This window comes from Xenopus laevis, chromosome 3L (genome assembly GCF_017654675.1).
Source record: "Xenopus laevis strain J_2021 chromosome 3L, Xenopus_laevis_v10.1, whole genome shotgun sequence".
NCBI classification, from domain to species: domain Eukaryota; kingdom Metazoa; phylum Chordata; class Amphibia; order Anura; family Pipidae; genus Xenopus; species Xenopus laevis.
Window position 1 is genome coordinate 45087896 of NC_054375.1, and position 256788 is coordinate 45344683.

Consider the following 256788-nt stretch of genomic DNA (forward strand, 5'->3'; position numbering starts at 1 on the left):
TACATCTGGTTAGTATTTTAGACCTCTTTATTTCACAGATAACATTCATAGCGGAAATAAAAGCCATTTTTTGGGAACATCAGGACAACATTTTGATTTGAAAAACATTACTAAAAATCAGAAAAATGCATCCACTGAAATGCATTATAAATTGGTGGGAGCACAAATAAAAACATGTAAATGCAGGAAAACTTAAAATCAGTGCACTTACAATTGAGGTTATACTGTATTAGCATAAAAAATCTACTACATAACTGAAAGTTACAGTATAAGCCCCTTTTTTTTTAGCAAAGAATACATGATTACGCAAATCAAGTCAAAAGCAACCCCATGTGAGCAATGACATGCAGATAGAATATGGAGTAGCTTCACTTTCCCATTTACTTCAAGCAATAAAAGAAAAATAGATTATAATTTTATGATTAAAGCAATATCATATAAATATCACTGAACTCATGATGGACAAGGGGGTATACCAACCTTTTAAAAGATGTTTTTCAACTAAATGAGACAATGCAACTTTTCAAACCCATTTATATTTGTCTGTTGTCAACATTCTACACTGTCTAAATCTGGCCATACATATGGAGATCCCCGGGCAGATCCAATCTTGGGCCCCAGAGCCCAACGATCGGATCATAATGGGTGGTCGGATTAAGGACTGCATCAACGAACCGAATCGGTCCTCGATCCGACCGGATTTTTAAGCCTGTCCATCAACATCTGGCCGACTTTCAGACAAATATTGATCAGGGAAGCCCGTCGGAGGGCCCCATAAACTGGGCAAAAGCTGCCGACTTAATCTGTTGAGCTTATTTAAAAAAAAAAAAAAAAAAAGTCTCCTTTCTCGTTCACTTGCCAAAAATATCTGGTGCTAGTATGTTCAACATGTTGCTGTCATGGGATGAAGGACTTATAGTTGAACAAGATCTGGAGGCATTGACGTATGCCATATCTAATACATTTGATAACTCGTAGTAAATATTGGAATGTAATGGTGGATTTTACAGTGAACGTTCATAAACAAGAAAAACTTCCTGTGTCTCAGACATGAATTGCCACCTGTTTTGCTACAGTGCTATTTGTAAACCTCACCCAAAGCTTAAAATAGCACAAATGTATCTGACCAGACACAGGGTAACAAACATAAATATCATTACATTGATCAAAAATATAATAAATTACTTGGTTAAGAACTGATAATTAGATTTTTGCAATAGAACATTAAAGACTACATTACATTAAAGACAAAATGCCATTAGGCCTCATTCAAACAACAAACTTTGACCCAAAGTGGTGGAACAAATTCGAGCATTTGAAGCAACTGCTTTATTGCAACTATTATGCATCACAATAAAAAGAACAAATCAAACCTCATAAAAACTGCATGTTGTCACATGAGTCAAAGGTTCAGTTTGTGTAACAAATTGACTACAAAGCAGCACAGTTGGGTCTGAACTGTTGTAATATTACTGTGTTAATAATTAAAATACCATGATGTATGTTGGATTACATATGCATTTCAATATAAAAATCAGTTTTACTATATGTGTGTCAGATATATAAATATATATATATATATATATATATGAAAAATATTTGAGACCTGGGACTTTTTCATAATGCTTACACACAAAGCATGATTGCTGATTTTTTTTTTTGGCTGGATATGCCCCATGTGCCAAAAGCCTTAAACTGGCCATAGATGTTGAGATTTTTAAAAGATCAGATCCTGATCGTGAGACCACGATCGTACAAATTTACCATCAACTAAAAAGACCAATTTGCCAGGAAAACAAAGGGGAGCTGCCTGCTTGGCCCTGCAAACATAGATGGATTGCACTGGGCCCGACAAAGATTTTTTGACCTGGCCGATTAATTTCCTGACAGATGTCAGCCGAAAAATCGTAAGATGTATGATCGTTCGAATCCCACTAACCGCACGATAATTTCGAAGTATTGGTCGGACTTCCCTAAAATCGGTCGTTCGGCAAGAAGAATCGTCGCGTCTACGGGGAGCTTAAAGGCTACTAAAACATTTATTCATCAAAAACTGAAAAGCATTGTAAAGCCATCAACTTGGTTAATGCTTACTAAGTTTACAAAGCTGCTATACTATGACAAAAAGTAAACTAGTGAAGAATTAACTGCATGCTGAAATGTGACAGATAGAGAAATAGCCTTGCCCGTTTCAGATTAGAATATTTATTTCCAAATAAAGTACCCAGTGCCATGTAGGAAACATCATTGCTAAAGTATGTTCTGCAATTAAAGCAAACACAAATATATATAAGCAAACACAGTTTCCGGTTAGGATCTATGAACCGGAAACCTGTTTATACAGAAGTCCCCAAAGCACAGAAACCCCATAACAAAGAAATTTCCACATAAAGTACCCAGTGCCATGTAGGAAATGTCATTACTATAGTATGTTCTGCAATTAAAACAAATGCAAATATATATAAGCAAACACAGCTATGGATCTATGATCCGGAAACCTGTTTATCCAGAAGCCCCCAAAGTAGAGAAACCCCATTCCCAAGAGGTTTCCAAATAAAGTACCCAGTACCATGTAGGAAGTGTCATTACTATAGTATGTTCTGCAATAAAGGCAAATGCAAATATATATATATATAAGCAAACACAGTTATGGATCTATGAACCAGAAACCTGTTTATCCAGAAGCCCTAAAAGCACTGAAACCCCATTCTCAACCAGTCCTATTAACTCAACTTGACTGTCAATAAGCTGCATAGCTCTATCTAGAAGGCGAAACATGCGTTTGAATGTTTTTAGTACAAAAATGGGGATCCGTTATCCAGAAGGTGCCAAATTACAGGAAGGCCATCACCCATGGACTACATTACAATCAAATAAATAATTATTTTTTTTTAAATGATTACCCTTTTCTCTGTAATAATAAAACAGTACCTTGTACTTGATCAAAACTAAGATATAATTAATCCTTATTGGAGGCAAAACCAGCCTATTGGGTTTATTTAATGTTTACATGATTTTCTAGTAGACTTAAGGTATGAAGATCCAAATTATGGAAAGATCGGAAAGAATCCCATGTCCTGAGCATTCTGGATAACAGGTCCCATACCTATATAAGCAAACACTGTTATGGATCTATGATCCAGAAATCTGTTATCCAAAAGCAACCCCTAAAGCACCGAAATGCCATTCCCAAGCAGACCTTTTTGGTAAATAAGATACAGCTTACTGAAGGTAAAACACCCTTTTTTCCAGAAAACCCCAGGTTCTAACCTTTCCACACAACTGATCCCGTTCTAGTCCTGGATGTTTATAACTTGTCAGACTAAAATCTACAGGAAGAAGCAGCTATTCATTCTAGATCGCTAATTCTAGATCACACACAGAATATATCCAGCTAGTATATCATTTGTATTTCACGTTAAAAAGGTGGTAAGCGTTATGTTTAGCCTCCAACATTCACAGCCCTGTTTCTAGTGACGAGTTGCAGGTAGGGTTTCCACCTGGCCGGTATTTTACTGACCTGGCCGGTAAAAATGATGGCTGATTCCAATGTTATTAATAGGGAAAAAAATACATAGGAAGGCCGGTATTTTTTTCCAGAAAAGGTGGCAACCCTAGTTGCAGGCAGGTTTAAATGGCCCGAGCAGATGGATAATAATACTGCGGCCTAGTCTGTTCAGCCTCACCCGCGGCTCTCGCATAAAAGCGTTGGTGGTGGGACACAGCTCTTACCTGTTGGTACCTGCTGCTGCTGCTCTGCTCGGACATCTCTGCTGAGGTGACCCGATGGGGAAAACTGTTTGTGGGCTCCGGCTAAGCTGCTACCAAGGTGGCGGCTGCTGCTGGAAGCAGAACGTGTGAATGATGGCCAATACTGCCCTATGGAGGGAGGAGGGAGCAATGCAAGGAGGAGACTGACACTAGGCACAGCAAGGCATGCCAGACTGACGGACACAGAGCAAGACGATCAGGGCCACCATCAGGGGGGCACAGGGGGTACAGCTGTACTGGGCTGTGTTGCACTTTTCAAATTAGCCGGGCCCCCTTAACAGTGCCGAAGTTTATGTGCAGCCGAAGACACGTAGCTACACCAAAGACTGAAGCAAAGCCAAAGACCCACTGCTGCTGTTCACTTCTCGCTCCCTAAGCTCTGTAAGGGCAGTACATTCTCTTCAGTTCTTCCGTTCCCTTCTGGTGCTGCTGATACTGCTGATAAGGCTGAAGCTAATGTGGGAGTGGAGGAGGGAGGGAGTAGTGGAGGTGGTGGTGGAGGTGGTGGAGGAGGAGGAGGAGGAGGGGGGGGGAGGGTGAACAAACAACATTTTTTAACCCTGCAACTCCAGACTGAGCTGTGGTATAGGGTTGCCACCTTTTCTGGGAAAAAATGCCGGCCTTCCTACATGAAGTCTAATTATCTTAGCACCAGCCTAGTGAGACGTTATTATTTGGCAAAGGCAAATCTTTCTACTGGTCATGTTGCTTGTTTATTCTATAAGTTAAAAAAGTTTACAATAAAAATGTTGTACCAGAACCATAAGCAACATTACGAAAGAAATAAAAAACCTATCTTAAAGGTCAGTTAAGGACCTAGATATTAAGCATGACAAAATCACTGGCACTCTGATTTAATGCTTTAGCTATACTCATTTTATGAGCTATGGGGGTTGTGACTAAAGGTTGGACCTTCCAGGGGGGGCCTGTCTAAAAGATGGACCTTAAAGACATACTGACACCGGAAATTAAACCTTTTTTTACATCAATCATAATATTGTCTTTGCCGAAGATCTGAAGCCCGAAAGACCCAAAGTTGATGACCTGGAGCCATGAAAAGACCTGAAGGAAACCGAAGAAGCTGAAGAAGAACCTAAGGTAAGTTCCACTGAACACCAATGTTTTTTTTATTTTATTGAACCCCTGGCCACCAATGTTTTTTTTAATTATTCTAAGTGTTCCTTGACCACCAATGTTTTTGTAGAAACTTTTATGGGGACTTTTACGTATATGGGACTCTGGCCGCCAATTTTTTTTTTTTTAAATTATAAGGGGACCCTGACCAGCAATGGCTTTTTATAACTTGCGAGTGAGGGGGTTTACTGTTTTTAGCACTGGTGTCTGTGTGGACTTTTTACTGTGGTGTGGGGTGGACGTGATCTGGCCAGGGGGCCCAGAAAATTTTGCTGTACGCGGGACCTGTGATTTCTGATGGCGGGCCTGAAGACAATTGACAGGCTAAATAGCTCTTGACATTTCAAGAGAGACTGTCGCGCAGACACTGTAGGAAGGAGAATTCTAAGCAGCGATATGGAGTCAGACACACACTGTGTTGTAACTAGATGGTATTGGGCCCCACAGCAAATTAATTTTAGGTCCCCATATCCAGAGGTTTTCAGTTTGACCAATATTTATTAGGGCCTCATGGGGCCCCTATACCTTTTGGGCCCCCCCTGCAGCTGCAGGGTCTGCTCAAGACTGTATTTAGGCCAAATGCTGCCCTAGGCATCGGACCTAAATACGGCCCCTACATCGTGCGTGTGACGTGAGTGAATTGTGCACGTGATGTCATACGCACGGATGTCGCGAAAGTGACGCGTGTGACGTCACTTCCACAAATCAGCCTGGCCCCCTAATTCTCACCTCCCAGCTCTTTCACTGAATTTCCAATAGAAGTTCTTGGAATGGGCTAGGAGATTTTTTTTTTTAATTTAAAAAAAATAATTTATAGGCACCTGAGGGCTTCCCACCAAAACCTGCTGCCCTAGGCACAGTCCCACAGGTGCCTTAATATTAATACGGCCCTGGGTCTGCTTCCTCTGTAGTTACACCCCTGCAGTGTCGGACTGGCCCACAGGGATACCAGTAAAACTCCCGGTGGGCCCAGGTGTCAGTGGGCCCTCCTGCTTCTAAACATTTGGACAATTTCATGGCCATTCCCTATTGGTATGAGAACAAAGAGGCTAAATAGATGGAATAATACATTATAGTGTGCAAAGAAAAGAGACTAGGAGAGGTTGAGTGAGGAGAGAAAGAATAATAGTATTGAGAGTGGGCCCCTGGTCTAAGATTTTTGGGTGGGCCCCTGATGTCCCAGTCCGACCCTGCACCCCTGCACACACAAGTGCCTCTGCGCTACTAGTGTTCAAGCTTCCTCAATCTATTTTTCAGAAAGTCACCATGACTCCAATCCAAGGTGCAACACCGTAATTCCAGCATGGTTTGCGGCCAGGAGGTGCCAATTCCCCTGGCAATTCAACTGGAAACCTTTGGTTTGCTGACGTCGATATTTCCCACATCAAAATGACATCTTGCACTGCACTCATTCTTCAGGCTCAGGTTTTCTGCGTCAATCCTGAAGATTCCACCACCTTGTTACAAAAGTATCCAAGTGCACCTGGTGGCTGTTCTGGGTAAAAAGCCAATTAAGTTAGAAAATTTTTATCTTTTTCTGGCTGTTCAGTGCAGGAGATCAAAGAGAAAGTTGGGACATTTCAGTATAAGCAGAAACACTTACCCTACTTCCCCCAGTAACAGTCGCTCCAAATACTGAAGATCTACTGAATATAGGCCTGACAGGGCTGCCATCAGGGGGGCACAGGGGGTACTCCTGTCCTAAAGGGGGGCCCAGCTGTGCTGTACTTTTCGAAAATAGCCGAGCCCCCCTTGGCACCGCCGAACCATACCACCTCTTCGGAAGTCCTGAACTGCCGAAAAGCCGAAGTCCCGAACTGCCAAAGTCACGAAAAGAGCCGAACTGCCGAAAAAAGACGCAAAAAGACCCGAAGTCACAAAAAGAGTCTAACTTGAAGTCCTGAAGCCGTGAAAAGACCCGAAGTCACGAATAGAGCTCCACTGAACACCAATGTGTGTGTTTTTTAAGCCTTAGCCACCAATGTATTTTAATATGCTATAGGCCCCTGCCCCCTATAGGCCCCTATTCTCTAGGGCCCCAATGTGTTTTTTTAACTTGTAAGGGTGGCCCTGGCGCCAATGATTTTAAAAAAAAACTTTTATGGGGTCCCTGGCGCCAATGTTTTGTTTTGTTTTTTTAAAAACTTTTTTTAACTTATAGGGGGGCCTTGATCATCAATTACTTTTTAGAACTTGTGTGTGTGGGGGATTGCCGTTTTTAGCACTGATATTGGTGTGGGCGGGATCTGGGATGAGGCTTGGGGGCTGGGACCTCGTATAACAAAACAACAATTTTGTTGTACGGGGCTCAGTGATTTCAAATGGCTGCCCTGAGGCCTGACAGTGGAATGAGGAACAGATGAAAGAAGCAGTCATATAGGAAAACATTACCAAATCAGAGCCTGGTATTTTTGAAGAGCTACAAGAAAAACCAGACAAAGCAGGTATGTTCTCAGATGCTTACTAAAGGTATAGAACCTCCAGAATGCTTGGGACATGGAGTTTTCTGATAAGCAGTCCTTCTGAAATTGCATTTTTTGCATTACTTTAAGTCTCATAAAAAATTATTTAAACACAGTAGGATTATTTTGTCCCAATTAAGATAAATTGTATTTCTGTTGGGATCAAGTACAAAGAACTATTTTATTATTACAGAAAAAAAAGAAATTTTAATGACAGACAGCGTCGGACTAGGCCGGTGGGAAGCTGGGAAAAAACCCAGCCCCCCTCCCCCGATGTCATCGTTGCGCCAGTATCGCATGCGCGTCGACGTTCGCGCATGCACGGGGGGGGCCCAGAGTATAGTTACCCAGTGGGCCCCCCCCATGTCCAGGCCGACCCTGATGACACATAATTATTGTCTTAAAGGAGAAGAAAAGTGATTTTATGCTTAGAAGTGCCAAAAGTTAGGCATCCCCAAGTGATTGTATTTACTTACCTGACACACCGGCTCGGGGTTCTTCCAGCGAGCACCACAAAGAGATCCTCTTCCTGCTTCTTCCTTCAGCTCGCGGGTGCGCATGCACAGTAAAGCTAAGAGCCGAACCTTAACAAAAAAGCCGGCTATTTCATTCTACTGCGTATGCGTATGCGTCTGCCCTAGGAAATTTTAATACCAAAGATGACTATTGCTCCATGGTGCTTGTTGGCAATCGTTAGTGCAGTTTTCTGCTGATAGGAGCCCCGGGCCGAAGTGTCAGCTACAGAGCCGGGCCAACCCGGCCAGGCACCCTAGGCAGGCTGGCCGAGCATATCGTCCACAGGCGAGCACACGCAAAAAAATCAAATGTGCGCATGCGCGAAAAGCTAAATGTGCACATGCACGGAAAAACCAAGTAAAAGACTAAAGTGTGCATGAGCGGAAATAAGATGCAAAGGAACAGCGCGCACACACACCAGTACATCTGCGAGCAGGGACCGGACTAGGGGGTAAAGAAGCAGAGAAGATGGTGCCTGGCGACCCACCCAGCGTTGCGCCCTAGGCACGTGCCTACTCTGCCTACCCCTAGTTCTGGCCCTGGTCAGGTAAGTAAATACAACCACTTGGGGGTGCCTAACTTTTGGCACCCCAAGTATAAATTACTTTCCTTCTCCTATGGGAGATGGCAATTCTGAGCTCTACATGCATTTCTGCAAGAGTGCCAAGGTTCCTAAGGGTGCAGTCTTTTAAAAATGCCGAAAGACTATACCCAAAGTGGCTGCAAAATTGCTACAATATTATTGCGAAAGTCATTATTATTATTATTATGCCAACATATGCTATAGCACTGTACAATGTTTGCACTGAACATACAATACAAGATGTAAAGAGGGCTCTGCACAAAAGACCTTACATTTCCCTTTCTGTCGCTAATAAAGTAATACAGTGTTGTTAGTTTTCACATTTCTTTAATCATTTCAACATACAAAAAAAAATTTGAAAATGTGCTTATTCTGCAACTCCATTGTTTGACAACAGAGAATTCTGGGATAACATCTGCAAAAAAATCTGTACAGAACAGTTTCATAGTCACATTTTAGCCATAGGAAGTATACTCAGTCTTACTTGGCAGAAAACAAGCTGTGCTAGCAGAATACTTCAGAATTTAGACGTGTAGCTCTAAAGCTATTATTGCAAAATCATGTGATAGCTGCATAGAATTTCTCCAACTAGTGTAAGCAAGAATGTATCTCTTTTAACTAGTGACTTGCACGTACTTTTGCAACTACTAATAATGTACAAACTTGAAAATGGACTTGATCAAACACAAGCACAAAGTCAGTACAGGTATGGGGGTCTGTTATTCAGAATGCTTGTGACCTGGGGATTTCCGGATATCGAATCGTATTCAGGATCTCTATACTTAAGACTACTAGAAAATAATTTAAATATTATATAAACCCAATAGGCTGGTTTTGCCTCCAATAAAGATTGATTATATCTTAGTTTGGATCATGTACAAGGCACTTTTTTATTATTACAGAAAAAAAATATTTATAATAAATATTTGGATAAAATGAAGTCTATGGGAGATTGCCTTCCCATAATTAGGAACTTTCTGTATAATGGGTTTCTGCATAACAGATCTTACAGAACAGAATAGCCATCAATGCTTTTTTATACCTTGTGAGGGGGTGACCCTGTCCACCAATTGTTTTTTTCAACTTGCAGGGGAAGGCTGGTCACCAGTGAAGTTTTTTCTTCTTTTTTTTTTTACTGACCTTAGCTTCAGCTCCACTGTGTGTGAACACACACAGGCTGACTGGATTCAAATCAATGGAACAGGGTCACTGAGCAGATATGCTTTTCTCAGCCCGCTAACAGCAGCCTCTGTGCCCATAGCCTTAAGCTGCACAGTCAGTTTCCCCAAGAGACCTGCTTATCTTTAATAGTTACAATTGTCTCTTTGCTTATTTTAAGTATTTACTAATGTATCTAAGTGCAGCTGCTGAGTATTCTGGGCTATCTGCCAAAAACCTCTTATTTAAATACATTACAGAAATCTTTTTCTAGCTGTTCAGTGCAGTAGATTAAAGAAAGTTGGGATATTTCAGTAACAATCTGGGACTGTGGGCTAAGCTGTCAAACTCTTGATGTGGCAACGCCGGGGCCCCAGACACCCCAGTCTAACACTGACCATTCCTGCCACGCACTGCCAGCTGGTTAGTGATGTTGGTTTGAGTCCAGAAACTGGAAGTGACATCATCTGAAGTAGGCGTGATCAGAAAAAAAGGAGTGAAACCAGAAGTGTTGTCATTGTAAACCGCAAGTGACATCATGGGAATTAGGCGTGATCAGAAAAAAGGAGTAAAAAACGATATTGAGAAGACCCACTGCCTGACCCGCAAACCCGCAGAATCGCCGACCTGCGTCTATACCCACACCCGGAACTTCTACCCACAACCCGCAGGGTACCGCAGGTTTTTGCGGGTAACCCGTGGGTACCCGACCCGCTGCAGGACTGTAATGTTGGGATGGATACCACCTGCAGTCATTATACAGAGGCCCCACCAGGGTCCAACTGGGCCGGCAGGTAGGGTTGCCACCTTTTTTAAAAACTTTTACCGGCTGCTGGGGGGCGGGGACACAAAGGGGCGGTCCATAAAAATAGCAGCACACTGTTAAGTTGCAAAAGTGCTCAAGTGCATAATTTATTTAGCCCATAGCATACAAAGGCAACGTTTCGAGCCAACCAGGCCCTTTATCAAGCCCCGTGTTACACCATTAACAATCCTTTTATAGTGAGGGTTTGGGGCGTGTACAAAGGGGGTGGGCCGTGATGTCAAAGGGGGTGGGCCGTGATGTCAAAAGGGGCGGGGCCACACCACGGACACCACGGACGATAGAAGAGGCAAAAGAAAAGGTAAGTTCCAGGGGATTGGGGGCGATTGGGGGCAGGCCGAGGGCTCCTTTTAATCGTATTACACATTTACCGGCAGCTACATTGCCGGTAAATTTGTAATACCGGCGCCGGCCTTGGCAGGTATTTTACCGGCTAGGCCGGTAAAATACCGGCCGGGTGGCAACCCTACCGGGAGGACACTGAGTAAAAAACGGCCCAGACCCACTCCCTGCCTGAGTCCATTGTTTCTGCCCCAACCTCCCTCTCCTGCCCAGTTGTGACAAAAAAAAAACAGGTGCCTGGAGGAGGGCTCTGAGACAGCAGCCCCAGTGGGCTCCAAACGGATCCTGGGCCCTGCTAGGAGGGTGTGAGTGAGAAATGCATCACATACCAGCAGGATGTGTGGGGGAGAGGCTCTCTCTTGAAACTGAACCCTTAAATGAGAACTAAACCCCTGCAATAAAAAAAGCCCCATCTACTACCAAACTGTATATATGCAGTGTCAGACTGGCCCACCAGGATACCAGGAAAACTCCCGATGGGCCCAGGCTTCAGTGGGCCCTCTTGCTTCTAAACATTTGGCCTATTTCATGGTCATTCCCTTTTTCTTTATGGGAAAAAATGCTTAATAACAGAAGAATAGAGTAAGTAGATATAAAAGACTAGGAGAATAAAGAGGTTGAGTGAGGAGAGAAAAATAAATATTTTGGAAAGTGGGCCCATGGTCTAAGGTTTTCTGGTGGGCCCCTGGTATCCCAGTCCGACACTGTATATATGACCCCCTCCCTGCCTTCTACCGGGATAGTTCACTATTCCAGAAAGTGCCCCTGGGGTGATGACGCGGTGACGTGATGCGCTGGGGCAGAGGACGTGCTTAGCAGTGAGGCAGAAAGATTGTGGCCAGGCCCAGAGCAGGACCCCCTACTCTCCCCCTACTTTGCCACCCACATGCACAGTGCTCTGTAATAAAAAAATAAAATAATTTCATCGCAAATTGTTATAGAATGAACAGTTTAATAAGGAACCTCAAAAAGTATAGCTTGTCTATTATATAAGTGCCATCACAAATCAAAGATGACCTAAACAATTCATAACTAAAGTGATTGCTTTTATTAATTCTGTTAAGCTATATGGCTTTTTTAGACTGCAGCTTAATGCCTTGCTCCAAGGGGAAAAATAAATATATAGTGTTCATTTTGTGAAAAATACTGTTGTTGCTCAAGGATTTTAACAGACACTGGTAAGGTTATTCTGTAGTTATATTATTCAATTGTATGCTTTTCCCACAGTTAGGGTTGCCACCTTTTCTTGAAAAAAATACTGGCCTTCCAATATTTTTATGCATTTCCCCCTATTAATAATATTGGGATCAAGCTTCATTTTTACCGGCCAGGTGGCGACCCTACCCACAGTCTGACCCCCCAATAGCCCCCTGTTTAAAAAGTTTGAGGACCCCTGGTCTACACCTTCTAATAAAATTAAATTACTGAATCGGCCTGCAAGTGGCAGCTTTTCTATGGTTCATGCTTTGGCCACTTTAGCCCAGTCACAGTCTGCAGCCTGATTAATGAACAGAGGTGATGTTTTGTTGGGAAGCACCTCCAGCCCTTACAAAGATGAGTGAATGGGCACTACATGTAAAATAAATAAAAACATATATCTTTATTTATATCAGGTGTTTTGTGCTAGGGTTTGTGAAAGGATAGGCATTTTCTCAACAGGATGATGCAAACTTCTGTAACTTATGAAAGAACATGCCCCGCCTAATTAAAACGAAAATCTATGAGTTATCCAGTAGGTGACAGTATAGTTCCTGCAGTGTTGCCATTGGGAATCTCTTAGCCTTTACCTGTCGATACAGTTTATTTACCTGGAAGACTGGCTGAAACACGAACGATTGCACAGGTTGGTGGAACCCTGACAGAGTTGTCCATACACAGTGCAGCCCCAGGTAATTGTTTTATTTATTATTTAAATTTTATTTTAATTATTTTAAAGTACAATAAGTATTTACTTTCTACAGTAAATTCCTTTTATCCAAGGGGAGCGGTAATGTGAGTGAGTGTATTTAACTTTGGGAAGTGCGGCTGCCCTGATTCCTATTGATTTTGTGCTGATATTGAACCCCAGGCATTCATTACCCCCATGCAAGTGGCATTTCCAAGAGAAGCCATTCCTAGAGACACAGAATAGAAACACATGACATAAATGCAGCTTGCTGTCTCCTGTGTATTTTGTACAGGCTTTTGGGAAATAAACCCAAGTCCAAGTCACAGAAAACACTGGGGTGTAAGTGTCCCATATTGGCTTCCTTTTCTTTTCTGCTTATTTAACTTCCAAGCTAATATGGATCAGAACGTGAAGTAGAAATAGCTCTGTGCTTACTGGAATGGCACCCCAAGTTTAGTTCACCCACTTGTTTTCACTTCACTCTATACACTGACAGGGGAGCAGTGGGTGCGACTGTTTATTTATTTTAAGCAATCGTGTACCTCTCTAAAAAACCTGTCTAAATAGAAGCAGCCGCTCGAAAATGCTGCTGTAAAATATCCGCGTCCCTAACTGTCCATGCATTTTATATATAATTCTTGTTTTTAGTTAACCCTCGGGTTTCTGACTCTGTTAGTCGAAAAGTCTAGAACGAGGAGTTTAAAACTGCAAATATCTCAGAACCACTTAAAACAGAAAATGAATGTAAATTGTAAATGAGCTCAGAGTGGCACCATGAGTAATGAATTCATTATTTTGGGTTTAGATCCCCTTAAATAAGAGACATCCACTGTATAAATCCTTGTGAATTCCTTTTTGACCCAGCATAATGGCAGGAGAGATAGTTGCTCTTTAGGCTATTTATGATGGCAGCAATATTGTGCTTAATTTATCAACACAGACAACCAATGTCAAGAGAAGACAAGGAAGAGCAGGAGGATGAACTGCTAGCACTCACTAGTATATACTCAGAAGATGAATTCAAGAGATCGGAGACTGCGCCAGGAGGGGAAATTTGTGTTTGTCTGGATCTTCCTCCAAACTTTAACGTGGCTATAAAAAGTGAGTCAGATATTCAGATAAGCACTTCAGTGTTCTTCTAACATGCTGAAGGTTTCTCTTGTTCATATGTGCTTGTCATATACTTCTTCGACCAAAGTATAACCAAAGAGGCGTTTTCTTTTGTGACCTGTCACAGAGGTGAGGATTCCTATGTAATCATTTGTGGGCACAAGGATTAATACTTTGTAACTGTAGTAGCTTGAGTTATGATTCATGGGTGAATTCATCCAGTTTCACTTCGCCACAAAATTCTCAAATTTCCTGCGAAGTTCGCAAAACGGGCGAAAAATTCGCGAAAAGCAAATTTTTACGCCGGGAGCAAATCTGACACCGGCGACATTTGACGCGCATTAAAGTCAATGGGTGTCGGTTTACTTGTCACCGATGTTGAAATTGTCACCGGCGTTGGAATTGTAATTGAAATTCGTGTTTCGCTAATTTTTCACGGGCAGCGAAACACGGAAATTTGCAGCGAATTCGAACCTGGCAAATAAATTCACCCATCACTAGTTATGAAATGTGGAGATAGATTGAATTTTGATCCAATTGTAATTTTGCTTACCCAAGGTGACTGTGCATCTAATGAATACACGGAAAGCTTTGAGGGTATTGTTTCTTTCCTACCTCCTATCATACTGAACTTTGAGCTGCCTCCAGGATACCCATCCACTAAACCTCCAGCCTTCAAGCTTAGCTGCAAGTGGCTTTCTCCAAGTCAGGTATAACAAAAATAGAACCGTACATTAAGGGTAAGGCCACACTAGGCGATAGCGCAGCGATTTGACTCGCGGCGACTTTTCGCCGCGACTTTTAATCCGCAATCGCTGGGGAAACTTTTGCGCTGGCGTCTATGGGGAATCGCGAGCGTAAAAACACACGCGGCGATCTTTTTTCTATTGTCGCTCGAAATCGCCTCGCGAGCGTAAAAACACACGCGGCGATCTTTTTTCTATTGTCGCTCGAAATCGCCTCGCGATTTCGAGCGACAATAGAAAAAAGATCGCCGCGTGTGTTTTTACGCTCGCGATTCCCCATAGACGCCAGCGCAAAAGTTTCCCCAGCGATTGCGGATTAAAAGTCGCGGCGAAAAGTCGCCGCGAGTCAAATCGCTGCGCTATCGCCTAGTGTGGCCTTACCCTTAGGATAAGGCAATTTTGGAAAAAAGTACACGCCTTGCATTTTATAGATCTTTGTTAAAGCATTATAGATGCTTATTATTAAAGGTATAGTTAAATTTTTAGTATTATACAGACAGTATTATTCATAGACAATTTGTAATTGAACTTCATTTTATTTTTATTTTTTTTGTGAAGTTTCAATTTTTCATCTTTTTGTTCAACGTCAATTAAGCTTTGATTTTAATGGGATGGAAGTTCCTGATCGGTCTCTAAGGTTACCTGTGTCTAGGAGTTGCTCCAGGCTGCAAGTTGTGAACTGTATTACTTCCTAAGCTAACATTAAAGCTAATAGCACATAGATAAGATCCCCTGTTTCTGTTCCCTGTATTTGTGTATTTACTGACAGGCAGGGGATCACTATCAGTGCACACACAGAGACTGCTTTCAAAGTCCATATTGCATATATTGTCATTCATTGTATCGAGTAAAGGTACTGGTTATTTACTTTCTGTCTTAACTAGACTAATAAGGCTTAATTGCCTATTGAAATTGCCTGTTGTTAGTAGAACAGGATAAAATATTGTGCTTATGTTTAGCAGCATCTCATTTATCAACAGATACATTCAAATGGCAAGTAAAGGCCCAGGCTTCAGTGAGACAATTTCCACCATCTTCTTTCAGGCTTTAGCTGTATTTTTTTGCAATTGCAATTTGATAAATATTGATGAAGCCATGGAAAAAAACTTGATCACATGCCTTTTCGAGAAAAGCCATTTTATATTTACGGAAGATTTTTTTTTAGTTGAAGGTGCATGCAGATGATTAGTAGGATACAACAAGCCATGAATGTTTGTGTTTCTGTTTATCTCAGCTTGCCCAGCTGTGTCAGCGATTGGATGACCTATGGGAGGAATATGCAGGAGGTGTTGTTTTATTTGCTTGGATGCAGTTTCTCAAAGAGGAGACTCTGGAGTACTTGAAGATCAACTCACCATATGAAATACAAGTTTGTGGGTTTGGATCTCAGAGTATAAAGAATAACCTGGGGGAATGTGATACCTGTAGTGCCACAGGCCCAGCACAAGCAGAGATTTGGGACAATCGGGCTATCCAGGACATGGAATCTGTCTCTGCAATTATCAAGTGCATCTTGGACTTTAATGAGACTCAGCAGAAGAAGTGCTTTGATAGCAAACCATATATGTGCAACATTTGCTTCTCAGAAAAGCTGGGCAGCGAGTGCACTCACTTTAAGGATTGTCAGCATGTCTACTGCAACGAATGCCTTAAGGATTATTATACAGTTCAGATACAGGATGGGCAGGTCCAGGCACTTAACTGTCCTGAACAAAAGTGTCCTTCTGTTGCTACACCTGCACAGGTAACACATTAACAATGCTTTTTTTTTTCTTGTGTGTATGTGTACATTTATTAACCCTTTTAACCCTTTGCTTACTGGCCAATTTACCACTCTAAAAAAACAGAAAGCCAGAAATGTAGAATGTACTGAGAACAGGGATGGACAAATTATTGGGTAAAGGCAGAGGAAACAAGTTTAAGAATGGGGGATAGAGCAGTGAAGTATATAAGAGGATATTACATTGAAAATTATCAATCTTAACCTGCTGCGTATTAGACTGACCTTAATCTGTGAACCTGACATCCAGGGTTAACTCTCACAAGAATGAAATGGCGATAATGCTAAATGATTTGGGGGAAAATGAGAAAGGGGATGATGGCTATTCTCTCACTAGGGACTGGGCACACCAGGAAATCTTTTGGTCAATACTATCCTGTATATGTCCCAATAAAAACATGGATATTCAAATGGCCCTATCCTGTTCATATTCCGATCTCCTCTGGTTCAAATCCATGCATGGTTGCTAGGGTAATTTGGAGCCTAGCAACCAGATGGCTGAAACTGCAAAGTGTAGAGCTGCTGAATAAAAACCTAAATAACCAAAAAAACACAAATAATAAAAAATGAAAACCAATCGCAAATTGTCTCTGAATAGCACTCTCTACCTGATACTAACAGTATACACCACCCCTTTAAAGTTGATAATATCAGACCAGAAAAGTGAATGACAAGGCACTCATAAGTGATAATTAGAAACCTGCCTTCACATTTTGGCATGAAAGGTCTCCATTTAGTAAACTCTTTGAGGTAAAATAGCATCTGTACAAAAACTGGAACTATAAATTTGCCTGTTGCCAAAGTATCAGAATAAAATAGTCTGGACATCTCTGAATTAAACATAAAAGTACACCTTCGTTTCCCTGGCATTTATTTTTATTATAGTGAAGTATAGTCTACAGATCTGCCATATACCCCGCTAGAAGTTTTCGAGCCCAGCCTGTGCCCTAACAGCATGGCAAACCTGAAAGTAACTGAAAGTAAACTTGTCTGGGAAGATTCAGTTGGTTGAAGGAAAGGCTAAAACTAAGTAAGCTTTATAAGAAAGGTCTATATAAATACACCAGTAACCCCTCAAAGTAATGCTGCTTTGAGTTCTCTGTCAAAAGAAACACAGCATTTCTTTCCTTCTATTGTGTACATATGGGCTTCTGTATCAGACTTCCTGCCTTCAGCTTAAACCTCCAGGGGTAGAGCATGAGCATGCTCAGTTTGCTCCTCTTTCCCTGCTGTAATCTGAGCCCAGAGCTATGAGTGAGCAGGGAGAGACTCAAGCAGGAAGTGATGTCACACCAAGCTAATATGGCAGCTGCTATCCTAAACAAACAGAGAGCTTCTAGAGTTGTTTACTCAGGTATGGTAAAACATTTTACAGAATAATAGTCTTATAATTTGCACTATTGTGGCTAATCTATTAGCGGTAGCTTTCTTTCTCCTATACAGCCCAACACCAAATAGCCTATTCAAGTATTTCAGCCACAAAGATGTGGCCCCTGGGATTTCTGTGAAATATTTTGCCAGGCATGTTAAAAGAGATACAGTCTCTGACAGTTGGGTCTGGGTTGAAGACATACATTTCCTGCTTAATCCGATGATATCAGATGTTTAATCAGAATCCCATGATACCCAAAGGACAGAGGAGGCTACAGAAACCAATGACTATGCTTTAGCGAATTATCACTTTCTTTGCAGGTGAAGGTGCTTGTTGGGGAGGAATTGTTCAGCCGCTATGACCGTCTTCTATTGCAGTCCAGTCTGGATCTGATGGCAGATGTGGTGTACTGTCCACGTCAAGGCTGTGAAACTCCAGTCATGCTGGAGCCTGGGGGCACAATGGGAATTTGTTCCAACTGCAGTTACGCTTTTTGTACCCTTTGCAAAATGGCCTACCATGGAGTTGCAAATTGTTATATAAAAGGTTAGTGGAAGTAAATGAGGGAGGGCTGGGTGTTTATTTAGTACACTGGTTCAAATTTGACAATGGGGGCACAATAAATTAAAAAACAATGTATAGCATCTATACTGTAAATAATTGTTTTACATTCTCTTTACTGCCTGATTAAAGCACAGGCTGTAAAATCTGGATATAGAATAGTGACTCTATATAGAGGGACTTGTGTATATGCTAGCTTTGTGTGAGGTAGAAACAAGCCATCCAAAAAATTAAAAGTCACAATTTACAGTATAAACTTAAAGGCTAAAAATTTAATAAATCACCTTAGGCTTCTAAAGTTCCAACATTTAGAATTACAATTTTTTTTTTTTTTAAATCATAGCTGTGCTGTATATGTACTATGTGGGCATTCACTCAGGAAAGGCTTGGTGCACTTGGGGTGCCAAATGTTAGCCCCCCCAACTGATTGTATTGACTTACCTGAAACCCCAGGCCGGTGCTCCTATCAGCAGAAAACTGCACCGGCCCGGGGTTATACCAGTGAGCACAGCGGATCGATCTACTTCAGCGAAAAGCCGAACTTTAACTATTTCGTTCTACTGCGCATGCATCTGCCCCGGGAAATTTGAAGAAAGAAGAAGACGGAAGAGGATCGCTCCTTGGTGCTCACTGGTATAACCCCGGGCCGGTGAAGTTTTCTGCCGATAGGAGCACCGGCCTGGGGTTTCAGGTAAGTCAATACATTCACTTGGGGGTGCCTAAGGCCGAAACGTTGCCTAAGGCACTTTAAGAAAAGTTCTTCACTTTTCCAATAATGCCGGAGTGCTGCTGTCTTCATTGATCTGTGTAATTTTACAGTGTGTGTAGTTACTGGAACTTTATGATGAAGAGAAGCCATCATTTTCACTTGGCTTTCATTTGATATTGTCCCCAGAAAAGATTATCTCAGCGTCTGATGAAGACCAGGAGGCAGGTGAAGCTGGTAAGAAGAAGAAATCTTCATTCATGAGTACCAAAATGTTTGTCACATGCAAAATGTGATGTACTGTATATCAGTATTTTGCAAAACAATGTAGCCCATTTTAATGTATTCAGGATGTGGCAAACTTGCAGCAGGATCTTGACAAACTGGCAGTCTGGGCGGTTAAGTGGCATATGAGAATCATGTAATGTGTAATGTCATGCACCTGAGATGTAAAAATATGCAAGCCAATTATATGCTTAATGGGACTGCGTTAGGCAAATCCATAATGGAGAAGGAATCCTTGTAGATAATAACTTGGATGTAGCAAGCAATGTCAGTCAGCAGCTGCAAGGGCAAATAAGGTTTTGAGCTATATTAAAGGGGACATAGAATCGTGGGAGGAGAGGCTGACTTTTCACTTTACAAAGCACTGGCATGGGCCCATCTGGAATATACAGTGCAGTGATTAATCTCCAGTGCTCAAATGGGATATTATAGAATTAGACATAGTCCAAAGAAGGGCAACTAAATGGAAAAGACTATATAAATTCTCAATTATAAAGAAAGACTGGTCAAGATGGGGTTGTTTATGTTTTAAAAGGGACAATTAAAGGAAAACTATACCCCCAAACAATGTTGGTCTCTATAAAAAATATATTGCATAAAACAGCTTATATGTAAAACTCTGCTTCATGTAAATAAACCATAACAATATACTTTTTAGTATGTGCTATTGGGTAATCCTTAATAGAAAATTGCCGTTAAAGAAAAAAGGGTTGTCCCCTACAATTCACGGTGCACACAAACCATACATGTTAGGTCACGTGAGCAAATTAATGGAGAAAATTCTGTCTTTTGCTCCCACACATCTTCCTGTTACAGTTAGAGCTGCAGTATTTCTGGTCAGGTGATCTCTGAGGCAGCACAAAGAATATCATAAAATGGGGGCTAAAGGGAAAAGAGGTAATATGTCAATATTTACTTAAATAAATATTCCAGTTTGGTAAGATTCTTTAATATGCCACTCAATGTGATGTAAACTATCTTTTAGTTAAGTATTAATTTTGGGGGTATATATTTCCTTTAAGGAAGTCCAGATTGGAGTGCAGCTGCTTATCATTGACTATATATATATATATATATATATATATATATATATATATATATATATATATATATATATATATATATAATGTCAATGATATGCAGCTGCACTCCAATCTGCAAACATGAGGGCACCCATTCTGAAGAAAGGAGGTTCAGTCTTATTATTCGTAAAAGGTTAACAGCGAGAGCTGTGAAGTTGTGGAATTCTCTTCCTGAATCAGTTGGACAGACAGATACATTAGATCACTTCAAAAAACAGGTTGAATGGATTTTTAGCAAGTCAAGAATTACAGGGCTACTGAAAATAGCTTTGTTGATGCAGTGACTGGTTAAATAGCTAGTCAAAAGGCTTGGAGTCAAATTGCTTATAGTCAAATGGGAATTTTTCTCCCACTGAAGTAAATTCGAGAGGCTTTTTGCCTTTCTCTGGATCAACTAGCAGTTAGGCAGGTTGCACATAGATATAAAAGGCTGAACTCCTTCACCTGTGTAAAAGCAGTTCATTTCATTTGGCTTTTTTCAGAGTGGACCCCAGAAGATTTTAGCTACGTGCGTGATGAATTCCTGGCAGCAGATAAGGCTGGAAAGAAGTTACTGGTGGAGGAATATGGCATGGAATTCATAAAAAAAGCAGTGGACAAGGAATCTACTGAATGGCTGAAGATGAATTGCAAGAGTTGTCCATACTGCAGTGCCAAAGTCCAGGCAAGTCCAGGAACAAACTGTAATCCTTAGCATTAAAGGAGAACTAAAACTTAACTAAAGAAGTGGGCTAGAACTGTTGTACATTATGTTTTGGGCTTCTGTACCAGCCCAAGGCAACCACAGCCCTTTAGCAGTAAAGATCTGTGTCTCCAAAGATGCCCCAATAGCTCCCCATCTTCTTTTCTGCTGATTCACTGCACATGCTCTGTGCTGCTGTCACTTACTGAGCTTAGGGACCCACTCACAGTATACAGTACATATAGAATAGAAATGTCACAATATAAGGCTGATCAGTAATTAATACAGATAATTACTACATGGCAGCACAAAAACCAGCACAATTAGCATCAGAATTTAATAATCAGACCTGTAGCATCAGCTTATATTACTGGCCAACCTCATTTTCTGCTTGATAATTTGCAAGAACCCCTAAGCTTAGCTTCTCAACAGCTGCTCAGAGCCCACTGATAAACCATTAATTTATTAACTATACCCACTGCATGCTTTTTTTCTACAGAAAAATGGAGGCTGCAACATGATGTTATGTATAAAATGTCGCACAAGTTTCTGTTGGCTGTGCTTGACTGTACTGACCAAGACAAACTGCTACAGTCATTTCAATGAATCTTTGTCTTGCGACCAGTAAGTGCACAACATTTTCTTTTGGCTATTTGCTATAATATATATATATATATATATATATATATATATATATATATATATATATATATATATATATATATATATATATATATACACACACATACACACACATATATATATATATATATATATATATATATATATATATATACATACACACACACATATATATATATATATATATATATATATATATATATATATATATATATATATATATATATGTATGTGAAGTCCATTTGGAGCCGGCACTTCTTGTTTGGAAAGTGTACGGTGCCTGGGTGCTATCAGCAAAAGAGTAAGATATCAACAGGAAGGCGAGCACTCAAAGGTCTTAGGATGAAGAAAAAGTGAAATTTATTGCAATGAAAAAAATGGCTATTATCAGCTATTATTTTCATTTCAATAAATTTCACTTTTTCTTCATCCTAAGACCCGTGAGTGCTCGCCTTCTTCTGGATAGATATATATATATATATATATATATATATATATATATATATATATATATAATACACAAAAGCCATGAATATCCTGTAAATTATATTCTTATAAACGGTGAGTTCTGATGTCATCAGTTATAAACGGTGAGTTCTGATGTCATTTCTGTCACATGACTCATTGAAATTTGTGTATTATAATAAATAAAGTACCCCCGGTTGTAAAATATGTGGATATTAGAAGTTATCTCGGAGTTCCATGACCTGTATAAAAACACTCGGCCTTCAGCCTCGTGTTTTTATATGGTCATGAAACTCCTCGGTAACTTATAATATCCCTATATTTTACAAAAGGGGGTACTTTATTCACTATATATATAATATATTGTAAAAAATGTTGTTGCACTCTAGGGGCTTTTGCAGTAAAAAACTTTATTAGAATCAACGTTTCAACCCTCATTGGATATCAAGATCTTGATAAAGACCCCATTGAGGGTCAAAACGTCGATTCTAATAAAGTTTTTTACTGCAAAAGCCCCTAGAGTGCAACAGCATTTTTTACAATTTCTATACAATACTACTGTTAGCAACAGGGCCGCCATCAGTGGGGTACTAGGGGGACAGTTGTCCCGGGCCCTGTGATTCTTGGGTCTTAGGGGGGCCCAGCTGCTGTACTCATGCTGTAGCCGGGCCCCCACTGCTGTCAAGAAGCTGCAGAATCGTGTGGGGAGGGCGGAGCTTCTTCTACACGTCTTTCCCCTCCCCAGCTTCTAAACTATTGGTAGTTTCCCTAGAGCTGCATGGTGATTGGATAACCCTATCCAATCCCTGTGTAGCTCTACCAGGACTAAAAAGTGTGGAAGGAAAAGTCTTGCAGGCCCTAGATGGCCCCTCGCATTCCTAAGCCCCCCTCCAAGGTAGACTGAGCAGTTTCAAAGTGCCCATGGGGCCCTTCTATGAACTGTTTCAAGACTACCCAGGAGACAGTGTGCCATCTGAGAAGGTCCTTATCAGTAGTATGTTATGTTATGCTTTTGCTTCTAGCAGGTGCCCTGGCCTTGAAGCTCTCCCACTATGTTACTCCCTTCTCGTTCACATAGCTAGCTAACACTAGATAATTGTACACTGAGACACTATGATAGATACTTGGCAATACTCCCTTTTCTCCCTAGAGAGGCCTTTTCCCATTGAAGTTCCTCTCCTGAAGGGTATATAATGTGTGGTCAATCTTTTGTTTCTCAGTTCTGACCTACTTGTGTATCAGAACCCACGGAGCTCGTGTATGTTTATTATATAAATAATAAACTTGGATTATTCCTTTTACCTCGGTGATCTCCGGTTTTTGGATTATTCCCTATCAAAAGCATTATAGCTCCACCCACCCTACCCGATGCAGCTCACTGAGAGCAGGGGGGACTTTGATTTTTTTTTTTATTATATTCTATGGGGTCCCTGACCACCAATTTTTTAGTAAAACTTTTATGGAGGCTCTCTGTCATCACTGTTTTTAATTTATTGGGGGCCCTGACCACTAATGAATTTTTTTAACTTATAGGGGGTCCTTGACCACCAATGATTTTTTTTAACTTATAAAGGGGCCCTGACCACCAATTAATTTTTTTTAACTAATAGGGGGGGCCTTACCACCAATTATTTTTTTTAACTTATAGGGGGTCCCTGACCACTAATGATTTTTTTTTAACTTGTAGGGGGGCCCTGACCACAAATGTTTTTTTGGGGGGTGGGGCTTGGGGGAAGGATCTGGGGTGTTAAAAGTTAATATTTTCGGATGAAAAACAACTTTTATAAACTAGTTTTTGGGGAGAACAGTAGTACCTGCTTCATATTAGTCCTGTGTAGCTTGCATAAAACTGTTTTGTTTATCCAGATATGAATAGGAAACAGCAGCAACTACTAAAATGTTTCATTTTTTTTATTATTTTGCAGGTATGCTTTGTGAAGATAGGCAGTAACCCAAAACATGAACACTAACCATCAGCACAGTAATGCCGCTGTTATTACATTCACTAAAAATAGTTCAGCAGATGTTAATGTAATTGACATCTGAAAAATTGTAATAATGTATATTGGAAAGTTGCTTTCATTCTTTAGACAAATTTTTGTTTTGGGGTTGACTTGCCCTTTAAATGTGGTAAAAAAATTTGAGGTGACCTCGGAAAACCTTATTTTTTGGGGAAATACATATGTAGAACAATCTGAAATTGGTAAATATGTCTTTCTACACCAAACTACAAAACTGCAAAGCTTTCCTAAATGTAACGGTTTTTATAAAGTTTCTGGAATTTGCCACAAAGCTTGCACTCTACAGCATATTATCTCCTGCATGTCATTAAGTACCAAGATAAAAGGCTCAGCAACTTTACGTAATATAAAACCAGATACATCAATTTTTGTATACCCAACCCACATCAACCTCTTTGGTATTCATCCATGTATTTTATATGTAAATATGGATTAGACTCATTTAGCAATAGTCATTTATTATGGAGAGGAAATTCCAAAGTAGACGCAAAAAGTTTTACATTTTCTGCTAACCTTGTCAGCTAACATAGGCAACTGCATAATAGCACTCTTTCCTTATATTGTACCGTACAGAGTTAATCAGCAGCCACAATCTTGTAAGGTAAATAATTTATTATTATTTTCAAGAATTATCCAAAAATAGTAATTTTACTTAACATTAAAGTGGAAAAATATATTTAAAAGCCAAGTTTCACTGTTTAACTTTCTTTACAATTTTTCAAAACACTTTCAAATTAACTATCCAATTTGTAAAAAACAGAGTAAACAGAATGGCAATCCTTGTAAACTGCTAGAATATGGAAACAATCCGTATACATGTGGGAATAGCAGCACCCTTGGGTCTACCTGTTACTGTGGAGATCTTCTGGCCGGGGGCTGCAGGGAAGTGAACTTTCGAAGTAACAAAGCTTCAAATTTCGACCAAAATTCGATTTGAAAAAACTTTGAAAATTCGACCACTGAAAAATGGAAAATCGAAGTACTGTCTCTTTAAAAAACTTTGACTTCGACATTTCGCCACCTTAAACCTGTCGAATTGCTGTTTAGCTTATGGGGGACCTCCTAGAATCCATCTGAGGCTTTTGGGCAAGTTTTGAGAAGTCAAAGGTTTTTTTAAAATCCTTCAAACCGTTCGATTCGAAGGATTAAATAGTTCGATCGCACGATTTTACTTCGATCGAATACGCCCGTTTTCGCTGGAAAAAATACTTAGACTATCGAAGTACTCAAATTCGATGGTCGAATTTCGAAGTTTTTTAACTTCAAAATGCGATCCTTGATAAATATGCCCCTTAATGTAACTGAATCAGTCTCAGTGGGACTTGGCTTTTACTATTGAGTGTTGATTTAGATCTATCAGGGAGCTGTTATCTTGTGTTAGGGAGCTGCTATCTCGTTACCTTCCCATTATTCTGTTGTTAGGCTGCTTGGGAGGGGTAAGGGAGGGGGTGATATCACTCCAACTTACAGTACAGCATAAAAGAGTGATTGAAGTTTATCAGAGCACAAGTCACATGACTGGGGGCAGCTGGGAAATTGACAATATTACTAGCCCCATGTCAGATTTCAAAATTGAATATAAAAAAAATCTGTTTGCTCTTTTGAAAAATGGATTTCAGTGCAGAATTCTGCTGGAGCAGCACTATTAACTGAAGCGTTTTGAAAATGACAGTATCCCTCTAAGTTAACTATTAGTATGTTATAGAATGGCCAATTCTTAACAATTTTTAATTGGCCTTCACTTTTTATAGTTTTGTAATTATTCGCCTTCTTCTTCTGACTCTTTCTAGCTTTCAAATGGGGGTCACAGACCCCATCTAAAAGACAAATGATTTGTAAGGCTACAAATGCTACTTTTTATTACTCAACTTTCTATTCAGGCCCTCTCCTATTTATATTCCAGTCTTTTATTTAAATCAGTGCATGGTTGCTAGGATTATTTGGATTATAGCAACCAGAATGCTGAAATTGCAAACTGGAGAGCTACTAAATAAAAAGACAAATAATTCAAAAAGCACAAATAATAAAAATGAAAACCAGTTGCATGTTGTCTCAGAATATCATTCTCTACGTCATACTAAAAGTTCATTTACCTTGCCTCTTAGCCAAAATGTTCCTGCTATGGACACCCACCTAAATAACACTTAGGGGCCGATTCACTAACTTCGAGTGAAGGATTTGAAGTAAAAAAACTTTGAATTTCGAAGGTTTTTTTGGGCTACTTTGACCATCGAATGGGCTACTTCGACCTACGACTTCGAATCGAAGGATTCGTAGTAAAAATCGTTCGACTATTCGACCATTCGATAGTCGAAGTACTGTCTCTTTAAAAAAAAACTTCGACCCCCTAGTTCGGCATCTAAAAGCTACCGAAGTCAATGTTAGCCTATGGGGAAGGTCCCCATAGGCTTGGCTAACTTTTTTTGATCAAAGGATATTCCTTCGATCGATGGATTTAAATCCTTCGAATCGTTCGATTCGAAGGATTTAATAGTTCGATCGAAGGAATAATCCTTCGATCATTCGATCTAACTATCTGCGCTAAATCCTTCAACTTCAATATTCGAAGTCCAAGGATTTCAATTCCTAATCGAATATCGAGGGTTAATTAACTTGCATCTGCTTTCCATAAAAGTACAAAAAGTACTTTGAAATTAGCTATATTGTATCTGACTTTCAGGAAAAGAAGTGCTAATAAATAATACAAAGTGTGGAATGTTACAGATATTCTTCTCCACAGCTGTCCCACACTCCCTGTCAATGTCCAATGACACAAAAGTGAAATGTTTTGCAGAACTATTGATGCAATATGGTCTAAGGCCAAACTAGGCAGATCTCGGCTTGCAGAGAAATGCAGACCAGCTGCTGCTGTCCTGATCGATGCACCTGCACCCGGAAGCATTGTCTCAAGATTTAGCATTTCAAGCCAAAATCCACCACGTCTGCCTGCAACCGAGCGGAGGCAATGTTTCCAGGGGTAGGCAAAGCAGAAGCAAAGGAAGAGTGGAGAAGCAGATTCTTGGCCTACGTTTCTCCGCAGGCTGAGCTCCGCTTGGTCTGGCACTAGCCTAATGCTTTCAGGCACGTTATCGGTGAAGGTCAAACATGTTTTGGGATATCCCCCTTTATCAAGTTCACTTGTGATCTTCATAATTAAGGTGTTTCCAGGCATTACACTGCGTTGCATCAACAATACATTTCATTTTGTAGAAGGACCGTCATTTACGTTCTGAGATAACAGGAACATGGTTTATCTGCCATGTATTTTCTACCAAGCTGACACTGAGGAATGAGGCAGAGTATTCTATAAATCAGAAGAAAATCTTACCAATCATATACAATTAACTAACACTTAAGTCTACTGGAAAATACATACAATATAGACCCTCTTTAAGGAAAGGTGCCAATAACAGTGCCATTTCTGGATATTTATTCCAAGACTTCCTACTGCTCGCCAGTCTTCATGCAATGGCCACATCAGCACCATATTACAATCTGCAAGAAAAAAACAGATATAAAATATTCAAGCAGCTGTTAAAGTGCTTTATGAATAAGTGGCCTCCTAACAGCCTGACAGATATCCCTTCAGACTGACACAACTGTAGGTGTTTATCTGGCAAATAATATGCCCCGTTTTAGATAAGCACCAGTCAATGCACAGATCCGTTCCACACGATATATATTTAACAGAAGTATGCACAGAACTGAGAAGAAACTAGTGAGACTGCTTGAGTACTTACCGATTGAATTAGCTGGAGGAAGGGTCACAATAATGATTGTATAGAACTTTACTGGACAGGACAGCCAAGCAACCCCAACAAAAGTATCGACGACATTTTGTACAAAGCATCATGAAGCAGCCACTAGATTTCTGTAGATGTTAAAGTGCAGAGGTTACTATTTATAAATGTAGGGTTTTCTTTAATAAAATAATCAGTCTCAGGCAGGCAGGAACAAGACACTTCCAGATAACTGAAATCCTGGCCTGCAGAGGTTATTTATAAATGTAGGGTTTTTTTTTTTTAAATAAAATAAACAGTTTCAGTCAGGCAGGAACAAGACAGATAACTGAAGTCCTGGCCTGAACGGTTCACTGCAATTGATATAAACAAACAACCTGGGTACAAGTACCAGATGGGCAAGCACCACGGCTACTGCTTAGTGCTGAGGGCTTCTCAGTATGTACCCGGACTTGCCTCAATGTTGACTCCACAGCTTGGGCAACGCTTGGTATTCGTCTCCACCCATTCAGTAGATTTCAGCTCCACTGCTTGTATTATCAAATTCTTGCCATAGCGTCTCTCCAGCAACCTCTTGCCAGCCTCATCTGCCTCCACGTATTCTTCACGCACTAAGAGAAGCTTTTCTGGGGACAACATAAAAAAAAGCCAAGTGAAATATAATGCTTTTATTACACACACAAATGCCTGGGTGGATATGTGGAAGGCCACATTATGTATGTTTGAGCACTAAATAAACCACTTTTTCCTGCACAATATGCATAGGTTTGTCGAAACATGTGGCACAAGCAAATTTTCATGGCTGTCATCTCAGCTACTGCACTTTGGCTAATGCAAATTGAATTTTAAGCATCAGAAGAGACAGCCGGACACTATAAGGGGCCCATTCACTAAATTCGAGTGAAGGAATAGAGGAAAAATAGTTCGAATTTCGAATGTTTTTTTTGGCTACTTCGACCATCGAATTGGCTACTTCAACCTTCAACTACGACCTTCGAATCGAACGTTTCGAACTAAAAATCATTCGAATATTCGACCATTCAATAATCGAAGTACTGTCTCTTTAAACATTTCTTCAAACCCCTAATTCGAAGTCGAAGGATTTTAATTCGGCAGTCGAATATTGAGGGCTAATTAACCCTCGATATTCGACCCTTGATACAGCTACCCCTAAGTGTTATTTACCACACATATGGTGTGATGCCCTTACCATGGTCTCTGTGCTCCTTTTTGAAGACCTGCAACATGCCCCTTGGATCCAAAAGAAACGACCTGGACAGGCATGTAGGAGCCCCCTATCCACATCAGGAGGCACAGCTATGCTCCACTTCTTGCACCAGAGTGCAGAGTACAGCTTACCCCTGGGGAACAAGAGCTACTTTCCATGTTTTTTTGGAAAGGACACCTTTCAATGAATTCAAAATGGGCATACACATGTTTCCATGACATACTACCCAACTGCAAAAGTTAGAGGTTTTTATAAAAAAATTGAAAATCCACAAGGTTAAACTTGCATCATTATTCATACCCAGTACAGAAAACTAGGTACATCCAGTGAGATAATGGTATAGGAGAGGCCCCTCTCTATCCCACCCCCACCCCCCACGAACTTGGCCCAAATCATCATCATTATGATCACTATAATTTGATGGAAAAAAAGACCCCATAATGCTCAGTTGTTATCGTTATGTTACTGTTAAGTTGAACTGAAGAAGCTGCTCGGATGAGTAGTGAAACATCTTAAATGATTACACAGCAAGTCTAGTTGTTTTAGAACTACTTTTACTAGATATACCATGACCTGAATGAATGAAAAATCTTCATAGTCTGTTATCCAGAAAGCTCCAAATTACAGGAAGGCCGTCTCCCAAAGATCTTTGAAAGTAAGTTCCGGAGGAAGTTGCTCAAAGAAAAAGCAAATAAAAAAAATATATACTCCATTTTTACACAGCTGGCAATGTGTGGTGAATAATTCTGCTGTTTTTTACACCACATAATAAATCTGCCCCTTAATGTTAACATTCAATGGAATTAGGGGCCCTAGCCCAAGCCATGGAAAACAACCCAGGCATTATTTCTCCTTGACCAAATGAAACCAATGCTATTTTGCATTCAATCCTATCCATGACTAAAAAGTAAGTATCAGTGCACAGAGTATCAGAGTAATCATATACAAAAACCCTGCCTATGTCTGATATTCTACCTACAGTTCTTCCTTAATTCTGTCAATACATCCTAATGTGACAGTCAGGGTGCCATCAGAAATAACGGGGCCCAATACAACAAGATTTTCTGGGCCCCCAGATCCTGCCAACACCACAGTAAAAAAACCACACAGACATCAGTGTTAAAAACGGTAAAAACACACACACAACAAAAAAAAAAAAAACATTGTTGGTCAGGGCCCCACTACAAGTTAAACAAAATCATTGGTGGCCAGGGCCCTCCTATAAGTAGAAAAAAAACTAAAATTGGCGGCCAGGGTCTCCCATTAAAGTTTTTTTTTAAAAAAACATAGGTGGTCAGGCCCCCCCTACAAGTTAAAAAAATTCATTGGTGGTCAGGACCCCCTAAAATAAAATAAAATTGGCATCCAGGGTCTCCCATAAAAGTTTTTAAAAAGGTATTTTTTCTATTTTCCGACTTTCGGCAGCTTCTCCTCTTCTTTGGGTCCAATTGGCGGCTTTCGGCTCCATTCGCAGCTTCGGGTCTTTGGCTCCGTTCACGGCTTCGGGTCTTCTTCTCCCTTAACAGCTTCAGATTTTCAGGATCTGTTTGCAGCTTCAGCTTCATTCGCAGCTTTGGGTCTTTTGCTCTGCTTTTTCGGGTTCTTCCACTCTGTTCGTGGCTTCGGCTTCAGGTTTTAGCCAACGTCCACACACTTAAGGGGGGCCCAGCTAATCTGAAAAGTGCAGCTCAGCCAGGACCCCCTTCAAACTGCCAAAAAATTTGAGTTCTGTTCCCAAAAGACCTTTGAGACCTTTTTGCTCCCAAAAGCTTTATACTGGATGACATGAAATTAAGTAGATTTTCAGTTTTTCTCCTCCCTTCATTGAAATCACCTACCGCCACTTTTAATTCATAAAGCAGATGCTTAGTTGTGCCTGTATTGGCGCCCCAAATGTGTGACAACCGTTTCTTAGCATGAGCCTGCAATAGCATTGGATATCAGAGGAAATGCTACCTTGTGGGTTAAAAGATGGGATATGCCCCTGAAAATGATACTTTGCACATCACTAGGGGGAATGGAATATTAGTCGCTAACGCAAAAATCATTTGCAATATTGCCTTTGCCCCTCACATGACAGTAGGATAGTGATTGTGAATTTTATGGTTATAGTGTGAAGTGTATGTCATAAAACTTAATGAAAAAGTTGTCACGTTTGCTCCAACAGTTTACGCTACCTTCAAGCAGGTCTTAAAGGTTCACAATGCGCAATTAAGATTTGCAATGTAATAAAAGCCTTATGAAGAATATTACATTGCGTCATGCAAAATTTTATTCTCAACTTTGTTCTCTTTGCAAATTTTATTGTATTTCCCCCCATGTATCATGACCTATAAGTAGATGCTACTGTTTGGGGTCACAAAGCAAAATACTTTAAACTCAAATGATTTGTTTCTGGCCATTATAATTTGATATAAATACTTGAAGGTCACATATTACTCAAAAACTGATTTTACCAGCAGCCTCTAAGTATGCACTGAAAGCAGGACAGGGGCATAACTGAAAGGTTAGATACTGTAGACAGTTTTGACCTGGGGTTCACTTAGGCGGTAGTTAAAAGGACCACTTTATTTTATACACTTTGTAAGTGCCCAACCCTTATCTAATTCCACTAACCTGGTGTTATATTACAATATGCGACTGCATGGTAGGCCAGTTTGCAGAGGGTACAGAAAGCGTACTTGCAGCTGGAACAAATACCCATTTTGCCCCCAGGCTCCAGCATGACTGGAGTTTGGCAGCTGAGACGTGGACAGTACAACACATCTGCCATCAAATCCAGACTGGACTGCAGTAGAAGACGGTCATAGCGGCTGAACAATTCTTCCCCAACCAGCACCTTCACCTGTTAGAACAGATTTATTAGTATTATGACAAAAACAACTGCAATGAAATGCTGCTCTGCACAGATCCTCTACTCACACCAAAAGTTAAACTGCTTCAGGATTTGTACAGTTTCCTTAAAGGAGGACTAAACCTCAACAAAGAACTGAGCTACAAATTTGACACCTTAGCTTTTGGGGTTTTGTTCCAGCCCAAGGAGACCACAATCCTTCAGCAGTAAAGATCTGCATCACTAAAAATGCCACAGTAGATCCCCATATCCTTTCTACAGCAAATGCTCTAGGTTTCTATCAGTTATCTGAACTAAGGGACCACCTCACAATATAGAGCTCATATACAATATAAAATTCACACTGCATAGTAGATAGATAATTATTTCAGATTTACATTAAATGGCAGCATGCAATGCCTTCTGAGGCAGAACTGATTAATAATGAATCTGGTAGCATCAGCTTCTATGACTGTGATTAAAAAGGAGGTGCCCCCTTTTCTTTGTAAAAATCAATCTTGCTAATTTATCACAACACCTCTCCCAGATTCTTACATAAAAAATAAAAATCTGGCAGCAAGTTGTCTGCAGGGTCCAGTCTGCTCCCCACACGTTTAATCCCCATTTTCCTTATACCCCAGTGTCCTGAGTATTCAATCCAGAAGATCATCAAAGAGTTATAAAGTTTCTAATGCATTACAGCTGAGTTACACACACTACATTTATGCACTATTAATGAATGTACACATACACACAAGATTCAAGAGCATTGTTAATGTGTTACCTGTGCAGGTGTAGCAACAGAAGGACACTTTTGTTCAGGACAGTTAAGAGCCTGGACCTGCCCATCCTGTATCTGAACTGTAAAATAATCCTTAAGGCATTCGTTGCAATAGACATGCTCACAATTCTTAAAATTAGTGCACTCGCTGCCCAGCTTTTCTGAGAAGCAAATGTTGCACATATATGATTTACTATCAAAGCACTTCTTCTGCTGAGCCTCATTAAAGTCCAAGATGCACTCAATAAGGGCAGAGACAGATTCCACATCCTGGATAGCCCTATTTTCCCAAATCTCTGCTTGTGATGGGCCTGTGGCACTACAGGTATCAGATATCTCAGAGTTCTTTATACTCTGAGATCCAAACCCACAAACTGGTATTTCATACGGTGAGTTAATGTTCAAGTACTCCAGAGTCTTCTCCTTAAGAAACTGCATCCAAGCAAATAAAACAACACCTCCTGCATATTCCTCCCATAGCTCATCCAATCGCTGACACAGCTGGGCAAGCTGAGATAAACAGAAACACAGATTTATTCATGGCTTGTTGTCACCTATTAGAATCTCCATGTCCATGCAAAATCTAACTATAAAATGGGTTTAATTCAAACAGTTTGCCAAAAGAAAATGCAAAACTTCGTTTTTTAAACAGACAATTAAAGTAACTCTGTTAAATCAGCCCAGGGTACTTTACAATGGATTGAGTCGTTGCCTGAATTTCCCTATGAACCCTTGCAACTGTCTATGACTTCCTCAATACATAGGAATAATTGGGGGAGATGCTAAGACACAATTCCTACACACAGGTGACTAAAGTAAAATCAAAGCTTTATTGATTGGGCTGATATTGGTTGGGCAGGCCCGTCAGTGGCCCCCCTACTTGAGCAGATAAACTGCCGAATTGGACTGAAGAGGCAGAATTGGCAGCTTAAATCTGCCCATATTTGATCATCTTTACTCTACTGTGAATGTGTTAATGCCCAAGCACGGATGACTGCAAGGTAAGTAAATGCCAGCACAGTTTTTCCATGGACTGGTGAAGTTTTTCTCTGAAACTGAGCAAAAGGCTAGGGAAAACTTAACAATTTAATCCACAAAGGAGGCTAGCATTTCTGCACCCCCCATGTTTTCTTTGTCCTTTAATGCTAGGAATATATAAAACTTTGATCTAACTACTTCCTTTTCCTGTTTCATATCTGAAGTGAAGAATCTGCAAGGAGTGTACTATAGTCTGACTTTTTATTTAACTTAATCTTACCGTGATTGCTGAAACTATTGATGTTTTACCTGGCTTGGAGAAAGCCACTTGCAGCTAAGCTTGAAGGCTGGAGGTTTAGTGGATGGGTATCCTGGAGGCAGCTCAAAGTTCAGTATGATAAGAGGTAGGAAAGAGATAATACCCTCAAAGCTTCCCATGAATTCATTAGATGCACTGTCACCTTGGGTAAGCAAAAAGCATAAAAAGATTGTCACATGGTGCACATGGGGGCACATGGTGCCAATCTTCTACTGCACAAATATAGCCTCTACTGGACTAATATTCTAAACTGGACTCGAATCGGTAATAATACATGAATAATTTTGAAGACAATGTACAACTGTTTAAAGCCCAACTCCAGCTTCCCTGTGTTGCCTCTCCATACATTCGCTTTGCAATATTAACACCTTTTATTAATCGTTTCATTTTTGTCTCCACACACACTCATGCTTACTTGCTTGTAATTTGAATATTATCTGTGCACCATGGTTAACACTGGCAGATGCAAAATAAGCACCCTGCGTGCATTTTATGAGTCATATACACCCCTAACTGTGGGGAAATCGTATATTTTTGGAAAGTATTAAATAAATGCCAGGGGACCACTGAACAGTTTCTTAATGGATCCTGTACCTGTATATGATATATATCAAAGCACATAGAGAAACTTTCAGCATGTTAGAGCATGCTTATCTGAAAAATAAAAATCCAAAATACACAAAAGCCATGAATATCTTGTTCTGGTGTCATTTCTGTCACATGACCCACTGAAAATTGTGTATTATAATAAATAAAGTACCCCCTGTTGCAAAATATAAGGATATTAGAAGTTACCTCAGAGTTCCATGACCTGTATAAAAACACAGCCTTTGGCCTTGTGTTTTTACAGTATATGGTCATGAAACTCCTCAGTAACTTATAATATAACAAGAGGGGGTACTTTATTCACTTTATAATTTTTCTTGCTGTCTTTTCCTGAGCTCCTTAGGAAGCGCTGTTTCATTACATATTGCACTCTGTCACTGTATGTAGTACAAATAAGCATGATAACTTTCCCTGTCTCTGTTCTGCCTTCCCTCCCTGTGTATGCTATTCTCTGCTTGCCCAGTGCTGCCTGTGTGTGCCATTCTCTGGTTGTCCAGTGCTACTTGTGTGTGCCATTCTTTGCTTGCCCAGTGCTGCTTGTGTGTGTTATTCTCTGCTTGCCCAGTGCTGCTTGTGGGTGCCATTCTCTGCTTGCCCAGTGCTACTTGTGTGTGCCATTCTTTGCTTGCCCAGTGCTGCTTGTGTGTGCTATTCTCTGCTTGCCCAGTGCTGCTTGTGTGTGCCATTCTCTGCTTGCCCAGTGCTGCTTGTGTAACATTCTCTGCTTGCCCAGTGCTGCTTGTGTGTGCCATTTTCTGCTTGCCCAGTGCTGCTTGTGTGTGCCATTCTCTGCTTGCCCAGTGCTACTTGTGTGTGTGATTCTCTGCTTGCCCTACGCTACCTGTGGAAAATAAGCCTGTTAGGGGTTTGTTAGCATTTGGAAATTGTTGTTAAGGGCCCCTAAGGCGTTTAATCATGTGTTGGGGGTTGTTGTATTTTCCACACGGGAGGATGAGGCATATGGATTTATGGGTATGTTTTTACATGACTTCAATTTTTCACATATGAGTGATGAGGGATTTCCTTGCAGTGAGCATCAGCCATTTGGTTTTTTGGTGTGTTACCACCGTTAATGTGGATATGATCGTAAAAGTTCTTGTGGTAACATGGGTGTGGTTTACAGTGGGTGGGGATTAAAAGGGGGAGTGGCCAACACTGACTTCTATTATCGTCCCACCACCACATAGGCCAGTAAAATTTTGACCCTTGGAACCACAGAAGTACAGCACTGAGCTAGAGTATTGAACTTCAGGAACTCCTTGAAAAAAATGTTTGTGTTGTCACCTTTTATGGCCACGTTAAAGTTTGGCGGAAGATCCAGACAAACACAAATTTCCCCTCCTGGCGCAGTCTCCGATCTCTTGAATTCATCTTCTGTGTATATACTAGTGAGTGCTAGCAGTTCATCCTCCTGCTCTTCCTTGTCTTCTCTTGACATTTGTTGTCTGTGTAAATCTGTAATACATTAAGCACAATATCAGCTTCCGTCATAAATAGCCTAAAGAGAAAATATATCTCTTGCCATTATGTTGATCAGACAGGTTAGAAAGTTTCTGTCCGATAACGATAACATTTCTGCATATATTGCCCATCTGACGATATCCATGGGAGACTGTTATTACTATTTGTCGGACTATTTGTCGAACTTTTGTGTGATTGCTGTCTGACCAGAGAATCGTCTGGGTCCTTAAAAAGCTGTTAGGAGTTATGTGGGTATAAGTGCTGATCTCAGAAACCACCAAAAATAGAAAAATAATGTAAACTACAAAGTTGCATAGAGATGCAATCTCAGTAAGCATCATCAATTCATTTTTTAGGTCCCCTTTAAAGGGGTTGTTCACCTTTAAATTAACTTTTAGTATGACGTAGAGAGTGATATTTTGAGACAATTTGCAATAGGTTTTCATTTTTTATTATTTGTGGTTTTAAAGTTATTTCGCTTTTTATTTAGCAGCTCTCCAGTCTGCAATGTCAGCAATCTTGTTGCTAGGGTCCAAATTACCTGGAGACTGGAATATGTTTAGGAGATGGCCTAAAAAGAAAGATGATTAATAAAAATGAGCAATAACAAAAAATGTGAAGCCTTACAGAGGTGGGTTTTTTTAGGTTTTTTTAGGTGGGGTCAGTGACCCCCATTTGAAAGCTGAAAAGCGTTGGAAGAAGAAGGCAAATCATTTAAAAACAATAAAAAATAAGTAATGAAAACCAGTTGAAAAGTTGCTTACAATTAGCCATTCTTTGACATACTTAAAGTTAACATAAAGGCAAACCACCCCTGAGCTTTGTTAAATAAGTTAAATAAGCAGAAAAGAAAAATCTTTCAGTAGAAAAGGAAGCCAATATGGGACACTTACACTTTCCCCAGTGTTTTCTGTGACTCTGGTTTATTTCCCAACAGCCTGTACAGAATACACAGGAGATAACGAGAAGTATGAATGGGGTGTGTTTCTATTCTGTGTCTCTAGGAATGGCTTCTCTTGGAAATGCCACTCGCCTGGGGTAATGAATACCTGGGATTCACAAAATCAATAGGAATCAGGGCAGCCAGAAAACCTCATTGTTTTACATATATATATATACATAAAACTATTGGTTTCCAGGTGGTAAAGATTGTGGGACCCACTGTGCCATAACAAATATCCCAATGTCCGACATAAATAAGCAGCTCACTCCCAGTACCACCCCCTTGGATAATAGAAATTACTTGTACAGACTAACAATTCTTACCGCTCATTAACGTAATGTTGTTGCTGATCATTAAAACACAGAAACTACTGAGGGCTGCTCCGTGTATGAATAAGTGTCACGGTCCCATCAACCAGTGCAAATGTACCTGTCAGCCTGTCTTCCGGCTACATGGATCATCTCACTTCTAAGGAATGAGCCGCTCCTATTCCACCTGCTGGCCGCTCGACTAACTACATTTGTTGAAAAAGAAAGTAGGTGCTTTTTGGGCCTCTGTGAATTGCAATGCCAGGGCCTGTTTGTTGTTTTGAATCCCAGTGCAGACCTGGTGCTGAGAGCTGTATGAGAATGGGTGCTAAGAACTGTATGGGAGTGGGTGCTGAGAGCTGTAAGAATGGGTGCTAAGAACTGTATGGGAGTGGGTGTTGAGAGCTGTAAGAATGGGTGCTAAAAACTGTATGGAGTGGGCGCTGAGAGCTGTATGAGAATGAGTGAGAAGAACTGTATGGAGTGGGTGCTGAGAGCTGTATGATATTTAGGGTTGCCACCTTTTTTGGAAAAAAATACCAACCAATAACATTAGGACCAACCATAATTTTTACCGGCCATGTGGCGACCTCAATGATAATGGGTGCTAAGCACTGTATGGAGTGGGTGCTGAGAGCTGTATGATAATGAGTGAGAAGAACTGTATGGGATTGGGTGCTAAGCACTGTATGGAGTGGGTGCTGAGAGCTGTATGATAATGAGTGAGAAGAACTGTATCAGAGTGGGTGCTAAGAACTGTATGGGAGTGGGTGCTGAGAGCTGTATGATAATGGGTGCTAAGCACTGTATGTGAGTGGGTGCTGAGAGCTGTATGATAATGGATGCTAAGCACTGTATGGAGTGGGTCTTGGGAGCTGTATAGGAGGGGGGTTGCTGACTGCTAAAAGCTGGACGGGGGGGATTTGTTCAGAACTCTCTTTGGGGTATTGAGAACTGGATGGGGGTGCTAAGAGATGTATTGGGGGGTGATGACAGCTGTATAGGGGTTGCTGAGCACTTAAAGGAGAACCAAACCCTTATTCACAGAAAATCCTATTATCTTAGTTGACATATGTAACAACAATAATACAATACAATAATGCATTATACACTTTTAAATATAGAAGGTATGTGCTTCTGAATTATTTATTAACGAAATTCTCCCAAAACCTTACTAATCCCCCCAATCTGTTCCACTTTCTGCCCGCTGCATTTGGCTGTGCAGGGGAGCTAGCAGCAGTCAGCACAGAAACCAATCAGCATCTTGTTGGACCTGATAGGGAACTGAGGCCTGTCTTTGCCTGTGTGTAATAACAATAATCTGCCATTGCATTATACACTTTTAAATATAGAAGGTATGTGCTTCTGGGTTATTTATTAAAAAATTCTCCAAAAACCCTACTAGTCACACCAATCTGTTCCACTTCCTGCCTGCTGCATTCTTTGGCTGTGCAGGGGAGCTATCAGCAGTCAGCACAGGAACCAATCAGCATCTTGTTGGACCAGATAGGGAATTGAGGCCTGTCTTTGCCTGTGTGACTGCAGGGCTGTGATTGGCTGACTGTTAGCACATGCACACCCCTCATTTTAAACGGGCTGGGACTGTAGCAGATCTAAAGGGAGCTCCAATAAATGTTCCATTTTTAAAGATAATAATTATTTTTAGCCCAAAGTAAAACCATCACCATATATTAATAATTATTTCCTACAATATTAGGTGTTTTTTCACCAATCTTATATGTTTCCTTTAAAAATCATAACTGTGCATTTGTTAAAGGCCCATGTGGGTGTGATAAGAATTAAAATAATAGTGGGGTTAGTAAGAGCCTGTTACAGGTGCTTAGTATGAAAATCCATTTGTGATGAGCCTATCTGTTGTGCCAGTGGAGTGAGTGAGTGTATGCTTATCTGCAGTAGCATTATATGAGAGAGCTGCCCCCCCCTTCCAGCCTGCAGGCCTTATGTAGTCTGCTGTATAGTATTTCCATCACCGCTTATCTGCTACCCTTTACATCAGAGTAGAGTGTTGAAATGTGCATGATTTGCTAAGCGCTTTAGTGCTTGATTGGTACTGAAAGTTTTGGTAGGAATGTTGCATTGTGGGTAAAGAATACAAAACCAACAGTACCAATTGGGACACTCAAACATTTGATTTTATAATTTTTTTCAATACTACCCTGCGTATCTTTTACTAAGTGTGCAGAATCAGCATGGATACGTTGTTAGAGTAGCATAGTCCCATTTTGTAAGAGGGAGGGTGTTATTATATTCTTGTGTAGAATACTGGTTCCAATTATGCCTTGTACGCCCCTATAGCTCTGCCTTTGTCCATATAAGGCTGATACATCAATATAAAAGAGTTGAGCCAGGCACACTCGCTTTGCCCAAAACATGTGAGGTGATTAAAATTATTGTAGTTTAGCCTGCGAGTGCCTGGCTCTACTCATTTATATTGTGTTATTATATTCTTGCCCTCCATTCATTGTGTTGTTAACTCCTTACATCTGCTACACTATCATAAGCAGGGTTAGACTGGGCCAGGCCTATCGCAGCCGCAACGGAGAATAGGTTTGAGTGAAGGGAGGAGGTGTTGTGGCATTGGTGAAGGACCTCATGACTGAGGTGGCAGCCCCGGTGGGCCCTGGACCCCCAGTCCAAAGCTGATCATAAGCTTGTCTACAATTTTCTCTGTATATATCAAATTAGCAGTTTTTATCACCTCCCCTGGGCCTACTGTTCTAAGGGCTCTGGCAATTTAGATGTTTTCACACCTGCACTTAATCTACTCCACCACGGGTGCAAAAGTCCAAAGTTAGCTTCCTACTGCCATAAATGTAGATCATTGATGAGGAAAACATTGCATTTTTTAGTCGCCCAAGGCTTCCTTGTGCAATCATTTAGAGCTGCTATTCGATCATATACATTAAAAGGTAGACGAAGAATAACACCACTGATGCCTAACACTTTTAGGGAGTTACCCCCCACCCCCTTAATCATAGGCGTGCAGTAGTAAGGTAGTATGCACTTATAAGAGATCAGTAATGGTGCGCTTTAGAGTATTAAAGGAATACTGTCATGGGAAAAAATGGTTTTTCAAAATGCATCAGTTATTAGTGCTGCTCCAGCAGAATTCTGCACTGAAATACATTTCTCAAAAGAGCAAACAGATTTTTTTTATATTTAACTTTGAAATCTGACATGGGGCTAGACATATTGTCTGTTTCTCAGCTGCCCTGAATCATTTGACTTGTGCTCTGATAAACTTCAGTCACTCTTTACTGCTATACTGCAAGTTGGAGTGGTATCACCCCCTCCCCCCCCAGCAGCTTAACAACAGAACAATGAAAAGGTAACGAGATAGCAGCTCCCTAACACAAGATAACAGCTCCCTGGTAGATCTAAGTACAGCACTCAATAGTAAAAAGCCATGTGCCACTGAGACACATTCAGTTACATTGAGTAGGAGAAACAACAGCCTGCCAGAAAGCAGTTCCATCCTAAAGTGCCGGCTCTTTCTGCAAGTACATAACCAGGTAAAATCACCTGACATGGCTAAAAAAATACACTTGCTGGTTCAGGAATGAAATTTTATATGGTAGAGTTAATTATTAGCAGTATAAACAGTGTAATTTAGAAATAAAAACTACATCATAAAAATCATGACAGAATCCCTTTAAGTATTAAATAAACTAAAAAAGCAGAAATTTGATAAAAGCATAAATACAAACTAGTTGTATAACTTCCCTTGCACACCCTGAGGGGTATCTGGGTCTGGAGGCAGCAGAATCAGTGCCATCCCTACCCCCACGCAGCTAGCTCCAGTGCATGCAGGCAGGACAGCCATCAGGGGGGGACAGGGGGTAGAGTTGTAGCGGGCCCCGAGGGTAAGGGGGGCCGAGCCACGCCACACTTACTCGATTAGCCGGGCCCCCCATCTTTCTGAGAGCTGCTAACTTGGGGAATGCATGGACGTTTAAGGTGCCCTGGCCACCAATCTTCTTATAATGTGGGGATCCTAGCCAACAATATTTTTTGATGGGGGGCCCTGGCCACAAATGTTTTTTTTATGGGGGGCCCTGACCACCAATATCTTTTTATTTTTATTAACATGTGGGAACCCTAGCCACCAATATTTTTTTTGTTTTTTTACTGTGTGGTGGGGGCGGACCTGTGGGTGGGGAGGGCAGACCTGTAGGTAGGGCTTGCGGTGGGCGCAGCCCAGGGGGCCCAGGAAATTTTGTCATATAGGGCCCTATGATTTCTGATGGCGGTCCTGCATGCAGGGTGAGAGGGCATCTTACTTTGCTTACCCAGCTTCCATGTCATGCTTAGATTTAGTCCTGAAAATATTACAGAATGGCCAAATCTAAATATGACAAAGGGACAACTAGGAAAAACAAGATAAGTTGACTGGGCTCATCATTTACTTCCCTCAGAAACAGGGTTGCCACCTATTCGGTTTTAACCCCAACAGTTTGGTTTTTCTTAGGGGTGTTCATGTTGCAACTGCTTGCTCGAGTTTCAGCCTTGTGAAACCCGAACAATAATCTGGGCAATAACAACCTCTGATATCAAAACCCTGAAGACACAAGGCGCAAACATGCCCCCAAATTTCATAACCTCACCCCTAAATGTCACTTCTCAAACTACCATTTGGCTGCATGCAATGCTCCCTCTAAGGGGGGTGTGTGTGTGTATGCACAAAAGCTTTTCAGTGAGCACACACAGTGCAACACAGAGTGTATCTTATTGTCACACGCCAAAAGAAGACATACTGTGTAAAATGATTACTGCCATAAAAACTGTGTAAAAAACTGTGTAAAATACATGTTGTTTCTGAGCAACAAATCTCCTGAAATAGCAGAGCATGTCTCTGCCCTTAGCAGGGAAGATCTGTGTCTCCAAAGATGCCCCAGTAGCTCCCCATCTTCTTTTCTGATGGTTCACTGCACATGCTCTGTGCTGCTGTCACTTACTGAGCTTAGGGACCCACTCACAATATACAGTACAAATAGAATTGAAATGTCACAGTATAAGGCTGATCCGTAATTAATACAGACAATTACTACATGGCAGCACAGAAACCAGTGCAATTAGCATCAGAATTTAATAATCAGCCCTGTAGCATCAGCTCATATTAAAGACCAACCTTGTTTTCTGATTGATAATTTGTGATGACCCCTAAGCTTAGCTTCTCAACAGCTGCTATAAAATATGGCATTTTTAGCCATATTCATTTTTAGGGTTTAGTTCTGCTTTAATGTCAATGGCATAAATTCAAGCAGCAGTAAGTTCTGGCAATAAAAAACAAACTCCATGGACATACCTCCCAACATTGGAAAAAGAGGGACAAAGAGTTGTGCCGCACACAGCACGGTGACATTTTTTGCCGCGCCCCAGTGGCGTAACTATAATACAGCAGACCCCGCGGTTGCGGGGGGGCCCGGGGGACAGAGGGGCCCGGACCAAGGGGTCTGCTGAACGGAAATTCCTTTAACACTGTGTGCGGCGACCGCCACAAGTAATTTAACGGCAGAGCGGCGGGGCGGATCGGAGGAGAGGACAGGAGATGTGCGAGCGCTGAAGCGGATGCGTGTATGCGCATGCAGGTAACTGCGTGCGTGCAGCTAAGCCGGGGCCCCTGAAGATTTTTTTGCAGGGGGGCCCGGTTAGCTGTAGTTACGCCGCTGCCGCGCCCCCTAATTACCATGTCCATTTTTCAAAATGTGGCAGGTTATGAAAGTTTGAACACATTTATGAGAGTTTTAGTGCAATGTTTTATGTGTTTTGCTAATGAAACTGCAGCTGCTGCGCTCTTTGCCAGATGCTTCAGAAACTTTGTATCTTTTTCTAGCATCAGTGCAGGAGATCAAAGACAAAGTTGGGACATTTCAGTAAGAAACCTGGGACTGCGGGCTTAGTGGTCAAAATTGGGACTGTCCCGCAGAAAACGGGACAGTTGGGAGGTATGGATGAACACCACATAGGATTTTCAGGTGGCTACTGCTGTTTTATGTACGCGAGCAATGAAAATCAATACACAGCTTGATATGTTTTTTACAGTGATGTGTGGTGTATTTTGTCATCTTTTTATTTTTTTTACACAGCATGAAAAATGGGCCCCATTGTCACATGGCAAAAGACAAACAGTCGCTGGTATATGGGCAAATATTTAATAAATAAAGGGGGTTATGTAATTAAAGGCACTAGGTTTACCCAGGGGCAGTAACCTATAGCAACAAGCAGGTAGAATTTCCTGGTCACGTGTATAAAAGCAAACATGTTATTGGTTGCTATGGGTAACTGCTCCTGGGCAAACTTAGTGGCTTTTATTACATATGGGGGAAAGTGTTTTGTTTGTGTCGTAACAGTTTGAGGTGTGGGGGTTGCGTGTGGCCTTGAGAACCAGTGTCAAGTCCAGGTACAAGTATGCAAGGGTTTCTCTCAGATGTGGGCAAGACAGTAGGACAGGCCAGTAATGTCACTCCACCTGCGAGTCTGTGAGCTTTTTCTCAGGCTCAGCTACTTGGATCTGGGTAAGACAGTGGGACGGGCCGGCATTCCAGCTGGGCGATGTCATTCAGAAAGACAGGGGAGGGCCATGTGAAAGCAGGAAGTTAGACTGGGCATATGGGAAATAAATATACATTTTGTGCAGTGAGAGTGACTTCATCTGCCGGCTGCCTTGCTGCTTGCTGTAAGCATTACTGACATCCCTGAAGAAACTGGTGACAAGTATTTTCACAACCCCCGGCCTACCCCTGATGATCAATTTGACTGTTCCACTTTCCTCTGTGTGAGTATTAAGTAACACCACATAATATACTCCAGGAAATGAAATAGCTGTCTGTGTTTGTGACTCTCCCTCAGGCCTCGTCCCCAGCCGCACCTGGACTCTGTATAAAGTCACAGCAAACAGGAAGCATCTGATCAAGCCGCTAGCCTTTTCTAATCAATTAGGAAACTGTGGATAAAGTGTGTACTACCTAACCCAAATAATATTTAATATAGAGGTTTCTGTAATTAAACTGTCGACTCTGGTTGTTTTGGTTTTTGAGAATTTTAGCAGTGAGGAGACGGCGCTCAGTTCACTAAAATTATATATATTGTGTGAGAGCTGGTCCAGGTATTGCTGCTTGGAAATTTGGACTATCACATTTATTGGATCAACGACCCCTTGTTCTGCTGCCCTTCTTTGCTGGGTGCTAGATTTTTTTTTTGTTTAGTTATCCATAACATTCAGTGTATATAAGTCTTTCACATTGTCAAATATCGGGTTAACTTTTGACTTGAACTTTTTTCTGAGCATCATGTTCTTCGTATTATTAACATCCCAGCAAATATTTTAATAAGAGACATCCTGTCTATTAATCTATATGAGTTTTTACTTTTACAAGTGGCAAGAAACATATTTGCTCTTTACGCTATTTATAATGAAAGCGAATATTGTGCTTAATTTATTACCACAGACAACCAATGTCACGAGAAGACAAGGAAGCGCAGGAGGATGAACTGCTAGCACTCGCTAGTATATACCCTGAAGATGAATTCAAGAGATCAGAGACTGCACCAGGAGGGGAAATATGCATTTGTCTAGATCTTCCCCCAAACTTTAATGTCGCCATAAAAGGTGAGTCAGATATTCATATAAGCACTTCAGTGTTCTACATGCTGATTCTCTAGACGATGTGTGCTTATTGGCCATTCACGTTAGCATGTTTTCCTGTTCCTGGGGTTCTCTGTAACCAGTTAGCACATAATATAGCACATTTATTGCGAGACTATTAATAAAACAGTAGCACCGAGTGACTGCAGTACCTGCGGCAGGTGGAGAAGGGAAGCACTTGACTGATTTAACTCCATTTAAAGCTGGCCATAGACATAACGATATAGTTGTACATGAATCGAACTTTCGTACAATTTTCGGAATGTGTGTGTATCGTCCCGACATTTTTTGTACCGTGGCTATTGGTCATTTAGTCAATCGGACAGGTTAAAAGATTTCTGTCAGCTAATGAAAATTTCTCTGCATGTATTGGCGATATCAAGTCAGATCGACTAATCGACCTATCACCATGGCACGAGAAATGTTGAGACAATCCACACATGGTCCGAAAATCACACAAAACAAAGATTCATATGATGTTATCTTTGCGTAACCTGAGAGCCTGTTGGGCCCTGAGTTGATTAAGAACAGCAGGGAGGGTCTGGAACAAACCTACTCTGCTATGTACCTAAAGAGTATTAAGATATATGTACATCATGGTTTCCATAGCTTGCACATACATTTTAACTAATGAAAATGAACTGACTAGATGGGCTGTGTTTTTCTTATATATGATCTATATTGTATGTATGTTTTTCTTAGAATGAACAAATATGTGGCTAACTAGAGCACAGATATCTAATTATAGGTAAAAATAAAACAGTTGGAATTTATTGGTGTTCATATTGAATCTTTCAAATCTTTTTGTACTTTGTGCTTAGGTGACAGTGCATCTAATGAATACATCGGAAGCTTTGAGGGTATTGTCTCTTTCCTACCTCCTATCATACTGAACTTTGAGCTGCCTCCAGGATACCCATCCACTAAACCTCCAGCCTTCACACTTAGCTGCAAGTGGCTTTCTCCAAGCCAGGTAAAACACACCTGCTTATATAGTAACATGGGCCCAGCATCTCAACTAATTAAGCATTGGTATTTATCAAATTTACCAGTAGATTATTTTGTTTATAAGTATTTAAAAGGAAAGGAAAGTAAAATTGACTGCACTGGTCAGTGGCAATTTGTTACGCACAACCCCAGTGAATATCATCAATCATCTTTGCTGAAAAAACACACCAGCCAGGGACACTGCCTGTGTGAGGTCTGTGCTGCTACTTTTGCTTTAATATGAGTGTAATACCTAAATTTTATTGGGAAGTTTGGTGGTATGGCCCTGCCATATAAAGTACCCAGGCTGGTGCATTTTTCAGTGAAAAGGAGCACTGGCCTGGGGTCCAAGTTTAGTGATTATATTCACTATGGGATGCCTAATAAAGTGCCATAAACAAGTAAATTGTAATCGGTTAACATTGTTCTAAACCATTTTATAGTTAGATTTTGCCTAGTTGAAGGTGCATGGAGATGATAAGTAGGAGAAAACAAGCCATCAATAAACTTTGTGTTTCTGTTTATCTCAGCTTACCCATCTGTGTCATCGATTGGATGAGCTATGGGAGAAATACACAGGAGGTGTTGTTTTATTTGCTTGGATGCAATTTCTCAAGGAGCAGACTCTGGAGTACTTGAAGATTAACTCACCATATGAAATACAAGTTTGTGGGTTTGCGGGTATAAAGAATAACTCTGAGATAGCTGATACCTTTAGTGCCACAGGCCCAGCACAAGCAGAGATTAGGGACGACCGGGCTATCCAGGACATGGAATCTGTCTCTGCCCTTATTGAGTGCATCTTGGACTTTAATGAGGCTCAGCAGAAGAAGTGCTTTGATAGTAAATCATATATGTGCAACATTTGCTTCTCAGAAAAGCTGGGCAGCGAGTGCACTAATTTTAAGGATTGTCAGCATGTCTACTGCAACGAATGCCTTAAGGATTATTATACAGTTCAGATACAGGATGGGCAGGTCAAGGCTCTTAACTGTCCTGAACAAAAGTGTCCTTCTGTTGCTTCACCTGCACAGGTAACACATTTACAGTGGTATGTTCCCCAGTTTATTATATCTCTAACTTTTTTTCAACAGGCCAATACTTCTCTACAGAACAGGTTTCAGTGGCCTCAGTCAGACTTTTAGACCTTTGTACGTGAAGTACCTCAGCATGGATGATGTATTGTTATTGCTACTTTTTATTACTCTTCTTTCTATTCAATCCCTCTCCTATTCATATTCCAGTCTCTAATTCAAAGCAATGCATGGTTGCCAGGGTAATTTGGACCCTAGCAACCAAATTGCTGAAATTGCAAACTGGAGAGCTGCTGAATAAAAAGCTATAATAAAAAATGAAAACCAAATTGCAAATTGTCTCAGAATATCACTCACTGCATCATACTAAAAGTTAACAACCTCTTTAATAAGGCTTGTGGGGTGCAGGGCCGTTCATTGGCTTTTCTGTTCCTTCCACTCTCGTTCTTTCCTTCTTACTAGTGCTACTGCCTGCTACCTCTTCCAGGTACAGAGAGGGTTAAAAGTCTTGTTTTCAGACAGGGTTCCTATGAAATGCCTACTGCCACACAGTAACATTCAGGGTAACTGCATCAAGTTCAGTTTCATTTATTAATCTTTATCTGGAGGTTACATTTTCATCATTTAGCTGGACAGAATGTGGTTGCATCTGTATATCAGGGGTTAATGCAAAGCTTATATTCCATCTTCTAAAGTGATCATATTGGCATGTCTGGGGTTAAAGCAGCGATCATCATGGCTAAAGGGATCTTCAAAAGAGGGAATAGTAGAGAGGTATATTCACATTTGCTAGGCTAAATATTATGTTGAGACAGCCCTGCTAGCTGGTGATCTTGTTGAATCCCTGCAGGATTTGGCAGGACTAAATATTGAAATTTAAGTTAGCTTTGTTTTTCACTTCTCATGTCTCCTTAGAACAGCTCTGGGAAGGGGGGGGGGTCACGACTCATTACTTGAAACATTTCCTTATCTTTGGCCTTTTTGAGCATGATCCCTGAGTTTGATAAAGGCAGCTGTTATAATCAATATAATAGTTGCAAACATCCCTCAGATACCACTGAAAAATGTTACTAAATAATGCAGCAAATTATAACAGTTGTTCATCGGATTCCTGAGCTGCTAAACCCGAAACATCAGAGAGAGAGGGACATTAAAGTTTAGGCTTCAATTAAGCTAAAAAGTAGAAAATACAGTTATCCCCCATTTTACGTTCTTCAGGGGACCAGAAATTTTATTTTGTAAAATCAGGCAAATGTATTATGAATAATATATAGGTGGGGCCACAAAACAACAAAATGTAAATGTAAAATGAGGGAAAACTTGAAATCAGGGGATTTAAAATTGAGGTTCCACTGTATAGTAAATATTTTATTTCTGATGTTTATTGAACTGAACAGAAAAGGTGTAGAGAAGCAGATCCGCTCCTATTCTCTCCTGTGCATTCGGCCTGAATGCAGCTACACCAAGCGGAAATCGGTTTGGAAAACGGGAAAGCATGCATTTTCAGGCCAATCTCTGCTTCGTGAAGCTGCACTCAGGCCTACACTGTGCCTGTCCCTGCAGCTACACACAGGATACTATAGGAGCAGACCTGTTTCTCTACATCTTCCTATAAAATGCAGGATGAAATAAGCTGATTTTTGTCTCTGATACCCAAAGAACAGAAGAGGTTGAAGGACAGAAAATGGTGAATATTTTTTTACAGTATCTATCTCTTTGTCTGCAGGTGAAGGTGCTGGTTGGGGAAGAATTGTTCAGCCGCTACGACCGTCTTCTACTGCAGTCCAGTCTGGATTTGATGGCAGATGTGTTGTACTGCCCACGTCCCAGCTGCCAAACTCCAGTCATGCTGGAGCCTGGGGGCAAAATGGGTATTTGTTCCAGCTGCAAGTACGCTTTCTGTACCAACTGCAAACAGGTGTACCATGCAGTCTCATATTGTAATATAACATCAGGTTAGTGGAATAAGTTGAGGGATGGGTTCTTATTTTGGTAAATATTACCATGGGCAGAATGGGGGCTCCTTAATCATTTGAAAAGCAATATAAAGTGACCCCTTTATCTGCTGCTGCCATGGACTAAGGCATTCTGGCACCCAAGGCAAGTGCTTCATAAGGTCAAGTGTCAGTGACCCTCCCTGACTGTCTATGTCAGTGATACCAAATCAGTGGCTCCTGAGCAACATGTTGCTCTCCAACTCCTTGTATGTTGCTCCCATTTTCCTCAAAGCAGGTGCTTATTTTTGAATTCCAGGCAGGGCCGGAACTAGGGGTAGGCAGAGTATGCGGCTGCCTAGGGCGCCATTACTGAGGGGCGCACTTTTAAGGGGAATTTTTTTTGGGGTTTTTTTCTGTCTTTTTTTCCCGTTATGCTTATTTAATAATTTATTTATGGCCGGGCACCGGGCGGAAATCATCTCCTCCCTCCCCTCCCCCACACTCTTGCCAGCAAGTAATGGCTCCTAGTCCTGCCTGAAACCATAGGTGGATTTTCATTACCAAACCCCCCTGCTACATAAAAAAAAGAAGCATGAAAAGGATATGTTAAAAAATATGAGTGGTGTGGCTTATACATGGAGGGGGAAGCAGTGTCGTTTTTATCTGGCCCATACTTCCATAAATAAAAGGCAAAGTGAGGCAGGCAGGGAGGCACGCATGTTACGTTCAGAAGCCGGGTCAGGAGGTGACGTCATGCTTGAGTCTTTGAATACGGAAACATTCCTAAGAGTGCTAAGTATCCTCTGCAGACTGTAGTTCAAAAGAAGGACTCGCTGTGGTGAAGAAGCCAGTGTACTGCCAGTCACCTTAATTTAAAACCAAACCTTGATCCTCTCTTTGCTGCAAAATGGTATGTCCGTGCCTGGAAGCAGTGGGGAGCAAGGGGTGCGAGCGGTCCAGGGCCCGCACCCCCTCAGGGCCCCCCGACAGTCCGTTCGCCGCTGAAATTGCGGCCAAATGCGGCGGTATGGTGGGGGCGTCACGCACCAGGGCCCGCCCCCCTCAATGAACGCTACAGCCTGGAAGGTGTCTGTTTTTCAGCTCTTTATTTTTAGGTGCACTGGGCAAGATGGGCTGTAAGAAAGGTGGCAGCAACACAGTAGGGGCAGGTGGCATGGGTTAAGCTATTCACACTTGTTTTTTAGGCTTAAAACTTAATTTAGACTTAAAACTTGCAGAGAGATTTTTTACTTGCAGGCTAGAAAAAAGGCACCATATGAATGGCAATAATTAAAAAAATAAAGATTAAATGAATTAATGCTTATAATAAGCTTTCTACAATTTAAAATTGAACCTAAAAGTAAACTTCCCCTTTATCATCCACATCATTCATGTGATGTAAGTGGCCAAATGACACAGCAACTAACCATTCATTTGGCATGTGTTAAAGGTTCACCTTTAAGTTAACTTTTAGTATGTTATCGAATAGGCGATTTTAAGCAACTTTTAAATTGGTCTTCATTATTTTTTAAAGTTTTTTAGTTGTTTGCCTGTTTCTTCTGACTTTCAAATGGGGGTCACTGACCCCATCTAAAAAAAAAAAACAAATGCTCTGTAAGGCTACAAATGTTATTTAATTGTTATTACTACTTCTTATTACTTATCTTTCTATTTATATTCCAGCCTTTTATTCAAACCAGTGCATGGTTGCTAGGGTAGTTTGGATCTTAGCAACCAGATGGCTGAACTTGCAAACTGGAGAGCTGCTGAATAAAGCGAAATAACTCAAAAACCACAAATAATAAAAAATGAAAGACAATTGCAAATTGTCTCAGAATATCACTCTCTACATCATACTGAAATGTGAACCCTTTTAAAGGGGATCTAAACCCCCCCCCCCAAAAATGGCACTTCTCTAAGCATGTTTTACTTTTACATTATTTTTCTATTTCTAGTGGCTTCTGAGTCATTTGCGTTTTTAAGACCAATACCAGTGAGTTTAACACATTGTCAGCAACCCTAGGGTTAATGAATAAAGAAAGTGCATAGGCAGTAGCCCCTCATGTAAAATATAAGGATATTAGAAGTTACCTCTGAGTTCCATGCCTTCGGCCTCGTGTTTTTATATGGTCATGAAACTCCTCGGTAACTTATAATATCCCTATATTTTACATGAGGGGCTACTTTATTCACTATATATATATATCCTTGAAAAAGGTCCCAGAGAGGACCGAAACGTTGGAGATGAATTTGTGAATAAAGCACATCGATTTATTTCACTAAAATGAAAGATTGCGGGTCCATTTTTCTAAGAGATATATATATATATATATGTAATAATTCCAAATGGGCAGCACACCGCCTTTGCAGCTTACCTCGGGTGCAAGGTAAATTAAATAGATAATAAAGTAGAAATGACCAGCAACACCGAGTTCTTTGGTGAAAAAAATCAAAATGTATTCAAGTTACATGTAAAGCCATATACTGTAACTTGAATACATTTTGATTTTTTTCACCAAAGAACTCGGTGTTGCTGGTCATTTCTACTTTATTATATATATATATATATATATATATATATATATATATATATATATATATATATATAAAATATATATATATATAATAAAAGCAGTATATTTCACTTGGCTTTCTTTTGATGTTGTCCCCAGAAAAGCTTCTCTTAGTGCGTGATGAATACGTGGAGGCAGATGAGGCTGGTAAGAGGTTGTTGGAGAGACGCTATGGCAAAGATTTGATAATAAAAGCAATAGAGATGAAATCCTCTGAATGGCTGCAGATGAATACCAAGCTGTGCCCAAGCTGTAAAGCTAATGTCCAGGCAAGTCCAGCGATATACTGAGAGGCAGGGTTGCCATCAGAAATCATGGGGCCCGTACAACAACATTTTCTGGGTCCCCTGGTCCCCACCCACCTCAGTCCAAGCCCCACCCCAGATCCTGCCCAGGCCACACAGACATCAGTGCTAAAACTGTTAAACCCCCACACACACAAGTTATAAAAAGTCAGGGCCCCCCTACAAGTTAAAAAAAAACATTGGTCGTCAGGGCCCCCCTATAAGTTAAAAATAAAACATTGGTACCAGGGCCCCCCATAAAAGTTTTAAAAAAAACATTGGTGGCCATGGCCCCCCCCTTACAAGTTAAAAAGCAACATTGGTGGTCAGGGGCTCCATAGAATATTTTTAAAAAACATTGGTGGCCAGGGGCCTATATAGTATTAACATAATTCATTGGTGGACAGGGGTTTAATAAAATTTAAAAAAACACATTGGTGTTCAGTGGAACTTACCTAGGCTCCTTTCCTGGATTCGGGTCTTTTCGTGGCTTCAGGGCTTCAGCTTCGGCTACTTTCACGGCTTCTGGTCTTTTCGCGGCTTCAGCTTTGGCTCTTTTCGTGGCTTCAGGAATTCAACTTCAGGTCTTTTCATGGCTTTGGGTGTTTTCACTGCTTCGGTTCCATTTGAGTCTTCTGCGCTTCGGGACTTTGGCTCTTCATTGGTTCGGTGCATGACTTCAGCGCTGTCAAGGGGGACACGGCAAATTTGAAAAGTTCAGCACAGTCGGGCCAACCCTTTAGGCCCGGGCCTGGTACAATTGTACCCCCTGTGCCCCCCCTGATGGCGACACTGCTGAAAGGTCCTCAACTCTTCAGTTTTTGATTAGGAATATTAATTTGTGATACTTGTACCCATCTTGTTGGATTCCATGTCCCGTGGAACATTGTGTTACGCCTGTTGTTTTTTTTTATATAATTTGATTAAATAGTAACCACTTCATGTTTACTTCTACAGAAAGTGGACGGCTGCAACAGGATGTGTTGTGCAAGATGTAAGGAAAACTTCTGTTGGCTGTGCTTCTCTGTACTGTCCAAAGAAGACCCGTACAAACATTACAGTGATACTTCATTAAGCTGCTACGATCAGTAAGTGCCTAAGAGTTTCTTCTGGAAATTGTTCTAATTGGATGCTGTATGTATGCTCTGTGATTTGGATGCTAAAGCATGCAGCCATAAACACTCCACCTGGTGTGGACTTTAAAGGGGAACTATGGTGAAAATGAAAATTTAATATACATTTCATCATACTGAAAAAAGAAACTTTCTAAATACAATTTATTAAAAAGGAGATTTTGTGTACTCACCGTAAAATCACTTTCTCTCTAGTCGTTTGGGGGACACAAGGAACAATGGGGTATAGCTGTTACTACTAGGAGGCAGGACACAACAAGAAAGGAAACTAGCTCCTCCTCTGCTGGTTAAACCCCCCAGCAGGCGGAGCCTACGTCAGTTTGTCCCAAAGAAGGATCGAAGGAGGTTTTAATTGAACAACAACATTTAACATGTAACTCAAAGTTACTTAGTAAACATTATCACCAGGGCCGGGCCAAGGTAGTTTGGCACCCTAGGCAAGGGATTCAATCAGCTCCCCCCATTTAACATTATGTTTTTTTAATAAAGAAAGCTTACAACACATTCATGACTGAAACTTTCAATTTATATAAATATAAATATGTAAGGTAGGTAGTTGGACTGGCTTGGAATTGTACTCTGCTTGCATCTTCATCATAAGATAATAAAATCTTTTGTAATAAGAAATGACTGATCACAATATATATGATAAGGTAAAATACATAAGAAGTATTGTAATTAAAAAAATTATATAACAAACAGTGAAAGCAATGGATGCCAGAAATCAGGCCACACTTCCGCACAGTATAATACATAAAAGTCGTAGTTCGCCTTCGATTAAACCTTTAAGATAATGGTATATTGATAACCAACAAGGAGTGAGGTTTGAGGCCCAGTCCGAGGACAGCCTGATGATTTACAGTTAAGGCACACTGAATTCTTATGAACAGCCCCGTACCCCTAAATTACAGCACACACATAACACTAATCAGATCTAGCTCGACAACCCCCAGTCACAGCACAGTCACTAATGTTGCCCCACCTGTGGCCCAGATAACCAGATATAATTAATAAACGTGCCAGCTGCTATCAGTCAGCCACATAAAATTAGCCCCCCTTCTTCATTGTCCCCATTTACCAGTGCCAGCACCCATCATATGGCTATATGTACCCGTGCCAACAGCAAAATCCATCATATTATTACCCCCAATCTGTATCTGTGCCAGCAGCAGCTAAAAATCCATCATACTGGCCCCAATTATCCGTGTGACTATGCCAACAGCAGCCAAAATATAGCCCCAAATTTGTACCTGTGCCAACAGCCGCCAAAATATTGCCTCCAAATCTGTGTGAAGAGAGACAGATGCTGAGAGGGGGATAGTGAAGAGTAACTTGAATATTCCAAAATGTCTGATAGTTGCAATTTGATAGACTGCTTCCAGAATTAAAGAAAAAGATAAAAAATGTATAATAAATATAAAAAAGTGTATATATATGGAAATAATGGTGTTATATGATGAAACAAAGGTCTTATTTGATGTGCAAGTATTTTAATTTAGCTTTTGTTCCCATTTTTGCAAAGAGCAGACTCGCCAGATTCCTATTATTCCTGAGCAGTTTGCATAAAACAGTTATATATACCGTAGATATATTATATATATATATATTTGCTAGTGTTTACATAAAATAGGGCAAGCAACAACTGCTAATAGAGTTCACATGAATTGTTTTGCAGATTGCACCATGCAGGACAGGGTCCCATGGAAAACAGATGATGAAGACTGACCAGCGGTACATAAGAAGTCTTGGAACCTTGCAGCAAAAGGCAAGTGGAGAAAAGGCAGATCCGATGTCCTTTATGCATTTGCCGAAATGCTTGGCACTGGCCTGTCAGTAACAAAAAAGGAAAGTTGTGCTCACCACTAATTTTTTAACCATTGACTTGCAATGAGGCTTTGACCCCAAATTCACAAAGACAAATACAAGACTCTGCACTAAAAAATGCCTTACCCTTTAAACAAAACAGGGATTGTTTGTCCATATATTGCAATATATTTAAGCTGGGCAACTATGTCAAAGTCATCCCATATCTGGCCAGTCCTACACTCAAATTGCATTTGATTCAATAAGAATTCTATTGCTTCATTATACATTTTACACAGGGACTACATTTTACCTGCAACTCGCCTTGCTGTTTTCAAGGTTGCTGGCCTGTCAGTACTGTCAAACTGAACATATTTCAGCATGGAATCCATACTGAAATTTAGCCAGTGTGTAGACTAGGGAAGACTTGCCCAACAAATAAATGGTAGGAAAATGTAGGCTTTACATGTCCTTTAAGACATAGCATAGAATATGAGACCAACTAGGTGTAAACGCAAAGTATGATTAAAAGAAACTTTATATACATAGCCTGTACCTCATATCTTAGTGTCTGTCTGGTGGCAGATAAACAAATCAGGATGACATTATACATCTAACAACATAATGTAGGTTTTAGCACGAATCACAAAAAAAACTCGGATCTTCATACCTTAAGTCTGCTAAAATTAATTTAAACATTAAATAACCCCAATAGGCTGGTTTTGCTTCCAATAAGGATTAATTATATTTTAGTTTGAATCAAGTACAGGGTACTGTTTTATTATTACAGAGAGAAAGGAAATAATTTTAAAAATTTGAATGATTCAGATAAAATGGGAGATCATTTGAGCTTTCTTGATGACAGGTTTCTGGATGATGGATCTTATACCTGTATTGATATATAGTTAAAAGTCATTTGGTTATGTAGGGAATGATAGTCACATGTCAACAAAATTTGGGGCCCTTGGCTGAGTTATAGAGGGCCTATAGAGGCTGATTCATCCAGCTTCCCCCAGCTTAGCTTCCCTAAGCTAAATGTAGCCCCAAAACACGCCCTGAAAACGAAGGCTGAAAGACGAATGTATTTATGTTGTTTTTCTGTTCATTTTTTAATTTTGTCTTCTGTAGAGAACACATTTCTCTTTGTAAAACTTATATCGGTTGATGTGCTAGGGATGTCCATTGAAACAAATAAAAAACACTGAAAAAAAACCTGATTTATTTTACAAAAACAACTTTATACAATCTTTAAGGAACTATGTCTTTTTTTTTTTTAATTGGGGGAAATCACCATTTTTATTTTCTTGAAGTGAACTGAAAAAACGAAATCTAAAGTTTGATATCATAACACATGATTTTAGTTACGAGATTCTGGCTGTTAACTCTGTACTGTACGATGTGATGAAAGGATACTATTATGCAGTTGCCTCATTAAGCTGCCAAAGTGCCGACCAGTTATACATTTACTGTATATCATAGGGTCAATTTAAATACAACACTGCTGTAAACCAAGGTTAGCAAGAAGATTAAAACATTTGAATCTATTTTGGAATCTCCAGGTGCCTCCACAAAAAAATAGGCATATTATCCAGAATATTTGAGAACTGGCAAAGTTTTGCTATGTGAGCGAAGCTGTCGCTGGCGAATTTTCAGCGGTTAGTAAATTTGCCCCAAGGGGTCTTCCTGTAATTGGATCACCATCCATTTAGAGGATTATTTAATAAACTCAAGTTTTTTTTAGTTTTTATTAAAACAAAGTAGACCAATGATCCATGAATTGAACTAATTTATCAATAATTCTTCTTGAAAAAGTCAGAGCCAAAAAAAAAAAAGCGCAGCAAAATCGAGAGTCATACAATCGATTCTCCAAAACTTTATCGAATTGAGCTTCAAAAACTCGACTTTATCGGATTACCCAGCACAGATCACGATGTCCAGAGACAACTTCAGGGACAACTGCCATTGACTTCCACATGACCTTGACAGGTTTGGATAGAGTATTTGCAGATTCGGATTTTTAGCAGCTTTGGGATGTACCAAATCTCTAAAATTCTAGTTTTCTTTTTTTTTCTCGACCGGATAAATTCAAGGTTTAAAGAAACAGTAACATTGAAAAATGAAAGTGGTTTAAAGTTATAATAATAAAAGTGTTGCCCTGCACTAGTAAAGCAGCTGCTAGCAGAAACACTACTATTGTTTATATAAATCAGCAGCTGCTTAGCAATGGGGGCAGCTATTCAAAGGAGAAATGGCTCAGGTTACACAGCAGATAAGTTCTGTAGAACATAATGGTGTTATCTGTTATCCATTATTTAACCTGTGCTATATAGACTTTTTTCAATTTCCGCCATTGCTACACAACAGCTTGTTTATATGAACTATAGTAGTGTTTCTGAAGCAAAAACATCAGTTTTACCAGTGCAGAGCAACACTTCCATTTTCGGGTGTTATTTTTCCTTTAATAAATGGGCCCTAAGCCTGCTAAAATAATTTAACCATTAAATAAACCCAGTAGGATTGTTTTTCCTCCAATGGATTTGTGCAGCTCAGTTACTATAGAGTACAAGGGACTGGGTTTACTAGATAAGAGATCCAATACCTGTATTGCATACTTAAAGAACGTTGTAAGCTGCCATTTTGCTAACTTTCCCAGGTGTCGGTAGTGCAGAGCAGTATACAACCACAATATGCAATGTTGAAGTCTGAAGACCTAGGAAATGTAAGATGGCAGCACAGGGTTGTGGTCATTTTATCTCCAGACATGAGCTCATCTTCATGGCCTAATCCATCAGATTGGACCCCAACCAAGAGAAATTTGATGTTAGGGCTGACATCAACCTGAAACCTTCCAATTCCAATGCCAAAATGTAGCTAGAGGGAAGCAAAAATCAGCAGCTTTGTTCCCTGAGGCCTGTGCCATGTTTCAGCACTTTGTACAGGATTGCAGAGAGGAAGAACAGAACTGCATGTCCCATGCCTTAGGAAATACATTAATATTATTATTATTGCTGCAGGTTATTTTGCCCTCAGAACTGCAGTCGTTTATAGAAGGAAGGGGTATGTATAAGTGTGAAACCTTATAAAAGGAATAGTGAAGTGTGGATAGGGTTTTTCATGAGCTGCACCTGACCTGCAGCCAATCCGAGAATCACCCACCTCCTCACCTCTATTTATAGGCCTGCGTTGTCCCGCTGATGACCGCAGAAAAGGGGTGGGGCATCAAAAGCTAATGCCTATAAAAAACAGAAGCTGGAAGCCGGCAGTGTAAGGCTGGGGAGACCCGCAAAGAAACTGCCGAGATCGACCCAAACCGCCCAACTCGCAGGTGTCTGGTCGGCCTGCACAAGAGTCCTGCAGCGTGTTGGGTACCCACAAAAAAAACAGGGACCCGGGCGGAATGAGTGGAGGATTTTCAGGTGTGGGTATAGCAGCGGGTCGGGTTGCGGGTCTCATCTAAATTCATACCTCCCAACATTTTGGAAGTAAAAATAGGGACAAATTTTTTTTCGCACGCAGCACAGCGATTTTTTTGACCACACCCCTTTCTGTGTCCACCCCCCCTAATTACCATGTTCATTTTACAAAATTTGGCAGGTTATGAAAGTTTGAAAATATTTCTCCTTATCTAAACAGTTTTTTTGTGTCTCAGAATTGTTACAAAGTATCCTATTTGCATTTGTTAGCTGTTCTGTGGCCAATTAAGTTAAAAACTGTTTCTTTTTCTGGCTGTTCAGTGCAGAGAAAATAGGGACTTTCCAGTACAAATGAGGGACTGCAGGTTGAGCTGTCAAAAGAGGGACTGTCCCTCTGAAAAAGGGACAGTTGGGAAGTATGTCTAAATTTCTTATTTTATGTAATATTGTCTATTTTACTCCTTTTAAAGTTTTACAAAACTTGTTTTTGTCCCCGCCCACTTTTAATGACGACACTTCCGGGTTGCAGCACCATCACTTCCTGTTTGATGGTGGTCGGCAATAAACTTCCTTGTGCCCAACAACTCAGTGATTTGCATATAGGCCTGGACTGGCTTCTCCTGGGTAGACGCGGTCATGAATCACTAAGTAGTGGGGCAACAGTCTGATGTGTTCAGTTTCTGCTTTCCTTAACAGAGAAGGGAGTCTCCTCAGATACAGATAAAGTACTCTAGCAGTAAAGGGTTAAGGTAAGAAAGATAAGATTGATCACCCAACTTGAATCAACAACAGTTTCTCTGTGCTTATCGTGTCAAGCCTCCGGAATGGGCAGAAAATCTCAACGAACATGAATAACTTCACGGAGCACTAGGAGACTATGGGGCTCATTTATCAACACTGGGCAAATTGGCCTATGGGAAGTTACCTATAGCAACCAATCAGTGATTAGCTTTTTAAAGCCAGCTGCAAGTAGAACAATAATTGCAGCAATTTGATTGGTTGCTACGGGTCACCGCTCATGGGCAAATTTGCCAAGTGTTCACAATTTATTAGCATCCTATAAAATCAGTACATGTAGAAACACATAGATGAATTACCACACGCTTAATGCGTTTCATGGCCTTAGGCCACTTGCTTAAGGCTTTCTTCTCATGTGTTTCTACACGTACTGATTTTAATGGTTGCTAATAAATTTTATTAAAGGGGTTGTTCACCTTTGAAATAACTTTTAGTATGATGCAGAGAGTGATATTCTGAGACCATTTGCAATTGGTTTTAATTTATTATTATTTGTGGTTTTTGAGTTGTTTAGCTTTTTGTTTTTTTAGAAGAAAAAGGCAAATCATTCGAAAATGATATAAAATAATTTATGAAGATCAATAGAAAAATAGCTTAGAATTGGCCATTCTATAACATACTAAAAGTTCACTTAAAGCTGACCCCCCCTTAAGTAGCGTGGGTAAAGTATCTATACAATAAGCCAGCTGTCTGTTTTGTATATTGAGCGCAGAATAAACTAGATATAACTTGAGCTGTACTGGAGAAATGTAAAAGCAAGTGAATTTTAAGAGAAAACCAAGCTCACACACACATTTTTGGTGCTCACAATATTTTATTAAGTGCCACTCAGTGGACATTCTGGTATTTATAAGAGTAACCGGACCCTGATAAGAGGGGGCTGCGTAGAACCCAAAGTGATTGAAGGTCACTGAATTTAGGGTAGGACTACACGTTTTCAATCCGACGCGCTGCAACAAATCGCATGCGAAGGAAATAAGGTAAGAGATAGAAAGGTCGGATGAAGTCGCAGCTTTGATCCGACACGTTACGACTGTTGGATGCAGACGCGACGTTGCATGCGTTTTGTCGCAGTGCGTCGGATCGTGCCAAGAACGTCCGTTTAGTCCTACCCTTACAGAGCTGAGAGGATCCTGAAAATTGGAATATCAACTGTAACACAGGTAACGCCTACATCTGGCTCAGCGTAAACGGAAATAAAATATTGATAAACTGGGTAAAGCAATGAGGGATAATAATACGTTTTTATGTATGTTGGATACAATGTGCCACTGGCTTTTCACAGTGATACTGTCCGCAAGGAAACCTTTCATTCATATAGAACCCAGCTGGAGTAGCTAACTATGTTCCAGTTTAGTGTTCTTAAAACATATTTGATAAACCCTAATGCAACAGGCTACATGACTCCTAAAATGCATTTCCCGCAAGTGCTATACATATGGCATAAAGGGGCACCGCTATTACAAGCAGACACTATGGGCAGATTTATCAAGGTTCCAACTGAAAATGTGAAATTCAAGTTTATGGTCAAAACTGTCAAATTTGACTAGGGAGTTCAAATTCAATTCGAGTTTTAAAAAAAATTCGATTTTCAAGATTTATCATACTCTGGCCCTTTAAGGGATCAGTAACATCAATTTTTTTTATTAAAAAATTCATTAGTGTAGAACGAAAAAAAAACACAAAGACATAAGTCTTTATTAAGAAATAACTCACCGAAACTCCTCTTCAGAAAAGGCGATCCATCGTGCGGCGCTCGATTTCTCCTCCTATAAGGAAGGCATCGCCACACGATGGATCACCGGATCACCTTTTCTGAAGAGGAGCGCAAGCGGAGTTTCAGTAAGTTATTTCTTAATAAAGACTTAGCGATTTAAAAGTTTAATATGTCTTAGTGTTTTTTTTTCCGTTCTACACTAACGAATTTTTTAATGAAAAAAATTGATGTTACTGATCCTTTAAGAACTCAAATTCGACGATGTGCCACCTAAAACCTGCCGAATTGCTGTTTAAGTCAATGGGAGAGGTCCAGCGATCAATTTTGAGCTGTTTGCGGCTTTCTTGACGTTATCGAGTTTTTTTAAATTTTAATCGAATTCGATTAGAGTTTTCATGGGAGTTTTAAAAACATGAATTCGAAATTCGACCCTTGATAAATGTGCCTGCCCATCATGAAATACATGGAAGCTTACACAATATTTTGGGGTAAATACCTTTCATCAGTTGAAATCCGCCTGCATCTCATTTAACTTGAGGAGGGGCTTTATTCTCCTTGAACCTCCTCAATAAACACAGACACCAGCCATTAGTTCTTTCTGAAGCAGAGTTGTCTTGCAGTGTATTGTATGGCATAAGTAATATAAGGCACTAATCAGATAAACATTCAGTTATATTACAGCTATAAGTGAGTGGCACAAACGTTATATAAAGCTTGTTTAGCATATAGCTAAATAACTGGAGTTAAAACATGTCCATAAAATGCATGGCTCCCTGTTGTTATGCAAGAGATGCTGGACAGGGGACCAATCAGAATTGTTAGTGGGGCTAAACAGCAACATTATAGTGTTATGGTGAGGGTGAGACACCCGTACATTATCCCCATCCAATTCCTTTAATGAGTGTGATTATCTTGCATTTGCTTTCCTTAAATAGATACAAATTAATAATAAATGAGGTACCCGACTGTCAGGGAAGAGAGGCCACCCTTTACTCCCCCACAAAAAAATACTAAAATAAACTTTACAACTGCCAGTGGGTTGTATGAGAGTTATTGGATTTAAAGGTGAACAAAATGTTTAATCACTGGGAAGTACCAATTAGTTAGAAACTCCCACAGTGACTTTCATTGACGACCTCTTATCCCTGGCTGGCTCGACTCTTCTGTAATAGATACAGTCACAGGGTATTCCTGCAGTGTGTCACCATTGGTGGAAGCAGCGGCACAACTAGAGCTAACCAGGCGCCCTCTACAAAAAAAAAAAATCTTTAGGGGGCCTGGGTTAGCAGCACACATGCATGTCGACCTCTCCTTCCGGTTGGAAAGCCTTGACTCTGCCCCCACAGCTTGATCACTTGCAGCAGGTGGTAATCTTGACGACGAAAAACTCAGGTAGTAAACCAGCTTGGGAGGGGGGAGCTCTATACAACTTTAGTAGACCCCTAGGTCAAGGCCCCCCTTTCCCCCATGCACCCCCCGTGATCCCCAGTGCAGAGCGGGGCCTTAGATACAGATGGTAGAGGCAAACTCTGCAGGAAAAGTTCCCAGGAAGTTTCCAAAAATGACATAGCCCATGGTATAAAATTGACACCCTTAATCTTTCATTATTTGACCACTTCTATAAGCCAGACCTGCCATCAGTACAATGTTCGCTTAGCGCTAAAGATTAGGTTTCCTAAAAGGGCAAGGTCACTTGCACCTGCAAGACGATAAACCTTACATTAAAGGAGAAGGAAAGGTTAAAATTAAGTAAGCTTTATTAGAAAGGTCTATATAAATATACCAGTAAAGTAATGTTGCTCTGAATCCTCTGTCAAAAGAAACACTGCATTTCTTTCCTTCTATTGTGTATACATGGGCTTCTGTATCAGACTTCCTGCTGTCAGCATAAACCTCCAGGGCTAGAGCATGAGCATGCTCAGTTTGCTCCTCTCTCCCTCTCCCCCAACCTGCTGTATTCTGAGAACAGAGCTATGAGTGAGCAGGGAGAGACTCAGGCAGGAAGTGATGTCACACCAAGCTAATATGGCAGCTGTTATTCTAAACAAACAGAGAGCTTCTAGAGCTTTTTACTCAGGTATGGTAAAGCATTCTCCAGAATATTGTGGCTTATCTATTGGCAATAAACTGCTTCGGTAGCTTTCCTTCTCCTTTAACATCTGCCTAACTATTTAAGTGAATGGGCGAAACAGACACTGAGGTACTAGGCATGAAATATTCTATGCCTATTAAATTCCTGTTCAGATATACTTTGCATTTACACCTAGGGGACAATGAAAGCAACATCTCCATCTTTGTATAAACCATACAGGCACTGTCGCTGAAGTTGTGCAAGGACACTGTTTAATTGTATCTCAGATAAGGCAACCGACATGGCAGTTCCTACTCATGTAAACAGGTGTAGCCTATGCAAGCAAAAAAAAAAAAAAACAATTTTAAAATCGCAACCCTGAACAATTATCCAACACCTTCTGGGAAAGGAAAACACATGCACATGATAAAGGTGCAAGTGTCGCTGCTATTACTGTATATCTTTGCCAAGATTTCCTGCGCTCTAATGGTCAGAGTTGTTCATCTAGAATCACTGGTATGCCGTCCACCTCCATGCCAAGGAACAATCTGCAAAACAATTCATACAAAATAAATATTAGGAGATGTTGCAGGTATACATATAATGAGCCAGTTGGTTTTAGACAGCTAATCACAATGACAAATGTTGTGCACTTACTGGTTGAAGCAAGCCGTTGAAGAGTCGTTGTAGTGGCTGTACGGGTTTGTTCTGGACAGCACGCCCATGCACAGCCAACAGAAGTATTGTTTGCATCCGGTACAAGTCATCTTGTTACACCCTTCCGATTTCTGTGGAAGTTAATGGTGATTACTATTAATACATGTATGGTTCGTTAAGTGCTTTTTTAAGATATCAAACTTGCAGAAGCCACAGGCAGTAACAAGACACTCTCAGGCAGCTGCAATCATTCAAAGGCTCAGTGCAATAGACATAAACCAACAAGCTTGGTAGGACTATCATACAACAAAAATATAAAAAGATACAACTTAGTGCAGAGCACTTGTTAGTATATCCCTTGACTTGCCTGGATGTTGGTTCCACAGCGTGGGCAGCTCTTGGCGTTCTCCTCCAGCCATTCCTTAGATTCCATCTCCTCCAATGCTTTTTGTATCATTCTCTTGCCATAGCGCTTCTCCATGAACTGCTTTCCAGCCTCATCCGCCTCTAGGTATTCATTACGCAGAGCCATAAGCTTTTCTGGGAGCAGAATCAAAAGAAATGCAAGTAAAACATCAATTTTCTTTATAAAGTAACAGATGTCTTTTTGTAGGTATACTATGAAAAGAATCCATGTAAGAGATGCACAGAGTGCTGGAAGAGCTGGCAGGATTCTGCATTTCAAAGAGAAAGGGTGCACATGGATTTCTTATTTTTTATTCATTTGTTCAACTTTCAACATAGGAGAGCATTTAGATCAGGGATACATTGGCTGTCCGTGTGTGCAGGGGGACTTTGAACCCTTTTATTACTGACATTTACATAACATGGAAAAACAGATTTATGTACTTACCTTTTTAAATCCTTTTCTCTTGACCTACATTGGGGGACACAGGCACCATGGGATGAAGATCCTGTTGCTTGGAGAAATGACACTAAAAGGTTAAAGTGTCTCCTCCTCCTGGTCTGGGCTTCATTCCCTGCCTACTTCCTCAATCCTCAGTTTTATGGCCAAGAGCAAATGACTAGCCCTACCTTATAACCTTTGTGATAGAGGAGGAGCCCCTCCCCAAGGCAAGCTAAGCACGGCATGTTCCCACCATTTATGCTGGCTATACTTGCCTGCTGGTATAGCAGTTTATAACTTACTAAAAGAAGAATGAACTTAACTGAAGTAAAACTTGAACTAACACAGGGAGGGAAGGCTTGTGTCCCCCAATATAGGTGAAGAGAAAAGGATTTAACAAAAAAATGTTTTTCTCTTGCCTAGAATGGGGGACACAGGCACCATGGCTACCCATGAGGGCGGGACTTGTAACACCTAGGGGGGAATTCACAAAAGTGTCGGTAAAAAAAGTGACCCAGAAGTGGCGGTCGACAAATTTGTAAAATGTCGTATGAACGGCAAATTCACAAAGGCAGATTTTACCATCTCTGAATGTCTCGTATGTCTGACAATTTTCTAAAATGTCGTATATCTTTTCATCGTATAAACGACATTTACCAAGACTTTTTAAACGTCAATTTGTCTGACATTTTCATTTTGGAGAGCCTAAAGTGTCTGAAAAATTGTCGGTAAAAAAAATGAGTTTACGAGTAATTCATAAAAATGGCGGGAAAAGTGGCGCCGAAAAAACCACGCCCACTTTTAACGACACTAATTCAAAAGTGTCGCACATGTCGGAAAATTGGCGGAGAAATGCTCTGTGAATTTGTCGGCTGTTGCTACGACACTTTCTACAACATTTTAAAGACATTTTTTCGTTCCCGACACTTTTGTGAATTCCCCCCCTAGTGTTCAGGGAATAACCGCCTGTAACACCTTCTTCCTGAAGCTCACTTAGCTGAGGTGTGTGTATGTACCTTGTAAAATATGGAAAAGGTGTGAATGGATGACCACCCTGCAGCCCTACAAACTTGTTCTGCTGAACCTTAGTGGTGAATCGCCCACAAAGCGAGTAGAATGAGCCCAGACTCCGAAAGGTGTGGGTTTACCTTGTACCTCATAGGCCTTCAGGATAGCTGAACTAATCCATCTTGTGATAGTGGCCATAGATGCCCAGAGACCTCTTCTTGGTCTTTCTGGTAAGACAAAGAGACTGTCCACCTTCCTGATGCTCTTGGTAGACTTGGTAAAAGTTTGAAGAGAAGGAACCACATCTAGAGTGTGTAACTTTTGCTCCAATTGTGTTTTTGGGTCTGGATAAAAGGAAGGTACTACCAGGGCCTGGTTAAGATGGAATTCTGACACCACTTCGGAAGGAATTCCGGGGTAGGTCTCAACACTAACTTGTCCATGTGGAATATCAGGTATGGGGGACGACAAAATAGAGCTGCCGTTTCAGAAACTCGTATAAAGAAAAAAGGCAGCCACCAATTGTAATGCCCCATCTTACCTCATTTACTATTATACTTAACTCTAATTGGCTGAATCTTGTTTTAAATATGCTATGGGAAGTGTGAACATCTAGCCTATGATTAAGTATCTGAGTGATATGAAACACGTACGGCTGTATCCTTGTGGACTGAAATAAACTACTTGACAAGCCTGCCTGGAAGTTTGGTCTCTGCCTTTTTTCTTTACTGTGGTCCGCTCCCTAAGCTGAGGGTTCAGGGCGGTGCACCTGGACCTCCCTTCACAACTGGTGAGACTACTTAAACCTGAGAATTTTCTAATTCTATACTGACTTCTAACAACAAAAGTGTGTGATGTTGCATTTCTGAAACTCGTCTAGCAGAAGTAATAGCGAGAAGGAATACCACCTTAAGTGTCAGTATAGGAAAAGGAATGGAATTGAGTGCCAGCCCTTTGTCCAAGCCTTCATGAAGGAATAACAAGAGGCTACCTTCGTCACAGGACTGTAGGTCTCTGGCCTCGGACTTGCACCAGGATATGAATGTCTTCCATACCCTGTGATAGATACGGGCAGAAACAGGCTTTCTAGCCCTTAATAACATTGGTTTGGCCTCCTGGGAAACTCCTTATCTGGTTAAAATTAGGGCTTCAAGCGCCATGCTGTTAAACACAGCCATGGTGAACTCGGATGAACGATCAGTCCCTGAGAAAAAAGGTCTATTCTGTCTGGAAGATGGAATGGGGCGTACAAAGCTAGGCGTAGGAGTTCCGCGAACCAAGCGAGACATGGCCAGTAATGCCTGTACTCCTTCTTCTTTTATTTCCTTAATAACCATTGGCAGCAGAGCCAGTGGGGAAAAAGATATACACTAAGTGAAATGGCCACGGTACCACCAGTGTGTCCACCACCAACCCTAGTGGATCCTTGCTTCTCAAGATGAACCCTGAGATGGATGCCATCAAATCGACTTTTGGTGTGTGCCCCACCTTGCCACAATCAGTTGAAAAACACCTCTGGGTGTAGGCTCCACATGCCCTGATCTATTTTTTGCGGCCGAGAAAATATGCTATACAATTTCCACTCTTGGAATGTGTATTGCAGAGATGGCTGGTACTGTTTTCTCCGCCCATATTAGGATTCTTTGTCCATCTGCTAGCCGCTTATGCCTCACTGGTGGTTGATGTAAGCCACCCCCGTCACAGTATTTGTATCAGCAGACCACCTAGCCTGTCAAACCAGTGGAGCAGGATATTGATGGGGAGCAGTTGCTCCTCCTGTGTCCAACGTCCTTGTACTGTCCGATGCTGTAGAACTCCTCCCCAGCCAAGCAGACTGGCATCGTTTAGGATGACTGTCCACCTGTGGCTGGGAAATGGTTTCCCTGAATGAAGCGTTTTAAGAGTGATGCTCGAACTGCACAGTTCCTCCTCTGATGTTGCAAGATCAGCCTCTGTAATGGTCTGGTCCGTAGGGGAAATCGCGGGAAAGAATGATACCATTGTCCCCAGGTCACTCATGGCAGATCGTAAAAGTACTTGTTCTGCCTTCAGAAGAGCCGATAACCGACTGTGAAGTGAGGTGATCTTGCTCTGCGGAAGGAATGCCCTTCCCGCTGAAGTATCAGGACAAGCCCTAAGTACTCTGTACTCTGGGAAAGAATGAGCCTTGACTTCTGAAAATTTATTTGCCAGCACATGTGAGTAAACATTTTCACCACTGTCTGGAGGTGGTTTGTGGCCAGAGACATGGAAGGAGCCTGGACAGGAGGTTGTGGGTATGGTATGACCCCCACGCCCTGCAATCGTAGCTCCTCCAGAGCAGCGGTCATGACCTTTGAGAAAACCCTTGGTGTGGAAGATAGCCTGAAGGGAAGTGCCACGAATTGCCAATGTTATCTTGACACCAAAAAGCGAGGGAAGCGATGATGGGCGGGGTGTATGGGTACATGCCGATATGCATCCTTGATGTCGATCACTGCCATGAACTCCTCCTTGTTCAGTGACATTAGCACCGACTTAATAGATCCCATACTGAAAAGTGGTGCTTTCTGACATAGTCGGTGAGGCCTTTAAGTCTAGGACTGGGCAAAAGGATCCGTCCTTCTTGGGTACTATAAATAGATTTGAGTAGAATCTGAAGCCCCTCTCCTAGGGAGGAACCACCTCCACTACTCCGGAGGCGGCCAGAACATGCGTAACCCTCTAAAAAGGCTGATTGTTCTCCTGCTGGAAGTCTTAGGATGAAGATCCTCTTCAAGGGTAGATGTGCAAACTGTATTAGATAGCAGTGGGAGATTATTTGTAGCACCCAAGGATCCTGAACCTTCTGACTCCACACCTCCCGAAAGCTTCTTAAAGGAGAAGGAAAGTCATCCAGCACAAAGGAAAGTCATCCTGCAGTTGGGGGTGCCAAATGTTAGGCACCACCAAGTGATTGTACTGACTTACCTGAAACCCTGGGCAGGTGCTCCTATCAGCAGAAAACTGCACCGGCAGTTACAACAGTTAGCACCATGCGCAGTAGAACGAAAAACCAAACTTTAACTAAAAAGTCGGCTATTTCATTCAACTGCGCATGCATTTGCCCTGGGAAATTTGAAGCTAGAAGAGGATCACTCCGTGGTGTTCACTGGTATAACCTTGGGCCGGTGCAGTTTTCTGCTGATAGGAGCACTGACCCGGGGGTTTCAGGTAAGTCAATACAATCACTTGGCTTGTAAGTCATCCTGCACCCCCAAGTGCAGGATGACTTTCCTTCTCATGTCCGCCAAGATAAGAACAGTAGGTTCCTATCAGATTACCACCCCTGAAGTTCAGGGTTGACCTCTCTGTATTATTTTATGGATGGCTTGGACTAGTACATTTTATGGGGCGGGGGGGTTAAGCATTGCTGACATTTTAAGCTTGTGTTTCCACAAGGCAGTATATAAAGTAGCACCATAATTACAGACGTCTTCTGAAAGACCCCTTTGCACTACCCCTATAAATGACTACCCAATCTTCATTTAATTTCACTGACCTGCTGATAATTTACAAGCTGAGACTCCATGGTAGGTCATTTTGCAGAGGGTACAGAAAGCATAATTGCAGCTGGAACAAATCCCCATTGTGCCCCCAGGCTCCAGCATGACTGGAGTTTGGCAGCTGGGCCGTGGACAGTACACCACATCTGCCATCAAATCCAGACTGGACTGCAGTAGAAGACGGTCATAGCGGCTGAACAATTCTTCCCCAACCAGCACTTTCACCTGCAGACAAAGCAATATAGATAGTAGTGGTCTGTTCTTAAAAACAATACTGTATATATATATATATATATATATATATATATATATATATATATATATATATATATATATATATATATATATATATATATATATATATATATATATATAGGCAACAAAACTGCAGTGAATTGTTGCTGTGGGGTATATACATTACTAGGACCAGAAAAAGATGCCTGGTTCATGCCCATGCTTCAAAAATCATTCACCCACCCCTCAAAAATGATCCCTAAATCAGTAGCCAGATTAACACAGCTTCCAATTCATCAAAACGCACGCCCCCAACTGTTTTTATTTCAATGCGCTTGACACAAATGCTGTAAATGAAACCATTATGATGCTGGAATTGTGGGAGGGAACAACACTGCATGTGGGTACAAAACAAGGGAAACCCCAAAATTGGACTTTGCTCACTGCACTTGCTGTTGTAAATGAGCCCTCTTTTGTTCTAGATTTTGGTTCTGGTGAAGGGTATGGGGATTCGCTATCTGGAAGCCGGTTATCCAAAAGCTTCGAATTATGGGAAGCCCATCTCCCATAGACTCCATTTTATCCAAATAAACCAATTTTTTAAAAATAATTTCCTTTTTCTCTGTGATAATAAAACAGTACCTTGTACTTGATCCAAACTAAGATACTATAACTAATTCTTATTAGGGGCAAAACAACTCTATTGGGTTTTATTCATTTTTAAATGATTTTTTTAGTAGACTTAAAGGAGAACTAAACCTCCAAAAGCCCTCCTTAACTGCCTGCAAACTTGCCTTCAAATGCGCATTCTTAAAATGGAGCTGAACCCCGAAAGATGCTGCCCAGGAGCTCCGCTGCTCTGCATTTTACGGTCAGATTTTTTTTAAGGGGTTGTTTTTTTTTACTAATGCACAGTACAGGGAGGGAGAGGGGCAATGGCAGGCAGTTAAGGGGGGCTTTTTATTTGTTAGTGTTTTCTTGCATGCATTAGGAAATGGCATTACTAAATACAAAGAAACTATTTGGTTGATAGATTAATTTGGGTTGCAGGCAAATAGGCTGCATAACCAAGCTAAGCACCCTTGAAAATCCTTATGTGTATGGTTTTTCCATTGCAACAATGCACTCTTGAGTAGCTTTCTGAAACTACAGAATGGCAACAAAAAGTAGTAGTTGACCTTCTCATGGATGTAAGAATGGTCACTGATGGTGTGTACAGGAGTGACTATCTATTTGACCAACTACTATGCAGCATTCGTTAGCACTGAAGAATCTCTGAGCAATTTTGCAATGCAAACTGTTTTCAATTATTTTAAAGACATTTCATTTTCCAGGCAATGCCTGTACCTTAACTAGTATAATATAAATAAATGTACATAGACATGTATCAAGAGCACTGTATATGGGTTACCTGTGCAGGTGTAGCAACAGAGGAACACTTTGGCTCAGGACAGTTAAGAGCATGGACCTGCCCATCCCGTATCTGAATTATAAAATAATTCTGAAGGCAGGCGTTGCAGTAGACATGCTGACAATCCTTAAAGTGAGTGCACTCGCTGCCCAGCTTTTCTGAGAAGCAAATGTTGCACATATATGTTTTACTATCAAAGCACTTCTTCTGCTGAGCCTCATTAAAGTCCAAGATGCACTTGATAAGGGCAGCGACAGATTCCACATCCTGGATAGCCCGATTGTCCCAAATTTCTGCTTGTGCTGGGCCTGTGGCACTACAGGTATCAGATATCTCAGAGTTATTCTTTCTACTACGAGATCCAAACCCACAAACTTGTATTTCATACGGTGAATTAATGTTTAAGTACTCCAGAGTCCCTTCCTTGAGAAACTGCATCCAAGCAAATAAAACCACACCTCCTGCGTATTCCTCCCATAGGTCATCCAAATGCTGACATAGCTGGGCAAGCTGAGATAAACAGAAATACAGAGAATTATTCATTGCTTGATGTCTCCTACGTATCATGTCCATGCAGCTGCAATTCAGAGAAAGTAATTTCAACTTATTAGAAGGTAAACAAGGACAATATTCAAATAGTTTTACCTGGCTTGGAGAAAGCCACTTGCAGCTAAGTGTGAAGGCTGGAGGTTTAGTGGATGGGTATCCTGGAGGCAGCTCAAAGTTCAATATGATAGGAGGTAGGAAAGAGACAATACCCTCAAAGCTTTCCGTGTATTCATTAGATGCACTGTCACCTTGAGTACAAAAAGATTTTGAAGATCCAATATATATTAACATTTCATAAACCAAATTACTGCAGCTGCACAGTAGGAAGCCTTATGCCCAAAACTGATTTCATAGGAACTCTCAAGCAATTAGTTATACCATATTAAGGTGAAAACATATCAAAATGCTGTTGCAGGGAGCACACAATGCATGCGTTAGCTGGGGTTAGTTAGTTAAGCTCTTCCCTTATCCACCTGTCGAAGGTCCTGCAGACACTCTGGGCCAATATTTTGTGAATCTTAGAAAAAATGTGCTACAATATGTGGTAACTGGTCACAGAGAGTCCAATCAATAGAATAACACGAAGTTTATGACTATCAGCACATATGAACAAGAGAAACCTTCAGCATGTTAGAAGAACACTGAAGTGCTTATCTGAATATCTGACTCACTTTTTATGGCGACATTAAAGTTTGGAGGAAGATCCAGACAAACACAAATTTCCCCTCCTGGTGCAGTCTCTGATCTCTTGAATTCATCTTCTGAGTATATACTAGCGAGTGCTAGCAGTTCATCCTCCTGCTCTTCCTTGTCTTCTCTTGACATTGGTTGTCTGTGGTAATAAATTAAGCACAAAATTAGCTGCCATAATAAATAGCCTAAAGCGCAAGTATGTCTTCTGCCATTATGTTGGGTCAAAAACGAATTCATAGCTATTAATATAGCAGATCGAATATTAGGACTTGAGAAACAGATTAGGTCATATTTGTGCAGAAATACTGAATATTCAAAAGGGTTCACAAAGTTTCAAGCACCACGGCACATGCGGAGAGGTCAGTTAACAACGTGATTAAGATCGACTCCAGGAATTTTTAATCAATGATTTCATGTTACCATTTAAAAATGAGCTTACCTCCTAGGGTGGGCCAGTCTGAAGGCCAGTCTGAAGGCCAGTTAGGGTGAGATATGAGGAGAATCAAAATTTGCTTTTCTTAAAGGGGATGTTCACCTTCAAACAACTAGTTGTTTACAGATAGATCACCAGAAATAATGACTTTTTCCAATGACTTTCTATTTTCTATGTGTGACTGTTTTTCTAATATTGAAGTGTAAAGTGTAATTTTTCACCTTCAGAAGCAGCTCTGGGAGCTCTGTAAATTGTAAACTGTTCTAAATTAATACATTTAGTTGTTACATTTCTTATCGTTGTCCCTGCTGAGCAGAATATCTGTGTTTTATTACAGGCAGCTGTTAGAATTGATAAAATAGTTGCTAATACTCCAGAGATGCTGTTAAAAAAATTGTATCTATGTAACTAAATGTTGCAAAATTTAAACAGTTTAGAGTCTGCACCTGAATTACTGAGCTGCCAGACTCAGAGACACAAACTAAAACTTTAAACTTAGATTTTGTTAAAACAGCAAAAAGTAATTAATGGAAAGTAATTGAAAAAAGTCTTTATTTCTGGAGAACAATCTAAAAACAACTGAATTGAAAAAAGAGTTTGGAAGATGAACAACCCCTTTAAATACTCCCAGGAACTCGGATTTAAGGTCAATTAGAGTGAAATTTTGGGGTGAATAATTATCTGCTGCCCTAGATTTTGTTGACAATCCGCTCATGCAGCAGTGTTGTAATATATATGTTACCTTGTCATGAGCTAAGGTGGGTAATTCAGAGCTTTCTAAATAGCATGTTTCCAGATAAGGGATCCAATACCTTTCTCTATATTTACTGGACATGATCCCATGTTCTGACTCTCATGGTTGTTGGATCATGTATATTTTAGTTGGAACAGACCATTTTTTTATTGCCTGCTAATATATATATATATATATATATATATATATATATATCTATATATATCTATATATATCTATATATATCTATATATATCTATATATATATATATATATATATCTATATATTATATCTATATATATCTATATATATATCTATATATATTATATATATCTATAATATATATATATATATCTATATATATCTATATATATATCTATATATATTCTATATATATCTATATATATATCTATATATATATATATATATATCTATATAATATATATATATATCTATATATATATATATATATATATATCTATATATATATATATATATATCTATATATATATATCTATATATATATATCTATCTATCTATATATATATATCTATCTATCTATATATATATATATACACTAGTTTACTTGCTTGAGGTTAGTACTAATATATGTCTCCAGTAGCTGTAGCACCCCCAAATATGATCTGTGCCCTGGGGCCTGCCAGCACTTAAAAGTGGAGCTGATCATAGTGAGAATAGTTGCATTTATTTCACAGACTGTAACATACTAAAGTGTAGAGGCGATCAGGAAAAAGGGTAATCTGTGATGGCACGCAGGATCAAACATCAAAGATGACATTTTATGAAAGAAAATGAGACATTTATAGAATCCAACTTATGGACCATGGATCTCTAAGACACCTCCGTCTCTTGGTATGATATGAATTTTTGCCTTTGATGTACCTAATAAATGTTTTTGTGTGTTTAGGGAAAAACCCTAATTTTGTAGGCAATTATGAGTAATATATGGTGTTGCTTTCACATGGTGCTACAAATTAATATTATCTTTAAAAAAAATAGCCCCTTTTTTGGAGCTCCCTATAGATGTTCTCTGGTCCCTGTCTGTGTTTCAAATGAGGGGTGGGTGTGTCCTAACGTTCCCTGCCAGAAGGACAGTAAGAGGGGGACAGCCAATCACAGCCCTGCAGTCACACAAGCACAGACAGGCTTCAGTTCCCTATCAGGTCCTGCTAGCTGCTGATTGGTTCCTGTCTAACAGTACAGTGAGCTGAGAGCCGTCGGCTCCCCAGCACAGCCTGAGAATTCAGGGAGCAGGAAGTGGAAGAGAAGGGAGGGATTATTATGGTTTTTGCAGAAATATTCAATAAATCAGCCTGAAACACTACTTTTTTTAAGCACAATTCTTCTAGATCTAAATGAGTATAATCCGCCGGTTTATACAAAATGTCTCCTTTAAAGGAAACCTGTCACCCAGACATAAAAAGCTGTATAATAAAAGTCCTTTTCAAATTAAACATGGAACCCATCTATGTTTGCAATAAAACACCCATACCTGTTATAAGCTCATTTAAAAGACTCAGCTGCAATATATTATCAATCATTTTCCATTCTGTACTTCCTAGATGTCACTCCCTCCTCATCATCTAAATGTGTAACCAGTGGATGGACATCAGGTGCCCCATTTTGGCACATAAACAAGATTTTGGGGTGATGCAAAACATGCCTTAAAGCGATACTGACACTAAAAAATGTATTTTCAAATAATTAATCTCCATTAAAAAAAAATCTACTTAAACCATTGTTGAAAAATCTGTACTGATTATTATGTTATTTTAAAAATAAATAAAAACAAGTTGAAAAAAAAAAACTTTGTGTAAAGGAAATTAAAGATTGATAAAAAAAACTGTGCTATTCAATGTACATATCTCACACATTTTATTGTGCTTGGGCAATTACTTACATTTTGATTTCTTTACCACCTAATATGTTTCTTAAAGTGATACTGACACTAGAAAAATTATTATTCAAAATATTAATGTACATTACAGTTACCTAGAGGTCATTTTTTCACTGCTTTTGTAAGTAATTGTTGCTTGACGTTCCTAAACCTGATTGTCCCTTCTCAACCTGTCAGCTACAGTTTCTAATGTTATAACCAACTACTGCAGCACAAATATGGCAGCGCCCACACAGTGGAACATGGGGGTAAGAAAGGTAATGGAAAAGCATCAGGCGAATACTTTTATGGCAAAATTATAAACAGCATTCAAAGACAATGTTACGATGGATATAAAAAATAAAAAAAAAAAAGATTATTTTCTGGTGTCAGTATCTCTTTAATAACAACGTCAACAAAATGGTGCCTGCCTGCTTGCTGTGATTGTGGACTCCCAAGACTAAAAGTAACAAGATTTAAATCATTTATACAATGTAAGTGATGTTTATTTTGCTTGACTGACATCATACAATAGAATTTGGAATCATTGGCAGGTCCCCTTTAAACCCCCCTACTAATGGCTGATCTGATCAGAACAGATGAACTAGTGGCAGCTGACAGGATTCCTTTAGAAGGAAGGGGTGAATAGAAAGGAATGGCACTTTATAAGCTGCTCACTGACAGCACCGCTCCCCTTGGTTATAAGGAATGTTCTGTACAGAAATAACGCCTCTCGCTGCCCCATTAATACTCGCTGTACTGTTCATATTAAAATCAAAGAAACTAGTAACGTGTAACATTAATTGTGACAGGGAACTACCAACCTGGGCAAATGTGCCTGCGCCAGCCGCTCTTCCGGGTAAAGAGTTCGCCGGCTCTATGGGGTCGTGACGCGCCTTCTGGCAACTATACGGGGAAACACTGCCACCTGCAGACTGGGAGGAACAATTACATTCTCCGTTTACTTAGTACTACGACTGTAAACCCTGTTCAGGCTACTCCTACGAGCAATCATTCTCTGGGAACAGAACGTAAAATGACAACTTCTACAGATTTCACGTCAAATTCCAGCGCCCCCTGCTGGACATCGGGGCAAAACGAGCTGAATCAGCCCTTTTCTTTACTCCCACGTGACCTGAAGTCATATGACTGGCTGAGCAGAGACCGGGGGCTTTTACAGAACGACTGAAGTTCAGAGCGCAGGACTGGCCGGTGAGTGAGTGTTGTTTGCAGTGATGCTCGGTCTTTATGTTACTGACAAGCCTCGTTGCACATCAGCTGCGTATTTACCTGCTCTGTACTACACTGTGCAACTGTCAGCTGGCAAAACTGCCGCCAGACAATAAAACAAGAGTCAGTTGCCATTAATACGTGTACAGGAGCTCATGATCCCTGGGTTGAGGGTTAAGTTTTTCTGTAACTGTACAAGCATTAAGTTAGTTTATGAACTCTTTTTTTAAAGTTAGTCCAATTCTCTAATTTATTATTTATTGAAGTCCAGCATTTTTAATGTATCACTAGTAGCTAGGGTTGCCACCTTTTCTGGAAAAAAATACCGGCTTTCCTATATATTTATAATTTTTCCCTATTAATAACATTGGGATCAACCATCATTTTTACTGGCCAGGCTGGTAAAATACCGGCCAGGTGGCAACCCTACTAGTAGCGCTACACACACACATACACACACACACATATATATATATAGCGAATAAAGTACCCCCTCTTGTAAATTATAAGGATATTATAAGTTACCGAAGAGTTTCATGACCATATAAAAACACGAGGCCAAAGGTTTGACAAGATGTGAATGTTTGACAACATTCACATCTTGTCAAACGCCTGGGTGCTGGTTATATAACTTAATACATTAATTCCAAAATTAAACCGCACAACACAGGTCTTTATCCAAGTGGTTTAATCAACGTTTCAGCCCATTGACTTGGGCCGTCTTTCATTGAATAAACCACTTTTTTTAAAAAAATTAATATATATATATATATATATAACAGCTCACAAACCGCACTCCAATGACTTTTTAGGTGAAAAAACAAAAAATATACTTTATTTCAACGTTTCGGATCTACCACTTGAGCTGTCTTTTATATATTTTTTTTTTCCTGAAGACTACTGTTTTTTCACCTAAAAAGTCCTTGGAGTGCGGTTTGTGAGCTGTTATTACTGAATTTTTTTACCAGCACCCAAGCGGATGTTTCCTAGTATTGAGTGCACCTAATAGGACTGTTTTATATGAGCCAAATGAGGGGAGCCCAATGCTGCAGTTATAACATTTCTGATGTATCACTAGACTTTGTTCTGGTCCAGTAACCCCAGATCAGCCAATTAGATGTTTGCTTTAACACAACTGCTGGTGCTGATCGGTCGCTATGACTTACTGAATCAGTTGCAAACTAATACATTGCCTCTTAGTGCACTATTGTATGTCTAAAAGACAAAGGGAAAGTTAAACGCTCATATTTTACCTTTTCCTGAGTTCTTCTACTACTGGACCACTAAAATGAAATAGCCTCTGGCACAGATCCTACCTATTCCACTATAGGTATTACTTTTACTGATGTTGGTTTAGCAAAAATGCAACTGTCACTCAATATATGTGTTCTGCTAAATGTGAAGCTGCTTCTGGCCTGCTATTTTAAGACACTACGACAAATTAAATTGTATAATGTGTAACTGTGAATGTATCAGTTTAAACTTTTACCTAGGTACCATGCTAATGTTTTTTTTTTTGTTTGTTTTTTTTTAAGTTAATCCGTTAGCATGAAGCTCATTATTCTAGACGATTATGACCAAGCCAGTGAGTGGGCAGCTAAGTACATAAGAAATCGTATTATCCAATTTAATCCAACCGCTGATAAATACTTTACTTTGGGGCTTCCAACAGGTAAGATACTTGCAGTTATGTTACAATGGTTTTTTCACAATGGCACACCCCTAACAGCCAGACAAGACACATAACCCTACATATCTGCTCAGAAAACTAAACTTCTTTTTAGAGAATCACTCTGGCGTTAAATAAAGGAGCAGTATTAATGAGTTAGACAGAAAGACTAAAGAATGGAAGGTGTAAGGGAAGTCATACTTGTCCATGCAACAGCTTGCTGACAGTGGTCATAGCTCCCTCTTTAAAGGTGCACCTGCTTACATGAAAAAATTCCTTTTTTATGGACATTAGCTTTCAGTAGATTAATTGTGAGCTAATAATTGCTTATTGTTATTAGATTAGGTTATTTTCAGGCTCCTCTTTTTTTGATATTTCAGTTTAAACGCTGCTGAGGGGTGGCGAGTTGTTCAGGAGGGGAAAGGGGAGCCTCTGGGTGGTGCCAAACTATTAAGAAGGGTTTATTTCATATTTAAGATACACAAGGCTACCAAAAGTAAAAAGAGGCCCTTCAACCCCATGTACTAGTTTCATCAAAATATGGCAAATCCTTTTAGGCCTGGACTGGCAATCTGTGGATTGTGGCAAATGCCAGACTGATGTAAGATGTCATAGACCGTTATTATTTAGTTGGGCTGTTTTGGCCTCTTTGTATTTGAAATGCCAGGGCCTATTTTGAATCCCAGAATGGGCCTGAGCCCTTTAACTTGTTCATTACTTAATTTATGATTTGGAATATCCCCACCCTGTTTCACTCTCTTACATCTTGAAAATGTAAGACTATAATCCACGGTATAATCCGAATTGTGTCTGTATGTTACCCTCCCATTTAGACTGTAAGCCCTACGGGTAGGGTCCTCTAGCATTTGTTTCCTTGACAATGAGCACTTAATCTGTATTGTAATCATATTTTATATTTATGTGAATTGTATTTTTAATAATGCACCTATTGTAACTTTTACTTCAATGACCCCTTGTTTGTCAATACTGATTTATTGTTTTGCTGTACAGTGCTTTGCCCTCAAGGAGCGCTATACAAATAAAAATATACATACATACATACAGTATGTAATCTCTTGTATGTATTGAACACATTTTCTCCTACATATTGTGTCTCTGCATCTATTTTCTATGAGGTGTAGTAATATTAGAGAGGGCCTTGTTTCTGTTCTGTATCTAAGGTCTGGATCTTTTAAACAGAACTATTTGTAGGATGGCATGCTATAGCCCATCAGTCCTGCATTGTAATGACACATTCTTTGGCTTTAACCTAACAGGAAGCACGCCGCTAGGATGCTACAAGAAACTAATCGAGTACCATAAAAATGGAGATCTCTCCTTCAAGTATGTGAAAACATTCAATATGGATGAGTATGTTGGTAAGTTCATATCTGTGCTGGGTTCCACACCCAATGTTACAGAATGGCTCATTCTAAGCAACTTTTCTATTGGTCTTCATTTTTCCTTTTTTATAGTTTTTGAATGATTTTACCTTCTTCGTCTTCTGAATTATTATAGGAGTCACTGACCCCATCTAAAAACAAATGCTCTGTAGGGCTACAAATGTATTGTTATTGCTACTTTATATTATTCATCTTTCTGTTCAACTGGTTTTCATTACTTATTGTTTATAGTTTTTGCCTTCTTCTTCTTCTGACTTTTCAGCTTTCAAATGGGGGTCACTGACCCCATCTAAAAACAAATTCTCTGTAGGGCTACAAATGTATTGTTATTTCTTCTTTTTATTATTATTCATCTTTCTGTTCAGGCCTCTCCTATTTATGTTCCAGTCTCTTGATCAAATCAGTGCATGGTTGCTAGGGTAATTTGGATCCTAGCAACCAGATTGCTGAAATTGCAAACTGGAGAGCTGCTGAATAAAAAGCTATATAACTCAAAAACCACAAATATTACAAATCTAAACCAACTGCAAAGTGAAGTCAGTAGTGTTCACTTTGTCTAAATATGTTACGGGAGTTGCCATCTGAATGTCGTTTCTGGCACGCAGGCCTTCCCAGGGAGCACCCAGAGAGCTATCATTCCTTCATGTGGAACAACTTCTTTAAGCACATTGACATCAGAGGTGAGAATGCCCACATCTTGGATGGAAACGCCACAGACCTTCAGGCAGAGTGCAACCTGTTTGAGGATAAGATTCGGGCTGCTGGTGGCATTGAACTGTTTGTTGGAGGTGAGGACATTCTAAATGAACCCCAAACATGGCTCCTACATACTGCATATCTGTGAATCCACCACACTAGCGCAGGAGTTAACAGACCTCATTCTTCTCTATTGGGACTGTATCCATAGAACCTGGAGACAGTCCCACGAGAAAGGGGGTCTGTTAAGGCTTGTGTTCCTGAGTAGAGTGGGCTGAACTTACGGATAAATCATAACAGGCCCTGGTTGTGTGGCTTTGTGAACTTATTAAGAAACATATTAGATGGTTGCTATGAGAAATCAAAATTTATGTAATTGCCCAAGCAATTACTTTCCCTATACACAACAGTAGATTTTTTTAATGGATGTTGCAAAATACTTACAGTTGTAACATGTACTTTGGCCAGAATTTCCTTTAATATACACTGGCCAAGATTACTAACACTCCCTGTTTTGCACCTGTGTTCCTTTGTTACAGCAAATTGGCAGGCGCAGCCCTTGTGGCAAGTGCCAGTTCCAGCGGGGAATGTTCTGTGCCAAATAATGTAGGCATTTCCCAACTTATCAAATTATTCATCCTTTTAGTGCCCTAGGCTATTATTAGGCAATTTCTGTATGTATACATATTCCAATGCAGGCTGGATTCTGCTCTTTTGTGCCAATAAGACTGTCAAGTCTGTGGAGTAACCTGTAAAGCTTCAGAAAAGGGCTGGTAAATACTGGCACATTCATTCCTTGTGCATCGCCAGGGCCTCTGGCCCTACATAAACTCTTATTAATATATCTGTACTCTCTCTCTCTCTCTTTATTGTTATTCTGGAACCTCATTCTACTAGTAGGAACACTGTATTGTGCTTGAGGATACCATACCAAACCCCTTATGCCCCTTCCTCCCATGTAGTTATCTAATATTAGAACATACACATATGATATTCTGCATTTATGACACTACGGTGGGTCAATTATTAGATTACCTGCCATGTTGCCTTTTGCTGAACCCACAGAGCAGTGTTTACTACTGTAAGACAGGGCTCCAAACTAGATCAATGCCACACAGAGAGGTTATTGGTTGCTATCTGTAGCAGGCTTAAAGTATGTCCAATTGCATTTTTTGGAGTAAACAATATTTTATGTTCCACCAAAAAATCTGGTTCTAGCCAGCAACAAGTGGCAGCTACTAACTCTTGTGGGGTTTTTTCTAGGGATTTGTGTCAGAATTTTGTTTTATTATCTTAGGCCAAGTGTCTAATTGCTGCTAAAACTACAAAAATTGCCTGGGAGGCTTTACTTTTCCTTTAGATAATATATTCACTCAAATTACTAATATTGCCTCATTCATAAAGATAAAACTAGTAAAATAATGCAAAGTGTGAAAAATAAAATAAAGTGAGTTAAATACTTTTTACATAGCAAATTATATTAAATACACTTTGTTTTGTTTAATCTGTGTTTTACTTGTTTTGTTAATGAGGATTTTACACCTGTAGGGTTTAGACAGAAACTTATGCCCTGACTATAAAATGCTAATCCCTATTAATATAATAATTCCCCAATAATTTACAATAATTGCTAATAATTTCAGGTGTGAAATAAAGATTGGGTGAACCAAAGCAGAGCAAGTTATTTTAGAATTGATCCGACACATGGGGAAGAGTTATACTGAGCTTTACTCCATTTTTAAAATGTCTGGAGTAAAATGTCGTTTAAAATGTCATTTTTGCACCATTTTTCTGTCGTTTGAAATACAAATTCATAAAAGTGGCGGTGAACTGTCTTTTTTTTCACTAAAATATGAAAAGTGGCGGTTGAGTTGGAATTTAGGCGGATTTCTGTTTGTGATTATAGTGAATATTTTACTCCAGTTTACCACCACTTTTACTCCAAAAATGGGCTTTTCTCCACTTTTGTGAATTCCCCCCTTGGTGTTTAGAAGCACGTTCCTTAGCTTTCTAGCTGATCTTTTCACAAACTATAATTTATTCCTGTTAACTACAGGTATCGGTCCTGATGGTCACATAGCCTTCAATGAGCCAGGGTCAAGTCTGGTCTCCAGGACCCGAGTGAAAACATTAGCCATGGATACTATTCTGGCCAATGCACGGTTCTTTGACGGCAACCTCTCCAAAGTGCCAACCATGGCCCTGACTGTGGGTGTGGGGACTGTTATGGACTCCAAAGAAGTAAGATGGACCTTTAAACTGATCTGCTATTCTGTGTGTGTATACAAAATAAAATAACACTGGATTCTTTCATTCCAGGTCATGATTCTCATCACTGGAGCCCATAAAGCCTTTGCTTTGTATAAGGCTATTGAGGAAGGTGTGAATCATATGTGGACAGTTTCTGCTTTCCAGCAGCACCCAAGCACTGTGTTTGTCTGCGACGAGGATGCCACTCTGGAGCTTCGTGTAAAGACTGTCAAATATTTCAAAGGTGTTGATTTTGCTTAGTTGAAGATGAACCAAACTCCCCATTGGTTTTAAACTGTTAGGTCCCCTTTCCAGAACACCTGCTAAATCGTCAGCAGGTATAGTGGGCAGAGCAATGCAGTGGGGTTTGTAGGCGCCATGTTTGTCCCAGACTTCATGGGATCACTGAGCAAGCAGGACCATGGCTTGGCTTCCAGTGTGCAATGCACCAGCTCAGTGATCCCCAACAGCACCACTACACTACTCTCACTTCAGCAGCTGGTAGAGGGAACCACTTGTGGGGGTGCGGGGGACCTTAAAGTTAAAAACAAAGGTCACACATAAGTGCAACATTGGGTGCTTTTCAGCTTCATACACAATGTCTCAGTAATGTCCTTAAAAATATTGATAGGTTGAATTGCAGAGGAGCTGTTGTCTTTGTCTGTATGAAGGTTGGGAAAGTTCATTATTAATTTGCAGAGTTCCTTGAAGGTAACTAACTAAAAATGCCAGTGTCCAGCTTCCAGTAAGAAATAGCAAGGGCTAGAAAAGAAATGCCTTTTGCTCACTATAGGAGCAGGCAGCGTATAGTACCCTAGTTGCAGCAGAGGTATTATGATTCCATACGCTCCTTATTCATGGGCATGCTGTGAGTGGTAGTTCTGCTGCTGCTGATCAAACACAGGCCCGCTTTTTTATATTATGCAGCAGGTATTCATTTTAATTTAGTAATTAACCTATCCCAATTTACAAGAAAATTAAACATGAGTTTGGGGGCCTTTGGGGGTATTTAAATAAAAAAAAAAAAAGTCAGACCAAACTAGGTCTAAAAATTAGACCTTATATATTATTAAAGAAGCATGTTTGTCGGATTGGGAACTAACTCTATAAAATTAGTTTTTCAGGCTTTTCCCAAGAAGAGTCTGGATTTTTCAGATTTTTTTTTGCCCAAAATAGTCGCATTTTCAGACTAATTCCAGTGCAGACGATAGAAACTTCCATATAGGATAGGGACCTCTCCCATTGACTTATACAACCTCGGCAGGTCTGAGATAGAGGATATTCAGATTCTGACTTTTTCCATCCTCGGGGTATAATAAATCTCGAAAAATTTGTGTTTTTTTTTTTTTTAATCCACTAATAATTTCTGAATTGTTTGAGTTTTTAACATAATAACCCCTTAAGAGTTTAACATGAGTTTTAACTTATTTATGAGTGTCCAGTTTGTCCACCTTCCAAGGTTAAACCTTGGGCTGTCCAACGTATTTCCATATAGTAAGCCAAATCTTTGCTTCATCACATTTGGGGGCCAGTTTATAAGAAGGTAATAAAGTCCTACAAAGAAATCGGCCGAGCCATTGAGCAGGCTTGGGAGGCACTGCAATACAAGAAATATGCCCTCGGCCAAACAGCCCTCTTCTGATGTGCAACACTCACTTACTGAGGCCGTGAAACTTAACTGCTTCTTTACTGTACATCAACAGGTCTGATGCATGTTCACAACAAATTGGTTGATCCTCTGTACAGCATCAAGGAGAAAGGGACAAAGGGACAAACTCCAAGGAAACCCTACAGCGACTGAGCCAGAAAGAGACTCTGGTGCCAGCGAAGTTGCATTGTGAATTCAGATGAGTATAGGAAAAGCAGACAATGCTATAAGCCTCTACTCTTGTCTATCAGTATACAGTCGTTTATATGAACCACATACTCTTTGTATATTCCAGACACTCCATTGGAATCCTATTTGCTTCTCACTCCAGGTTTTGTATTAAAAGGCATACAGCTTGGAATTCAGTGTGTCTTTTCATGTTGAACATCATGCATGTGCACATTATTTTTATTTGGGAGGCTGAAGGCAGATGAAAGGGAAACACACTAGAAATCAATCCTCCAATAACTACATTCAGCTGACATTCATTTGCCTTCTTCTGACTCGTTTCAGCTTTCAAATGGGGGTAACTGACACATCTAAAAAACAAATCCCCTCAGTGTCGGACTGGGCCGGCGGGACACCGGGAAAAACCCCGGTGGGCCCCGGGCTCTTGTGGGCCCCGCCGGCCCAGATCCGCTACTTAGTGGGGCGGCGCGACCCCACTTTGTTTGGGGTCGCGGTAGAATACAATGGCTGCGCATGCGCACAAACGCGGCGCCGCGCGCATGCGCACAAACGCGGCACCGCGTTTGTGCGCATGCGCACTAGCCCCCCTGCAGTATTCCGGAGCGGCAGTGGCGGCTGGAGGGGGCCCTGGGGCAGTAGCCCCGGTGGGCCCCATGCCTCCCAGTCCGACCCTGAATCCCCTGTAAGGCTACAAATGTATTGTTATTGCTACTTTTTTATTACTCGTCTTTCTATTCAGGACCTAGCAACCAGTTTGCTAGTTTTCCGTAGTTCGGGCGACTGCGGAAAACGCATCGCCACATCTGCTTTAGCGCAGGCGACTTTTCATTATAAATATTATATACAAGGATTGGTGGATCCATTTATTGAGGTGCTGCTATCTTTACTATTTGAAAAATAGAGCGCGTCTTCTCTCCCTCTTTCGACTTATAGCCTAGGGGAAGACACGCTGAGGCAGTTCGGGGAGATTGTCGCCAGGTGACAAAATCTCCCTGAATCTCCTTGTGTGAACAAACCCTTTGGGCAGAGATAAATTGCCTATTCTTCGGGGTGACTTATCTCCCCGAACTGCCTTTCGCCAACTAGAATCTAAATCTCCGGTGGTATGGCACTCGGATCGCCTTGTTTTCCAAAGTCGCCTGAAGTTTCCTCGTGAGACAACTACGGGCGACATCAGAAAATGAAGTGCACCGATTGCAATTCAGCCGGCGATTTACATTGTAGCTGGCGGGAGGCAGTTCAGGGAGATTAGTCACCCCGAAGAAGAGATGTTTTGCTGGGCGATCAATCTCCCCAAATCTGAGCGCATGTCTCTGCCCTTAGTGGTAAAAAGCATGGTTCTACTGTATATGGTCATGGGACTATTCAGTGACTTATAATTTACAATGGAAATCTTCCTATTGTAATAGCTGTTGATAGCAGAATTAGAGGAAATGCTTGATTTGGTCTATACATGGACCAGCACTGGGTATTGCATGGCAACCTTAAAGGACAAGGAAAGTCTAAAATAGAACAAGGCTAGAAATGCTGTATTTTGTATACCAAACATAAGCATCAACTTACTGCACCACAAGCCTAATCAAACAAATGATTTATGCTTTCAAAGTTGGCCACAGGGGGCTGTCATCTTGTAACTTTGTTAAACATCTTTGCCTGACCCTGACCCTGCACATGCTCAGTGTGGTCTGGGCTGCTTAGGGATCGTCATAAACAAAGCTGCTTGAGTTCTGCATGGCTGGGAAGTAAGGCGGGGGCTCCCCCTGCTGTTCATAAGTATGATTGTTTCCCTGCTCAGCAGTTAGGGACCATCTGACAATTCCTATCCACAGCAGTAAATGAAGGGAGAATTTCACTGCATACAGTCAGGTTTCTTATAAAAACTGTACACATTTTTTAATTAAAGTATATGGAGATAGGTTTCTTGTTCATTAAAGAAAGTAAAAATGGGATTTTATTTTTTTGCCTTTCCTTGTCCTTTAACTATACTGACCAAGTCTGCATTGCGTGGTATCACTATTCTTCAGTCTAGGTAATCCAAACACAAAAATCCAGCGTTGATGGTTCAAATGATAAAGTTATCTTTATTAAAACATAGACTGATAACCTGTGGTTAAATTGCCCTGAAGCACAACACGCTCAAGGCTGTTATGTAAACTTTAATAAAGATAAACTTTTTCATTTTAACATTGGAACTGAACTGCTCAAATTTGCGGATATGGTGTGATCCACTCCCATTGGCTGCAGATTTGGGGCTTGGCACCAGAACGCAAGGTTTTAACTGGTGATTCCACATATGTCCCTTGAATCTTTGGTCTAGGTGGGCTACATCAGAACCAGGCCTGGACTGAGAATGAAAACAGGCCATGGCATTTCAAGTACAGACACCCAAACAGCCCAATAAATAGTAAATGTCTATGGTAATTTTTATCAGCCCCTCTGGCATTTGCCAGAACCTACAGATTGCCAGTCCAGGCCTGATCAGAACCATCTAATTCCAGGCTTTAAGGAGTTCAATAAATGCCCATCCCATTAAAGAAGTGGTTCATCTTATGTTAACTTTTAGGGTGTTACAGAATGGCTAATTCTAAGCAACTTTTCAATTGGTCATGATTTTCTTTAGTTTTTAAATTATTTGCCTTCTCCTGACTCTTTCCAGCTTTCAAATGGGGGGTCACTAACACCTTCTAATGCTACAAATGTAGCTACTTTTGATTACCCGTCTTTCTATTCAGGCCCTCTCCTATTCATATTGCAGTCTCTTATTCAAATCAATATGGTTGCTAAGGTAATTTGGACCCTAGCAACCAGAATGTTAAAATTGCGGCTACTGAATAAAAAGCTAAATATCTTAAAAAAAAAAAAAAAAACAACTCAAATTATAAAAAATTAAAATCAGTTGGGAATGGTCTCTGAATATCCCTCTCTACATCATACTAAAAGTTAACTCAAAGGTGAACATCCCTTAAGGTTCTCGCTGACTTCCAAACGCTGTAAGAAAGATGGATATTAAAGCTCCTTCAAATGTGCTTCTAGAAATTAATACTTGCATATAGAGGCACATTTATTAAGGGTTGAATTTGATTTTACTTGAAAGTCTAATGGGGGGTTATTTTAAAAATAAATAAATAAATTTAAAAAAAAATTAAATATCTAAAACTCTGACTAATATTCCCAACCCGAAAAACTCGAATCGAATTTGATTAAACTCGATTAAAGTTTTTTTCTCCAAAAAAAACCTTGAATATCAGGAAGGCTACAATAGCATAAAAATGGTCACTAGAAGTCTCCCATTGACTTGTCCATGAATTCTGCAGGTTTTAGATGGCAAATTGTCGATACGAGGGCCGGAGTATGATAAATCTTGCAATTCAAATTAAAACTCGAATCGAGTTTGGATAATTCACAATTCGAATTTGAGAGTTTTGACCAAAAAAAAAAAAAAAAAAAAAAAATTGAAAATTTGGATTTTCAATTCGACCCTTAATAAATCTGCCCCTTAGTTTGACATGGAAAAGTGGCTTCAAGTTTGCCCAAAGTTTATACTCCTAGGCCCAAGCAGAAAAGGTTTTGGGCAACAGATGTTCTAAAAAAAAAAAAACAAAAATGAATTACAATGGACACAAGTTGCAACCCAGCATGTTTATTTTGAGACAAGAACTGCTGTGTTTTAGAGTTTTGATTATGTAACAATCATAAAAAAAAAATTACAAAGATGGATTATATCTATGGGGGTATGGTAACTTACTGGTTACTAAGTCCGGATCAGTATTAGATGTAAATCTTGCCTGCAAATGTTTCCGCTTATCAGAAACCTTCTTGCGGCAAGAATTTTAGCCAATACTTGTGTTCTAAATACATGCCCCATGTTTAAAATAACATGAAGGACGAATAGACTGCATTGCATGGCCTTAAGTGATTCACCTGCTGTTACAATATGAAGCCGTGGCTCGAAAGCAATACTTGCTGTGCCTCCCCCGGAGCAAGGCTAAATTCATGTAGTTCTATATTTTATAATTCAGCATTAAAGACAGTCATTCGTGGCTTTGTTTGAGTTAAACACTAATCAGAAACAACAAAGGCCGTTAATCCAGCATTAAAGATGGTCATTCGTGGCTTTGTTCGAGTTCAACACTAATCAGAAACAACAAAGGCCGTTAAACTATTGAAGCTTTTCGTTGCGACTTCCATTAAAGGATGGGCGAATGGTACCTATCAAACTGCATTTAAAACACTCACCTACACCTTGATAATGGAAAACATAATGAGATCAGCAAATGCCAGTACTTATAGGACAGTAAACTCAGGGTACTACTAAGAGACCACTATCAGTGCTGAGTTTTAATACTCTGGTTTCCAGCTGTCAGTGGGGCAGTAGTGCAGCATACAGGGAAAGATGCAAACCAAGACTTCAGGATCTGGAGTAAAGTTAAGCGCATGAACACAGGAGTGTCCTTTGATTGTGGCTTTTTGTAGCAATTCAACTTATTGTAGGTAGGTAGGCCTTGAGTTCTACTATTAAGCTGCATACCTGTTGTAGCTACGGACACACTGGCCTACTGGCTAATGTGCGAGTTACAGCCAACACTAATCAGTTGTAGCAACAAGGATTTACGCTAAAGCAACATAAATAGAAAAGAACATTCAAACAAACAATACGAATGCCAAATGATCAGTAAAAAAATAAACAAAAAGAAGAAAAAGGCGGGGGGGAGAAATAAAAGGGGTGACTAACTAGGAAAACTGCTGTCTCTTTCCTCGGACTGGTACTCTGAGCCGTATGTGGGTAACAACTTAAAGCTTTATTATACTGTTTTAGAATAGAAATAAATGATGGAATTTATTCAATGTCCATTTCAGGGAGCTTCTTCTCTGCCTCTGCAGCAGCTGCATCTGGCTTCGGCTCAGCACCCTGTGGCCCTTGGCTGTTTGTATTGCCATCTACTGGTCCGTTCTGCTCACTTGACTGCTCCTCTTTCGGTGGCTCGACCTTGGGCTTCGGTTTTGTTACTATTGGGTTGCACAAGTTTATTAACTCCTTCAAAACGATGGATGCAGGCGTAAAAAAAATAAGAGGAAAAAAAAGTCAACATATGTTTATGTTCTTCTGATATCAATGCATACAAGTGAGGAACCTATTAAATACACAGTGCATATCTGGTGTGGACAATGTGCGAGCAACACAATAGTGTGAAGAACTGCAGACCAGCCAAAATATACACATTTCATTTACTTTTTAAATTCCAAATTATGTTCCGTCTGCAAACAGCTTTGGGAAAAAAGCTGCAGCTTAACCTCTTTGCACATGGACTACTCTCCGTCTGAGGAGAAAATGACAAGGCTGCTCTTCGTCTGCCATTGGCCGAATGTAACTTAATATACACCCCAAAACAGCAGGAAAGGTGTGAGAGGCACACAATATGCAGTAAACTCACTTTAGCTTTGCCTTGGATATCCTTGGTCTTCACTATTGGGTCTGCAGTAGGATCTTGCTTCATCTGTAAATTCATTTTGTTATTCAGCCATTCCATGGCCTCGTTAATGCTCTTTTCCATTTTTTCCATATCAGCGGGATCCAAGTGATCGTAGGCCTCTTCCTACAAACAAAATATATTTATATATTTCATTTGCTTTTTATACTCTGAATGCTGTTCCATCTTCTAACAGATTTTTTTTTTAAAAAAACTGCAGCTTAACCACTAATTGTTCTAATAAAATCCCAAAACTTGCCCCCAAAACTAAAACAAAATCTCCTTTTATTCTAAAAAGAGTTTATTTATATTCACTTAAAACAACCACAAATTAGGGTTTCAACTGAAAAACACTGATGTAGGGACAGTTTATTCGGGAGCCCAATAGCCTGTGTGTATGTGTAGAACATCAGATCTTAGCAATAAAAGTCAGCAGTACATCCCACTGAGCTCACACATAACTAGGGATGCACCGAATCCAGGATTCGGTTTGGAAGTAGGCCTTTTTCAGCAGGATTCGGCCGAATCCTTCTGCCTGGCCAAACCAAATCCAATCCATTAGGAGCCAAAGGGACTTTTTGTCACAAAACAAGAAAGTAAAAAATGTTTTCCCCTTCCCATAGGATTTGGAATTCTGCCATTCGGCTGAATTCAAAATAGTGGATTCAGTGCATCCCTACACATAACCACAAACCTTACCTTATTTTTGTACGCGTTAACAACTTTCAAGTAAAGTTGAATCTGCTTCCCCAGTTCTTCAAAAGCTTTTGGTCTTTCCTCGTATTCCTGATTGCGTATCTGTATAGGGTTCCCTAATTTCTACAAGCAAAAAGAAAAAGATTATAGGCATTGAGAGGGAAGATCTGCATAGCCAGTTAGTAGTCAAATGTAGGTGCGACAAACAGCTGTGTTGTGTTTCATCCATGAAGTGAGACTGTAGTAGATTCTACACAAAAGTACCAGTGTGCTGTTGCAATTTTCATATTCACTTCTGCTCTATGATGAAGATTTACTGGCAACACAAGGCTGCAAGATTTTTTTTTTTTTTTAAAGTACTAGCATTGAAAGGGTTAAAGAAAAACTATGTAATAAAATTAGTGCTATCCACAATTGTAGATATTTTAAAACAAGTGCATAAGGACTGGCTCTACAAACCTCACAACCAGACAACACGGATAAACGCTTGTAGAAACAGAAGGGGTTTCAGGTTTTACCTTTAAATCATTTAACTTATCGATATAAACTTGTTTGAGCTGATCTTCCCCATCTTCGTACAGCCAGTTTTCAGTGTCCTCTAGTTTCAGAATGAAGCTGTTCCGGTCCTGTCAATAGAAGTACAGAGACATTAGTTCCTAGGGATTGCTAAACAAAGGCTGTAATTGGTTGATAATTATCCCCTGGAGAACTGCAAGTAAGTTCTGTTTGGCTGCAAATTTGTATCTTTTCTCCTCCAAGCTAGGCATATTAAAAAGAAAAACAGCATTGATGCAATTGAGAGCAAAATGGATCTGTGTGAATGTGCTGACAGGCTAAGGACTAGAATATCAGTGCACATAGGGGACAGAAGCACTATAGTATGTGTTTGAGCACCAAAATCCTCTCTGTGTACACAACAGGTTGTTCCCTTATTTGTCAGCATATAAACATGATCAGAAGGCAGCAGGAAGTAGTATCCTCTTCTATGTTAGACATCCAGTCACTCCAGCCTTTATACATTCAATTTTTGGCTAACTATTTTGCACAGCCTATTTAACCACTTTTTATTTTTATACTGAACTGTTCCTTTAATCTACATGTTTGAGGCTGAATTACCAGGATTTGGGTCAATTTATAGAAAATGTTAAAGGCTTATAAAAGGTTTTATACACCTATTTAGGGTGACATTCCAAAACAAATCTAAATTACAGATATTAGGGAAGGAGATGAACTAAAGTTAAAGTGAACCTTTTTTATACATCTAACAATTGTTTTTGCATGCTATTTATCATTTTGCTTTATTATTGCTCATGTATACCACTGCTCAGTAATTTTTAGGATTATCCTTAGAATTCTATGCACTATTCAGGTCAGACATAGTAGCAGATCTGTCTTGCCCCCCACATGAGAATCACATATGCCCACATGCACTGCTGCAAATTATTAAGGAGTTGTAACATACCAAATCTAAATAGGACCTTCTGTTCTGGACTAGTCTGCAATAACAAATAGCTCTATTTGATGATGTGAAACCATCCGATAGCACTTAAACACCAGCTGTAAATGTGATTAGATAACTGGTAAGTTCTTTATGGAAGCAGCAAGAGTGTCCAGGTAAATATTTGTTTTTGTAAAAAGTGAGAGAAATTTATTGCAAGTGCAAACATGAACACATAAATTAAGGCTCTGAGCAAGGAAATAGTCCAAACGGAATATTCTTCCTCAGCCTGGAGATTTGCAACTTTAGGAAAAAACTTAAGGAAAAAGTGTCTGACCTCTAATGTCCTGCAAATATTTAACATGCTTTCTATTAATTTCTTCATTGAAATACGTTCTATAGCAGTTGTTCATACTTAGGAAATGCTCGCTAAAACATTGTCATCTGAAAGCAAAACTTAAAGGGATACTGTCATGGGAAAATGAATCAGTTAATAGTGCTGCTCCAGCAGAATTCTGCACTGAAATCCATTTCCCAGCTGCCCCAAGTCATGTGACGTGTGCTCTGATAAACTTCAATCACTCTTTACTGCTGTACTGCAAGTTGGAGTGATATCACCCCCTCCCTTCCCCCCCCCCAGCAGCCTAACAACAGAACAATGGAAAGGTAACCAGATAGCAGCTCCCTAACACAAGATAACAGCTGCCTGGTAGATCTAAGAACAACACTCAATAGTAAAAACCCACGTCCCACTGAGACACATTCAGTTACATTGAGAAGGAAAAACAGCAGCCTGCCAAAAAGCATTTCTCTCCTAAATTGCAGGCACAAGTCACATGACCAGGGGCAGCTGGGAAATTGACAAAATGTCTAGCCCCATGTCAGATTTCAAAATTGAATATAAAAAAATCTGTTTGCTCTTTTGAGAAATGGATTTCAGTGCAGAATTCTGCTGGAGCAGCACTATTAACGGATTCATTTTGAAAAAAAGTTTTTTTCCCCATGACAGTATCCCTTTAAACTATTTTAAGTAAACGTCCAATCATTTTTATGGATGTGGTGTGCCCAGTTAGCTGTACGGCTCTACATTATTTCAGGAGCAAGTGTTGCTGTACTGCAACTCGTTGAAAAGGGTAGTTTACCTTTAAATTTACTTTTAGTAGGATGTAAGCAGGAATATATTGATACAATCTGCAATTGGCCTTCATTATCTGAATTGTTTTGCTTTTTGTATAGCGGCTCTCTAGTTTGCAATTTCAGCAGTTGCCTGGTTGCTAGGGTTAATTAACACTTGCAAAAAAATTTACCGGCCAGTGGTGGGGGCGGGTACTAAATGGGCGGGCCATGATGTAAAAAGGGACGGGGCCACGGGGGTGTCGTGCCACGAGAGGGGCAGAAGGCGAAGAAAAGGTAAGTTTCCATCTGAGGGCCAAGGGCTTTTGTTAAGGGTATTACAAATTATCTGCAGCTACATTGCCGGTAAATTTGTAATTCCAGCCCTGGCAGGTGTTTTACCAGTCTGATGGCGACCCTAATTGAAAACAATAACTTGCTGACTGCAAAAAAAAGATTTGGATTTGTGCTCAGAGGGACAAACTCACATCTTCACTGACAAACTTCTCATAGATCCCACTCAGCTTGTCCCTCATCTCATACACATATTCTTCTACTGCATTCTTGGCATCAATCCTTTCCTTCTCCAGTTTGTCTTGCATGATCATCTTGCCCTGTGTGGGGGAAGAGAGAGAGAGAATCAGCATCTTATACCCAGGCTCTTTCACATTTACTTCTATTCCACGGAATAAATGCATTTTTTACATATTTAAATATGTAAAAAAAAAAAAAAAAAAAAAAAACCGAATTACTGGCACAAACAGTTTATATTTTTAAGTACATACCTCATTCTCGACAAATAAATTTAGCATGTCCCGGCCAATCTGCCATGGTGGGTAGTGCTCAATGGGCAAGTCCACTGTGCTGGTCTTCACTTTTGCTTTCTTGGCTTGGGGAGGCTGATCAGTCTTTTTATCCTTGGCCCCAGGTTGTGAGGTCTATCAACAGAACAAACAGCAGGCATTATACAAAAAGCTTGGGTTACACAGGGCTGGGTGAAAAATGCAAAGCTTCTGAGTAGTAAAATAAATTAATTTTAAGCTCTATCGTTTATCCAAAAATCCCATATCACATAACCCACTCAGATTCTATGTAGCTCCAAGTTATATAGTGTTAAAGGAAAACTATACCCCCAAAACAATGTAGGTCTCTAAAAAGATATTGCATAAAACAGCTTATATGTAAAACCCTGCTTCATGTAAATAAACCATTTTCATAATAATATACTTTTTTAGTAGTATGTGCCATTGGGTAATCATAAATAGAAAATTGCCATTTTAAAAAATAAGGGCCGCCCCCTGGGATCGTAGGATTCACTGTGCACACAAACATGCCAAACAAACGATACATGTTAGGTAACATGAGCCAATTAACATACAGAGTTGTGTCTTTTGCTTCCACACTTCTTCCTGTTACAGTTAGAGTTGTAGTATTTCTGGTCATTTGATCTCACGAAATGTTGGGTCAAGGCAAGAGATGTAAAAGGCCAATATTTACTTAAATATATATTCCAGTTTGGTAAGATTCTTTAATATGCCACTTAATTTGATGTAAACTGTTGCTAAAGTATTCATTTTGGGGGTATAGTTTTCCTTTAATAATGGTTTCCAACACAAGGAAAAAGCTTAGAATATTATAGGCACCTCCATCTCATCAGGATTAGTCTTGGTTTCTGCTTGTGCTTGCTGGTTCTCTTCTAGTTTAGGCTCTTCTTGATCAACTTGCATTTTCTGCCAATGGAGAGTTGGATAAGCATCACAAAACATGCATTTCTGAAGATACTGTAACTGCTATACATGCAATGTATCTAACCCTTTATCTGTACACCTGTGTAAATAACAGACACTTGACAATTGTTTCTCTGTATTTACTGCTACCTAAGGCAGATTCACACATCCATCATTACCAGGCCCATTATTTAATGCACTGCTATGAAACTATTTACATGTAGCAGGATGATTAGTCATTGTGCATGTTCCAGGTCCTCATTACTCTAATAAGATGGTGTCATACATAAATGTATATGTAGTCCTTGAACAGACTGGAGGCTGGAAAAATCCACTTGAGGACCACATCAACATCTTGAAACCCAATAAAAATCTGTCCCATCTAATAACTTCCTTAGGTAGATGAAATATTTTCAGAAAGCCAATACGGCTGATACAATGCTAGCAAGGTATTTAAATAATAAATACTTGCAATCCCCCTTTATGCAAATCAGAACTACAAAAGGGCCAATTAACAGCAAACCTGACCCAAATAACCCAGGAATTTGCACAGGATTATCAAATTCTTTATTCCCAACAAAAAGATCCTCCACTGAGGGAATTGGATGGGTTTCTCTATATATTCAATTTATCACATCTTTTACGACAACAGGTAACATTGGTGTCTGACCCAATTGACACTGAAGAGATCAAACAGGTGATAAAGCATCTCAAATTAAACGAATATGAAGGACTAGATGGTCTAACAAGCAAATATTACAAGCTCCTGGCCACAAAACTACTACCACAGCTAAATGTTATGTTCAATGATATTGTGCAAGGGATCTCTTAATTTAATCTGGAAGCCCTCTCTGTACAGATTGCAGTTATAAGGACACAACTGATTGTAAAAACTTCCATCCCAATCAGGATTTCTACCAGGTCGACAAGTAACTGATAATATTCGCAAGGGACTTAACTTAATCAATATAGCTAAAACCCAAAATACTCCCATGCCATTAGCTATAGACCTGGAGAAAGCATTTCAACCCTAATCCGGATTTGCATATGTAAATTAGGGGTGGGAAGGGAAATCACTACTTTTCATCACTAAACAAGGAAGTAAAAAAAAATTTAATTTTTTCCTTTGCCGTCTCTAATTTGCATATACAAATTAGAATTCGGTTCTGTATTCGGCTGAATTTCCCTAATAGTGGATTTGGTGCAATCACCGTGCACAGGTATTGTGCAATCACCATGCAAAAGGCCCTAATTTGGCTGGAATTATTAACAGGCAAGCAACAGTACATCTTATGTTCCCTCCTGAATGGGAAAATTACGTTTGGTATAAGTACCTCCTCCTCCTTTGTAACCTGATCTGTTTCCATGGGTTCCTCACCGTCTTCTGTTTTGTGTATCTCAACGAGAGAGGCACTGGATACACTAAATATTCCATGGATGTTCACACGTACTTTCACCTTTACTTTAGAGCTGGACCCGTCAGCTTGTGGGATGACTTTCTGAATGTGAAATTGACCTAACAGACAAAACAACATATAAAAAATAAATAAAAGAGTGAAACTTTACCACGGGGTGTGTCTTTTGATGTTTATTTGCTTGGATTAACATTAAAAGTTTGACTTGTTGTGCACTTTGAGGACAGAAGTCTCTAAAAAATCCTCTTCAACCAGAAAAGGGGTTTTTATACTTACAGAAAATCCTTTTCTAGACGGCCTGAACTGTCAGTGCAGGCTCTGTGGGGTTAAGCATTCATCACTGGAGACAGGACAGAAGGAAAAAAAAAAAGTTCTGGTTCCATATAAGTTGGTGCTCCTCTCTCTCTCTTTTTTTTTTCCTCTGTCCTGTCAGGAGGTTAGGATATATCCTTCCTTTTTATTATTTCATCTTTTTTGTCTGCTTCAGCAACTTGAAATTGCACATAACTGGAAAGAAAAACAGTTCTGGTTCCACCCTCTCCATATGAGTTGGTGCTCCTCCCTAGCCATTTTGCTGTATCAGGGCACGCAACAAAATAGTAACGTTTGTCTTTTTCAGAGTCTTCCTTGGACATATCACTATCTGATATTTCTCCCAATCCTGGCTTGCTGGTTCACTGGTGTCGTTCGTGCCAGATGAATTTGTGTGCATTAAAACCTGTGTTTTTTGTTTCTTCTGATGTGTAGACCGACTAATGGTTGACTGTATCATGACCTTTATCCAGTCAAACAAATCCTCCAGCTGTGGAAGATTTGCTAAAGTAGATGGAATGGTTCCCTGTGCAGAGTCTTGGGTCAAAGGTAGTGGTGTGGATTGACCCTGACTGGGGTTTTCATGAGCTTGAGTGTCCCTTGGTTGAGCAATAGTGCGATTTGGGGAAAGTGTTGGTGCAGAGTCTAATGGGTCTACTCAGTCCGAACACACTCCTTGTACAGTCTTCTGCAAGGTAAGTTTACATACCCTGCGTTACCAAAACTGTGTGGTAGCCCTTTTTTCTGTGGCCTCTTTTTGCCTTTGGTGCTAGAGTGGCAATGGCCATGTCCTTCCTGAGATCTTCCAAAGTATTTTCGGCGGTCATTATGCCAGTTAGATATAAGGCCAATCTGAGTGCTATAGTTGTAATTGGTATTACTTGAGAAAAAGCTTGTGAGTTGAAATATGACCTGTGGGCAATTATAGTTTTTGTATAAGTAATACACAACGCTACTGTGTGAGCTCCAGAAGTAGTGATTATGTGTGCTCCCACAAGTATCGATCTTAAAAAGTCCCCTAATTGGTAAGAGCAAGTTGTTTCTCACTGTTCTGGTTTTGCGTGCGTTGTCTCAGTTTGCACCGGAGTTTGTACAGACGAGTGCGAACCCAATGTGCCCGAGGGGACATAGAGCACTCGGACATGTGACGAATGAGCATATGTCATGCACAAAAAAATCCCATGGTGCCAGAGGTGCGGTGCGTTCTTCTTGCCCTCCAACAATTTTCCACAATGGAGAGGTAGAGGGGGACGTGCTTGAGACCTTCTGTTATTGAGCAGTAAAGATCTTTTAAATATGGTGCACTCATTCTCCCTGCCAATAATCTTACCTAGACAGCAGTTGAAACCAAGGCTATTTGTGCCCAATGATCTGGAGTAGCACCTATCTCTGAAAATGGTCGCTGTCTCCTGCAGTGGCCTGCTAGCTCTGAGTACCTGTGCACTGCAAGTCCCATCCCATGCAATTATGGGGAGACTTAGTTATGGCAAACCTGTGGTGTGCCAAAGGGCTCTTTTATGTTCAATTTCTAAGCAAACAAAAAAGATAATATAATAAAAATGAAGGCTATATCCTAACCTCCTGACAGGACAAAGGAAAAAAAACTGAGGTGGAAGGGAGGAAGACCAACTTATATGGATGGAGAGGGTGCAGCCAGAACGTTTTTTTTCCCTTCTGTCCTGCCTCCAGAGATGAATGCTTAACCCCACAGTGTATGCACTGACAAGTAGAGACATGCTAGAGAAACCATGATTAGGGCAAAGACACATAGGTCAGTTCAGCCAAAAAGCACCAAGTGAGCCACTGCCCTAAAGTTATGGAAAGGGCAAGAATTATAGCTTTTTAAAAAAAAAAAAAAAGTAGCTTGATTCAGTTATCTAAACGACATTTTATGTAAGGAATATTTTAAGTGTTTTGCCTTATGTTATCTTCAGTTTTTCCGCCTGATGGGAAGAATGAAGGGCTGTAACACACGGGATGCAGAGGAACATGTTTTATCACCCATACTGGAAGAGGTGTGCCACAACCCTGCAATTTATCTGATTCTATCAAGCAAAATATCTTCAGATTTTCATGCTGATGGCTAGATTTAAAGACCAACTGAATAATAAAAAAATAACAAATTCTTGTAATTACCTAAGGAGGGGTCTGGATAGGGCAATTCCTTTGGAGCACTGTAGTAAGCATCCAGATTAAAGGAATCCTTTCTGTAGAACGTAAGCACTTTGGAGAAAGGAGCTGCATGATTCTTAGGGAAGACTTCACAATCACTGAAAGTAAGAAGAAAGAATTTATGACACCCAGTATAAGAGAAACTCAACAAAACTTGACAGAACAGCAGATTCTCGGACACCAGTTCAACGGGTGATGATATTTGCACAATAAAATGGAGGTGAAAGTGATGTGCACTGTAGGGGGGCACACTATTTAAGGGCAATGGCCTGCAGTTTAACATTTAAAACTTTGCCTTCCATGTTTACTCCAAGCAGACCCAATATCACTGTCCTTGAAATGCAACTTGAATGAGACTATTTCATGCATTAAAAAATACAGCTGCCAAACCTCTGAAAGTTGTTCTTGTAATTAAAATTCTAGCAATGTCCAACACACAAAAATTAAAAAATAAGGTTAATACTGTAAACCAAATATTTAACAGTCAATAGTTTACCTTAAACCTTCCTCAGCTGGAGAATTCCATTTTAATGATATGGGATATGGTACTAGATCTGTGATAGAAAATTCTCGCACTTTAAAAGCTGGGGATAGGATGGCACACTGTAACAGAAAGAAAAGTCACTTTGCAAATTGTATAAAACAGAACAACAGCTTACATAAATCTATCCATCATCTACATAGCTATATGTATTATTTTAATCTTATTGCATATTATGCCTCCCTGCCACTGCATTTTAAATCATTAAAAAACATTGAATTACACAAACACACGCACAAAGCTCAGTGATAACATTTTGCAGCTACAGCACTTCAGACTAGTTTATCAGGAACTATGCAGTCAATTTTGGCAGAGATTGTCTTTTTTTTGTTTTTTTAAAGAAAGATATTATGCAGACTCGGCAACAAATCCCCGTTACTGCAATAGCACTTCAGATTTTTTAAGATCTGGTTAAGGTGGTTCACTCACCTGCAATGCACAACCTCTGGCTACAGCTTCATCAGCATTCAGTGTTGTACTGACTTCTTTGCCGAAGAACCTCATTATTCTCTCCTTCACAGCAGGGATTCGAGTGGCACCACCAACAATCTCTACTGCATAAATATCTTCTTTTTTTAGCTCTAAGAAAACAGCACCACACAATCAGTGATTAATAAACAGTCTAATGACCAAAATTTAGGGGAGCCCTAAAATTTAGCAAGTTCTAATCAGACTGTCTCTCTTTAAGCGCCATAACACAGCAGCCGTTGGCTCTGCTGCTGAGCCTGTGTATTTTTTACAGACTGAAAGAAGCGAATCCACTACGTGCCCCAGCTGCATTGATCTACACTTTGTGAAAGCAGCCATCTCTATTAATAAGTTCTGCTTGTATGTGGTCACGCATCGGAGGTCAGCCCAAATTTTCAGGCCAACCTCAACTGCGTGTGACTAATGTCTTATGTGAGAGTTAAACTTTCTTTTGGGAATGCTATGTATGTAGCATGAGGCAAGTAAATACCCACTATTTCCAGAAGGCTTTATGCTGCACACAAGTGAAAGCAGTTCAAATGAATGGAGATGTGGCATGGAATGGATCCACTTCTCTTTGCTGGAAAAAAAATCCACAGGCCGAGAGCTTTGTCTGCCCTTGGCCTAAAACTTATAACAGTATCTTTTAAACTAAACAACTCACAGAAAGTGGGGAAAAAAAAATAACCGCCTTTCCCCTTGTTTAATATTCTACAAAATTCTGAATTCATGATAACTATGTTAGAAAAATTGCACCATTTGGAGACTTTGATTTAGTCTTTATTTACTTACTGGCTTGTTCCAAAACACTTCGTAGAGGTGGTTCAACTCGAGATAAAAGACTGTCACACATTTCTTCAAAATGTCCTCTATGTTGGGAAAAAAAAAAAATAGACTTAACACAGTCGAAATATCACTAATTTGTCTCTACTTAACAAGGTCAGGGATAAGGAAAAAATACCCTAATGTGTTTAGTTAGGACAAATGGGTTGAGACAACAGAGGAACAGGACTTTCCTTTTTTGCTTACAAAAGGTTAACAGAGCATTTCCGTAAAGACCAGAGGGGAAAACAACTAACAAGGTTTTCCCAAGTATAACATGTACAATATGTTCTAAAGCACCGCTACACATTTCTTTCCAAAGCCATGTTACTAGTGATTTTAAAATGTTAGTTATAAAATATGATTCTAGTAAAACCACATAGGTGGCTATAGTAAACAATATTTTGGCATCTTTTTAGTACTTAACGTGAACTAGAATCTATGGTTTATCTGTGATAGACAAGGCACTAACATTTTGACATTGTTCGTAAATTAAATAAATGTTTAGATTGGGGCTTTGTACATAAACTGTTTCCAAATGGATTTTCAACAGGCCACACTACCATTACTAAAGGGACTGGATTGTTTTTTCCAAGATCACAGTCTCTTGATATTGAACTCCAGAAGGCAAATATCACTTTACCCGTTACAAGGTACAACTTTCATAAATCTAAAACAGCTGACAAAATATAGAACAATAAAACAAATAAGGAACATAGTAAAAGGCTATTACCGATTCATAGATCCAGACACATCAATGTCATTCATGAAACATTCAATATTAAGTGGTAGCTGAGAAGCATTTGCGCTCATCAGCTTCTTAAGCTTCTCACACTCCTGAGCAAGACGTAGCAAAGGCCTAATCTTGGACTTGATTTCCAGCTTGTATTTTTTACCGAATTCTTCAACGAAATAGCTTACCAAAACGTCATCAAACTTCCTGCCACCCAATGTAGGGTCAAATGATGTGGCTAGGACCTGCAGAGGTAATTGCAAGCAAATGTGGTTAATGGTGCAATTTTGCTATAAGAACTCATGCAAAGGTATTGTTGCCAAATGATATTAAAAACAGTAATGTGTTTATATCATATATCAATAATAGTATGTGCACAGAAGGCTCCAGTCACCGAAATACTCGAAAGCAACTCTCACTTTTAGTTTGCCCTTGTTGAATGCACAGACAGACACTTGATAGGCAGAATGTCCCATATCCACAAAAACAACAATTCTGGGTTTCTCTTCTGGAGCAGGCAAGTCTTGTTTATAGATACCATAAGCCAAAGCAACTGAAAAGAGAAGATGTGAGGAAGAAAATAAGAAATTGTGTACTAAGTGCTTCCCATGAGAATCTTAGGGTAAGGCCACACTAGGCGATAGCGCGGCGATTTGACTCGCGGCAACTTTTCGCCGCGACTTTTAAGCCGCAATCGCTGGCGAAACTTTGGCGCTGGCGTCTATGGGGAATCGCTGCGTAAAAACACACGCGGCGATCTTTTTTCTATTGTCGCTCGAAATCGCCTAGCGAGGCGATTTCGAGCGACAATAGAAAAAAGATCGCCGCGTGTGTTTTTACGCTAGCGATTTGTCGCGATTCCCCATAGACGCCAGCGCCAAAGTTTCGCCAGCGATTGCGGCTTAAAAGTCGCGGCGAAAAGTCGCCGCGAGTCAAATCGCCGCGCTATCGCCTAGTGTGGCCTTACCCTTAGAGACTGGTTTCTTTGTAAAACCAAACATAAATAATTGTTACAGTGCCTTTTCCTCAATGTGTTGCTCTGTTTTTGTTTTAATTGTCCAGATATATTTTCTTTAATATTCTGAAGCATATTTATAGATAAAGTTGCATTACAGTCACATGGGGGGGGGGGAAATCGGCTGTTCCTTGCAATGTGTACAAAGTATAAAAGGTTGATTTTCTTAGTATGGCGACAAATGTGCTTCTGTCTTTACCTGCAGTTGTTTCATTAATAAGGCGCAAACAATTCAGCCCTGCAATCTGTGTGGCATCAACTACAGACCGCCGTTCTGCATCCGTAAAGAAAGAGGGTACCTGAAATGATAATTAAAGCACACACGTTTCTTCACAATCCCTAGAATACAGAACTATCCTCTTTATTATGACATACATGTGGCACTCAGCATTCATAAAAAGCAAACGGGTTACGTAAAGGAAAAAGCTATTCAGTGAAAGGGCTTATGCCCAGAAAGTGGGGATACTCAACAAGCTCATAATTCGGCTGTGTTATTTCACCATCAGTCATTGTAGAACCTGATGGACAAATCTTGGATATGGTTTCCACTATGTGTGTGCATGTTACAAATCAATTTGCCGTTATCATGCACTAGATCTAACTTTTCTATTGCCGCAAAAAAGCAAGTGCAGAAATAAGTTAATGTGCATTTGTTGAACATCTCTTCAACAGGCCCCACTGAATTAATAATATTAAACAGCATAAGCCTCTCAAAGGGGGAGGTATTTGTAAGCCAAGAGTATATAGTCTCAAAAAGTAATCTGCAGTTACATGCCCATGTCCTAAAAAAATCCTACTTTCATTGTATTTTACTATTGTCTTGTCATGCTACTCACAGCCACAACGCAGTCCACTACAGGTTTCTTTAATGCACTCTCTGCGGTTTCTTTCAGCTTGGTTAGCTGCATTGCAGTCACCTGTTCAGTGGTAAAACATTTCTCCTCTTCCAAGTATACAACCTGCAATTGAGAAAGAACAAAGTTGGTAAATCATGTAAAGAAGCCAAAATACAACCCTTGCTTAAGTCCTGCATGGAACCAATTTTTGAAAGCTGACCCCAAACCAAGTTTGCAGCAACAGGGTTGTAGATAAGGTAGTTGCGGAAGTGGCATCATCATAAGTTGGCTTCCAAATTCATACCCACAACCTGCAAAAAAGAACTCTTACCCATGCCACTGGCAGAATTTTGCCAATGGCTGTCCTCTCAGGAAAAGGCTTAGGGGCTTATGTAATAAAAGGCGCTACGTTTGCACAGGTCACCTGTTTAAAAGCAAACATCTTATTGGTTGCTGTGGGTTACTGCTCCTGGGCAAACTTAGCACCTTTTATTACATATAGGGGTTAGTGGTCAAAATACCATTCCCTTTCCTCTTAAAAACACCTCCTCTGTGATGACATAGCACCAAAACAGCAAATGAATTTCCTTTTGAAAGGAAAGAGGATCTTACCTTAATTCCTGCAGAGCCTGTTGGCAACTCCACAATTTCATAGGCAAGACCAGGCTTTTCCGCTTGCACAAATGGATCCGTGTATGCCCGCCCATGGAACCTTTTGAAGCCTTGTAATGTGTTCTTTGCATTTGATATTACCTAAAATGAAACGTTACACCAAAGGTGCAATTTGCCTTTTAACCATTTATCTTTTCTACATTGGATAAGGAACAATTTTGTTTAAATAAGGATAAGGAACAATTTTGTTTAAAGGAAAACTATACCCCCCCCCCAAACAATGTAGGTCTCTATAAAAAGATATTGCATAACACAGCTCATATGTAAAACCCTGCTTCATGTAAACAAACCATTTTCAGAATATACTTTTCTAGTAGTATGTGCCATTGGGTAATCATAAATAGAAAATTGCCATTTTAAAAAATAAGGGCCGCCCCCTAGGATCGTAATGATTCACTGTGCACACAAACAAACCATACATGTTAGGTCACATGAGCCAATTAACAGACAGAGTTCTTCCTGTTACAGTTAGAGTTGTAGTATTTCTGGTCAGGTGATCTGAGGCAGCACACAGACGATCACAAAATGGTGGTTCAAGGCAAGAGATGTAAAAGGGCAAGATTTACTTAAATATATATTCCAGTTAGGTAAGATTCTTTAATATGCCACTTAATATGATATAAACTGTTGCTTAAGTATTCATTTTGTGGGGTATAGTTTTCCTTTAAGGAGAGTATTTCACATATCAGAAAAGTTGAGTAATCCAAAAAACGTATTTAAACAGTTCTGAAAACAGCACATATACACATAATAACATAATCATTATTAGTTTACAGCATGAAATAGGACAACGCCTTCAAATATCACTCAGGAAATTGTTCTTGAGGACAATGAAACTCAGTGTTTTACAGCCCAATAATTACAGTGTGTTCTTGGCACTGACGCTAATCAATAAAAGAGAAAAACGAACCTCATGCACGTGTGCATGTAAGCATTTATGCTCTGAGTGTAAAAAGGCCTCCACCCAAAAAAAACAGTAACTTAGTCTTAGTTCAAAATGTATACATCTCTTAATTGGGTGACAGCACTGGTGGATCGCCATGTAGTTTAAGGTGATGGATGGACTAGGGATGCAAGGAAAACAGCTTTATAATAGTGGCACACACATTGTCCTGCATCCTGGACATGTAGCAACGTCTATACCATCGTAGTATTTTAGATTTCTCTCCCACCTTTCATAATGATGTTACACCTAAATCATATGACCTGGGGGAGATTACCTTAAATATATATATGGTGGTGCTGTTACCATCTTGTTTTTCTTGAAGTATTATCTAATATGGTAGGACTTTTTACTTTCCAGATACTGCAATTTGGAGCAACATTTCTTAGGGCGGGCGCCATTTCTACCGGGGTGGCAAATCTAACCGAAAATGGCTTGCTGTTTACTAACCTAGTGATCGCCACAAGTAAATTAGATTACTCAGGGTCTCACAGCAATTTGGCTCAATCACGGGAAGATGCAAGAGCAGGCAATTTCCTTCAATAAGCCGATACGATGCAAGTAATGCAATTGATTTGCAGTGATAACAAGGTTAATGAATGGCAAGGCATTTTCGGGAGGGTTCGGTCACACAAACACACACACACATTGTACATACACATGTACACACACAAAAATGGGGGGGACTTACTTGGCTTTTGGCTGCTGCTCCAATAGACCGATTCTTCGGACCAAAGGAAATACATGCTCTGTCAGATAAATATATAGATTCATGAATAAAGGCATACATTTGTTTTTATTGGCAGTTAAGATTCTTCATTTATTTTGGAGCGCTCTAAAAACTGCAGGTATTGGGAGGGCACAGGGTAAAGACAATTTTTTTTCTCCAAACTTAAAAACAGCATTTGTTCATTTATCAATTCTTTTTTTTTTTAACAATTCTTTTATTGTGCAATTATAGCAATACAGAAAGACAGTTGTATAATAGCATTGCATCTTTGTTTTCCTTTTCATTAACCAAATAAACAATCTTTACAAACATTAACCAGCATGATGTCATCATTCACTTTCAGGTTATTATACACAGGTTCATTCCAATTACTGATACATAAAAAAAAACAGTGTAACATACAGGTATGTTCTTCTACTGCAGTTAGCCCAGACCCGTATCCTCCTCTGTCCAGGGTGCCCAAATTTTATTGAATTTCTCATTTATCAATTCTGACAATACAGAGATGGCGTAACAAGTTCAAGGCATGTTCTGCACGTTATTTGAATTCAATTCTAATTTGTAGGCCTTTGCACATAACGAGAGACGGAAAAGTGACAATTTCTAGTTCCAAACTGCTACCTACCCTATAAATATTTAGTTACTGCGTGCACAGAACATAGGTTTTTGTAACAATGGCTATTTGGATGGCAATATGAAAATCATGTTTAGGCCACAAGAATTGCTACAAGTTTTCTCTTCATGCAAAATGTAATGCTTTGAAAACATGTCTTGATAACCTGTGTATAGGCAAGAGGACTGGAATTTTTATTACAATCCCTTCTATATTTGAAATGCAATTTAACATAGCAAACTTGCAAGACTTGACCTGTTAATAAATATCTTGGTATCACTAACAAGCTGTTCCTGCCCAGATTATCTCCAAATCAAAAATGTAGTTAAGGTGAACAACACACACAGCAATGTAGACAAGGTACAAGGGTACACAACTGCATGTGTAGTAACCCAAAAAAATATAACACTAAAAAGTTCAAAACAACCCTGTGTGCCCATACCCAAAATCTACAATGCACCGTTTCTCTTTTACAGGGGTTCTTCACCTTTAAAGGGGTGGTTCACCTTTCAGTTAACTTCTAGCATGTTATCGAATGACCATTTCTAATCAAACGGTTTTCAAAAGGGGGTCACTGAAAAAACAAATGCTCTGTAAGGCAACACATCTATTGTTATTGCTACTTTAAATTACTCATTTAGGATGGAACTGCTTTATGGCAGACTGTTGTTTCTCCTACTCAATGTAACTGAATGTGTCTCAGTGGGACCTGGATTTTACTAAAGAGTGCTGTTCTTAGATCTACCAGGGATCTTGTGTTAGGGAGCTTCTATCTGGTTACCTTCCCATTGTTCTGTTAGGCTGCAGGGGGGAAGGGAGGGGGCGATAATACCCCAACTTGCAGTAAAGAGTGACTGAAGTTTATCAGAGCACAAGTCACGTGACTGGGGGCAGCTGGGAAACTGACAATCTGACTAGCCCCATGTCAGATTTCAAAATTAAATTTATAAAACATCTGTTTGCTTTTTTAAAAAATGGATTTCAGTGCAGAATTCTGATGGAGCAGCACTATTAACTGATGCATTTTGAAAAATATTTCATGACAGTATCCCTTTAAAATAATTTAATTTACAACATGTAGCTATTTGCAGTTTGATGCACATAGGTAAAATAACTGCCAGTAACTGGTTGTTGTACCACAGCAGTCTAATGATCTATGGCAAATGAAGAATATCAATCAGCCTGCTGGGAGAATGTGCTTTTTATTTACACACACTTACGGGGGTGCCAAAAGAAAAAAAGTAGTCCCGATGCCTGGCATCTGTCTATCATGATCTTATTTCAACAGTCATTGATCTATGCTTAGAAACTTTAGAAAGACTTCAAGAGTTCTTTTACAAAAACGTTTCAGTTTCATTTGCTGGCTTGTGAAACACTGATCTGTGATGCAGACTGGAACCATAACAGTTAACAGAAGAAACTGATATAAATTCCAAGTGAATAGACTATCCCTTTAATCCTAAGTAAAGTAAGGAGAGTTTTCTGAAATGTGGAAATAATGTACTTTTAGGGAGGTATTTATCAAGGATCTAGTTTGTGAGGTTTTTTTTTTTCTACCTTCAATAAACTCACAACTGGAATGTTTTCTTATTTTTGAAAAAAAACAGATTGTACAATAAAGTGAATGAATGCAATGGGGGGGGGAAAACTCGAATACCCAAACTGATCGAGCCGTCTGTAAAAGAAAATTCAAATAACTCCAAATCGATCGGGTTTTCAAGTGCAAACCTCTGGCAAAAACATCTTCAAATGGTTCAAGGGACTTGCCATTGACTTCTACATGACCTCGACAGGTTTTAGCTGGAATATTTTTAGATTTGAGCTTTTTGCAGCTTCGGGGCATAATACATGTAAAAAATAAATAAATAAATAAATCGCTTTTTAGGGGAAAAACTCGACCGTTGATAAATAATTCCCTCAATCTCACTAGTTAAATCCTTCTGGATTGTTTTAATTTGGTTGTTGCCCGTGGCTTTAAGTGGTAAACATGGCCCTAAACAGAAGAGGAGAAAAAGCCCAAGTGATTTGATACATTTTTGCATACTAGGCCTCCTTTTTTCAGATAGTTTACATCATATCCAGTCTCTCCTTCCAGTGTTTTTACATTGACAATGAAACTCATAGGCTTCCACTCAAATGGATTCCAAGAATCTGAAAGGCCACTTCAATATGTTCCTTCAGAATTGTGCTTAGTATGGAAAGATAAATATGCAAGCATTGTATACAATATCTGGGTACAAGCCTAACATTAGTAGCTGTCCTCCTGTGGAGTTCCCTTCTGTCTTCCTAAATGAGGATTACAACACAACAGGCAGCCTATGGGAAGTATATTGTGGTTGTTGAAAAAGTAAATACAAAATTCCTTTATTTGCCATTCCATCATGGACACAGTAGAAGCAAGAGCCATGGCTTCCTCTGGGTAGGAGAAAAATTAGGAACAAATAAACAACTAAACAAGGTCACTACATTGACAAAACCATGGCTGTGCTTTAGATCTTCCTATCTAAACTACATTCTACAAATGCAATCATCTAAAAGTTACAAATAATGCATGTGTCGACAGATCTGTTGTCAGCAGCTTGCCCACTGAGACTCCATCGTCAACTGCATGCAATAAAGCTAGAAGTCTCATGTGTGGGCAGTTATAATGAACAAGGCTGTCTACCATTTACTATTCTCTAACAAGATCTACAGATTCCAGTCTGGGCCTACGTGTATTGGAATAGCCTTTTTCAGAATTCTACTGGGCTCAGGGATGCAGCTCTAGCTCTTCAGAGACTAGAGCAGTACAAAGAGAAACACCTCTCCGCAACAACTACTTATCATTTACTCCTGACAAAGTCAAGATCCACATATATGTAGTTAATAATAAGATGGCTGTGGGTATACCTTTGTATCTTCTGACAGCATTGCACACTAACTTCACATGCTGAATAAGGAAAATGCCTGATCCAATGTTTACCATTCCCTCAAACAAAAATAATCAAAAAAAATAAATAAACTATAAAAAAAAAGGACCATAACTGTTCTTGCAAGGCTTTTCATATCTCTGCAACTTGTACTTAGCAATACCTGTAGGGTGAAGAAAAAGAATCCAAAAATGAGCTTACACAAGCACACCTTAAATTTGGAAGCTATGAACCTCCATCAGATTTGTAATATCTCCAGGCTGAGTAGATTCATACAATTACTGCAACCCAAGTATATTTAAGCATAAAGACCCATCAGAGTGCCTTGCTCCAACTTTTTATTTATCTGTTCATACAATTATCAGGAGTTAAAAGGGAGCAGTGTATATAGACTGCTCAGACAACACACAAAGACGGAGAGGTTAGAATATGTGAAGGACGGTAGATTTAATACTCATTAATACTCATTTGGATGTAATAAGTGGAATATTTAACTTGCAATATAGGCAGAAAAGGAGAATATGTATGAAGTCATTGTGTATTTCATTGTATACAAATAATATTGTACATTAAATACAAAATATACTATAGAATAGAGGAAGCAATGACAGGACAAACAGGTATAAAATCCGTTATCAGGAAACTACGAATTATGGAAAGGCCATCTCCTATACTCTATTTTATCCAAATAATCCAAATTTTTAAAAATGATTTCCTTTTTCTCTGTAATAATAAAACAGTACCATGTACATGATCCCAACTAAAATATAATTAATCTTCATTGGAAGCAAAACCAGCCTATTGAGTTTATTTAGGGGCAGATTTATTAAGGTTTGAATTCGAAATTCTAATTTTCTAGTTGGATTTTTGGTCAAAACGCAAAAATTCGATTTGGGAATAATCCAAACTCGAATTCAATATACCTGGACCCTAGGCACAACTTTAATTTGACTATTTTCCACCTAAAACCTGCAGAGTTCATCTAGAAGTCAATGGCAGAGGTCCAGTGACCCATTTGAAGATGTGAATAGCCTTTCTGACATTCAAGTTTTTTTTTCAGAGAAAAAACTTGATTCGAGTTTAGTTGAATTCAATTCGAATTTGATTTGAGTTTTCAGGTCGGTAATATTCGTTCGAGTTTTAGCTATTCGAGTTTTTTCTTTAAGAAGATGCTAATCGAATTTCGAGGTAATTCGAATTAAAAAAAACTTTAACATTCAACTTTGATAAATCTGCCCCTAAATGTTTACATTTACAGTAAAATTAGGGCATGAAGATCTAAATTACGAAAAAGATCCGTTATCTGGAAAACCCCAGGTCCAGCGCATTCTGGATAACAGGTCCCATACCTGTACCTGTCATTTTAAAAAAAATGGCGTGTTGTGTGGACTGAAAATAAAAGTGGAATGTGTAATGGATACGTACCAATACTTCTTTAAGGAGAACCAAACCCTTGCTACTAAAATCCCCTACCTGCTCCCCCCAGCCTATGTGTTACTTTTGTTAAATGCCCCTTACTCTTTACTTACCCCTCAGTGCAGATTCTGTCCATCAGAGTTCATAGGCGCCATCTTCAGCCATTTCGGTCTTCTTCCGGCGCTTCAGCAATTTCCATGACTTTCAGCGCATGCAGTTGTCGCGAAACAGAAAATTTCGCCAACTGCACATGCGCCAATACGGCACTTACTTTACGAAGATTACCGGAGAGAAGAAGATGGCTGCCGTGAACTCTGATGCCCTGAATCTGCACAGAGGGGTAAGTAAAGAGTTAGAGGCACTTAGCAAAGGTACCACCTAGGCTGGGGGGGTAGCAGGGAGGGGTGGTCTATGTATGGTAGGGTTTAGTTCTCCTTTAAATGGGTGGTTCATCTTAACTTTTAGTATGTCCTAAGCAACTTTTTTAATTGGTCTTCATTATTTATTTATTTTTTTTATTATTATTTACCTTATTCTTCTGACTCTTCTTCCAGCTTTCAACTGGGGGTCACCAACCCCATCTAAAAACAAATGCTCTATAAGGCTACAAATTTATTGTTCTTGATATTCCCCTTGATAAAGGACTTGGCATTTCAAATTCATGTGAATTTTTTTAAATTCGAATATACTCACAAATCGACTGGGAGGTTATTTAAAAAAAAAAAATTTGAATGTATAATATTCAATCTAATGGTTCCAACCCGAAAATTCAAATAGCATTCGTTTTGTATGCGATTCATACGAATCTAGTTTTTTCTCACGAAAAAAACTCGAATGTGAGGAAGGCTATTAACATCTCATCTGACCACTTCTATTGACTTGTACATGAACTCGGCAGGTTTTAGGTGGTGAATATTCGAAATTAGGACCATTTCCATGGTTGAGGTGGGATACATCTCACATTCTAATTTACATTCGAATAGGGGATTAAAATCTGCTTTTGACACATTTACTATTGGTCGAATATCGAGGATTAATTAACCCTCGATATTCGACTATCGAAGTTAAGTCCTTCGACTTCGAATATCGAAGGATTTACTGCAATTCGTTTGTTCGATCGAAGGAAAAATCGTTTGATCGAACGATTAAATCCTTCAAATCGAACGATTGAAAGGATTTTAATCCATCAATCGAATGATCAGAAATTGGCTACAAAGCCTATGGGGACCTTCCCCATAGGCTAACATTGATGCTCGGTAGGTTTTAGGTGGCGAAGTAGGAGGTCAAAGTTTTTTTAAAGAGACAGTACATCGACTATCGAACGGTCGAATAGTCTAACGATTTTTAGTTCGAATCGTTCGATTCTAAGTCGTAGGCGAAGGTCGAAGTAGCCAATTCGATGGTCGAAGTAGCCAAATTATTCTATTCCTTCACTCGAGCTAAGTAAATGTGCCCCTAAGAAATTTTCAGCACCTGATAAATCTGCCCCATAGTAGCCACAGCAGAGGCAGAAAAGGAAGCTATGCTTAATGAGCGTTATAAAAAATGTATGACATTTGAAAACCCTTAAACTTGTAAACAGTGTCTAGCAGCCTAATCCAAGGTTACTCCCACATACAAGATGTGACTCATTCATAATATAATCACTGGGTAAAGCATGGTAAACATTTTACAAAACAACTGTCGACTGCCACTGAAAGTTTCACGTATGGCTATGGACACAATTTAACGGCTTGCTTTAAGTTCTTTTGTGGCAAATCTGGCTAAATAAAGCATAAATGGAATGATTAGGCGAGTGCTGTGAATGGATGTTTAATGGAGACATGCCCATGTGCTCATGCCAGCAGCTGAGTTCATATTATATTATATATATATATATATATATATATATATATATATATATATATATATATATTATATATAAGTGTGGGTTGTGCTCCCAATACAATTGTATTGCGGCTTCCTCATCCAAAATGTGAGCATGGCTTGGTCATTTCCAGGTAGGGGACCCGTTATCCAGAAAGCGCTAAATTACGGCGAGGCCGTCTCCCATAAACTCTACTTTAACCAAAATAATCCAAAAATAATTTCCTTTTTCTCTGTAATAATAAAACCATACCTTTACTTGATCCCAACTAAGATATAATTAATCCTTATTGGAAGCAAAGCCAGATTATTTAGTTTACTTAATGTTTAAATGAATTTCTTGTAGAGTTAAAGGTATGAAGATCCAAAATACAGAAAGATCCGTTATCCGGAAAACCCCAGTTCTGAGCATTCTGGATAACAGGTCCCATAGCTGTTTCACTAAACTTGTAAAATCCAATTAGACAATGGCTCTATTTAGATGTAGTTGTGGTCCACTCGCAATTGGTCTGCATTTTATTTCACCGCCTCATAAAATGAAAATAAAAACTTTTTAATGAAATATTAAAAAGAGGTGGCTGAAGTGTAATGGCCACCTAAAGCGTTTCGGGAACACCCCTTAAAATTATAGGCCTATGATTAAGGGGTGTTCCCGAAACGCGTTAGACGCAGAAATGCCAAAGTGCATGGGGCCCAATGCAAACAATCTTTACCTAAGAAAAAAGAAAGAAGATACAACGTCACAGGATTGTTTCCATGTCAGCTTAGTTAATAATCAAATACAAAGGTGTCTCTTCTTATTGGCAAAAACAGATTAGTCCATCAATAAGGTTTGTTTAAATACATTTATGATAAATGCAATTCCTGCATTTCGGATCCTTCTGGATAATGGGTTTACAGATAACAGATCCTATATTTATATGTTATTTTGAATTTGTGTGGCACGGTTAACACATGTCTGAAAATCTAAATGACAGGATCTCTCAAAGTAAAAGCTCCATTCACTAGCAACATAGAACTCCCTGTTCTGCATAATTCTGCGAGACAGAACAACTTACAGATCAGAGAAAGCATTCGGACGCCAGGAAGATGGAGAAAAATAAGTTAATGCTTTAAGTACAAAGACAGAACTATTGATTCATTTGCTGGTGTCTTTATGGTCTCAGTGATTAAATAGAGTATGAACTACATTACTTTATATCATATTTATCTCCTCATTTAAATCAGTTTGAATTAGCTTTGCCATGCAACCATTGGCTATCTTTGTTTAGCGCAGATACCATGGTGTTAGATTTACGACACACCCAGTACTCCAAGAATTGGCCAGATATTTATCAAATGGGTTATAAAAATTCTTGTTGGGCGAGGACCACATTGGTGTATCTCTGCCAACAGATCTGCATTATTGAAGTGATGAATTCTGGGACTTCGAGTCCCTCACCTTTAGTATGCAGTAGAGAGTGATATTCTGAGACAAATTGCAATTGGTCTTCCTTTTTTAGTATTTGTCGTTTTTGAGTTCTCTCGCTTTTTATTCAGCAGCTCTCAAGATTGCAATTTAAGCAATCTGGTTGCTATGGTCCAAATTACCTGAGCAACCATGCCTTGATATGAATAAGAGATTACAGTATGAATAGTAGAGACCTGAGCAGAAACATGACTAATAGAAAGTAGTAATAACAATAAATGTGTAGCTTTACAGAGCATTTGTTTTTAGATGGGGTCAGTGACCCCCGTTGGAAAGTCAGAAGGCGGTGGAAAATAATACAACAATTGTAAAAAAAATGTAAAAATCAAGGTCAGTTGAAAAGTTGCTGAGAATTAGCCGTATAACATACTAAAAGTTAATTTAAAGGTGAACCGCCCGTTTAAGACTGAACTGTGTGTGTGTGGCTCATTGCAGCCTCCAATCAAACTGACCAATATGGAAACTACAGAAACCAGAAGGAGAATGCAGAAAGTGATGTGTATAGTTAAAACAGCAGAGGGTTTGTGAAATCATGGCCAGTGCTCAGTGGCAGTTAGGGTTGCCACCTTTTTAAAAATAATTTACTGGCCAGTGGCGGGGGTTGTGCCACATAAGGTGGCGGGCCATGTCGCGTGAAGGCAAAATGACAAAGAAAAGGTAAGTTTCCACCGGAAGGCAAGGGCTTTTGTTAAGGGTATTACAAAGTACCGGCAGCTACATTGCCAGTAAATTTGTAATACCAGCCCCGGCAGGTGTTTTACCAGCTAGGCTGGTAAAATACCAGCCGGGGGGCAACCCTAGTGGCAGTGCCCACATGGAAATGTAAAGATCCAGAAGTAATTAACAGGAAGGCCTAGGCAGCAGAGGAGGGGAGAACGGTCAGCCATATCCACCAGCAAGCGTGGCTACCTTCCAGAGTGCAGTCGAATGAACGACAGAGGATGCCCAGACATATTAACAATTACATGGACATGGTCTGTGCAATTAAAGGGAATGTCAACCAAAAAAAAAAAAAAAAAAAAAAGATTTTTTTTATTCTCCAATAAGGGAGGAAATGAATGAAAAGGCATTGAAGAACAATATCAAATCATGTTGCCGGTACACTCAATACTCCCCCCCAGATTTAATAAAGGTATGGGTAGGGTTGCCACCAGTTTGGTTTTCAACAGAACAGTTCAGTTTTTGTAAGGCCTGTTCGGATCTGAACTTTCTGTTCGGTTTTCAGCCTTATGAAACCCTAACAATAATCTGGCCAATACATGAAAAGCATTTATATACTAAGATACTCAACTAAACTTAACTTAGTTATACAGTTCATTTCTTATTATTACAAATACAAAAAAAATAAAAAAAAAAAGCAAATCAATCAAAAATAAATGTTCTTTTCTAAATTAGCATTGCTGTATTTCAGAGCTTTCTGGATAGTTGATTTCTGGTATAATAGATCTCATACCTGTAATTAAAGGATTGGGTGTAATCATCAAGCAGACTATAGCTAGACATAGGGTTGCCTCCTGTGTGGTTTTGAACTGGGCATCAACACTTTAAAACATTGCGAATACTGGATAGAAATCCAGCCAGTTGCATCTAAGTGATGCAATAACCTTGCCCTGGTGTCATCACTCCACCAACATCATTGTGCCCACCTCTGATGTCATCATGCCTGTGCCTACATCACTGTCCCATCCCCAATGTTATCTGCCCCGCCCCCTGTGTTCAGGTTTAGCCATCAGCAAAGGTGGCAACCCTAGGTATGGGATCTGTTATCAGGAGCAATAAAAAAAATACCTTATGAAAACCAACTGCAAAGTTGCTAAAAAAAAAAACCAGTTATCCAGAAAGCTCCAAATCTCCCATAGACTCCGCTTTCTCCAAATAATCCAAATCAAAAATGATTTCCCCTTTTCTCTGTAATAATAAAACAGTAGCTTGTACTTGATCTCAACTAAGAAATAATTAATCCTTATTGGAGGCAAAACCAGCCTATTGGGTTTATTAAAGGTCTACTTGATATTCTAGTAGATTTGAAGATCCAAATTACGGAAAGATCTGTTATCCAGAAACCCCCATGTCCCGTGCATTCTGGATAACAGGTCCCATACCTGTACAGAGCAATTCCCAGCGCAAAAATAAGTAGATGGCTGTAGAAAGGGCAATTGTGCGATTGTACATGCAGTGAGTGCGTGACACCATCAGCCATGTGTAGCCTGTGCCATTGAAGCTATAGGAACACATCTGAATGTAGCACGCAGCGTCTGTAGCCCCAGGGAGACATGTGTACCACTGACAGACAAGCATGGCGGCGCCCGGCAGAATACTCACGGGGTGCTGCGGTCGCTGTACTCATTGGCCACCGTTTCAATACCCCCGGCCCGAGCGACGGCGACATAGCAGCTCTGGAATCCAAAGTCAAAGCCCACCACCGACATGTCTACAGCACAACGACGAGCAGGGTGGACAGCTGAGGGGCAGCGGGAAGCACTGAGATCTGGCGGACAACCGCACTGTGCTAGTCACCGCTGTGGGGGAGATGAATGGAACCGCGTGAGATCTCGAAAGTTCTCGCTGTCATAGGAGGAGGGATGGGAAAAACGGCAGCGCCGGGAGATATCGCGATATCGTTACGTCACAAGCCGGGCACTAAATTTACCAATCGCGGATTCCCTGCGCTTGTTGGAGGCCAATAAGCGGTGATGAAATCCTCTAGCCGTCGGCGCGAAAATAGGAGGAGCCTAGTGACTAGGCGCCCTGCTCACGTTCGGTTTTTACTTTTCCAAGGGGAGGGGGCGGAGCAGAGTCCTGTGTGGGATACGTCAGAAGCACGTTGATGCAGTTGCTACGGATACAGCGAGGATGGGGGGGGGTTGTTTAAATGGGCAGTGACGCAATGTTCCCTAAAAATAAACAGTGATGTTGCAATGGAGTTACTGTTACTGCAGTTTTAAGGCCCATATTGATGTTTCTTTGAATAGCTTCAATCTCTTATTTTTTTTTTAAATAAAGTTGGATGATGTGAAGTGATTTCATTTTACAGGTCAGCCTCCTCCTGCATCAACTTGCCCCTTGAACATGGAACCACTGAATATGAATTTAACTTGGTTTAAAAGAAGTGTTTCCATGTTCATTTTGTTTTTTTGAGGTATTCAATATTAGGACAGTGTACTGATTTACAGACATGCTCAGTGCCGGTCTGGGACTCCATGGGCCCACCCAAAAACCTTGGACCTTGGGCCCACTCTCAGTACTATTATTCTTCCTCTCCTCGCTCACCTTTATTCTCATAGTCTTTTTTTCTTTACATACTATAATTTATTATTCCATCTATTTAGCTTTGTTCTCAGAAATAAAGAATGACCATGAAATTTTCCAAATGTTTAGAAGCATGAAGGCCCATCCGGAGTTGACATTTTCTGATTTAAAGGACAAGGAGAGGCGCCACAAATACATCAGTTACATTTTCTGATTTAAAGGACAAGGAGAGGTGCCACGATATGAGGCAACCCTATTGAATATAATTGACAGGTTTATTCACTCGGCTGCTGCTTCTGTTTGGATAGAAATGCGCTGTCCCGGAAGGTTTAATGGAAGGACGCTTACCAGGCCAATCTAATTCCTTTAAAATCTCTGATCAAAAGTTGATAGCAAAGCCAGATCAGAAAGACAAGATGGCTGTGTAGTTTATGCCTAACAAAAACACTGGCCTGGGAAACAAGCCTAGTGTTTGCTGCATCAGAATGTGGACCCCTTAAAGGAGAATGAAAGGTTAAAACTAAGTAAGCCTTATCAGAAAGGTCCACCTAAATATACCAGTAAACCCTCAAAGTAATGCTGCTCTTAGTCCTCTTTCAGATCAAGCACTGCATTTCTTTCCTTCTATTGTGTACACATGGGTTTCTGTATCAGAATTCCTGCCTTTAGCTTATACCTCCTTGCCCTGGGCAAGAGCATGCTCATTTTGCTCCTCTCCCCCCTCTCTTCTCTGCTGTAATCTGAGCCCAGAGCTATAAGTGAGCTGGGAGAGACTTAGGCAGGACGTGATGTCACACCAAGCTAATACTGCAGCTGCTATCCTAAACAAACAGAGAGAGCTTCTAGAGCTTTTTACTCAGGTATGGTAAAACATTCTACAGAATAAATATAGCATTCTAGTTTGCACTATTGCAGCTAATCTATTGTCAATAAAATGCCTCCGTAGCTTTCCTTCTCCTTGAGGAAACTTTGGACGACTTCGGAAAATTAAGCATCGCGTGTGCATTGCCGCAGGCGACTTTCATATTAGCTGGCGGAGGGCAGGGGGACGGCAGTTCGGGGAGATTGTCCCTGGGGTGACAAACCCCCCCAAATCTGCTCGTGTAGCCAGACCCTTATAGATATGAATATAATCTGACTAAGCCACAGGGACAGGTATTCTTACATTTCTTTCTCCTCTATATGTAGGGTAGGAGTAACTTTTTATTGTTTTTTGTATCTATAATTCAATGTAACTATTCACGTGTCTTTTAGGTAACCTTTTTCAAATGTATCAAATTTGCCTTCCACCGTCTTGGATTTCGACACTGTATCAATTTATGAATGAATCATACCTTTTTTTGCAAGAGCTTGCCCGGCAACTACACTCCTTGTGTGCCAGTGTGTTTCTTTTCTACTTGCAAAAGAACAATCTTTTCTCATGCATTTCATCTTGGCAAAGATAACATTTTAATATACTGTATATGGCCAGCATTACTACCGCAAGAACTTTAGAGGTTACAAGATGGGAGTGACATAGTACCTTAATGTAATCCCAATCATATATTTGGATTCTTTTCACAGATCAATGGACATGATGGTAAAAAAGCTTACATTTGTGATTTCCTGCAAAGATTCCCTGCACCATCAGACACATACCTCCCAACATTTTGGAAAGAGAAGGAGGGATAAAAAGATTGGCCGTGCAGAACACTGTGAAATTTTTTTGATCACGTTAATTTTTGTGGCCACACCCCCTATTTACCATGTCTATTTTATAAAAACTTTGCAGGTTATGAAAGTTTAAACACATTTCTGTGGTTTTTATGTTATTACAGTTTTGCTTATGATGGTGAATTGCCCTTTAAGCTGCAAGTTTTCCCAAGAGAAGTGCTTATCTTAAATTGTTACAAAATTATCTAAGTATCTATTCTGGTCTCTCTGCAAAAAGCCAATTAAGTTAGAACCGTTGTATCTTTTTCTGGCTGTTCAGTTCAAGAGGTCAAAGAGAAAGTCAGGACATTTCAGTAACAAACCCGGGACTGCGGGTTGAGCTGTCAAAATCAGGACTGTCCCTTGAAAAATGGCACAGTTGGGAAGTATGCAGATATGTCAACTCCCCCTATTTGTCAGGAGTCTACCTGATTTATGCCCCTCTCCATTGCTTTGCAACAGTAACAGGTTGATCTATCACTGTCAATATTTTGCACCCAAAACCTAACTTGCCCTCTCCATTGAAATGCATAGAATCTCATTATTTGAAGTTCTCTGATGTTGTCCAAAGCAGTGGAGCAGCAAGCATGGTGGAGGTCATACAGTGTGGCGGGTGTGGCCAAAATACGACCGCTACCGGATTGCTTTGGATCCAAGTTGGCATCTCTGTCCCTATTTTATCAAAGTACATCGAGTAAGCCTCCAGGAATACAGCTATTCTCCCAACTGTGCCTGCAAATAAATTACCTCTCCCGTCAAATTATAAGCTAAATAACCATCACATTATAGCCTCTTGCTTGGTGCCTAAATGTAATCATCAAAATTTCAAAAGTTGTCTATCCAATATCAAATAAATTATATATATATATATATATTAGTGATGTGCGGGCCGACCCGAGGGCCGCGCGGGTTCGGGCCGAGCCCTGGACAAAATGTGCGGGTGGTGGTGGGTGGGGCCCAGGTGGCCCCAAAAATGTTGCTGTATGGGGCCCTGTGATTTCTAGGGGCACATTTACAAAGGGTCGAATATCGAGGGTTAATTAACCCTCGATATTCGAGCGGCAAAGTAAAATCCTTCGAATATCGAAGTCGAAGGATTTACCGCATTTCCTAAGGAAAAATCGTTCGATCAGAAAATTGTTAGGAAGCCTAGGGAGACCTTCCCCATAGGATAACATTGATGTTCGGCAGGTTTTAGGTGGCAAAGTACTTGGTCGAAGTTTTTTTTAAAGAGACAGTACTTTGACTACCGAATGGTCGAATAGTTGAACGATTTTTAGTTCGAATCGTTCCATTCGAATTCGAAGTCGTAGTCGAAGGTCAAAGTAGCCAATTCGATGGTCGAAGTAGCCAAAAAAAAACATTCGAAATTCGAAGTTCTTTTTCTTCTATTCCTTCACTCGAGCTAAGTAAATGTGCCCCCTAATGGTCGGCCCTTCCCAAAGCAAACCAGTAACAGGACTACTATAAGGGTCTGGTCATGAGGCTGGGTAGGGGAGTCTGTATAGGTATAATTCCCCTTTAATAAATGGGCCTCATTTAGATTTTTTAAAATCCCACTTTCTATTCATTCCTATGGGATTTATCAAATGGTGAGCTCTAACTTTCACCAATGATCAATACACTTCAAAAAAATCTCATAGGAATGAAAAAATTGGGTGAGTTTTCCAATCTCACATTTTGATAAATATGCCCTTAAATGTATAAAAGTATAAAATTATCAAACAGTATCAAGAATTACTGGCAGAAAGGAGGTTAGGCCCAAATAAGGCATGCAGCTACCTAAATTTCCATTTAGTACAGGCCACAGAACACAACCTACAGCGACTACATCAACTTTGATGAGTATACGTTGTCTGTAATCAGTTAAATCACAAAGAGCATTGATGATGTCACTGTCTCCAAGTGCATCACTACACGCCTCAACCAGAAGCCGTAGTTCACTGAAGAGGTACGTGTGTTACTGAGGGCCCGAGACTCTGCTTTCAGGGAAGGTGACAAAGTTGCCCAGAAAACAGCGAGAGCCAAACTTTCCGGTGCCATCAGAGTAGCTAAGCGCGCATACACTCAGAAAATACACAGCTTTTTCCAGGAGAATGTGGCAGGGCATCTGTATCGACTTACCCTGGTGGTCTAGTGTAGGGTTGGCAGGGACGCATGCCGCCCCACGCCCCTGCCAAGCCTCCATCTTCTTCCTGCGCCTGGTAACTAATGGTGCGCGCGACGCACCTCTGTTGTATTTATAGGCACATGCACGCTGACGCAAAATTCAAACCTATTTAAAGTGGCAGTTTGTATTTTTCAGTGCCCATGATAGGATTTGTTCCTGGTGCTTAGCTGTTGCTATTTCTGATCCTGAAAACCTGTTTTGATTACCTGTTGTGACTCCTGCCTGTTCTTGACGATTCTACTTTCTGTATCCTGACCCCTTGCCTGATTTCCGACGCTGATTCTGCCTTAACCCTCTGATTGACTTCCTGGTTTGACTCTTGCCTGCCTGACTACGTTTGTTCTCTGCCTGCCCTGACCCAGCCTGATCTGACCACTCTTTGTACAGCGACCTTCAGCCTTAAGACTCTAGCTAACTGTCGTGCCCCTCTGCCTATCAAGAACCTCTAGCCTTGCACCTCTCGTTTAAGTCCTGGTGGCATCCAAATAGCTGAGGGCTCCTACCGAGGCCAAAGTCGGTCACACTACAGGTGAAGCACGAGCCAAGACCAGGGTGCTTGGCATTTGTTCTGGTGTTGGGTGCCGACTGTGACAGCATCCAGGCTATTACAAACTACAGGTCAACACCATCTGCCTGTGAAAGTGACGCCTCCGTTGCAGATGCTCTGAACGACTTCTATGCATGGTTTGAAGCACAGAACAACACAGGAATGAGGAAGACCATCACTCTGCCTAGTGACCAGGCACTGCGTCTGACGGTGGTGGACGTGAGGATGACTCTGGAAAGAGTAAACCCACGGAAGGTTGCAGGACCAGACAATATCCCTGGCAGAGTGCTAAGAGAATGAGCAGTTCAGCTGGCAGATGTTTTCACTGACATCTTTAACATCTCAATGAACACCTCCGCTGTCCTGAAGTGCTTCAAAACCACCACCATTGTCCCCATGCCGAAGAAGTCATCAGTGTCCTGCCTCAATGACCATCATCCTGTGGCACTCACCCCATCATCATCAAGTGTTTTGAGAAGCTTGTCAAGAAACACATCAAAACTCTGCTGCCACCAGCACTAGACCCCCTACAGTTTGCATACCATCAAAATCACTCAACAGAAGATGCAATAGCCACCACCCTCCATCTGGCCCTCTCTCATCTGGACAAAAAAGACACCTACGTTCGAATGTTGTTCATAGACTTCAGTTCAGCATTCAACACTATCATTCCTCAGCATCTGATAGAAAATCTGAGCCTGCTTGGACTGAACACCTCCCTCTGCAGTTGGGTTCTGGATTTCCTGACTGACAGACCTCAGTCAGTCAGGTTTGGAAACATCATCTCCAGAACCAACACACTGAGCACTGGAGCCTCTCAAGGCTGTGTGCTTAGTCCTCTACTGTTTACTCTGCTGACGCATGACTGTGCAGCCACGCACTGCACAAATCACGTCATAAAGTTCGCTGATGACACGACCGTGGTGGGTCTCATCAGCAATAATGACAAGTCACCATACAGAGAGGAAGTGCAGCGGTTAACAGACTGGTGCAAAGTCAACAACCTATCTCTCGATGTAGACAAAACAAAGAAGATGGTTGTTGACTTTAGGAAGACTAGGAGTGGCCACCTACCACTGTACATTGACGGCTCTAATGTCAAGATCGTCAAAAGCATCAAATTTCTTGGTGTCCACCTGGCGGAGAACCTCACCTGGTCCCACAACACCAGCTTCTTAGCCAAGGAAGCCCAACAGTGCCTCTACTTCCTGCGTAAGCTGAGGAAATCCCATCTCCCAACAATCATACTCAAAACCTTCTACAGAGGGACTATCGAGAGCAACCTGAGCAGCTGTATCACTGTCTGGGCTGGGAACTGCACTGTCATAGAGGGCAAGACCCTACAGAGGATAGTGAAGACAGCAGAGAAGATCATAGGTGTCTCTTTTCCTTCCATCACAGACATTTACACCACTCGCTGCATCCGTAAAGCCACCAGCATTGTGGCTGATCCAGCACAGCCCTCACACCCACTGTTCGCACTCCTGCCATCTGGAAAAAGGTACCAAAGCATTAGGGCCCTCACTACCAGACTGTGTAACAGTTTCTTCCCCCAAACCATAAGGCTCCTGAATACTCAGGGACCGGACAGATATCTCTCACACACACACTCCATCTGACTTTACTATATAACACAACATTACACAGCTACTGTATGCCATTGTATAAATAAATAGCCATTGGATACACTTGTTTTCTATGAGCACATCTGCACTTTATCATGTTCTTTATCATGTCCTTACTACTATCATATCACAATGATACACCCATCATGTCTGACATTTAGCATTATTTACTTAATTACATCTACTGAGTCTGCACTGTCTTGTCCTGTCTCTGCACTGTGCTGACCTGTCTTGCAGGAGTTGCATATTTTTGCACTTGCACTTTTTGTCTGTTGTCCGATACATCTATGTTGTGTGTAGCACCATGGTCCTAGAGGAAGATTGTTTAGTTTCACTGTGTACTGTACAAACATATATGGATGAAATGACAATAAACTCACTTGACTTGATCTATTATTAGGGAATGTCTGTAATATCTTGTTAAGAGTGCCATTGTGTTAAAAATATGTTAGAAATGACTGTGCTATGTTGCAACTGAATTGCTTTCAATATGTTTCTTTTTCTCCACACAGAAAATGTGGTTAAAAAATTCCATTGACAATTATTTAATTGACAGCTTTCACAAACAACACACTACTCAAACTCCTGGTACGCACATAACTTGCTATTTGCTACTAAGGTACGAATAAATACTCTCTAATGGTTGTCACATATGGATACACATGAATAGTTGGCATCCATCATAATAAATCTCGATAATAAAGAAAAAAAAGACACTCATATATAAAGATTCATATGTTAAATGTGCCAGTCAGAATCTCTTTTTCGCCATAAATAGGAGACTGGATCATGAAAAGCACAATTCACGAGTCATGATGTTATTTTGGAATATTCACACACACAGCAGATGTTCCTTGGCAAGGTTCTATGCTCAGTTCAAAAGCAAGGCGCTAATATTTTACTGCATATATAAACGCAGCAGGATTATTAGGAATTCAGAGTTTGTATAAATGCTATTTATCATCAAACACAAATCCTTAAAGGCAACTACACTATAAGGAGTTTTAAATGGTGATAGGTATTTTATTTATTACCAACAAGCATGTCTGAACTTATATTCAACAGATGTCTACACAACAATGCCAAACTCTGGTCCTAATACTTATGCAGGGGCGCTGCGTCAAAAATGTTGCTCCTGGTAACTTTAAGAGACCAATTTCTGGTTTTCAAAACAGAAATTTGGCTCTTCTATTGCTCTCTGTACTAGAAGACCACATGTTTTTTACCATAGGGGCCAGAAGCAGAATCTAGCATTTTTATCACTGGTTATGAATTTTAATGGGCGTGGGCAGGATGCAAGAAAAGTGTTCGGTGTGGCACATGGATCACCCTGCACCAAATTTTATACAGGTATGGGATCCATTATCAGGAAACCTGGTATCCAGAAAGCTTAAAATTATGGGGGGGCATCTCCCATAGACTCCATTTTACTTAAATCAAATATAAATTATTTTCTTTTTCTCTGTTATAATAAAACAAAATATTGTACTTGATCCTGACTAAGATATAATTAATCCTTATTTGAGGCAGAACAACCCTACTGGGTTTATTAATTTTTAAATGATTTTTAGCAGACTTAGGTATGGTAAGATCTCTTATCCGGGAAAGGTCCCAAGCATTCTAGATAATAGGTCCCATGCTTAAAATATATTAAAAATCCTTGTCATTTTGGTATTTATGGCCACTAGATGGCGATGTTATCATGGTGGTATATGAATATTTAGCTCATTGACAGGAAAACAACATGGCAGTTCTCACTGTAAGTACAAAAACAGTGATGAACCATTTTCTGAAGGGACAGTGAGCAATGTCTATATATTTATCTATAAATAGAAGAGTGCCATTAAACAGTTCAAAGTCAGAGTGGATGTCAAGATAGTTTTTTTTCTGCTGTTTTAAAGCAAACACCATCTACTGTGTCTGCAGTTTGCCTTTTAATGTTTCATGATCGTTTCAACATGTTTCAGGATCAGCTCCCTTTTCCAAGTGATAACAAATGCTATTTTATATACTATATACATATGGACATGTAGTTGGAGGAATAAAGACTGTCCTGCTTTGACATTTAGTTGGAGGAATAAAGACTGTCCTGCTTTTTATGTGAGTTTATAATACGTCACAACATTCCAATTGTCATGGCAATAAAATGGCTTGAGTTGTCACAATACATTCAAGTTAATTATATAGGGAAAAATAACAGCTCATGAGCATTGGCAATAATGATTACTGTCTCCCATACCCGGTGACATTCATATTTATAGGATGCTCAATAATAAAATATGACTTACAAAGCTTTTAGGATGTACAGTATAAGGGCTGATCATAAACTGGGAATAGTTTGCCTTAATATGCAGAAGATGTAGGCAGACATCACAAAGTTTATCTACTACCCTCATTAGTTTTAACTTTGATAAGAGTAAAATGTTGCCCCTCCTGTAGATAATACGTAGTCCAGTGCCTAGTAGTGATGTGTCACTAGGAGTTTCAGCTCACTTGCCTAAAATAGCACAGTTCAAACAATCCAAGGATGGGAACATTCACTGCTGGCTGGGATTCAGAGTGTTACAATAGTAAAAGCTGCTGTCATGGAAACATTACAAGGATAAATATTGCACTTGAAGTATTCAATAGAAAGTCAGACAGCTAATAAAACTTCGAACCATCTTCATTATTCAGCAATGGAAATAAGCGGATATTGTTATGATTTTGTTAAGCCTATGTAACTAATAGCTCTGTGCCTGAACTTTTTTTTTATAAAGTGTTACATAGCTCCTTTGGAATGTTCAATCCTGTTGGCGTTGAATGTCTGAGTGTTTTATGGTTCATGGATTTTAAACATGGGTGCCTCAACATTTGCTTTACTAAAACATCCATTATGCTCAGTTAGCCACTGCTCATATAGGAAAAGTGAGCAAACTTAGTCAAGCAAGACAGCAGCCATAACATCTAATATTTCCTTGTTGGCCCTGACTTGACCAATGAAACTCGCTTTAAAGATGGTCATTATAATAATGGCCTAATTGCATAATCCTGTGCATGAGGTCCATTTATGTAGGAGTGTCTCTGAGTCCCTTGATTGTCCCTTTTTTCCTAATTATAGCATTATCTGTTGGAATGGGAAATATTTATTATATTTTTGGCCATAGATATTAAAAGATATTAAAATGTCTGGATAATGATGAATGATGAAAAATCTGTGTCATATTAAATACTTAACAGTCAGTAGGCTGTCAACTCTATTTGAACAGCCATGTGGGGATATATAGGCTGGATGGTGAAATGTAGACCATATTCCAGCCAAAAGAAATTCCTTTGGGCGTACATTTTAAACTTGTGTTCGTATTATTAAAAACTATGTGCGCAGGTCGGAATAAATGCCTTGCTAATAAAAACCCCTACCCTCCATAGTCCCCCTTTCCCTTTGGTAATCCTCAGGTCTCTTCGGCTATTTTTGTGGCTTTCGGTGCAGGCGGAGTTGTTTGGATATTGCTACAACTGCACATGCGTCGATGCGGCACTTACTTACTGAAGACTCCTGAAGCGCTGAAGATAGCCCCCATGAGCTCCGCTGTGCTGACTCTGCAATGAGGGGTAATTATCAGCTTAGTGGCATTTACTTGTGTGAACACCTATGCGGATGGGAGCAGGGAGGAGGGACTATGGAGGGTAGGGGTAGGGGTTTTTATTAGCTAAAGGGTTTAGTTCTCCTTTAAAGAGAACATTGCAATTCCAATACCTTCATGGCTGTACTGGGGTTTACAACTTGTTTCCTCTTATTAGGGTGATAGCACACAGGGTGCTTTGTCACCCACTGGGAGATACCGATTGGAGAACAGAAATAGATTGACTAATGCATGACAATTTTGTGGTCAAGGTCAGGGCACCGGCCAATCAAATCAAATACACAGGCATCAGATTAAAACCAGAAGACCAAACACAATAGTGAGGCTTAGCTTAGAACTATAAATACAGAGCAAGCTTGGGCAATGTGTGCATGGAAGCCAACAAATTAGCAACCTATTGGGAAAAGGACATTGGACATAGTGGGGGTAATGCAGGAATTCTGAGAATCACCCTGGCCTACACAACACTTGAGAAGGAACATCGATCTACAGGCTGACACCATGTCACCAGCGTCATGGTATCTGGATGCTCGCCCTTGAGAGCCTGGGCAGCATGCGCTCAAGTACCTAGAGAACCAGGGACTGCTGCATCGAGAGGTAGGAAGACAGTCAGCGATGTTCATGCTAGGAAAGTCCAGTTCTACAGACACTGCTAATACTCTTGACCCTAAATGGACCAATGAAATGATGACCCAACTTTAGAGAAGATAGCTCTAGTGTACTTGGTGGATAACCAGACCAGTATCCAATCTGGAAGACAAGACTAGAACAGAAATGACTGGGGAATAGAGGCATTCACTAGGGTTTGATGAGCACAGCTCCGAGTCCAAAACTGCAGAAAAAAATAAAAAATTAATGTTTTAAATTATTGTGAGCAAATTCAGCCCATGGACGTTGGACTAGTTGTCCTTTTTTGAGATATTAAGCAATAAAGAAACTGTTCCAGAGCTTGAATAGTTCTTTGGTTCTGACCATTGCTTCTAGGATGTAAGCCAAATGAAGGTTCACACTGATCTCTAGAAGTTTATAGAAAGGCAGCCTACAGGAGGCTCTGTTTGGCAGTACATCTAGTTTTTATGCAACCAAAACTTGCCTTCAAGCCAGGAATTTAAAAATAAGCACCTGCTTTGAGGCCACTGGGAGCAACATCCAAGGGGATGGTGATCAACATGTTGCTTACGAGACACTTGTTGGGGATCATTAGTCTATATCATACTAATTGTGGTGCTGGGCAATCTCTCTGTTTTAAAAACCGCAAAAGCCTGTGGCAAGGGAGGATCTAGCCCACAGACTGATCCAAGGGTTCAGGAGACACTTATTACAAGTAATGCTACTATGCAGAGGTACAAGCCTTTTTTATACTATGACCAGAGGTAAACAAGTTAGGGACCACCGTATGAGGTTTATCTTGACATAATATGGTGGCTTATCAACTTTACGATCATAACTTTGTACCTAAAAACCCCTGTTTTTGTAAACACATGCACTTGCAAAGTTGCATGTATACTGAATTACTTATGTGACAGGGGACCAGGGAATGTACATTGTTTAATTGGCCAAATCAGCAGCACTTCCATTGTACTTAAATATATTTTAACTTAGCCTTTTGAGTGCTCCCACAACCCCCTTTTTGTATATCATACTAAAAGTGAACAATCTCTTTAAGAGTGGCATCACCACCTAGAATGAGATAAGAAAGTGACACAACCGCCATTTTTCAAGGGGAGTCAGGGCCTTCACAATTGATCATTCAGTTGGCTGGAATTGTGGTGGGAGGTAATTACATTTTCCTTTGGACAGATATTTCTGGCAAATAATCCTTATAACACTCAATTTATAAGATTTGTTCCTGGTGTGTAGAATTTCTGTCTAACACTGTATGGTTTTTAATGTATTATGCACAGTGCCCCCTCAGACTTGCTGTTGCATCCACAGGACCTCTCTTTTTACACCCTTACACTTTCATTACTCTAACTGAAGTAGGTGGAAAAAAGCTTTATGCTGATTTGTTGCTTTGTGACTGGTCACATTACACTAATAACAAAACTTAGTGTGCTCATGTATTGTTTTACTGATACAGGGCCCAGTTACCCTACACACCACTTCAAACTTCCCACAAACATTAAAGTTACAAGAATATAAACAAAACTTAAATGAATCCATTAACCCCAACACATACATATAATTAAAATAAAGCAAGTTCTCTTTAGGCACCAAACAAAAATAAATGCTATTAGATTAATTGGACTTGTTTATGTCCAAAATCTCCTTTGTCATTGTTAGGCTACTTACCACTCTTGTTAGATCAATACTGGTTGAGGTCCTGTCCCATTGTTGCAGCTGTGCATCAAGGTCAACAATTTCTTGGATATGTATTCATTAAGTTCTTTGTCCAGCTATTTCATTGTTAATGTTCTTTTACTTTTGGCCTTGGGGTATTTTCTTAACTTGCCAGATTGAGTCGATTCTTTTTGTATCATGAACAATACGCACTGTTGCCCTTTGTGGTCTTGTTTTTCATTCTCTGTTACTTTTTATTCAGTGCCTTCTCCAGATGGAAGCTGCATGTTTCCCTTTCTTTCTCAAACTTGTTACCTCTCCCAAATTTTTCAGAAGTCAACTAGTTTTGACCTTTCTCTCCCGTCACATGCAGCAACAGGCCCTCTACCTTCCTGTAATTTGCACCTGAATACATTCTAAACCCCCTTACCCCACAATTGAAAAGGTCTAAAACCCTCCCAAAATTACTCATTATACATGTAACATTAAGCTGGGCATGGCCAGGAATGGCTGGATTTGCCCTGAGGGAGTCCTCAATCTCCCCCTCCCTTGCATCCTTTCTTGTTACTGAAGCACAAGCACCTAGTGGCTAGTGCTCCAGAATCAAACTAATTGCCCATTGCGACTGGGCAACATGCTGCCCCTTCATTTATGTTGCCCTAGACCCAGGCCTCGTGGCAAATCTGGACCTGTGGCCAGGGCGTACTCTCAAAAACTACTGACTGAAATAATTTTTGTGCAGTCTCCCAGTATGCATCTAAATGAACTGCTAATTATCTACATATGATATGAATAATATTGAGTTATGTTCAGTTTTAAACGGGAGAAGTGGCAACTCTAAGCGCTTCTTAACTGAAAAGGCATGACTTATTGGGCTACTCTAAAATGGCATTTGCTATGACACAAATGCTAGTACTAAGGGACGCAAAAGCACTTTCTGTAGAGATCATTCAAAAAGCACTTGCATTCAGAGATTTGTTGTGCAGCGTATCTAATACTGGATTGGAAATCCTGTGCTAGACAGAGTGCTGGCAGGCACATGGTAGACCTGTACTTACCGCCATAGGGCAAGTGATAAATACAGGGCTCTGTTGTTGCCTGCACCTGCCAGCCCTCCATTACTTGCAAATCTTATTGGGGTGGTTCACCTTACGTTATCTTTTAGTATGTTATAGAATGTTCTATTCCTAGCAACTTTGCAATTGGTCATTTTTTAAAAATAGTTTTCAAATTATTTGCCTTCCAATTCTACATCTTTCCAGCTTTCAAATGGGGTCACTGACCCCGGCAGTCAAAAACGATTTCCTTGTGAACTTAAAATTGTATTATTATCTTTACTTTTTTATTACTTATCTATCTATTCAGCCCCCCTCCTCTTCATATTCCAGACTCTCATTTAAACATATGCCTGGTTGCTAAGGTAAACAAGAACCTAGCTAACAGATAGCTGCTAAAATACCAAACTAGAGCACTGCTGAATAAAAAGCAAAATAACTGAAAAAACACAAAATATAAAAAATGGAAACTAATTGCAAATTGAGTCACAATACTAAGCTCTTCATTATATTAAACTTTAACCAAAAGTGAACAACCCCTTAAACAATGCACAATTTAGTAGGCAGGAGGGAAGATGCCTCCATGCTTCCCTCCACCCGTGCCTTACTTCTCTTCACTTTTTAATATTGCTGCAGGTCTCTAAATTCTTAGTGAATACATCACTGTCTGCGGCTTTGAGCACATAGAGACCAATAGCGTGCAAAAACATGGCTGTTTGTAAATTTTAAACTTCTGCTTAAAGGGCATGTAAAGTCTAAAATAGAATAAAGCTAGAAATGCTGGATTTTGTATACTAAATATAAACATGAACTTACTGCACCACAAGCCTAATCAAACAAATGATTTATGCTTTCAAAGTTGGCTACAGGGGGTCACCAGCTTGTATCTTTGTTATACATCTTTGCAAGACTAAGACTGTGCACATGCTCAGTGTGGTCTGGGCTGCTTAGGGATCGTCATAAACAAAGCTGCTTGAGTTCTGCATGGCTGGGAAGTAAGGCGGGGGCTCCCCCTGCTGTTCATAAGTATGATTGTTTCCCTGCTCAGCAGTTAGGGACCATCTGACAATTCCTATCCACAGCAGTAAACAAGGGAGAATTTCACTGCATACACTCAGGTTTCTTTTAAAAACGGTACACATTTTTTGATTAAAGTATATTGGAGATAGGTTTCTTTTTTATTAAAGAAAATAAAATGGGATTTTATTTTTTTGCCTTTACATGCCCTTTAAAGGGGTGGCTTCAACTTTAACTTTTTGGGTGTTATAGAATTGCAAATTCTAAGCAACTTTCCATGTGGCTTTCATTTTTACTTTTTATTATAGTTTTTGAATTCTGCTTCAGACTCTACCCAGATTTCAAATGGGAGGCGGGGTCACTGGACACCATCTAAAAAACAAATGCTTTGTAATGCTACAAATGTATTCTTATTGTTACTTTTCGTTACTCATCTTTCTATTCAGGCCTCTCCTATTAAGCTTGCCACCTTTTCTCCCCGTGATCGGGCAGGGGCGGGACCGTGACATCGAGGGTCGATGCCATGATGTCAAGGGACCTATCGTCGGTTTTCCTTATTTAGAATACCAGGCAGGAAGTTTTGACCCGGGCAGCCCTTCAAAATACTGGGTGCCAATCCTATCTCCTATTCATATTCCAGTCCCTTATTTAAATCAGTGCATGGTTGCTAGACTAATTTGGACCCTAGAAACAAGATTGTTGACGATGCAAAATGGAGAGCTGCCAAGTAAAAAGCGCAAAAACCACAAATAAAAAAAAAAAAGTTGTAAATTGTCTCTGGATATTACTCTGTACTCCCTCTCTACATCAGTGATCAGTAAAAATGATGGTTCATTGTTAGAATACTCTGTTATGCTTCCGACTAATGCTATGATCGGATTACTGTTTTGTATGTTCTCTCTAGCAAGCTATTCCCTCGTTCCATATGTTGCTGTATTCTTTTTTTTTTTGGCAATTAAAACTTAATAAAAACTTTCAATAAAAAAAAAAAAAAAAAAAAAATGATGGTTCAATGTTATTAATAGGGAAAAAAGAAAAATATATAGGAAGGCCAGTATTATTTTCCAAAAAAGATGGCAACCCTATCCCCAACCAGTAGCTCGTGAGCAACATGTTGCTCTCCAACCTCTTGGATGTTCTTCCCAGTGGCCTCAAGGGGGGGTCTTTTTGAAGGGTACTACAAATTTACTGGCAGCTACATTGACGGTAAATTTGTAACACCGGCCCCAGCAGGTGTTTTACCGGCTAGGCCGGTAAAATACTGGCTGGGTGGCAACCCTACTTGGGAGCAAGTTTTGGTTGTATAAAAACCAGGTGTACTGCCAAACAGAGCCTCAATTTAGGTTGACAATCCACATAGGGGCTACTATATGGCCAATCACAGCACTTATTTGGCACCCCAAGAACATTTTTCCTGCTTGTGTTGCTCCCCAACTCCATGTACATCTGAATGTTGTTCACAGATTTTAAAGGTTAGGGATCCCTGCTCTACATCATACTAAAAAAGTTAACTCAAAGGTGAACAACCCCTTTTAATTCGCTTATATTCTTCTTATTTATACTACAAAGCTTTATCAATGTAGCGGCAACAAGATCAAACACGGTACCTGGCACATTATAAACAAATATAAACAAATATAAACATAATGTGTCCCATCTGTATTTAAATATTTTCTATTGTGTGGGGCACGAGCCCTCATCAATCATGGCTCCCACGGCGCCTCACGCATGCTACGGCTTTCCGTCACAGAGTCGGTCATTTCTTGCTTCGCTCTGTGTCCCGGCATGCAGTGTGTTGTCTATTGGCCTTATCCGACATGGCTACCCCCATGCACCGGCTGATCGCTCGTAGACAGGCGTAAGTAAAGCGGTGGGTCCCGACAGGCTCAGGGGTACATATAATATGACTACATCCAAACAAGCCTCTAATAGCGACGAGCATATTGGAAGTTTAAGACGCGCATAGAAGGGGGCGTGGTGATGGATATGCATAGACTGTGTTGGGATTTATTGGCTTGTGCTGTTGGAGATTGGAGGCTCAGTAGGTGGGAGGAGCTTATGTCATATCAGTGCAAAAGGTTTACCTAGCCCTATATGGTATAGTATAGAATAGTTGGGGGCTGTGAGATAGTGATACATTGGTCATTTGGGCCTTGTATAGAACGGCCTTGTCAATTAGGGGAAATAATAGACGAAATATAAATTCTACATGGCTTTTACAAATGGTAGTACTTCATGAGAAGACTATAATGGGAAGGTCTATCACTTATAATTGTGTATAGAAAGTATGCTTCTACTCTAGTGACACCAAGTTTGGCAGTTCATCTATTTAAGCACAAGTTATTTACTGGGGATTCCCATTTGTTAGGAGCCTCAGTGATTATAATTGTTAACCTCACACCCTGGACAGGGGGATCCTTTGAAGACTTTTGCTTATATTGTCTAAATTCTGGTTTTACTGTACTGTGGGCAGCCCAATGAAACTGCAAGATATCTCTTAACACAAGTTCATACAGGGACTGGGCCCCTGAGGCAAATGAGAGGCTTCATAGGATTTATTTTGCCTTCCTCTGGATCAACTATCAGTTGCAAAGACAGAAAAGCTTAAAGCGATACTGACACGTTCCTATCAAAATCATAAGAACGTGCCAATGGAGAGATCGGGCATGCCAAATACTTGCAGCCAAAAGCTGCCCCCAGCCTGGTGAACATTAAAGGGATACTGTCATGGGAAAACATGTTTTTTCCAAAATGAATCAGTTAATAGTGCTGCTCCAGCAGAATTCTGCACTGAAATCCAATTCTCAAAAGAGCAAACAAATTTTTTTATATTCAATTTTGAAATCTGACATGGGGCTAGACATATTGTCAGTTTCCCAGCTGCCCCAGTCATGTGACTTGTGCCTGCACTTTAGGATGGAACTACTAAAACTGTAACTGAATCAGTCTCAGTGGGTCTTGGCTTTTACTATTGAGTGTTGTTTTTAAACTGGCCACAGACGCAAAGATCCGATTGTACGAATCAATGTACGTTCGGACTTTCCCATCTCCCGACCTGCCACTAACCATTCAGATCAAAGTCTTACCATTCCGACCATATAAAGTAGTTAAAGAACAGATCAACCGATGTTCTGCCCTTGACAGCAATCATACCGGGCCCGGACTGGCAATCTGTGGGTTCTGGCAAATGCCAGAGGGGCTGCTATAAGGTGCCATAGAAAGTCAGGTTTTAGTGGGCTGGTGGTGGCTGTTTGGGCCTCTGTGTGGGCTGAGTGGGCCTCTGTGTATCTGAAATGCCAGCGCCTATTTTAATTCTCAGTCCAGGCCTGAATCGTACGATAGACAAAGCTAGTGATAGTATCCCACTGAAAATCATACGATCGGCAATACACGCAGAGATATTACCCGCAGCCGACAGAATTTTTCTAACCTGTCCGATCGACCAAACAACCGATCTCCACCCGGATGATCCACACACGTTCCGAAAATCGTACGAATCGAGGATTCGTACGATGAAATCTTTCCGTTTATGGCCAGCTTTAGATCTACCAGGGAGCTGCTATCTGGTTACCTTCCCATTGTTCTGTTGTTAGGCTGCTGGGATGGGGTGATATCACTCCAATTTGCAGTACAGCAGTAAAGGGTGACTGAAGTCACCCTTTACTGAAGCACAAGTCACATGACTGGGGGCAGCTGGGAAACTGACAATATGTCTAGCGGACTCTAGCCCCATGTCAGATTTCAAAACTGAATATGAAAAAAATCGGTTTGCTCTTTTGAAAAATGGATTTCAGTGCAGAATTCTGCTGGAGCAACACTATTTACTGATGTGTTTTGAAAAAAAATGTTTTCCCATGACAGTATCCCTTTAATGAAGCCAACCCTCCGACACAGCTAAGAGATCTTAACGTTGCTGTTTCAGTCACGCTGGGCTGGGGGAGGTGGGATCCTGCCATAGGCTAATTACAAATGAAAACAGGAATCCAGCCTATGGAAGGATCTTGCCACCCTCAGCCCAGCGTGACTGAAAAAGCTACGGAAGATCCCTTAGCTGTGCCAGAGGGTCGGCTTCATTAAAGTAATACTGACACGTTCCTATAAAAATAGGAATGTGTCGGTATCAGTAAATAGAAGCTGCACGTGAAATATAATCAGCTAAAAGCTCCCAAAAGTCGCCCCCAGCTAGGCGAACCTCAGTAACGGCAACCCTCCAACACCATTAAATCATCTTGCTGAGTTTTTTCAGTCACGCTTGCCTGGGGGCGGCGTATCACTTTGGTCTGCCAGGCTGGGGGTGGCTTTGGGGCTTTTGGCTGCAAATATTTGGCATTTAGTATCTCTTCACTGATACGGACACGTTCCTAGGAACATGTCCGTAACATGTCTGTATCGCTTTAAACTTGATGGACGTGTGTTTTTTTTCAACCTAATTTACTATGTAACAAGGTAATGCTGAGACAAGTTGGTGGTATGGCACTTGCTAGAAGAGCAAGTAATGGCTGCCTATAATATTGTTTATATAAGGCTAGGGCCAGATGAGGCCTGAAATCAGCCTGCTGAAATTCGCAGGCAGATTTCAGCCCCTCACCGATAGCATAATCCTATTCTCTGTCCGCGCCTGGAAGCCTTGTGTCGGCTCTGGCTTATTTCTAGAGCAGGGCTGTCCAACTGGAGGTCTGCTGATCAGATGTGGTCTTAAAAGGAAATTTTGTCGTGCTAAAGAGCGCTATTGAAATCTTTAATTGTTTAATAAAATCTGGCATCTGTAAATGTAATTTAGTCAGTGGCGTACACGCATCCAGTCACACACGCATGTGCCTTGCCTGCTTTTTTTCTCCAGGCAGGTGCACCCTACTGGACCCAGCAGTGCAAATAAAAATAAATATTAAATGAAAATAGAAATAATAATTGAAAAAAGCTAGATAGGCCCCTTATCACACTTAGGGTAGCCTGTACATGAATCCACCCCTAAGTACAGTGAATACATTTCCCATTATACAGAAATAATTGGACAGCAATATTGTGAAGACCTGTTATCCATAATAATCGGGACATAGGGTTTTAAGGATAATGGATCTTTCTGTAATTTGTATCTTCATACCTTAAGTCTACTCATAAAACATTAAATAAACCAAATAGGCTGGTTTTGCTTCCGATAAGAATTAATTATGTCTTAAGGCCTTCATGCACGAGCAGATATAAGATGCCGACAGATTAAACCATCTTATTTGGCAGTGTATGGGGCCCTCAGACGGCTTCCCGGATCGATATCTGCCTGAAAGTCTGCCAGATGTTGATCTGGCGTGTTTAAAAATCCCGTCGGACTGAGGACTGCATTGGTTCGTTGATGCGTTCCTCAATCCAACCGCCCATATTCTGCTCATGGCCCATGATCGGATCAGCCCAACATTGCCTCCCCCTCAAGGTGGTCATATTTGGGAGAGAGCCGTTTGTTTGGTGGATCTTAATATATATGGCCAGCTTCAATTGGGATTTGTTTTATTATTATGGAAAGGAAATAGGAAATAGTTTATAAAAATTTGGACAAAATGAAATCTATGGAATTTCTATAAACAAAAGTACTTTTTCTAAAGCAAACACAGCAGTTTTACCAGTGCAGGGTAACGCTGTATTATATTTTTATTACTTTAAAACACTTCCATTTTTTGGTGTTACTGTTCCTTTAACAAATCTTGCAAAATGACAGTAGTCAAGGTACACATTATACATATACAATATACCAGTATCAGGAAGTCTACATTCCTATGCAATATTCCTTAAGGGCGATAAGACACACCCTAGCACAGCATATTTGCAGTTTAAGTTAAAAAAAAAAAAAAGATCACCATAAGAGGGCTGGGATATTAAACACCTTGTGTGTACCACTGCTGTAAGGCTGTGGGTTTTGGCCTTATTAGTTTCAAGTTCTCTTTTGAGGCCCGACTTTTCTTTTACCTGAAAAAGCCAATAGCAAGGTTACAGTATCTAGCAGTGATATGTCTAAGGGTTAATCCACACATAGAGATTCGGGGAGATTTAGTCGCCTGGTGACTAATCGGCTCTTCTTCTGGGCGACAATCTCCCCGAACTGCCTTTGCATGTCTTACTATCCTCTATACGAAACGTCGCCTGCGCTGAAGCACACACGGTGCTTAGTTTTCCGAAGTCGCCCGAAGTTTCCTGGCATTTTAAACCTTAAAGGATAATGCAGTCAGCATAATCCAAAAACAATGGTTCTATTAAACTTCAGTGCAGGCCTATTCAGGCAGGCGTTAGCTGAAACTCATTCAGGTGTTAAAGGAGCAGTAACACTAAAAAGTGAAGTGTTTTACTTTTTGATGTTATAGTTCCTTTAAATTATGATCCAGTTACAATTCGCATAAAAGCAGGAGTTAATTTGTTAATGTTTCATGGTATAGACTGGAGGTGTAAATTGCTGTTTAACGGCCAAGGTAAGGTGTTAAATGGGTTGTTTACCCATAGAAAGAAAAAAAAATCATTGCATATGAAAATAAACACTTTCCTAAAGGTTTTGCTTTTTGTTAAGATGATTTTAAATACATTTAGAAAATTAAATCCGGTTACTCTAGCTCTCCGCCTCTGCACGCTATGTCAGTGACATTAGAATCTATTAAAAAGCGTTCCAATATGACGTGTCTGTACTGCACAAGTCATGGCACAGGAGTGGCATGGGAGTCAGATGTCAAAGCGTGTGCAAAGATGTCTAAGCAACTGCTGGCATTTTTGGGAGCATGTGCATTGTGATCCGAGGCATATAACAATGTTGCAGTGCCCTTGCCTTATTTTGGCATCAAACACGTGGAGTACTTTTTAATAGTTTGCAGGCTCACAGACCTAGCTTGTGAGAAAGGAGGGGCAATAATAACTTTACTGGATGCATTTTTCAAAGACATTAAAAAAAAAAAACCTGTTTCAAAAGTTTGTCCTCAAGGGAGCCCTGCTATATTGGGCCACTTAATTCCTGAATGGTATAAACCTTGAACAGAGAAGGATCGGCACACAGGCATTCAAATTGCAGTGTTACCTGCTTGTTTATTGTGCGGACTGCAACGTTTCGGGGTCACGCCCCTTTGTCAAGCATGACCCCGAAACGTTGCAGTCCGCACAATAAACGAGCAGGTAACACTGCAATTTGAATGCCTGTGTGCTGATCCTTCTCTGTTCTCTAACATAAGTGAGGCTGCCGGATCCTTTGGGATTGTGCACCGGGCTGATCTGGTGAAGGGTGTGCGTCGGTTCTTTCTACTCTGGTGAGATAAACCTTGTACACCCAAGGACCCAAAGCCATATATGCATTATAACTGGGGGTGGGGTAAGGATTTCCTTCTCCGGTTCCAGCGTAAGTGCAGGTGTGGAGCAGGGGGAGAGGGAAAATCTTTGAGCGACTAGTAAACCCACCCCATTTTCCACCACTGAAAATCATCTTCCGCAGCACCTGCCCAAAACAATGTGCTATATGCTGCTCAGTGTATTTAAAGTGGACCTGTCACCCAGACACAAAAATCTGTTTAATAAAAGTCCTTTTCAAATTAAACATGAAATCCAATTTCTATTTTTTATTAAAGCATTCATAGCTGTTGTAAACTCATTTAAAAATCTCAGCTGTCAATCAAATATTGTCTGCCCCTCCTCTATGCCTTAGGCATAGAGGCAGGGCAGACAATTACATTCACTTTCCATTCAGCACTTCCTAGATGTCACTGCTCTCCCCACATTCCCCAGTTCTCTTCACCATTTAATTGTGTAGCCAGGACATGGGGATGGACATCAGGTCCCCCATTCTGGTGCACAAACAAGATTCTGAGATGATGCAAGGCTTGTCTTAATAACAGTGTCCACAAAATGGCTCCTGCCTGCTTTCTGTAATTATGAATTCCCAGACTGAAGGAAACAAGATTCAAATAATTTATATAGTGTAATTAAAGTTCATTTTGTTTGACTGATGTGATAAAATCGGATTTTGAATAATCTTTTGGGTGACGGGTCCCCTTTAAGTTTGCACAGATTCATACATTGGGAAGATTAAACAACCACTCCATAAGCGAATGGCCCAATGCTGGGGGGCTAACTTTACAAACCATGACTCGGCAGTCTATACATCTAATTAAAAAACAGACACTTCTTGGAGGAAACCAAAGTGTATTTTTGTGGACTGAGAAGGCAAATAATTTGAAAGAGGCATGAAGGAGGCCATTTTTCTTGGCAGAATCCCTACCACTCAGTTGAACTGAAGAAGGTGCTCTGATGAGTTGCTTTAGACTCAACACTACTAGATTCTGTATACAGGTATAGGATCCATTATGTGGAAACCTGTTATCTAGAAAGCTCTGAATTACGAAAAGGCCATCTCCCATAGACTCCATTTTATCCAAATAATCCAGTTTTTTTTAAAATGATTGTCTTTTTCTCTGTAATAATAAAACAGTACCTTAAACTTGATCCTAACTAAGATATAATTAAACCTTATTGGAAGCAAAACCAACCTATTGGGTTTATTTAATGTTTACATAATTTTCTAGTAGACTTAAGGTATAAAGATCCAAATTACGGAAAGATCCGTTATCCAGAAAACCCCAGGCCCTGAGCATTCTGGATAACAGGTCTTATACCTGTATAATGGTCTAGAATAAATGAAAACCAACCTAGTAGATACAAGGTTACAGGCATATGACAACATTGCTATATCATCTGTTCAGTCATTGCAACAATATTTTGCAATCAGTGTCCACCTCTATTTATTTATTCAGTTTGGTCCTAGAGATAAGCTTCCAGAGAAATCTTGGAGAGCAAAAGGAGGTTCTCCCCAACAGGCTTTCAGGCTGTCCCTTACTAGGGTGAATAGAATTTGAGCACTGTTCTCATCGTGGCAGGTCATTTATACTGCTTGTTGACCACATATTCACAGAAGAATTAAGTAGCAGGTTTTGATAACAATGGTAAATAGAAATGTCTAAAAAATTGAAAAATAAAACAGCAGGAAATATACTTAAAGCATGCTATTTAAGTGTAATTAAATATTTTTTTGTATTTAATTTATTTATTCAAATTTTTTGTTAAAACAAAGAATAAAATACATAGCAAAACAGTACAGCAATAAAAGTTTTCTCGTTACATAGTCATCTTCGACTCATTAGATACATTTAACTGTATTCATAGACACATAAAGAAAAAAGGAGAAAAGAAAAAAAAAATATCTTAAGTTGTTGATACTATATTTAGTTATTTGTTTGATGGTGGCATTCACTCTTTTTTTTTTTTTCCCTTTTCTTTTTGCGACAGTGAAGCAAATAAGCAAAATGTTCGTTGTCAGAAGTGCCTGGTGATAGGTCACTGGAGCTATGAATGTACAGGAAAGAGAAAATATTTATATAGACCTTCCAGAACCACTGAATTAAAAAGGACATTAAAAGAAAAAGAAGCCCGTTTGTTGCTGGGACAATCGTAAGTTTATCAAGTGTGGAAGACTGCATGTGGTTATTACTGGCGTCTGTATTGTTGTTAAATGAATGCCTTTAAATCCTTTGCTTGGCTGGTCTGGATGTTTTCCCTGATTGCTGAGCAACTATATGTTTAGGTCATACAAGAGGTTGTAAAATTAAATCACCAATTATTATTTATTTTCTGCAAAGCACCATTACATTTATGTGAAACTGATATAACAGCATTCTGTTAACTACTTGATGAGTGCTGTCAGTTGTATTTCAGGTGTGAATCATGCAGTTTTAAGAGCGGAACTTCCATTTCTCTTTCAACTGGATATTTGACTCTTTTCCCACAGAGAGGGAGCAACTATCCTCTCTAATCAGTATTCACCCAGACATAAAAAGCTGCATAATAAAAGTAATTTGCATGAAACCCAAATTCTTTTTTTTTTTTTTTAAACATCCATACCTGAGGTATAGAGGTGGGGCAGTCCATTAATTTCACTTTCCATTCAGCACTTCCTAGATGTCACTGCCTATCTCACATTCCCCCTCCCTCTTTATGATCTATAATTGTGTAGCATGGGCATGGGTTTCTCATTCTGCTGCATACACAAGATTTTGGGGTGATACAAAGCTTTCCTTTATAACAGTTTCCACAAAATGGCATCTGCCTGCCAGTTGTAACTGGGAGAAGGAAACAAAATCTAAATAACATATATAGTGTAAGTAAAGTTTATTTGCTCAACGTCAGGTCCCCTTTAAGCAGAATCGTGGGACTGAGATTTGCATATTTTGCATATTTTTTTTTTTTGTCTACTAGAAACCGTTTATGGAACATGATATCAGCAAATGATGTGAGGTGCATGTTATTATGATGCCTGATTCCTGGCAAAGCTATTGCACAATTTCATTGTATTGACAATTATGTCTGCTTGGAAATAGGCCGACAGTGGCAGTAAATATATTGTTGAACTGCAGTTAAGATTCCCAGCATATTTGCTAGCTAAGGCAGTTGTGTGCTGCCAAGTGCCTAACTGTGATCTATGGTTTTCCATTCAACTGCATTTTAATGCTTTTTCAGCATTAGATGAAGCTCTATATTTAGCAAGAAAATGTCAGGATACCAGTGTCTATTTTCACCCTTCCCTACTTGAAATACACCAGAGCTCAAATGTGAATGCAGTGAATGTTTAGATAGTCTGCAGAGAGAGTAGGCAGATATAAAGATTACAAATCTTTATAATAATATAAATATCAGCCTTTTTGTTTTTTCTTGGATGACTTAAAGGAGAAGTAAACCCTTGCTACTAAAAGCCCCACCCTACATAGACCCCCCTCCTTTGCTAAATGCCCCAAACTCTTTACTTACCGCATTAGAGTTCACAGCAGCCATCTTCTTCTCTTCAGTTATCTTCGGGAATAGAGCAGCATATTGGCACATGCGCAGTTGGAGCAATTTTCTGTTTTGCGACAACTGCGCGTGCACTGAAAGTCATGGAAAGGGTAAGTAAAGAGTTAGGGGCATTTGGCAAAGGTACCAGCTAGGCTGTGGGGAGCAGGGAGGGGGTTCTATGTAGGGTAGGGGATTTTAGTAGCAATGGTTTGGTTCTCCTTTAATAGTGATGTTCGGCTAATATAAAAATGTGATTTCTTTTTGTAGCAGTGCCAACAATGTTGCTGAAACAAAGATGAAGAAGAAAAGGTACGTTTTAAATCTCTCTTTAAATCTGGTGTTCTTAGAAATACCAGGGCTGTAAAGTGATGCCATTGTTATCTGTGGTATTAAACTGTATACCATGCGCAGCAGCCCTATACACAAAGAGATGTTCATACCCAGGGATCTGCATATCTTTCATTTTTTTAGAAGGAGAAACACTTTCTGGTAAAATCCCTAGAAATTCCATTGCTGCAGTCTCAATCAAACGAAAACAACTCCTCTTGGGCATGCTATCATTTCCCTCTAGATCACTGGATTTCTTACTTTTTCGGTTCAGGCCTGCCTTTGGAGACCAACATTTTGTCAGGGCCCCTTTATTGTATATCAAAGTTAAAGACACCTGAAAACACTACAGCATGAACCATTCATCCATAGTTATTAAATATTTCACACAACTAGGCAATTATCCTAAATGCTATTTACGCTGGCTTTAAAAAAAACTGATGAGAGCCAATAGGCTGCGCCCCTCGCCCCCCCCCCCCATCTTCCTATTCATTGCAATCAAATGAGAATGCAGATATATAGTAGCTTTTCTTGTTGGAAAAATATGGAATCCATTCCGTGCATATTTGCTAATGTTACGTCATTTTACTGAGTACTGATTTTAAGTGGTGTTGCCCTATAACTAACTATAAATGCTCAGCATAAAAAGAGCTACTTAATACTACGTAATGCTATTAATAACATAATTGTAAAGTTATCACTGTGTAAAGTATGTTTTTGCCTTCTGTTGTGCCAACATGCAGTTTTTTTTCTTTCCAGGTCTAGAAGTGTCACAAGCTCCAGTAGTGGGAGCAGCAGCAGCAGCTCTGATACAGACTCTTCTTCAGACAGCGAAGACACATCCAGCTCCTCATCATCTTCAGAGGACAGTGACAAGAGCACCTCCAGCTCTTCAACTTCCTTGTCCTCGCAAAGTTCATCCTCTTCATCTGAGTGTGACTCTGATACAAGTGCCAGCAGGACCAGCACAAGCAGCAGTACCAGCAGTGAAGACGACAGTAGCTCAGAGGATGAGCCTTTAAGAAAGAAAAGAAAGAAATAGAATTCAGGAAAATACCTAATTGATAGCTTTCTCATGACATCATGAAAAAGCTATCATGAAGATTCTTCTGTATTTGATTATAGAAAACCTTACATTAGAAACAATTTGCTAGCATATATGTAATACAATTATACTTGACAAATTCCCAGCTCTCAGTGGCGGAACTATAGAGAAAGCAGACCCTGTGGGGGTCACAGGGGGGCCTAGGGGACAGGGGGCCCAGACTGTGGGGTCTGCCTTTGCTATAGCCACTGAAAATGTGTGTTGCCACGTACATAAGTGGGTGTGTGTGTGGGAGGGCTGGGTTGATTGCTGTGCATGCTGGGCCCCTCCGACGAATTTGTTCGCGGGTGGTCCAACACTGCCAGCTCTCTCTTATTGACTGTTTTAAAGTGGCAGATCCCAGTTACTTCCTTTTTTGAAAGACCAAAAATGCCATGATAACTCCAGGGTACTCAAACAGCACAGGAGAATTGTAAATCGTTGTAGCTATGGAGGCTGATTTAATATGTAAATAAGCTATATGTACAAACTGTGAAGCAATCAATCCATTTCTGTCATTTTAAATATAAACAGGGTGCAAACTAGGAACAAATGTTTAATATTTTTCCTTCACTGGGAAGTACTGACTTTACTCATGAAGACAGGTGTGAGAATATATTTTTAGAGGGCTAAACTAGAGTGAGAGAGAGAAATATTTCTAACAATAATAGGGTGAGCGTTGGACTGTTTTGTTGTCCAGCTTGTTATATTTTGTGGAGAGGAAGAAGCCACAGACTTGAACTGTTGAAGTTAACTTGTTCTTTTCGTTGTGCTGCGATATTGTAAATAGCATTTCAGTGTTCTGCCAAGTGCCATGACTTTAAACACAGTCATTTGACCACACCCTGGGTGGCAGACTCTTCGTTTGAAATTTGATACAGTCACCTTGTGTTATGTTTTGGGTTACTAACAATGTGTGCCTTTTTTTATTTTTTTAAGTAAAAAAAAATGCAGTCTGAAATTCTGAGCTTTGTGACAGTATGAGTGGATTCAAAAGTTATAACAGCAAGAAGCTGCATTTTTAAAACATATTTCTAGCACTGTACTAATGTATGTTACCGAGAAGGAAATATTTTTTTTCCTCTAACTGCTATAGAACTGCAGATACCAGCTGATAATGCTAGAAATTACTTTCATAACTGTAATGCCAGAGGTTGTATGCTTTGGGTTTGTTATGGATTTTCAAATGTTGCCCAAAGCCACCTACAATATTAATTTCACCTTACAAAACATTTTCAAATTACCGTATATACTCGAGTATAAGCCGTCCCGAGTATAAGCCGAGGTACCTAATTTTACCTCCAAAAACCGGGAAAGCTTATTGACTCGAGTATAAGCCTAGGGTGAGAAATGCAGCAGCTTCTGGTAAGTTTCAATCAAAAAATTGAGGGTTTCTGCTCCCATTGGAGGTGCCGGTGTCTCGTTTTTGGATGCCGGCGACCATTCTTGGACGCCGGCGAATATTCTTGGAGACTATTCTTGGACGCCGGCAACTATTATTAGGCGCCGGCGACTATTCTTAGACGCCAGCGACCGTTTTTGCACTTAACCCGAGTATAAGCCGAGGTAGAGTTTTTCAGCATATTTTTGGGGCTGAAAAACTCGGCTTATACTCGAGTATATACGGTAATTATGACTTGTAAATTATACCACAAATAATGCCCTATCTCCATTGTTTACCCTCTGTACCAGTTAAAAAAGAAACTTGTTAAAAAATACATAGAAGCATGACAAAAGCCTCTTTCAATACCTGTATAAAAGAAAATGCATACAAGTTATATAATGACTGGTATTACACACCCAAAAAAACTACACAAATGGTTCCAAACACCCAATACATGCCCACGAGGATGCAGGGAAATAGCAGATGAAATGCATATGTGGTGGACATGTCCTATGATAAACCAACTATGGAAAGATATCTATAAATGAAACTCTAGCATTGGACTTATCATCTGACCCATGGTTGGCTCTTCTATTACGCAAACCAAACCAGATTACAATAAATGAACACAAATTTTACATACAATTATGCAATTATTATTATGAAAAGATGCCTAATAGCCAAATAATGGAAAGGACCCCCACCAACGATGCAAGAGATTCGGAATAAAGTTTGGTGGACGACTGAGATGGAGAAACTCATTAATAAATGGTAAAATTAGTCAATTTGAAGTAGTATGGAATATATGGTTGTTCAGGGAAGGGATGTTACATACATTGTAAGATTATGGGGCACATTTACTATTGGACGAATATCGAGGGTTAACTAACCCTCAATATTCGACTATCGAAGTTAAATCCTTCGACTTCGAATATCGAAGTCAAAGGATTTACCGCAATTCGTTAGATCGGATTTTAATCCATCGATCGAACGATTTTTCTTCGATCAGAAAAAGCTAGGAAAGCCTATGGGGACCTTCCCCATAGGCTAACATTAGTGCTCGGTAGGTTTTAGGTGGCAAAGTAGGTGGTCAAGGTTTTTTTTTAAAGAGACAGTACTTCGACTATCGAATAGTCGAACGATTTTTAATTCGAATCGTTCGATTCGAAGTAGCCAATTCGATGGTCGAAGTAGCATAAAAAATACTTTGAAATTCGAAGTATTTTTTATTCTAATCCTTCACTCGAGCTTGATAAATGTGCCCCCAAGTATAGAAAAACCTCAACCACCGAAACCCCCCCTCTTCTTTTTCCCCCCTACTCATAAGTTCGGTCCACTGGCCAAGTTGGAGTAAAATTAAAAATATACAACGCACAAAAACAAAGAATGTATAACAAATATGATTTATTCATTGAAATGCTATATAAATGGAAAAAACATAACTGTTAAATAATATGTAAAAACTCTAATAAACATAAAGTTAAAAAACAAAAATAGAAACTTGTTAATTTCCCTCCCTCTTATCAATTCTAAAAGCAAGGTTGCCAACCTTCTAAACTATTAAATTTGATATATTACTTGGTACATCTTTTGTCAGCGTCTGAATAATGCCAGTGACAAATGTAACCATTGCTGTGTAATAGACTTTAAGAAAAGAGCTCAAGGAATGTGCTCTCTATGAGCCACTCCTGAGGAGTGTATCAACTAAACAGACTTACTCAGCTGCAAAACTAAATAGAATAATAAAACAATTATTTGTGGTATACTGTTTTGAACATGCTACATTTTGTAAAGGTGAACTGCCTCTAAGACACGGGCAACCCCTATGAATAAATATGTCTTTTCTTTTTCATTTCGCAAACCTCTGTAATCTTGGGAAATAAGCATGTATTTCCTGTTGTCAAAGTGTCAGTTGTTTATAATTATTAGCTAGAGTTCTTTTTTATTGACTTGTATTGTCATATAAACCATCTTTTATGCACGGGCAGGGCAAAGTATTGGTTGCACACAAGCTTAATACTGTTACAAGCTTTTTAATTCTCTATGTACATTTCAGATGGCTTATTCATACATATATTTGTATACAAATCCTATTTTTTTTTTTAAAGCGGCTACAGCAATGTGAATAAAGTATGGAACCATTAAATAATGAATCACAATGGACACTTTAACCAGAAAACCACACTTACCTCTGCATTAAGCCAACTTTGGTCAATTGTACAAAAAAATGCGCATGACTATCATAGGAGATATTTGCGTAGTGTGGGCTCAGAGTGGATCTAGATAATTAATGGAGAGGCATACTGAAATGGTGGTTGGACAGCAGGGTGCAATTCTTCAGCTCTACATGTATGTGCTATTTTAGATGGAAAGGATAACTAATGTACTTACTATAGTGAGCTGTATCAAGTTATCCCTAGGGGTGCGTTTAAACATTTTATCTGGTGTGTCAAATTTGTCTTGCAAGACAATAAAAAGTAAAGACCATTGTTTAATACATTTGTATATGAATGCATGCCTAATTATTTTGTGTTGTGTTCTTTCAAAACACATTTTTCAGAATTTGTGTAAACAAAGGGTCGAGGTTCAGCTCAAAAATAACAGCGGAAAATGTCATCTTCCCACTCTTTACTTTAAACTGCGCAAAGAGAGACTCCTCAAAGGCATGGAAGTGCCTGGAAACATTCAAGATATATGTCTAGACAAGCTAACCTTGGGTAATATGTATTATCTGATTGCTTCAGGTTAGGAATTTGGATGTTAGTTTCCAGTATCCAAGTTATTATTCACACTATACATTGGACTGGAGTTTGTTTGAATTGTTTTTTTAATTTTTATTTATTAATTATGTGTAGGGCAATATAATCAATATGGTCACACCATACGTCCATATATACTATAACTATATATATCTATATATCTATATCTATATATCTATATATATATATATATATATATATATATATATATAATTTTTTTTTTTTTTTTTTTTTGCTGGTACCTTGCCTTTTATATTGACTTTGATATCCTTCATGCTTTCAATAACACTGCATTTTCAAAAAAAAAAGTTAATAACTAGCAGCATTTCTTCCCTCTTCTAGTGATCAAACTGAGTTTGAAATGTTTATTTTATGTTTGAGTATATTTTTTTGATCACATTTACATGGCACAAGCCCCCAGACTTATAAATGTAGGCCTATGTGTTTTATAACATCACAGAGGAGACATTGATTGGCTAGGAAGGCATCAGCATTTGCTTGGGACCTTAAATTTTCCAGACAATGAGTCTTTCCAAAATGTGGGTCTCTGTGCTAAAAAAACTATTTTAACATTAAATAATCCCAATGGGATTGTCTCCAATGAGGATACATTTTATCTTTGATTTTATCTATAATCAAATACAAGGGTAAAGTTTTATTATTAGAGAAAAAGAAAATAATTTTTAGAAATGTGAATTATATGCTTAAAATGGAGTCTATGGGAGATGGTCTTCCTATGATTCAGAACTTTTTGGATAATGGGTTTCTAGATAACAGATCCTATACCTGTATCTAATACAGTGCAGTACAGCAAGAACCTCCTCTATCCAAACATTACGCAGCCACCTCTAAGGGCTAGGCCACACGGGAAGATTTCAGGGAGATTAGTCGCCTGGTGACTAATCGCCGCGTCTAATCTCCCTGAATGGCTTGCTGGTATCTTGCACCCGCTAGCACTAAAGTCGCCTGCACACGTTTTTCAAAGTCGCTCGAAATTGCCCCGCAGGTTAACCATTGGTTGGGCGGATTTTGGTTGAGATTTGGCTAACCATTGTGGGTTAGAAAGAGGACATGCACTCCTCCACCGCGCCCAAAAATTCCATATCTTGGAACCTTAGGTGTGCACAGAAGTAGCATACAGATCGAGAAGATGTGTATGGGTTGGGCGCGGATCCTACAATAGCAACATTTTGCAGATCAGGGTTGGGTGCGGGTTAAGTTTTTGTGGGTTAGGTTTGGGTGTATGGGTTGTTTTTTTTTTTTTTCCTGACAGGCACATCACTAGCTCTCAGTGGTCTCACACCAGGTGCTTATTTTTTAAATTCCAGACTTGAAGGAAAGTTTTGACTGCATAAAAAACAGGAGTACTGCCAAACAGTACATTCACCCTTCGATAAATACTCTTTTTAAAATCTCATAGAAATGAACGGAGAGTGGCGGAATTTCACTCTAGTAGACTGTGGCCATCTCTAACTTTACTCTGATAAATATACTCCATAGCGTCTAACAAATAACCAATCACAGACCGATTTTTTTCACCCACTTCCCAGGAACATGTTTAATGCTTGTCTGCTCCCCAACTCTTTTTACATTTTAATGTGGCTCACGGGTAAAAAAAAGGTTGGGACTCCTAAAAGATCATTTAGATGTTTGAAATTACCCCATCCTATTTTGAGCACAATTGCACTCAATTCATATTAGAGTGCAATCAGATAAAATGATGCTGGGTTGGTGTTGCTGATCCTATCATACCTCTCAACTGTCCCGACAGTCCCTCTTTTGACAGCTCAACCCGCAGTCCCTTGTTTGTACTGGAAAGTACAGTTTTTTTCTTTGCACTGAACAGCCAGAAAAAAAAAACAATGTTTCTAACTTAATTGGCTTTTGGCAGAGAGCCCAGAACAGCCACAGCTGCAGATAAGATACTTTTGTAACAATTTCTAGATAAGCAAATAAGTAATTGTAACAATATAAGATAACAGGTCCCTTGGGAGGTTAGACTCACCGCTTAAAGGGATTCTGTCATTGGAAAATGTGTTTTTTTCAAAACACAACAGTTAATAGTGCTTTAAGATTTTTTTATATTCAATTTTGAAATCTGATATGGGGCTAGACATATTGACAGTTTCCCCAGCTGCCCCCAGTTATGTGACTTGTGTCTGCACTTTAGGATGGAACTACTTTCTGGCAGGCTGTTATATCTTCTACTTAAAGGGATCCTGTCATCGGAAAACATGTTTTTTTCAAAACGCATTAGTTAATAGTGCTACTCCAGCAGAATTCTGCACTGAAATACATTTCTCAAAAGAGCAAACAGATTTTTTTATATTCAATATTCAAAATCTGACATGGGGCTAGACATTTTGTCAATTTCCCAGCTGCCCCCAGTCATGTGACTTGTGCCTGCACTTTAGGAGAGAAATGCTTTCTGGCAGGCTGCTGTTTTTCCTTCACAATGTAACTGAATGTCTCTTAGTGGGACATGGGTTTTTACTATTGAGTGTTGTTCTTAGATCTACCAGGGAGCTGTTATCTTGTGTTAGGGAGCTGCTATCTGGTTACCTTCCCATTGTTCTTTTGTTTGGCTGCTGGGGGGATAAAAGGGAGGGGGGTGATATCACTCCAACTTGCAGTACAGCAGTAAACAGTGATTGAAGTTTATCAGAGCACAAGTCACATGACTTGGGGCAGCTGGGAAATGGACAATATGTCTAGCCCCATATCAGATTTAAAAATTGAATATAAAAAAAATCTGTCTGCTCTTTTGAGAAATGGATTTCAGTGCAGAATTCTGCTGGAGCAGCACTATTAACTGATTTATTTTGAGCATTTTTTTCCCCCATGACTATCCCTTTAATGTGACTGAATCAGTCTCAGTGGGACTTGGCTTTTGCTATTGAGTGTTGTTCTTAGATCTACCAGCCATTATCTTGTGTTAGGGAGCTGCTATCTGGTTACCTTCCCATTGTTCTGTTGTTAGGCTGCTGGGTGGGGGAAAGGGAGGGGTTGATATCACTCCAACTTGCAGTAAAGAGTGACTGAAGTTTATCAGAGCACAAGTCACATGACGGGGGCAGCTGGGAATTGACAATATGTCTAGTCCCATGTCAGATTTCAAAATCTAATATAAAAAAATCTGTTTGTTCTTTTGAAAAATGGATTTCAGTGCAGAATTCTTGTTTTGAAAAAAACATGTTTTCCCATGACAGTATCCCTTTAGGGTAAGGCCAGACGAGGAGATTCGGGGAGATTTTGTCGCCTGGCGACTTATCGCCACGTCTTGTGCGCGACTATCTCCCCGAACTGCCTCAGCGTCTTTTCCCCATAGTCTACAACGCAAAATCGCCTGTGCTAATGCACACGCGGCGATGCGTTTTCAATAGTCGCCCAAAGTTGCCTCAGTTAGCACAGGCGACTTTTTATTCTAGCCTATGCGGAAAAGACGCTGAGGCAGTTCGGGGAGATAGTCGCGCAAAAGACGTGGCGATAAGTCGCCAGGCGACAAAATCTCCTCGTCTGGCCTTACCCTTAAAGGGCAATTCACCTTCATTAGCAAAACTGTAATAACTGGAAAAAAAAACACAGAAATATGTTCAAACTTTCCTAACCTGCCAAATTTTGTAAAATGAACATGGCAATTGGGGGGTGTGGCCACAAAAATGGGCGGGATCTCTTATTTCCAAAAATGTTGGGAGGTATGATCTTATCACCCACTGACCAAGGACTTATTTTTTAACAACATTGTATGGTTACAAAACATTTTTCTACAAAATCATTCTGTAACTTTACCAAGGACGGCTGAGCAAATGAAAGTTCCTGCATGAATATCCTATAAACCATATCCTTCTAGAACACAAGAACCCTGAATCAACCGGCAGAATGTGTGTTAATTAGCATGGAGCTCATCCCTGATTTCTATATAACATAACATTATACTGTAGCCTACAAATGTTCCCAGATCCCTGCTACTATTGTAAGCGACGTCAGGGCGGATCTCACGCAGCCAGTTGGATGTAAGCCTGACGACATCACGCCGCAGCTGTGACGTGTAATAGGTTACCGGCACAAACAATTATAGCCCACCAACACGATGGCCGACAGAACCTAACCCAGTCTACGCTAATGTGACGTCTGTGCTTTAGCGCTCATTGGCTTCCTTTCCACGAGCTCGCGCCAAGGCTTCCACACGGAACCACCCTGCGCCCCGCCTCATCAGTGTCACGTGGATGATAGGGAGGCCCCTCCCAGCGGTGAACGAGAGGGAGAGGGATACAGAGCCAGGGGGAGGAGGGACCGGGTATGTGGAGTACCGGAGGAAGAGGCTTAGAACGCGAACGTGGGGGTCTACACATTTAAGGTTCAACACAAGAAACTGAGTAAATGATGGAGGTTCCAGGGTTCAGGACACCGGAGGGACAGTGGAAGTGCTGAGGCGACAGGCAGTGGCTTAATCCCCCTGTACACAAGGTGGGGGAGGAGGTGTCTCTCCTGTGAAAGCGGAGCCCGGGCCACAGGCCTTAGAGGAGGAGCAGGAGGTAAGAAACCGTAGAGACCTGTCTAGGCCTTTACTAGACTGGGGTAATCACTGCGCCACCCCCCATCCATGCCAGGGTACTCCAAACTGCCTATGAACTACATCTACCGTCATGCCTTGCGGCTGGAGGGGTGTTGGGAATTGAGTGGCTCTTTAGCAGCAGCTTTGAGCCCTTTTGTATGCCTGCGTGTTATGTATACCCAGCTGTTGTGCTGACCATTGCTCTCTGTGTGGAGCCCAGTGGATGTCTATTCCTGGAACTGGCCCTTCGTGTTTATTTGGCCTTCATGTTTCCACCTTACTTTCTCTCAGGACTGAGCTCCCCAGCCTGTCACCTATCGGCATCATTTTGCTGCCATGAAAAATGCCATCGTGTGACCTAAATACATGGAAAGTCTTCCTATTAACTCAGAGTCTAATCTGATTGGTCACCTGTACCTTAGTGCTACACATCATTAATAGATCTGATGCTGTTCGGTCAAGTTCCGCAGTGGGTTTGTTTTTTTTTTTTATTTTGCTTTACGTCTGTGTTGTGTCGGGTCCCAGCATGGCCCTGTCTTTGAGCAACCGCAAAAACTGGTTCCTTTTCACCTGATTTGTAGTAAATGATCTGTCAGTGCACAGAAATGGCCCATTTGGCGTAGGCTTCCACGCACGCAACCATGTTATATGTATACACATCACTGTTATCTGTCATGTCAAGGAAAGTTTATGGCCTCCTAATCACGTCTCTGCTTGTAAATCTCTCCCTCCCTCTTGCCCCACAGAACTCCCATCTGTACAAGCTGATAAAAAAAAAAAAAAAGATCTTCTCAGGGATCCAATTTATAATTGTTTGCTAATTAAGAATCTCTGTGCAGTTGTCTGCCTGGGAGCAGTTAGTCTTAATCCTTAGTTCGGATTATCTTTGCCCCATCAGGATATGCGGTGAGTGCACCTCCCCCACATCACTATTTATAACAATCTCTTACCCTCTTGCCTAAAATGTGTTTCACGCCTGAGGGGGAGGTGGAGGCACGCATTGCATTGACCATGACCTGACCAATCGTTCAGTGGCAACTTAACTGAATCACTTAAGTATTTTTTTTTCCCCCTTTCTCTACTCCTAATGTGATTTGTAAATTGAATGATTTGTTCCGGCATGTAGGTGTGAGCTTGCTTTTGTTTGTGGATGATTGGTTTATCAGGGATGCGAGTCCCTGCAGCTGTCTATGAACTTCAATTCCCAGAATGCTCTGGCATCCCATGGCTACAGACGACTGAAATTGATTTAAGGCCTGTAGTTGTAAACTGGCTATTTTGTATACTTGTGAGCTTGGATTTTAAAGATGATCCTCCTATAGGTTTTCTGTAGCTCCTAAAAAGAAGGGGAATTAAATCTTGATTTTTACTGTGATTATGCTCTGTTGAAGATAGATAGAAAAGTGAATGTTATTTTGTGGGGGTCCTGAAGCTCCCAGGCAGAGCGTTTCACAGCTCCGTGTGTCTGTGTTGTGATGAAGAGGCTTGTCACAGGCTGAATCTCCAGTAATTGACGTCAGGGCTTTGTTCCTCCACTTTAAGCCAGTGAGCATGTCTGAGACACCAATGATGGAGGATGCTATGGCGAGACGCTGGAGTAAAAGGATACATTTACATGCAAAATATATATATATACAGAGAGATTTACATTGTATCAAGGCTTGTTGTTCATTGTTTATGGTTAGCTCCTCATTACCGAGCCCTGTTTCTTATGTGAATTATTTTTGAAGTGGAAGACACTGCATTGTTATCAGTTGCTGAAAGGATCCGTTTAGCTGGACTGGCACCTTCATGCATGTGTCTGCTTTTTACTTTCTGGGATTTTTTTATTCTTGTATGACACACATATTAGAATATTGCATCAGCTTGCTTTTCTCATGTTTGTGAGCTTGTAATCTTGGTCCTATTGGGACATTATTTTGTGCCTTACATGCATTGCAGAAGAGGGCCCTATACTGTATATTGTGCCACATAGCTGCAGCGTGAGCACTGGTACAGCCATTAGACTGACAGACATGTTCTCTTTGTGTGCTGTATGACGCTTCTGTCTCACATGCGGGAACAATGTAAAGCATAAGCCTAATTGCTGATACCTTTGGAACATGTGTTAAGGGGAACTATAAGGTAAAGAAAACATTTTGAAGCCAAACTATAGAAATAACTCCCTATAGGACTGCAGTATCTATCTATATATCTATCTATATCTATATCTATCTATATCTATCTATCTATTTTTTTTTAATCTGAATCATTTTAAGAATAAGACCTCTTTGAGTTTCACCTACAGCAGCAATCAAAGGTGGCTGCAATGAGAGCAGTTTCGGGGTTCTCTTCATATGCAGGAGTCCTCTACAGTTAGAAGCTACCTTTCATATCAATCAATCGGGCAGAAAACTCCGCGCTGAGTCCAATTAGAAAATAAATAAATAAATAGATTAACACAGCAGCACCGACGAGGTTTAAGAGGACCCACTCGTCCATGTCTAAAGTGTCTCTAAAAAAAACACTTCTTCTGTGAGTAGATTTGGGTTTGAACGCGGCCATATTCTATAAGGTTAACACACCATATAGTGTATTTTTCTTTTAGGGACTGGTGAATACGGCAACTAAAGTTTTTTTTTTTTTTGTTTTTTTTTTTAGCGCACTGAAACCTGAACCTTTCAGGTAATATCTTAATGTGTCTATACAAGGGCAGATTTAAACTGCCGATATCAGTCCTTTAGGGCAGGGGCACACGGGTAGATTCGGGGAGATTTAGCTGCCTGGCGCTTAATCGTCTCTTCTGCGGAGCGATAATCTTTGCCTTTCCCCTGCTATAATGAGAATGCCTGCGCCGAATGCACTTGTGGCGCTTCGATTTCCGAAGTCGCCTGAAGTTTCCTCATGAGGCAACTTCGGGCGGCTTCGGAAATCGAAGCGCCACGGGTGCTTTGGCACAGGCTTTTAATCATTATAGCAGACGGAAGGCAGTTCGTGGAGATTGTCGCCCCGCAGAAGAGACGATTAGTCTCCAGGTGACTAAATCTCCCCGAATCTGAGTTGTTTTTCCTTTGCGATATAGGACCGCATCGGCTAGTTGATGCGGTCCTTGTCTCGTCTGCGCCAGTTGCAATCTGATAGTTTGGCCATAGGGTCGAACAATTGGATTAGCCCGTAATTGCCCTGCCTTTGGTGGGCATATCTGGAAAGATCTGCTCGTTTGTCGAGGTGGCCCTAGAGCCAAACGATCGGACAATGGCAATGGGCTCCAACAGGACAAAGACCGCATCAACTATCCAATCACAAGGGAAAGATCAAACCTGCCAGATCGATATCTGGCTGATTTTGGCCAGATATCTATCGGTGAGCCCTGTTGGAACTCACCGTACATGGCCGAGTGATCTGATTAGCCCGATATTTTCCTGCCTTTGTGTATGGCCACCTTTAGAACTGTGTTTTGACAACTGCTTTAGGACCCCCCAATGCCTTGCTACGTTGTCCTTGTTAGTGGTATTCTCAGACGTGTTATGTCATGTTGGTCTGCCTTTTTTAGACTTAGCTCTTTTGAGCATGGCCCTGCTCCTACCATGTTTTAACACAGGGGTCCCCAACCTTTTTAACTCGTGAGCCACATATAAATGTAAAAATGAGTTGGAGAGCAACACAAGCATGGAAACGTCTATGGGGATGTCAAATAAGGGCTATTATTGGCTGTTTGGTAGCCCCTATGTGGTCTGGTAGCCTACAAGAGGCTCTGTTTGGCAGTACACCTGATTTTTATGCAACAAAAACTTGCCTCCAAGCCTGGAATTCAAAAATAAGCTCCTGCTTTGGCGCCACTGGAGCAACATCCAAGGGGTTGGTGAGCAACATTTTGCTCGCGAGCTACTGGTTGGGGACCACTGTTTTAACACAATGCAAATGCTACAATGTATATCTGCATATGTATATATCTGCTGTGTTATTGTTTGTATGTGTAAACTGTCAAAACTGTGTTTTTATTCCCCTATTCCTGTAAAGCGCAGCAGGAGACGATGGCGCAATATGAATAATAATGTATATTGTACTTTGTATTTCCCAGTTTGGGGAGTGTCTCAGTAACCAGGAAATGCAGCAACTTTTGTTAACTGTGTCAAACTATGCTAACCATCACACACCCTTTTAATGCCTTATGATACCTAATGGTGTAGCTAATCATTATACAACTAGATGCCTTTATGGCTCTCGCCTAAAGAGCTAGTGCTTATGGTATGTACGTTGACTACTTTCATAATATATTTGAGAAATCTCTTTCTATTTAGCTGTTTATATCTTGCTTGATATTTGAAGTAGTCCAAAAATGTGTTGGTAAAGTGCTGAATTGCCCCCCTTTAGGGCAGAGACAGACGAGAAGATTCGGGGAGATTAGTCACCCGGCGACAAATTGCCTCTTCTTCGGGTGACTTATCCTGAACTGCCATCACTGGCGGGATGGGACATGGAGAGCTTCGTTTTCCGAAGTTGCCCGAAGTTTCCTCGTGAGGCGACTTCAGAAAATAAAGCGTTCCGTGTGCCATCCCGCTGTCGATTTAGATTCTAGCCGACGGGAAGTCCTGGGAGATTAGTCGCCCGAAGACGAGGCAATTTGTCGACGGCCAACTAAATCTCCCGGAATCTGTCTCTGCCCTTATATGCAGTTTCAGAAAACTATTGCTGGCTTGTTAAAGGAGATGCCAAAAGCTAGGCACTCCCAAGTGGTTATATTTACTTTGCTGACACCCTGGGCCAGTGCTCCTATCGGCAAAAAACTGTAGCAGCCCCAGCAAGCACAGAATGATCCTCTTTTTGCTACTTCTTTCTACTTGCAGATTACTTTCCTTCTCCTGTAAGTGATTTTAGTGCAACTCTATGGAGGGCAGTTTTGTGGTGCTTTGGTGCCATGTTTTTAGACTGTAAAAAATAAATAAACGTGACCAAAACTGTCCCGTGTACAACTGAAAGAAGGCTTTTGGCACACGTGCTGTGAGTCACTGACCGTTTTCACTGGCTGATTCCAGCACGAGTCAGACAAAACCTGATATTAAACCTGCTTGCAGTAAGAAAAAAGAAAAAAAAAAAAGGTTAGGTTGAGGAAGCACATGAATAAAGTCATTAATTTATCCAAGAGTAAAATAAAACCTCTTTGTATATGAAAGTTATGAAGTACCCCCTTGAGTTCCAGTTTATGTTTGTATCATTCCCTTTTATGGTATTCTGGTTAGGTTCTTCATTACCCTGAAGCTGGATTGCAGGCGTGACCAGCAGTGGAAATTGGCATCATGATGGTGTCTTACTCAGTGACACTCACCTGTGTTACTGTAGTTGGTGGGGAGACCCACCAACATAAACATTTGACTGCTTGCCACAAACATGGGTTCAGTCATTTAATGAGCACCAAGCAAATTTGGCAGACGGCTGCTTTCTTGTGCTGATGTGACTTCTCTGAACAGATTTGCTCTTGTGGTTGAATTCTATCTGGTTCTGTATGGATCTGAATTAGGATCAGAATTGTCCCGTTTTTGGGTCTACTCACAGGCACTTGTCAAACCAAGTTTGGCTCAATCTGCCCAAAAAACTTTCAGTGCTTCGAGCCCTTTTGTGACTGCTTGTGTCAGTTAGATAATAGACCCTCTAGACTTAATAGACTTGCTAAAACTAAGCAGCGCAAATTTCCCAATGTGATCAGGTTTAAGGGAATAATAACTAACAGCTCAGAGCCCTGTATGTTTTATTTCCTAACAGTGGTTGCAAAAGTGCACGTAGCATTCAGTGAGTAATTGTTGTTTTTCAGTCCTAGTCACTTAAAGGAAAACTATACCCCCCAAACAATGTAGGTCTCTATTAAAAGATACTGAGTAAAACAGCTCATGTGTAAAACCCTGCTTCATGTAAATGAACCATTATCATAATAATATACTTTTCTAGTAGTATGTGCAATTGGGCAATCATAAATAGAAAATTGCCATTTTAAAAAATAAGGGCCGCCCCCTGGGATCATACGATTCACTTTGCACACATACAAATCACATGTTAGGTCACTTGAGCCAATTAACAGACAGAGTTCTACCTTTTGCTTCCTCACTTCTTCCTGTTAGTTAGTGTTGTAGTATTTCTGGTCAGGTGATCTCTGAGGCAGCACAGATAGAGTCACGAAATGGTGGTTCAAGGCAAGAGATGTAAAAGGGCAATATTTATGTAAATATATATTCCAGTTTGGTAAGATTCTTTAATATGTCATTCAATTTGATATAAACTATCTGTTGCTTAAGTATTCATTTTGGGGGTATAGTTTTTCTTTAAAGGAGACATTGGCCTTTAAATTAAAGGGTTGGTTCACCTTCAGGTTAACTTTTAGTATGTTATAGAATGGCCAATTCAAAACAACTTTTCAATTGGTCTTCATTATTTATTTTTTACAGTTTATGAATTATTCTCCTGACTCTATAACTTTTAAAAGGGGGTCGCTGACCCCATCTAAAAACAAATGGGCCGTTAAGCTATACGTTTTGTTATTGCTACTTTTTATTACTCATCTTTCTGTTCTGACCCTCCCCTATTAATATTCCATATTCTCATCCAAACCAATGCATGGTTGCTAGGGTAATTTGGACCCTAGCAAATGGATTGCTGACACTGCAAACTGGAGAGCTGCTGAACAAAAAGCTAAATAACTCAAAAACCACAAATAATAAAAAAATTAAAACCAATTGCAAATTGTCTCAGAATTTCACTCTCTACATCATACTAAAAGTTAACTCAAAGGTGAACAAGCCTTTTAACTCTTATGGGCAGATTTATCAAATTTAATTTGAAATTTCAAATTAAATTTGTTTTTTTTTTTTATGGCCAAAATTGTCAAATTCAACTAGGGAATTGTTAAAATTAAATACAAGTTGTTTTTTTTTTTTTTAATTAGATTTTTGAGATTTACCATACTCTGGCCTTTTTAAAACTCATATTTGACTATTTTAAAAAATTCCCATGAATTCGAAATTCGACCCTTGATAAATCTGCCCCTTTTAGTATGTTTTAGATCAGGAGTGCCCATACATTACTAATGCGAGTTCTACTTTTAGCGACATTGTGCCATTATGATCTACATCCATAAAAGCATTTTCATTACTTGAAAAGTATTTATTGATTTATGACAAAATGTTTGTTATTTTTATACATCGATTTCTTATGTAACTTTAACGTAGTATATATCTGAATGAAAAGCATGATGTAGGAGGGTGATTTAGACAAGCTGTTTGTTGACTGTGTCTTGAGATCTACTGATCACCAGCGAAAGGTCTACTGGAAGATCCCAATCTACATTTTGGACACCCCTGTTTTAGATGGGCCTACTCTGAGCAACTTTTCAGTTGGTCTTGGTTTTTTTAAATTTTTTATCTTCCTATTCAGCCGACAGCTGAACATGCTTTCTACTTGAGTGACTGGTAGCCTTCTTTTTATTGCTGTTGCTTATGTTTCTTTTTATGACCTTTAATTTTTATCTTCCATTTACATTTGGGCAGTTAACCCCTAGATGCCAGTTTGAAAAGCCTAATTGTATCCAATTTAAAAGAGAATGAAGGCCAAGGTGTGCAACCCCTGCAATGGCTGGCTTTTGTATTATGTGACTGATCACCCTCAGGTGATTGGTTGAAAGTTTTAGAATTTACTCTCACAGGTAGAAGCCCAAACTGATATGTGGTCCGTACGTCTTGCACACAGATGCTGTGTTTTGAGTAGGGATGCACTAAATCCACTCTTTTTGGATTTGGCCGAACCCCCTAATCCTTCATGAAAGATTGGACAAAATACCGAACCGAATCCTAATTTGTATTAGCAAATTAGGGGTGGGAAGGGGAAACATTTTTTACTTCTTTGTTTTATAACAAAAAGTCACGCAATTTCCTTCCCTGCCCCTAATTTGCATATGCAGAAGTATTCGGCCAAATCCTGGCTGAATCCCGAACTGGATTCGGTGCATCCCTAGTTTGGAGTGTGAGAGGAAAACCCACCCAGATACAGGAGGAACCTCCAAACCCCCTTGCGGGTCAGAATCAAATCAAGGACCCACAATCTCAGCAAGGCACAACTGAATTATGTGCATTGCCAGTTTTATTACTGAGACACAACTGTCTAATTATACTTTTATACTTTTGTGTTGTGATTGGATTTTATGATTTGACCTTTTTTCTTTTTTCTTGGAATGTGTAATAAAGTTCCTCTGAATGCTAGTCTGTAGGATCTCTGCAGGGCTAGACAATCGAATGCAGACATTGGGAGCCAGATTAGTGTTTATAAGAGGCAGAGGAGGAGTAAAAGTTTAAACGTTTGTGTAATGTACTGCCAATCCCTGTTTTATACTTTCCAAGAGCCTGTGCGTTACAAAATGAAATTACAGGAAAAGGCTGACACCATGGAAAACAAAAAAAGTCAAGCAGCGTATTATAGTTCTGCTTGAACTACTACACTTACCCTGTGCTGTATCAAAGAGTTCATAAGTGAATGATGCATTTATGTTATTTCAAACCTTTATTTTTATTTTTTTTTTTCAATTTTAAAAGCACATTAAGGGAAAGGCCAGATGTGGTGCTTTTATGTTGCTTTTTTTAAAAAAAGCTCCGTCCAGCGTAAACTGCACTACCACTGAAACTAATGGAAACGCACAATGGCAATTCTCACAGGGCGATTGCAAGCTGAAATCCGCCACGGTACGCCAGTATTGGCGTTGTTTTAGCAGAAACGCCAATACGTCAAACTACCAAATCAATAGACTCTATGGGATCTGCAAGTTTGAAACCACAATTTATGTAAATACGCAGCGTATTTTCAATATGGCGTCCAAAATCTCGCGAGATAAATGACACATAAACTTTTTTATTTTACACCCGGTGACGTAATTACGTTGTGTATTGACGATCATTCCTGCTCCATTTTGCATGTAAATAGTTTTTCTATTTCTAAATAGCTTTTCTGTTTTCTATTTCCAGCCAGTGGAATTATAGGGAACGAGTACAATGAGAAGTGCATGTTGGGAAAAGAAACCTGCATGCTGAAAGTGGTGTATTTACGCCTGACGGAGCTTTTTTTTTTTTTTTTAAAAACGAAACGTAAAAATGCCATGTCTGGCCTTGCCCTTAGACACAAGTCAGAGTTCCTTACAGTTATAGAGGTGCAGTGTATCCTATTGAATTATGTGATTGGATACAGTGGTGTAACTAGATATTACTGAGCCCACAGCAAATTATTTACAGGCCCCCAAAATGTCCTTAGGTTGACCTGTTTTACCAATATTTATTGAAATTGTATATTAATTAGGGCCTTGTGGGGCCCCTTTTGCCTCCTAGGCCCCCTGTAGCCGCAGGGTCTACTTCCTCTATCGTTAAGGTGGCCATACACTATAAGATCTGCTTGTTTGGCAAGGTCGCCAAGCGAGCGGATCTTAACCCGATATGCCCACTAACGGCTGGGCAATATTGGATGAATCCGAACGTTCGACCCTGGGGCCAAATGATCGTATTACAATACTACGAATGGGCTCAGACGGGTCGCAGGACCTTATCAACTAGTCGATGCGGTCCTGGATTGTACGAAAAATCAAACTTGACTGATCGATATTTGCCCAATTTTTGGCCTGATATCGATTGGGAGGACCCATTCCAGGGGGCCCCCACACATGGGCAGATAAGATGCCGAATTGCTCTAAAGGACCGATATCGGCAGCTTTAATCTGCCTGTGTATGGCCACCTTTACGCCCCTGATTGGATACGTGGCTTCATGTATTTTATCAGAAATACGTGTATTATAAATTGTAGCAGTCGGCTACTTTGCTTCAATCTGACTAGTCATATCGGAAGTGACTGCTATGCTATTTTTTTGTCAAATAGGTGAATCAGGGTTGACTTCTGTGAAATTACCTACAAATCTTGTAAAAGCCATAACACAATTTAAAATAAATAAATAAATGTTTGTGGACTCAAATTGTTCAGTCTTAGAATGGTTTCCTGTTGTATTGTTTCCCTTAGCTGCTTTGATGGTGTTAGACTGGGACCAGATTTAAATGTTCAGAGCAGGGCCTCCTTTACCTAATGTATCAGTCAGTATTTTTTGTACATCGCTGATAAATAACTTGGCACTTAATGAATAAATGTTAATTACGATCTGAAGGGTCCCTTTGTGAATTCAGGAAAACTGAAATGAATGTTTCCATACCGGATATGAACGGTTCAGGAATCTGTTGATGCAGGATTCTATGTGTCTCAATAGAATTAGGTATATTCGTTTGTAGTAGGAAAGTTATAGGGCACTGGCTGACTAGGAGATTTCTCCCGAAAATACGTCTCCATTGGAAATAACTGGAATTACTGGCGATAAAACCAATTTTTTCACGAAGTCCCACGTTTACTCCCGAGGCAACTTAGGAAGGACGAAACAATTCGTTGGTTTTATTATTTCCAATGGAGACACATTTTCGGGAGATTAGTTGCATGCAATTGTGCGTTTTTATCTCGGGTGACAAATTTCCCCGTCAGCCACTGCCCTTAATATTTATTGAGATCCCTGCTTTATTTACTTAAAGCAGGGATCTCAAACCCTTTTTTTTTTTTGAGATCCCAAACACTTCCAAACACTTTTTTAGTTCATTTGTTTTCAGATTTTTCCCCAGAAATAAATATTTTTTTAAATTGCTTCCTATTATTTATTTTTTACGGTCTTTCCAAAATCAAAAGCTGGCCATAGATATTGAGAATTTACCATCAACTAAAAAGACCAATTTGCCAGGAAAACAAAGGGGAGCTGCCTGCTTGGCCCTGCAAACATAGATGGATTGCGCTGGGACCGACAGATTTTTTGACCTGGCCGATCAATTTCCTGACAGATGTCGGGCGAAAAATCGTAAGATGTACGATCGTTCGAATCCCACTAACCGCAGGATAATTTCGAAGGATTGGTCGGACTTCCCAAAAATCGGTCGTTCGGCAAGAAGAATCGTTGCGTCTATGGGGAGCTTAAGTGTATTTCTGTCTCTGGTGTTTTGAGTCTGGCAGCTCAGTAATTAGGGTGCAGACTCTAAATAATCGCTTACAATTTTGCAACATTTAGTTGATACATTTGTCAGTATCATCTCTGGAGTATTAGTAACTATTGTATCAATTCTAACTGCTTCCTTTAATGAAACCCAGTGATTCTGCAGCAGGGACAAAGAAATGTATCAACTAAATGTTTCAATTTAGAACAGTTTACAGGGTCAGCGACCCTTCCCAGAGCTGCTTTAAAAGGTAAAAAAAGATAATACTTACACTTCAATATTAGAAAAACAATGACACATAGAAAATAGAAAATTTGTAATTTGTGGTGATCTATCAGAAAACAACTGAGCTGGGAAAAGTGTTGGAAGGTGAACAACCCCTTTAACCGAATTCTAACATGCTCTAGATTCCATTTTTGTTGCTGCAGTAACTCATTTTCTGCACACATAGCCCTTGTTGGTATAATAAACTGCCTTTAAAAGTGTGTAAGGTCAGTGGTACATAGTTTTGCCCCACTTTGCTCACTGTAGGTTACTGTAGGTATGGAACCTATAATCCAGAATGCTTGGGATTTTGGGTTTTTTGGCTAAATTTTCTGTAATATGGATCACTGTACCTTAAGTCTGCCAAAAAAAACAACGATTTAAACATTAAATGCCACCAATATGGATTCATACCTTTTTATAAAGATCTCAATTATAGGACAATCATGACTTCTGTGTGGTCTTACCATACAGATTGAGGTTGTATGGAATCTGGTTAACATTTCATGTGTTTACTGATTGTAACTCCAGTATTTGAACAAGCATCAGTCAATATACTGTCATCTGTTATCATGGGTCAGCTATATACTAAGTTAGCAGGACCCAGGACCCCCAAGTATTAACTTACCAATCACCAGGGCCTTCTGCCACTCCCAACTAGTAGAATGGTCCACCAATAAAAAAAAATCAATTCTGTGTACATTTGTCATGCCCCTAATCAACCTGACCATGGATAATTATTCCAAAGTTCCCGTGATCCGCCCAAATATTGTAAGGCCCATCCCCTTTGTGTTCTGAGATTTGAATTTGGCTGGTAAAAACAAACTATTTTGCTTCTAAAGTGAGCTCAATGTAGACTTGTGATGTGCAGCTTGGTCTGAAACCCATGTCAAGTGTATTTCGGCCATGCATGTTGTGGGGTTTGTAGGCAGTTTCAGGCACAATTTCTTCTTCTGCCCACCCCACCCATGACCTTACAATTCCCTGCCTTGATTACAGTAGCCTTTATAGACATGTCCCTCCCCCCAACTTTGTGACATCAGAGATGGGGGAGTTGGGAGCTGGTCTATAAATACTGGTGACTCTGTGTGTTGTGGCTACTGGTGAGTTTGTCTGGCTGGCAGTAGGCTAGGTTAAGGTGACTATACACAGGCCGATAAAAGCTGCCAACAAACGGAGCAGCTTATTGGCCCGTGTGTGGGGCCCTCCAACGTGCTTCCACAATCGATATCTGGCACGGACCGTATGTGTTCGTTGATGCGGCCCCACAATCCGACCGTCCGTATTGCCTCAACGCTGTGATCCGAGTGTTGGGCCCTAGGGCCCACCATAGGATCAGCCTGATATTGCCCCTCTCAAGGTGGGCATATCGGGAAGAGTTACGCCAAACGAGCAGATCTCTGCATGTATGGCCACCTTTAGGGTGGACATCACTAGTGCTCACTCAATGTATTTGCTATTTCTTGATCTTCTTTATTTAAAGGCAACTTCAGCTGAAATGGAACTCTTTTAAAAGAATACTTAAAAAAATCTAAATAATCAAGGGAGAGTTGTTCAGAGAGGCATCCGAAGATACCACCTTCACCCATCATTTGTTCTTTTTTTCCTCAGGTGTTCTTAGGTAGCAATTTTTTTTATAATAAAGTCAGCTACAGCTTTATACTTTCCAATGTAGTACACGCTGAATATTCCATTCAGTAATCAAAGGTTTCTTTATTTCTGCAGGGAAAATTTACAAATTGGAGCAAATTTGACTCTGTATTAGTAACCCATTCAATCATTTGGGGGTTTTTTTTGTCTTTAGTCCTAGATAGCGATGAGCAAATTTTTTCTCAGAGTTTCGCCGTAAAAAATACCCCCATAGACTCATGGGTAAAAAAAAAAATTTGTTTTGTGTCAAAAATATGCTGCGAAATTTGTCGCACATCAAAAAAAGAATTCAAAGGTCATAGACTTCAATGCATTTCAGCTAATTTTCGGTGAAGCAAAATGGGTCAGATTCGCCCATTACTAGCCGTAAGGTCATGGCACATGGGTGATTTGATTTGTACACTTTGGCAAGCAGTTTTCTGAATTTATTTTGGAGTCAAGTAAAGTTTTGGACTTTTACCTTTTCTTGCTTCTTCATAGTCCTGCCACATAGGCTTTAAGAACAGTCAGTAGTACCAACTTTGCTTCTTTAACATAAGGCCAGAACAGAATTTAGGGGCTGGTAGAACCATCGATTTCTGTAGTGGACACAAAGCATAAATGGCCATTTTTGGTCGCTATCTCCAGTCATCGACGATTTGTCCCTGTGTATGGTTCCAAAAGGTTGTCATCCTCAAAGCTGTGTCTGGCAATCAGCCAGGTTGCAAATCCCATTGTGGTCTGCACACATAATTTTATTATTGGTCTGGAGGCTGCCTATATTGAATAAAGAATTCCCATTTGGCAACTTTTCCCAGCAAGGTTAGATTCCCCTTTATGACCATTTTATGTTTTTAGTTTAATCTTGTTTTTGCCTAAAATTGTTTTTAATGACAAGCTTAACAGGCAAGCACAATCATTTTTCCATGTCTTGTTTCTGAGTGCTCTGATAGAGAGCCACAAAAAAAAAAAAATGATTGTACAGTAGACTAGGGCAAATGGGGTCTGACTCAGTTTTGATCTTTTTCCAATTTTCCAATATTCCTGATTACTACTTTCAGTTCTTTGTAGTGTGTTGAACCTCTTTAAGCTGAATGCTGTTATGATCTTTTGCATGGCAGCAACAGTGAGCACTATCACCTGTCTCAATGGTTGCTCTCAGATCCAACGGCTGAAAGGATTGAGGCCTTTGGTTTGCGAGCTGGAATCATTTATTTAATTATCTGAAGCCCAAGGTAATGCTTTGCTGAGTGGGTAGAATTACAAAGGCTTAATACCTCCAGGCTCCTAGGCGATGGTTACACAAGGGTCACAAAGTAGGAAGGCTTTCTGTTGTCTTGTATGAATTTCCAACTCTGGGTGTGGTCTCGCTGACATAGGATCTATATGGAGCTTTCTTCCAGCCGGAAGTGAAAAGCAGACATTGGTGTGAGGACCACATCAACAAACCCTCATTATGACGGGACATTTTAATCTGCACAATTGTCGTCTGGCTGACTTTTGGCTAGATATCTGTTGGGGAAACCCGTCGGAGGGCCCCCATACACTGGCCGATAAGCTGCTGACTTGGTCTGTCAGCAGTTTTTATTCGCCTGTGTATGGCCACCTTAAGACCAGTTTTGTATTTTTCTAAATTGTGCAGACTGAGCTGCATAAATTGAGCCATAAGCTGGCCATACACAAAGAGATCCGCTCGTCTGGCGACATTTCCAAATGAGTTTCTTTCCCCGAAATGCCCACCAACGGCAGGGCTATATCTGGGTAATCCAAACATTCCCTAGGGTTGAATGATCAGATTACAATGAGGAGCAATGGGCTCCGACAGGTTGGTCACCGGAAAAATTAAACCTTCCCCATTGATATCGTGGCTAGATATCGATCGGGACCACCTGTAGGAGGCCCCCATACACAGGCAGGCTGCCGAATTGGTCTAAAGGACCGATATCTGCAGCTTTATTTGCCTGTGTATGTCCACCTATAAGGGCTTATTTACAGTTTACAGTTTTTAACTGTAACTGAGGGAATAAGGCATGCACATTTGTGCTCCTTAATGCTCCAGCACTTGTGCCCCTGAGATAAGCAAATGACCCCTATAGGCTGTGCACAGAGGCTGGAAATCAAATATCTTTAAATGAAAAGGGTCATCCATAATGGATGAAAAGTCTCGATTCTCTTGTTCATAATCTGGTAACAGATATCAGTGCATTATGTTTAGTGGAAGCATAGAACATTGAAAACAAAACACCATATACATTGGTGTACATTTCCTGGAAAACATTGAGACTGTCTGCTTTTTTTCAGTCCTGTGATTCTGGCTCTGTCTCAGCAGTGCTTATTGTGTTGTATTGCAGTTTGCACAGAAAAGCAATAAAGCAGATAAGCGAGGTTAAGAAATGGAGGAAATATCATTGTTCTGAATTTTTAGAACAGTTTTATGAAAACTGGACTTAATTGCTGGTAGAGGAGCATTTGGGGTAGAGTTGTCTCCATTTGTCCTTCATGGGCGACTGATCACCTTATCTACACCATTGCCCTAATATTCAGTACAGCCTGGAATGATCATAAAAGCTGAAAGAGTTACAATTATTGTTCAAAGTTTCAGAACTGTAACTTATCATTGCATGTTTAACAGTGGTTGGCCCACAGAAGAGAAGTTGCGGGTGACTAATCTCATCTACCATTACCCTGAAGATGGCCACTCACGTAAAGATCATCTCAGTTGGCGATTTTCATATGCTCATATATGAGGTGGGCGATGGCTAGCTGATCATGGGCCCTAGGGCCCAACAATTGAATCACAATAGTGGCAATGCAGGCAGAGCAAGGGCTACATCAACAAACCAATTCAGCCCTCGATCCGACTGGATTTTTAAACCTGTCCGATCAACATCTTATCAGTCAGGGAAGACCGTTGGAGGGCCTCAATAAGCTACCAACTTGGTTTGTCAGCAGGTTTGATCGGCCCGTTTATGGCCACCTTTAGGGATATGGCACTCGGGGTGATTGCGACTGTCGCCCACACAATTTATAGCATAGTCTTTAAGGTAGACTCTATCAATATTGTTTCTAAACTCTCCAAAGCATTGTGAAAATATTCTGTTAGCTCAGCTATAGGCCATGATTAAGTATGATAAGTTTCTCAAACACAAAATGTATGCATGCACTTTCTGTATGGAAATTGGTAATTTAAGAACTTTTCCACTGAGTTCAGGAGTCACTGTTGATATAAGCTGTGGGCCAATGGATGTGCAGGAATTACTCCGTCCTGTCTGCTGAAGGAAAACCAGGAATGTTCATGAGGCTTTTTTTAGGCAGCTTGCCCAAAACTGCCCCCTTCCAACATGCACTAGAATCTCATCTTGCACAGCCATTGACTGCTAAGCTGACTTTAGTTCTTCCAAGTTAAAGGATTAACTTGTCCACATTGTAACAGATTTTCTTAGAATAGTAGGCCAAGTACCTTGTATTTAATGACTGAAACGCTCAATAACTCCTAAGTGCTTTGTTGATGAGGGCTGACTGTCCCCACTCCGAGTACATTCTTTAATTTAAAATATCCTGGCCTACTTAGTGTGTGTGTGTGTGTGTGTGTGTTCTGATGTCATTTCTGTCACATGACTCACTAAAACTTGTGCATTATAATAAATAAAGTACCCCCACTTGCAAAATATGAGGATATTAGAAGTTACCTTGGCGTTCCATGACCTGTATAAAAACACTCGGCCTTTGGCCTCTTGTTTTTATATGGTCATGAAATTCCTCTGTAACTTATAATATCCTTATAATTTATAAGAGGGGGTACTTTATTCAGTATATATATATATATATATATATATATATATATATATATATATATATATATATATATATATATATATATATATATATATATATATATATATATATATATATATATATATATATATATATAATATATATATATATATATATATATATAACAAATAGATAGATGAGGTGCACACCGGGAGTCTTTTCAGATAGTTTTATTTTGCATTTTAAAAAAACAGGTCAATGATTCGGTCTATGCCTAAGACAGTATGCTATATATATATATATATCTCTCTATCATAAATATATAATGCAGTGACAATATTTTTTCCAGCAGCAGAGTAAAGCGTTTTCCCCAAAACTAAATTATTGTGGATATAAGAAATTGCTAGACAAAAGCAAACACTTTTTATTCTAATGACTGTATCTTTTTAAAACATTTTGGAAGCCCTGCTCTGTGCTATGGTTCAGCGGCCAGCTGGCTTGTGTTTACATTTTCTGGACAAAATCTGCCGTGTGTGTGTGTGTCAGCAGTGACGGGCGGATTGCACTTATTCCTGGAACTCCACACACGTGATCTATCTGGGGATATCACAGCATGTGCTGTTAGCCTAAAACTCTGAAAGAAGTTTGAGATTGTATGTAACTTTATTATCTCCTTTCAGCAAACAATTGAATTCTGTTATCAACTATTTAAGGCACAAGCTGGTGCCAGACAGGCTACTTCTCTTGCATGGCTGCTATTTCCTCATATACAGTATTTTGTCAGTGCTAAGAAAGAGAAGTCTTCATACGTTAAATAAAAACAGGTGGCTTATAAAGAGTTTTTTTTATTGTTTTAATTCAGAATGTTGCTTCTTGCACTAAACGGGGAAAATGTAAAAGTAACTTTCTACTTCCTGTTGCACAAAACAAATCAGCAGTCCACTGAGAAGCTGTCGGTGTAAACAAACCGCTCCCATCGCCCAGCTATAGCCTGTTCTACTTTTTAGGGTTGAGACACATGGGCACATTCGAGGAGATTTAGTCGCCTGTCGACTAATCGCCTCTTCTTCTGGGCGACAATCTCCCCGAACTGCCTTTGCGTGTCTTCCCATCCGCTATAATGAAAAGTCGCCTGCACTAAAGCACACGCGGTGCTTCGCTTTCCGAAGTCGCCTGAAGTTTCCTCATGAGGCAAGCGTGAAGCGCTGCGTGTGCTTTAGCGCAGGCCTGTGTGTCCCAACCCTTAGTGTGCTTTTCCCTTTAAGTAAAACTCCGGTAGTATGCTCTTTAGGGCTTTAGTTTCAAGTAAGGTATCCGCAAGCCCCACCCCACACACGATCTTGGGAAACATGACATGTTGGAATATTTAAGGACACGGAAAGTCAAATGCACTGGCCAGTGCTGATTTTGTCAGGCATCACCCAGTGGAGTTGTTGCCTTTTCCCCCAATAAGTGCTGCCATCTTATCATTTTCTCAGGTATTATTTGCACATGCACATTATAGAAAATGCCCAATTTTTACTATACAGCTGTGGGACCTGTTATCCAGAATGTGCAGGACCTGTGGTTTTCCAGATAATGGATCTTTCAGTAATTTGGATCTTCAAACCCCCTAAACATCCTGGCATTGCCCCCCTCCCTGCTCTGTGGATTAGTGAAAAAAAACACCTAAAATGCAGAGCAGCAGGGCTCCATCTTCTGCTGCTTTATAATCTTCCAGGACTCTACACCGATTTGCACATTGAAGCAGATTCCTGACTTGGCCCAACTGAGCAAGCTCCCGCAGGCTTTGTGTCGGCATTGAGTCCCAAAAGAATATGCAGCAGCAGCAGAAGATTTTTTTAAGTTTTTTTTTGTTTTTGACTAATGCACAGTGCGGGGAGGAGGGGGGCAATGTCAGGCAGTTAAGGGGGGCTTTGTGGTATGGGTGGTTTCTACTAGAAAATCATGTAAACATTAAATAAACCCAATAGGCTGGTTTTTATTCCAATAAGGATTAATTATATCTTACCGTAGTTTGAATCAAGTACAAGGTAATGTTTTATTATAACAGAGAAAAAGGGAAATCCTTTACATTTTGGATTATTTGGATAAAATTGAGTCTCTGGGAGACGACCTTTATGTAATTCAGAGCTTTCTGGATAACGAGTTTCCGGATAATGGATCCCATACCTGTATTGTGCATGCTGAGATCTAATGGGACTAGGGGAGTCTGGGGAAAATGAGGTAAGAGTAGCACTGGCCATGGAGACAGGCACCCCCGAGTGAAGTACATTTGTAACCTAACAAATGGGCAAGGGCAGATTCCGAATCTGTGTTCTCCTAGGCAGGGCACCTAGATGAAAGCAATAGCCACTTGCACCTCACCCACTACTTGGTATAAAGAAGGGAGCTGCTTTGTTAACTGTGGCTTTCCAAGAACTTTCCATGCCCTAGAGAGTTTTAGAAAAAATGGTCAAAAATAAAAACAACTCAAATGGGGGGGGGGGCTGGATATAAGGGATTTTATTTTCATGAACTATTTGAAAACAGCTGAACTTCACCTTCAATCCACAGGAAATCTATCATAATATTCATTTGGGTCTCGTGTGTGTTTTATATTATTCGTTGTTTTGCTATTACAGTAAAGCCAATATTTTTTTTCTCCTTTTGTTCCTTAATAGGTGACCCTTGTAAAGCTAAACTTGCCAGAAAGAAGCATGTTTGAAGCAGAGGTTTCCATTCTGCAAAGAACTGGAGAGGTGGCGATAACTGGTATGAATTCATTTGCATTTTTTTTTTTTAATGGTGCAATAGTGATTATGTAGTGCCTGAGTAGTATGCAATGTATTAAATATATAATTGTGTGTGTAGAAAGCTGCACATTCTCTAGGGTGTGGTCGGAGCAAGCAGACTTTACCATTCACAGGCTGGAGAAGTTTACTCTTTTATGCATAGTACAGATAAGCGGGAGCTGCAGGGGAAATTTAGAAGGGGTATATTGGTAGAACAACACTTTTTTTTTTAAAAATTTTTTTTAAATAAATTCTTATTTGTTCAGAATGATCTATTTCACTCGGGACAGTGCAGCTTCAACTGTTCTTAAGGCCCCCATACACGGGCCAAGAAAAGCTGTCGGCAGCTTATTGGCCCGTGTGTAGAGCCCCCCGACTGGCTTTCCCGATTGATATCTGCCCAATGTAGAGCCCCCTGATGTGGGCATATCGGCCACTCGTTTGGCACATCGCCAAACGAGTGGTTCTTTATGTCTATGGCCACCTAAAGACTGGGTGTTCTGAAGCTTCATGTGTTTTATATAGTCATGGAACACTTGGCCATATCCTTAAAAATGATAGCTGGTTGTACAAAATCTTTTTTTTTCTTCTTTCCTTTTAATTTGACTGGGCCTACTTTGCATACATTACAAACTGTGTAAATCTTCAGTTGTTGCTGCTCTACAGTTTGTCGCCATCACGTGTGGCTGTTTTTTTTTTTCATTTAGCATCTCCAAATCTGTCTAATACTTCTTGTGCATCTGGGTGTGCCAGATCTTTTAATATAATAAGGGAAAGCGCCAAGCTATTGCCTTCTTCACTATTACCTGAACACACTAATGGATTAGCTCCTCAAGCTCTTTGTGAGGGTTAAATTAAATACATTTGAATGTTAGAGCTGCCCGGAAATACTTGTTGACTGCAGGCAAGAATGCAAATGAAGGCAATGCTTTACTACACTGATGTATATGACTTGCAGCTTTTAAAGACCCGGATTCTGGAAAAACAATGTACTGTATGTATTGTAGATGCATTTTCCTTTTTTTTTTTTTTCCCACCACACACATCTAGCTAGCGGTTCGAGATTTCGATAAGTTTTTATTTTTAAAGTTAATATTCCAGTACATAGTAGGACACAAATGTTTGCCACCATAGTGTATATCATTATTACATCTTCATAAGTCTCGTGACAGGGTTCTTGTTTACTTGATCACATTCAAACATGTTGTCCTTTTGTTTTTATTTATTTTTTTTTCAATGCTGGAAATAATGTACTTGAATGAGGCTGCCTGTTCCTCTCGCTTCTGCTTATATCCACAAAAACCCATCAGTGTTAATTGGTCATCTTTTGAGAGATTCAGAAATGCGCCAAAGTTGTCTGTCGGAGCCAGGCTGATTAGTTGGATAGTTGATATGTCCGCCTACATGAAGTCTTAATGGACAAGGATACCCATTTATATAATGTAGGCCCTCTCCAGAGGCCTCCCTATTCCTCTGTTTCTCATTTGCTGTAATGGTTTCTAAAATGTAAAGTAATGCAGCAAGGTTGGCGCCTGCCATCTCCAACTAGTTACTCTGCTTTCTAGGGATGCACCGAATCCAGGATTTGGTTCGGGAGTGGGTCTAGATTCTGCCTGGCCAAACTGAATCCAAAAAAATCACATGAATTTTCATCACACAAACAAGGAAGGCGACGTGCACAGTTCTCTTTCATGGATTTGGTTCAGTATGCGACTGAAGCTTTCACCAAGGAAAGCTAGTGGATTGGGCACATCCCTAGTTCTTTCCCTAGTTCTCTAGTGGGCCGTTAAAAAGACAGGAGCAGATTGACTTCAATTGTTGTTGGCAGAGAACTGTAGAAAAGACTTCAAGCAGTCAGACAAGGTGACTAATTATTACGCTACGTAATCGGTAAGGAAAATGGGGACAGTATTGGCGGTCAGCTGTGGTGCAGATCAGAATTTGAGGGAGGCCTCTGGTGGGGTTTTACTTTATATAAATGGGTTATATGCCAGTATACATTTTTCTCAGGCTCTCTTCCATCATTCTATTATTTGTAGATCTTTGTAATAATAGCTTTGCTGGAACTGCCTGAGCATGTGACGAGTTCCTGCTCAGCTAGGATAAGCAAGCAAACATTGAATGGGACGGGACTCTGGTTAGGCAAATAACTGATCCTCCCACTACATGTGACTGAATGGAATGCAGCAACGTGAAGAGCAACCAACGTCTTTCTTAATCCCTTCATTTATTTACTGTGGAATTCCCATACTTTAATAATAACCATAACAGCTCTGCTATGTTTGTGGTTGTGATTAACAGCTACGGGTTAATAGTTTGGTGCTACAATAGTTTTGAAATGTTGGCATTCTTACATATATGTTGGTACTCACAGCCCCCCCCCCATAGCCTTTGTCAAGGGATTCGTTTACACATTTGTTTGTTTTCTTTGGATTTGCTAACCCCATTAGACACAGGGCTTTTAAAGGAAAAGACGATAAAAGGTCCCAAGCCAATAACTTAAATGAGTGTTCCTTAGTCTATATATATATATATATATATATATATATATATATATATATATATATATATATATATATATATATATATATATATATATATATATATATATATATATATGTTTTGGCAGTTCTGATAGTGTTCATGCACTGAACCTAGGAAAAAGGGGTTAATGTTCCCTTTATATTGGCTTTTGTTTCTATTTGTGCTTCTTGTGTCTTTAAACATTTCTTTGCTCTAAGGGCGCTAGCACACGGGCATATTCGGGGAGACTTAGTCGCCTAGCGACTAATCGCCTCTTCTGTGGGGCTACAATCTCTCCGAACTGCCTTCCGCCTGCTATAATGCGAAAACGCCAGCGCCAATGCACTCGCAGCGCTTTGATTTCCGAAGTTGCCTCACGCGTTTTCGCATTATAGAAGGCAGTTCGGGGAGATTGTCGGCCGCAGAAGAGGTGATTAGTCGCGAGGCGACTAAATCTCCCCGTGTGTGCTTGAACCCTAAGAGCTAACAATAAGGATTTTCATGTGTAAAAGGCATCAAAACATCCTTTTAGCTTTTATTTGTATATAGTATCCAATTTAGTCCCATAGCAAAACATTTATGCACTGGGTTTAGGGTTGGGCATTGGTGAAAACAGCTGGGGAAGGCTTCAACACTTCATAAAGGAATCATCTATGTTTTAAAATCCTATTTTTAGATTTACATTGAATGCGATCATCTATAAATAGAAATGGTATCTTTAAAATACTGCAACATGTTCTACCTCAAGTATTGGCGTGTTGCATGACATTTACTTTAAAGAGATACTAACTCCAGAAAGTAAACCCTTTTACATAAGCTCCTCATAAGATCCCCCATGTTTACTCTATAAGGGTGCTGCCATATTTGTGCAGCAGTAATCCGTTGGCAATAGAAACGCTGACATGTTGAGAAAGGTCAGTCAAGTTGGCAAAACAGGTTTAGGAACTTCACAAAACAATTACTTACAAAAGCAAACCTATCCTCGAAAAACCATCCACATGACCTACAGGTAAAATTTAATGTCCATTAATATTTATAGTAGAAGTTTTTATCAGTATCACTTTAAGTTGGTTATATAGATGGCTAATTTCTAAGATACTTTTCAAATGGTCATTAGGTTTTTTTTTTGTTTGTTTTTTTAATTACTAACCTCTATATTCTGGTTCTTTCATTTCTGCAATTATTTAATCTGTTTGGTCATTGAGATCACTGACTTTAGCACCCAAACAGATTCAGTGGGAGGCTGTCATCCACAGGTGACAAAGCACCTTAAAAAAATACTTTCCCGTAGTCTTAGGGTAAGGACACACACTATGGTTCGGGGAGATTTCTTCGCCCGTATCTTCTTCGAAAAGCCTTCCCGTCGACTAGAATCTAAATTGCCAGTGGGATGGTACTCGTGGGACTTCGTTTTCCGAAGTTGCCTTTCGAGGAAACTTCGGGCGACTTCAGAAAATGAAGCACTCAGAGTGCCATCCCGCCGCCTATTTCTAGCCGACGGGAAGGATTTTCAGGGAGATTATTCGCCCGAAGAAGAGGAGATTAGTCGTCAGGCAAAACCGAATCTTCCTGTGTGTCTCTGCCCTTAAGGTTGGAATCGGCACAGTCTTGCCACTATAACTTTGTTGTGTGAAAATGTTCCTTTATACATGTATGGTAAGTAGGGATGCACCGAATCCACTTTTTTGGATTCGGCCGAACCCCCGAATCCTTCACGAAGGATTCGGCCGAATACCGAACCGAATCCGAACCCTAATTTGCATATGCAAATTAGGGGTGGGAAGGGGAAAACATTTTTACTTCCTTGTTTTCTGACAAAAAGTCACGCAATTTCCCTCCCTGCCCCTAATTTGCATATGCAAATTAGGATTCGGATTCGGTTCGGCCGGGCAGAAGGATTCGGCCGAATCCGAATCCTGCTGAAAAAGGCCGAATCCTGGCCGAATCCCGAACCGAATCCTGGATTCGGTGCATCCCTAATGGTAAGTATCTTCTTGTGTTCCAATAGATGCATAATTGATGGGATTTTGTCATCTGAAAGGAGTAAACTATACTGCAAGTGACAATTCCCTGTTTATTTTTTTTTGTGTTGCTGGTTCTTTACATCAAGGGGCTCCTCATACAGCTTTTTTTTAATTGAAGCAGATTAAAAAAACAAGTAGTGTGAATCAGTAGTTTAAAATGATGGACATGTTTGTTTTTAATATTAACTTCAGTGTTGACAATAGCCGTGTCTATATGTACTCAGAGGGAAGGGAAATAAGTAGAGGTTATTAAGTGACTTTGGAAAGCGAGATATTGGCCCTGTTTTTGCACAAGTAGAAAGCCTTGGAGTTTTTCTTAAAGGAGTCTGCATTTATTTAAAATTAGCATTTTCAGCCTTTTGTGGGAATTGGGAATCTAATTAAAAAAAGGGGGGGGGAGATGAACAACTAAGAAGAGAAGGGGCTTTATAAAGTGAAAGTTTTCAGCAAAACCTTTTTAGTCAATGCAATAGCAAATGGAACAGATTTTGAGTATGTCTTTTTGGGCCCGTCTTTCCTCTTTTTCATATATTTATGTTTATTGGACCATCGGTTTCATCACCCTATCATTACAGTTAAGGGACAGTTCTCCGTGACTTATGGTGGAAGGTGATACTTATGATTTTTTATTACGGTACCCATTGATCTCTACCTACAATTATTCCACTCAGACTTTATACATGCAAACTGAATAGGCAAGAAGAATAAAACACTATTGAAGGTTCAGACACTCCAGAGATAAAACACCATACATACTTATATTATTGTAAGTTCTTTAACTCAAAGTATTTCATGAAGCCTCAACTTCCATAGACTTCAGCACAGAGGATAACAAGTCCTATACCTGTACAGGCATAGGCACAGAATAAATGCAGTTGAGGGTAACACTATATACTCATTTGTAAGTGGAAAGCCTTCTATTGGGATCCTCCCCGAATGAAAAATGTCACCCTTTATCCCTGTGTACAGAAGATGGGACACTGAATTGTAGAGTAATGCTTAGGTTTAATTTGTTGGCCTTCTCATACTCCTAGTCTAGCTATCCAACGGACAGTGTCATGTCATTGCCTGTTCGCCAGTACAGTTGAAAAGATGCATAACTAGAAAATAAAGTTTTCCCAGTCTTCCCAGTAACCGGGGAGCTAGTTGTTTTTATTCCTCTTCTGTTCACCCTTTCAGCCTAGCATTCCCATTATTGCTTGGTTGCTATGGTTAATAACTTTGGGATAGAAAAAAATAACGAAAAAAACCCAAAAAACCCTTCATAAACCCCTTCAGTAATCTGAACGCTGTGTTAAACATACATTTTGGACATTATTCCGTTGTGAAGTAATGTTTAGCTGTTTGCTAACTTAGCAACCAGTCGCGGATTGCTGGTTCATACATAATGACGGATTCTTCTTTAGCGTCAGTGTGTCTGTTCTACATCATCATCATCATCGAGAGAGAGAGAAAAACTTTGGGGGTCCTGCTTCCTAACTGTCGGAGTGCACTTGTAGCATTTGCATATTCTACCACACAGTGCATTTTTGGCACATTTCAGAGGAATGATATTCATTGCTTGCAAGTCTTGAAGGTCACAGATATAGAAATAAAGTCTTGTAGGCTTAGTTATAAAAGTATTTGCATTTCAGTAATTTTTGGAATGCTAGACTCTGAAGAGTTAAAGGAGAAGTAAACACTCTTTTCAAAAGGAGCTCCGTGGATAGGGCTTGTGCTGAACATATTCTACCTGTTTGTTTTTAATCACTGATTCACTGGTTCTGTTTCTCTGCATGGGAGCTGTTATCCAGCCTGTTTACAGGGGAGAGCATTCAGTGAAAAAAACACATTTTAATTAGTGCTTTATAGTGGCTGAGAAATAAAGATTTTTTTTCTGTAATTAAAATACACACCGAATTTTTAACTCCAGGAGATTGTACTTTGATCTGACAGACACTGCCACTGCGTCTATATAATCTCTCTCGGCCTACCTGGTTATTTTTTGTTTTTTTAACTGAGCTATTAGTTTTTCAATAAATGTTATCTGCTGTAACATTTAAGGGCAGCAACTCCCAGAAATAGCAAAACCTCTTTTAAATAAGCTGATAATATGACAGAAGGAAGTTTGCTTGCGAGTCTATAAGGCTCGAATATTTGTCATGACTTTTGTCTAGCCCACAAGTTACTACTCACTGTTGTCAGTGGGAAACACAATGAAGAGTCCTAGGCTGGAGATTGTGTGGCAATTAGTGACAACTAAAATTTTCTCCCCAGTTTCTCCACAAAAACACAAATCTCAAATTTTTGGTGAACGAGTGGGCAATGCTTGGATGTGTCAATCTAAAGTGTCCCAATGTCCCTTTGCATTCAACTCAATGTGATTCATAGAGCGTTACTGAGGTGTCTTCCCTTTGCATTCAACTAGAAGTGACCCAAAGTGAGTCACTTGGGTGCAGTGCTGAGGTGGGGTAAATGATTAATGGGCACTGAGGAGAAGGAGCAGAACAAGCGCCAGGATAACTGGAAGGCAGATTGAACTGGTATGTGCCTAGGGACACTAGCAAGTGCTGCTTCTGCCTACTCCTAATTCCAGCCTTGCTAGGGTGTACAAGGGTCTTTTTTGTTTTTATAGCAGTAATTGTACTGCCTCTATTATTTCCACTATTATTTCAACATTTTTACCCCGTTTTATGATACTTGCTTAGTGGACGCTTGCAGGTACTCGGATAGTGGTGCATTTTTCAACAGGTATACTGAAAAAACTTTCTACATAAATTCACTCTTTGTTGTGATGAAAATCTTGCTTTAGGTGAAAAACAATTGTCCAGCACGTTGCCTTACATTTGGACAGCAGAAAGAGAGCTGTGAAAATGAAGACAAAAGAGTAGTCCAAGCAAAGTGTTTGGTAGCAGAGACTGGAGTAAATATATTTTAGTCAAACATAAAGAGTTCTGCTTAACTCTGGCCTGTATGGCACAGTGGCAAAATATAAGTTTAATTATAAAAAAAAAATTGAAAGTACTGTTGTTTGCCAAAATTCAGTGCTGACCCAGCATTTTGGTCCAAGTTCTAAGCTCTGTGTAACTTTGTAACATACTAAAAAATTAAGAATAGGTGGTGTGAGATACAGCAGGAGAAGCTGTTTTAGGCTGTCAAAAATTGAATTTTGTTATAAATGACCTATTTCAGCAGTACAATGATTCCAAACGCAAGCCCTCAGTAATAGCAGTGGCTCAAGAACAAATCGGCAAATGTCCTTTAATTGCCTAGGTCAAACTAACCTGAACAACCTGGTTCTATAAATGTCCCTGTTCTGATGTTTTCTTTTAAAGTCAAAAAATATCACACATTTGTGATTTGTCATTGAGCAAAATGTCAGCCAACTTTGCAAGACACCATACCTTTTGCTGGAGGTCTCTGTATATGTGGTACCCTTTGATGCTGCGGTTAGACTTCAGTCTTCTCTTTCTTTTAGCAATATGAACCGTGAAGAACGGAACTTGCTGCGTTTGAAAGAAAGGGAAAGGCGCAATCAAGAAATCCAACAGGGCGAAGAAGCCTTTCCATCTGACTCTCCTCTTTTTGCTGAGCCATATAAAGTAGTAAGTGTGCTTTTCTGAGATTCCCAGGAATTATTTTAAATTATGTTGTTGTAAGCCTGCCACCTCATATAGTTTTCTCAAAACTAAGTCAAGGGGATACTGCTTAAGCGTCAACTAAAGGTAGAATTCAATTGTTTCTACCTGTTTAGCTGATGATTTAGCTCTTAAAGGAACAATAGCACCAAAACATTAGTCTTTTAAAATAATGAAAATATAATGTACTGTTATGCTGCAGTCGTAAAACTAGTGTGTTTGCGTCAGAAACTCTAAAATAATTTATATAAACAAGCCGCTGCATAGCCGTGGGGGCAGCCATTCAAAGCTGAAAAAGCAGAAAATAACGAATAAGTTCTGTAGTATACAATGAGATTCTGCAGAACGTTACAAAACAGGAAAAAGAGAGACCTACTATTATAGAAAATTCATCTTTAAGAGTGAGGGAGGTATAATTTATTAAACTCAAGCAAGTTTATTAATTCAATTTAATTCATTATATTGCAATTAAGGATACAGTTTTTAAATAAATTAATTGATTAATTTTTTAAAAATAAGCAATTAATTTTATAGTCACGGGTATTGATTGTACTATTTAAGCACTGGCACTTTAACTGACTTATGAATTTCCGTACATCAACTCACTAATTACGAATCAACTTCATACTAATAGTGTTTACAAGTTAATAATTTTTATATTGTATTCAAGAAAGTGGGGGGTTTTACCACTTTTTTTTTCTCGTAATAAATTCTTCAGAACGTTATCTGTTATCTACTGTGTGTCCTGTGCTTGAATGGCTGCTCCCATTGCTACACCGCAGTTTGTTTATATAAATAGTAGTGTTTCTGAAGCAAACACACACATTTTACCAGTGTGGGCAACAGTGCATTAAATTATCATTCCTTTAAAACACTTTAATTTTTTGGTGTTACTGATTTTTTAAAGGAACAGTTCAGTGTAAAAATAAAAACGGAGTAAATAGGTTGTGCAAAATAAAAAATGTTTCTATTCTAGTTAGTTAGGCAAAAATTTAATGTGTAAAGGTTGGAGTTACTGGATGTCTAACATAATAACCAGAACACGACTTCCTGCTTTTTAGCTCTGTAACTCTTAACCAATCAGTGGAAACCAAGAGAGCTGAAAAGCAGGAAGTCGTGTTCTGGCTATTATGTTAGACATCCAATCACTCTAGCCTTTATATATTACATTTTTGCCTAACTATATTGAAAACATTTTTTTATTTTGCACATCGTATGTATGTATGTATGTATGTATGTATCTATCTGTTTTTTATTTTTATACTGAACAATTTCTTTAACCTTTGTAGTGAAAACAAACGATCAATGGTCGCAGGAAAGATTGTACGTGTATGGCCTCCTTTATTCAGGAGCCTGCTATGTATCGTTTTTGGAATATTGGAGGAAACACAGGTGAAATTCACTGAGGAGAGCATATAAACACTACACGGATAGTGATCTGGTTAGACCCAAATTTTGAATCACAGCAAGGCAGCAGTTGCAATTTACAGAAGACGGGTAATCTAGCAATGTCTGACAGTTTTAACTTGCTGTTATACGTTAGTCTATCCCTGCGCTATTAAGTTTGGTAATTTCGTACTGCCCTTTGTATTCGGAGTGCAGCCTTGAATATTCATAATGTTCAGACACATCCCAGAAGTTGGGGAAATGCAAGTGAATGCTCCATGGCCTGCCCCTTTAATGGAACTGTAACATCAAAAAGATGAAAGTGTTTTAAAGTAATAAAAATATAATACAGTGTTGCCCTGCACTAGTAAAACTGCTGTGTTTGCTTCAGAAACACTACTATAGTTTATATAAATAAGCTGCTGTGTAGCAATGGGGGCAGCCATTCAAAGGAGAAAAGGCTCATGTTCCACAGCAGATAGCAGATAAGTTCTGTAAAACAGGGATCCCCAACCTTTTGAACCTGTGAGCAACATTCAGAAGTTAAAGGGGTTGGGGAGCAACACAAGCATGAAAAATGTTCATGGGGTGCCAAATAAGGGCTGTGATTGGCCATTTAGTAGCCCCTATGTGGATTATCAACCTACATTGAGACTCTGTTTGGCAGTACACCTGGTTTTTATACAACCAAAACTTGCCTCCAAGTCTGAAATTCAAAAATAAGCACCTGCTTTGAGGCCACTGAGAGCAACATCTAAGGGGTTGGGGAGCAACATTTTGTTTGCGAGCTACTGGATGGGGATAACTGCTGTAAAACATAATGGTGTTATCTGTTAACCACTATTTAAATTGTGCCATATAGCCTTTTTTCAATTACCACTATTGCTACACAGCAGCTTGTTTATATGAACTATAGTAGTGTTTCTGAAGCAAACACATCATTTTTACCAGGGCAGGGCAACAGTTCATGATATTTTCATTTCTTTAACACCCTTTAATTTTTTGGTGTTATTTTTTCAATAAGTCTCTGGGCCACCTTGAGCCGAGTCAGATCAGGTTTCTGACCCCCTGGTTGCCTGTTACAGACCGGAACCAGCATGGCCCAAGATATCGCCTGCCATCCCCATTTTACAACTCTGCTGTCTCAGCCAGTATCGGGGACCCAGGCAGCCACTGATGTATTTATGGAGGAGGCTGGGGGAGCAAACAATTAGGAACATAGGGTGGCTTACTTCTCATATGACAGTATGGAAAACTGTATTCCCCTTTTTATAAGCTTTCTGTATAATGGCTTTTCACATACTAATACCCAGTATTCGCAACATAGCTGCAGTTATATGCAGGAGAAACACACAAAGTCTTTTGTGTCCGATAGATCTATCTTGGTAGAGGCTGCCGCTTTGGTGGCAATGCTTGTCACTGAGACAAAGTATAGACTGCTACCCTGCCGACTGAAAATCACCAGTGAAGATTACACCAGAATGTAGATTTACTGAAAAGTTGCTAAACAGCACCAGTTTAGCTTCTTATAACAACCAATCAGAACTTTTCATTTTCTAATTTGTAGTAGAAAAAAAGTCTCATTGCTGATTGGTTGGCAATTTAGCACTTATGTTCATAAAATATCACTCCCTTGTACCATGTGCCTTAATTCACACAAAACTGCACTGCAGCCGGTGCAAAATCTGCATTAAAGGGGTGGTTCACCTTCATGTTACTTTTAGTATGTTATTTTAAGCAACTTTTAAATTGCTCTTCATTATTATTTTTTATAGTTTTTTTCCATTATTTGCCTTCTCCTTCTGTTTCTTTCCAGCTTTCAAATGGTGGTCACTGACCCCATCTACAATGCAAATGCTCTGTAAGGCTACACATTTATTGTTATCGCTACTTTTTATTACTCCTCTTTCTATTCAGACCCTCTCCTATTCATATTCCAGTCTCTTATTAAAATCAATGCATGGTTGCTAGGGTAAAATGGACCCTAGCTATCAGATTGCTGAAATTGCAGCTAAACTCAAAAACCACAAATAATAAAACATGAAAACAATTGCCAATTGTCTACAATGCAAATGCTATGTAAGGCTACACATTTGTTACTTTTTATTACCCATCTTTCTATTCAGGCCCTCTCTTATTCATATTCCAGTCTCTTATTCAAATCAGTTCATGGTTGCTATCATAATTTGGACCCTAGCAACCAGATTGCAGAAATTGCAAACTGCTGAATAAAAAAGCTAAATAACTCAAAACACCACAAATAATAAAAAAAAATGAAAACCAATTGCAAATTATCTCAGAATATCACTCTGTATTTATACTAAAAGTTAATTTAAAGGGGAACAACATCTTTAAGGTGGCCATAGACGTTACAATTACGAAAGGAAAGATTGATTTTTCAATACACGTGTAGTGCTGAATGGTCAGATATACAGGTAGAAAAATAGAATTTACCTCTATCTAATGATTCAGCACTAACAATGGCCAATATTCAGATGCCTTCAAAGGCGCCCGATCAAAGTTTTCTGCCAGCCCCATCGACAAGCGACTGATATCAAGTCTTCTGCCGATATCGGTCGGCTCATCTCCCACCATACTATGGCCACCTTTGTGTTTTACTAGCACTGGTCTACGGAATTTGCAATGATGCAAGAATCCGAAGTACACAATGGCGGTAGGGTTGCCGCCTGTCCGGGTTTGACCCGGACAGCCCGGTATTTTGTAGGGCTGCCCGGGTCAAAACTTCCTGCCCGGTTTTCCTTTGATTGACACAGCGATCGGCCAATCGCCCCTGACGTCACGGCCCACCCACCTATGTCATTACCCCACCCACTGAAGTCACAGCCCCCCTGCCTGGTCTCAGCCATATAGAAAGTTGGCAACCCTAAATGACACATTGCAGGCAACTTACACATGTGCAACACCCACTGAAAAAGCGCTGTACTTCAGTCTGACTAAAGATGCCACAGAACCTGTTCAGCTTGCTCAGGAAGATGCCTACACACGCAAAGCTACATGGAACTATCAAATATTTCTTTCACACAGTATCATCGGCTAAATCTCGGCATGTGGATGACTCCATCCACTGACTCAGATTTCCTCTCCCTATATGCTGGCTGTGCACAGATCATTGCACGTGTTTATGCAGTTTGTTCCAGTGGAGACACCCTACAGTTACATTCTGGCTCATGTCCAGGCAACACTATAGATATGCAAGGTAGGAAAATTGATCCCTATGCTTTTAACTTTGGATCACCAAGAACCCCCTGAATACAGTAGCAATTCCTCCTACAATTGAAAATAATAATTAAATGTGAGGTTTACCTTTAAGCTAACTTTTATTATTTTATAGAACAGACAATTCTAAGCAACTTTTCAGTTGGTCTTCATTTTATTTTATTTTTTATAGTTTTTTTTTTTATTATTTGCCTTTTTCTTCTGACTCTTTCCAGCTTTCAAATGGAGGTCACTGACCCATATAAAAACAAATGCTCTGTAAGGTTACACATTGATTGTTATTGGAACTTGTATTACTTTTCTCCTATTCATATTCCAGTCTCTTATTAAAATCCAAACAAGCAAATAGGAATAATACTGTAGTTCACTCTTATCGATTGTAGGTGGATTCTTCTGCAGGGTCCACACCCCAAAATGACACAATCATGTATAATGGTAAGAAGCAGGACAAGTCCAGGGCAGTAACTGACTGCAAAGTTCTTTTTATTGGGGAAAATTGCACCACAACATGTTTTGGGCTAGGCCCCTTATTAAAATCCATGCTTGGTTGCTAGGGTACAACAAAAAATAAAATAAAAAGCTAAATAACTCAAAAACCACAAATAATAAAACATGAAAACCAATTGCAAATTGTCTCAGAACATCGCTTTCTACATCACAGTAAAAGTTAACAACCCCTTTAACACTGTAGGAAGAAATGTTATATTATATAGGGGGTGTGAAGACCCACCCTGAACAGCACCAGAGCCCAGTTTCAGGTTAAGAATCCCATTAATGGAATATATGTGTCTGTTTTCATTAGATAATCACAAAGGAAATTGAAGAACACACATTTATAGAAGCCCTTCAAAAGAAAAGTGCTTAAAAAATCCCTTTTGCTGTTTTGTGTTTTTTTTTTTTTTTAAATTTTGCTTCGCTTGTATATAGATAGTGTTGGTTTTGGGGAAATGATACTTATACTATAGTATCTTTATTTCTTATATATATATATATATATATATATATATATATATATATATATATATATATATATATATATATATATATATATATATATATATATATATATATATATATATATATATATATATATATATATATATATATATATATATTTTTTTTTTTTTTTTTTTAATAAACTGTCCTGACAATCTTCAAAAGAACCCAATTTAATCCTCCTTGTTCAGCATGATTTTAAAGGAGAAGGAAAGGTTAAAACGAAGTAAGCTTAAAGGAAAGGTAACAACAAAAAATGAAAGTGTTTTAAAGTAATGAAAATATCATGTAGTGTTGCCCTGCACTGGTAAGACTGATCGGTTTGCTTCAAAAACACTACTATAGTTCATATAAACAATCTGCTGTGGAGCAATGGCGGAAATTGAAAACCGGTTATATGGCACAGGTTAAATAGTGGATAACAGATAACACCATTAGACAGACAGAGCTCATTTGCTATCTGCTGTGTAACCTGAGCCTTTTCTCCTTTGAATGGCACACAGCAGCGTGTTTATATAAATACTAGTAGTGTTTCTGAAGCAAACACAGCAGTTTTACCAGTGCAGGGCAAAAGTGCATTACATTTTCATTACTTTAAAACACTTTTATTTTTTGACGTTACTGTTCTTTTAAGCTTTATCAGAAAGGTCTATCTATATACATACACCAGTAAACCCTCTAAGTAATGCTGCTCTGAGTCCTCTGTCAAAAGAAACACAATATTTATTTCCTTCTATTGTGTATACATGGGTTTTCAGCTTAAACCTCAAGGGCTAGGGCTTGAGCATGCTCAGTTTACTTCCCTCTCCTTCCTCCCCTCCCCCATCCCCATGAGTGAGCAGGGAGAGACTCATGGCAGGAAGTGATGTCACACCAAGCTAATATGACAGCTGCTATCCTAAACAAACAGCTTCTAGAGCTGTATACTAAGTAAGGTAAAGCATTCTGCAGAATAAATATAGTGTTATTGGTTGCACTATTGTGGCTTATTTATTGGCAATAAACTGCTTTGGTAGCTTTCCTTCTCCTTTAATGATTAGGGCTCATGCTGAATATAGAAAAATCTATGCATAAACCAATTTATCTACCTTGCAAGAACCAAACAGTTCCCTTTTTTGCCCTGAATAAGTAAAAGGTACCTTTGGCTCAAGCCTTATTCATGAACTCTTTATTGGAGTGATGTCTCTGTCCCCATTGCAATCAAGGGGAAGAAACCTCATTCTTCTTCCTTATGATTGATCAGTACCATAGCCCTCAGCCTTGTATTATAATTTTTAATAACAAAATAATTTGAGCTTTAACCATAAATTTGGGGCGTGTTATGGTTTCCTTTTGTCTCTATTTCCAGAAACAGAAGAACAGATAATGTGAGGGATAACAAAGATCACCACCTCTAATGTTTTGTTATTAAAATGTTATTGTTGGTCTGAATTATTATGCCCTCTTTAAGTAGATTGTTTTCATGTTGTTACTCCTCCTAGATCAGCAAGGAAGACAAACTATCAAATCGTATACAGAGTATGCTTGGAAACTATGATGAGATGAATGACACGAATGAAATGATAACTGACCGTTCTTTGCCAAAGGTAGATAGGATTCCCAAGTCAGCAGTTCCTCCAACAGCACCAGATGATAAGACTGGACAGGGGTACTTTGGAGATCAGAGGCACAGCAGCTCTCACCAGAGCAGTAAATGGACTCCGGTTGGCCCTGCACCCAGCACTTCTTCCCAGAGCCAGAAACGCTCCTCCTCTAGTTCACAAGGTGGGCACAGTAGGAGCAGCAACAGTAGCAGCCAGAGACATGACAGAGATTCCTACAGTAGCAGTCGTAAAAAGGGGCAGCATAGCTCAGACCACTCCAAATCTCGCTCCATTAGCCCTGGCAAGCAGTCTGCATTAAACTCTAGCCACTCACGTGTCCATGGGAATGATCATCACAGCAAGGAGCCACCTCACTCAAAATCCCCAAGGGACCCTGATGCTAACTGGGACTCTCCATCTCGGGCACCTACATTCTCTAGCGGGCAACACTCCAGCCAAGCATTTCCTCCATCTCTGATGTCTAAGTCAATGCTGCAAAAACCTACAGCTTATGTACGGCCTATGGATGGGCCAGAATCTATGGAGCCAAAGCTTTCATCTGAACACTACAGCAGCCAGTCTCATGGCAATACCATGAGTGAACTAAAATCTAGCAGCAAAGCACATCTGACCAAGCTGAAGATACCTTCACAACCTGTGGATGTAAGTAAACCCTGAATTTCTTTTCCTCTATTTATGTATCTGATTGCAATCCTCCATGGTCAGCATGGTCTTTAGGAGAAAACACTAATTGGATTGTTTGGTTAATCTGTTTTCCCCACCATGGCCAGTAACCATGGAGGAATTCTCTTGCAACTGTGATAGAACTTTTATTTCACACCACAGTATGTTTGGTTTCATAGACCACAATCCGCTGTCAAAACAGGGGAATTTAAAGGGATCCTGTCATGGGAAAAAAATGTTTTTTTGTTTTTTTTTTCAAAGTTAATAGTGCTGCTCTAGCAGAATTCTGCACTGAAATCCGTTTTTCAAAAGAGCAAACTGAGTTTTTGTTTTTTTTATATTTAATTTTGAGTAGTAGTATTACTTAATTCTTCCGCTGCCATTGATGGAAAAGATAAACATGTCATAGGATGGAAACCAAATAGTAAGGTACTCCTAGATGCATCATTTAAGAAACTTGTTTGCACCCAGGCATTCAGTTTTTTAGTTCGGGGAATGGTTTATAAAATGTGCACACCATGATAACATACATTTCTGACATACAGAAGTGTTTAACCTCTGAGATCAACCTGCAGGAACAGAAGGTACAGGTGATAGCTTCACTTGTTTGTTAAAGGAGAAGGAAAGGTTAAAACTAAGTAAGCCTTATCAGAAAGGTCCAACTAAATATACCAGTAAACCCTCAAATTAATGCTGCTCTGAGTCCTCTGTCAAAAGAAACACTGCATTTCTTTCCTTCTATTGTGCACACATGGGCTTCTGTATCATAATTCCTGCCTTCAGCTTAAACCTCCTTGCCCCGGGCGTGAGCATGCTCAGTTTGCTCCTCCCCGCTTCTCAGCTGTAATCTGATCCCAGAGCTATAAGGGAGTAGGGAGAGACTCAGGCAGGAAGTGATGTCAAACCAAGCTAATACTGCAGCTGCTATCCTAAACAGAGAGCTTCTAGAGCTCTTTACTCAGCTATGGTAAAACATTCTACAGAATAAATCTTGCATTCTAACTTGCATCATTGCAGCTAATCTATTGGCAATAAAATGCCTCTGTAGCTTTCCTTCTCCTTTAAATGTTATAGCCTTGGATTACCAATGACTAGCTCGCATATTGTCATCTGGTTACAAAATGCTGAAGTGGACTCTAAGGCTAGGGCCAGACGTTAGAGATGATTGTGGATTCTCTGCCCTTGTATTCTGAAGGCATTGCGGATTCCGGTGCAAAATGCTGCGTTTCACCATGTTTGCCTGCACCCGAGCAGAAACAATGTTTCCGGGTGCAGGCAGAGCAGGAGCAAATTCTCGGCCAAGATCTGCAGTCTGGCCCTAGCCTTGGTGGTACCCCAGCTAGATTCAGTTGGAATGCCAGTGTATTAGTTATGTGCGGGTTGTCCTGAAACCAGCTGGTTTACCCATGGTTAGTACCAGCTGCCGCAAAAAAACTTCGCCGTGGGCGGTTTTGGGTCGATTGCACTCTTCCACTCTCCCCACCCACAACCTCACACTGCCGTTTTCTGTTCCCTGAATTTATGGACTCGCACCTTTCCTTCACCTTTGTGATGTTACCACGGTGCCGGCCGGGTGCGGGTCTATAAATAGAGGGTGCATAGCGGACCTGGTTCAGGTTGGGAGCCCAGCGGGTTAGGGTAGGATTGCGAGTCGAGGAAAACTCGACCCCCACATCACTTCAGTGTAATGTCTGCTGCTTTTCTGAATGTCTGATTTGTGTATAGTTCAAACTAAGGCTCTATCCTATCTCTGGATGAGTTATTGTTGTGTATTACAAAATCCTACCCATACTGTTTTACACTTAATCCCTTTAAGTAGACGCATTGTAGGACTGATAGCTGGCATGTGACAGGACAGGATATATTGTTGCTGACATACCAGTGATTGACTGTAGTGTCATGCCGGTCTTGACTGAATTTTTTTTTTTTTTTTGCCTTAATGGTGCATAGAGCTTACAAGTGTAAAGCGTTGGCTGTATTTTTCCAGCAGCTGGTGGGTGCTGATCGTATGGAGCCAGGAGATTTAAATTCAAGTGGACAACATTATTTCAAAATTCTGCATTCTAGAATGCTTTCCTTTAAAGGAAAACTATACCCCCCAAACAATGTAGGTCTCCATAAAAAGATATTGCATAAAACAGTTCATATGTAAAACCCTGTTTCTTGTAAATAAACCATTTTCATAATAATATACTTTTCTAGTAGTGGGTGCCATTGGGTAATCATAAATAGAAAATCACTTGTTGGAAGTCAAATCCTTACATCCTCGATAAGGAACCGCATTCATTTATGTATGTAGTTTCAGTTGACTCTGCCAGATCCACACATCCTAAAACACTTCAAAGTCTGTAATGTTAACAAAGCGTAAGATGACTGCTGGTTCTGCATAGTTTGGACATAGTTAGGCCTCACCACATCCTGCTTTGTCTCACACTGCTCAGTCTCCTGGCTGTACATGTGTATGGAACACTGTGTTCTTTCCTGCAGTCTTCATTTAAAAGTTCTAGTGTTTTGTGTACCTTTTAACTTTGATCTTCCTGAAGAATCCTATAGCAGCAGCCGCTTATTGAAACACAAAATTGCATAGGAACGTTGTTCACATGCTTTCAGATAGTTCCCCTTTAAAGGAAACTGTTCTATTATGTAAACAAAACAATTATTACAAGCTTCATTTCATGGAATTAAGAAACTCTTAGGGTTGGGGCAGATTTGGGGAGATTTAGTCGCTAATCGCCTCTTCTGCGTGGCGACAATCTCCCACGAACTGCCTTCCGTCTGCTTGAATGAAGAATCACCTGTGCTAATGCACTCGCGGTGCTTCAAAGTTGCCCGAAGTTTCCTTGTGAGGCAACTATGGGCGACTTCGGAAATCGAAGTGCCGCAAGTGCATTAGTGCAGGCAATTCTTCGCGTGCGCACTGGTCCAATACGCCTTGGCATAACCCATGTTCTACTGGGTTTGGACTGAATCTTGAATCTACATAAGCTTCTTGTTAGATTCTGATCACTGTGGACCAGCATGACATCATAAAACTTGCTTTGTCTTACTGCTGCTCTTTCTTTCTCCTTGCCAATCATTGGTGGGGATATTGTTTTGCTGTGCCCAGTTTAGTTCCTTCTTATCCTCGGGCCAGATTGAAGATTGGGTTAGGGCAGGTGCAGGTGGGGAAATTTCTGGCCTGCATATCAAGTTATTTTTGATAGTTCCCCTTTAATTTTTGTGACTATTACAAAATTTAATTTCTTACAGAATCATGAAGAAAATATGGTGTCCATTGATTCTTGTGTTATTAGGACAATAGAACCTTTCAACTGGTAACCAAGTCTATAACTACTATAATCACAGAGATTGCTTGGCTCTCTGAGTTGTAGGTGGAAGGATGGGTTTATAGGTTTCTCTGAAATTTCCCACAAGCCTGCCTGTCTGCATTGATGCCCATGCAACTTGCCACAGCGGGGGTCTCTGGACGAGCCCTAGTAATCAAAGTTCATAGCCGTTGAATTACCTGTGATTAAAGGGATTTTGGACTCTTAAGGGCTTTAGCAGACGGGCAGATTCGGGGGAATTTAGTCGTCTGTTGACTAATCGCTTCTTCTTCGGTTCAAAATCTCCCGGAACAGGCTCTTCTCCCTGCTAAAATGAAAAATTGCCTGCGGCGATTAGTTTTCCGAAGTCGACCGAAGTTTCCTCGTGAAGAATCTTAGGGCAGAGACACACGCTCAGATTCGGGGAGATTAGTCGCGCGGTGACAAATATCCTCTTCTGCCTTCCTCGTGAGGCAACTTTCGGGTGACTTTGGAAAACGAAGCACTCCGAGTGCCAGCCCGCTGGCGATTTACATTCTAGCCAGCAGGAAGGCAGTTCGGGGAGATTAGTCGCCCTGAAGAAGAGGAGATTTGTTGCCAGTCGACTAATCTCCCAGAATCTTAGCGTGTGTCTCTGCCCTTAAAGTTTCTCACTGGGTTCTTCAAAGTAAAGATATCGGTAGTTAGCATCATTTTGTGGCTAAATTAAACATACACAAATGTGTGGATTTCTTCCAACCTTGTTAGTACGCTTTTTACAGAGATGCCTAAATGATCCCACCCCTCAACTTATTCTGCTGCCGTTAAAAAGGGAACATATGAGTTAAGGGAATGGTTCTAAAGATACATACTGGAGCAATGTACTTGTGCTGTCGTTTGGTAAAGTTACAGACTAACGCTATAAAAACTCTTTAACATTCAACTGGCTTAGGGAACTTCTAAGCTTACTTATTAGTCACATTAAAACCAAATGGCAGTGCCTTATCATAAGTGAATAAACCAGTAGATTGGTTTGCTGTCAGTTTTTAACATTTATAGAAAGGTTTTTTTTGAGCAGCTCTTTATCAGCGGCGTGATATTTATCTATGGGGTAGGCCTGCATGCATCCTGTTATCTCTCTACGTAGGATGGGTTTGTAAACCATTTGCAGCTACTCTTATCACAGGGTTATCACCATCAAGTTAGAAACTTTTTATTTTTTTTAAATGAAGCTGTTTAGCTTGATGCAAACTTTGTAGGGCCTGTCAAAAATAAATCCAGCCATCTAAGGCTCCAAGTTACAAGGCTTATTAACTGTTCTTACTAGATTTCATAAATATGTTTTTGTTTGTGAGGGTAACTTGTGCTACAGTACTTTCCATTTCAGAGGAAAAGCTGATAAAACATATCACCAGTCCACTGAGAAGCTTCTGATAATGAGCTGTATTTTAGGCAAGGGAGGGGTTTTTTAGTTAAAGGTAGTTCAGGAGCTCTGAACAGATAGCCCTGTTTATGAAGGGAGGGCAGGAATAAGCAGAATGCATTTTCAACACACTTCTTTTTAGCAAAGGTGTTGATAGGTATATACTGTCCCTTAGAGGTGTGTTGTTGGGAAATCATTGTCAATTCTGTATCAGGTTCCAATGCCAAGTCTCTGTTTTCCTTGTGTCAAAAGGGAAGATATTAGCCCCAGAAAAGGAAAGAATTTAGAGAGGTAGAGCAAACCGAACACTTGAGTTTGAATTAAGTATAAATAAAATGGATATATACGCTTTGAAGTACATCATTATATTAAATCTACCGTATATATGATCAAGTATATTCTATAATATGATAAAAATGTTGCTATGCTTTGCTGCTGTTGTACTCCTAAAACATCCGGAACCTGCTGCAAGACCTGCCTCAAAAGAGATGTCAAAAACTGTGATGGCGAGTTGAAATGTTTGTTCACACCAGCAATAAAATACACAAGCCTCTTACTTAAATCACTTAATTCCAGATTGGCTTTTTTTTTTTTTTTTTTTTTTTTTTTTTTAGTTGGAGTATTTGTGTTTTGTTTTTTGTTTTTTGCCTATTTCATTCATCTTCGTGAATTTGATACAGTGTGTGATATTGTGTAAAGTAGTGTTATTTTGGGAAATCGTATGCTTGGAGAAGGCAATCCATTTCCTGGAACTTGTGATAACTTTGGTTTCCTTTGTGGCAAGCAGCAGAAGCCATGCCATTCTTTATTAGTAATTCTCAGTAACAGAGCCACTGTCCCACATGCCAAAGTAGGCTAGTGGCACTTGGGGTGTGTTTTTCTGCCACTGCCATCCGGCAAAAACCGTTTAGTACGAAATCTCTGCCAGTCTCCCATTCTGATATTAAAGGAAAACTATACCCCCCAAACAATGTAGGTCTCTATTAAAAGATAATGAGTAAAACAGCTCATGTGTAAAACTCTGCTTCATGTAAATGAACCATTATCATAATAATATACTTTTTTAGTAGTATGTGCCATTGGGTAATCATAAATAGAAAATTGCCATTTAAAAAAAATAAGGGCCGCCCCCTGAGATCGTAAGATTCACTTTGCACACATACAAACCACATGTAAGGTCACATGAGCCAATTAACAGACAGAGTTCTGCCTTTTGCTTCCTCACTTCTTCCTGTTACAGTTAGTGTTGTAGTATTTCTGGTCAGGTGATCTCTGAGGCAGCACAGATAGAGTCACGAAATGGTGGTTCAAGGCAAGAGATGTAAAAGGGCAATATTTATGTCAATATATATTCCAGTTTGGTAAGATTCTTTAATATGTCATTCAATTTGATATAAAATATCTGTTGCTTAAGTATTCATTTTGGGGGTATAGTTTTCCTTTAAATGGTGTTGGTAACTTTGGTACCTAACAAATAGATACCCCAATATATTGACTTTTACTGTAAAGGGAGTGAAAAAAAAAAAAACCTGTTAGTGTGGTTACTCTAAAATAATCAATCTTGATAAGCTGTACTAATTATGTCTCTCAATTTTGTTCTTCAGGCATCTGCATCCGGTGATGTGAGCTGTGTGGATGAGATTCTTAAAGTGAGTAGCTTGCAGCTTATTGCATTACTCGTATGTCAATGGAATTTTGTTTTGTAACACTATTATACAGTCATTAGTATATGGTTGCTATTGAACGGTGATCTACTAGATTTTTATAGATGAGATACTGAAAACTGGTCTTTTCTCCAGCACACACCTGGGCAGCCCAGTGTAATAACTTTTGAAACGGCAGACCAGTAATGGCAGTTTCAGTGATGTAGTCCGCTAACGGAGCTTAATTGGGATCTAGACTGTCGAGAAAAGGGCAAGGTTTGGCCAGGGTTGGGTAGGTATTTGGTTATGCAATTAAAGGGATACTGTAATGGGAAAAAAAATTTTTTCAAAATGAATCAGTTAATAGTGTTGCTCCAGCAGAATTCTGCACTGAAATCCATTTCTCAAAAGAGCAAACAGATTTTTTTATATTCAATTTTAAATTCTGACATGTGGCTAAACGTATTGTCAATTTCCCAGCTGCCCCCATTCATGTGACTTTTGCTCTGATAAACTTCAATCACTCTTTACTGCTGTACTGCAAGTTGGAGTGATATCACCCCCTCCCTTCCCCCCCCCCAGCAGCCAAACAAAAGAACAATGGGAAGGTAACCAGATAGCTCCCTAACACAAGATAACAGCTGCCTGGTAGATCTAAGAACAACACTCAATAGTAAAAACCCATGTCCCACTGAGACACATTCAGTTACATTGAGAAGGAAAAACAGCAGCCTGCCAGAAAGCATTTCTCTCCAAAAGTGCAGGCACAAGTCACATGACCTGGGGCAGTTGGGAAATTGACAAAATGTCTAGCCCCATGTCAGATTTCAAAATTGAATATAAAAAAATCTGTTTGCTCTTTTGAGAAATGGATTTCAGTGCAGAATTCTGCTGGAGTAGCACTATTAACTGATGCGTTTTGACAAAAACATGTTTTCCAATGACAGGATCCCTTTAAGAATTAATGCTTCCTGTTCTAAAAGCTTGTCATGCCATGGCGTCACTGTTCCATTTAGGGGAATAGAGATAGCAATAACTGAGTCTATTGGCTAACCATCCACACTAGTGACTGGCTGGTATTGCTGATTCCTATTATCTTAATTGCTTCCACCAGTCTCCCCACACACACAAAGTTCCAACCTAGAAATGCGTACTTTAACGTTTACAGACCATGAACCCGTTCAAATGGCTGCGAACAATATCTGGCAATCGGGGGCAGCACTTTACTAATGATCAGCTAATGGTCTGCCTTGAGCCCAATAAATTCTTAAAAAAAAAAAGAAAGAATACTAAAAATAAATTAATAATAATAAAAACATAACAAAACTGCCAGGACCCAATCCTAACCTGTTGGGAAAGACCGATAAGTTTGCTTTCAGGAACTTTGGCCTGAATCACATTTATCTGATAGGGATAAGGCCAACAGCTGTCAGAGCAGAAAAGTACACACACACGTTTACATGCCCAAGCGATCATAATCAGGTGAGGGAAAGGTTACTGTACAGTGAACCATTCTCATCATCCAGTTTGTCCATTGACATGGCTAGCCAAGTAACATTGATCTGTTTGCTCAGCTGGGAGCTACTCCCCCTGTCCCATCTGGTCCTACTGATAACCCACGCACACTTTTTCCCCACGCACACAATTTTTCCCCTCGCACACAATTTTTCCCCACGCACACAATTTTTCCCCACGCACACAATTTTTCCCCACGCACACAATTTTTCCCCTCGCACACAATTTTTCCCCACGCACACAATTTTTCCCCACGCACACAATTTTTCCCCACGCACACAATTTTTCCCCTCGCACACAATTTTTCCCCTCGCACACAATTTTTCCCCTCGCACACAATTTTTCCCCTCGCACACAATTTTTCCCCTCGCACACAATTTTCCCCTCGCACACAATTTTTCCCCTCGCACACAATTTTCCCCTCGCACACAATTTTTCCCCTCGCACACAATTTTTCCCCTCGCACACAATTTTTCCCCTCGCACACAATTTTTCCCCTCGCACACAATTTTTCCCCTCGCACACAATTTTTCCCCTCACACACACAATTTTTCCCCTCACACACAATTTTTCCCCTCACACATGTAGAGGCTGTTCGGATGTCCCCCATTTGTTCAATGGGGTATGGGCAATAAAGATGCAGTTGGTCTAGTGCAATTTACATAGTGAATGCAAATGACTGGTTTAGTTGACTTATTCAAATTGGCACCTGTATCAGGTTAAAAGTTCTGCAGATAACCCAAAGCATTAACAAATTCATAATAATGCCAATTACTCACTATTTATATTATTTTACCTATTTTTTAAAGTTTTGGGACAGAACACGAACGATTTTCAATGGATGGATCAGGCAGCAGCGGGCAAATAGGAGATAGCAGCGGGTGCCGCAGGCAAATGGAAGAATATACCAGGGAAATCCAAAGTTGTCAGAGCAGAATTCATACTATAGCATGTATTGTATTATATATTCACATGCCAGGATCTGGTATGGGGACATCACCACACGTTCACATTGCAACACCACACATTCACATTGCAACACAGCCCTAATGTGCATAAAATCTCTCCTCACACTATAGTAGATTACTTCCTTTCTCACGCACTTTGCCAGCTTCCTGCAGTAAAATAACAAAATAAAATACAAGGATACAGAAGTCTAGTTTTCACACTGGGCCCACACATGGTAGGGCATGCATTGCTTTGCCACTAGATCTTTTGGTTTTTCTTCACTTGTCCGCATCCTACTGTATGAACCGGAATGATCAGCTGGATTTGAGAATGGAAGAAGCCAAAGGGTTCTGTCTGTATATAGATCATTAGGGAAAGTGTCAGATTTACATGTAGTTTAAGCATCCTACCCTGTTTTTATAAGTGGGGTAAATAAGGGTCTTATATAGGTGCCTACTATGATTCAATGATTTCACTTTATGAGTGGATCTTCATGTGTATGGCCAGTTTACTAATCTCCCTCTCTTAAGATGTTTTATTCTTTAGGTAACTGCCGCTGTAGCCCTTATATTCACTGACAGGAGATTTTCTTATAGATATGTATGGTTTTATCCAATGTGTACCTTGACATTTAAATTATCTGTTTTGCAGGAGATGACCCACTCATGGCCTCCCCCACTGACTGCTATTCATACGCCATGCAAAACTGAGCCCTCAAAATTCCCTTTCCCAACAAAGGTTGGTCTTTTTTTTCTGTAATTAGTTATTATTTGTCCTTGCTATTTATTGAAGAGATGCTTCTTTATTGGAATTAAGCTTAGTTTCCCTTTTGACTTTTGTTAATTGCAAACAAAAAACCCATCTTAACTTTTACGGCAGTGACACAAGGGGGCTAATTTATAAACACTGGGCAAATTTGCACCTGGGCAATAACCCATAGCAACCAATCAACAAATAACTTTTTTCAGTCAGCTGCAGGTTGATCACTGAAAGTAATAATCTGGGATACTGCCCAGGATTACATTTGCCCAGTGTTGTAAAGGAACCCCAAGGAGATTAGTAGCCCCATGATTTACAGAATCTCTCTGTGGATAACTAATCTCCTCCAGATGCATCCCCTAGCGGCTAATGTGCAAAACCCTGCTAGGGAAACATGTGTGGCATGAAGTTGCCCAAAGTTTCTTGCGAGGAAGTTGCCACACATGTTGCCCCAGTGGCAACACTAGGGAAGCATTTGGAGGAGATTAGTTGCCCTGTGATTAAACCTAGTTAGTCATTGGCCATACATTTTAGAACTCCTGAACAGGGTCCAACTCCTCAACCACATCATCTGAATATAATGTTACAGGTCTCCCATGTACCCAATCTACAAATGCAGAACTCTGCAGAGGGATTGGCGGCAGCCATTTTCAGCCATGTCTCATCGAGTGACAGGATCCCTTGGCAGAAACTCCATATAGTGCACGTGGTCATGAATGGCAGGGAGGCTATACACTTTGTACATGACTTGTTTTGGTAAACGTAGACTATGTAGAAAATAATACTCCCTAAACTGAGTTTAGGGCCCTTCAAGTTGTATTTAGGGCTTCTAAATTTGTTTTATTTTTATTTTTTTACTTTATTAAAGTGCTATTTCTTTTTCTTTCTGGGATTTTGAGATTTTCAAAGAAATTGGTAAATACAAATGATGTGGCAAGTTACTTTTTTCATGTAAATTGATTGGTGTAACAACTTATACATGCAGTAAAACCTGTGCTATCGAAGCTTATAGAACTAATGGATAATTGCACTCTTTGTCATCTCTTAGGATACACAGCAGACTTCATTCTCCAGTTGCGAGCAAAGTAAGTAATCCTAGTCTTCCAAGACACATGTATGCCAATCATATGTTTTACAAGATTTGCTTTAAAAAAATATCCCCCAGCATGCAAGTCATAAAGGAAAAATCTGAATGTTGAACTGCATATTGAATATTAACTGAATATTTTGTAAGGGTTCTATTTGTGTGAGTAGGTGTTTCTGTATATAAAAGCAGCTAACAAGCAGCTAACGTCTTAAAGGAGAAGGGAAAATACAGAAGCCGTTTATTGCTAATAGATTAGCCACAATAGTGCAAGCTATAACACTATATTTATTCTGCAGAATGCTTTGCTGTACCCAAGTAAACAGCTCTAGAAGCTCTCTGTTTGTTTAGGACAGCAGCTGCCATATTAGCTTGGTGTGACATCACTTCCTGCCTGAGTCTCTCCCTGCTTACTCATAGCTATGGGCTCAGATGCCAGCCTCTTCCTCTAAAGCAGCATTCCTGAACATAAAACAACAGGACATGACAAGAGAGGTGTCTGGTTTGCCTGAGACTTGGAGTACTAGGATAGGCAGGAAAAATGAGTAGTTGTATGAAGTGACAGCCTTTCAAACTGTACCATAGCTTTATGCCCTTAGACAAAAGTTGTCCCTAAGTTATTTAAAAAGCTTTAGTGCCCCCCCCCATGCCTTTGTTTTTCTCTTTTTATATTAACATCAAACCTGTTTCACATTTGCAGAGAGATACAACCCATCGACTAAAACCGCTAATGGTCATCCAACAAAATCGTAAGTGGAATTCTAGTGTTTGAGACTAAAGAGAGCAGGTGGATGGGTTCAGCTCCAGTTATCTTGGGGTGCTTTAGCAATCATTGTGACTGATGAGATATTCTCGGTTGGGAAGAAATATCCAGATCATGGGAAAGACGAATGTTTTTAGGCTGTAGGCTGGTGTTTCTATGACTATAATACTTCCTTTAAACACCATATTTAAACAACCAGTGTACATGTCTGTGTCTACATGCCCTAAGGATGACTGATCTTTATTTGCTTGGCAAATAATACCCATATTACAGATATTACGGGTATAAAGGTTATTATGTAGATTTATTTAACTCTGTGATCTGGTTTAATGTTTTTTATTTTTCAACTTATTTTTTGCTTCTTGCAGCTCCCTTAAAGAGGACTTGAAACTCAGCAGCAGTGAAGATAGTGATGGAGATCAGGTAAAAGACATTTTTGTGAAATGTCCGACCCCAATACAGATAGGGGTATGTTTGCAGCATTAGTTTCAATGCCATTTCCAGTGGTGACGCCATTCAAATGTTTACTACCAGTGATTCTCACTGACACCAATGCAAACATTTTCTGATGTTTTGACCCTGCAGTGTGTTCCATCATAAGCTGGTTAAACCTTAATACATGATAGATGCATAGAACAGAAATCCATAGTTGTGACATTTCAGAGCCTTATTAGATCTACCAAGCCTATGCCTGGCTTCTGCAGATGGATGCCAATGCAATTCTTCACAATGAAACTTTTGTAGTTTTTGTACTGAGACTGTTCTTTTTCAACAGGAGTGTGAAAAAGTAGTGCAGACAAATACACCAGGAAGGTAAGATGGAAGTTTGTCAGTTTCACAAAATATTTACTTATTTTATATAATGGATAACTGTATGCAGTGACTTGTTACTATTATTAACGTGTATAATAATCATACCAGAATGATATATATCTAGCAAAATGATCAAAGGCAGCTAATTAATCATTTTAATTATTAAATGATTTCCTTTTAATTAAATTTTATTATTGAGCAGACGGCGCTCATTCCAGCAGTGCTGTAGCCTGTTCACCGTGTACCTCATACTAAAAGTTGATACATGAGATTACATTTTTAAACTGTAAATGTATAGACTTTTTAAGGATTCAGCATGATACACTTCTTTTTTTTTTTTTTGCTATCCTTTTCCCATGTTTTCTGAAGTGTAGATGTAAATCTATAGTTAGTTATTTTGGCATCTAAATTGTCGTGTTTATTATTTTTCTCAGTTCCGAACCCTCACAAAACAACAGTGAGGGAGCAGAGAATTCCAGGGATGACTCAAGCAGCCATAGTGGCTCCGAAAGTAGTTCAGGATCAGACTCTGAGAGTGAGAGCAGTTCCAGCGACAGTGAAGCAAATGAACCATCACGTAGTGCCTCCCCAGAGGTGAGTGAGAGCTTTTTTTGAGGGGATTTTTTTTTTGCTGTATTTGATACATACATTGCTGTATTTGATAAATTTAATGCATGTCCTATGTCCGTTTTAAATTTACACACACACACACTTTCTGCTGGAAAATATCTGGGTATTAATTTATCATTTTTTTTTTTTTGTCAGCCTGAACCACCTCCATCAAATAAATGGCAGCTGGATAACTGGTTGAATAAAGGGAATCCACACAAAGTGTCTCCTGCATCTTCAGTAGAAAGCAATATCCCTTCGTCCCAAGGCTACAAAAAGGAAAGCCAGGAGCAGGGTGCAGGAACTGGCTATGGAGAACCAAGTGGGCCAAAAGAGTCAAACACCTCTACGCCAGCTAGAGAATCTAAGACTGCACAAAAGGGCTCTGAAAACAGCCGTGGAAGGCAAAAGTCTCCAGCTCAAAGTGAGAGCACAACGCAACGAAAAACAATTGGCAAAAAACAGCCCAAGAAAACGGAAAAATCCACTGTTGAGGCACCTCGAGGAGGACTTAAAATAGAAAGTGTTACAACTACAGAAATAACCACCAATTTGCCTCCTAATAGACATAAAGCAGCCACAAAAGGCTCCCGTAAGCCCAACATTAAGAAGGAGCCAAAGTCCTCTCCTCGGCCTGCAACGGAGAGGAAAAAGTACAAGCCAAGTAAACCATCTCAGAAATCAAGAGAGTTTGTTGAAACAGATACCTCATCTTCAGACTCTGATGAAAATGAGAGCCTTCCACCTTCATCCCAAACCCCCAAATATTCTGAAAGCAATAGGACTCCTCCTGCAAAACCCTCCGTTGAGGAGGATGATAGTTTTTTCCGTCAGCGTTTGTTCTCTCCTATGGAAGAGAAGGAACCTCTTTCACCCCTCAGTGAGCCAGAGGAAAGGTACCCACTCATTGTTAAGATTGACTTGAACTTATTGTCCCGGATACCTGGGAGACCCTATAAAGAAGCAGAGCAACCCAAGGTTGAGAAAAGTGCTCCAGAGAAGCATCCAAAAGAAATCCAGAAACAGACTGATAAAAGTTCCACAAAGGGAAAGCGGAAACACAAGGTTGGTGATCGGGTTTAATGTGAAGTTTTGTCCTTTAAAAAGTCAAGCAGTGGATACATAAGTTAGAGAGTGCTTTTAAAAATTGTGTTTGTATTGGTATACCCTGCAATGGCATTTTTTTCTTTAATATGTAATTTGAGCAATTAGAATTTTTGATGGTATAAAAATTACAGAAAATGACTTTCAGAGCATACCTGAAGGCTTAAGTAATTTCACTGAGCTCCCTGTGTGATTTTATAGAGCTGGTTTCCAGGGTTACATTCATGTAGAGGTTGTATTCTTTTTATGTATGCCCCTGAAGGCAATACATTTATCTCCTAAAATGCACCTCATACCCAATTATTATATGGTTGTTTTAAGTTGGCTTTAGACAATTTGCCTTTAAGAAAAATGGGACTATGTTTCCTTCAGCCTATGTTCATAATAGCCTGGGCTTCTTGGGCAGTTCTGCTTTTATTTGCCACTTCCAATGTATGTGTGATACATATTTTTTCTTAATAAAAGCAGCAGGTTTCTGTGTTCCTGGATATGGAATATGGACATATTCCTTGTCATTTCTAACTGTGTTTTTTTACAGGTGTGATAAACTGCTGCATCTGTTGGTTGCATAACACCTACAGATGTGCTAAGCAGTGATCGTAAACATGAAAGCATCTCTGCAAACTTTTATTGTCTTGGATCTTTATAAAGCTGGTCTCACATAATGATAGTTGTATGTTCCTCTTTGTCTTGGTCTGCAGAATGATGATGAATCTAGAGGTAATGATAGCAAGAAACCAAAAGTAGAAGAAAAAGCCTCAAGTCACAAATCATCTAACAAAGAGTAAGTATATCATTGGATCATGACTGATTGTATGCTGCCTGTTTTGCTAGATCGTAGCATGTGTACCATGTACTTCTCTAACAGTGAATATATATATATATATATATATATATATATACACACACATAAATAATTAAAGTAAATTTCTTCTGATCAGGTTCATATAAATGTTTTACATTTAAATATATATATTTTTTAATTCAAACAGATCCTCCAAACAGAATACAGTAAAGGAAAAAGATCCGCTTCCCTCTCCTGCTCAGCCTCAGCAACAGAAAGATTCAAAGACTGACCACATACCTCGGAAAAGGACGGTTAGCCAGTCATCATCCTTAAAATCTGGCAGCAGTGGTAGCACCAAGGAGAGCAGCAGTAAAAGTAGCTCCTCAGCCAAACAGAGGAAGACAGAAGGCAAGAGTACAAGCAGTGCAAAGGAGCCCAAGGTATTGTATCTATCTCGATACTTTCCTCACTTTCTCCACACTGTGGGGGAAATTTTCACCATTACATTCATTCAAAGCAACTAGCCAGACATTCTTTGCTGAATGTAGGGGCTTAATAATGGCAAAACCCGAGTATTTCATTCCAACTGCTCACATGCTAAGGGAACCTAGAGCTCCTAAACAGCATAGCTATTTTGGACCATTTATTGATACTTTTATAACCTTTTAATAATGACCGTATCTCTAATAATGTTTGCAGATTCCGCCCATATTAAATAAAATGTAGGGTAAATAAGGCTCAGGGCACTATATCTTAATCCAATATTTTTCCACTCACTAAATACAGTACATAATAGGTTGTCCCTATGTATAACTGGAGTGTGTTTTGCCATTTACTCATAGCTAAAGCTCTAAAATGTATAGAGCTGGGGAACTGGAACTGTACCCCTGTAATATTTCTGGAAGAAAAATAAAACGTGAAGCCTATTATTTGGGAACTGAAAAAACTTAATGTGCACTGCAAATAAATATAAAAATGATTTCCTTGACTTTCACGTCTAGATATATTTACATAATTGTTTTGGTTAATATCTTAACATAATTGAATTCTGTGTATGTAAATAGTCACACCCTCACTCTTTATAAGATTAATGCTTAATGACGTGACCTCTGTACATTGGGATTTTTTCCTTGAATGCATGATGTAAATCCTTTTATTTATTCCTCTACAGGAGAAATCTGCTAACAGTACAGTGGCTGTTGCATTTATACCACCTGTAGACAACAAATCCCAACGGGCAAAACTGGTTTTTGAGGACAGGTGAGATTTGCATTTGAAAGTTCTCTTTAGAAGTCAATCCTCATTTTGAAAAACTGGAAATTAACAGGAATGGTGAGGGATTACTGTAGCTGTCAGAGAAGCATACATTTTATATTAACAATGAATGCTTGGTGGACTCCTTTTGAAGGTAGAATGATTGTAGATTCATTCTAACTACCTTAGGTAATTCTGTAGCTTTTAAAGTTTTGCTGGAATTGGGTTTTATAATATCAACTGAGAGGACTCTGCTACAAGGCTGTTTTTAACTGCAGCAGCCCTTGTTCCATCTTCCTGCATCTGATGCACATGTATTCCAGCAAGAACCACTGCATTCAAAAAACTATTATCAGCAGCCATTTACTCCCATGTCTGAGCGATGCCTGCCTTATAGAAGAAAGAGTGCTTACTTTTTGCAGCACATTTCCTATTCAAATGAGGATAGACATAGAGCACACAAGGAGAAGCATGGTGCAAGTCCTAGGTCATGTTGGCATGTCTGCTTGTTTTTAGGGTACATAAAACAAATCAAAAGACAGGATGATCAACTTTGTAGTCTATACCTCAAAGACTTGAGTCCACGTTTAAGCCTGTTGATTGGTGCCTGTTAGAACTAAGAAAACATTTGAGCCATATTTGTTTACAAACCACTCTAAAGTGTTCTTTGTTGGTTCACAAATGATTCTTTATTTTGAATGTTCTCTTTCAGAATCCATTCTGCAGATCATTACCTGCAAGAAGCAAAGAAACTAAAGCACAATGCAGATGCTTTGGTAGGATTTTATTTATTTTCTATACAATTTTATTTTATTTATTTTTCTGTGGGTACAGGTGGATCTGCATAGAAAGGATGTTCACAGCACCCAATAAGATATATCTTATTGGGTGCTGTGAACATCCTTTCTATGCAGATTTGCCCTAGGGCTAACGCTTAGACATACTGTACCTCCATATATTTCAGAGGACTGTATGAGAAGTTCATGCCCCTTAGATGCTTTTGCAGTCTGTTTGAAACCCAGATATTATTTAATATCTGCTAAAGGGACTTTATCCGACAAGTTAAGCTTGGGATAAATATCTGCTGACCTGACTATACAGAATTTTTCTCTTTGGGGTATGAGAAAAAAACTTTCCTGCTGCTGCATTCCTTTGTCCATTGTCTGCCCACATTTGAAAGACCATTACACCATCCTCCAGATGGCAATGGATCATATATGATAATTCCTTAGGGAATTAGACTGCCACTAATATATGAAATGAGGCCTGACTTCTCAAACCAGCAGCAGTATCTGCAATAAGCAGCATGTCTTGTCCATGGGAAGTGACTGTCGGTGGGCAGCTGTGTTTTGAGAGAATTTGGGAGATTGAAAAAAGCCTGTGTGCCATGAGATTAAGGATTAGTCATAGAAAGAAACAATGGTGGTTTATTAAAAGACATGATCTGCCGCCATAAGAAACATCTTGAAAGAAGTACTTAAAAAACACTTCAAATTCAAAGCAAAGGATCAATATAAACATTATTGTGGGCCCCTTAAAATTAAGAGTTCTATAATATATTTGTATTCCATGTTTACTGTCAGGCAAGGTGCATGGCGGATATATCTACACAAGGCATTTAAGATTTTTTTTTATGTTCTTCAGTCTGACAGGTTCGAAAAAGCAGTCTATTACCTTGATGCTGTGGTCTCTTTCATCGAGTGTGGGAATGCTTTAGAAAAGAGTGTTCAAGAGGCCAAATCCCCATTTCCCATGTATTCAGAAACTGTGGAACTAATTAAGTACGTACTGATAACCTAATAAATGTGTGTGGTTTAGTATTTTACTCACCTTACTTTGTGATATTTGAAATAATATGTATTCAGTTTCCAAATATTTTTTAATGTTTTTAAAAAATATGTATCGACCGAATCTGCTGCATTGACCCACTGGGTTTGTTTATTTTTCAGGTACACCATGAAATTGAAGAGCTCTGCTGCACCAGATGCAACTTCAGCTGATAAAAGACTTGGTGTTCTCTGGTATGCACTGATTTGTTATGTAGAAATATAAGTTGTCCTCTTAACAGCTGGCATTTTACAGTATTTCTCTGTTCTTTGGGCCAAAGATCGCAAGTGTAAACAGTTTGAAATGATTCTGTAACTAAGTAAAAAGTTACAACGTACACAGTATTATCAAAACGTGCTGAGAATTTCCATTGGTTTTATTTTTACATATCCAGCTAACCACCGGCCACCCATAATTTGCATGTATTGTGTTTTAACTGCAGTTCTGCTTTTTGTCATGCAGAGGACATGGTTTGGAGTCATGCTTTAGTCCACTAGATTTTTTTAAGCAGTTCAAGAGATTAGTCATAGTCCTCCTTTGGTTTCCTTCTCTACGCTATAAAATAATCTGTTGGTGAAACTAAAAAAAAACACTTCTTTTATGATCTCAACCTTTAATTCTTTTTCCATTCTAGTCTTCGTTGTCAGTCTCTTTTGTACCTCAGACTGTTTAAACTGAAGAAAGAGAGTGCACTGAAGTATTCCAAGACATTAACCGAGCATCTAAAAGTAAGTACTGTTAATTGTGTTTTCATTGGCTAACCACTGAATTGGCACTTTATAGAGATGCCCGTCTACCACAGCCTTAGAGGATGCCTTACATGCCCCTGATCTTTAACCCGCATTAAAGGAATGCAATTTGGTGTTCATGGTTTTCCCTAAAAGCAATGCAGCAGTCTAAATACAATGTATGCTTTAGGCCTAAAAAATTACACAAACAGAACTGTTGTACTCTGCATAGTGTTGCAAGAACTGATAAAGCAAATATACAGTTTTTGTGTTTGGCCAAATATTGAATCCTCTGCCTAAGATTTTAACCAAATCCCAAACTAAGTCAAAACCCTTAGCTATGCACCGCTAAACAACAGACAGATGTGTATCTCAGAATACACTAATTTTAGGAACTATTGTTGCTGTCCCTTTTCTATTGCTAATAGACAGCCACTCATAATGGAACATGGACGGTCAGATAGCTATTGTAAAAGCATCAGGCATATACTTTTATGGAAACATTTTGAATAGCATGCAAAGACAATGTTATGATAGATGTAACAAATAGTTTTTATATCTGATGTCTGTATCTCTTTAAAGGGCACCTGTTAGGCAAAAATATTATCCCCAACCAAAAGTGCGGGCTAATAGAGCCTGCACTCTGGTTGGGATCTAACAGTAGTTTTTTTATTTTTTTATTAATATTCCCCTCCACCAGGCCTAGGACAGCCACTCTGGAGGTAGCTCCCTATGCGAGCGGCCATGTTGTTACATCACTCGCATGCATATAATGAGCAAGTCGCGGCATTCACTCATGCGTATGCCCCATCATGGTCGCTCATACCGGGAGCTCCCTCCTGGTGCGGGTTGCCTAGCACAATTTAAAATAAATAAATACTCTTACCCCCCCCCCCCCAGCCAGAGTGCGGGTCTATTAGACTGCACCTTTGGTTGGGGATAATATATTTTTCCCAACAGGTGCCCATTAAGTATTTCTTCTGTTTTTACATGTTTGCAGTGTATGCTTTGAACCAAACTAATGTACCTTTTCTGTGTCTCTGAAATGTCACTATATCATGGATTTATTTTATTTCTAGAATTCCTATAGTAATTCTCAAGCACCATCTCCTGGAATTGGAAGGTGAGTGATGGAGATGTGTAAAAATCCTCCTACACAATCTAAGGGTGCTGGTGGGCGGTAACTTTTATACTATAAATTCTCATGAATAGTCTCACACTTATAAAGAAAAAAAAATGCCATTTGAAATATACTAATGCAGGAGCAGTATAGTCCCTAATTTCTAGGTGTCATTGCTTCTTCAGCCCTCTTTGGGTTATGTAGCAGTTTCCAGGAGTTCCATAGGTTAATCCATTATCTCCAAATGTCATGCAAGCTGCCTGTCTTAGAAAGGAGTCCTCTGGAAACACGCTGTGCCGTGTCCTTATTAATAGTCCGTGTGGAAAGGCTTACCAATGCAGGTTAAGCTGTAATTATCTGAGGTTAATTCTAGTATGCAGAAGTGCAGTTGTGACAGCCCTCAACAACTCACTGTAAATTAGGTTTATTTATTTTTTTAATGCTATGATGACCGCTTTTCATTAAGCAAAGGTTCAGCGTCATAGCAAAAGTGGTGCATATTTAGTAAAGTAAACAAAAGGAAAGGCTCTGCCATGTAGAGAGGACGTAATAACTGCGAAACCATATTTATTGGAAAGGGTTTTCTTTTGCTTACTCTGCGTTTTCATTGGTTTCTTTTCTCATTATTTTCTCAGCAAATCCGTGAGTATGCCTTCCCCGGTGTCTCCTAAGCTGTCTCCTGGAAATTCCAACAGCTACTCCTCCAATGTGTCCGGTTCCTCAGGCAGTACGTCTTCAGTGACTATCCCGCAGCGAATACACCAGATGGCAGCCAGCTATGTCCAAGTTACGTCCAATTTTCTGTTTGCAACCGAAATCTGGGACCAAGCTGAACAGCTCTGCAAAGAGCAAAATGGTAAGATGTTTATGGTTTCTCGTATATGTCTTTCAAGAATAAGGCCATGCCCAATTCAGTTAATAATTATTTGAATGGATCTGCCTTCAGGGTGCTGAAATGCTAAATAAATGTGTTTTTATATTCATTCCCATAATAAAACTGCTTTTAAAGGGGAACTATAGCAAAAATGAAACTTTAATAGAAGCTTCATCATACTGAAATAAGAAACTTTGTAAATACAATCAATAAATATTTCTGAAATAATCAAGTTTATGTTCACTATTCGTCTTTCTGCATCTGTTTTTCTTCGTTCTGTCTTGCAGCAGTTGGCGGTCAGATATTCATCGACAGTTATATACAAAATATTTTTCAGGGGGGCTTCCTTTCCTAGCAGATGTATTAGAGCTCATTCAAATAACCGAATCCAGTACAAACAAAATCTAACAAAATAACTGCCTTTTGCACAAATTCTGCATGTAGAGAGACATGATGTCTCGTTATTTTAATAGAGTGAGCTCTAATACATCTTCTAGGCAAAAGGAGCCCCCCCTATAAGAACTATTGGATCTAACTGTGAATGTTTATATGACACCCAGCTCCTCGAGGAAGACAGAATGAAGAGAAACAGATGCTGAGAGATGAATAGTGAAGATGAACTTGATTATTTCAGAAACAGTACAGAATATTTAAAAGTTTCTTATTTTAGTGTGCTGAAGCTTATATTACATTTTCATTTTCGCAATAGTTCTTTTAAGTCTGGATGATCTGTACCAATCAATATATTTCTTTTTGCAGATTTTTTTACAGAGCTAGATAAAGTAATGGGCCCTCTCATCTTTAACTCAAGCACTATGACCGAACTGGTACGTTACACACGTCAGGGCCTGCATTGGTTACGCCTGGATGCCAAATTGAAACATTAAGAAGGCGAATAAATCGGAACCATAACCATTCTCTTGCTGCCTCTATATTTTCCACAACACTGTGTTCTGTTGGGAAGGAAGGAAGAAGACTGCCATAACCCTCCAGTCTGGCTATCACCGAGGGCACTGCGCTCTGAACATCTTGGATTCAGCCATATCCACTTTTTATTTTTAAAGAAACCTTTAAACATGTTGCAAAAAGACATCGCCAGTCTTCACTTTTTTTTTTTTTAATTTAAAACAATTATTTAAAAGGAATTTTCACATCAGCATTACGGAAGATTGATTTTTCTCCATCGCTCTACCGAAGGATTGGTGTTCCTAATATCACGCATGAGAAATCCTAAGAAACGTATTTATTTTATGAAGCGCAAAGCAGATTTTAATTGTCATTATTACCTTTAGCAATGCAGGGGGGTCTACCTGGTGCATCTTGATCTGCAATGAACGATGCACTGACTGGCGGTACATTTTCCCATTGCTGATGCAAATCATAGGATTGCACAACTTTTATGCGTAAGCAGTAACGTCTCATCCCGAGGGGGGAAGGGGTTATATTTTAATTTTTTTTTTTAAGGTGGTTCCTATTGGTTTAAACTTCCAAGTACTTTTATGATACAGCTTATGCATTTCTTGTTTTTTTTTTTGTTTTTTTTTATAGTTTATGGTCGTTCTGTTGTTTGGTTTTATCGTCTTAGAGTATAAAGCTCAGTGCATTTTAACCCGTAGCGGTAGGTAACATTGTATTACCTAACATTCAAGGTCTGTGCTGTCAAAGGGGAGACAGCATCTTAATTCTTGCAGTAGAAAACCAGAACAACCATGAAGTATTCTTCTACGTATAAAATAAATCATATGACAGAGGTTATTATACAAATTATATAAATGGAAACTATATTAGTGTTATGACGAGGGTATTCAGGGCAATTCAGACCACGTGAAATAAAGAAAAAAAAACACTATTTAACAATCATTTAGAATACATAGTTTGCATGAAATGCTAAACATGTTTGGGTTGAACAGGGTATGTCTCTATGTGTTTTTGTTTTTTTTTCTAGACAGCAGAAATGTTATTTATGGCCTCGATATTAACATGAATAGAAGGAACTATAGAGTATAGCGTTGTTGTCTCCGAGAGAAGATTTCTTAGCATTGAGCTTTTTCTAATGAAGAGAATTTTGGAGCCAGTGCTGTAGAAATAGAGCCAGTCTGCAGGCAACAACATATTATGTTTTTTGGGGGTTTTTTTCAGAAGGGGCATACTGTGCATATGGCTGGGAGAGAATTTACTGGCCTGCTTAGTATGCTGATTTGGGATCACAGATGTGTGGGTGAGTGGTATTTACGAAACACTTTGGACATTTGGGACCTTGCCTTGTCACCTGCATTGTTTGTTTTAAGAGATTACTTGCAAAAGTATTATTGCAGACAAACCGAACCACTGCATATTGATGCTCTATGGAGCTTATAGAGACCGTATCACTGGTGTATGCATATGATTGCAGACCATAGAAGGGGGACTTGGGAAGGAAACCGATCTCCTAAGTGCCTTCAATAGTATTCGACCAGTGCTGCTCCTTGTTTATTTACTGTGCTAAGAGATTTGTCCAACGGCTGTTAAATTTCATTGCAGTATTCCAGTTGGCTTCTTCTCTGCCGTTATTTACCCACGGGCACACTGGATACAATGCATCCAGTGATACATTTCCCTGTAAAGTGCACCATGCAGGTATGCCATTTATTATGCTCTAAATGCACACATCTATATATATATATATATATATATATATATATATATATATATATATATATATATATATATATATATATATATATATATATATATATATATATATATATATATATATATATATATATATTTATATATATTTGTCAGGCTTAATTTAACATTTAATAAATTTCAATTTTTACAGTCTCTGTTAATACAATGTACGGAACTGATAAGGGATAAGGATGAAATCCTAAATGATCTATTTCACTACATGCTTAGGGGGGTATTTGGTGTGCACGGATGTGTTTGATGTTAGGTCTGGGTTCAACTTTAAAGGGAAGGGTGAGAATCACTTGGATAACAAATCCAATAACATGTCTCACAATGATATACCTCGTGTAAGAGGCCGAGTTTTAAGTTCACCATAGGCACAGAACCATGTCTATTATTAACTAATTATTGCCCTGATCCAAATTATATTTAAAATGACACATGGCTGTTGTGTGTTTGTGAAGCAGAAACAAGCCAAGTGCTCTAACTAGGGTTCTCTCTCAGTTAGAACCCCCTGCAGCTGCATAATCTTTGCATAATCTCCCAGTAGTGCCTCATTTATAAACACTGGGCAAATGTGCATATGGGCAGCCACCAATCAGTGGTTCAAATTTTTTTTCAGCCGACTGTGGGTAAAACAATGAAAGGAAAAATTCAATTGATTGATATGGGTTAGTGCCCATGTTCAAATTTGCCTGATATTGATAAATGAGCCCTAGTACTGTCTCTTCTGCTGCAAGCCTTAGCTCACGATTGCTGCAGGAATTGTATACGGCCGTTAAATATCGTTCTGCTTGGTGTGCAGCAGTGCTGTCAACAAAGGCTCCTCAAGCCGCAGCTGTTTACTTAACTTTACACAACTTCAGGGGTTGTGCAGCTTCAGGGTTCAGGAATTGTGCAGCTTCAGGGTTCGCTTTCTGCCTGATTGTAAGGGCCATGAACTGTGTCTGTGATGGGTTGCTGTGGGTCACTGGTATCAATGGGAAGCGCTGCGAGTATCCCTTGACCTAGTATAACTGGCATCTTAAGGGCACTTATAATATTGAAGTGTAAAGAGTCATTTTTCACCTTCTAAAGCAGCTCTGGGAGGGGGGTCGCCGACCCTGCAAACTTTAAATTGATACATTTAATTGATACATTTGTTATCTTTGTCCCTGCTGAGCAGAATCTCTGGGTTTCATTACAGGCAGCTGTTAGTATTGATACAATAGTTGCTAATGCTCCAGAGATGCTGCTGAGAAATGTATCAACTAAATGTTGCAAAATTGCAACAGTTTAGAGTCGGCACCTGAATTACTGAGCTGCCAGACTCAAACACCAGAGACAACTTTGATTTTGGAAAAACAGTAAAAAATAAATAATGGAAAGAAATTGATAAAAGTCTTTATTTCTGGGGAACAATCTAAAAACCACTGAACTGAAAAAAAAGCATTTGGAAGGTGAAAAATAGTAAATTTAAGTTTTGAATTCTTTTTGCGGTCAAATTCATACATTAGAATTTTAACCCCTCTATCAAATGTACAAGTCAATGGCAGAGCCATTTGGAGACGTTAATAGCCTTCAAGTTTTTTTTTTTTACGTTGGAAAACTCGATTCGTACGATTTGAATTTTCAGGTTGGAACCATTTGATTGAGTATTGGACATTCAAAGTTTTTTCCTTAAATAACCTCCCAGTCACATTGTGAGTATATTTGAGTTAAAAAAAATTCACATGAATTCGAAATTCGACTTTTGATAAATTTGCCTCCCCGTATCATGCCAGAGGGGCTGCTGTAAGATGCCATAGATAGTTAATGTTTATAGGCCTGCTGAGGGGCTGTTTGGGCCTCTGTATAGAGGTATGGGACCTGTTATCCAGAATGCTCGGGACCTGGGGTTTTTCCGGAACACTGATCTTTCCGTAATTTGGATCTTCATACCTTAAGTTTACTAGGAAATCATGTAAATGTTAAATAAACCCAATAGGCCAGTTTTGCTTCCAATAAGGATAAAATGGAGTCTATCGGAGAGGACCTTTCTGTTATTGGGGTTTTGTGGATAATGCATCCTATACCTGTACTTGAAATGTCAGGGCCTGTTTTTGAATCCAAGTCTGGACCGGCTACTAGTATTACAACAGTCAAGGAGATGACAGAACAGCAGATGTTTCTTGTCTTCTCAGGATCCCAAAGAAATAACTTCCATAGATCCCCACCCCAATAATATAAATTCTTATATATCTATATATATATATATCTATATACTCATGCTGCACCACTTTGTTTTCATTGCCAAGAAGCTCCCAAACCCACGTGCAATCCCAGTCAATCCGCATGTTTATTCTAGAGCATCCCCCATGCGTTGGAAGTTGTGCCAAAATATGAATTAGCTGCTCACTTACCTAGTGTCAAATACAATTTCCCCATCTCCGCTGCTTGGAACTGAGCTCGTTGTTATATGCGTACGAGTAGCTCTCTTACCTACCAGATTCTATTTTCTGAGCGGATCTACTACAGATTTATTTTGCCAGAGGTAATGTTTTTTTTTTTTTTACATCTATAATTGTATAATATACAAATGGTTGGTGTCTGTGATTATCCTGGAGTGTCTGCTCCTGGGAGTGATGTGTATATTCAGGCAAAGCTGTTTCTCTTCAAACCAGTGCAAGGCAGAGAATTAGGAGCTGCTTCTCTTTCCCTTACTGTTTGCTGAACTTACCTGAAGCTGTGAACAGTTCTGTGCCATGACTCTGTTATATTTATCTTTCTTCCAGCAAGAAGTGGCACTGCGTGTGTGTGTATTCCATTGCATAAATATACGCCGTATCCTTTCCTGAGCTTACATCTTTCTCTGTTGCTTATGAAGCATGTGAGATTGGCCCCTCGGGCTCCCCTTTCATCCAGTGACCGTTTTTCTTACATTAATTCCAAAGGGACCCAGATAAAGTGTAGGAATGGGTTCATAATCTGTAATGCACCTTATTGCGCTTCTTTTGCTGTATTAAAGGATATATAAACCTTAAAAAGAAGTGAATGTAAAATTGATGAGGGTGTGAATTGTGGTGTTGTTTGGAAACAAATGTTCCACTTCACTGGCACTTTTTGTCTTTGCTTAGGAGGGGGGAATCTATTTCTTGCTGCTCGCTTGGCTATTTCGGATTCCTTTCTGGCGAGCTACACAAGGGGATGTTTTATAGCAGGTGTGTTACATATACTGAGCCACTCTCCTGCAAAACAAAAGTTGTATCCTATACCCTTTATCTGAAACATTTACTGCACTGCTGCTTGGAATTCCCATGGCGTAAGGAACCAGTGACACCATTAAAGGAGAAGGAAAGCTACGGAGGCATTTTATTGCCAACAAATTAGCTGCAATAGTGCAAGCTAGAATGCTATATTTATTCTGTAGAATGTTTTACCATACCCGAGTAAAAAGCTCTGTTTGTTTAGGATAGCAGCTGCAGTATTAGCTTGGTGTGACATCACTTCCTGCCTGAGTCTCTCCCTGCTCACTTTTAGCTCTGGGCTCAGGTTACAGCAGAGAAGGGGGAGGAGCAAACTGAGAATGCTCACGCCCTGGGGCAAGGAGGTTTAAGCTGAAGGCAGGAATTCTGATACAGAAGCCCATGTGTCTTATGACAGAGGACTCAGAGCAGCATTGCTTTGAGGGTTTACTGGTGTATTTATATAGGCCTTTCTGATAAAGCTTACTTAGTTGTAACCTTTCCTTCTCCTTTAAGTGAAAATGTGTTTTATATGACATTTATCAATTTTCTCTGTCCATCCAGGGCCTATGAATTAGTTATTTCCTGGCAACAAATGTCCTGTTTTATTTATGAAAGGTTTTCACTCTATAGTCTTGTAGAAAGACCTGAATGACAATTGGGCCCCTGTTTATCTTCCTGTGTAAGAACTAAACTCGTTGTATTCTGTACAGTTTTATCTGTTATCTATGTAACCTCTGCCCCTTTGCCCTAATCAGCTTGAGTGGCTGCCTCACCGGCTACACAGCAGCTTATTTATATCAACGATTGGTTCTCACCATTGCAGAGTAACTACATTATATTTAAATGCATAGAAAACCCTTGTATTGTTTGACTTCAAAATGAATTTTCGGCACTGGATTTGACACTGGTGCTACTCTAGGCATGATCCTCCAGACTACGACATTCTGTGGTGGTGCTGAGTGAGAGGAGGGTACCCAGCTACTACCCCATCAGGCTGGGGCTTTTGATCATTCATTCATTAAAGAAGACCAAGTGCAAAGTTGCTTAGAATAGGATCATCTAAATGTTTATGCAAATCTGAAGTACCCCATTATCATTCCTCAATATTGGAACATTCTCTGAATGGCAGGATCTCCTTGAACTTGTTCCATTAGGCTTTCTGGTACGCATAGGTGGCTGGATGGTATTTTAATACCTTTTTTAATTTAAATTTAATTGCTGCAGATGTAGAATTTAAATCGCTCTTTAGCACTGGAGCAACCCGCCTGTTTTGCGGCATTCCAGCAAATTAGATCATACGCTCGTATTTACCTTTCTCGAAAATCCGAATTCTTTTATGCAGGCGTTTTAAATTATTGCTGCTTGATGGTATTTGGGCACGGGCAGTTAATCAGAATAATGCTCTCCGCTATGACCTACATGTATTATTGTAACGTTGATATTAATACTTGGCTGCTTCCTTTGGCTCGTGCAAGTGTTTGTTTGAAATATCTAAAAGGGTGGTTCACCTTTACATTAACGTTTAGCTTGTTATAGAATCAAAATTCTAAGCAGCCTTTCAATTGGCCTCCATTTTTTCATTTTTATAGTTTTTTTTTTTTTTTTTAATTACTGGAATGGAACCTGTAATGCTCGGGACCTGTGGTTTTTCGGGTAACGGATCTTTCTCTAATTCGAATTGCCATACTTTAAGTCTATGAGAAGGTCATGTAAACGTTTAATAAACCGAAAAAGGCTGATTTTGCTTCCAATAAGGATTAATTACATCTTAGTTGGGATCAAATACAAGGTACTGTTTTATTATTACAAAGAAAAAAAAGGAATTCCTTTTTAAAAATTTGGATTATTTGGATAAAATGGAGCCTATGTGAGACGGCCTTTCCATAATTCGGAGCTTTCTGGATGACTGGTTTCCGGATAACTGATCCCATACCTGTATTTGCCTTTTTCTTCAGACTCTCTCCAGCTTTCAAATGGGAGTCGCTGACCCAACCAAAAAAAAAAAGAAATGTTCTGTAAGGCTACATATTTATTGTTGTTGTTTTGCTTTTTATTACTAATCTTTCTATTCAGGCCTCTCCTATTAATATTCCAGCCTCTCAAATCAATGCATGGTTGCTAATGTCATTCGGACCCTAGCAACCAAATTGCTGAAATTGCAAACTGGAGAGCTGCTGAATAAAAAGCTAAATAACTCAATAGCCACACATCATAAAAAATGAAAACCAATTGCAATTTGTCTCATATATATATATATATATATATATATATATATATATATATATATATATATACACACATGCTCCTACCAATGAAAAGGCAGATGTTCCCATGATAGAGGGCTAATAAACTCAAGTGCATTACTCAGTGTTGCCTTTCTCCTCTCTATGCTTCCCTACTGTAAAAATGGCTGTACATTTTGTCACTTCCAGTCTAACAAGCAGGATAGAGAATCTCTACTTCTTCCTCTCTCACCAAATGAGCCACATTAGCAAGGAATTGGCACCAGTTTTATCATTTTTATACACATTTCACTCCCAATACAACGGAAAGCCAATTAAAACTACTTCCAGTATCTCCAAGCAAGTGTTCTACTGGTTACTGTTGGGTGTGATTGTGTTTGTGTTGGATATTTCAGCAATGTATTAAATACTAAATCATGTATTTCTGTGTCCCAGTGCTGTCAATCACCTCTTGGTTACCAAAGCTTAGCTGTCAATCAACACTAGTCTCGCCCACTCGCTTCATCACCACTGTAAGTTGGACACTAATGATTGGATGAGCTTGCTGCTCCCTTGCTCCTTACCTGTGTGAATGAAGGGACAGGTATTTCAGGCAGTTGTTCACCCACTAAATGCCATGGTAATGGGACCTCATCAGATGTCTGTTTCACTCGCAATCTGCCCAGAACTAGTACTGTTAGATCTTTGCACATTATTATATTATTATTATTATATCACGCTGCCCTACAATAATCCTGCGGTCCTATTCGATTGAGAATTTTCAACCCTGATGGAATATTTTTAGCCATTCAGGGGAATAAAAGTAAATAGGAACTGCATCTCTACTAGGGATGCACCAAATCCGGGATACGGCCTTTTGCAGCAGGATTTGGATTTGGCCCAGCGAACCGAATCCTAATTTGCATATGCAAATTAGGGGTGGGAGGGAAATTGCGTGCCTTTTTGTCACAAAACAAGGAAGTAAAAAATTTTTCCCCTTCCCATCCCTAATTTGCACATGCAAATTAGGATTCAGTTCGGAATTCGGCTGAATCTTTCACAAAGGTTTCGGCCGAATCCAAATTAATGGATTCGGTGCAATCTCTACGTTTCCACATCACTTCCTGCTGCTCTGATCTTTGGGACAGTCAAATCCAATGAACAGAACAAGAAGTGGTATAGGCCGAACTGAACCGTATATGTGTGTGTGTTTGGCCCACAGACCAATCTTTTGGATACCACAGGGGTCGGGCCCTTGTCATTTAATTATTTTCTACTTAGAGATACACCAGAAATTAAACTTTTTTTTTTTAATCTATCATAATATTGCCTATGAAAGCAACTTATAACTTTACCATAAAGTATCTGCACAATGCTTTTACATTGGTGTCCCGTGTTCCTGTATGAGAAGGCTGCCATATTTGTGCAGCAGGAGTCCGTTTGCATTATAAACTCTAACTGACAGGCTGAGATGGGACAGTCAGGTTGGCAAAACAGTCAGGTTTAGAAACCTCAACTTACAATAACTTCGATAAACAAACCACTCGGCAAAAAATGATCATCATGACCTATAGGTAACTTTTAATGTTAATTCATATTTTAAAAAAAGTATTTTTTTAGTGTCCGTATCACTTTAAGGCAGAAGTATTAGCCACTTAAATCTGACATGAGCTCCTTTCAGCCTGTAAATGCTCTAGTCTTGGATTTTGTGCTGAGCAACTCCAGGAGAATATGCCCAGTGTGCCATAGCCCTAAACATTTGGAAAACTGTGCATTTAGATTGCCACCAGCTCACCCTGTATGCCATAAATGTCTAATCCAGCAGTGAACCTCAAAAGGGGGAGTAAAAAGAAATGGTCTGGTAGGAGAGAAAAAGTGTAATATATTTGGCATGTACAAAATGTTTCAATGTGCAAGTAACTGTTAAGTGTAGAAGCTTCCCTTTGATTTGTAACGTCTCCCTAAAGATGGGAGCCCACCCCTTCATGTATCCCCCTTCCCTGTCCAAGCAAATAAGTACTTGTACTATCTTTCCAACAAAACCAACCAATTCCTGTATTCTCATTGGTTGTCCTACTCTTAGCCTGTGCCCATGGAAGTGCCAGCTTTATTTCACTGTTAGCATGCACCAATGAAGTTCCAGCTTTATTTGGCTCTTTTGGCGTGTTTCCATGAAAGTGCTAGCTTTATTTCACGGTTAGCGTGAGCCCACAGAAGCCCTAGCTTTATGTTGATGTCCGCGTGCGCCTTATGGAATCTGCAGCTTTGTTTTGGTAGTTGTGTGCTCCTGTGGAAGCTCCACCTTTGTTTTGGTATCAGTATGCACCCATGGAAGTTGCATATTGTGCACTAGGGTGGCCATCTGGCCGGTATTTTACTGGCCTGGCTGGTAAAAATGATGCTTGATTAATAGGAAAAAACGGCAAGAATATAGGAAGGACGGTATTTTTTTTTTCAGAAAAGATGGCAACCCTAGTTGGCACACGCCAATGGAGGCTGCGGTTTTTTCACTACTAGTGTGCGCCCACAGAAGCTCCAGCTTTATTTCACTGTTAGCTTGCACCCATGGAAACTCCAGCTTTCTTTTGGTGTTAGTTGTGCGCCTATGGAAACTCCAGCTTTATGTCACGGTTAGTATGCTCCCATGGAAGTTCCATCTTTAATGTGCTTTTACCACACGCCCATGGAGGCTCCAGCTTTGTTTTGGTATTAGCGTGCTCCCATGGAGGCTCCAGCTTTATTTCACTGTTCGCATGCGCCCATGGAAGCTCCAGCTTTGTATTTGTGTTGGCGTGCACGCCAGCTTTGTTTTGGTGTTGGCGTGCTCTCATGGAACTCCAGCTTTATTTCACTGTTGGGGCTGAGACACGCCCGACGACAAATCTCCTCTTCGGGGCAACTAGTCTCCCCGAACTGCCTCCCGCCGGCTAGAATGTTAATCACCGGTGGGATGGCAATTGGTGCGCTTAGCTTTCGAAAGTTGCCTCACGAGGCAACTTTGGAAAACCAATTGCTCCGAGTGCCATCCCGCCGGCGATATACATTCTAGCCGGCGGGAGGCAGTTCGGGGAGATTAGTCGTCCCGAAGAAGAGATTTGTCGCTGGGCGACTAATCTACCTGAATTGCAGCATGTGTCTCTGCCCTAAGTGTGCGCCCATGGAAGTTCCATCTTAATTGCGCTTTAAGCACATGCCCATGGAGGCACCAGCGTTATTTCACGGTTAGCGTGCGCCCATGGAAGCATGTATATGTATGGGTTATAGGTGGGTTTCAGTTCATTGTTAAAAACCATGTTCAGGTTTTACTTTCTATTAAATATGCGTTGAACCTAATTGACAGTAATTTTCCCTACCTACTGATCATGGGAAAACAAATCTCGACTGTTGTTTACTAATCCATTGTGGCAGAGGCCACCCCCCCCCCCTTTTTCTTTAATATCGTTGCACTTGCCATGTGGGTGGCGTAAACAGGACTTGGTGTGCGGTGAGTGTATTGGAAAGGGAGGAGTGATTTCATAGTATGTACCAGCCAGTAGAGGAGCCATTGGGGATAAAGCACTGTACTTACTCATTACCCAGATCTGTAGGCCGGGAAATGCAATATGAATGAAATGAATGTTTTTATTCTCAAATGTTTTTTTGATTCTAATTTACACCATAAGGGGACTTGTCGTGTACCTTTGACATGTCGTTCAGCCACTAGCGTGGATTTCCACAAATCTTCCTTGGGTTGGGGGTTCTGAATTCCATTAAAAAGGGTTCTAACAGCAGTGTAAGATCTAAGGCACTTATTTGTAAAATCAAGAGACTACATCCTGGTATCTCCAGAGGAGCAGGGAATGATGGGAGTGTAGTCCCAGCTAAGGTGCATACCCACCTGCTGTAGTGGTTCATTCCATTCTTTGTTCTCTGGAGGGAGGATTTGCAGGGAATCTTGTTCTTTTGTTGGACCCTGTAATTAACAAAGTGACGCGGTGACCCCCTCACCGGTATAAAGCGACTTCTGAGTTTCAGTCCATTATTTCATGCTTCTTCTACTGAAGTCAGGTACACGATTTTCAGATCTTGTTGCTTTTAGAACGTCCTCTACCCTGTTGCCCTATTTGTGTCTGTATTTATTATTATTAAAAAAAAAATCCTTTTTATTGTATTTTTATTTAGTAATTAATTTTACCACTGGACGTAACGTTATTTAGTAAGGTACTCGGATCAACAACGCTTTTTATTAACCAGATTTTTTTTTTTACTCTGCTTCAATCCAAAAGTCACCGGTTTTTAACCAAATCTTTTAAGGAAACAAAATGAATAAAAAGGAAACTGTGATTATTTGTTGCAATACACTTTAAATTACAGAATCGACTTTATGGGCTCAGAGCTTCGATTTCTATGTATGTTTGAGCTTTTCACACATCTTAAAGCAGTTTAATGGTATAAAAAGTATTATCTCTACGACCCCCACACACCCACCCCCCGATTGTATAGGATATTAAATGTATTTTGTGGTTTTTTGAGACTATAGGACGTTTAGTGTCTGACGCATATGTTTTCATGTGTATTTTTAAAGAAATGTATGGCTATTCAAATACTTGGAGAAAAGGGTATCTCATTTCAATTTGTAAAAAAACAAAACAAAAACAAAATCTTTTTAACTGTCATTAAAATGCTTTGTAAAATGCAAAAGTGTAACTGGAGAAACTACGTTTAATAAATATCATAGATTTTCTGTATTATTAAAACTTGTTTTGTGCACTTGATTTTGTATGTTCTTCAGGGACCTAAAGAAGAAACAGTTGCTTATATGTTTCTATTACAGACTGTTTCGGTAATGTTCTTTTCTGTTTTATTATTTTCTACTTAACTGGCAGTAGTCGCCCATGAGAAATCTACTCTTTGGGGGGTGACTGGTAAAGCCCCATCTAGTCCGAGAGTTGGTCAGGCCCCATCTAGAATATGCCGTACAGTTTTGGTCTCCATCACTCAAACAGGACATTATTGTATTAGAGAGGGTACAGAGAAGGGCAACTAAGCTGCTGAAAGGTATGGAAAAGACTGAGGCAAGACTGGCCAAATTGGGGATGTTCACGTTGGAGAAGATGCGCTTAAGGGGACATATGAAAACTATGTATAAATATATAAGGGGATCATATAATAATCTCTCTAATGCTTTATTTACCAGTAGGTCTTTCCAGCTGACACAAGGTCACCCATTCCATTTAGAAGAAAAGAGGTTCCGCCTAAATATTCAGAAGGGGTTTTTTACAGTGAGAGCTGTGAAGATGTGGAATTCTCTCCCTGAATCAGTGGTACAGGCTGATACATTAGATAGCTTTAAGAAGGGGTTGGATGGCTTTTTAGCAAGTGAGGGAATACAGGGTTATGGGAGATATCTTATAGTCCAAGTTAATCCAGATACTAGTCCGATTGCCATTTTGGAGTCAGGTAGGAATTTTTTCGCCCTCAGAGGCAAATTGGAGAGGATTCAGATGGGTTTTTTTGCCTTCCTCTGGATCAACTGGCAGTTAGGCAGGTTAGATATAGGAACTTGATGGACGTGTATCTTTTTTCGACAACTTGCTATGTTACTAGTCTCCTGCAAATGCTTTCCCACTGGCAACAATGTAAATCAACGATAGAAAAACCTGCATCACTGCTGTCGCTTGAAGCTTCCTCACAAAGCAACTTGTATGTTTTCCCACTGGCGGTTTACATTATCGCTGGTGGGAAAGCATTTGCAGGAGATTAGTCCCCCGCAGAAGAGAAGATCTATTGCTGTCTCAAGCAGATGACACTAGGGATTCATTGAATCCAGGATCTGGTTCTGTGTTTGGCCTTTACCAGCAGGAATTGGATTCAGCCAAGTCCACGTGCCTGGCCAAAATGAATCCGAAAAACCATGTGACTTCACACGAGCATATGCAAATTAGGATTTGGTTCGGTATTTGGGAATCTGCCAAATCCAAAAATAGTAGATTTGGTGCATCCCTAGAAGGCACACAAAGTATTAGCCGTTTAAATCTCCCATGTTAACCTTTCAGCTTGTAAATTTTCTTGTCATGGTTTTTGGGCTGAAAAACTCAAGCACCAGCGATGTTTGGAACTGCAATTATTTAGCCACTTGTGCTGCATCACCCTCGCTGTGTCCCATTTACCTTAGTGGGAAGTGACCAGAACACCCCGTATACCATTAATGTCTAATCCAGCAATGAACCTCGAACAAAAAGACACCATCCTAGTCCTGGTAAGAGATAAAAAATCTAATATATCTGACATGTGCAAAATGTTTCAATGTGCAAGTAACTGTTAACTTTGTAGCTTCTTTCTACAAATGGAAGCCTATCCCTTTAAGTATTCCTCTCTCTGTCCAAGCAAGCAAATAACTACATGTGTGACCCAACAAACCCAACCTATTCTTATACTCTCATTATCCTACTGTTAGTGTGCGCCCATGGAAGTACCAGCTTTATTTCACTGTTGGTGTGCGCCCATAAAGGCCCATTTTGGTGTTTGCATGTGCCCATTGAAGTTCCAGCTTTGTTTTGCTAATAAGCTGTCATCCACCCTGTGTATTAAAGGAGAACTAAACCCTTAAAATGAATAGGGCTAAAATAGGGCCATATTTTATATTCTGAACTTATTGCACCAGCCTAAAGTTTCAGCTTCTCATTAGCAGCAATGATCCAGGACTTCAAACTTGTCACCGGGGGTCACCATCTTGGAAAGTGTCTGTGACACTCACATGCTCTGAGCAGCTGTTGAGAAGCTCAGCTCAAGGGTCATCACAAATTATCGAGCAGAAAATTAGGTTTGTCTGTAATATAAGCTGATGCTACAAGGCTGATTATTAAATTCTGATGCTAGTTGCACTGGTTTCTGTGCTGCCATGTAGTAATCTGTATTAATTACTAATCAGCTTTAAATTGCCACATGTATATTCTGTGTACTGTATATTTTGAGTTGGCCCCTAAGCTCAGTAAGAGACATCAGCACAGAGCATGTACAGTGAATCAGCAGAAAAGAAGATGGGGAGCTACTGGGGCATCTTTAGAGACACCGATCTTTACTGCTAAAGGGCTGTGGTAAGCTTTAGTTCTCCTTTAAGCACTAATGGGAACAACATTTGTATGTCAGTGCTCACAAGGGGCTGGTTTCAGCACAAATATAGTCTAAAATATTCCTGGACTGGGGCCTATCTCCATCTTGTTCCCCCCCCACTGGCTCGTGTATGATAGTGTATTGGACTATATGGTATGGGCAGAGTGGCATCTTTATCAGTAAAGGGCAGTAACCCATAGCTACAAATTGGCAAGAATTTCAGGTAGAACAATAACAAATTAGTTGCCATCGCAAATCCAGTGTCTCTATGAAAAACTCAGGACTGTCTCACCTTCACAGTAAAAGATGCAATGTCAGATTGGAGAATATTGGCACTTTTGAGGTTCCTCTGTAACATAGGAACATTTGCTTCTATAAACAATAGGAACCAGACTGCAGTCGTTGTTTGTTTCTTTTAACAGGCCTGGTTCTTTGAGTATATTAGAATATTTAAGTGGAAAGCCTTGGCCAAAGCTCCACACATTGGTACGTGCTATTTGGAAGGTAACTGTTTGAGCTGCTTCACTTGGAAATCATCTATTAACTCCACCAGGTTCCCCTTATCTAGGCAACTGCCTCTAGTAGTAGCATTAAGCCTGTGTCCCTCCCGTGTGTTGACTCTGTTGCCCTTTAACCTGATCTCCCACAGGGATGATGTAACACTGTGTTTGAACTTAAGCAGAGGGCACATGTGAAACCTTGTTGTATTTGGCCCCATAATTCGCAGGGCCCATTCCTGATAAAGCTCTCTGTTGAGACCAAAACATCAGTTCAATAAATGTAATTTTTTTTGTCCATCACCTAAAGACCTGTAAGTGTGGTGTAATATGATCTTTTATAATCTCCAGACGTCTGCACCCAGGCATTATTCTTATGTATTTATAGAGCGCTAACATATTGTGCATCGCTGTGGCATGTAACCTTATCAAAGGAACATTAACACCAAAAAAATTTTAATGGTATTAGCACTGAGCCTGTGTCCCTCCCGCGTTTTGACTGTGTTGCCCTTTAACCTGTTGCCTTTAAATTTTTGTTGGTTTCAGAAAGACTACTATAGTTTATATAAATAAGCTGCTGTGTAGCCATGGGGGCAGCCATTCAAAGGAAAAAAGGTTTAGACAACCGATAAGCTCTGTAAGAATACAAGTTATCTACTGTTAAACCTGAACCTTTTATACTGTATGTTTATTTATATATATATATATATATATATATATATATATATATATATATATATATATATATATATATACACACACATATATATATATATATATATATATATATATATATATATATATATTATATATTTATATATTATAAACCATAGTAGTGTTTCTGAAGCATAAAAAAATATTTGTGTATGATGATTCACAAGGGCATATGTGTGTACATGTTTATCTACCAGTACAGCTACTACTGTTTGTGAGTCAACCAAAGGCTGCAGCAGGGTCCCATCCCTTGCAGAATTCTCCCGTGTGATTGTGAAAGAATACACATCTCTGCAGCAATGGGGAGGTATAATGCAATAAACATATATATATATGTTCTATTTTTAAAAATCCTCATTCCCCTGAAAACTCTAATTTTATTGGGATTCAAGTATTTGTATAAGTTAGTGATCCAACCCCATAAACCACTGAGCATTTCCATTGTATATGCCAAAGGAGCCCCTGGTCTAAACAGCCATTAAATCGTTACTTAGATTGCTGAGATTATTTTTACAATTGGCCTGACATTAGCACAGAGCATGTGCAGTGAATCAGCAGAAAAGAAGATGGGGAGCTACTGGGGCATCTTTGGAGACACAGATCTTTAAAGGAGAAGGAAAGGTAATTTTCTAAACTGTTGCCTGATCGCACCCCTCCTGAACCGCTACAGTGCCACAAGATAATTTGTTTTCCCGCACTTACACCGTGCCATCAAAGTTTTTCCCGTTACTGAGTTTGCAGCCACCATGTTGGCCATGTACGTGTCACATCCTTTGTCTCCTTGTTAAAAGTTTGCATGCACAAAATTGATTCCTCCTTCATGACCTCTCGCATCCAAGCTAATCGCAAGATATGCTCAGGCAAGATCGAGTTGCTATAGTAACCCGTAAGTAGTTCTTATATTTGTGGCCAATACATAGAACTGAATTCGTTTTTTTTTACCTTTTCTTCTCCTTTAATGCTAAAGCACTGTGGTTTAGTGATGGACAATTAAATTCACCAGGGGCGAATTTTCGCGTTTCGCCGCCAGCAAATACATTTGCGAAACTGCAGGGAAAATTCGCAGGCGAAAAATCCGCCACGTCAAAAAAATTTGGCCGCGCATCAAAATACTTCAGAAAATAATTCAGACGCCCAATGACTTCAATCTGTTTCACAAATTTTTCACCATAGCAAAGCGAAACGGGACAAATTCACCCATCACTACTGTGGTTGCCTTGGGCTGGTACAGAAGCCCAAAACATAATGTGCAACGTTTCTAGCCTACTTCTTTATTTAAGCTTTACTTCTCCTTTAAAGCGGCTGTTCATTTGCAGATTTAAGCTGCTGATTCGACAGGTTATCTGGCTGTGTATCGGTCTTTTCTACTGGCCTACCCCAAAGTCAATGAGCAGGTTTAGGCTAGGGCCACACGGCGCGATTTTGCCGCGATTCTGGGCTGGGCGAGTTGCGAGTTACGAGTCGCTGCGGTTTTTAAGCCGAAATAGCTTTGTTAACTTTGGCGCTGGCGTCAATGCAAATCGCGGCGAAATCGCTGCGCTAATTCACACGCGGCGATTCGTTTTCTATTGTCGCCCGAAGTTGCCTCGCTGGGCGTTTCCGGGCGACAGTAGAAAAAGAATCGCCGCATGTGAATTAGCGCAGCGATTTCGCCGCGATTTGCATTGACGCCAGCGCCAAAGTTAACAAAGCTATTTCGGTTTAAAAACCGCAGCGACTCGCAACTCGCAACTCGCCCAGCGCAGAATCGCGGCGAAATCGCGCCGTGTGGCCCTAGCCTTAATGTTCATGTTAGATTGAGGAACACGTTTGCATAATGATGCAGTCCTCCAGTCATTGGCTCGCAAGCCACACCATTGGATCAGCCCAATAACTCAAGGTTGTAAACAAATGTAATATTGGGCTAACCTTAATTAACTACTGATGTGAATATACCTCCTTGGTCATGCTGGGAGGTAGCAGCACTGGAGTAGCAGGGGATCTCTTTAGATTGCCGTTCACCCAGGGCAGAGAATCTAAAACAGATATTTATCCATTGATTGGTACAAAAATAAAAAAAAAATATCAAATCTGATGACATAGAAAATTCTATATTACAAATGAATAAATACAAAACATCTGAGTAGATTTTCCTAAGAATAAATACCATGGCCGGTCTGAAAGAATGTGTATTCTTATAATATTTAAAGCTCAACGAGCCACTTAATTACTAAAAGTCTTCAGCGAGCAGCGACTCTTACTGAAAAAGAAGAAGAAACAAAAACGACATGAGTCAATATTATCAAGGGATCATCCCGGCTTGTTACAAATTCAAATCTGGGTGTGGGGTTAGGGGACAAATTTAGGGCAGTTGGCAACTTCTCAAAAGACCAGGGGCACAGGCTGGCAGTTAGTCTGAGGTGAAATGGGACCAGTCTGTATTACATTAAAGGAAAACTATACCCCCCGTACAATGTAGGTCTCAATAAAAATATAGGGCATAAAACCGCTTATATGTAAAACCCAGCTTCATGTAAATAAACTATTTTCATAATAATATACTTTTCTAGTAATATGTGCCATTGGATAATCATAAATAGAAAATTTCCATTTAAAAAAAATAAGGGCCGCCCCTTGGGATCCTACGATTCACATTGCACACAAACAAAACATACATGTTAGGTCACATGAGCCAATTAACAGACAGAGTTCTGTCTTTTGCTTCCACACTTCTTCCTGTTACAGTTAGTGTTGTAGTATTTCTGGTCAGGTGATCTCTGAGGCAGCACACAGACCATCACAAAATGGTAGTTCAAGGCAAGAGATGTAAAAGGGCAAGATTTACTTAAATATATATTCCAGTTTGGTAAGATTCTTTAATATGCCACTTAATATGATATAAACTGTTGCTTAAGTATTCATTTTGGCAGGTATTTTTCCTTTAAATAAATATTAAAATAGAAACATTTTCAAGGCTGGAGCTAGGAGAAGAAACGGCTGCCTAGGGTGCAACAGTGTAAGGGTCTAGTAACCAGGGTGTAGATGGCAGATTTCAGTTGCATGGGACTCAACTGAATTGTGTGTTGGGAAATGTATTTAAAAAGGGACCTACACCCAAAAATAATTAATATAAGCTCACTTAGTGTGCTTTTCTGCAATTGACATTCATTTTCTATTTTTAGTGGGTTCTGAAATATTAGCAATTTTACACTGCTGATACCAGGCCTTTGACTTAACAGCAGAGAGTCAGCAACCCTAGGGTTAATGGACTATACAGGAAGTGCATAGACAGTCAGGGTCACTGACAGAGAGCTGTTGCAGAGCTGAGCTGATTAGCAGTCGAAACACGCAAATATCTCAGATAACACTTGAAAATTGAAAATGAATGTTAATTTCAAAAGTGCTCTGACAACTTCTGATTAGTATTAGTTACCTGCACAACTTGGTTAGGCACTCTGAAGCGTCCCTGCACGAGGCACCTAATGGGCGCAAAGACAGGCCCCTCCAAAATGGTGTCATCCTTGGGAGTCTGACAGCTGCCCTGACGGACGGGTTGATGAGACAAGCACCTTCCAGCTAAAGAGAGAAGTCATTGGCTTTTATAGAACAATAAAACTTGCCATTGCATTAGGGCTCTTACACACGGCTGTTCCGACCTGCGCTCCCCTGCGTTCCGTTTGTTGGCGTTCAGCCGCAGGGGAGCGCAGGAATAGACGCAAGTAATAATTTGAAATGGGGCTGTACTCACTCAGGCGCGTGTAGGCGCCGAACGCAGGTTCAGACGCAACATGCTGCATTTTTCCTGCGTTCGGCGCCTACACGCGCCTGAGTGAGTACAGCCCCATTTCAAATCATTACTTGCGTCTATTCCTGCGCTCCCCTGCGGCTGAACGCCAACAAACGGAACGCAGGGGAGCGCAGGTCGGAACGGCCGTGTGTAAGAGCCCTTACTGAAACTTACATATGGACAATCTTACTAGTAAAGGATTCTGGGAATTGTTATTTAAGGCATTCAGCTAGAGCTGCTTCACATCCGCTGCCAGAATCCTGAGCTTCCCTAACCTGGCTATGCATGCTGGGACTTTTTTTTCAATAAGAAATAATTCCAAGTTATTTTCTATCATTTTAGCTGAGCAGAATATAATGTACTTCTACTGCATTTATTATTTAAAATGTGTTTCCTTCAGTCTTGGAGTTACACAATCATAGCACATAAGCGGAAGCCATTTTTGTGGACAATGTTATTAAGACAAGTTGTGTATCACCTCAAAATCTTGTGTATGCACCAGAATGGGGGACCTAATGCCCATACACAGTGCCCGACACAATTATAGAGCTTTAGATGGGAGGGGGGATGTGAGGAGGACAGTGACATGTAGGAAGTGCTGAATAGAAAGTGAAAGTAATGCGTCTATGCCTCAGGCATAGAGGCGGGGCAGGTAATATTTGATTGATGCCTCAGATATGTAAACACCTTTATAACAGGTATGGATGCTTTCATGAAAAAAAGAATTTTGGTTTCCTGTTTAATTTGCAAATGACTTTTATTATACAGCTTTTTATGTGTAGGTAACAGGTCCCCTTTAAAGGGGTGGTTGACCTTTAAGTTAACTTTTAGTATGTTATAGAGTGGCTAATTCTAAGCAACTTTGCAATTGGTCTTCATTTTATCTTTTTATAGCTCTTTCCAGCTTGCAGTGGGGGGGGGTCACTGACCCCATCTAAAAACAAATGCTCTGTAAGGCTACATATTAATTGTTATTGCTACTTTTTATTACTCGTCTTTCTATTCAGTCCTTCTCCTAGTCATATTCCAGTCTCTTATTCAAATCAGTGCATGGTTGCTAGGGTATTGTGGACCCTAGCAACCAGATTGCAGAACTTGCAAACTGGAGAGCTGCTGAATAAAAAGATGAATAACTCAAAAACTACAATTGCAATTTGTCTCAGAATATCACTGTCAACATCATACTAAGGGTTAATTCAAAGGTGAACAATCATTTTAATGTAGCTAGAAACTTCAGACTTAATTGGTGTCAGTACTATCATGCAGCATTGATCTACATGTTATTGTGTCCAGGGTTAAAGGGTTAAATAATCACCACTGTTAGCTAGTTAGCATATCTATGAGGACAAAGTGATTAAGAAAGCAGTAAGTACATAAGGCTCAAGGGCAAGTGAAGCTATTAATATTATTATAAGAACTGAATGATCCTGTGCTTGCATGTTCTCTGACCCCAGGACTGTGCCAAATCACCAGCATGTTCTATTAATAAAGCATTTTTCCACTTCCACAGTTTATCAGATCCAGCAGCCGAGGCCAGAGTGTGCACATTGTATCAAAGACTGAGGGGCCCTTTGTTACCTTCATACCCGGTAGCTTCATCGAAGGGGCTGATCAGTTAACTTTTAGTGTAGAGAGTGATATTCTGAGACAATATGCAGTTTTCCTTTTATATTTTTTATTTTATATATTATTTAGCTTTTTATTCAGCAGCTCTTCAGTTTGCAATTCCAGCAATCTGGTTGCTAGGGTCCAAATTACTCTATCAACCATGCATTGATTTGCATAAGAAACTGGAATGTGAAGGGGAGAGGGCCGGAATAGAAAGATGAGTAATAAAAAAAAATAGCAATAACAATAAATGTGAAGCCTAACAGGGTATTTGTATTCAGATGGGGTCAGTGGCCCCTATTTGAAAACTGGAAAGAGTCAAAAGAAGAAGAAAAAAAATCAAAAAGAAATAATGAAGACCAATTGAAAAGTTGTGTATAATTGGCCATTCTATAATATTCTAACGGTTAACTGAAAGGTGAAGATGTGGGAGATGGGTAAAGGAAAAAAGAACCCCCTAATTGGATGGGTTTTACATCAGCCCCTCAAACAATGGGACTAACAGCAATGTGCAAAGATCAGCAGGAAGGAATTTAAGTCTGACCTTTAGCTAAAGGTACCCTGTAATCTTCCCAAACTGCCCTTTACAGACCACTGATAAATAAGGGCTATTACAGACGAGTGTTTGTAAGTGCGTTCCGTTTTTATGCGTTCAGCTGCAGGGGAGCGCAGGAGTAGATGCATTCAGATTTTTTCAATGGGGCTGTACTCACACAGGTGCATGTAGGTGCCGAACGCAGGAAAAATGCAGCATGTTGCGTCTCAACCTGTGTTCGGCGCCTACACGCGCCTGTGTGAGTACAGCCCCATTGAGAAAAACTGAATGTGTCTACTCCTGCACTTCCCTGCGGCTGAACGCATAAAAACGGAACGCAGGGGAGCGCAGCTTCAAACGCTCGTCTGTAAGAGCCCTTAGAAGCAATACAATGCTACAATTGTCTGCACAGTCCTGATTATCAGGTCAGTCAGTGCAGTTAATTATATTGTGCCTGTGGAATAAAAAGGTTGCAAGTGGTTGGACAATGAATGGGGGGTTTGGGTAGGTTGTGGCGCTCAGTGTTAGTAACCAGGGAACAGAGAGGCTGATGCAATAACATAGACTGCAAGAGATGCCCTGCTTGTTTTAGAAAGTCAGAGATATATATTTTTAAAGGATAACTATTAAAGAATATGGCTAGAAATTCCATAATTAATTATGTTGTGAGTTGGTCCCTAAACAACAACAGTCCATATTATTTGCAGAAAAGAAGATGGGGAGGCAAATATCTTCCCTGCTAAAGGGCCGAGGTTTCCTTGGGCTGGTACAGAAGCCCAAAACATAATGTACAACATTTCTAGCTGCTTCTTTAATTAAGCTTTAATTTTCCATTAGCTTAATTTTTCCATTAGCTTTTTAGATTGTTAGTTCTATTTATATTTAATCTGTATGCACAAGGCACACACCAATCTATTGTACATCGCTGCAGAATGTGCACTTTATAAAAACATGCTAATAATAATAATATCATTTTACTAATAAATGTGGGTGGGTTCTAATAAAATTAACTGAAATTCGATGCAAACAACCGGCTGCTTTCCAGCCTCTGTCTGACTGCTGGGAGTTGGAGTTCAGCAACTATGGCTTGTGATCCCTGCTGTTTGATATTTTTTTAAGAGGTCAATAAAAAATACGGTGGCTAATATCCACACATACCCAGAATTCTGCATGTTGGTGGGGACTTTATCCTGTGAGTAAGTGCTAGTGGCTCACCTGGTGAGTAAATAGGCAACACAAAACCAAGATGAGAATCCATTTCCCAGGCTGCAGGAACATGATGTTGGGTGATGCAGAGAGGCCGGGTGCTAAAGAATAGACGGCAGAGTTAAGGGGAAGTCTCCCTCCCTCCCTGAAGCTTTATATCCTGCTGTCTGGTCATATTTCATCACCTGCCCTGAACAAAGTGCAAGAGATAATTTTAATAAGTTAATGCCGACCAATCCAAAGCCACACAAGTCCCTTTAATACTGCCAATATTGCTCAACTCCACGCTGGCACACATCCACGGGGCTCTGGTACCTTTATCCTAGTAGTGGAGCCTCATATACAATGGGATCCAGGCCCGGACTGGCAATCTGTGTGGCAAATGCCAGAGGGGCTTCTGTAAGATGCCAGAGACAGTCACTATTTAGCGGGCTGGTGGGGGGCTATTTGGATATGTCTGTACTTGGAATGCCAAGGCCTATTTTGACTCCCAGTCTAGTGCTGATGGGATCCAACTTTAACTGAAAATACACACAGGAATGCATCATGCCATTGATCTGTTACCCTGGTAAACACCAACCTAGCCAAAAATGAAGGGCTCCAAATCAATAATATTGCATGGATCCTGTGCCATCTAAGGAGGTAGAGCATAGTCATTTGGGCACAAATTAGCTGGGACGTTGCTGTCCTTCTACTTCCATGTTGGATCCAAGCAAATTCCAATGCCTTTTGGGCACAAGTTGCTTTTCTTAGGAAACTTTCCAGCAACATCATTTAACCCATGCACTGAACTGGTTCCAGGACCCGAGTACATAGAATAGAGAATGAGTTTTAGCATTCAAAACCCATCTGCCCATGAGGGATAGGTACAGGGGCTGATAAAAGAGAAGTTAGAACATACAGTAAGTAGCCTTCATCATAATGACCAACTAATCACATACTGTGACATTCAGTAGCCATAAAACAAGTCTATGTTATTGCTGTGCTCTCCTGGATTTACTGATACGCTTCCACTGGTTCTTACTCTTCCCTGGCTCTCCCCTGGCCATGACACCATTTCCCACAATAACTTGCACACTCTCCTATAGCAGTGTTGGAGTGGGCTGGCGGGACAATAGGAAAAAACCTGATGGACCCTGTACTTCATTAGCCCTGCCGACCCATATCCAGTCCTACACCCAGACTGCTCCTCTCCCATGGCCCGAACCACAGGGGAGGAGGCACCGCCATCATCACGTGCACAGTGGAGGCTGGGAGCAGTGCAAGGTTGGGTCCTGGGTTGAGGGCCCTTCAGTTGTATAACATTAGAAACGCCGCTGCCCAGACACATCAGTCCAACACAGCTCTTTGACTCCCATTGCAAATAACTTGAAAACCACTGCAAATATGTCATGAACATATAGTAGAAAATTGCTTGGAATAAATGTTTCCTTTCATAAGAATGGCATTTTGGGGTTTAAGTCCCATTAAAAGGGTGGCTCGCCTTAAGTTAACATTTAGAATGTTATAGAATGGTTAATTCTATGCAACTTTTCAATTGCTCTCCATTTTTTATAGTTTTCTTTTTTAATTATTTTCTTTCTTCTTCTGATTCTGTCCAGCTTTCAAATGGGGGTCACTGACCCCATCTAAAAAATGAATTCTTTGTTATTGCTACTTTTTAGTACTCTTTTACTAATCTTTCTATTCAGACTTTCTCCTATTCTTATTCCAGTCTCCCATACAAAAAATTTGGACCGTAGCAAACTGAAGAGCCAGGGGCAGATTAATGCACAGGCTACAGCCTAGGGTCCCAGTGTAAACAAGGGCCCATTTCCATTTTTTTCGTATCTATTTTTATTTGCACTGCTGGGTCTGGTCAGGTACAACTACTGGGAAAAGGCAGCAGGCAAGGCACATGGTGAGGCGCATACCTGGATGCCTGCAGATCTAGTGGCGGAGAGCTGCTGAATAAAAAGCTAAATAATGCAAAAGCCACAAATAATAAAAAACAATTGCACATTGCCTTAAAATATTACTCTTTATAGCATACCAAAAGTTCATTTAAAATTGAACAACTTGTTTAAGTGTTTTTTTATACTTGACCAGGCATCGGGGGCATCATGACCTGCTCCTGACTCCACCCACGGTTGAGGAAATCCACGGCTGCTAAATTCCAGCCAATCAAAACTCTAAGGTTATAACGCAAATAGACCCTCTTCATATGCAAATATACAGAATGATCAGGGTTGTAGCTGTTGCTCATCAATATAGCAACCAAAATGTATCGTCATTTATTTATTAATACAGCGCCAGCAATGGACAGGTATGGATTTGAATTTGGCTACAGAACGGAGGACTGAGGGGTGTGGGAAATTCAGCAGGAAACTGAATCTTATATAGAGAGAGATGCAAAGGTGAAGGGTGTTTACACAGGTGTTATCTCTGTTACATAAATCAATTAGTGCCTTTTTTAGATACAGTCGCCGCTAAAGTGCTGAACAGTCAAATTAAAAGTCACTCACTGTCTCTTTAGAGAGTTGTAAACAGGTCACTGGAGATTAAGAAACAAGCAAACAAAGGACAAATTATCAGGGATCTCACTGAGGTTGGCTCACTGCAGGTTGAGCGCTCACATTTATCCCAGAGGCTGCCATTAGTGATGAGTAAATTACAGTAATTAGCCAGCCATGGAGTCACTGCGAAATTCTGCATTTCGCCATCTGCGAATTGTTTTGCAAAACTGTGGTAAAAATTTGTTGCAACAATAAAAGGAAAACATTTTTTTTCCTCTCCAACTAGTCCCAAACACACCTTAAAGTCCTTTTGAGGATAACAATAAATAAGATAAATAATTTAAAGGTGTAATTAAAAACCAGGTTGATACGGAATGTATGAATTTTATTTATTCGTAAATGAGGTCAATTCATTAAAACCTGGCCGGCCAGGAACCAAACATACATCAATATAAGTTCATAAAAGATTTCTCTAAAAATAAATAAGGTGGATGGTCACTTATTTATATTTCACAGTGATAAGAAATTTCTCAAAGATTTCCTTTTAGGTTAAGTTAGGTGATCCCCCCAGTCTATAAACATTGGTGTTGCAATCCAAACTTATATGTGTGATTTATAGTTCCGGAACGCAGGATCTGGTGAGATCAGTCCATTATTTGGGGGCACGTGTGTTTGGAAAGAGAGGGGTTGTGGGGGATCATAACCCATTATATCCATTTCTAAGTAACTCTACACTTCCCTCTGAACGGGGAATTTAGAAAGGAGAATGTGCCTGTACAAACATGTTCTTACCAAGTTATGAGTCACTCTATACACAAACCAACAGCTCAATTGCAGGGAGAAAGCGCCACCCAGAGGGAAAACTCATTCTTAAACTTTAAAAATTTTACGAAAAGTGATCCCCCCCCCATAACCCCATACTCTCTACTCCTTTCTGCCCTCTCCAACCCAAGCCTATAATCTTCTCTCCCACTCCATAATGTCCTCCCCTTCTTGCTTTTCTACTCCACAGCAATAACCCCATTTGAATTACTAATCGTCAAGGGCATTGGAAGGGAATGATTTAAAGGGGCAGTATCCCACCTTGGTCAACATGCCTACAATGCATAGGGCTTGTGCTTATTGTTTTAATCGTGAAAATCTATGCTTTTTGTTATTTCTTGAGTTAAACAGAAGAGATTGAAGCTACTCTATGTTTGGCCATTGCAATGTAAGTAATTAGATTAGCAATACACAGAAAACCCCCTGCACAATAGACTTCTGTTTATCTGTTATCTGAAACACTTGTAACAAACTGTAAGGGCAGAGACACAAGTAGAGATTCGGGGAGATTAGTCGCACGGTGACAAATTGCCTCTTCTTCGGGTGACTAATCTCCCTTCCTCCGGCTAGAATATAAATTGCCGGTGGGGTGGCACGCAGAGCGGTTTTTTTTCCGAAGTCATCGGAAGCTTCCTTGTGAGGCAACTTTGGAAAACAAAGCGATCCGAGTGCCATCCCGCGGGTGATTCAAGGCAGTTCGGGGAGATTAGTCACCCGATGAAGAGGCGATTTGTAATTGGGCGACTAAATCTCCCCGAATCTCTGCCCTAAAAGAAAGGGCTTGTATACTGAGAATCTAATAACGTAACTCACAAGAACCAAACTTTGAGTGGCTTCAACATATGTTTTCCCTGTTTAGCTCAGTAAATAACAAAACCATATATTTTACATGATTAACAGAACAGGCAAGAAGTCCTATTCACTGTTCAACAGTGTTGGACATGGAGTATACTGCCCCTTTAAGTCAGAGACCTGTCCAACACTTTTTTTAAACCCCTTCCTTAAATTTGTCAGGATCCAAAACCCAGCCAACGCCTCAAGTGATGTGTCTGCAGACTACAGGCAGCACATCCTGGGTGTCCATAATCATAGAAGAAAATGGCAGCCACTCACAGATCCCACAGACAGGCTTGTAAAAGAACTGAGAACTTTAGTGCTGGTTTCTTTTTTGGTTGGTTACCTCCACCTCGAGCTGTAGGTCTGGGGCATGAGCACCCAGCCCCCATGTACTATTGGTGAGATCATAAACTTATTGAGGATCATTTATAAAGTTCGCACAGCGCATATTTTTGCGCAAATGTTTGTATGGCCCATGTTTTTTTCCTGAACGTCAATATATATGTGCACGTCTCTCCTTTTTTTGCGAAATCGCATTGTGAATAAATTTTCGCAAATGGCGCGTAAAATGAGACGGGAGTTTGCGCAAGCACACCCAATGTGCGAGGTTGTTGTGCGCGAAAATAGCATTGACAGTAACTTAAATTCGCACTTCGTGAAACTGTTATGCGAATATTTTCTCCGCCACCAAAGTTGTGGCGTAATTCATTTGCAGAGTGTGCACATAAATCTTCGCAATTTGCGATTTTATACATATTTAACTCTTATAGACACTCGCATTGTGGAAACTCACTTTGCAAACAAATCTGCCTTGTGCAAAGTTTAGAAATGAGCCAGATTGACTTTACATTGGGATTTTTTCTTTAAATGCATTGTCCATAATCATAACCAGACACTCTGCATAAAGGCCCCATCAGCTGCAGATTGCCAGTCCCTTGGGTATGTGCAATGTTATTTTAATTGCATCACTGAAAAGGTCTGTAATCCATAACTCCAGACTTGTCCTCATCCAGTCTTAGACAAACAACCCATTGCACAGACGTGATAGCAATCTGTACATTAGCAAAAATGATCAGTCAAGGCTAGAGAAAAATATCTGCGCCAAAACAAGGGCAGTTGCAAAACATTAAATTCTTATTGTTTTAACACAGACATTTCTTTCCCTTGTACATTTAATTCATTTATTCCATATTCTATAGGTTGTCTTGACCAAACTGGATGGCTGAAATCTTACACAATTCAAAGACCCCTACACATTTAGTTATGAATTGCAAAAATAATCATTGTTTTGTCCCACAATAAATGAGGCCATTACCCACTGTATGACACACAGGAGATGTTGCGTTGTGTGTCTCTCAGATTTGCTCTGCTGAGCAGAATATATACGGTAATAAAAGCCTTCTTCTAATAGGATCTCCCCCCCGTTTGGTGCAAGGGAAGTGCTGCGATAAAGCTGTATTTGCTTTTCTGTATATTGCTTGAAAAAATTATATATATATATATATGTGTGTGTGTGTGTATGTGTGTGTAACAGACCCCACGGTTTAGTATCCTGCTGCTGTTTCTCAGATGTGTGCGTAGGCTTCTGTTCATTTGTTGTGCAATAGACGGGGTCTGTTTATTTTACACTGTACTAGTTCAGACCAGGCCAGTCAGTGACTATGAACTTCTCAGGGTTGTATTGTTGCTGATTCTTATTTACTTTCAGGGAATCGGTCCCAGGAAACAATCACAGACCAAAGATTCTACTGATTCAGAAATACAAGTTCCGCAGTTATGCCACCTTTCCCAATCCCGTAATATTACAGTGGCCATACACGTAGGGTTGCCATATTTTCCTAAAAATTTTACCGGCTGGGGGCGGGAATAAAAGGGGGCGGAGCAGTGATGCAAAAGGGGATGGGCCGCATCACAGAGATCGCCAGAAGGAGGACAAAAGTTACGTTTCCATGGGATTGGGGCGGGCCAAGGGGTCTTGTTAAGGGTATTGCAAATTTACCAGCAGCTACATTCAGGGCCGCCATCAGGGGGGGCTGTTGTCCCGGGACCACAGGGTTTGGTGTCTAAGGGGGGGCCCGGCCATGCTTCACTTGATTAGCCCCCCTGCTTTCATGACCACGAGGGTACAGGAAATCTTAATAGAATAAAAGCTGACAGAGCTGCTGTGCAGCACGCTGAAAGCAGGGGGGCCCGGCTAATCAAGTAAGTGAAGCATGTCCGGGCCCCCCCCCCCCCGAGAGACAAAACACTGGCCAGTTTTTGGGGGTTTTTTTTTGCAGGGGGGGGGGCCTGATCACCAATGGCTTTTTATAACTTGTGGGGGGCAGGCCATCAATTATTATTTTTTTTTTTTACTTGAAGGGGGGCCCCTGCTCATCAATGGCTTTTTATAACTTGTGGGGGGGGGGATCCAGGCCATCAATTATTTTTTTTTTTACTTGCAGGGGGCCCGAGCGATAGCTGGCCTAGAGTCGGCTAGATGTCAATCGGGCAGGGTTAAAAATCCAGACAGATTGCGGACTGCATCTATTCGTTGATGTGGTCCCACGCATCTGTTTGTTGATGTGGTCCCACATCAAGCCCCGTATAACTTTCATTATGATCTGATCTTTCGGCCCTAGAGCCCACTATCGGATCAGTCAAATATCGCCCATCTCAAGGTGGGCATATCGGTGAGAGATCCCCTCATTTGGTGACATCTCTCTGGGTATGGCCACCTTTACAAAGGAATAGATGAACAATGCATCATATATATATATTTTTATTACTGTCTAGCACGGAGGACAAATAAGGTCACAAAGAAAAGAGAAGAGAGATCAGGCAACTCCATGTTGCTTCACTGGTCTTTTTCATACAAGGATGGGTCCTTCTTTTTGAGGTCTGCGTGCACTTGTGTCCCCCATGTGTAGACGACGTATGAGAGCACAAAAGCTGTAAAACAATTGGAGAAATTAGAACCATGGCCTTTTAACTGTTCATTTCAACACTGAACGTCTGCAACCTCAAAGAGATAAAATGTTATGTGAAAATCCGGAGCCACTAGGCTAGTAGTAATAATAATAATAATAATAATAATAATAATAATAATAATAATAATTGTCTTGCACAATGAATTTCTTATAAGTGCCCTTAAAGAGATGTGGTAGCCATTTATAACCAGCTAAACTTATGTCTGCCAGATAGTGTGTGACTGGTAAGCACTTGTCAGTATGGCACAGGGTGAGTTTCAGCCCTAAAATTCACACTTGCACAAGTTGCAGAAATGCTAATGCCTCACTGGAAAAAACATAACTATGCCAATAGAGGACTATTTGTTTTGGCATTAAAGGGAAACACCTTTTTATAGTGTTAATGGTGCTGCTCCAGCAGAATTCTGTACTGAATCTGTTTCTCAAAAGAGCAAACAGATGTTTTTATATTTAGTTTTGTAATTTGACATGGGGCTATACACAGTCAGTTTCCCAGCTGCCCTCAGTCACGTGACTTGTGCTCTGATAAACTTCAATCACTCTTTACTGTTGTACTGCAAGTTGGAGTGATATCCCCCCCAGAAGCCTAACAACAGAACAATGGGAAGGAAATCAGATAGCAGCTCCCTAACATAAGGTAACAGCTGCCTGGTAGAAATAAAAACGACACCATGAAAATTGTGACAGAATCCCTTTAATGATATTTTTATTCAAAGCAAAATAAATTTATGTGAGATGAATATACACAACAAAGCAATGTAAGGTGCAGAAAGGATAACGTTAAGGGTAGGGACACACTGGGCGATTTGGGGAGATTTAGTCGCCTGGCGACTAATCGCCGCGACTTTCCACGACCAATCTTTATCCAGGCGCAGAGTGAGGGGAGGCATTCGGGGAGAAAAGTCGCTGCGATTAGTCGCCAGGCGACTAAATCTCCCCAAATCGCCCAGTGTGTCCCTACCCTAAAAATGATATACTGAGTGGAAGTTTCCCATATCAGACTCATTCAATTCAGAGACTCAACCTGGGTCAATATATAAGAGACTTACGTGGTACTACTTGAAAGACTTTAGCCCGGAATCTTCTCCAAACATTGGGGATCCCTTTAGAGAAGAAGTGGGGGAAAGCACGCTGCTCGAAGGGAGACAGGCTGTAGCTGATGATATGTCGGACCTTGGCAAGGTCTCCGAAGTGACGGCCCATGTTTTATATGTCTTCTAGCTGTAAAAACAGAAATGTAAATAATGCACTGTGCATCTAATACAAGTGATAACCTACTTATTGTTTAGAGGGTTCTTTAGCATGGTACTGGTTTGTTACAGACCCCCACCCCAAACGAACGCTTTCCCTTCTGAAAATACATCTCATCTATTCACCAGGTCACTACTGAGCTAATTCTGGGGGGGGGGGGGGAACAGAGGAAAGAGGGCAAAAAGCCCTCAATAAACTCAATACAGCACACACCAGCTTGAGCTGCTTCTATTTACATGTTAAATATTTAGCAACATAGTATCACAATGTCAGTGATGCAAGTGGGTTACAATTCAACTAAAATAAGAAGTTACTTCATGTATAATAAGGCACGTCCATCTCCTATAATTAAATGTGACAGTGACATGAAACACACAAGGCTCAAGACGATTGTTTAAATAAAGAGTTTTTTCTGACTTGACTTTTGGTCTGATCTATATGTGGCTTTCTAGAGTGGCCTAAACCCTTTGTATAGGGACGTTCATATCCTTTACCCCTTGCATATAACAGATATATAAATAATATATATATATATATATATATATATATATATATATATATATATATATATATATATATATAATATATATACCAGAAGTAACTTATGATCAGCAGTGAACCTTTGCATTATTAACTGGACTTTTTGCTCCTCAAACAGGGCAGTAGTTGCTTCAACTTCAACAGTAACAACATACTGACACTATTATTATTATTATTATTATTAACATGAATTTTTAGAGTGCCAACATATTGCACATAGCTGTAAAATAAATGTGTTTATACAAAGAAATCACATCAATAAAATACATATAACATACAGAATTACATACATAACAATCGTACTGGTACAAAAGTTGAGGAAGGCCCTGCCCAAAAGAGCTTACAATCTAAAAGGGGGAGGGCATGAGACACATGATGTGTGAGTGGTCAAGATCCGAAGCCCTGAATAGAAAGAGGAGTAACAAAATGTATCAATAATAATAAATGTGTAGCCTTACAGAGCATTTATTCTTTAGATGGGGTCAGTGACCCCCATTTGAAAGCTGAAAAGTTACGAAAAAGAAGGCAAATATTTCAAAAACTATAAAAAAAAGCAAAAATGAAGGCCAACTGAAAAGTTGCTTACAATTGACCAATCTATAACATACAAAAAGTTAACTCAAAGGTGAACCACCGCTTTAGGGAATCTTTTGAAGGCAGAAAGGCTGGGAGAAAGAGACCATGGGAGAGAATTCCAGAAGAGCGATGCAGCCCTTGCATAGTCTTTTATGCGAGCATGTGAGTGCTTTGAATGACAGGGTCATTCATTTGAGTTTTATTCTGAAAGGTAGCAGATGCCAGTGCAGGGATTGGCAGAGGAGGAGCGGTTGCTGAGGTGTATAAGCCTGGAGGCAGTGTTCATTATGGACTGGAGACGTGACAGTCTCTGGTGGGTAAGGCTAATTAATAGAGAGTTACAGTAGTCTAGACGTGATATGATGAGTAAATAGGAATTTGAGGCATCTTGGATGATAAATGATCGTATTTTGGATATCAATCTGGTTCTGGTTATGAAGGCCATGCTCAGACAGACAGCGTATGATGCTGTTTTTCTACCTGGAATAAACACTGATGTTACAAATTTTAACAACTTCTCCACGGCTTACAGACAGCATGCAGGAACTACATAACCCACAATGCATTGCACTATGATGTTCCGTTCCTTATTGAAATCATGTGTGCAGGGAATTGTGGGCTTTGGATGATGCAGGCTAAGAACAAAAGGCTGTTGATAAAAGTAACAGTAGTCTGTCAGCTCAGCAAAGTAGTCAGACAGATCATCAGGAGAGCAGGGGGCTAGGCTTCGGGAACTGTCAGAAACCATTAAAAATCAAGAAAAGTCTGCATATTTTTAAAATCATGTATATTGCAAAGTTGCTTGAAATTATGTTTACTTTTCAAAAAGCTTAAAGGGATTGTTCACCTTCCAAACACTTTTCAGTTCAGTTGTTTTCAGATTGTTCCCCCGACTTTTTTTCAATTACTTTCCATTGTTTATTTATTTTTTTACTGTTTTTTCAAAATCTAAGTTTAAAGTTGAATGTTAGTGTCTCCAGTGTTTCAGTCTGGCAGCTCAGTAATTCAGGTGCAAATTCTAAACAATTTTGCAACATTGAGTTGATACATTTCTCAGCAGCATCTCTGGAATATTAGCAACTATTGTATCAATTCTAACAGCTGCCTGTAATGAAACTCAAGAGATTCTGCTCAGCAGGGACAAAGACAAGAAATGTATCAAATAAATGTAGCAATTTAAAACAGTTACAGGGTCTGCAACCCCCCCCCCTTTCCTAGAGCTGTTTTTAGAAGGTGAAAAATAATACTTTACACTTCAATGTTAGAAAAACAGTGATACTAGGGATGCACCGAATCCAGGATTCGGCCTTTTTCAGCAGGATTCGGCCAAATCATTCTGCTTGGCCGAACCGAATCCTAATTTGCATATGCAAATTAGGGTCGGGGAGGGGAATCGTGTGACTGTCAGAAAACAAGGAAGTAAAAAATGTTTTCCCCTTCCCACCCTTAATTTGTATATGCAAATTAGGATTCAGATTCAGTTCGGTATTCGACAGAATCTCTCGCTAAGGATTTGGGGGTTCCGCCGAATCCAAAACAGTGGATTCAGTGCATCCCTAAGTGATACATAGAAAATAGAAAGTAATCGGAAAAAGTCATTATTTCGGGTATCTGAAAACAACTAGTTGTTTGAAGGTGAACAATCACTTTAAGTTCTGTTTTTGTGGAGTTCCCCTTTAAGCATCGTTGTTACCGGCCAGGTGGCAACCCTAATGTGCAGAGGAAAGTAAAGCAATAAGGATCCAATGAAACAAATGACAGGTATAGGATCCATTACCTGGAAAGCTTCAAATGACATGCAAGCTGCTCCATTTTAACTAAATAATTCACATTTTTAGAAATGTTTGCCTTTTTCTCTGTAATAATAAAACAGCGCAAGCCTTGTACTTGACTACAACATTAATCCTTATTGGAAACAAAACCAGCCTATTGGGTTTATTTGAAGGGATACTGTCATGAGAAAACATGTTTTTTTCCAAAACACATCAGTTAATAGTGCTACTCCTGCAGAATTCTGCACTGAAATCCATTTCTCAAAAGAGCAAACAGATTTTTTTATATTCAATTTTGAAATCTGACATGGGGCTAGACATTTTGCCAATTTCCCAGCTGCCCCAAGTCACGTGACTTAGGATGGAACTGCTTTATGGCAGACTGTTGTTTCTCCTACTCAATGTAACTGAATGTGTCTCAGTGGGACCTGGATTTTACTAACAAGTGCTGTTCTTAGATCTACCAGGGAGCTGTTATCTTGTGTTAGGGAGCTGCTATCTGGTTACCTTCCCATTGTTCTTTTGTTTGGCTGCTGGGGAAGGGAGGGGGTGATATCACTCCAATCAAAGAGTGATTGAAGTTTATCAGCACACAAGTCACATGACTTGGGGCAGCTGGGAAATTGACAAAATGTCTAGCCCCATGTCAGATTTCAAAATTGAATATAAAAAAAAATCAGTTTGCTCTTTTGAGAAATGGATTTCAGTGCAGAATTCTACTGGAGCAGCACTATTAACTGATTCATTTTGGAAAAAAAATGTTTTCCCATGACAGGATCCCTTTAAGGTATGAAGATCCAAATTACAGAAAGATCCTTTATTTGGAAAACCCCAGGTCCAGAGCCTTCTGGATAACAGGTTCAATGCCTGTACCAAAAGATCCATATGCATTAGAGAATGATTAGCAGCAGTGAAAAGGCAGATAGATGTCCTACAAATCATTCTGTCCCCAGCAAAACTCAATAAAGGGGAGCTCCGCCATCCACAATGACATCTCAGCTGATTTGCTTTCCCTTAAACAAGCAGACTGGGCTTACATCCTCTTAAATTATTGTGGCTGACAGTCTCTCTCTCCTAAACAACAGGACTTAAGCCTAAGACGGTGCCCCATTCCAGTCTATCTCCCTACCAACCCCGGTAACAGAATGGGTTTGACTGTCAGCCACAATTAAGCGTAATATTCCAACTCAGCCGCTACCTGCCCACAAACAACGTCAAGTCCCCTCTCCGTTCCCAGATGAAAGCGGTTTATAAGACAGTGACCGGTAAAGAAGTCAATATCGCTGTCCCACAAGCCTCACCTTGTCCTCACACCGCCTCCTCCTTTCAATGCCAAGCTCAGGTCAAAGACACACACGAGCTTCCGCTTCCGGGGCACAAGGGGAGGAAATACGTAACGCACATGTGCCTTTAGCGCCTCCTAGTGGCTCGTCCTTATACTGCACGATCATTTATTAAAGAACAGAGAAATAACAGATGCGCGGGAGGTGTGTAACGTGAATGCGACGGGATCCCTCTAGAAAATAAATGATTTGTGGACACTGCTGCTTAGTAAGTCCCCTGTGTGTTTAGTGGGGTGTGCAGCTGGGCAGAAGTAAATGTGGCTACTTACTGGAGTCCTGCAGCACTAACCTAGTCCCCTAATGGCTATACAGTGTATATAATGTATTGGAATAGGGACACAGAGACACTGGCACAACCCTGACACAGCTGATAGATACAGGGCATATGACATTCCTCCCAACATTTTGGAAATAGGAGTGCTACAATTTTGACCACGCCCGTTTTTTGTGGCCACTCCCAAGAGACCTGCTTATCTTAAACTGTTACAAAAGTATCTAAGTATCTCATTCTGGGCTCTCTGCCAAAAGCCAATTAAGTTAGAAACTTTGTATCATTTTCTGGCTGTTAGGTGAGTCTGGACGTTTCATTAACTAATCTAGGACTGTCAGCTTAGCTGTCAAAATCAGGACTGTCCTGCGACAGTTGGGAGGTATGATTATGTATTGGAATTGGGACGGAGAAATGGCAACACTCTGGCACAACGGACAGATAGATACAGGGCACATTATTTATTAGAATAGGGACACAGAAATGGCAACTCCCTGGCACAACGGACAGATAGATACAGGGCATATTATGTATTGGAATAGGGACACAAATGGCAACATCCTGGCACAACGGATAGATACAGGCCATATTATGTATTGGAATAAGGAAACAGAGAGACTGGCACTGCCCTCGCTCAACTGAGAGGCACATACAGGGCAAATTATGTATTAGAATAGGGACACAGAAATGGCACCATCCTGGCACAACGGACAGATAGATAGAGGGCATATTATGTATTGGAATAGGGACACAGAAATGGCACCATCCTGGCACAACGGACAGATAGATAGAGGGCATATTATGTATTGGAATAGGGACACAGAAATGGCAACATCCTGGCACAACGGATAGATACAGGGCATATTATGTATTGGAATAAGGAAACAGAGAGACTGGCACTGCCCTCGCTCAACTGAGAGGCACATATAGGGCACATTATGTATTAGAATAGGGACACAGAAATGGCACCATCCTGGCACAACTGATAGATAGATACGGGCATATTATGTATTGGAGTAAGGAAACAGAGAGTCTGGCACTGCCCTTGCCCAACTGAGAGGCACATACAGGGCACATTATGTATTAGAATAGGGACACAGAAATGGCACCATCCTGGCACAACGACAGATAGATAGAGGGCATATTATGTATTGGAATAGGGACACAGAAATGGCAACGCCCTGGCACAACGGATAGATACAGGGCATATTATGTATTGGAATAAGGAAACAGAGATACTGGCACTGCCCTGGCTCAACTGAGAGGCATATTATGTATTAGAATAGGGACGCGGAAATGGCACCATCCTGGCAGAGCTGATAGATACAGCCAAGGCACATTAGGTATTGGAATAGGGACACCACAACTGAGAGAAAACAATAACAAATAATAGATTTCATAGAGAATGTCAAAATGTATAAAGCATCAGCCAAACATATTTCAATGCAAGTGTCCATACTTTATTATTTAAATATACAGTAATACAATAGAGTATCGGTCCCTGATCTGATTTAGAGTTGTACAGAAGCTTGCACCACCAGCACTGGACTTTTACTACATAGTGAGGGGAACTGCTATTTCTGGTGCAACACATTTGGAGTGTAAGTCTGCAGCAGCCTTTCTCACTGCTAAAACTTATTATGTTCTGTTATCTATTAAATAGTGATTGCAAAGACTCATGGTGCTCCACAGTTTATAAAAAATACATTTCCAAAAGAAAGATATACTATTGGCAAGCTTCGATGTTTTCTTTGTGGCAGTTCTTGGCAGGGCAAAATCCATTGGTGGATAGGGCTATGGTCCTTGCATACATGGTGGCTTACTTGCACCAGCATTTGGCATTCTGGGTTGCTTCAGTGTCGGTTCACATGCCAGCTGATGGTTGCCCAGAGTTGTGTGGTCAGTAGCTAGTTTCTTACTGATATTCAGCATCTGGTTGGGTCAGCGTTTGTTGGTTTTATATCTGAGCTTTGCCCCAGTCTTGTGTGCTTTGTTTTTGGACTTGTATGTCGCTAATTACTTGCAATGGCTTGTGGACCAGTGTTTTGCAGGTGCAGTAACTGGCTAGTGCATCAGAAGTTGCATGTGTAGAAGGTGACTTGTGCATCAGGGTTGCAAGAGGGGTAAAAAAGTGTGGTAATTGTCTTGTTGCCATGCACAATAGCTGTCTTGTCCAGCAGTGGTTGCATGTGTGGTATCTGGCATGTACACTAGTGAAGCGTATGCGCGGTTGCTAGCATGTGCAACACATGCAGCATGTGCACTAGGGGTTGAGTACATGGTGGCTGGCTTGTGTGCGAGTGGTTACATACACCATTGCTGGTTGGGACCAGTAGTTGAGTGTTGTAGCAGGTTTGGGTCTCTAGGTGTGCTTGTGCTGTAGTGTGCTTTGATCCTGGTGTGTCCTTGCACACCATCTGCTGATCTCTGGTATGCGTGGAGTGGTGTCAACACAGGTGTGAGCTGCTACCAGTAAACTGTGGGACTAGATGCTAATCAGTGCCAAGGCCTAAAATGGTCATAGATGCAAAGATCCAGTCGTTCAAATCCTCGAATGATCGGACTTCACCATCTCCCGACCTGCCACTAACCATTCCGATCAAATAAAGTACAAAAGAACAGAACAGCCGATGTTCTGCCCCTGACAGCAATCGTACGAAAGTTATGTCCGACAAAAACTATTGACCGTCTCCCATTGAAAATGGCACGTTCGGCAATACATGCAGAGATATTATCGACAGCCAACAGAAATTTTTTAACCTGTCCGATCGACCAAATGACGATCTCCGCCGTTGGGACTCTTCATACACGGTCCGAAAATCGTACAAATCCTCGATTCGTACGATCGGATCTTTGCGTCTATGGCCAGCTTTATTCACTAAGGTCACGGGCTAGTATTGAGGGTTAGGTACATTCTGTAGCTCCAGTACTAGTGTTAAATGTATCCAAGATGTGACCAGATTCTGGAGTGGATGATCTGGTGTCATACCTTCAAAGAAATCCCACCTATCTGCACCAGTGGTGTAGGGGTATCATGCAAAATTCCCATTCTTGTGACCTGTGTTCAAGTCCCAGCTGGTCATTGCTTAGTTTTAGCTTTGCTATGTCATCAAGCTTGATACTGAATAGTTGCTTAAAAAAACTTCTACGAGAAATATTTATAACATGTTGCAATATAGATGGTAGAAAAAAACATTCGGCAGGTTTCAAAAAATAATCCATAGCACAAGAATGGGAAACTTGCATGATACCCCTACACCACTGTTGTATCCATTAGCAGCTGATTTATTCCAAAGCAATAGACACAATGTCAGTATTGTATCAGGAATTAAAGAAACCAATTAGAGGGCCTTGGATTCTTTAGTTCCCTAAACCCCTATTGGAACACCTGCCTAGAACATTTTCCCTCTGACTTTCCAGTGTATGTATTTGTAGTAGGTCTCCCCTCTAGTGTGCCCCTTTAGCACTGTTTTTTTTTTTTATTCTAACATAAAAGGTTAGGTTTACTAACTTTTATTTTTTTAAACCTGCCTGTTTTTGACCAACTAGAATATATGTTGCTATATGTTATAGATGTTAACAGTAGAAGTTTTTTTCAGCAATTATTCAGCATCAGACCTGATGACAACAGCAAAGCTTAAACCAACTTACATGCACCAGCCGGGACTTGAACCTGGGTCTCAAGAATGGGAATCTTGCATGATACCCATAAACCATTGGCACATCTGTGTGGCTTTGAGTTCTTCCAAAATATGAAACATAATATCAGTGGCTTGCAATGGATTGTTATTTTTTTAAACCCACCTTTTTTGATCAACTAGAATTTACATGGAAATTGTGAGTAATGGGTTGGATGTGATGCAAGTTTATATAGCTTTATTGCAACATGTTATAAATATTTATGGTAGTACAACATGGATTAGGTTGACTCCGCATCTATGCGTCAGGTCACAATAATGTGAAGCTTGCATGATACCCCTACACCACTGTCACATCAGTCACCAGTTGATTTATTTCAAAGCACTAGACACAAAATCAGTATGGTATAAGGAATTAAAGGAACCAATGAGAGGGCCTTTGCTCCTTTAATTCTGATACCCTTACTGGAACACCTGCCTAGAACATTTCCCTCTGACTTTTAAGTGTTCTGTATTTGTAGTAGGTTTCGCCTCGTGTGTTCCTTCAGCAATGTTTTTATTTTTTTCTGGTTATTCTTACATTAAATTATAGGTTTGCTATGAGTTATTTTTTTAAACCCGCTTGTTTCTGAACAACTACAATATACATGGAAATTGCATGAGCAATGGGGCGGAGCCAAACGCACACATTTGGCAAGAAGCCCAGGAAAAAAGGGGAGTTTGGAGCAGGCTGGGGGCAGGCCACGGGCTTTTTTTTAGATGTATTACAAATTTACCGGCAGCTTCATTGCCGGTAAATTTGTAATACCGCCCCGGCCTTGGCTGTTGTTTTATCGGCTAGGCCGGTAAAATACTGGCCGGGTGGCAACACTAGTTGGAATTCAAAAATAAGCCCCTGCTTTGAGGCCATTTAGAGCAACAGCTATAATTCCATTGTAAAATGTTTTAAAAAACAGTGCCAAAGGGACAGACTGGAGGGGAGATCTATTAGTATAGTGGCAAAGTCAGACATTACATTTTCTAGGCAGGTTTTTCAGTGGGAGTATCAGGAATTAAAGAAACCAGGTAGACAGCCACTGATATTATGTTTCATACCTTCGAAGGACACATCACCACACAGATGCACCAGTGTTGTAGGGGTATCATGCAAAATTCCCATTCTTATGACCTGGGTTCAAGTCCCGGCTGGCGCACATCTGTTAGTTTACCTTTGCCGTGTCATCACAGGTTTGTTATGGGTTATTTTTTTAAACCCACCTTTTTAACTAGAATGTAGGGGATCAGAAATCCCTACTGGAACACCTGCCTAGAACATTTTCCCTCTGACTTTCCAGTGTCTGTAATTATAGTAGTTCTCCCCTCTAGTGTGTCACTTTAGCACTGGTTTTTTTTCTTCTAAAGTTATTCTTACATGAAAACATTGTTTTTTAAAACTGATTCTTCGATTGGAATTAGGATTGGACTACACGGACGTTTTCGGCGTAATCCGACGCGCTGTGACAAAACACATACGACAAATCGCATGCAACGGAAATAAGGTAACAGAGAAAGGCAGTGTAGTCAGGACAGCCATTAAAAATCACGGGGCTCCGTACAAGAACATTTTCTGGGCCCCTTCCACCCCAGCCCGCAAGCTCCACCTAGGGTTGCCAACTGGCCGGTATTTTATGGTCGATCCCAATGTTATTAATAGGGAAAAAAGATAAATATATAGGAAGGCCGGTATTTTTTTCCAGAAAAGGTGGCAACCTTAGCTCCACCCCAGATCCTGGCCACACCACAGTTTAAAGACCACACAGACATCAGCTCTAAAAACTGTAAACCCCCCACAAGTTGATAAGTTCATAAGTTTAAAAAAAACTGTGGCATCAGGGCCCCCCATAAAAGTTTTTTAAAAATCATTGGTAGTCAGGGCCCCCCCCCCATAAGTTAAAACAACCATTGGTCCGAGGGCCAAGAGAATGTTTTTAAAAAAAAACATTGGTGGCAGGGGCCTATAGAGTATTAAATAATAGATTGGTGGCCAGGGGTTTAATAGAATTAAAAAAAAACAAAAAACATTGGTGTTCAGTAGAACTGAACTTTTGGTTTCAGGACTTCAACTTTGGATCCTTTCGCAGCTTCACGTCTTCAACTTCAGCTTCTTTCGTAGCCTTGGGTCTTTTCACGGCTTCAGAACTTCAACTTTGGCTTTGGGTCTTTTCGTGGCTTCAGAACTTCAACTTCAAAAATATTCATGGTATAACATGGATTTGGATGACTGATTATAATTAGCGATTAGTTTTTTTAAACAAATTATTCAGGTCAACCCATTGAAGTAGCCTTGCTTAAATTAAATGCGCCAGCCGGGACTTGAACCTGGGTCGCAAGAATGGGAATCTTGCATGATACCCCTACACCACTAGCGCAGATGCAAGAAACCTGTAGAAGGATTGCATTAGAAAGAAAGCATTTGTGTATACTCATTTCCATTGAATAAGAGGAACTAATAGGTGTGTGTATATATATATATATATATATATATATATATATATATATTTGCAGAAGAAAGCGACACTCACAGGAAGTTTTTTGATGCAAAATATTCGTGTATTTATTCCACTCAACGTTTCGATCCCACACAGGGATCTTCATCAGGAGATTACAAACAAAAAAAAAAAAAACAAAAACAAAAAAAAAAAAAAATATATATATATATATATATATATATATAATACTCTAGAGACATGAACATCCTGTAAATTAAATCCTTATAAATGGCGCTTTGTGATGTCAGTGGTTATAATCTGAGTTTAGTGATGTAATTTCTGTCACACGACTCACTGAAGCTTGTATATTATAATAAATAAAGGGCCCCCTGTTGCAAAACATGAGGATTTTAGGAGTCACCTCAGCGTTCCATGACCTGTAGGAAAACACTCTGCCTTAGTCCACATGATATGGTTGTGGAACTCCTTGGTAACTTATAATATCCTTATATTTTACAAGAGGAGGTACTTTATTCACTATATACTGTGCTTTAAAATTGCAAAACAAACTCACAGGAACACACAATATCAGTGGCCCTCTACTTTGGTGCCTGATTCTTACAATGAAATTGTAGGTTTCCTATGGGTTATTATTATTTTGCAGCCGTCTGCAAAACACCAATTTTGCTTGTACACACTTTGGGACGGAAAAGGAAGGTCTCTTTAAAGGGAAAAAAAAATATTTTTTCACCACAGGGTGTTCTAACAAATTGAAAATACTACACCATATTATGCTGTTGTTTCTTTTCTCTCTCCGTTTGCTTTAGGCGCTTTTCTACAAGAAAACATATATATTTTTTCTTTGGAATATATATTTTTTTCTTCTTTTTTGGGACATTTTTTACACAGTTGAGAGACTGAAAGAGAACAGCAGGAGGGAGTTACTCTAAAGGGCTAACTATTTCTTTATTGTTGTATATTGTTTCTTATGGGAATAATGGGTTGGATTTGTTAGAAGTTTTTTTCCACCAGTTATTTTTTTTTTTTTATTATTTAAAATTTGTATTTATTTTCAATTTTCAAAGAAAAGAGTAATGTTGACAAATGTAACAAGGATTAGTAGTATTAGTAGTATTCATATAATTGGGTCTGATCGGCATCCTCATATCGCAGCATCAACATAAAATTTGGGGGGTTTAAATTGGGATGAGTGAGGGTTATGATAGGGAAGAGAGGAGGAAGAGGGGAAAAGAAGAAGGAGAAAGTTATCAGGCCATAGCTAAATAAAAGGTCAGGACATCTTGTAATCAGCATGTGGTACCTCTGGGTTTCAGTTTCTCCAGGTGCTGGGCCCACAGATACAAGTCCGGCTCCCCCTCGTAGTCCACCAGTTATTTTACAGTATGTAATGGTCATGGGACTCCTCTGTGACTTATAATATCCTTATATTTTACAATAGGGGGTACTTTATTCACTATATAACTCTACCTATATTGCTTTGTTTTTTTTCTGCAGCTCATTCAATGTCAACCGAAAGGAGTAGCATAGTTTAAACTAAGACTAATGCACCAGCTGTGACACGAAAAAAACAGTCAGTCCAAAACGCCAAGATGATCTATATTTTCTCCCAGGCCTATAAGCCTTGGCTTCCTCTTTCGTCTGGATGAATATTTATCAGACTGCCTCCTAGAGAACTCTTGAGGATGCTTGGTCTATGGCAAAAAGGTGCTCTTCCCTCCCGAGGACTTTCATATTTTGTCATCAAGTGATTTACCAAACAGACGCCCTCCCTCGTAAGGTAGTCTACAAAGTGTATTCTTAGAAGCTGTATCTGCGTACCATGTTCGAAACCAAAGCCTCTCCGAGCAGCCACATTATATGACATGCTACTTGCTGGCAGCCTAGAAATATCCACGGCTGCTTACAGGCAAAATTCCGCTGCTTTCTTGAAGTGGAGAGAGCTGTAAAAAGAACTGCACCCGGTAATCTGACCCAGAACTTCGGTGAGTGGCACCACCGGAAGTTCTACTGACAGAAGAAAACAAAAGACAGGTATGAGTAGAGGTTGGTGGGCGTTTTCTTTTACTGACTGACAGTGCGGGAACATAAGTGTATGTTTATTATGCTGCCAGGGGATGACCAGGAAATAACATGTGTAGTGATAACGTGTAGAAGATACTCAAATAATAGGACACTGAATTGAGCTTGTTTACTTGAAAAATAAATCACTACATGGGATCAGAAACCTGATCAGGGTGGGGTTGAATGGCCATAATTAACATACAAATGGATTGGACAACTCCCCTCTCCCTTGCAGTGTAGGTGTGAAAACAAGTGGAGGTGGGGGCTTCATAATGAGCTAACAAATTAATTCTGGACATACACATACCAATTAGGTTGTATGAAAAATGTTTTGTATTATTTTTTAGTGAGTTCATGTCATGCAGATGATCCCAAATAGATATCTTTGTATCATGGATATGGGTCAGTTCAGCAATTGGACAGGTTTATACATTTCTGTTGGCCAGGCTTCAGGAAGCAGTAGGTATTGTTTGAATATGACAAAAGATATTTTAAACTCCTTTTGTTTGTACTTACACACCTGCCAGATTTTTACCTATGCCGTAGGGTTGCCCTGTCCACTTAGCCAACCATCTTTCCCATAAATATTTGGCACCAGACCAACCTCTTTTTGACCAACTAGAATATGCATGTAAATTGCGTGAGTAATAGGTTGAATCTTATATGAGTTTTTTTCTACCAGTTATCAGACCAACCTCATTTTGACCAACTAAATTATACCTAAATTATACATTTTCCACCAGCTATGTTACAGCTTGTTCTAAATATTCAAGTAGTGTTCTATATATCCAAGTATAAAATGGATTTCGATGACTCTGATTATAATTAGCAATTAGTTTCTTTTTAAACAAATTATTCAGTTTAAAGTAGCATTGCTTAAATTAAAACTAATGCGCCAGCCGGGACTTGAACCCGGGTCGCAAGAATGGGAATCTTGCATGATACCCCTACACCACTAGCGCAGATGCAAAATCACTATAGAAGGACTGCTTTAGAAAGAAAGCAACTGTGTTTACTCCTTTCTATTGAATAACAGGAACTAATAGGTATGTTTGTGTGTGTGTGTATATAAATATATATATATATATAGAGACACGAAAATCCTGTAAATTATATCAATATAATACACAAAAGCCATGAATATCATGTAAATTATATCCTTATAAACGGTGAGTTCTGATGTCATCAGTTATAAACGGTGAGTTCTGATGTAATTTCTGTCACATGACTCCCTAAAACATGTGTATTATAATAAATAAAGTACCCCCAGTTGCAAAATATGAGGATATTAGAAGTTACCTCAGAGTTCCATGACCTGTATAAAAACACTCGGCCTTCGGGGTACTTTATTCACTATATATTATATAACTGGTGCTTAGTGATGTTATTGCTTATAATCTTAGTGTCATACAACTCACTGAAACTTGTATATTATAATAAATAAAGTACCCTCTGTTGCGAAGTATGAGGATATAAGATGTCACCTCGGAGTTCCTTGACCTGTAAGAAAACGCTTTTCCTTAGGCCTTCTGCTTTTATATGGTTGTGGAACTCCTTGGTAACTAATAATATCCTTATATTTTACAAGAGGGGGTACTTTATTCACTATATATTGTGCTTTGAAATTGCAAAACAAACTCACAGGGACAAGCTGCAGGAGATTTAAATAAGGCAGGATATGGGTGATTTTAAAGCAATGTAGCCAACAATTGTAAGGAACATATAGAAGACTGGAAGAAGGGCTTACTGCGACATTTACAGCCTGGGGTTGCCCTCCCGGGTGTCCTAAAGCAGTGGCTGTGGGCACTGATCTCAAAGGACAAGCTAATAACTTGGAGAGAAGTATTTTCTTTATTGTATTAAAGACTGGAATATCTGAAAAACCAGCCTTGGTTATAGTCCTGTGAGCACTACCCACCATCTTCTGTGAGTTCCTCTTTGGTCCCTTGTATAACATGGATGTGGATGACTTTGTCCATAGTTAGCAATTAGTTTCTTTTTAAACAAATTATTCAGAATCAACCCATTGAAGTAGCAATGAGTAATGGGTTGGATATTTTTCCACCAGATTTGATAAGGTTTTTATCCAAATCCATGTTGTACTTCTACCATAAGTATTTATAACTCTGCCTAAAGTTATGACTACGTTTTTTTTATGCAGCTCATTCAATGTCAACCCAAAGACGTAGCATAGTTTAAATTAAATGTTCTGCGCCAGCCGGGACTTGAACCCGGGTCACAAGAATGGGAATCTTGCATGATACCCCTACACCACTGGCGCATCTGTTGCTATAATGCTTCTTAAAAAGTACTATGCACAAAATCAAAATATTACCAGAAATTAAAGGAACCAAGTAGAGACGGTTGGTTTTTTTTCTTCCAACCTGCCAAGATTATTTCCTCTCTGACTTTTCAGTGTGGTGTCTCTGTAGTAGTAGGTCTCCCCTGCACTCTCTTTCTTTGGCACTGTTGTTTAATTGATTATTACAATGGAATTTCAGCTTTGCTTTGGGTTCTGTTTTTTCCACCCACTTGTTTTTGACAAATTAGAATATATATGGAATTTGTATGAGTAATGGACTGAATATTTTTTCCACCAGATTTGATTAGGTTGTTATCCAAATCCATGTCCTACTTCTACCATAAGAATTTATAACTCTGCCTATCGTTATGACTTAGTATTTAGTATTATGACTTTTTCTGCAGCTCATTCAATGTCAACCTAAAGTTTTTAAGACTTATGCACCAGCCGGGACTTGAACCCGGGTCGCAAGAATGGGAATCTTGCATGATACCCCTACACCACTGGTGCAGTTTAAAGCAGCACTGAGAAGCATTGCATTAGAAAGAAAGCAGCTGAGTGTACTCATTGAATAAGAGAAAATAATAGCTATTACATTACATCTGTAATGGGTTTACTTTTCCAAAGTGCTAGGCACAAAATCATAACAGTTCCTGATACTCCTACAAGAACACCTGTGAGTTCCCCCTTGCTTTCCTTGTATTACATGGCTTTGGATAACTCTGTCTATAGTTAGTTTGTTCTATAGCAGTTACTTTTTGCAGCAAATTATTCTATGTCAAAACAAAAAAAAGTGAATTTATTATTCGCCAAGACTCAAACTATGGCACATCTGTATGGGACACAATCCTAACAGTATAGTATAGTATATTAAAGGAACAAGTAGAGTGCTTTGGTTCCCTTAATTCCTGATACTCCCACTGGAAACCCTGCCTTTTGTCTCTGAATTTTCAGTGCTGTGTCTGCGTATCAGTAGGTCTCCCCTCCAGTCTGTTACTACAGCACAGCAATGTCCCTTCTATTCTTACAATGGGTAATTGTTTTAAGCCCATTTGTTGTTGACCACCTAGAACAGGGGTCCCCAACCTTTTTCACCCGTGAGCAACATTCAGATGTTGGGGAGCAACACTAGCATGTAAAATGTTTCCGGTAGTGCCAAATAAGGGCTATGATTGGCTATTGGTAGCCCCTATGTAGACTGGCAGCCTACAGGGGGCTCCATTTGGCAGTACATCTGTTTGTTATACAACCAAAACTTGCCTCCAAGCCTGAAATTCAAAAATAAGCATCTGCTTTGAGGCCCGCTGGGAGCAACATTCAAGGTGTTGGGGAGCAACATGTTGCTCACGAGCTGCTGGTTGGGGATCACTGATCTAGAATATAGATGTAAATTGTATGAGTAATGAGTTTGATTGATGGGACATTTTTCCACCAGTCAGGCTGTCCAACTGAATGATATCATCCATTGGAGTTTTATTCCCCCCCCCAACCTGCTTCATAGACTTATTAGTATAACATTTACATATGAATAAAATTTAGCCCACAAACATGTACATTTGTAGAAGATAGATTCTCAAATAATAGAACACTGAAAAGTCGCCTGTGGCATGGCACATACAGCGCTTCGTATTCCAAAGTCGCCCGAAGTTTCCTGGTGAGGCAACGTGTGCCATGCCACAGGCGACTTTTCATTATAGCCAGCGCAAGTTAGATTTTATCAGCTACTTATTCAGTGTCATCCTAAATGACATTGCAAAGCTTAAACAAACAGATGTGCGCCAGGTTGGATCTGATAGGAGTGTTTTCCACCAGCTATGTTACAGCATGTTTTAAATATTCATGGTAGAAGTATAACAAGGATTTGGATGATTCGATTATAATTTGCAATTTGGTTTTTTTTTAATAAATTATTCAGGATCAACTCGTGAAGTAGCATTGCTTAAATTAAATGCGCCAGCCGGGACTTGAACCCGGGTCGCAAGAATGGGAATCTTGCATGATACCCCTACACCACTGGCGCAGATGCAGGAAAGCTATAGAAGGATTGCTTTAGAAATAAATCAACTGTGTTTACTCATTTCCATTGAATTGGAGGAACTAATAGGTATATTCAGGGCCGCCATTAGAAATCACGGGGCCCTGTACAACAAAATTTTTGGGGCCCCCTGGGCCCCGCCCACACTGACGACCAAGCTCCACCCCATATCCCGCCCACTCCACATCGCAGTTAAAAGACCACACAGACATCAGCGCTAAAAAAGTAACCCCCCCACACAAGTTGTAAAAAGCTATTGATGGTCAGGGCCCCCTTATAAAAAATTGGGGCCCCAAAAAAAAAAAAAAAAATTTTTTTTTAAAAAAAACATTGGTGGCAGGGGTCCCCTTATAAGTAAAAAAAAACTTGGGGCCCCAACAAAAAAAAATGTAAAAAAACAAAACAAACATTGGCGGCAGGGGCCCCCTTATAAGTTA

The 256788-nt window shown here is 40.0% G+C and overlaps 11 protein-coding genes and 5 non-coding genes across 27 annotated transcripts in view; 5 read left to right on the plus strand and 11 right to left on the minus strand.

Annotated features, from left to right (window-relative positions):
• ndfip1.L (Nedd4 family interacting protein 1 L homeolog) overlaps positions 1 to 4240 on the minus strand; it is a 45885-nt gene extending 41645 nt beyond the window's left edge. Inside the window, exon 1 of one of the 2 annotated variants that reach the window (XM_018250990.2) lies at positions 3733 to 4240. In XM_018250990.2, coding sequence (XP_018106479.1) covers positions 3733 to 3768 — 36 coding nt within the window. In that variant the 5' untranslated portion in view covers positions 3769 to 4240. The remainder of the gene's footprint in view (positions 1 to 3732) is intronic. The other variant, XM_018250992.2, reaches the window with a different exon arrangement.
• A 2577-nt stretch (positions 4241 to 6817) lies between these two features.
• On the plus strand, positions 6818 to 55383 carry rnf14.4.L (ring finger protein 14 gene 4 L homeolog). 4 transcript variants are annotated; one of them, XM_041585264.1, is made up of 9 exons: positions 6818 to 7349; positions 12589 to 12678; positions 13618 to 13778; positions 45814 to 45965; positions 46510 to 47013; positions 48740 to 48968; positions 51623 to 51792; positions 52765 to 52895; positions 54616 to 55383. In XM_041585264.1, exons 3-9 carry the CDS (start codon positions 13625 to 13627, stop codon positions 54653 to 54655), a joined length of 1380 nt encoding a protein of 459 aa, XP_041441198.1. In that variant the 5' UTR covers positions 6818 to 7349; positions 12589 to 12678; positions 13618 to 13624; the 3' UTR covers positions 54656 to 55383.
• rnf14.1.L (ring finger protein 14 gene 1 L homeolog) lies at positions 6819 to 25166 on the plus strand. 4 transcript variants are annotated; one of them, XM_041586181.1, is made up of 10 exons: positions 6820 to 7349; positions 12589 to 12678; positions 13618 to 13778; positions 14346 to 14497; positions 15768 to 16277; positions 18006 to 18231; positions 19142 to 19189; positions 20802 to 20983; positions 21501 to 21625; positions 24034 to 25166. In XM_041586181.1, the coding sequence occupies exons 3-10, from the start codon at positions 13625 to 13627 to the stop codon at positions 24044 to 24046; spliced, it is 1410 nt and encodes a 469-aa protein (XP_041442115.1). In that variant the 5' UTR covers positions 6820 to 7349; positions 12589 to 12678; positions 13618 to 13624; the 3' UTR covers positions 24047 to 25166. The 4 variants fall into 4 exon arrangements, with proteins under 4 accessions (XP_041442117.1, XP_041442115.1, XP_041442116.1 ...); XM_041586182.1 differs by lacking the exon at positions 6820 to 7349 and adding an exon at positions 10704 to 10748; XM_041586183.1 differs by lacking the exon at positions 12589 to 12678 and having other exon boundaries at positions 6819 to 7349.
• rnf14.2.L (ring finger protein 14 gene 2 L homeolog) lies at positions 26712 to 37508 on the minus strand. Of its 2 annotated transcripts, XM_041586184.1 has the most exons (8): positions 37342 to 37507; positions 35899 to 36069; positions 33999 to 34150; positions 32715 to 33221; positions 31714 to 31942; positions 28326 to 28495; positions 27870 to 28000; positions 26712 to 27624 (listed from the first exon to the last, which is right to left on the minus strand). In XM_041586184.1, the coding sequence occupies exons 1-7, from the start codon at positions 37370 to 37372 to the stop codon at positions 27878 to 27880; spliced, it is 1383 nt and encodes a 460-aa protein (XP_041442118.1). In that variant the 5' UTR covers positions 37373 to 37507; the 3' UTR covers positions 26712 to 27624; positions 27870 to 27877. The 2 variants fall into 2 exon arrangements, with proteins under 2 accessions (XP_041442118.1, XP_041442119.1); XM_041586185.1 differs by lacking the exon at positions 26712 to 27624 and having other exon boundaries at positions 27840 to 28000; positions 37342 to 37508.
• A 7614-nt stretch (positions 55384 to 62997) lies between the features above and the next one.
• On the minus strand, positions 62998 to 75765 carry rnf14.5.L (1.L). The gene is given in 8 exon segments (NM_001094784.1): positions 62998 to 63290; positions 63400 to 63530; positions 63767 to 63939; positions 68775 to 69003; positions 70424 to 70933; positions 71069 to 71220; positions 71644 to 71804; positions 75554 to 75765. Coding segments are annotated over 7 exon segments (1407 nt in total). The 5' UTR covers positions 71798 to 71804; positions 75554 to 75765; the 3' UTR covers positions 62998 to 63232.
• Positions 75766 to 75802: 37 nt separating this feature from the next.
• Positions 75803 to 83986, plus strand: gnpda1.L (glucosamine-6-phosphate deaminase 1 L homeolog). The gene is made up of 7 exons (XM_018252131.2): positions 75803 to 75941; positions 77495 to 77631; positions 78906 to 79007; positions 79637 to 79819; positions 81784 to 81968; positions 82047 to 82221; positions 83681 to 83986. The coding sequence occupies exons 2-7, from the start codon at positions 77508 to 77510 to the stop codon at positions 83776 to 83778; spliced, it is 867 nt and encodes a 288-aa protein (XP_018107620.1). The 5' UTR covers positions 75803 to 75941; positions 77495 to 77507; the 3' UTR covers positions 83779 to 83986.
• A 3452-nt stretch (positions 83987 to 87438) lies between these two features.
• On the minus strand, positions 87439 to 115877 carry hspa4.L (heat shock protein family A (Hsp70) member 4 L homeolog). Its single transcript, XM_018252133.2, has 19 exons — positions 115510 to 115877; positions 104877 to 104934; positions 103183 to 103323; positions 102571 to 102693; positions 101934 to 102033; positions 101139 to 101272; positions 100720 to 100964; positions 99957 to 100033; positions 99126 to 99277; positions 98652 to 98758; positions 98120 to 98253; positions 95591 to 95772; positions 94173 to 94259; positions 93315 to 93467; positions 93018 to 93143; positions 90497 to 90604; positions 89982 to 90101; positions 89247 to 89408; positions 87439 to 88849 (listed from the first exon to the last, which is right to left on the minus strand). The coding sequence occupies exons 1-19, from the start codon at positions 115614 to 115616 to the stop codon at positions 88652 to 88654; spliced, it is 2514 nt and encodes an 837-aa protein (XP_018107622.1). The 5' UTR covers positions 115617 to 115877; the 3' UTR covers positions 87439 to 88651.
• Positions 115878 to 132249: 16372 nt separating this feature from the next.
• zcchc10.L (zinc finger CCHC-type containing 10 L homeolog) lies at positions 132250 to 146566 on the plus strand. The gene is given in 4 exon segments (NM_001093648.1): positions 132250 to 132303; positions 139746 to 139907; positions 141552 to 141593; positions 142371 to 146566. Coding segments are annotated over 4 exon segments (528 nt in total). The 5' UTR covers positions 132250 to 132262; the 3' UTR covers positions 142654 to 146566.
• A 4335-nt stretch (positions 146567 to 150901) lies between these two features.
• On the plus strand, positions 150902 to 209416 carry aff4.L (AF4/FMR2 family member 4 L homeolog). 2 transcript variants are annotated; one of them, XM_018252134.2, is made up of 22 exons: positions 150903 to 151373; positions 170742 to 170832; positions 178857 to 178983; positions 186117 to 186881; positions 193214 to 193258; positions 196367 to 196453; positions 197523 to 197559; positions 198259 to 198307; positions 198690 to 198744; positions 199097 to 199134; positions 199569 to 199728; positions 199900 to 200808; positions 201549 to 201631; positions 201840 to 202074; positions 202806 to 202894; positions 203601 to 203664; positions 204533 to 204669; positions 204838 to 204909; positions 205350 to 205443; positions 206523 to 206566; positions 207199 to 207419; positions 208197 to 209416. In XM_018252134.2, exons 3-22 carry the CDS (start codon positions 178861 to 178863, stop codon positions 208322 to 208324), a joined length of 3435 nt encoding a protein of 1144 aa, XP_018107623.1. In that variant the 5' UTR covers positions 150903 to 151373; positions 170742 to 170832; positions 178857 to 178860; the 3' UTR covers positions 208325 to 209416. The 2 variants fall into 2 exon arrangements, with proteins under 2 accessions (XP_018107626.1, XP_018107623.1); XM_018252137.2 differs by lacking the exon at positions 178857 to 178983 and having other exon boundaries at positions 150902 to 151373.
• A 16496-nt stretch (positions 209417 to 225912) lies between these two features.
• Positions 225913 to 231092, minus strand: leap2.L (liver expressed antimicrobial peptide 2 L homeolog). Its single transcript, XM_018251696.2, has 3 exons — positions 230963 to 231092; positions 227251 to 227393; positions 225913 to 226077 (listed from the first exon to the last, which is right to left on the minus strand). Exons 1-3 carry the CDS (start codon positions 231023 to 231025, stop codon positions 226041 to 226043), a joined length of 243 nt encoding a protein of 80 aa, XP_018107185.1. The 5' UTR covers positions 231026 to 231092; the 3' UTR covers positions 225913 to 226040.
• A 6760-nt stretch (positions 231093 to 237852) lies between these two features.
• On the minus strand, positions 237853 to 243566 carry uqcrq.S (ubiquinol-cytochrome c reductase complex III subunit VII S homeolog). Of its 3 annotated transcripts, none has more exons than XM_041585277.1 (3): positions 243414 to 243536; positions 239126 to 239297; positions 237853 to 238038 (listed from the first exon to the last, which is right to left on the minus strand). In XM_041585277.1, the coding sequence occupies exons 2-3, from the start codon at positions 239277 to 239279 to the stop codon at positions 237944 to 237946; spliced, it is 249 nt and encodes an 82-aa protein (XP_041441211.1). In that variant the 5' UTR covers positions 239280 to 239297; positions 243414 to 243536; the 3' UTR covers positions 237853 to 237943.
• A 6235-nt stretch (positions 243567 to 249801) lies between these two features.
• trnag-ccc lies at positions 249802 to 249872 on the minus strand. The gene has a single exon. It is a non-coding gene; the product is annotated as a tRNA-Gly (tRNA).
• Positions 249873 to 252905: 3033 nt separating this feature from the next.
• trnag-ccc lies at positions 252906 to 252976 on the minus strand. Its single transcript has one exon. It is a non-coding gene; the product is annotated as a tRNA-Gly (tRNA).
• Positions 252977 to 254224: 1248 nt separating this feature from the next.
• On the minus strand, positions 254225 to 254295 carry trnag-ccc. The gene has a single exon. It is a non-coding gene; the product is annotated as a tRNA-Gly (tRNA).
• Positions 254296 to 254755: 460 nt separating this feature from the next.
• Positions 254756 to 254826, minus strand: trnag-ccc. Its single transcript has one exon. It is a non-coding gene; the product is annotated as a tRNA-Gly (tRNA).
• Positions 254827 to 256265: 1439 nt separating this feature from the next.
• Positions 256266 to 256336, minus strand: trnag-ccc. The gene has a single exon. It is a non-coding gene; the product is annotated as a tRNA-Gly (tRNA).
• Positions 256337 to 256788: the final 452 nt, after the last annotated feature.

What these genes read in the sequence shown, in the direction of transcription:
- rnf14.1.L (XM_041586183.1), top strand. Translation starts at nt 13,625, where the DNA reads ATGTCAAGAGAAGACAAGGAAGAGCAGGAGGATGAACTGCTAGCACTC. An exon ending in CTGTTGCTACACCTGCACAG is followed by an intron (nt 16,278 to 18,005) that starts GTAACACATTAA and finishes CTTTCTTTGCAG; the next exon opens with GTGAAGGTGCTTGTTGGGGA. An exon ending in ACTGCAGTGCCAAAGTCCAG is followed by an intron (nt 20,984 to 21,500) that starts GCAAGTCCAGGA and finishes TTTTTTCTACAG; the next exon opens with AAAAATGGAGGCTGCAACAT.
- rnf14.4.L (XM_041585262.1), top strand. An exon ending in CTTTAATGTCGCCATAAAAG is followed by an intron (nt 44,957 to 45,813) that starts GTGAGTCAGATA and finishes CTTTGTGCTTAG; the next exon opens with GTGACAGTGCATCTAATGAA. An exon ending in GCTGTAAAGCTAATGTCCAG is followed by an intron (nt 51,793 to 52,764) that starts GCAAGTCCAGCG and finishes TTACTTCTACAG; the next exon opens with AAAGTGGACGGCTGCAACAG.
- rnf14.2.L (XM_041586184.1), bottom strand. Translation starts at nt 37,372, where the DNA reads ATGATCAGCAACAACATTACGTTAATGAGCG. An exon ending in CTTTAACGTGGCCATAAAAG is followed by an intron (nt 34,151 to 35,898) that starts GTGACAACACAA and finishes TGCTTACCCAAG; the next exon opens with GTGACAGTGCATCTAATGAA. An exon ending in ATATTGTAATATAACACCAG is followed by an intron (nt 28,496 to 31,713) that starts GTTAGTGGAATT and finishes TGTTGTCCCCAG; the next exon opens with AAAAGCTTCTCTTAGTGCGT.
- gnpda1.L (XM_018252131.2), top strand. Translation starts at nt 77,508, where the DNA reads ATGAAGCTCATTATTCTAGACGATTATGACCAAGCCAGTGAGTGGGCA. An exon ending in TACTTTGGGGCTTCCAACAG is followed by an intron (nt 77,632 to 78,905) that starts GTAAGATACTTG and finishes TTAACCTAACAG; the next exon opens with GAAGCACGCCGCTAGGATGC. An exon ending in GACTGTCAAATATTTCAAAG is followed by an intron (nt 82,222 to 83,680) that starts GTGTTGATTTTG and finishes GTACATCAACAG; the next exon opens with GTCTGATGCATGTTCACAAC.
- hspa4.L (XM_018252133.2), bottom strand. Translation starts at nt 115,616, where the DNA reads ATGTCGGTGGTGGGCTTTGACTTTGGATTCCAGAGCTGCTATGTCGCC. An exon ending in CTAATCCTGATGAGATGGAG is followed by an intron (nt 93,468 to 94,172) that starts GTGCCTATAATA and finishes TTCTGTTGATAG; the next exon opens with ACCTCACAACCTGGGGCCAA. An exon ending in ATAAGTTAAATGATTTAAAG is followed by an intron (nt 90,102 to 90,496) that starts GTAAAACCTGAA and finishes TTTTGCTTGTAG; the next exon opens with AAATTAGGGAACCCTATACA.
- aff4.L (XM_018252134.2), top strand. Translation starts at nt 178,861, where the DNA reads ATGAACCGTGAAGAACGGAACTTGCTGCGTTTGAAAGAAAGGGAAAGG. An exon ending in TACCTTCACAACCTGTGGAT is followed by an intron (nt 186,882 to 193,213) that starts GTAAGTAAACCC and finishes TTTGTTCTTCAG; the next exon opens with GCATCTGCATCCGGTGATGT. An exon ending in CACAAATCATCTAACAAAGA is followed by an intron (nt 201,632 to 201,839) that starts GTAAGTATATCA and finishes TAATTCAAACAG; the next exon opens with ATCCTCCAAACAGAATACAG.
- leap2.L (XM_018251696.2), bottom strand. Translation starts at nt 231,025, where the DNA reads ATGTTCCTGCAGCCTGGGAAATGGATTCTCATCTTGGTTTTGTGTTGC. An exon ending in GTTGCCTATTTACTCACCAG is followed by an intron (nt 227,394 to 230,962) that starts GTGAGCCACTAG and finishes TTCTCTCTTTAG; the next exon opens with CTGGAAGGTGCTTGTCTCAT. An exon ending in TGCCTAACCAAGTTGTGCAG is followed by an intron (nt 226,078 to 227,250) that starts GTAACTAATACT and finishes CTTCTTTTTCAG; the next exon opens with TAAGAGTCGCTGCTCGCTGA.
- uqcrq.S (XM_041585277.1), bottom strand. Translation starts at nt 239,279, where the DNA reads ATGGGCCGTCACTTCGGAGACCTTGCCAAGGTCCGACATATCATCAGC. An exon ending in AGTCTTTCAAGTAGTACCAC is followed by an intron (nt 238,039 to 239,125) that starts GTAAGTCTCTTA and finishes ATTGTTTTACAG; the next exon opens with CTTTTGTGCTCTCATACGTC.